General features: G+C 36.7%; 1 protein-coding gene across 2 annotated transcripts; it reads right to left on the reverse strand.

The window, feature by feature from the left end:
* Nucleotides 1-8320: 8320 nt before the first annotated feature.
* Nucleotides 8321-129470, reverse strand: pnr (pannier). Of its 2 annotated transcripts, none has more exons than XM_067771879.1 (4): nt 129289-129470; nt 15216-15842; nt 14865-15096; nt 8321-9797 (listed from the first exon to the last, which is right to left on the reverse strand). In XM_067771879.1, the coding sequence occupies exons 2-4, from the start codon at nt 15678-15680 to the stop codon at nt 8770-8772; spliced, it is 1725 nt and encodes a 574-aa protein (XP_067627980.1). In that variant the 5' UTR covers nt 15681-15842; nt 129289-129470; the 3' UTR covers nt 8321-8769. The 2 variants fall into 2 exon arrangements, with proteins under 2 accessions (XP_067627980.1, XP_067627904.1); XM_067771803.1 differs by having other exon boundaries at nt 14865-15111.
* Between the last annotated feature and the right edge of the window lie 107915 nt (nt 129471-237385).

A 237385-nucleotide genomic window follows, 5' to 3' on the forward strand; every position in this document is an offset into this window, starting at 1 on the left:
CTTAATTATACTGTTTTCACACAGAAACTTAATGATCTCATTTCACCTGCTAATGAAATCGTAAATTTTTTGCTTTCACACAGAAGTAACTGCTCGATTAGTATGAAGGATGAGACAGACAATCATGGCGGAACGATATAAGGTGGGAGCATGGTGACATCCCTACAAACAAAAAAAATTCCATGTACTTGTAAAATCGATGGACAAATGTCAAAATCGTACTGCGCCGGTAGTTGATGTATCAAATCAAATAAAAAAGGTTATAATCAGCTGTTCGATGCGGCCACCTTTTATCGTTCCGCCATGCAGAAAATGACATTTGCTTTGAAAACTAAGAAACGGAAACGGAAGCGGAACGCTGCCAACAGAGTTGCATTGTGCTTTTGACTTCATTAGGCATTCGATTAGCTACTAATGAAATAATAATAGATTCGAATTTTGTAGGGAAGATTGAGCTCAATAAGCGTCTTAATGTAGAAAATTGCCTTTATTATTCAATAAGCCGTCTGTGTGAAATTAGTATTATAAGATATCACATTTGTCTTATCCACAAAGACAAGTTGTTTGTGAATTTCTATAAAATACCATTTTGGTAATGAAAAAATACCAGACGCCCCTACCTCCGAATTTCCGTGGCGCTCTTTTTTATTCTCCCTACAAATTGACCAGCAATGTAGATGAGCTTTCACTGAAGAGCTTTTTATAGCAGAACACACAGTAAGGAGTGCAGTTTAAGTGGCATGCATACTAGAGATATACGCCGCCGATAAACGCCGCCGCTGCCGATTTTTGTCGTTTTCGCACGCCGCCGCCGAATGTCAAAAATATCGAAATTTAACTCTTTCTAACTGTTCAAAAGTTATTTAAAAAAACAGGCGCTCTCGATGTCAGCTTAACACGGACTTTGCATCACCCAATTCACCAAGTTATTAAAACAAAACACTAAAAGAAAAGTTATATAATAAATTTATATGCCCACTTTGCATATGTTTTTTTTTTCAGAAAATTAATAATTAACAATGAATTTAAATAAAATGACCCAAGGCGAAAATGTTTACAAATTTTCCTTAAGTTGTTAAAAAAAAAACAAATTACCCAAACATTTTATATTACGATTGGCTGAAAGAATAAGCGAAATCAGTGATGCAAAATCCTTTAGTAGGTTCTAGGGGCATAAAGAGTCCTTTGAAATGATCCTTACCTCATTCTTCATTTGAGGATATATGTACGTATGAGACGGTTTTGAAAAATCCCTGGGGTTTACATTCAAACATCTGTTGTTTATTTTCGAAGCTACACAAGAGCGTCTGAAATGTTAATTTTGATTTTCATACTACATCCTTCAACACCCAAGTCTCCCGGTTTAACATTTCTTAAAGTTGGCAGCCGTATGCAAAACTAGTCCCCTGGATTGAATCACATCAACCTATCAACCTAGTCTAAATATCACCTACACGTCCTTTTACAAATGTGAATACGTAGGCACATATATTTACCAGGTCAGGCTTTGTCCTTCGCAGGAACATTCATAGTGGTGAAGCAAAAGCTTTCCCAAGACAGTCGGCTTATGACTGTGTGGGCTGCTACCCTAACGTAGTGAACAGTCGAACTAGTCTGAAAACTGAAGCTACGCTGTCATCCATAATGAGCTCTTATATCATAAGGCCGGAAAATAGCAGTTAACATATTTCAACTTAAAATCGGTCGAATTTCATTCTAAAATATTGTTTTGTTTAATGAAGACTATTGAAATCTATGTTGTGAACACAAACGTCTGCAAACTTTGGTCTACATTTTAAAAATTGTATCCAGGGTCCTTGTAAAATTTTAATTATGTAGATGCGTCGAGGATTATATGATTTTCACCCATGAGTTACGCAATGACATCCACTTAGACTGATTTCGAGGGCGGCATCCTTGGTCGAATAGTCACTCCCTAACGTTTGAAGGTGTTTCTCAGGTCGGTAGCATAGCGCGTAAAAACAACCGTTCGAAAGTCTTCAGAGCTACACCTAGAGCTTCTAGGAAAATGGCATCCACGAAAGCATGAGTTCGAAGTCGCAGTCCTATAGCTTCTGTGCTGGCATATGGTGTGAGGGTCAGGAGACGTAGTAGCGACTGGTGGTCAGGATTGCTACTGTTCGAATATCGGGAATTGTAGCTCTTAAAAACAGCCGAAAAAACTGGAGGCGCCTTGCGCCACGAGAGTCATGAGTATTAATAGACCATTAATAGCAACCGTAAGTCGCCTTTGTGCGTGACCGCCAAGGAGCCACAAATGATTTAAAGAAATTGTGTTCGCGACGATTATTAAGAGTTAACCCCAGGTGAAACTACGCTTTGCACAAGATATACAGACAAAAGTGTGACCATTTTATGTATCTCTATTTCTTTTTAGCAGACGCAGCAGTACCTATTCCAAAAACCGGGGTTAGGTTCGAAGCCTCTCTGGAGTAAGTGAACGGGAGACAATCCCTCCGCAAGGAGCTACTCCTGAAAATTTTTGAACGATCTGCAAGATTTTCAGGCAAAACTCCGGACCTTTCCGAAATGGCCAAAACGTTGATTTCCTTAAATACATACAAACAAAACTGTTTAAGCCGCCTCCAATAAGATCCAGACGGCGGCGAAATTCTTATGCACAGCCGTGCGCGGCGAGTGGAAAGGCGCAAATTCACAAGAACTGCCATCGTCAGCAACGATCCTTTTTCCAACGAATTAGTCAAGCATTATTACTCGGCAACCGCGGACGCGCTTCTGTTTTGCATACGTACATTCATTTTAACTATCTACCTTTATATATATTTTATATACGTAGCTTATTGAAGTCAAGAGCTAAGGGTTTGACAAAGTTTAAATACATTTGTGTTGAAGTTTGCATGAATTTAAGCAACCATTAATAAATTGAAAAAAGGTGAATTTTATAACGTTTTCGAAAAAACTCAAAAATCTATTCATTTATTATACGAGTGTGGCGAAGAAAGACCAAAAACCTTTCCTAAATATTATTTTTTTAAATAGAAAAATCAAGCTTTTTGAAGTAAGAACACCGGCGTACACCGGCGCGCCACCCACGCCGCCGCCGCCGGTATATAATAAAGCATACGCCGCCGCCGCCGATGAAGTGGCCGGCGTAAACCTCTAATACATACATTGGCCGGATATGATTTGGTTATTACTGTGCTAAGGTCGTGACTTCCTCAAGTCCATTGTTAACTGGAGTGAAAATTTTCAAAAGAGAATTTCTCTTACCGTTACTAAAGTACGAGATTTGGCAGTAACAAGTTTAGCGTCATTTGTTATACTAATGAAATAAAGCTACATATCTAAATCACGCTCATATCTGCTTTGTCGTTGACCCGATTTTTTCAAAAGAACTCTATTTATGAGGATTTTAACCTAATAAATTATTCTACAGAAATATTCTCCAAATAAATGCACCTAGCGTTACTAAATGACAAAAACATTAGGTTTGGAGTCTTAATTATGTAGTACGTAGTACTGAAAAACCAGATTTGTTTGACTTACGCTTAATTACTCAATTGCAAAGCTTGCACAGCGCCACCTATCCGCGATATTGATGTCAGTTTCTTGTGGTTTATGCCTTAGCTAGTTATTCCGCCATCTACAGCTATTAACTAAAAGCGCTGGGAAGCAAAGTACACTGAGCAAAATTCTTAGGTTGTTTTCAGAGAATCATAAATGTGGCATGTGTGTATGTGGTTAGGCTATATTAAACTGGACGGTAGACGTCCAATAAAGACCTTACGTATATAGTTTACAAGATGGGCTTGATGGTGAATGAGGACAAAACGAAGTACCTGCTGTCATCGAGCAAAGAGTCAGCGCATATGCGCCTTGGCAACCACGCTACTGTTGGCAGCCATAATTTCGAAATAGTAAAAGACTTCGTTTATTTGGGAACCAGCATCAACACTAGCAACAACATCAGCACTGAAATCCAGCGAAGAATCAATCTAGCCAATAAATGCTACTTTGGACTAGGTAGGCAATTGAATAGTAAAGTCCTCTCTCGGCGAACGAAAATCATACTCTACAAGTCACTAATCGTACCCGTCCTGCTATATGGGGCAGAAGCATGGACCATGACAACAGCAGATGAAGCGGCTTTGGGAGTGTTCGAGAGAAAAGTTCTTCGAAAGATTTATGGACCTCTACGCGTTGGCGATGGCGAGTACCGAAGCAGATTTAATGATGAGCTGTACGAGCTATACGCAGACATCAACATAGTCCAGCGAATTAAAACGCAGCGGCTGCGCTGGCTAGGCCATGTTATGCGAATGAAAGATGATGCTCCGGCCAAGAAAGTGTTTCTATCGGAACCCGCCTATGGAAGCAGAGGTAGAGGGCGGCCCCCACTCCGTTGGAAGGACCAGGTGGAAAACGATTTAAGCTCCCTTGGTGTGACCAATTGGCGCCGGTTGGCGGAGCGAAGGAGCGACTGGTGCGCCTTGTTGGACGGCCATAACCGTTTAGACGGTTAAGCGCCAATTAAGTAAGTAAGTAAGTATATAGTTAACAACAGGGGTTTACTCCTAATACGTGTCTAGATGTCAAACGACGCGTCTGTATATCGGCAACAAAAATTCGAACGCATAAAAGATACATTTTATTTCTGTTCGGAGATATTTGATCCCACCAGCTGGTTATGTTATAAAATAATTTCATCCCTTTCATAAATTTATGAAGTTTTCTAGGTACCAGCTTAATTGCTCCACCAAAATCTGCTAGCTTTCCCACCGGCAGCAGCCGGAGAATTGACCGTGTGACCGCAGAGTTCGGACACAGAACGTGCTCAACTGTGTCTTCATGTATACCGCAGTTCCTACAACTGCTGTCACTAACGAAACCTTACTTATAAGCATGTGGCGCCAAAAGACAGTGCTTTGGTAATAGTACGCCTATCATGAGCCTAAGACTTCTTTCTTTAGAGATATGAGCAAGCTTGCAGATGATCTTAAGCGATTTTGCACTGCAATTCACAACTTTTCTCTGTCCATTAGGATGCAGCAATTGTATATTTTCCTTTTTTATATTTTTGTATTCCTATAGCTCCTCTTAGTGGCAAATTTTTGAGTTGTACAATGTTTTTTTGTACATATTTCGGGAACTTCATCCAGGTGGTCAAGGGGTTTCTAAATGTTATTTTCTTCTCTATGGCAAAGCTGATATATGCGTGTGCTAGAGAAGGATGGCCTCTCAAATTATTATTTCTACATTTTGGGCAAACTTAAGGAGGAACACTTCTTTAGTTACATTGTTTTATTTTATTTTACTTTATTTAATTTATTTTATTTTAATTTAGTTTCATTTCGTTTTGTTTTCTTTTATTTTATGTTATTTGTTTACTCAATTTAATTTTTTTCATTTTATTTAAATTAAATTAAATAAACATTTAATTTAATTTAATTTATTTTTTGTTTTATTTTCATTTCACTTTAATACATTTTTTTAAATTTAATTTATTTTTATTTTTTACTTAATTTAATTTCATTCATTTTATCTAAATTAAATTAAATTTTAATTTTATTTTATTTTAATTTATTTTATTTATATAGGTTTATTTATTATTTCGTTTTATTTTAATTTATTTTATTTATTTAGGTTTATTTATTATTTTGTTTTTTTTACTTCTTTTCACTTTATTTATTTACTTTATTTATTTTGTTTAACTTAATTTATGGTAATATAATTTTTTTGTTTTATTTAATTTTTCTTTTATTTTCTTTTATTTTGTTTCATTTTGCATTATTTTGCCTCATTTAATTTAATTTAACTTAATCTAATTTAATTTAATTTATTTTATTTTATTTTATTTCATTTTATTTTAATTTAATTTAATTAAATTTTATTTTATTCCATTTATTTGGTTTCATTTTTTTATTTTGTTTAAGTTTTTCTAGTTTGTTTTATTTCGTTTCACTTTATTTTATTTACTTGACTTTTTTAATTTATTTTAATTTAGTTTAATTAAATTTTAATTTAATATATTTTATTTTAGCTTCATTTTATTTGCTTTTATTTTTTATCTAGTTTTATTTTTTATTTTATTTAATTTTTTTATTTTATTTTGTTTCATTTCATTTTATTTTATTTTTTTAAATTAAATTTTATTTAATTTGATATAATTTATTTTGATTTCAATTTATAAAATTTTTATTTTATTTTTTAATTATTATTTTATTATAATTTATTTTGTGTAACTTTATTTTACATTTTTTCATTTCATTTAATTTAATTTTATTTTGTTTTTATTACTTTCTACTGTGAATTATAAAATAACTCATTTGCGCCATAGACGAGTCATCCTTTTTCCATTTCTTTACCCCCGGCTCCTCTTGAAATGTTCCTGTAGAGCAAAACGATACAAAGTAAACATGTTAGACTTTCATACATATTTGGAAAAGAAATACATTTTTTAAATCAAATTTATTGCACTTATTCTATATGTAATACAATTTCGTTTCCTTAAACATATAAAATAAAATTTACATTCATTTAAAGTTCTACCTAAATATAAAATTACAATTATTGGATCCTTATTAGCTATCTGAATTACGTCTTATATGAAATTTATACTATACGCATTATAAGCCAGAGATATCATAGTAAAATTTTTGTTTCTAAAATACAAGTAATTATCAATTTAAAAAAAATAATTTTTATAGTCCGACCGAAGGTTCGCCTTCGGTTTGTTGATTGATATTTCGGCAAATAATCATCTTCTTTAGCAATTGAATTAAATATAAATTAAATTAGTAAATTTGACATTGAAACATGATTTTTTTATTATAATTTATTATTAAATGTGCTTATTTTTATTTTATAACACTTTGATGTCAAATAAAGTTTTTTTTTTGAAGAAGTCTAAACTTTTTTTAAAAAAAAATTCTTTTGACTTAAAAAAAGTTTCATATCACTTGGAAAAAGTTTCATTTCACTTGAAAAAGTTTGATAGCACTTGGAAACGTTTTGCTGGCTTGAAAAAAGTTTAATTTGATTTTAAAACCAGATTCTTTTGTTTTGAAAACAGTTTAGTTTCATTTGAAAAAAAGTTTTATTGAAAAAATTTTACTTGACTTGCAAAAAATGTCATATGGTTTGACAAATTTACACTGGTTTCAAAAAGAATTAATTTGATTTGAAAAATTTTCATTCTATTTAAAAAAAAATTATTTGTTTTGAAAAAAGTTTAATTTCATTTGAAAAAAGTTTTATATAAAAAAATTTTATTTGACTTGAAATAGTTTCATATCGTTTGAAAAAGTTTCACTGGTTTCAAAAAAGATTATTTTGATTTGAAGAAACTTTCATTGGATATAAATAAAAAATTCATTTCTGTTAAAAAAAATTGTATATGGCCTGAAAAAGTTTCGGTGGCTTCAAAAAAGTTTAATTTGATTTAAAAAAATTTCATTTTATTTAAAAAAAAACAATTTATTTCATTCGAAACAAGTTTCATTTGATTTTAAAATAATTTTGATTGATTTAAAAAAAGTTTTAAATTGTTTGAAAAAATTTCATTTCACTTGAAAAAATTTCACATCATTTGAGAAAATTTCACTGGCTTGAAAAATTTTATTTTGATTTGAAAAAAGTTTCAATTTATTTGAACAAAGCCTCATTTCACTTGAAGAAAGTTTCACTGGTTTCAAAAAAATTAATTTGATTTGAAAAAAGTTTCATTTCATTCGAAGAAAGTTTCATATGATTTGAAAAGTTCCACTGGCTTCAAAAAAGCTTAATTTTTTTTGAAATACTTTCTTTAGATTAAAAAAAGTTTCAATTTATTTGAACAAAGCTTCATTTCACTTGAAAAAATGTTTCACTGGTTTCAAAAAATTAATTTTATTTGAAAAAAGTTCCACTGGCTTCAAAAAAGCTTCATTTGATATGAAAAACTTTCATTGGATTAAAAAAAATTGATTTCTGTTGAAAAAAGTTTCACTGGATTGAAAAAAGTTAAATTTAATTTGAAAAAAGTTTCAATTTATTTGAACAAATTTTCATTTCATTTGAAACAACGTTTCACTGGTTTGAAAAAATTAATTTGATTTGAAAAAAGATTCATTTCATTCGAAACAATTTTCATATGATTTGAAAAAGTTCCACTGGCTTCTAAAAAGCTTAATTTGATTTGCAAAACTTTCATTGGATTAAAAAGAAACTGATTTCTGTTGAAAAAGTTTCACTGGCTTGAAAAAAGTTAAATTTGATTTGAAAAAAGTTTCAATTTATTTGAACAAAGCTTCATTCCACTTGAAGAAAGTTTTACTGGTTCCAAAAAATTTAATTTCATTTAAAAAAGTTTAATTTCTTTCGAAGAAAGTTTCATTTGATTTGAAGAGTTCCACTGGCTTCAAATAAGCTTCATTTGGTTTGAAAAAGTTTCATTGGATTTAAAAAAAATTTATTTCTGTTGAAAGAAGTTTCACTGGCTTGAAAAAAGTTCAATTTGATTTAGAATATATATCAGCCCAGAGTTTCCGGTTTGGCATCGGCTTCAGCTCAAACCCCAATTTCGGTCGGACTTTACTCGTTACAAAAATATCTTCAATAAAGAACAAGCACAGACATTTCAAGACTATTTAAATTTACAGCTTAGTTTATTCTAAAAAATAATAGAATACTTTTGTTTTGTACAATTATGTTAAACCCTTTATTATTTACTTTTATTTTATAACTTTTCTATATCATGTTTAATGTTTCTTTCAATGGAAAACAATCAGTCAAACTTTTAGTACATAATTACGAAGTGGCCATGAGCTTGGCCGCCTGAATGACGTTATGTTGATGATGATAACCGGCCAATTCACTCGCTGAGCCATGCATGCCATGCATACCTACACCCATGCCCACACCAACGCCCATACCCATGCCCATGCCACTGCTCGCAGCGGCCGCCGCAGACGATGCGCTGAGTGGTGGAAATGAGCCGCTAAAGTAACAGTTACTCATATAATCATAATTACTGACATTCGTTTCCGACTTCACACTATAACCAGCCACACCCCCGCTATTGCCATCTCCCGCGCCACCACTACCCATATGTGAGCTACCGCCATGTTGGCCACTCAATGCGGTGGATGATGAATGGTGAGATGCCGCATGATGCGCCGCCGCTGCTGCTGCGGCATGATGATGGTGATGATGATGCAGTTGCGCTGCCGAAGCGGCTGAATGATGATAATTAGGACTAGGCGTACTAGCAGAAATACCATTGGAGAGTGAGACAGCGCTTGTAGATGAATTATTATGATTTCCAATATTGCCGCCACTGCCACTACTTGCACCTAGTAGATGTTCATATTTGGATACGTTGTGTGCTCCACCGCTGCCGTAGCCCGAAGAGGAATGTTGCGCACTACTGGCAATACTTTGTGGCGAATATAAATTGGAGGAGCTAAGTGATGAGGGAGTAGAGGCTGAGTGTATCGAAGGTGTACTTGCAGCAGATGAGTGCGCATGCGTGTGTGGATGTGTATGTGAAATGGTGGAGTGGCGTGATTGCTGTGCAGCTGCGGCGGAAGACAAATGCATGTGATGTATGGAGTTATGTAATGAGCCGCCGGAGGATGGTGAGGAGTTCATGGCGCCCAAGCTGAGGTTATGCAAAGGATTATTGTTGTTGATGCTAGCACCACCGCTTATGCTGGAAAGGGGGCTGTTAAGACTGCCGCCACTACTCTTCAATGCCATATCAGACTGCAGTTTGGCAGATAATGCCACAGACGAAGACAGGCTGTGACGTTCCAGAGCGAGTGAGGGTTTCAGTTCTGAAAAAATCAAAATTTTTATTAAATAAGTAACAATAATAAAATGATTTTAATGCAGATTGAAGGAACTAGATACTTAGGTATAGAATACATAACTCTAAAAGTGTTTTTTCATGATACGCCAAAATGTCTATTTGGGCTTTCGGAAACTAAATACCACAATGGAACTATATCGAGAATTACTTCAATCGAGCTTGTTCGATTAATTAAAAAAGCTAGAATTAGCAAGTCATTCGATTGGACTCACATAACCAATTGGGATATACATATATAATCGAGGAATATCCTTTAGAACAGTTGAAGAAACTCATCCCGGGCAAAAAGAGAGCTGAGAAGATCTTAACGGCAAGGACCCTAAGTTATACCTGAATAACGGCCCTAGGTAAACCTTCCTTATGCCACGTGAGCTCAGAAGCTTCAGCAAAGAAGGTCTCAGTTAGCCTTCACATAATAGGGAAAGTTTAAAAATGTGCATGTCTGGCGACCATAGGGGCGATTAGATTATGCTCTGTAGAGACTTTTAACGGTATATGTACTCTTTATCAAGAAAACTGCATTTCGAAGTTTCTGTTTCTGTAGTTGGTCCTCTTGAAGGATCGTAGGATGGGCATATCCTGCTCAATGCAAATTACCCCTATATCGCAAAACATAGCTACATATGTCATATGATATTATCAATACAAACTGCGCGATTATCTTCCCTACAAAAAGGGATTGGAAAGATGAGATTTCACTCAGAGATTCAATATACCTATTTTCAGGGACCAAAATCGCTTGCAATAATTATGCTCCTTCCGGATTCACCGAGCGTATTTAAATTCGAGATTTTCTCTATCAATATCATGATAGCCATCAACTCGGCGGCTCCTCGAGCTCCCGAGTCAGCGAAGATAACATCAAGTTTGCTTGTGAGCCACGAATCTAGTGAGTCGACACAGCGTTCTCCAGATGTAGGTTTGGACCTTCTCTGGGATAACAAAAAGCTTTATAGCTTCAAAGCATTCGCAACCCAAATGTCAACCTCACCTACGCGAGAGGAATCTTATACAAATATGAACGAATCATACACATAACTAGCAGGCGAGGCTCTGGCGACTCCAAGTTCCTCATGTGTGGGGAGGGCGGTATGACCTAGAAGGTTTAATGAGGTCATATTAAACGTTTCCGAGATGGTCGGGCTAGTACCTTAATGGTGCTTTGTTACCGGAATGAACCGGATCTATATACAGCAAAGGACCATCAACATCGAAGCACTCCCCAAAGCTTTCGGGAGAGTCTCTATCGTTAATACAATAACAACAACAGCACATCAAGACACCCAGCCCAACAATAGGTTTGCAATCCCTTAGAATGTCTAAGTGGCCATCAAACAACGTTCTTAAAGTGAAAAGATGAGAAAAGCGGACAATGGACAGTTAGGGCTTCTTTGGTACGGCTGGGATATCTCGTCTTCCAGAGTGTTTTGCCTGGGTGGAAGGGGGCGACTGGAACTTGTACAGTAGCGATGTCACGTAACAAGAACTTAGCAGATCCTAAAGGGCTACATTGAGAACACACTTTGTGAATATTAAGAATCTACCACAACGGCAGTGCGAATCTTAAAATCGTAGCCGACAGATCGTAGAAATTTTTACACTTAAAAACACCAGATGGAAGCTACACAAAGAAGCCGGACCAAATACATATATATATATATATACTTATGCTTGCGACTCTATTGACGTACTATATAGCTGACAGTCAGCACTCATATCCAGGGGTGACTTTTAGTGCAGTAATAGAAGAGAAAAAGCCTCTAAATGTGATTTTGTCGCAGCGTCTTAAGGGTGACAGTGAATTGCAGCGATAGTTTGGAAGAAATCGCAGAAACTTACTTACAAATAATGGCAATAATAGCTCTCGTATGACCTAGATTTGTGCTGCTACCTGCGCACAGTATTTCGTGTAGAACAAGCTAGCTGGACAAAAACAAAGTTCTTATACCAAGAAAAGTGTAATGAGAAATGAAAGAAAACAAACAAAATAACGGGATTTTTGCTTTTTTTTTGATATTTTTGCTCATATATACTGAGTAATTGAAGTAAGAAGGCAGGAGTGGCCCTAAAATGCATTGATTAATTTGTAAATTCTTGCTGAGTATTAAGCTTCATATTTCTTTTAAGTGAACACTTTTATATAAATTTTTTGATGGATTCTAAGCTCTAAGGTAAGTAAATTTTTTTAATAGTAATTATTTCGCAATTAGAGTATTTTAAATATATTTAACATTCCGTTATTAAGAAGAAAAGGTATTTTTTCTCTGTATTTTTAACTTTAGGGACAAAAAAGTTACATACATCCGCGGACATCCGGGCTAAAATTTACATATGTTATAGTGGGAACCATTCTCTAATAGTCGAAAGAAAAAACCATTGCGAATTCTTTGCACATCTATTTTTAATTTTTTTTTATTGTAGATTTAGTTATCTCTACATATAAAATAGGATGTATGTACGTACCAGCTCCGACGAGATATTTGAACCTTTAAAGCTGATCTACAAACGGCAAAACCAATTCCCAGGTACAGGGAACAAACACGTAGCCATAAAACACACAAAAATAAACGCGCAAAGTCAACAACGGCACACCAAAAGCAAATAAGCGAAGATCACTGACTTCAACCTGCCACAACCTACCGCACCAGTCACCAAGGCATAAAAACAGGTACATACAAAGCAATCCTAATGCAGGTATAACCACACAGGAACGCTACACAAAACAACCCCATTTGGTAGCATCTACGCCAATACCTGAATGTAATATAAATACTGCAAAACTGGTGCTGAGATTAAGGGACTGGATGTTACGCTCATCAAAAGATTCGACACTCTCCTTCGCGCATTAGCATCTGGGTATAATATAAATATCCAAAGATTTGAAAAATTTGCGGTCGAGACTAAAAAACTATACATAGATCTCTATCCATGGTTTAATATACCTGTTACAGTTCATAAAATCTTAGTGCATAGTACTGATATTATAAAATCAGCAATATTACCTATTGGTAAACTTTCTGAGGAAGCACAGGAAGCCCGTAACAAAGATTTGAGACGATTCAGGGATGATAACATACAAAAGCAGTTGCGTGAAGCCACGAATAGAGATCTTATGAATATGTTGCTTATAACATCGGATCCTTTAGTTAACAGTTTGAGGGAGATACATAAGAAAAAATTTAAAAGTCTGACTTCAGAAGTCTTAAACTTACTGTCCCCCGATAATGTTGAGGAGCCAATAAATACCCCAGTTGTTTCAAGCTTTCACAGTAGTGTTGCTGATGCTCATGACTATTCCACAAGTGACTCATCTCATGAAAGTGATGATAGCGAATAATAACATAATTATAAAAGATAACCTACTCTATAACTTTTTGTTGGATCAGGTTTTATTTAATTTAAATCTATTGTTTTTGTACTTTGTATGATACTTTACTTTTAAGTTTTTGTAATAAGTAATTTTCACATAATTAATTTAATTATTTACATTGTTATTATTATAATTGTAATTCACTTTTACATTCCTGACTGGTACTATAAAATAATTTTGTAAAAATTGTAGTGCCAGGATAAATACTCAAATAAATACAAAATATGTATGTACATATGTACAGTCACTCACATAAATAAGTAGACACCCTTTTTGCACAATTCTTACAATTTTCGCTTTCGCAAATTTATTTTAACTAATTTCCCATAAGAAAATTTGTCACGATCTATAACAAAAACAAAATTATATTTAAAAAATTCGACGAATTTTCATAAAATGTTTTAATTTTTTTTCCGAATTTTTAGAATTTTTTACAGTATTGAGATTTGTAGTCCATTCAATTTAAGTACAATAAAGTAATATTCTTAAGTCCTTTAAATTTTTTTGGATCTATGCCACTTATTCACATGAGTTACTGTATATGAAATGAGCAAATTTATGCATATGAAGTAAAATTTTGGAAAAAAATAAAAAAAAAGAACATATGGCTGAAAAAAATGACGTAGTTGTAATAAATGACTGCATGTGAAACGGAAAATCTCATAAAATAATTTTGTCCAGCTAGCTTGTTCTACACGAAACACTGTGCTGCGACTAGATATCACAGTAAGTTGCTAGCGGAGGCATACCGGTTTAGCAGTACATAGCAGCACAAATTAAGGATTCATTGCTTCATATTGCCTGGTGACGATAACAGTTGTTCCTTCGGGATAGGCATGCCTGTCATAAGGGGCGACTAGAACCCACAGTCCCGAATGTTCGAAAGATAAAAACGCAGTTAGTACCAGAAGGAGCTAGTAACTGGGCGTACAGATTTCATATTCCGTAAGCAAATTCACATTTTAGTCACACTTCCTAACCTTCAGGGAGTGTGTTTACGTTCAAAGCAACAATCACAACAGCGAAACAGTGGATGCGATTATTGGTAAGCGTGATTGTGATTCAGATCACATTGCCCCTCTATATATACTGCTGGAAGTCAAGTTCGTTTTCATGATAAAGCCGGCGCAGCTGGTGCATCTGCTACAATCGTATTAAGAAATTAGCTTCGGTAACTTTCTCTTGAAAAGTAGGGAGACATTTTTATATCAATATATTAGGGAAGCTAATCTCGGGGAAACTACAGGAATCAGTTTGCCTACTAGAGGGATATACCAACAGATAGTATTATATATTGCCTAAACAACATATTTGATATGGCTTTAGGGCCTCGAACATAGCCCTCTATGTCTCAATCGGCATATAAGAAGCTTTCAGTAACGCGCCATTTCAGTCTATTGAACAAGTCTTGCTTAGTGGTATGCTAGCTGATGTCCATACTAAAGACAATCAAAATCGGTCTGAAGCTAGGAGGAGGAACAGGCGTAGGAGATGGCCTCACTGAAGATAACACGCTCCCCCAAGGAAACCCTGATTATAGAGGACCTCCTTCCATTACCGAAAAATCATGATCCTGCTAAGGAGAGTTACTACAGAAGGAAAGTTATAATAAGCTTGTCACTGGAGAAACATGTCCAATATTTAACGCAACAAAAAACTCACCATCTTCCTTACAATCCTTCGAAGTATCCGATGAGCTGTTCGATTTTTTCGGTTTCCGCTTACGCGTCTGTATGCCATCTTTACGCATCGCTAACGGCCGATTCACACCATGCAACTTGAAATACAGTCCACAAGCATTACACACCGGTTCACCTTCATTGTTACGACGCCAAAGCGTTGTTGTACGCGTACCGCAATTGGTACAACACAACCCAAGCCGTCTTGTGGCTGTCTGCAAGGATAAAATCTAATTTAAATAAAAATACGCATGCAAAAGCAAACAAGAAAAAAAAACGAAATCGAGAGTAAGTTTTTGTGCAAATTAAACAACTGAACACTCACTACACTCACCAATCGTTTGCTCGGTTTGATAAGCGGTCGATTCATGCCATTCATTTTGTGATAAAGTCCGCATGCATTGCACAAATAATGACCGGTGCCATCACGACGCCATAATGGTGTGCTGATCGCACCACAATTAACACATTCACGCCCCTCACCAAACTGGAAATCGATTGCGCTTTCATATGGTGAGGAACGTTGAAAACCGGTGGGATCGTAAGCTGCACGCCACGAGCCCATCGTATAGAATTGCGCTGGTAATTGTGCATGCGCTGTACCAAAACTATCTGTTGTCCAAGCATTTTGTGCAGCTGCAGTGCCAAAGTGCGTAGCCACATGATTATATTGACTTTGGGTGAGTGCACGATTTGAGGGCACATAGACGGGCGCATTCATGGCTTGTTGATGATGATAGCCGCCATTACCAGCCGCACCGCCTGTTAGATCGTGATAGCCAGCGCTAGAGTGATACATTTTGGTGGGTAATTGTTGTTGTTGTGATGCTGTTGGTGGCGGCGCTGCGTGACCAAATGGCAAATGGCTGCTGTAGGCTTGGCGTGCTAATTGATGACTATGAAATTTTGCTGGCAAAGAATAAGGATCACTGGGTGAAGTTTGTGGTGTTATGGGAGAGGCCTGAAATGAGAAGAAAATTAAATAATTAAATAAATGGTTTGTTTGTTTAAATTTATATGTACATATATATATACGATGTAGCTTTTATAAATTGTTTGAAAAAACAAATATAGAGGAGCTTCGTAGAACACCATTGAGATCTTCCCTTAGCAATAATAACTGAAATAAAACCTGTATAAGCTCCAGGCAGCAATTTTTTATATTCTCTACAAAAAATTAAGCTTTTCGGAAGCATATAGACTTTGAACCCATGTGCATGTTGAACCCGATAATAATCACATTTCATATTTATCATGTGATCGTATAACATGATACGGACCCAAGTCTGACCAAATGATCATATTTCATGCTTGAGACCGACTATCATCGGGTTCAACATCATTATGGGTTCAACGTCTATATGCTCCCGAAAAGCTTCCCTTTTTGTGGAGGATATTAAAGTTCGCTGCCTGGAGCTTATATCGGGCTTTTTCCAGTTATTTGCTAAGGGTGGAGTCTCAACGGTGTTCTATCTAGTTCCTCTAGTATTTTTTACTTTTACAACGAGCCTAGATTAAGTAAAAAATAAATAAAAAGATGATAAAAAAATTTAAGGACTACCTTTATATAAATGGACTAAAAAATAGAAGACAATTCTTCATTTAATACAAACATAGTCTTGTTGAATTTTGACTAAAAAACTTTAACAATAGCTCTTGTAAAAGAATTTTGGGATTTACAATTATAAAGGTGGAACGCAATCTTTCAATTTAAGGCAAACCATGTACTTGGGATTGACTAATTGATTATTTAAAATTTAAACACGTGCTCTACCTTTATAATTTTAAGTCCCAAAATTCTTTTACAAGAGCTATTGTTAAAGTGTTTTAGTCAAAATTCAACAAGACTATGTCTGTATTAAAGAAAAAATTGCCTTCTATTTTTTGGTCCATTTATATAAAGGTAGTCCTTAAATTTTTTTATCATCTTTTTATTTTAAATTGTTTAGTACTTCCTACAAAAAGGCAATTGCCACTTTGATTAGTAATTTAAGTAATTCCTAAGTGAAAAATCGTATCTTTATTTATGTGTTCAAAATAGCAAGATTTAAGAGAATTAGTGGAATTTTCGCTGACAACACTGGCGAAAACAACAGAATTCCACCTCGCAACATAACAAGAGAATTCCACCTCGTTTGTCAGGTACTTAATTTGCACAGCTGAAAATCGTGGTGAAATTCGCAAACGCCTAAAAGTATGCAAGGACGTGTATTGAGTTGGGCCTTCAACGAGGTGGAATTTCACAACGCCTGCAACACTCAGGAGGCTAGCCATGAAGGTTTGGCCAAAGACTCTCTAAATATAAGATGGTACATTGTAGAGTTCTAAAGCTTTGTGGAAATTGTGGGACGGCTGCACCAGGAATTCACCATACTTTTTGCTATGCTGTCCGCCTCAACATAGCTGATTTTATAAGGCTGTTTAACTCTGTAATCTTTGCTGTCATTTATTTTGCTTTTGGAAAAATGACCTATTTGAAATAAGCTGGCCGAAAAATATTGGCATAACAGCTTAAGTTAGATCAACAATGGAAAATTTGAGCAGATGTGACAATTTCGCACGTTCGTTGAACGAAATATTGACAATCTATTGATCATCACTAGGAAATTAGCTACATTCCATCAACTCAGCAGCACTTTAGCAATACTCTGTTATTATTTGGCTGCTCAAACACACCCATATTAATTGTGCATTAAATCTAAAATATAAAATTCAAAAATGACTGCTTGTTATGGCCGCAACATTTATTTAGTTCAAAGTTACAGCCAATAATAGCCAAAGCCATAATAATTTACACGGGTCATCAGTACTTTCTCTGATTCAAAAGCTGAACCACCAGCGCTACCGTCATCAGCTCAGTGTCATCATTGCCAAAAGTGCAAGTGAAATGTACTACGCACTCACTACTAAGTAGCGCCAAAAATTCGCTTGGAGTCATTGCGTGAATGAGCTACTATTGAGCTGGCACCGCATTGGCGCTGGCGCCATGCAATTTACATCACTAAAATTGCGCGAATACCCAGGCTCATGACTTTTTTAATCCCGATGGTGAAAACGAAAAAGGGGCAAAACGTATGGTGTATTCCTGGTGTAGCCGTTCCACTTTGTGGAGAATGAACGACTCTACAATGCTCCCTCTTATTAATCTACTCACTTTGGTTTGGCCTAATCTTCTAAATAGTTCGAATTGTGCGTTACGTAGTTCAAATTGTTTGATCAAACATTGCACTGTCACCAAGTTTTGAACTATATTTCAGGTTTCAAGTCTCTAGATATCCAGGAAGTTAGCTAAAACTCGATTGCAAGATTCCCAATTTAAAACTAGCGGAATTATTTTGATAAAATATTGCATTGTCACCGGGTTCTGACTTACGGCTCAAGTTTCATATCTCCAGCTCACCGGGAAGTTACTCAAAAATCGATTGCAAGATTCCCCTCGTTTTTCAAGGATTTGTACTTATCACACTTAGCGCGCCACCTAGCGGAATTTTGTTTTCTGTAAATTGTATTGTCACCAAGCCTCGAACTGCATGCCAAGCTTCAAGCTTCTAGGTCTCCGCGAAGTTAGTTAAAAATGGATTGAAATATTCCCAAATCAAAGCTAATTTTCTTAATATCTCTATCCATGCGCCACCTAGCGAATTTTTTTTCATCAAATATTGCATTGTCACCGGGTTCTGACTCACGGCTCAAGTTTCAAGTCTCTAGATCACCGAGAAGTTAGTTAAGAGTGGATCGCAAAATTTCCATTTTAACATACATTTTCTGTATATCTCGATCCGTGCGCCACCTGACGGATTTTTTTCACTTGCATTGTAATGTCCCTGATCTGAACTATGTTCTAAGTATCAAGTGTCTAGCTCAACGTGAAGTTACCGAAAAAGGCTTTTCCGTGGGTCAAAAATTCGTATGGAAATGAGGGGACAAACATGAAAGCGACTTAATATAAAGGTAGAAAAAAGTAAATAAAAGGATCTACATACTTTTAAAAAATATAAAAAAAAATGGCGTTATTTTTCAGAACTCTCTTTAGCAAATTTGTTAAACTATCGAAATTTCTCATAAGAATTAGAAAAAAAATTTCCTTGAAATTTTTAAATTTGTTAGCAAAAACATAAAAATGTGGGGCAATTTTTCAGAACCTTTTTTGTCGCTTTCAGAAACTCAAATATTATTTAAAAGCCGCTCAAAATAATTTTTAAATTTTATTCTTCTTTGTAAATTTTCTGACTTTTCGAAAAATTTGGCAGAACTTTTATCCCCATATTTAGAAACACCAGACAAATTTAAAGACCATACAAAACCACTTTTTTAAATTTTGAATTTTGGTCTTCTAGAAACCATGTTTATAAAAAAATTGGCGTCAATTTGTTAAACTATTATATTAAAGTTAATCAGAAGAACGAAAAATTACACTGGCGCAACGCCGAAACCAGTGTCTTTTTTTCTCTTTTAAGGAACTGTAACATTCTTCAATAACACTGTGCAACAGCCGGCTGGGTATTGGACCAAACCCACTTCTTTGTAGAGATTGAGGCTTAAGTAGACAAAGCAAAGACTCTCTAAATATAAGATGGTACATTGTAGAGTTCTAAAGCTTTGTGGAAATTGTGGGACGGCTGCACCAGGAATTCACCATACTTTTTGCTATGCTGTCCGCCTCAACATAGCTGATTTTATAAGGCTGTTTAACTCTGTAATCTTTGCTGTCATTTATTTTGCTTTTGGAAAAATGACCTATTTGAAATAAGCTGGCCGAAAAATATTGGCATAACAGCTTAAGTTAGATCAACAATGGAAAATTTGAGCAGATGTGACAATTTCGCACGTTCGTTGAACGAAATATTGACAATCTATTGATCATCACTAGGAAATTAGCTACATTCCATCAACTCAGCAGCACTTTAGCAATACTCTGTTATTATTTGGCTGCTCAAACACACCCATATTAATTGTGCATTAAATCTAAAATATAAAATTCAAAAATGCCTGCTTGTTATGGCCGCAACATTTATTTAGTTCAAAGTTACAGCCAATAATAGCCAAAGCCATAATAATTTACACGGGTCATCAGTACTTTCTCTGATTCAAAAGCTGAACCACCAGCGCTACCGTCATCAGCTCAGTGTCATCATTGCCAGTAGCGCCAATAACACCAAACTCGTGCCTGACACACAAAAATCGTTTCACTCAAAAGCGCAAGTGAAATGTACTACGCACTCACTACTAAGTAGCGCCAAAAATTCGCTTGGAGTCATTGCGTGAATGAGCTACCATTGAGCTGGCACCGCATTGGCGCTGGCGCCATGCAATTTACATCACTAAAATTGCGCGAATACCCAGGCTCATGACTTTTTTAATCCCGATGGTGAAAACGAAAAAGGGGCAAAACGTATGGTGTATTCCTGGTGTAGCCGTTCCACTTTGTGGAGAATGAACGACTCTACAATGCTCCCTCTTATTAATCTACTCTCTTTGGACAAAGTGCTATCTCCGTTTTTCGAAGTTAGCCTCCAAAAAATAGATACTGGCTTTCGAATTTCGAAATTTAATTTTTTTTGTTAACGCGTTCAGCAAATTAAAAAAGTAAAAATGTGGTCGTAGTCCACCTTTTTCTTTTATTTGAATGGCTGAATTATTTTTTTTTTTAATTTCAGTACGAGCAATTCCAGTATGTGCAGAGTATGTGCAGACATGAAAGTAGTAGCCACTACCATGGGACTATCTGACATTTCACCTCGTATTACAGCTGTTATACTAAATTTCTCAAATAAAGAATTCAGCCCTTCAACTAAGAGCGGACGACGACCACATTTTTATTGTTTTAATTTGCTGAACGCGTTAACTAAAAAAATTTTAATTCGAAATGTAGAATTTCGAACGTCGAAAGCCGATATTATTTTTCGGAGGCTAACTTCGAAAAACGGAGATAGTACTTTGTCTACTTAAGCCTCAATCTCTACAAAAAAGTTGGTTTGGTCCAATACTCAGAAAAAAAGTTGATTTTGTCGCATAGTGTAATAACTCACGACATTTTTTAAATTTTATTCTTCAAATTATGAAATTTTGAGGATTTTTTTTTTGTTTGAGAATGTTGTTGGTTTTGTAGAGAGATGTATTGTAAAGCTAGCCCGAACAAATTTATTTTATTTTCTTTCGAATTTCTGAACAATTCGGATTTTGAAAATTTTAAAAACACAGCGAATATTTCCAAACTTTTTTTAAGGGATTGTTGGACCACTAAAATAAAAAGCCCGATTAAAACTTTTTTTCGAATTGTAATTTTTTTTTTGTTTTTTTGAAAAAGTATAAAAAAGGCGTGATTTTATAGCACTTTTTTTCTTTCTCAGGAGCTCTAGAGCTACAGACAGCTGTCTAAAGCAATTTTTTTTGATTCCTTTGAAGAAATATAAAAGTGGCACGCGTTTTGAATTTGTTTGAATGTGGCGTGATGAGCTCAAATTAAAGGCTACAAGAACCAGTAGCGTAGATAGGGGGGGCAAGTTTAGGGGATAGATCCCCCCATCGGAGTAGGTAATGTATATATGTATGTATATGTATATTCAGGTTTAGTCTAAAAAAATGATCAAGGTTCTGCTCAATGTTCCGTTTTCAACTGACATCGGCATCACAGCTGATGAGGCCATTGGTGAGTTATCTAAAAAACCCATTGCACATTCTCTATCCCTCCCCATGTCCCAAGGCTATCTACGCTACTGACAAGAACAAGGTTCAATTTCTGTTAAATATTTTTTTTAATTTGCGAACTTTTTGAAAAATATGTATAAAAAATGTCATTTATCAGATTTTTTTTTTTCTTTTTCAGGAATTGTAGAATTGAAAAATTCGGATTTCGAAAATTTTAGAAATTCGGCGAAATTTTCCTACACTTTTTTCTTCTTTGAGGAACTTTAAACCTATTAAAAGGCCCAAACGGCGTAAATTTATTGAATTTTTTCTCTTTTTCAGGAGGTCTAGAACTGTTGAAAGCTACTTAAAGCAGATTTTTGCGTTCTTTTTCTCGTTTTCAGGAAGTCTATAACTATGTAAAAGTACTCAAAGCATTTTTTTTTCACTTTTCCAAGTTTTGAAATTTAATTTTATAGCAATTTTTTCTCTTTCGCAGGAGCCAAGGCGAATCTATACCAGGCCGTGGCAAAGCGAATTCAACCAATTCGCCGTGTGGAAGAATGTCAAGTCAAAAGAAAAATTTCAAATATTTCGATTAACTGACATATTAAAGTACAAGGCGTTGTATGCAAAATTATCAAGAAGAAGCAATCAGCTGTTGGGATAACAATACCTGGTACTGAATTCTCCTTTCTCAGGAACTCTAGAACAACTGACAGCTGCTTAAATCAATTTTTTTTCATTCCTCATCTTTGGAGAAATATAAAAGTGCCACACGGTGTTGTTGAATCGTTTTTTCTAGCTTTCTATAACTATTCAAAAGTATATCTGATTTTTTAATTTGATATGTCATTATTTACATATGTCTTGAGAATATAACTAATTTTTATCTCAAATAGGTAACCAAGTTACAACCAAAAACAATTTTAGCTGAATTTGCAATGAACAATTTTTATTTTTTATTTTTCGAGATCCTCTCATTGGAGGGGCGGACTTTAGCAAATTTTTTTATTACGTATGGGGACCAACCCAGACTACTGGCCACTTAAGAAAACTAAACAGAACAATTAAAAAATTATGGTTTTAAAGCTTTATACGCCATTTTAGGAGAATAAAAATATTGGCAGAAGTTTCTTCTTCTTTTGAGGAATTTTTGCACTGAAAGAAAAAACTGGTAAAATCAACCGAAATACGGATCAATTCAACCGAAATTTCTGTAAATTTTTATCCATCGCAACAAGATGTTGAATCAACTTCGCACAAATCGTTGATTCGTAATTGACCGTTTTAGTAGCCAAATGAACAAAAAAAGTTGTTGCGATAGCTTTGTACGAAAGTACCTGTGTTGCGGCATTTGCAAGGCAGATGAGTTTTTACTGAGATCTTTTCATGGCAGAAATACACTCGGATTGCTTGCCGAACAGTGCCGAGGGGCGACCCCGCTTAGGAAAAATTTCTTCGAATTGAAAAACCTTATTTCTAAAATTTGTATGTTGCTTTGCCCGGGGTGTGAACCCAGGGTCTTCGGTGTGGTAGTCGGACCACGCTACCATCACACCACGGCGGCCGCCATATAAAAAAAAAACATACGTTAATATGTGCATACATATAGTACACAGCATTCATAAGTACAAAGTAGAGAGCGCAGTGAGCGTAAAATTCTCTTTGAAATTTGCTCATGTATTGACTGTTGATCGCTGTTGAAATGACCAGTGAGATCAATTGTGTTAACAAAAAATCAATTAGATTGATTAGGAATCTGTCAATTTTACAAAATTTTGTTAACTTAAGAGCGACAATTTCTCTTCTGTTGAAATGACTAAACAAATTTTTTCGCTTGACAAAGAACTCGGTCGAATTAACCGTAATTCGATCAAATTCACCGAATCTCTGTTAAATCAAGAACAACAGAACCGATTTGTTGATTTTACTAGCACCATTTCTTTCAGTGTAGTACAATCGATAAGACAAGCGACAAAATCGTTAACTAAAATCTCGACAAATCGCATCGTTATAAGTTAGTGAATTCCACTACTGTGGTATGGATTCGTCTTATTTGTCAATATAACAAATGACAATTAAAAATATGCTATTTTCAATAATTTACAAAAAATAAAAAAACATCAAAAAAATTTAAAATTTTATTTTCGCTGCACTTGGCTTTTTCAAAAATGGGCACATATTTGATTAAGTGCAACATCTATGCGTAGTTGTATATGCATTTTATTTTGATTGCTTTAATAGTTAAGGAGGAAAGGGCTGCTATCCATTTTAACAAGAGCGTCTCAAAAACTATCGAAACTAGTTAAAAAATAAAATCGGAACTTTAAATACTTTCAAACACGAAAAGATGCTTTTTAAATCAAATGGCATTTGAGTACTTGGCGTAAGTTTTATCACAAGATGACGAATTACTAAGTCCATCGCCAGTGGACAGACACCTTCTTAGAGAAGTAGATAACCCATTCCACTTGAATACAACGGAGTTTCGAAAGTTGTACCGACTAACCCGAGACTTGTCTCATGATATTATTTCTCAACTTGATCGTCAATTAAGGGGTACAAGAATAACGGCGCTATCAACAGAGAAAAAAGAAATTGATACAGCATTTACTTACCTTTTGTTAAAATATGTAAAAACTTGCACAATAGTGACTTTTAAAAGCAGTTAGTACCTATACGGAATTTATTTATTTTTGGCATTCCTTTTGTGCATTTTTTAACATGATACAAAAAATGGAGGTAGTTCCATTTAGTGTGACGTTAGCCACTTGACTTTTGCGGGGACAATGACAATTACACCAAAAACAAGCTACCAGATTGAAAAATGTTACGAATTTTTCTAATTTTGATGGATTTCATAATAACGAATACGACTAAATTTCTTTCATAGTTATTTTAAATAAAAAAGAAAAAAAAAAAAATGAGCCCCATGCCTTGGAAATATTTTAATACGAAATATCAGCCTAGAAAAGAAGGTTTTTAATAAGTTTTTCGAGCTCCTGAAAATTGTTTTGGCGGAAGAAACATGGATCGAAGTATGCAAAGCAAGTGAATATAGCCTTCTTAAGTGTCCGTACGTTTGCTCAGAACAAAGGACGTCCTTATAAACCCACACCGCAATTGCTTAATAAATCGGCTACAAGTCCACATTTTTTATTTTTTTATTTATTGTATAATTCAAGCGTTGCGCTCTAGGAGGGAATTGTTAAACCATTTTTTAGGGAGAACATTACCCTGTAGCTCTGCAGGTTAGCCACTAGTTAGGAGAGTGTTTCTGCCCGTTGTACCCGGGATCACCTTTGGGGCAGCCCCGCCTATACACATTCTGTGCCCTTTTAGCATAGAATTAACATAGACGTGCAGACTTTGGAAGTACACTTTTTCTCAAAATGCCTTGAGAAATATCCACTGTAGGGGCATGGTAATAGGGCCATGCTAGAACAACAGGATTTTTCGTGTATTTTTTTCTGTATAGGGGTCAAGCTGCCATAAAGATATGAGTCATTATCCACTATTTTTCAACAAAATTGCATATTTTACTGTATTCTCAATCAATATATATATGCACATAAATCGTGCTAAGGCATATTATTATTGGTCATCGCGTTTTCATCCAAAAAGAAATTTCCATATCGAAAAACCACGATTTCGCTTTAACCAGTAACGGTATGGCAACGTTTCTGGCAAAACAACAAACATTATGAAACCTCAAAAATCCCCAAATACGTCCAAAAATTTTGAGTGAAACTACCTTCTTTTTTGTACCATGTTTTTTAAGTTTCGTTAAGCTGTGCTGCCACCTTTCTACTATTAAAACGAAATTTAAATGTCATTTATTTCGAGTCGTTAAAACCAAGTTAGTGAATACACTGAAAGAAAAAGACTGGTAAAATAAGCTGAAATACGGGTCAATTCAATCAACATTTCTGTCAATTATTATCCATCGCAACGAGATGTTGACTCAACTGCGCACAAATCGTTGATTCGTAATTGACCGTTTTAGTAGTCAAATGAACAAAAAAGTAGTTCCAACAGATTTGTACGAAAGTACCTGTGTTGCGGCATTTGCAAGGCAGATGAGTTTTCACTGAGATCTTTTCATGGCAGAAATACACTCGGACTGCTTGCCGAACAGTGCCGAGGGGCGACCCCGCTCAGAAAATTTTCTTCTAATTGAAAAACCTTATTTCTAAAATATGTATGTTGCTTTGCCCGGGGTGTGAACCCAGGATCTTTGGTGCGGTAGACGGACCACGCTACCATCACACCACGAAGGCCGCCATATACATACGTAAACATGTGCATACATATAGTACACAGCATTCATAAGTACAAAGTAGAGAGCACAGTGAGCGTAAAATTCTCTTTGAAATTTGCTCATGTATTGACTGTTAATCGATGTTGAAATGACCAGTGATGTCAATTGTGTTAACAAAAAATCAATTAGATTGATTAGGAATCTGTCAATTTTACAAAATTTTGTTAACTTGAGAGCGACAATTTCTCTTCTGTTGAAATTACTAAACTAATTTGTTCGCTTGACAAAGAACTCGGTCGAATTAACCATAATTCGATCAAATTCACCGAATCTCTGTTAAATCAAGAACAACAGAACCGATTTGTTGATTTTACTAGCACCATTTCTTTCAGTGTAGTACAATCGATAAGGCAAGCGACAAAATCGTTAACTAAAATCTCGACAAATCGCATCGTTATAAGTTAGTGAATTCCACTACTGTGGTATGGATTCGTCTTATTTGTCAATATAACAAATGACAATTAAAAATATGCTATTTTCAATAATTTACAAAAAATAAAAAAACATCAAAAAAATTTAAAATTTTATTTTCGCTGCACTTGGCTTTTTCAAAAATGGGCACATATTTGATTAAGTGCAACATCTATGCGTAGTTGTATATGCATTTTATTTTGATTGCTTTAATAGTTAAGGAGGAAAGGGCTGCTATCCATTTTAACAATTTTTTTCCAAAATCGTGATATTTTTTTGGGCTGACAGATGTTCGCTTAATGAAGCAAGTGACCCTGTGTGAAAAGGAAAACTTAATTATTTTATTAAATAAAATTGTATTCGAAAAAGATGTTGTGTGAAATCGCTATAACTATGATTTAATTTTATCAATATATGTGACCCGGTCTATGAAAAGGTGGCTTATGACTCAAAAAAGAAATTGCGAGAAACAGCTGTTAAAGATAAACAATGTATTTCTTCAGTTTCTTAGTAGTGTTTCTTTTGCATTATGAACAGTCATGTCCAAAAGGCAAAGCAAAAACCAGTTTCTGACCGATATTTTGGCTACATTGCCATCGAAAAGAATGCTATCAAAAAATCTGAGGATGCTTCACCAGCCACCAAAGTGGAATCAAAGGAACCAAAGCCTTCATCGTCTTTCATTTGTGCTCTTTTTTCTCTACATTTTTAGTACACCTCTAAGCAAGTTAGGACTTTCTATTTTCAACACGTGAAAGAGCGTCTCAAAAACTATCGAAACTAGGAAAAAAGTGGAAACATTTTTTTGAGTCATAAGCCACCTTTTCATAGACCGGGTCACATATATGTATCTACATTAAAATTTGTTCAGTGTATTCTTTAGCTCCACAACTCTCTTTCCAAACATTCTAAATTAAATGGAACGTAATGCCGTAATATGATTGGCTAACACAACAATAACAATTGGAACCACCCCAAGAGTGAAATCTCAAGTAGACGATATTAACACCATTTTTGTATTTCATTACATTCTTCTTTCGCATGTTCGTTCCTTTTTGAAAGGGTATGCCAGTGTAGGAAAAAAGGCTTGGCTTGGATATCATGCGGCGTACACAGGTACATACATAAGTCTTATATGTACATACATATGTATATGCAGATACATATGAATGTATTGGGATGCATTAATTTGTCGAAATGTCTGTAATAGCTATTGACTTATGGCCCTCTTTGCCTTCCTACTGTGCTTGTCTTAAAGTATTAATGCCGGAACGAATGCAAAAGTTGATTGTTGACTTTCAGCCAAGACCAGTTATTGCTTGGAGTTCTACTACCTATATCCACTTTTAATGCATTCTTCTTCTTATGTGAAATATTGGTGAATTTACGGCCTTACGTACAAAGTTGATTGATTCAAGTTATTTTCGTGCGCACAATAACTTGCCTTTTATAATTCGCCATAATACGCACTTCTGAGACATACCTACATACATATGTTCTTTATATACCTTTCTAGTACATAAGTACCTACTTAAACAGTTTTTTTTTTCAAGAAACTCCATATAATGATAGAAAAGTGAAAGCTTTAAAGGTTTTGCCTAAAAACAATTTAATGTGATTTCTTTCACAAGATAGGTTTGAGCAAACTTGAGTCATCGCCAGAGTTCAAACACTACACATTTTCAAGTTTATAATGATTATATTATTTTTGTTGTTTACGGCCTTTGAATTATAACTTTTTAAATATAAACGAGCTCTAGGCCAAATATTTGTATATTCTTAATAAAACACAATACGTGAATTTTTGATATACAATTATATTATTTAATTTGTCGATATTTCGACTTCAGTCTGAAGTCATCATCAGGACTAGGTACGAAAAGAACAAACATACATATTAAAATCATAAAAATACACATTTGCACAAGTACAGAACTTACATTTTTGAATGCAATATGTCGACTAGTGTAACAAAAATATAAGTTTACGTTGCACTGTTCGTAAACTTATATTTTTGTTACACTAGTCGACATATTGCATTCAAAAATGTATATCAAAAATTCACGTATTGTGTTTTATTAAGAATATACAAATATTTGGCCTAGAGCTCGTTTATATTTAAAAAGTTATAATGATTATATTTATTTCATTTATATTGAGAAATGTAACTTTATATTGAGAAAATACTAATTGATAATGAGAAACAGAACTTCATATTGGGATTATATTAGTTGATAATGCGAAATAAAAGTTCATATTTAGAAAATTCAAATTGATATGGAGAAACAAAATTTCATATTGAGAATATATAAGTTGATAATGAGAAATATAAATTAATATTTAGAAAATACGAATTGATAATGAGGAGTGTAACTACATATTGAGAATATGTAAATTAATAATGAGAAAACATAAATTGGTAGTGAGAACATACATATGTATCTACAAAATTTTAATTGTGGTCTGCGAGCTAGGACTACAGTGAGTCCGGAAAATATGTTCTGGAATGCAAAGAAGTATTGGAAAAACTTCTCTTGGGCCGGACCATATATCTTTACTGGGTTCCCGGTCATAAAGGGATAGAAGGTAACGAAAAGGCCGATGCGTTGGCAAAGGAGAATGCAATACTCGCTGAGTCGACGATAGACTTCCCAATCCGTTTGGGAGAAATCAAAAGGAGACAGGAGCTGCATATGATCCATCAAGCAGGAACGGCGTGTACAAAAGCGAGGGGTTGCAATATTTTTAAGATCATGTGGGTCATATCTCTAAAGAGAGGACTTAAGGCTCACGATGGGCATACTGACTGGACATTGCCTTCTGCCATAACATGCTTATATGTTAGACCTCGTCAGTAACTCCAAGTGTAGGAAGTGCAGGAAAAAACGGTTGAGCACGTTCTGTGTTCATGTCCTATGCTCGCCAAGTCAAGGCTCCAGCTATTAGGGGCGGCAGATTTGCCAGATCTCGAGGCAGCAATTAAGCTGGGTCCTAGAAAGCTGCTATGTAGTATTTGCCAAGAGGACGGAGTTATTCACATATGTCCTGTCACCTGACTGGGGTTCTTTCGTTTGACCTTCGAACAAATTCTGGTAGCACTATGGACACATTCAGTTTATATGAGGTCCTTATTGATCGGCCAGTTCAACCTGACCTAACCCAACCTAATTATTAATTCATATATTCTCATTATCAATTTGTATTTTCTCAATATCAATTTATATTTCTCATTATCAATTTATATGTTCACAATATGTAGTTACATTTCTCATTATCAATTTGTATTTTCACAATATCAACTTATATTTCTCATTATCAATTTATAAATTCTCATTATGAAATTACATTTCTCATTATAAATTTGTATTTTCTCAATACTAAATTATGAGAAATGGCTTTATATATTCTCAATATAATCTTACAGTTTCTCATTATAAAGTTGAAAAAGGTGTAGATCAAAACACCGAATAACTAAAGAAATCGCAATGTTCATAAAATGCGGAAAACTAAGGGCTTCTCCCATATGCGTTGATTCAATTTTTAATCCTTAAAATTTTTTCTCGCTGATTAGTGGAGGTATTAGTAAGTTAGGTTAGGTTAAGAGGGCGTGCGTGGGTATTACCCACACTTCCACTTGGATACATTTTTGTCCATTGTGAATGCCCTCAGCAAGTACAGGGTGGCGACACATTCGTTTAACCCCATTTTGGTCCTCAACGAACCACTTGCTTTCCCTGATGAACCCAGAAGAGGCGAGACGTCATCCTTCCCAACCTGTTCCAAGCTGTCGAAGAGCCGTGACCCCAGAAATCGGAACATCCTTCTTTGAGCCGCTGGACATCGGCAGAGAAAGTGGTAGATCGACTCCTCTTACTCGTCATCCTGACATCTTCTGAAGAGGGAGCTTGTTGGTATTCGCCATCGTCGGAGTATTGGTGCGATAGCACAATGACCTGTGATGACATCCGTAAGTACCCTCACCGCGGATGTATGTTCAGTTTGAGAAGGAAGCTGTTGCCTTTCCTATCGGGGGTGTCTCCCGGCAGTGTTTGGCAAGCGTTCCGAATATATTTCTGCCATGGAAACTTCTTAACGAAAACTTAACTACCTTGCACATGCCGTGCGGAGTCGACGTTAAACCTGTCGATCCTGTCCCGCCAAAATGTAGGAAATATTAAAAAGGTGCACGACGCAAATTAGACGAGAAGCACGGACTTAAATCTCTTCAGAGGTTATAGTGCCTTACATTTATTTTATTTTTTATTATTAAAACATCATATCAACAACACTCAAGAATGGTTAAAAACGGCTTTTTGTTGTATTCCAGTCTTAAGAAGACTCTAATGTTGTTTGAAAAAGTGAGCAGAGGGGACCGAATTCAGTCAAGAAATGTTTTGAGAAACATGCAGCAAGAAAACTGGCCGTTAAATTACAAGGATAGCAACAATGTGTCTATGAGTGTTTTTATACTCAGCGCGCTTTGCACACAGAGTATATTAACTTTGATTTGAACACGGTTGGTTGTACAGGTATAAAGGAATTGAGATAGATATAGACTTCCATATATCAAAATCATCAGTATCGAAAAAAAATTTGATTGAGCCATGTCCGTCCGTCCGTCCGACTGACCGCTAACACGATAACTTGAGTACATTTTGAGGTATATTGATGAAATTTGGTATGTAGGTTCCTGAGCACTCATCTCAGATCGCTATTTAAAATGAACGATATCGGATTATAACCACGCCCACCTTTTCGATATCGAAAATTTCGAAAAACCGAAAAAGTGCGATAATTCATTACCAAAGACGGATAAAGCGATAAAACTTGGTAGGTGGGTTGACCTTATGACACAGAATAGAAAATTAGTAAAATTTTGGACAATGGGCGTGGCATCGTCCACTTTTAAAAGAAGGTAATTTAAAAGTTTTAAAAGCTGTAATTTGGCAGTCGTTGAAGATATCATGATGAAATTTGGCAGGAACGTTACTCCTATTACTATATGTACGCTTAATAAAAATTAGCAAAATCGGATGACGAACATGCCCACTCTTTAAACAAAATTTTTTTATAGTCAAATCTTAACAAAAATTGAATATCTTTACAGTATATAAGTAAATTATGTCAACAGTCAACGCCAGTAATGATATGGTATAACAAATTACAAAAATAAAAGAAAATTTCAAAATGGGCGTGGCTCCGCCCTTTTTCATTTAATTTGTCTAGAATACTTTTAATGCCATAAGTCAAACAAAAATTTACAAATCCTTGTAAAATTCGGTAAGGGCATACATAGCCTCTGTGACGATAACTGTTTTCTGTGAAAGTGGGCGAAATCGGATGAAGCCACGCCCAGTTTTTATACACAGTCCACCGTCTGCCCATCCGCTCGGCCGTTAACACGATAACTTGAGCAAAAATCGATATATCTTTACTAAACTTAGTTCACGTACTTATCTGAACTCACTTTATCTTGATGTAAAGAATGAGCGAAATCCGACTATGACCACGCCCACTTTTTCGATATCGAAAATTACGAAAAATTTAAAAAATGCCATAATTCTATACCAAATACGAAAAAAGGGGTGAAAGGGATGAAACATGGTAATTGGATTGGTTTATTGACGCAAAATATAACTTTGGAAAAAACTTTGTAAAATGGGTGTGACACCTACCATATTAAGTGAAAGAAAATGAAAAAGTTCTGCAGGGCGAAATCAAAAGCCTTGGAATCATAGCAGGAATACTGTTCGTAGTGTTATATAAATAAATTAGCGGTACACGACATATGATGTTTTGGGTCACCCTGGTCCACATTTTGTTCGGTATCTCGAGAACGCCTTCACATATACAACTAAGGCCTACTCCCTTTTAAAATATTCATTAACACCTTTTATTTGATACCCATGTCATACAAACACATTCCAGGGTTACCCTAGGTTCAATTTCCACATTCTGAATTTCCCTTATTTTGTCTCTCTCTCGGCTGAGTATGTAATGTTCGGTTACACCCGAACTTAGCCTTCCTTACTTGTGGAATTTGTTTTATTCCAGTACGTTTGATAAGTTTGTGGAGGAGTCCTATGAAGAAGTATTAGAAACTGTAATTTTTTTGTTTGTTCAAAAACGATCTCGAACATCGATCCTAGGGTTGGGATATATGTATGTGAACGCGTAGACTAACTATTGTAGATTTTTGTAGATTAGTGCATGTGTAAACGTGGTCTAACCTAAAAATACGACAAATTATTTCGTTCTTACGAATAATCATATTTCACTAAAGGAAAAATTATGTATCACCTGAAATTTTAACGCCACCCTAATCTACATTCGTTTGAATGACAATTATTCCACAAATGGTTTAATGAAAATCAACAAAAATATAAAAAGGCTTTTATCTTATCCAAAATAAATAACGATGATGTATAAAAGTTCATCGATACTCCTCGAATCGATTGTGAGCAGTTGAAATGTATTTCAAGCAAAAAAAAAGCAGATGCCCCACTGACCAGCCGGAGTGTGCTAATGGGTTTTGAGATGTTCTTGATTACAAACAGAACATTTTATATACACTGACAGTTTTCTAATGAAATTTATGGGCCATATTTCAAGAAAATAAGCACTTGATTTTTCTTAATCATAAAAAATAAAATGTATATACAGAAATTTACATAAAAAATCCAAAGTGTGAAGTTTTTACTTAGAAAGTAATTATTCGTGTGGAAATGTTTTTATAGTCCAGAACAAGGCGCATTTCAGTACCAGGTGTTGTTATCCCAACAGCTGATTGCTTCTTCTATATCCCATAAAACGCCTTTTACAAAAATATGTCAGTAATCGAAATCAATAAAAATTTTCTTTTGACTTGACATTCTTCTGCACCACCTGGTATGGAGTTCTATTGTCGGTTGTCGGTCGCCATATTAACCACTTGACAATAAAAGGGCTAATTAAACTTCCTTAACTCTAACGCCATAGTCGTAACCATACCCATATCCATCTCCAATGTGATCTATTAATGGTGCCTTAACCTAAAAATCGTGAAAATTTCATAAAAATGAAGCAAACGCAAAAAATTACAAACATATTCCACAAAAATAAGTCTCTTAGTCATAACGTATCCAAAACAATTAAAAAAATCTACAAAAAGTTATTAAATTCACCAACTCAAATAGTTTTAGGATATGGATATGGCGAGAAATCAAAAACCAAAAGGTTGGATATGGCATGGTTATGGCGTTAGCGTTATGGTATGGCACCATTAACCGATTACATAGATTTCCATAAGGTAGGTTCGATCAGCCGTTTTATCTGGTTATGGTTTTATGGTTATAAGTCACCATTATTTGGCCTTAAAGGCAGAGCCACAATGAAGTTTTTCATAATGATGCGTTAAACGCATGCCAGTAGCATCGCCACAATCACGCGAGATGTTGCGTTTATAAATATAAAGGAACTTCAGACTTGGCAATTAAAGTTTATTTCGCCATGTTCATGCACATACAAAATTTCGCGGGGCACTGTTACAAACATTCTCACTATACAATAAAAAAACTTGCTAATATATATTGTGTTCTATTCATTTATTAAATTGCAGTTTTTAACTGTGGAAAATGTTAGAAAAGTACCAACGAGTGGGAAAAATAATTTCACTTGCAAAGAGTGAAAGCACCGTTAGCCAAGGCAAGTGTCGAATTCCTCTTCTTATGCTTTGCTTGCAACAAAAGTTGGAAGTTGGCAACTTTTTGATGTCAGATGAAGCCAGTGTCACTCGATCTGCCGTTCTCCATAAAAATGCGTGCAATTTACTCATAGTGCATAAGATTGCGTTAAACGCATTTATATGAAAAACTTATTATGTAACGGGGCCTTAAAACAGATTATGACATTTCATGATACCCTGTCAACTAAGAAAAATCTTTCATATTTTTTGGTTTCATAATTTTATTGCAATTTTCGTACGCTTTTAAGAATTCTCGAGTCTTGCCGGGAAAAACTAGCAATTTAAAAGAAATTATGTTTATTTCGCCGTGATATATATACTGCGAGTAGAGTGCACTAGTCATTGAAAACCTTTGAACATTAGATCTCGCTTAGCCAGGCTGCCTTTTGTTCAAGGATCTGGGCCTGAAGGCAGCGAATTATTTTACCAAAATTTCATATGTATCACGGGAAATCGCCGACGTTTTTCCTACGGTTATTAAAGAACAACTACCATAACATTTAACGCTCATATAGGGGTATATAATCTCAACCAAAGCAGTTGTTCCAGCTGGTTTTTTAGTTACCCGCCGTAGTCTTCAGCTTCGACATCTCTAAACCACTTATCATCAAACGGCTGATCAATATCAGATGCGGTAAAACGTAGACCTAGCAGAAATCTCTCACAAATCCATAACTTTGGCACAATCTTTGTTCAGAAAAAGTATCATCCCAAATCATCCGTGATTTCTATAAAACCAGTAAAACTGCTAGTTATAGGTCTAGGACTGTACTCATAAATCTCGCATTAAATTTCTACTAAAGTCTTGAGAAAGTTTTATAAATATATTTCAATTAGTAAAATAAGGAAACTGTCAAGATGTTTATTTCCCCCTATTCCTTTTTTGTATATTTTACGCTCTCATTTTACAACAAAACCAAATTTAAACATGCCCTAATCCATAATAAATCGTCAATAGATAATCTACGCGTTTACATATGTTCCATCCCTATGAACTAGATCATTTTCTGTCAAATTTTCACGTGTCTCTCTTATTTTGTGGTTCCAATTAGAGATGATACTCTAGAGGTGGAACTTTTTCTATGAAAAAAAATTTTCATCTCTAAAATTAAATCATAATTACCGATGATGGCGTGGTTAAACTATATGGTTGGCTCATCTGTAAAGCAACAAATTATGTCTGTTCAAATTGTCATAATCTGTGTACTGGTGTTGGTGCGAATGGTATGGAATGGAAACATAAAACTTGGCAGTCTCTGTATGTGTAAGAAAATGTTGCCAATGTGTTGGTTTCATTTTGAGTTTGCCATCTCTTTTGACAACCCCATCGACCATGCAATGAAATAAATAAAATCAGCTGATGAGATGAGCCAACCATATAACTGAACCATGGATGATGGAAGTGAAAATTTACATTGGAAATACTAGCAGACCCGGCAGACGTTGTTCTGCCCTAAATTTGGCCTACCTGCATACATTTTAAAAAGCTTTTTCCGTCTAAATCTGCCGTCCCCCTCTTCACTTTTTCCTAATCCTTTTATTCACCCCTCCCTCCTTCCTTTTCGCTTCATCTATCTCCATCTTCATCTCATTCTATCTCTCTCTTAGTTTATCTCTTTTGTTCCAGTCCCAGTCTTAGTCCCACTCCGAGTCTCAGTCGCAGTCCTAGTCCTAATCCCAGTCGCAGTCCGTCTCTGGTATACTTCCCGGAAAAAAGCATCGTAAATATTAATATAGGCAAATTTATATACGAAATTTCAGGCAAATCGAATAGGACGTATTTAATAGGTATGTGGGTATTATTAATTCATGTCTCTATTTCGGCTTCGCATGCATATTAATCAGTTTTGCCAGGTCGATGCGACTAAATCGAATATCACAATGAAATTTACTTTGGAGCTCGTAACAACAGCTTTCATTTGATATCCATATTACCCACACATTCTAGGGGTATCGGGGTCCACGTTTTGGCCTATATCTCGAGACCCTAGTCACCCAGCGGTATAATATATTACTCTGTACCAAAGCACTCATCAACAGCTTTTATTTGACGCCCATAATGTAAAAACAGTGTCTAGGCATTCACGGGCCCACGTTTTGGCCTATATCTCGATACCCTAGTCACCCAGGTGTATGAAAACTACCCTCTACTAAAGCACTCATCAACAGCTTTCATTTGCTATCATATTCTATAAACACATTCTAGGGGTAACCTGGTCCACGTTTGAACAAAATCGACTGACGCATCTCTTCAAACACCGGCGACCAATTAACACACATTTTAGCCTTTCCTTTTATATATATAGATTTTTATTTTTCACAGTTCACTATAATATTAAAACGAAATGCAGATATTCATTGCTTTTGAAATTCGGCTTAAAAATTGCATATGGAACAATTAAAGACTCCTGAATCCCCTATCTCGACGGGCCTGATGCTATACTTGATATCATTCGCTATAATATTTTATATTGATAAGCAAGTTGTTTAATTAAACACCAAGCAATTACACGGAAGTATATCCGCACCACCTGAAAATATGAGTGCCGCTGTGTATACGTAACATTTTATTATTACGTATAAACATTTAAAAAAAATTGCAATAAAACAATATTGCGAATATAAACTGAGATATAACCTATCCTACATTTCAAGTTAGATCAAACTACACACGGAGTGCAAAACAAATTCAAAATCGATTCAGTAGTTTAGGAGTCCATCGCGGACAAACATAGTGACACGTGATTTATTTACACGTTATATAATTAACCATTAGCAGTTTAGTACGAAAAATAAGAAGATTTCGTTATATGTAAACTAGTCCTTATAAACTTTGAAGCGAAGTGTTAAAAAAAAGTGAAAAAAATACTCAATTACCCTCTCCTACAATTATTGGTTTGGCAATGCTGTGCCAAATGTTTTGCATCATGAGAAACTTCAGTAAACTGTTTTAAATCAAAAATGACAAACTCGTAAAGACAATGGAATTACCTTCTGTTTTATACCATACTATCGATCATGGTGGAATTACACCTATCGATTATTCATATGAAGGCATGTAAAAAAATGTTCATTCCAAAAACTTCAAAAATCGGCTGGATTTATTTTTCATAAAAAAGTCAACATTTTATTTAATTAATTTACAAACATTTTTATGCCTTAAACAAAAAACATTTAATTTGTAATTAAAAACATTAATTAATATTAAATTAATCTAAACGTGAAAAACTATAGGATTCCTAAAAATAGAAAGAAATTTTCCAGTCTCAATTATTCGAAAAATAAAACAAGATTTAGTTACAATGCGCTCAATTACGCTCATACTCGTATTCCTGTTATCGATCACAGTAGCCTTCTCGAAAAAATTGAATCCTCAGCGTAAACTCATCGAAGGACCGCACCCTTTCAAATGTGATGATTATGCAGACTTATTATCGCCTCTTCGTTTGGTGTTATTGGCTTTAACTATGGTATTAATGGGCCTAAATCGTACGCCATTGAGTCGACTCAAGAACAAAAATTCGGGTGAGTGGGGTGTTTGGGTCAGCATAATATGAAAGCTATGCATTTTTAATACTCATTCGTTTTTACATATTTTAGAAATCAAAGTAAGGTGGCCCATCAGTCAGCAAAATGAAGAAATTAAAACAATTGGAAACTGAAGAGGAATTTTTATCATTTCTATCAAATATTTTTTTTTATAGAGAGCTTATAGACAAATTTGGCTTTTACATATAAAAATTTGTAGTTCATCGAACAAACGTTTATGTTAATTTTAAATATTTACGAGGAGTTTTATAATTTATCAAATATCCCGTGCGCGTTGCAACGTTGAATGTATGGATTTTAATGAACAAGGAAGATGCCTCCTACAGTCGAAAAGTTCAGCTTCAACGAATTAACAACTAATGGGTTGAGGTCAAAATCTGGCAATCCATGGGACCAATTTCATAAAGGATACACTCAACCACTTGGATGTCTCCTGGCCGAAGCACACGAAATTAATCACGCAGTGAGAGACGGCCGGCAAAGCATATATGTCCTAAAGGTATGTGCCCAGCGAGACTAAAATATTGACTCGGATTATCTTCTTGAGTCAGGCAAGATACGCATATGCCTCTACACCTCTATGAAGCGAAGCAACTTCCTGTCAAAATAGTTTGGCAGCGAGAAGCTGTTAACTAAACAAATACTCCACTCGATTATCACTGCCGCTTACTGAGAGCAATCTTCAACTTGTATAGGTGGTCGAGGAGTTGCAGCACATATTCCGCTAACTACAAACAGCTGTTTCGCACACCCAAGGTTCCATAGAGCTCTGAAAAACAAATGAGACGATGTGCCATGTAGAGCTGCCTCAGAAAAAGAAATCACTCCATACAAGGCCACAAAGCGTAAGACGCAGCAACGCTTGGTGCATAGGACTGTGATCGTGACGCAAAAAGATGAAAGGCAGGGTATCCATATGCTGGAAAATAGTTTAAATATGTTGAAGTGGCCGGTCCGTAAAGATTTCACATAGACTGAAAAATGTTATCGAAAGTTTGTTCGATCAAACTGAAAACCGTATCAAAAAGTAGGAACTATGTTATATATATAAATCCATCTTAATAGCAAATAGTAAGCGGTTTAAGACCTTCCTACTAGAACATAAACTGTTAGAAGCAGATATGCAGAGTATGAGTTGGAGTGGGAGTAATAGGGATAGTTGGATTGGGAGTGGTAGTGGGAGAGGCAGTGCAAATCGAGATTGAGGGAGAAAGACGAAGAGACTGAAGACGTGGAAATCAGGCTGCCAATCAAGTCAAGGCAGGGAAAGTAAGGTAAAGGCAACGAAAAGAAAAGAAAATAAAAGAAGAGAAAAGAAAAGAAAAGAAAAGAAAGGAAAAGAAAAGAAAAGAAAGGAAAAGAAAAGAAAACAAGTAAGGAAGGCTAAGTTCGGGTGTAACCGAACATTACATACTCAGCTGAGCGCTTTAGAGACAAAACAAGGGAAAATCACCATGTAGGAAAATGAACCTAGGGTAACCCTGGAATATGTTTGTATGACATGGGTATCAAATGGAAGGTATTAAAGAATATTTTAAAAGAGAGTGTGCCTTAGTTCTACAGGTGGACGTCTTTTCGAGATATCTCCATAAAGGCGTAGGTACAAGGGGTGACTCTAGAATGTGTTTGTACGATATGGGTGTCAAATTAAAGGTATTAATGAAGGTTTTTAAAGGGAGTTGCCCTTAGTTGTATATGTGAAGGCGTTTTCGAGATATCGACCAAAATGTGGACCAGGGTGACCCAGATCATCATCAGTCGGGTACCGCTAATTTATATATATGTACTAGAAGACCCGGCAGACGTCCTGCCCTAAATTTGGCCAACCTTCATACATTTTAATAAGCTTTTTCCGTCTGAATCTACCTCCCCCCTCTTCACTTTTTCCTAAGCCTTTTATTCACTCGTCCCTCCGTCTTTTTCGCTTCATCTAACTCCATCTTCGTCTCATTCTATCTCTTCTCAATCTCCTTCTCCTTCTCACTTTTCTCTTCTCTCAATTTCTTCTCATTCTTCTGCATCCTTTATTGCCTGTCCCAGAAGGTGGTATGTATTTTATTCCAGTCCCAGTCCCACTCCGAGTCTCAGTCCCAATCCTAGTCCTAATCCCAGTCCCAGTCCGTCTGGATAATATATTACTCTGTACTAAAGCACTCATCAACAGCTTTCATTTGATATCCATATTGTATAAACACTGTCTAGGCATTCACTGACCCACATTTTGGCCTATATCTCGAGACCCTAGTCACCCAGGGGTATGAAAATAACCCTCTGCTAAAGCACTCATCCACAGCTTTCGTTTGATATCCACATTCTATAAACACATTCTAGGGGTACCCGGGTCCACGTTTTGGCCTATATATCGAGACTTTAGTCACCCAGGGGTATGAAAATAACCCTCTGCTAAAGCACTCATCCACAGCTTTCGTTTGATATCCACATTCTATAAACACATTCTAGGGGTACCCGGGTCCACTTTTTGGCCTATATTTCGAGACCCGAGTCACCCAGGGGTATGGAAATTACCCTCTACTAAAGCACTCATCAACAGCTTTCATTTGATATCAGTATTCTATAAACACACTCTAGGGGTACCCGGGTCCCCGTTTTGGAATATATCTTGAGACCCTAGCTAGCCATGGGTATGAAAATTACCCTCTACTAAAGCACTCATCAACAGCTTTCATTTGATATCCATATTCTATAAACACACTCTAGGGGTACCCGGGTCCACGTTTTGGTCTATATTTCGAGACCCTAGTCACCCAGTCACCTATCCTGTATTTCAAGATTGATCCAACTACACACGGGAAGCAAAACAAATTCAAAATCGGTTCAGTAGTTTAGGGGTCCATTGGCCTCAATTGTGTGACACATGTTTTTTATATATTAAGATATGTAATATCACGAAGAGTTCCTACCAGGCATGCTTAACGAACGAAACGATATCATTTCGTTACGATAATCAACGTTAATAAACGAAACGAAGTCATTTCGTTTCGTTTATTAACGTTAAGAACGACAAATTAACGTTAATTTGACGATCTTAACGTTAATAAACGAAACGAAGTGACTTCGTTTCGTTTATTAGCGTTGATTATCGTAACGAAATGATATCGTTTCGTTCGTTAAGCATGCCTGGTTCCTACCATGATTCCAAGGGCTTTTGATTTCGCCCTGCAGAACTTTTTCATTTTCTTCTAATTAATATGATATGTGTCACACCCATTTTACACTTTTTTTTTTTTTTCAAGTTATATTTTGGGTCAAAAAACCAATCCAATTACCATTTTTCATTCCTTTTTCGTATTTGGTATAGAATCATGGCATTTTTTTTCATTTTTCGAAATTTTCGATATCGAAAAAGTGGGCGTGGTCATAGTAGGATTTCGCAAATTTAAAAAACCAATATAAAGTGAGTTCAGGTAAGTAGGTGAACTAAGTCTAGTAAAGATATATCGATTTTTGCTCAAGTTATCGTGTTAACGGCCGAGCGGAAGGACAGACGGTCGACTGTGTATAAAAACTAGGCGTGGCTTCAACCGATTTCGCCCATTTTCACAGAAAACAGTTATCGTCATAGAAGCTATGTTCTTAGCAAATTTCACAATTGGTAAATTTTTGTTCGACTTAAGGCATCAAAAGTATTCTAGAAAAATTAAATGAAAAAGGGCGGAGCCACGCCCATTTAGAAATTTTCTTTTATTTTTGTATTTTGTTGCATCATATCATTACTGGAGTTGAATGTTGACATAAGTAATTTACTTATATACTGTAAAGATCTTAAATTTTTTGTTTAAATTTGACTTTAAAGTTTTTTTTTTTTTAAGTGGGCGTGTTCGTCATCCGATTTTGCTAATTTTTATTTAGCACACATATAGTAATAGAAGTAACGTGCCTGCCAAATTTCATCATGACATCTTCAACGACTGCCAAATTACAGCTTGCAAAACTTTTAAATTACCTTCTTTTTAAAGTGGGCGGTGCCACAGACATTGTCCAAAATTTTACTAATTTTCTGTTTTGCGTCATAAGGTCAACTCACCTGCCAAGTTTCATCGCTTTATCCGTCTGTGGTAATGAATTATCGCACTTTTTCCGTTTTTCGAAATTTTCGATATCGAAAAAGGGGGCGTGGTTATAGTCCGAGTTCGTTCATTTTAAATAGCGATCTCATTAAGATACTTCAAAATTTACTCAAGTTATCGTGTTTACGGACAGACATGGCTAAATGAATTTATTTTTTCGCCCAGATCATTTTGATATATGGAAGTCTATATCTATCCCGATTAGTTTATGCCGTTACGGATTACCGTTAAGCGCACAAAATTAATATACTCTGTGAGTTCTGGTCAGCTGAGTATAAAAAGAACTTGGGAGGAAAAAAGAAAAGAAAAGGATAGAAGAGGAGAGGAAAGGAAAGGAAACGAAAGGAAAGGAAAGGAAAGGAAAAGAAATGGAAAGGAAAGGAAAGAAAAGATTAGAAGTCAAAACCGAAGCCCAAATCTAGACCGGACGGTGTGCTAACAATTTATTATCAAAGTATTAACGGTTTGTTATCGATAAGTTATCGGTTTTTTGTAGCCGCGTTATGGGCGTGCTATCCATTTCTTATCGATAAAATATCGATTTTTTACAGGTGTGTTATCAACGGAGTAAAGAAGAGTTAACGATTTGAGATCGAAGAGTTATATATTGGCTATTGAAAACGAAGGACATTGATGAGTAATCGATTTTTTAGCGCCGAGTTATCGCTAAGCAATCAATAATTTATCGAAAAGTTATTGGTTATACATCGAAGATTTATCAATGTGTTGTCAAAAAGTTATTGATTTGTTATCATAAAGATATCGATAAGCATCGTTTTACTATTCAAAAATTGTTGATATGATATTAATAAGTTATCGTTTATTTTTAGGAGGTAGCGCATTTGTTATTGGCGAGTTATGGAGCTATTAGCTCAAGTATTGATTTTTTATAAATTTGTCTACAAAAAATTATCGATCTCATATCGAAAAGCTATCGATTTCATATCGGAGTATTACCATATATTTGTTATCGGGTTGTTATCGCCTTGTTATAGACGAGGCGTCAGTTTGCTACGAAACAGATATCAATAATCTTCAATATAAAATAGATAAGAAGCCGATGATTTGAGAATAACAAATCTATAACTCGACGATAGGATTCAAGGGGTTGGTGAGCGCAATTCATACAAACCGCAGCCCAATTGTCAATCTCACCTACGCGAGGCGAATGCTGTTATAAATATCAATGTATCATACCCATAACTATTTACTAGGCGAGGCTCTGGCGCCCCACGTTCCTCACGGAATTAGGGGTTAAGGGGGCGTTATGGCCTAGCAGTTATAACGTGGTCATATTAAATCGTTTCCGAGATGGTCGAGCTAGTAATGGGGTTTATTACTGGAACGTACCGGATCTATATCCGACCAAGGACCATAATCATCGATAATACTGGCCAAAAGATTCAGGGAGTGTCTTTATCGCTACAACAACAACAACAACTCGATCATAATAATTCGCTATCGACAATGAGCCGCTAATAAAACAATAACTTGTCGTATCGGTTGTTGCGGAAAATAAGCTAAAGAAACTCTTCCCAAAAAGCTCGAAATTATTTGTTTTTGGTTAAGTTACCTCTTTGAGGTTTAACTTCAACCTCTGGGTGAGCTCTACTTAAGATAAAAGTATTAGTTTTTAAAACGTACACTTGTTCGTTTATGGTGGGTTCAAACTTCCGTCGGCAAAACATAAAAGTAAAAGTGTATTGGCTGAAGTTTTTATAGAATTGAAGTTATTAAAACAAAGTAACCACATATACATTGATCTAAAATATCTTAGTGGTAGTGATATGGTAGCATCAACTCTTTCAACACCTTTTCCAAATGATATTTACTAAAGTGTTATTAATTAGAATAGCGGCAAAAGCTTTGATCTAAGCTAAAGTGATGTAAAGACGGTGCATACGATGACAAAAATGAATGAAATTGATAGAATATGAAGAATCAAAACAAAATAAATTCAAATCAGAAGTGGAATATATCATGGAATTCATCAAAATATGCGCGGCATAATTTCGCTTAAAAATATTGAGCTATATTTTATTTTATGCATACTTTAATTATTTCCAACACTTTTAATACGAAAAAATTGCTCTATCAGTAACTCAATTCACATACCAACAACACCTCATACAACGAACAGAAAAAACACATATTGACCACGCGTGCATCATAACGTCAGTCGCCGGTAAGATCACTTGATCAAAGCAAGCGCCCAACTTGCCTACAAGTCGCAAGATCAGCGGCGGCCAACTTCAAAACCCCAAACAATGTAACAGTGTCGAACGAAGCCATGTGTACAACAAGTAAGTATGTGGAATGTGGAGGGACGAAAATTGTGAGAATCAAATTTATAAAAATTGTCAACATACAAAGGTGGAAAAGCAAGACGTTATTGAAAACAAGTAAGGAAGGCTAAGTTCGGGTGTAACCGAACATCACATACTCAGCTGAGAGCTTTGGAGACAAAATAATGGAAATTAACCATTTAGCAAAATTAACTTAGGGTGACCCTGGAATGTGTTTGTATGACATGGGTTTCAAATGGAAGGTATTAAAGAGTATTTTAAGAGGGAGTGCGCCATAGTTCTATACGTGGACGCAATTTCAGGATATCGCCATAAAGGTGGACCAGGGGTGACTGTAGAATGTGTGTTGTACGATATGGGTACCAAATGAAAGGTGTTAATGATTATTTAAAACGTAGTGGGCCTTAGTTCTATAGATGGACGCCTTTTCGAGATATCGCCATAAAGGTGGACCAGGGGTGATTCTAGAATGTGTTTGTACGATATGGGTATCAAATGAAAGGTGATAATGGGTATTTTAAAAGGGAGTGGGCTTTAGTTCTATAGGTGGACGCCTTTTCGAGATATCGCCATAAGGGTGGACCAGGGGTGACTCTAGAATGTGTTTGTACGATATGGGTATCAAATTAAAGGTATTAATGACGGGTTTAAAAGGGAGTGGCCCTTAGTTGTATATGTGCAGGCGTTTTCGAGATATGGACCAAAATGTGGACCAGGGTGACCTAGAACATCATCTGACGGGTGCTAATTTATTTATATATGTCATACCGCGAACAGTATTCCTGCCAAGATTCCTAGGGCTTTTGATTTCGCCCTGCAGAACTTTTTCATTTTCTTCTACTTAATATGGTAGGTGTCACACCCATTTTACCAAGTTTTTTCTAAAGTTATATTTTGCGTCATTAAACCAATCCAATTACCATGTTTCATCTCCTTTTTCATATTTGGTACAGAATTGTGGCATTTTTTTAATTTTTCGTAATTTTCGATATCGGAAAAGTGGGCGTGGTTATAGTCGGATTTCGGCCATATTTTATACCAAGATAAGTACTTGAACTGAGTTTAGCAAAGATATATCGATTTTTGCACAAGTTATCGAGTTAACGGCCGAGCGGAAGGACAGACGGTCGACTGTGTATAAAAACTGGGCGTGGCTTCAACCGATTTCGCCCATTTTCACAGAAAACAGTTATCGTCATAGAATCTATGCACTACCAAATTTCACAAGGAGTGGTAAATTTTGTTCGGCTTATGGCCTTAAATGTATTCTAGACGAATTAAATGAAAAAGGGCGGAGCCACGCCTATTTTGAAATTTGCTTTTATTTTTGTATTTTGTTGCACCACATCATTACTGGAGTTGAATGTTGATATAATTTACTTGTTAAAATTTGACTTAAAAAAAATATTTTTTCGTGTTCGTCATCCGATTTTGCTAATTTTTATTTAGCACACATATGGTAATAGGAGTAACGTGCCTGCCAAATTTCATCTTGATATCTTCAACCACTGCGAAATTACAACTTGCAAAACTTTTAAATTACCTTCTTTTAAAAGAGGGCGGTGCCACGCCCATTGTCCAAAATTTTACTAATTTTCTATTTTGCGTCATATGGTCAACCCACCTACCAAGTTTCATCGCTTTATCCGTCTTTGGTAATGAATTATCGCAATTTTTCGGTTTTTCGAAATTTTCGATATCAAAGAAGTGGCCGTAGTTGTGGTCCGATTTCGTTCATTTTAAATAGCGATCTGAGATGAGCGCCCAGAAACCTACGTACCAAATTTCATCAAGATACCTCAAAATTTACTCAAGTTATCGTGTTTACGGACGGACATGGCTAAATGAATTTCTTTTTTCGCCCAGATCATTTCGATATATAAAAGTCTATATCTATCTCGATTAGTTTATGCCGTTACGGATTACCGTTATGCGAACAAAGTTGATATATTCTGTGAGCTCTGCTCACCTGAGTATAAAAAGAGAGAAAAAGAGCCACCAAACTTGAGACGGAACCCGGCGAAAAAGTGTCAAGAACCAAGACAAACGTTGGTTGCGTTGCAAAGGCAAACGCAAAAACACAGCAAAGAAATTAAAATAAGCCGAGAAAAAAAGAAAAGAAGTGAATGAAAAAACTAAAAACAAAACCGAGATTGAAAACCCAACAAAGGTATTAAGCAAACAGCAATAAAATTTCAATAAAAAAGGGCACTGAAGTGATGCCAGTGCCGGTGCTGGTGCTGATCGTTAATAATTTGTCACACAGCTAAGTGAAATAAAAACAAACAAAGAATCAGACACACTAAAGTCGTATTAAAGTGAAGAGGTTTTAATGCAGGATCAAGTAAGTGATCCTTTGTGTGTGTGTGAGTGTGGAGTCATAGCGCTGAGAAGAAGAGTGCGTTGGGCAATTGAGCCGCTGATGAGGGTGCTGCTGCAAAATTGGCATTTTGAAAAACCACAGCGCCAGAGCACTTAAGTATAAAATCAAATGTTAAGTGGAGCATGTTTCAAGCAGAAAGTGAATGGAGAGATGCAGGGAAGAAGGGAAGTGGCGTGTGACTAATGCGAACGCCACAAAATCTTTGTAGAATAAGAGCATGTCTTATATGATGATCAACGTGATAATTATCAACTAGTTGAATCTGTTATTATAACAACGCAAGTAGCTCTAGCAACGCCTGGGAAAATATTGGCACAAATAAGTAGTACTTATTGGTTAGAATTTCAATAACAAACATTTGCTGGCACAATTTGGAACATGGCTGAAAATAATTATACGTTTATAATATAATTATTACATAGAATATGTGACCCGGTCTATGAAAAGGTGGCTTATGACTCAAAAAAGATATTGTGAGAATCAGCTGTTAAAGATAAACAATGTATTTCTTCAGTTCCTTAGTAGTTTTTCTTTTGCATTATAAACAGTCATGCCCAAAAGGCAAAGCACAAACCAGTTTCTGACCGATATTTTGGCTCCACTGCCATCGAAAAAAAAATGCTATCAAAAAAATCTGAGGATGCTTCACCAGCCACCAAAGTGGCATCGAAAAACCAAATGCTTCATCGTCTTCCATTTGTGATCTTCTTTCTCTACATTTTTAGTACACTTCTAAGCAAGTTAGGACTTTCTAGTTTTCCCCACGTGAAGGAGCGTCTCAAAAACTATCGAAATCAGAATAAAAGTGGAACATTTTTTTTTGAGTCATAAGCCACCTTTTCATAGACCGGGTCACATATAATAAAGAATTTTACGCAATGAACAAACCATGACGTTATTTGCATTATCCCTGTAGGAAATAAAGCACGAACCGGAACACCTTTAATTCTGCCCTAAGAACAAAGGAACCGCCGTACAGTGGGTTAAGTTGTACTGGGAAATAGGATCTAGCCAAAATTACACACATTACTTTTTATTTTGTGCTGCGAGTTGAGTTGACTTAGCTTGGTTTGCCTTAGCTTGACTTGACTTATATTGACTTTGTCTGACTTCACTTGACTTGGCTTGACTTGTCTTGATTTGACGTGACTTGACTTGAAATTATTTGAACTGGTTAGAGGCAAAAGTAACCATTTGGCCGGGGTATGATGACCATGATTAATGACGGTTCCAAGTTGGATGAGAGGATTGAGGGAGGGGGGAAAATATGCTGTCGAAATTTCGCAAGCTTATTTAGAATCAAAATCACCTAGGTGCTCGAGCACCTCCCGCGGGTTAAGATGTTGGGTGTAAACCAGCGAGGGTATCCCTGGCGTAGGAGGTGACTAAAATTCACAAACTCGCATGCTTGTTGGGTAAAAAAAATTCTCTATTTCAGTCGGGCTTATTCCATTCACCACCACAACAACAACAATAAATTATTGTTTTGCATACTTTGGACGTAGGAAGAGGACGAGGTGGAATCAACACATTACTTTATGCTGACTAGAAAAACAAAAATTCACCTCTTAAACTTGCCGAGACTGAACGGGACAACGAAAAATCTGTCTGCTCAAGCATATTGTCATAACACGCGACTCCAAGTTAAGCTGGAAAAGGAATGTTGAGAGTAAATCAAAATAAGTTTTGACAGTATTTTACCTGCAAAACGACTTTCGTGATGCTGCGATGCTAGATTACAAGGCAGGAGAACGATTAAACAGTCCCAAACCGATCTTACGTTTGCGACGACTATGTATATAAGAACAATATAGCCTACACAGACGGCTAAGAAATAAAAAAGGGAATTGGAGCTGGGCTGTACTTCTCATATTATCTACGGGTAAGTCGGGCTTACCGACTTTTTTATTTGCAGTGTCCTTCATGCCATAAAGATACCAGTTAGGATCCATAGAGAGCAGCCAGGATGCTACATAGAAAACAGCTCTCAGAAACCAATGTAACGCGGCAATCAAGCCGCCCATAAAGCGTTTGGTGGTGTCAATCCTCTTAGGTGTTTATAGGGCACCTGAATATCATAGCTATGTTAAAAGCCATGAACTTGCTAATGGGCAGAAAATATGCAGAGACTTACAAGTACGTACGACCACCACTAAGCTATCTCAGGGGAAAATCGAGAATATACTACGAGGGCAACGAAGTTGCTGTGTACCAACTGGGATGATTGTGAGGTCTCAGGAACCTTATGGCCATGTTTGCGAGAGTTCTTACGGATCACGGCGCTATTGCACCGTTTCATAACTTTCTTTGCAGATGACTAGAGGTACAAAGCCACGTCGCAGGAGAAGGGAAGGTGGATCTTTCATGCCTTCTTAGGGTCGTAAGGTTTCATTCAGATGAATTCAAAATTCCCCACTGTACCTCGCTACCGTTGCTATCACCATTTTTTCAGCACTCAAACAAAGCCCGATGCCGCCGTAATACTACAATTGCTTTCAGAGCCCACTATAAACATAAAATACATCTGGGCACGTACAAATATACGCACATGTAGCTATTTATACCAAAACTTTGCATCCTTTTCTTGAATCAGCCAGCAGCAGAGGTAGCGCGGAATTTCGTTTGAAAGCACATTTTAATGCATTTTCGAGTGGATCAATTTGTCTGGCGGCTGGTTGTTTGCGTTCGAATTTGCATTTCCATTGCGTTGAGATTTTATTTATTGCCGCCGCTAAAAATGAGGTGGTATGGCTGTTAACAATAATAATGTGCTGCTGCTGCTGAGGATCGCGCTATATCTTTAAGCTTGCATTGGTGTTTGTGTGAGTGTATGTGCGTGTATGTGTGTCAAAGTAACGCGCAAAGCTTGAAAAGGAAGTGCGGCTATTTGGGTGATCTTGTTGAAGGATGTGTTTTTGTGTGGTGTCGCTGTCGTTTCGTATGTTGGTTGCGTTGGTTGGGTTCACGCGACCGATGGCTGGATTGTGCGTGCAACCGGATGACTAATAACCATTTGCTTGGTTGCATCTTAAGTAGATTTAGCTTACACGCTTGTTTAGGTGTGCTCATAAAATGTTTATTGGCATATAATAAGGTATATGAAAATTTAATAATCTTGCACAGTATATGTATTTACAGAAAATAGACATGCATTAAGAATATGAATTGGTAAAAATGATATTCACATATTCCAAAAATGGAGGGGTGACATAAGGTCAACGGCCATAACGTCAATTCACCTTAAAACCACTTCAAATGGCTACAAAGTTAATTGAAGTATGACCATATGAAATGGTCACAGCGTCAAATCTCAAAGGGTCACAATGTCAACGATATTGACATTATGACCATTCTGCTTTATCCAAATAGTCGTTATGCCAACTTTTTTCTCAAGTGGCCATAAGGTCAATTATTTTGTTCAACACCTACGCGAAAAAAAATGTTACTAACTATTGAAGGACAGTTACGTTTTATTAATTTTTTTTTTTACTTTTCGTATACATATTTTAAGCTCATTATCATGTAAATTAGATTTAATACTTTTCTAAGTCAAAGTTAGTAAAAATTTAAAATAAAAAATCGGTCAGTTTGGATTATTTTCACCTTCTGGTAACATTTAAGTGCAAAATCGGTTTAAAAGCTGTGCCGGTGGGAATCCCTTTGAAATAAGATCAATAAAAACCAATCCTGTAAAAGTTTCCTAAATGAACATAAAGTCAAATGTAAAAGGGTCGTAAAGTCAACTGACCTTATGAGCATTTGAAGTGGTTATAAGGCTAATTGATATTTTGGCCATTTTAAGTGGTGATGAAGTCAACTAGCCTTTTCGCCGTTGACCTTATGTCACCCCATCTCCAAAAACGTGGAAGAAGCATTTTATTAAAGATACGTGATCAGTAGTACGAATTTTCGCTTCTGAAATGTTCCTATACGTGTGTAAAAATTCAAAAGAAACGACTTTTTATGGGAAAAATGTTATCAATTTGCTATCAAAAAAGTATCGATTTGTTTTCAGAAAAGTATCAATTTGTTATTGAAAAATATCGATTTATTATCAAAAAATATCTATTTGCTATGGAAAAAATATTTATTTTTTATCGACAAGTTACCATGGAAACATCGATATGTTTTCCTGTAAGAAACAGATATTTATACGATAATAAATCCATAGATTTTCGGTAGCTAATCGAGATTTTTTGATAAAAATTCTATAAAATGTCGATAATAAACCGATAACATGTCGATAATTTATCAACGATTTGCCGATAGCTCTGCGATAAAAGTTGTTATCCTTAAGAAATCGATATCATGTTGTTAATATGCAATTGACAATCCGATGATAGTAAAAGCCCCATTACTTTTTCTATTCATAAAAGCATTTTTCCGAACCCTTCTATAAGAATCTAAAATGTCCTGAAATTATACCGAAATGGTTGCTAACTTTATGTCAAAATTATATCGAAATCGCTTTGGAATGATCCCAAGATGATCGCATAGCGAACACAAAATAATATTTACATAGTCCCCAACAAATTTCGAAATGTTCCCAAATGTGTTTCCAAAATCATCACGAAATTGTATGTAACAAAAAATCCGTCATTAGAAAAAAGTCTCGAAATTAACCCGAAATTATCGCCACAAAGTTCAGAAATGATCTAAAATAGGTTCTAAAAATAGTCTCTGCACGACCCCAAAAATATACTGTCGCGACGTAAAGAAGAAAAACAAATGTAAGGTGCGGTAACCTCCGAATAATTTTATGCCGAGCTTCTCTTCCAATTTGCCTCGTACTCCTTTTAATTTTTCCCACAAATTGGTGGGACGGAACCTACTTGTTTTATGCCGACTCCGAGAGGCATCTTCAAGGCAGATGAGTTTTCACTGAGATTTTCATGACAGAAATACACTCGGAGTGCTTGCCAAACACTGCCGAGGAAAAATTTTTACAGTTCTAAGAAAATCTACCATTTCTCCTTTTTATTTTAAAGACCAATCACGGGTTTCTTGTATTTAAAAGACTACATCAATATGCTACCGTCCATAGAAAAAAAGCAGTAAGAGAGAGACCGTAGAGCTAACAAAATACAGCAAATTGGTATATTTTGCCATAAAAGATTTATACCCATCAATACCACTATCGGAGACTTTGGACATAGTTAGCTCAACAATAGTTCATAATACAAAAAACAAAGTGAAAAGTATGCAAATCACAAATGCGCTAAGAACCACTTTACATCAAAACTATTTTCAATACAATAATAAAATATATAGACAAACAAACGGTCTTGGAATGGGAAGCTCCACATCAGCCATTCTTATGGAACTGTTCATGCAAAATCTGGACGAAAAGTACAACAAGAGCAGAAGTCCAAATTAGGAGTGTCATTTTATGTTAGATACGTGGATGACATAATATGCGTTTTAACTATTAATAACGAAGAGCTTCTACTGGAGTACCTCAACAAGCAGCACGGAAATATAAAATTTACAATGGAAACCGAAAAAGACGGAGGAATCAACTATCTAGACCTCATGATAAATATTGATAAAGAAGCCAAAGGTTTAACTATGATATATATATAGAAGGCCAACGGCCACCGACGCAATAATACATAATACCTCAAATCACCCCCAACAGCATAAAAATGCTGCATTAAGGCATTTGGTACATATAGAACATCTCTTACACAAGAGGCATATAAGAGAGAACTTGAGGTCATATATAACATCGCTGCAAACAACGGATATAAAAAAGCGCTAGTAGATAAGCTCAGAAGAACAAATGGAGAACCAAAAAGAAATAATGAAAAAGAAAATAACAGCTGGACGACTATGACATATGCTGGAAAAGCAACATATAAATTGGCAAACTTCCCTAAAAAATCCAACATTAGCACAGCATTCATTCACTAGCACTAACTCAGAGGATCCGTTTAGCAGCCACGGCGTATACAAGCTTACCTGCGGATGCCAACATAGTTACATAGGACAAACAGGACGGCAAAAAAGAACGAGGTTCAGAGAACATATTAGAGATTACAACAAAAAAATACGGAATCCAAACATTATACCAGAGTCTAACTTCGCGAATAACATGGTCGAGAATAAATGTTCCCCAGCAAACATCAGTAAAACAGTTAATGTTCTTTAAATACAAAAAAAAGGCCTACATCTCAACGTACTCGAAAACATGGAAATCTACAAACAGAAAACATTCGACGGTAGAATAATAAACGAACAGATAAACACAATTTCTGACACAACATGCGAGCCTTTAAAACTTGCTTACAAAAAACAAAGTAATCAAATAGGTACAACAGACAAACACACAACAACAAATAAACCCAAAATAATTAACGCACCAAAACAACAAACTCACAAAGAAGGTCAAACGACTAAAATTACGGATTTTTGCCTGTCTCAGTCAGCCACACAAATCGATCAGTAGAAACCACCCTCGGTTCTGAAAGAACACACAGCACATACACATAACTAAATATACGCAAGCATTAATTCTGGCAATACCTGCTCATGTACCTACGAACTATAAATACAGGACAAACGACAACAACAGATCAGAACGAAAATCGACACTGATGATGGCGCAACGCCGAAACCGGTTTGTATCAAAACCAAATTTGACAAGGGATGACGGAAAATCGTTCCAATATACATCATTTATCCACCCTGTCGGAATATCAACAAAACAAAATAACTCAGTTAGATTCATTTACCGTCTTTTAGGAATTTTGCTGCCAATAAATTTCTACGATTGTAATTTACTCATTAACTACAAAAAAAGCCTTGATTAAAGTTCAAATTCAAGTGTAACATAAGGCTTTAAATTCTTTGTTTACTTGAAAAATATTAAATGTCCCAAACAAAAATTCATAATACTCTTATTTCACTTTTTACACTTTACTCCCTTTTTTTTTACTAGAAAAAAAACTAAAAGATCTTCCCAAAACGCAATAGCATTTGCAAAATTACACTCGTTGCACTGTTAGATAGTTGAGCTTAAATTTTAAACCATTCATCGGTATGAGCATTTTTATACTCAGTTGAGCAGAGCTCACAGAGTATATTAACTTTGACGGTTGGTTGTACAGGTATAAAGGAATCGATATAGATATAGACTTCCATATATCAAAATGATCAGTATCGAAAAAATTTGATTGAGCCATGTCCGTCCGTTAACACGATAACTTGAGTAAATTTTGAGGTATCTTGATGAAATTTGGTATGTAGGTTCCTAAGCACTCATCTCAAATCGCTATTTAAAATGGACAATATCGGACTATAACCACGCCCACTTTTTCGATATCGAAAATTTCGAAAAACCGAAAAAGTGCGATAATTCATTACCAAAGACGAATAAAGCGATGAAACTTGGTACGTGAGTTGAACTTATGACGCAGAATAGAAAATTAGTAAAATTTTGGACAATGGGCGTGGCACCGCACACTTTTAAAAGAAGGTAATTTAAAATTTTGCAAACTGTAATTTGGCAGTCGTTGAAGATATCATGATGAAATTTGGCAGGAACGTTACTCCTATTACTATATGTACGCTTAATAAAAATTAGCAAAATCGGAGAACGACCACGCCCACTTTAAAAAAAAATTTTTTTTAAGTCAAATTTTAACAAAAAATTTAATATCTTTACAGTATATAAGTAAATTATGTCAACATTCAACTCCAGCAATGATATGGTACAACAAAATGTAAAAATGAAAGACAATTTCAAAATGGGCGTGGCTCCGCCCTTTTTCATTTAATTCGTCTAGAATACTTTAAATGCCATAAGTCGAACAAAAATTCACCAATCCTTGTGAAATTTGGTAGGGGCTTAGATTCTGCGATGATAACTTATTTCTGTGAAAAAGGGAGAAATCGGTTGAAGCCACGGCCAGTTTTTATATACAGTCGACCGTCTGTCCTTCCGCTCGGTCGTTAACACGATAACTTGAGCAAAAATCGATATATCTTTACTAAACTCCATTCACGTACTTATCTGAACTTACTTTGTATTGGTATAAAAAATGGCCGAAATCGGACTATGACCACGCCCACTTTTTCGATATCGAAAATTACGAAAAACGAAAAAAATGCCATAATTCTATACCAAATACGAAAAAAGGGATGAAACATTGTAACTGGATTGGTTTATTGACGCAAAATATAACTTTAGAAAAAACTTTGTAAAATGGACACCTACCATATTAAGTAGAAGAAAATAAAAAAGTTCTGCAGGGCGAAATCAAAAGCTCTTGGAATCCTGGCAGGAATACTGTTCGCGGTATGACATATATAAATAAATTAGAGGTACCCGACAGATGATGTTCTAGGTCACCCTGGTCCACATTTTGGTCGATATCTGGAAAACGCCTTCACATATACAACTACCATAACTCCCTTTTAAAAGCCTCATTAATACCTTTAATTTGATACCCATATCGTACAAACACATTCTAGAGTCACCCCTGCTCCACATTTATGACGATATCTCGAAACGGCGTCCACCTATAGAACTATGGGCCACTCCCTCTTAAAATACTCTTTAATACCTTTCATTTGATACACATGTCATACAAACACATTCCAGGGTTTCCCTCGGTTCATTTTCCTACATTGTTATTTTCCCTTATGTTGTCACCATAGCTCTCAACTGAGTATGTAATGTTCGGTTACAACCGAACTTAACCTTCCTAACTTGATTCAAACTATTTTTCGATGAAATTTTAAATTTCTCAACACAGTACTCCGTTTTTCGTGTTCGATTTAGGCTCAAATTTCCCTACAAAAAATCGTGCGATTAATCCCTAAAGCGATTGGTATCCGATTGATCTCTTTTGCCTACATTCGAGCACAATTGATCCCCTTTAGGCCCTTTCGAGTACGGCTGGAATTAGTCAGTTGGAAATCTATGTAGCACATTTTAAGAAATATCAAAAAAACGGCAACGAAATTGGTAAAATAAAAAGATTACAGGTGATTGAATCGAATTATTTAAGAAAAATTCGAGCCCTATACCGAACCTAAGTTACTAGGACTTAACAACTACGCCGGAGTTAGGGTTAAATTTTCAGAGAATATTTGTTATTCTTTTTTGAAAATCGGCGAACAACTTACATCAAACAGATTTGGTGGCTTGCCATACTTCATATGGGTAGAAAAGGGATTGGTCGTATTGATCCATTTCGGGTATAAATGGGTACAATTAGTCTCTTCATAGGGCATGCTAAAAAATAAGGGAACAGTTGAACTCATGCAAAGAGATCAAAATTGGCATTGTTCGTTTGTGACCCATCCAGGATGCATCCTAGACTAATCGCATTTTTTGCAGGGTTGAGTACCTTTTCTACTACAATCTTCGCTGAGGCAGATAGAAATTGTCACCTTTTTTCTTTCTTTAAAAAGGTAACCTGTGCTGATTTTTTAATTCGAGACTATCAAAGTTCTGCTGTCAGAACTAATCTCTAGTGATTGAATTCTACATAGTTGCCGACGGTGCAATTTGTTTTGTTCACATCGACGAAAAATGTAAGGTTTTAGTAAAATTAAGCTGTGTAACAAGAGGGAAAACTTCTAAAAACTTCACATTCAAATATGAAGTCGATGAAAAAACATTAAATTTTAAAAAGTTTATGTATAATTTTATATTTCACACTTACATTGTCGTCGTTCGCAATCATTAGTATACCCATTTTCGCATTTGGTTTGTTTTTAATCCAATGTTATTGAGATAACTAGTTTTTTTAAACTTTTTTTCCAACTAAAAGTAACTTTCAGTTTTATTTATACTAGTGTAAGTATATTAATTTTTGGAATCTTTGTTCTTATTTTTACTGCTCATACAGTTAAACTTTGTTCATTATTTTTGCGTATTTATTTAAGGTCGTCGAGTTAAAAAAAAAATCCATAACCATTTTATTCGCAAAGAGGCAATTCAATATCCCAACACATTAATCGATTTTAAATAAACTCATTTAATAGCAAAAATCACTTGTGATCACACTGAACAATAACTAATTGATGCAATTAAAATGGAATCGTCTTATGAAACAATGGCACAGCATTTAATAGCGAGCATATAAATTGAAACGACGGCACCGAACTTAACAACGTTGAACTGATTGCCTTGGGCTGTGCAAACAAACTAAAAAATCGCTTAAAGTAAACAAAAACTTAATCCAATAATCCAGTCCGGAAGAGGCCAACACACAAGCAAACGCCAAAAATCCAATACGACGACAGCTACACCTTAATGGACTCGCAGCTGGACGAATTGACAGGCAAGCGAGCAGGCGCAACAGCCAGCCGACAGATCACCAGATCGCTGCGACAGCGTACACTATCGCCACCAGAGTTCCCACTGTAAAAGTCAACATAAAAAGTCAATTTCATCAATGGCCCCAACAGTGCATAGCAGAGCGCAATGCGCCGAAGCAAAACTATATAGACAGACGTGGCAATTGACGCCAGTCTCAGCGCCACACAAACAAAGAAGGAGGCAGCTTGCTCTATCTTACACAACAACAATAACTCCTTGCATAAGCAGGAGCAAGTGAGATGCCAATATACGAATAATATATACATACCTATACATATATATATGTAGCAGGATTGACTCAACCGACAGGTAAGTATGCTTATATGTATATATATGCGCGTGTGTGTGTGTGTTTATGTGGCTGAAGGTGTTCGCCAATGTGAAGGAAAAAGGCTAAAAAGGATCGAATCGAGTTTGCATCGCCTGTGGTGCGTTGTATGTATGTACAGCAGTTGACAATAACACCAAACGGCGCTTACACAAAATTGGGCAATCTGATTTAGGGCTCAGAGGATACAACAACTAAGGAGTGACAGAAATTAAAGACGACAGGCAAACACATAACAAAAGTTAAGAAGTAAATTTGTATAAACCATGCCAAAATATTTGCCGATAATCTGTTAAAGGAGTAGTCGCAGATGCATCTTTGTTGAATATAGTAAGGTAGTAATTAAAGCCAATCTAAAGGCTGACCGACAAATTCCCATATAGTAGAAACATCAAAGCAACCAAAATATTTTAAAGTTGAAATTATTTTTATTAAAGTTGTTGTGTGTTATCAAAAAGTTATCAATTTGCTACCGAAAATTTATCGATTTTTTATCGAGAAATTATCTAGTCTTCATCGATTTCTTATCAAAAAGTTATATATATTATCGATTCTTTTTCGAAAAGTGATAAATTTGTTATCGATAAGTTATCGACAAGTTATCGATATGTTTTCAAAAACTTATAGATTTCTTATCAGTGTTATAAGTTAGCTTTCTGTAAAGGCAGATCACAGAAACGGATCCTCTTTTATATTTAGTTATGGAAATGTTATCAAAACGTTATCAATTTGCTACCGAAAAGTTATCAATTTGTTATCGAGAAGATATCTAGTCTTTATGGATTTCTTATAAAAAAGTTTTAGATTTTCTTATAACAAATGTATCGATGTTATCAATTATTAATAGAAAAAATATCGCTTATTTTTCGAAGAGTTATCTAAAAGTGATAAATTTGCTATAAATAAATTATCGATTTGTTATCGGAAATTCATTGATTTTTTAATCAAAAGTAATCTAGTCTTTATCGATTTCTTATAAAAATTTGTAGATATTTTATCAAAAATTTATCGATGTAATCGATTATTAATCGAAAAAATATCGATTATCTTACGAAAAGTGATAAATTTTCTATTGATAAGTTATCGAAAACTTATAGGTTTCTTATAATTGCCTTTCTGTAAGGGCAGATCCACAGGAACGGACCTTCATTTGGTTGTTAAACTGATAGAGTGTTCACTCGAGATTTTGTGCTGACCATCTTTCTTGATATCGAAGGAGTCTCTTCAAGAATGTTGCATTAGCGGCGATTGAAAAGCCGCTACTATCACTGAGAGTCCAATCGAGTCTGGTGCAATTGTAGTGGGATCGAAGGCTCAAAGAAAGGTGTGAAGGAGTTCGTTACAGGGATGTGTTCTTTCTGCCCTGCTTTGGATCGTGGTTGGGAACGACCTGCTTTACGAACTAGAAGGCGTATGCTTAGCATCTAAATCGCAATTTCTGAATAAACTAACAGCATTTTCGCAGGTGGTCTGAATCAGGAAAAACAGTGCTGGTTATTTACGAGTAGATAAAATAATCCGGAAAAACCCCTTGATTGGGGAAGTATCGCTTATGAATCAGGGACTATTCTCGACAGGAATTTACGCTTGTGAAAGGGCAACTGGCATATGCCGAGGGTATCGCGGCACATTGGCTGTATATTATGGTAGCCAAGACGATTATATTCTATGTGGCCGTCCACTCCCTTCTTCCGCGAGGAAGTTGGAGTCGTCAGAGCCTCGCCCGCTAAATAAACAGGACTCGCCCCGAGTAGGTGGGGTTGACAGTTAGGTTGACAGTTGGGTTGAAGAACCTCGGCAGCCCCCTGAATTCTCGGTAAGTGGGATGCTATCCCCCGGTTTGACTTTGAAAAAATTTAATATTTACTCAGTCAGGCGGATATCAAAGAGCTAAACTCTGACACTGTGAGTTCACAGGCAACCAGTAAGTGCTTGCCTCAGTGGCATCGAACAAATTTTTGATAAGAAATATCTTGGTGTCAGGGCATAAAAATCCGTGGTAACCGCCCCGCTAACACCTCGACCTGAGCAGGTACTTGCGATAGAATTTGGCTGTTAGTAGAGACTTTAGGATTCCGCAGATCTCTTGTTCTCTGATTGTAGCCAAATGGGCCTCTAGCCAGCTAAGCAAGCGCAGGCCTCAAAATATTAATTGCCAGGCAGCGATCGTAGTTGTTGACTGTATGTGATCGCTGGAGTTTTTGGGGTTGACCAAATTTCATCTATCCTTGTTAATTGCAGTGCCTATTGTGAGTTCATGCGGTGCGCCTAAATATCGTCAACAGCGTCTTTGTTTTTTTTTTTTACGTGGAGGTTGCATCGAAAGCCTCAAAGTAAGTGTGGGGCTTTAACCGCACTAAACCTCCCACCGTCTGGGTACCATTTACCCTCCGGTACTACGGTCAAGTATTTCGTCGGGAGGGAGGTTGAGCACTAAGCTTTACGATCGTGGGCAGCGTCAGCCGAGTTATTTGTGTGGATGACGACGACATTGAACCATCCAGTCACTTTTAGCTCAGCTGTCCCACCTCTCCTAAAGAAATATTCATGGTATAAGTGTGCCTTGTCAAAAACTTAATTGTTGATCGCAATCGCAAGATCATGATTTAAGGTTAGGATTGCCAATTCACCTCCAAGAAACTCAGAGCAACTTTTATTGATGGCTCGGGGAAGCCTGGCAGCTATATCTCATTATATCTATCCGAAAGTATTCTTTTAGGGACGTGTGTACATTATATTATACATTCGTAAAACATGTGTACCATATACCAATGTAAGATGCAGAAAATCTTTTGGCGTCTACCAGCTGGGAAGGTTAGGTTAGGTTAGAGTGGCCACCGGTGCGAGTACCAGTGCACTTAGGCCCAAAAAGGTACCATTGTGATACCACGTGGATCTCTCCCCTACTCAAACCAACAGCTCGATACAGCAAACGTCAGGATTTTCTTAGGTTCCAACTTAGCCAGATCCTGAAAGAAGAGAAATCCCAGAAATGTCTTCCTCTTATGCCAAAGCGCGGGACAATCGCAAAGAAAATGGTTGACTGTTTCTATCTCCTCTTCGTCTTTGCAGCTCCTGCAGTAATCATTATAGGGAGCACCCAGCCGTTGTGCGTGCCTCCCGATTGCTATTTGGCCGGTTATAAGTCCAACCGCCAGAGATATGTCCCCCCTACCAAGAAGAAGGAGACTTTTTATGCGTCTCGCGTCCCATTCAGGCCACACGAACTTGGAGTGGTAGCAGGATTCAAGATTGCTCCATATCGCACCCGCTTCCCTAAGGAAATCCCTTTCAAACTGAGCTTACAGGTAGCGAGCGGCATGCTCAATCCCTTCCAGGACAACGAAAGCGGAACGGATGTGCCCCCTCCTGCAAGTTCGTCAGCCATCTCATTGCCCGGTATATTCCAGTGCCCAGGCAGCCATACCAGACTGAGGGAAGTTTGCTAAGCGATCTCGTTAAGAGATCCCTACTATCCTGGACTTACATGTGACCGATCCAAGTGCTTTTAGTGCAGCCTGGCTGTCAGAGTAAATACAAATTTGGTTATAGCCGTGAGCAGCTGGGAAAGATGTGCATCGTTTGCTTATAGACCCACTGAAGTTTATAGATTCACCATGGCTCATGTCTCCGACTTACAGCGAAGAACATTCTCTCAGGACCTCAATGGTAATGGAGGCTTCCGTCTAACTAAAAATAACTCCTTACCATGCGCTACGGATTGGTAAGTGTAAAAACTTCCACGGTGAAGATTGAAAATAAAGTTATCAACATCATGACCTTTCCCCAGCACGAGCGCCAGGAAGATCTCCCACTACCTGCCTTTCCAAATCAGTGTTGGTCTATCTCCTTCTCTGCTGCCAAAATATGGTTTACCATTACTGATTCCATATGCATCCCGTACCAATTGCATTCACTGTAGGGTTTTTACAGAGCATTGCACTAATTCATATCCATTTGCTGGAACTAATGCTGGTTTGGTATGCATTGAACAGGTTTATTTGTTTAGTCAAATTTATGAGCGAGAGCCGAAATTAAAGTGAATCCACAAGCCGGGCACCAGAAAATAAAAGTGGCGTCAAGCAGTTGTCAAGGCTTCTAACCGCTGCAGGCAATGAAAATTTGTCTGTTTGTATTCAGGATATTGAGCTATTGTGCTTACAAACACTTAGGGATACTTAAATCTGGAGTACCTTCTAAAATATTATCCACGGTAGCTAAGCTGTTTGTATATTTCTTTGTTAAAGCGGATAATGCATTGCTTAAAATGTATGAAAGTAGGCTGATGCTAACAAATAATTAGGAATTCGCCTTTTTTCGTACTTATTGTGTAATGCGAGGGATATTAATCTTTGTCATAATCATAAGGAAGTACTTTCGAATCAATCAATAATACAAAAGCGAAGATAAGATAATTCAAATTTTTTTAATTATTATTAAAGATCACATTAATTGCGTTATCTGTATAGTTCCGTGCCGTGTGCCCTGGCTTGAAACTCGCATTCTTTCTGTGAAATTCCTTCCTTCGTTTTTGTGCGTCCATTTGGTTTTGTCAATGCCAGTGTTTCTCTCGCAGGTAATTTTCATTTCGCTTTATTTGGCCCATTCGATCCATCAACCTTTGCCCGATCTACAGCCTTTGACCTTGGTGGTCTTTGTCCAATCGCCTCCACTAGCACTCGCTTACTGCTGAACACTTCCTCAAAACTGAAGTTGACTGGTACATCTTGGTTCTTATAACGCATAATCCTTCTCTGCATATCGATCCTGATGTCATGGTCAACTAAGAAGTTCACTCCCAATATGACTTCATCAAAAATCTCCGCCGCAACGAATTTGTGTAGAATCATGACCTTCCCAATGAAGACTTTACAGATCACTTCTCCCTGGACTTGGTTATACTCGCCAGTGACTGTGCGGAACCTTGCTCGAGGTAATGGCTTTACAGTCAGTGCACGCTCCTTGCCATCCACATTTCCTTTGACGGTAAGACTACTCGATTATCTTCCAATTTGCGAGATAGATATCACAGAACATTCAATAGCTGGAGCTACCTCTCGATCTCTACATTTTACTCGCTCTTACTCATCCCCTCCAGCTTTGTTATTAAGACCACCCATGCTGTTGAAACCACTAGGATCAAGATCGCAATGACGTGCAATGTGACCGAACTTCCCATATTTGAAGCATTTGATAACTCTTTCACTCCGCTTTTGCGATCCTTTCAGCGCCTCCAATATTGTGTTCATCCAGTCTGGCCTTTCTAGCTCCACACGGCGTGCTTTGAACGCTGGATAACACAGAAGCGATGCTGTTTCCTGAATCAGAGCATGTGATACCGTTTCTGCAAATGTTGGCTTTGGGTTTGCGTATGTAGCTCGCTTTGTTTCGATGTCCCGTATGCCATTTATAAAGCTATTAATCTTTACCCTTTCAGTGTATTCCACGGGTGCGTCCGCATTTACCAAATGGGCCAACCTTTCAACATCCGAAACAAACTCCTGCAATGTCTCATTCGCTTTTTAGTAACGGTTTGCAACTCAATTTGGTATATCTGTTTTCTATGCCCGCTTCCATAACGTCTCCCGACAGCGGCCATAAATGCTTCATACCTGTTCCGTTCGTACTCTGGAATCGTCTGTAAGATTTCCGCTGCAGGTCCTTCCAATGCCACGAACAGTGCAGCAACTTTATCTTCTGCATTCCAGTTTTTGCCGACGTCTTCTCAAACTGTAGCTTAAAGACCTGGAAAGGAACAGAACCGTCAAAAGAGGGTGTCTTTACCTTTGGATTACTCGCTGAAACTGCTGGGCGATTTATTTGCACCTCCTGTATACGACCTCTCAAAGCTTCTACCTCGGCCTCGATTTTTTCCTGTCGGCCACTGCAACCTTCATGAAACTGGGTTAGTTTCTCTTCCAAGCGGATATACGGACTTCCTGCTCTTCAAGTTGTGTAGAGATCTGAGATGATATCTGGCGCTGAAATTTGTGCCGACATTTCGGATATACGTACCTCTTGCGCTTCCAGTTGAGATGCCAAATATGTCTTCTGTTCTTCCAATTGTGATGTTATATTTGTCTTTTGTTCTTCCAGTTGAGACGACACTATCGATGTTTGAGCAGATATTGCAGCCAAAATCATGTTCAAGTCTGTGCTCGTAACTGTCTGCGTCACTGCCTCTTCCATTTTTGTTGTTGTCTCATCGCTATCAATATGAAAGACGTACTGCTCAACATTAATTCCTTCCGACTCCATAGAAGCTCGTAGCCGTACTTGAAGTTCGATCTTATTGCCGGTTGTACTCAACCCACGGTTCTCCGTCTCCTTTTGCAATTGATGGATCCTTAATTTACTTAACTTTGCCATTTCCTAGTTGTCCTCTGGAATTTATTCAACAATTCCTCTTCTGACACCAATTGTAAAGAATTTAGTGAAATTTTTCTTATTTGCAACCTTCTGCTAACGTTCGTATCGCTAAACTTTTTAATTAAAATAACTCCAATATTCAATAATGCAAAATGGTCTTTATTAGATTACTTTGAAAATACTTCACAATAACACTTATACTTCGCAACCAATAGCGTGCTTAAATCAAATTGATTGCTGCTTACTCAGCCCTCGCTCCTTTTATACCCTCTGCTGTGTCGTTCGCATACTTCTACGCGTTTCTTCTTCTAGAATTTACTACTTAGTTACCAGCTATAAACCTACCAACTATAAACTGCAGATGCACGTTTATAGCTTCTCGCATGGTCATATGCGCGTGTATATGTGAGTGATACTTCCACCGATGATTGCATACTTTTGTGAGTATTTCAGATATATGCATGTGTTTGCGCGTTCCTCTCCGCTGCTTGTACGTACATATGTGTAGACATAATGATTGATTTGTTTATGTACATACCGGTGACTGCTTAGTATCGGCTTAGAGATGATAGTATCCCTTAGTGTTGCTAATATTCGTCACAATATAAAATAACTCCGTCCTGTGGGCAAATACTAGCAGTTTTGTAGGACCCACCTTAATTGCTGCCTCGAGATCTGGCAACTCTGCCGCGCCTTATAGCTGGCGCCTTAATGGCTTGTCATTAGTATTATAGCCAAAGGCAGGTAAAATTCAGCGGAGAAATCCAATTACAGTCCGGTATGCCTCTTTACGCTGGAAAGCTGATATCGCATGATATTCATTAAGATTTTTTCCATACGTCAGATATATAGTTGCTTTTTGGTTGGATCGTATAGGTTGTTAAGTGCGATGCATAGCTTCATTCAGCCGTACGAAAAAGTAATGTGGGTATCTTTCTTACTAAATAACATAATAAAATTGTATCCGTAATACCAATATTCTAGACCTTATCGCTGATTTGAGGGCTATATTTGGCACTCCACCCGGTCCTGGCGGCTTACTGTTAGCAAATCTTTGTGTTGCATCCAGTACCTGCTGCTAGAATATATCTGGGATTTCCATACCTTCGAGGTCCTCACTTTGATAGGTCCAGTAATCTTTTGTCGGAAAAGATCGGCACTATCCATCAGATCCTTGAAGCACGCTCCCTTGGTCTTTTTTATAGCATTTTTAGTCGCCATATCGTGGCGACGATCGTGCCCTCTGTGCCCTTCGGCGTGCTTTATGGCATTTTCTATGCTCCTCCGCTATTTCCTCGTTCCACCAGTATACCGAAGTCCGACCATTACATAGTATCATACGCCATACTTAATGACTTAGATACCGACAGATCTTCCGCATGTGTCCTTCGTATTATGGCATCTTTCCATAAAACATCAAATGCTTCTTGTTCAAAAAGGTGTAGTTTCCATATTCTTCTTTGCAGTTGTGCTGTTCTGTGCTTGGTGAAATTTCCACTAGCTCTAGGCTAATAGCTTTGTGGTCGCTGTGTGTAGACGTCACTGATGCACCATTTTGTACTTCTCGCTATTTCGTTGCTAGCAAACGTGAGATCTATAACGGAGCGTCTATTGCTAGTGTCGAATGCATATTTCCATAGCTCATTTTGAAATTCTAGCCTCAGGTGTGTAAGGCTTTCGAGAAGAACTCTACCTTTATCTATAGTTTTACATCTACCCCATACAGTGAGAAGTGAGAATCATGTTCTCAAACTTTGTGCTTGTCATGCTTAGAGGTGCATAGCGACTAAAAATGTATATTCTTTTCATTTTTGCCCACGTGAATCCAGCCACTGGGGGTGCCATTTTTCCTTTTCTAATAGTCTATTCTTATTATATTTTCACGGATATTAGCATCCCTAAGCTATACCATCACTAAGGCGATGCTAAGCGATGTTCACGTCAATAATCAAATCATGTATACACATATATAAGGCAGCCGAGAGATGTCACACACAGATGTATTTACTTATACGCCTATGTGTGTGCGAGAGATTGTAAACTACAAACTCACATACATCTGAGAGACGCTGAAAAGTAGAAAATTGTAAACAAATAGAAACTATATGAGAACTATAAACACTCGAAATAGTTGGTAAGTTCTGGAAATAGAAGAGCCTAGATGTATGCAGCGTAAACTATAAAAGCGGCACAAGCGAGTAAAATGGAATTCAGTTTGATTTGAGTTGTCAAGCAGTTGCGATTAAGACGATATCTAGCGAGCAATAGCAGTATTATTTTGAATAGTAGAGTTTCATTGAGCTATCAATCAGCGTGGTTATTAAGCAAGCTATTCGTTGCACAGTTTGTTATTGTGAAGTACTTTAATAAAGGCCATTTTGCATTATTACAAATTGGAGTTATTTATTCAACAGTTTAGTGATTCGAACTTAGCAGAGGATTGCAAATAAGAGGATTTGCAAGCAAATTCGTTACAATATCATTATTCATTTTTAGAAATATGCTTTCCTGCAATTTGCTTGGGGAAAAGGGCCCGTGCTAAGTGTACTAAGTCTGCATGCCCTTGAGCACAAATATCTAGTGATAAAACTTTTGGAAAAAGTATCGATAACTGTACTCATTTAAAATACTCGAATCAAAGTATCGATGCTGGTACTCATACTCAGTCAACCCAATTGTATGATCTTACATGTATTTTAAGGAATGTCACGAACATTAAATGATTTAAAAGATTTTTGCTCGACTTAAGGTATTTAAAAAAGAAGTTTTTACAGCTAGAAAAGCAAGCACTTCGAAGGTATTTCTCCCATGAAAAGATTTCTAGTGCAAATTTATCTGCCTTGAAAGTTTAGAGTAGCACGACGCAAATTGGAAGAGAAGCTCGGTATAACATCTCCTCGGAGGAAAATTACGTTAAGTATTTTTTATGGCATTCAAAATTTCGTGGAGAGATTAACTAAATAGAAGGGGATAAGAACGATTTTCCAATTTTTGGAAATTTTGTACTTTGCACTACCATATCTCTACTGGAAATTTGGCCAAGATTAAAGCTATAAGCCCCCTTTTTTTAAAGCAGGCATGGTTCTTATCCGCTTTTGATCGGATCTATATATAATACCAAGCCGCCGGATAACAAAGTGATAACAAGGGCTTTTGAAGTACACTGAAAGAAAAAGACTGGTAAAATCAACCGAAATACGGGTCAATTCAACCGAAATTTCTATTAATTTTAATCCATTGCACCAAGATGTTGAATCAACTGCGCACAAATCGTTGATTCGCAATTGAACGTTTTTGTAGTCAAATGAACAAAAAAAAGTTGTTCCGACAGCTTTGTACTGAAGTACCTATGTTGCCATATAAATAAATAAATGTAAGGCGCGATAACCTCCGATGATATCTAAAACGGAGCTTCTCTTCCAATTTGCGTCGTGCTCCTCTTGATTTTCCCTACAAATTGGCCGGACGGGACCAACGTGTTTTATGCCGACTCCGAGCAGCATCTGCGAGTCAGATGCGTTTTCACTGAGAGCTTTTCATGGCAGAAATACACTCGGAGCGCTTGCGAACACTGCCGAGGGGCGACCTCGCTTAGAAAAATTTTCTTCTAATTGAAAAACCTTATTTCTAAAATTTTGATGTTGGTTTGCCCGGGGTGCGAACCCAGGGCATACGGTGTGGCAGGCGGAGCACGCTACCATCACACCACGGTGGCACTTACTAACCGAACGTCAATTGGGCTTACATCAAATATGCTGGCACACATTAAACATTATACACTTTATTATTTTGTTTTATTAAACGCACTTTCGCCAAATTTTATCTTTTATTTATTTAATTTATAGTTTTGAACTTCGCTTTGCAAATAGAAATGAAAATATTAGTCACAAAACTGTTTCTCAATCTTTCAGTTGCAGCTCAGCTCATTCTCAATTTCTTCGCATGTAGTTGCCACACTTGATTGTTTCGAACAAAACTTTTAGTATAAATGTTTGAAATAACATTTTAAATAGAGAACTTGTAAGTTATAGAAAAGTAAAGAATCAAATCGCAGGAAGGTAATTCACCACTGGAGTAACTTTACATGTAATTCGGCAAGTTTAATTTTCGTAACACTTTAAGTTGAAACGATTCCAAAACAACTCAAACTTTTATGTTGTCGGAAACATCAACATTAAAAAAGAATGTTTTTTATTATCTTATTAAATTCGTTCGCGTGAGTGAAAATTCGTAAAAACTTGAATAAAATGTTACTAACTTTGTGAAAAATCCTGTTCGTTCAAATAAAACTTTGGCAACAAAAGGGCGCAATTTTGCATTTCGCTTAGAGGAGAAGTTGCAAAATTGTACCCGATAAATAGGTGTCCCTGTATCTCATAATTTTTTGCACAGTGAATTCAAAAAAGGGTTTTTCGTTTTGTATTGATAACTGAAAAACTAGCTTTTTGTTGTTTTCCCATTTTGTGTGTTTTTTCGATTTGGTGGTTTCCTTATTTTGGTATTTTTTTTTTTAACAAGTGGCACCATCGTCATAAGTACAAAGTAGAGAGCGCAGTGAGCGCAAAATTCTCTTTGAAATTTGCTCGTGTATTGCGATCAACAGATGTTGAAATGACCAATGAGATCAGTTGTGTTAACAGAAAAATCAGTTAGATTGATCAGGAATCTGTCAATTTTACAGAATTTTGTTAACATAAGAGCGACAGTTTTTCTCCTGTTGAAATGACTAAACTAATTTGATCGTTTGACAAAGAACTCGATCGAATTAACCGTAATTCGATCAATTTCACCGAATCTCCGTTAAGTCAAGAACAGCAGAACCGATTTGTTGATTTTACTAGCACCTTTCCTTTCAGTGTACGGCTTGCAAAACTGGCGGCACCACGCCCATTTAAAAAAATTGTAATTAATTTATATTGTACATCGTAGCTTTTTTAACCACTCATCGAATTTCAACACTTCATTAGTAATTGATAAACCATTTTTGAAAGTGGGCGCGGATATAATCCGATTTCGACCACTTTCAATCCCAATAGAACGAAAAACTCTATTGCATGACAAGTTAAAATGTATTGAAATTTTATGGGGTAACCAATTTTTCATAATTTGCTTCAGTTAGTGGTTCTGAACAATAAACACAGACATAGACATACAAATCGTCTCTCATCCTAGCATTATCAAAAAGTTGGTATAAGTCAAATGCGGAGCTTTTACCGCATCGTTGACGTTCTCAGTTTATGCTCAAGATATGGTGTCAAAGGATTGAACTTTGTTGATTTAAAAAATTGTAAGGTGGGTTTCGTCGAAGGCTGGGGTAGCACTCAGCTAATCCAGAGTCGATAAAGTACACCTATTTCCTTTTGAAATGAACACACGTCGATTTGTTGTTGGTATTATGGTAAAACACACACACCGTTGCAGAGAGGTAGACCTGGCCGAGAAATGGAAGGTGGACTGTAACCGAAGGTTGGTGAGTCGGTGGATCGATTTCCGGAGGTTGGTGTAATCGATGCACGTCACAAGTGGGCAGCTGGTGGATTGCAGCGGTCCAGTGGATATAGCTGGTGGATCGTTGGATCGGTTTCCAAGTAACCGAAGGTTGGTGAAACCGATACACTTCGTTGGTTGACGATTTGGTGGATTCCGACGGATTGGTGAATACGGAGGGGGGTTGTTGGATCTATTTCCAAGCGACCGAAGGTTGGTGCAACCGATACAAGCCCCTGGTCGGTGAATACGGAGGGTGATCGTTGGATCGATTTCCAAACAACCGAAGGTTGGTGAAACCGATACAAGCCCCTGGTTGACGAGTCGGTGGATTACGGCGGGTCGGTGAATACGGCTAGTGTATTCCGGTGAGTCGGTGGACACGGCAGGTGAATCGTTGGATCGATTTTCAAGCAACCGACGGTTGATGAAATCGATACAAGTCACTGTTTCACAAGCTGGTGACTATGGTGAGCCGGATGGTGGATCGATTTCCGAGCAACCAAAGGTTGGTGAAACCGATACACGTCACCAATTAATAAGGTGGCGACTACCGGTGAACCGGGAGTTAGTTACTGAACCCAATTTATTCGGTAGTATCTTCCCGTAGATAGGGAGATGACTCACCAGTGTCGGAGGGAAACTGTGAGGTGGAAATTAAATCTCCTCACTCACTACTCCCTGGACACACCAAAAAGGAAGCGACCAAGGTCGCCTATTTCGCACAGGAGCGAAAGTACCAGACAAGGTAATGATATCCGCTCATACGCATGGGGTGCGGATCTTACCTTGCTGAGGGTTGAGCTCTCGCTAATCATAAAACGCAAATTATTTGTACTTAAGTCGAAGTGGATATGAAAGTGTTGAGAATTAGACGCAGTCTTAGCTAGACGATCGGTGCGCGAATGAAATGCTTGCCCTTTATTACTTGCACTTGTCCGTGCCAGTTATTCGCTTGCCGCCAGCTGTTACAGTGGTGGTGTATGAAATGGGGACAGTGCATTGGTTACAGTGGGGTGCATGTAGAAAATTCTTGTAATGCAGGTAAAAGCGGCATTACAAAATGTAGACCATCAGCACTTGGTAAAGTAACGGGGAAAAGTATCGAGGTAAAGTATCTATACTTTACTCAGTGCTTGAAAACAGCATCGAGTACGAAATACTCGCACGGTATTCGTATTGTTCAATCGCTATAGATACCCGAGTATTTAAGGGATATAAGAAATCGCTTATTGAGATTTTTGATTTCGAAATTGGAGTTTATTGTTAAATGACACCCTCACAAATTAAAATAACAATAAATAAAAAAAAACTATTAAACTAAAAGCTACTAACTCATAAAATACATATCTAGCCGTGAGTAAGTCACAATAAAGTTAATAAAATCTTAATAAAATAGCAATAAAAAAGTCACTAAAGCTCATACGCACCTTAAAACATTACAAATATTGTACATACATACGCATACATGTACCTACATACTTAAATACATATTCTTGTATGCGCATGCGCTTAAAGACAATAGGGGGACTCATGATAGCATATAAACTTATAAGGTGTAAAAGTATATCCATTTACACACGCGGTTACATGAACGCACCTAGTAATACTCTTGATAAACTTGATTGTTTATCAGCTGTATTATTGCCAAACAATTTTTTTTGATTGTTATAAAAATTAAAAAATACCAAGATTAAGTGAAAAATCAAAACTAAAACGCCTTTACTTGCTGATGTTGGAGATTTCTGGTGAAAATGCCGGCTGTAATGTTTGCAAGGTTGCATTCCTTTGAGTTTACCGCGTTTACACAATGAAATGTGCGCGTAAATTTATACAAATTGTGTAAATTATTTTTCATACAAAATTTGACAGCTCGTTTACGCACTAGATAAATTTATACGTTTACACACTTTATAAGGCATTTATACGGTTACATGAGTCCCCCTAATTTAAATTGACCATGATCGGGTCACAGAATCCACTTAAAATCATCACAAAAATCAAATCAATTTTATATTTGTAGTTGCCGACATACGAAGAGCACAAAAGTTAAGTTACATTTCAGCTGCTGAACCACGAAGATAAACTAATTCATGGATACAAATCAAGATCGGGAAATGAAGACAGAGCATACGAGTAGAATGTAGAATGCAGAAAGCGCATAAGAGCGCAACAACGATTAAGAGGTGCCAATGCGATTGCCGACTGGCGCTGCATTGATGTTAAAACTCTATTCGTTGTTGTTGTTGTTTTGCTCATATAAATTTTTTGATCTTATGATCGAGGTAATGAGCCGATCGCATTATCCACCTACTTAGCCGATGCTGGAACGGTAATGCACCGCATTATAAAATACATGCGTACATACAGTAGCGAACACTTAAATAGCAGTGATAATTTTTAACAAATTTCGGCAATTAAACTCTTTTTATATTTAAAAAAAAACGTCCATGAATTTTGTAACTCAAACTACGCAAACCAAATAAAACAAGTAAGGAAGGCTAAGTTTGGGTGTAACCGAACATAACATACTCAGCTGAGAACTTTGGAGACAAAATAAGGGAAAATTACCATTTAGCAAAATGAACCTAGGGTAACCCTGGAATGTGTTTGTATGACATGGGTTTCAAATGGAAGGTATTAAAGAGTATTTTAAAAGGGAATGCGCCATAATTCTATAGGTGGACGCAATTTCAGGATATCGCCATAAAGGTGGATCAGGGTTGACTCTAGAATGCGTTTGTACGATATGGGTACCAAATTAAAGGTATTAATGAGGATTTTAAAAGGGAGTGGCCCTTAGTTGTATGTGTGAAGGCGTCTTCGAGATATCGACCGAAATGTGGACCACGGTGACCCAGAACATCATCTGTCAGGGATCGCTAATTTACTTACATATGTAATACCACAAACAGCTTCGAGCATTCAATTCGGCTTCGATTTCGCCCCGCAGAACTTTTTCATTTTCTTCTACTTAATATGGTACCCATTATACAAAGTTTTTTCTAAAGTTATATTTTGCGCCAAAAACACAATCCAATCGTTTTTTTTTAATTTTCGGTATCGAAAAGGTATGCGCGATCATAGTCGGATTTCGCCCATTTTTAATACCAAGATAAAGTGAGTTCAGATAAGTACGTGGACTAAATATAGTAAATATATATCGATTTTTGCTCAAGTTATCGTGTTAACGACCGAGCGGAAGGACAGACGGTCGACTGTGTAGAAAAACTGGGCGTGGCTTCAACCGATTTCGCTTATTTTCACAGAAAACAGTTGCCATCATAGAGTCTATGCCCATACCAAATTTCACAAGTATTGGTAAATTTTTGTTCGACTTATGGCATTAAAAGTATTCTAGACAAATTAAATGAAAAAGGGCGGAGCCGCGCCAGTTTTGAAATTTTCTTTTATTTTTTTATTTTGTTGCACCACATCATTACTGGAGTTGAATGTTGACATAATTTACTTATATACTGTAAAGATATTCAATTTTTTGCTAAAATTTGACTTAAAACAAATTTTTTTTTTAAGTGGGTGTGTTCTTCTTCCGATTTTGCTAATTTTTATTTAGCACATATATAGTAATAGTAATAACGCTGCTGCCAAATTTCGTTATGATATCTTCAACGACTGCCAAATTACAGCTTGGAAAACTTTTAAATTACCTTTTAAAAGTGGGCGATGGGTCTACCACGTTATCCTCAAAATCAAAATCCCCAAAACAAAATCCCCAAATCAAAATCCCCAAACTCATAATCCCCAGCACAAAATCCCCATTTTATGTGTGAAATAAATTCAAATTAGGTTTAAAATCGCCGCGACCAAAAAAGGCTAATAATCCATACCAATTTTCTGCATAGGCGACCTTCGGCCGCGTTTATAAAAAATAACCCTGGGCTAGGCCATGCCAAGTCCGGGTGTATAGTATAATGTCCTTCTGCGTAGTACACGCTTCTGTTAGCTTGTTCGAATTAGAGCGACTAGCAGTCCTATATATGGATAAGTAAAAATATGTATTGCCAAAACGTGAATATATATAGTTATACATACATAAATATGAATGAAAGAGGAAAGAGATAATGCTGTTTTTTACACGGTAACTGGGATTTTGTGTTAGGGGAATTTGATTTTGGGGATCTTGAATTTGGGGATTATGTGTTTGGGTATTTTTTTTTCTTTGGGGATTTTGTGTTTGGGTATTTTTTTGGGAGTTTCATGGCACTCCCGTGGGCGGTGCCACGCCCATTGTCCAAAATTTTACTAATTTTCTATTCTACGTCATAAGGCCAACCCACCTACCAAGAGGCATATAAACCAACGCATCAGATTGCTTGTGGATGAACACAAGCGGTCGAAATGGGAGGAGCATCTAAGTCGTTGTAACCTATCTGACTGTGTGAGTAAGCTTTAGTCCACCGTAAAGTCCCTATCGAATCCGTCCAAGCACAACGACAAAATTTCCATCGCCTTTGGCGATAAATTGCTGTCGGATGCGAAAAATAGGGCAAAGCACAGCTACAACAACAACAAAAAGCACAGAATATGCTCGATCGTTTCTTCTTCCAGCCCGCAATTCCTACATCCGCTATCACCGACCAAGCCTACAGTCCTCTCTTTTTAATGATAGAAGCAACCTTGTTAGTCTAAGGTTGTAAGACTTACTCATAATCTTCGACACTTTACAGCGCCGCGCTTGTACCCACCCCTTTCCCGCTTGGCCGATGTGCACTTCTCGCCTTCGCTTAATTTCGCCCAGTCTAATTGGGACGTCTACGGATCAACCTTCAAGGGATGCGCCCCTTTTAGATAATTCATCTGTTTTTTCATTCCCATATGCCCTGGGACCAAATATAGATGTATGCTTCTCCCTGTCCCGATTCTCTCCAAGGACTGCTTACACTCTAACACGCATTTAGATGCTGTGCTATGCGAGATTATTGCCTTAATTGCTGCTTGACTGTCAATATAAAAGTTAACACGGTTGCAGCTTAAGCTACTATTTCCACTTGGAAAACGCTACAGTAATCCGGCAGCCTGTATGCCACTACTTTGGAACCATCTGTGTACACATGTATCGCCTCGTCCGTCATTCGAGCACTCTTATGTCAACCGGCCACGTCTATTGTGGCCTTAAGAACGCCCTCGAAGCGCTGATAGGGAATCAGGTAATCTGTTCGTCTTGTGATTTATGACGCTATACTACTATGGCCGTATGGTCGGCGCTCAAGCTGCCCCGAGGCACCGAGCCTGGATGCAGTTGTTAACGCTATTTTCTTTGCTACCAGGTCTATAGGTGAAATGTGCAGAATGGCTAATAGTGCAGCCGTCGGGGTTGTTTTCAGGGCTCCCGTAATGCTAAGCATTGATAGTCTGCATACCCCTCTAATTTTTTGAGGCAGGTTGTTTTTGTGTGGCTTTCCACCACCCAAGAACTCCATAGTATAGAATAGGGCTTACAATCGCTGTAAAGCCCCAATGAGAACGAGAGGGCGATAAGTCCCACGTACACCCCAGCATTCTTTTACATGCATAAAGTGACGTTGAAGCCTTCTTCGCCCTCTCCTCCACGTTGAGTTTCCATGACAGCTTACTGTCTAGGATGATTCCTAGATATTTTGTGCGAGGCTTCTCCTGTAGGGTCACCCCTCCTAACTTAGGCATGAGCCAATACCAGGAAAAAAATGATTAACTTTTAAGAAAGGGAAGGAATTCTTTGACAAAATATAATATTCGCTTTTTCCTTATTTCAGTAGTTAATTTCGTCGTCCTTAACGTCGTCCGCAACTCAAAAAAATTAAAAAGGTTCTAAATAAAAAGTTCGAATGGTTTAGAGACTTGTTTGCTCAGTTACAAAATTCATAGACTTTTTCTTGAAATATCGAAAACAGAAAAATGAAAAATTTTATTCGCGAAATTTTGACATAAGTTGTCACTGCTATTTTCGTGCGCGCTGCTGTAGTTACATCCATACAAAAAATATTGATTTTCTGAAAGCCTAAAGGCGCCGCAAAAGTGGTACTGCACGTGAAAGAAAAGTTTAGGGTAGTGGGGCTGTTTGAAGTAAGTGTAAACGGGGGAAAGAAGAAAGTGATCGCACGGCGCTTCAAGATTATAATGTCACTTGCAGTTGAAGGCACAGCACACACACACACACATGTAGTCATACCTCCTCAGCATCACAATCCACTTGTCAACAAAACTATCTGTATATGGTAAGCGCCGTTACCATAAAAAACCACACACTCACACACAAAACAAAGTAAAGACAGAAACCGACGGAAAACCGCATATTTACAACAAAAACCCACAATCCAAAAACCGCATAACACTTCAAATAGAATAAAAAGTGTTCGTGAACATTGGGGCACTTAGGCATATAAATCGTATTCAATTCGCTTTGTGGCGGCGGCGGCTGTGGCGGCGAACCCTTCCAAGCGCAACGCGAAACACTTGGTTCGGGATTAATTGAAATTAGTTGTGGCATGACATTGGTTTGTTTTTTGACTAATTGTTACTGCCGCCGCCCTTCATTACTTATGTGGCATTTCTTTATTTTTCTTCTTCTTCTTTATATTCCATTTTGAATTAAGCCAAGTGAGGAAAATCTAATAAAGTAGAAAAAATAAATAAATTGGAGCCAAAACAATTATCGATTGTCTGTGGATGAGTCTGTGAGCAAACGTTTGTGCACTTGGCGCACGCTCACTCAGTTCTAAGCTATCTATATCTATGTAAGAGGGCTGTCTACACTGAAAGAAAAATACTGGTAAAATCAACCGAAATACGGTTCAATTCAACCGAAATTTCTGTTAATTTTTATCCATTGGAACAAGATGTTGGATCAACTACGCACAAATCGTTGATTCGTAATTGACCGTTTTTGTAGTCAAATGAACAAAAAAAGTTGTTGCGACAGCTTTGTTGTTTGTTTGTTGCCATATATATAAATAAATAAATAAATGTAAGGCGCGATAAACTCCGACGAGATTTTAGGCCGAGCTTCTGTTCCAATTTGCGTCGTGCTACTCTTGTTTTTCCCTACAAATTGGCCGGACGGTATCTACATGTTTTTGCCGACTCCGAAAGGCATCTGCAAGGCAGATGAGTTTTCACTGAGAGCTTTTCATGGCAGAAGTACACTCGGAGCATTTACCAAACACTGCGGAGGGGCGACGCCGCTTAGAAAAATTGTCTTCTAATTAAAAACCTTATTTCTAAAATTTTGATGTTGCTTTGCTCGGGGTGCGAGTGCGAACACAGGGCATACGGTGTGGTAGGCGGAACACGCTAACATCACACCACTGTGGCACTTACTAACCGAACGTCAATTGGGCTTACATCAAATATGCTGGCACACATTAAACATTATACACTTTCACCAAATTTTATATTTTATAATTTATTTAATTTATAGTTTTGAACTTCGCTTTGCAAATAGAAATGAAAATAGTAGTCACAAAACTAATTCTCAATTCTTTCAGTTGCAGCTCAGCTCATTCTCAATTTCTTCTCTCGCATGTAGTTGCCACACTTTATTGTTTCGAACAAAAATTTTAGTATAAATGTTTGACGTAACATTTTAAATAGAGAACTTGTAAGTTATAGAAAAGTAAAGAATCAAATCGCAGGAAGGTAATTCACCACTGGAGTAACTTTACATGTAATTCGGCAAGTTTAATTTTCGTAACACTTTAAGTTGAAACGATTCCAAAACAACTCAAACTTGTATGTCGTCGGAAACATCAACATTAAAAAAGAATGTTTTTTATTATCTTATTAAATTCGTTCGCGTGAGTGAAAATTCGTAAAAACTTGAACAAAATGTTACTAACTTTGGAAAAATCCCGTTCGTTCAAACAAAACTTTTGCAAGAAGAGAGCGCAATTTTGCATTTCGTTTGGATGAGAAGTTGCAAAATTGTACCCGATAAATAGGTGTATCTCATAATGTTTTGCACAGTAAATTCAAAAAAGGGGTCTTCGTTTTGTATTAATAACTGAAAAACTAGTTTTTTGTTGTTTTCCCATTTTGTGTGTTTTTTCGATTTGGTGGTTTTCTTATTTTGGTATTTTTTTTTTTAAACAAGTGGCACCAACGTCATAAGTACAAAGTAGAGAGCACATTGAGCGTAAAATTCTCTTTGAAATTTGCTCATGTATTGACTGTTAATCGCTGTTGAAATGACCAGTGAGATCAGTTGTGTTAACAGAAAAATCAGTCAGATTAACCAGGAATCTGTCAATTTTACAGAATTTTGTTAACTTAAGAGCGACAATTTCTCTTCTATTGAAATGACTAAACTAATTTGTTCGTTTGACAAAGAACTCGGTCGAATTAACCATAATTCGACCAATTTCACCGAATCTCCGTTAAGTCAAGAACAACAGAGCCGATTTGTTGATTTTACTAGCACCATTTTTTTCAGTGTACGTATTTAGTGTGAACAGATGATCGATAATTCATTGATAGCCATTTGACAATTTATTAATTTTATCATTATAACTTAAAGGAAAGCACTTATGAGCATCAGCAGAAAGCAATAAGTGAATCCATTTTGAATATATTCTTAATGAAAAAGTAAATGCATATTAGAAAAAAATAATTAAGTGAAATGAGTTAAAACCTAGTAGTTGTTCCTCTTACAATCATAGTTTCCCGATTACAACAACATAAGTGCTGATACACGGTTGAAAGTCACAGCCAAAATCCGAGACATATTTATACCCAGCTGTACTTGTACACAGTGTATTGATTGGATAACTGTTGGTTGTACAGGTATAAAGGAATCGAGATAGATACAGACTTCCATATATCAAAATCATTTGTATGAAAAAAAAATTTCATTAAGCCATGTCCGTGCGTCCGTCTGTCTGTCCGTTAACTCGATAAATTGAGCAAATATTTGAGCTATATTCACCAAATTCGGTATGCAGACATATCTGGACGCAGAATAGATTGGTATTGAAAATGAGCGAAATCGGACTATCACTACGCCCACTTTTTCGATATTGTAAATTTAGAAAAATGGAAAAAACGCGATAATTCAAAAACGAATACCGCTAAGGTAATGAAATTTGGTAGGTGGATTGGTTTTATGACGCAAAGCATAAATTCTAAAAAATTTTGTAATATATATATATATATATTTTCTTTTCAAAGCTACAACTGTTTGCTCTGAAAAGGAGCGAAATCGCCTGAAAGCCACTCCTATATCCATATCTGAGGGAAAACTGCATTTGTACCCGTTCAAGTTCATTAGTGGTAGCATCTGTATTCTTTCGGCTTCTTTTGAACGAAAATGTTATAACACTATGAACCACACAAAGCAAACAACAACAAATTATCTATTGTTTATCTCCGTTATTGAAATATTTGTGAATTTTCGCTTTTGTTCTCTGTCACTGTTCTGACTAGCGCTATAAAATAATTTTGCCAAATTGTTGTGCTAGGAAAAATGTAATAAAATTCAAATACAAAATACAAATACAAACACAACAGCATTTCAAGTGCACAGCGGGGTATGTAATGTTCGGTTTCACCCGAACTTAGACTTTCTAACTTATACTACATATCGACTGCTGAGTGAAATAACTCCTAATCTCGGCTGTCGTTTCGAAAGCGCTCTATCTCAGAAAATGTTTTAATAACGACCTATGTATTTCAAAATAAGTTTCAAAAGCGCTCTATCTCAGAACTCGATTGAAAAACGCCCTGTCTCAGATATTTTTCATAAACGCCACAGCTAATATCAAAACAATATTGAATTTGAGCTAAGATGGGGCGTGTTTAATCCAGATTCTATGATAGGGCGTTTTCGAAACGGCAGCCGAGATAGGGAGTTATTTCACTCAGCAGCCGATATATGCATGAATAAAGTTAAGATCAGAGCGGTTGTAATGAAAATTACAAGCCAATAAAGTATGGCAAAATGTGCGACTCGTCGAAAGGTCAAGGACTCTGGATTAGAGTTATGCGCGCTACTCTCAAGAAAATTTAACCTAAATTAAAATTTTAAACTTTGTCTTACGAAATTTGAAGCAGTTCAAAGTACTACAAGACTTTTGAATAATTTTCGATTTACCTTTTAAACTGAGCTATAAAAATTATCACAAAATTTGATTTCGGTCTAAAAAAGGTTTAAAGTTTAAACCATAATGGCTTGAATTATATCTGAAAGTTTTCATTTCCGTTTCCGCTGAAAGTTTTAATTTTCCCTTCACCTTCGCCTCTCCCAGTCTCTGTCCCTTTTCTCCTCGCCTCCCTTTCCGTTTACCTTTCCTTCTCAAGAACCTCGTCCCGCCCCTTTTAATCGTCAAGTCCATCTGTGTACTGGATCTCTTCGTAGTGCTTGCGAAAATTTCCTCCTTTATCCCTGTGAAGCGAGGCCTCATCAATCAACTGTCTGTTAGGATGCCGAGGTTTCTGAACATTGACCATTTTATCTACTCTGTGGGAAGTATTTCCGCCACACTGTGTAAATGCTTTTCTGGCGATATTTTATTTCTTTAAGTTCGACGACCAAATTATTTATAAGTACCTTTAAGCGTTTATTTGTCTTTTCTGCAAGTGTTGCTAGCGAGAGACTTGAAGATTTTGTGATGGCTTACAACTTTAAGTGCAATTGAGGCTGCGTGCTCGCCAAAATCCAGGTCATTATCGAAAGTAACACCCAGTCTTTCTGAATGCCAGCCAGTCGTTAGCGCAATGTCATCGACGTGGACGTTGATAAAAAGAACGAACCGTAAATAAGGTCTCCGACGGTACCAGCACAGTAGGTCAGGGAAACAAAATTCCAGTACCTGTCATATTGTACATTCTTTGCCAATACAGAATATATATGTCTGCGAGATCTGACCAATTCAGTTCTTATGTCGGACGGTGTCACTTTCATGTGCTCAACAACGTCAATGCCCCACGTTTTTGTCGTGCAGGGGTATCCTGCCTCACCCGTATCTTACCCCCTTACATTTTGTATGTCGGGGTTCATTCTGCATAGGTAAGCGTTTAATCTGTTACAATACCCAGATCGAGGTTGAGTTGGAGTGACGCGCGTTTCCCTAGGAAGAGTGCGTTCCTCTTCTGCGAGTTCTGGGTATTTTTCTTTAAAAATTTCCGATGCGAAGAAATGTGTGAGTGCTTTCTTCTGGGCTGGACTGGATTCCTCGTTTGACAAATCAAGAGGACGCTTTCCCTGCGGATGATTTCCGAATCAAATAATTTAATTTGTTCTCATGGATTGTGTACTTTAAAACGGTTAAACGGTTACATAGTGAGGTCATGTTTGGCGCAAATGGGCTCCTAAACTACTGAACCGATTTTGAATTTGTTTTGCACCCCGTATGTAGTTTGATCCAACTTAAAAGATAGGATAGGTTATATATCATTTTATAGTCACAATATTATTTTCTGAGGGGGCCCGCGATTTAGAGGTACAATGACATTTTTTTTTAATTCAGGAGATTCTTTAGTTGTTCCATGTGCAATTTTTAAGCCGAATTTCAAAAGCAACGAAAATATGCATTTCCTTTTAATATTATAGTGAAGTGTGAAAAATAAAAATCTATATATATAAAAAGAAAGGCTAAAATGTGTGTTAGTTGGTCGCCGGTGTTTGAAGAGATGCGTCCTTCGATTTTGTTCAAACTTTCACACAAGTTACGTAAACCTCACGCGGTGGTTACTACATAGGGTTGGTTGCGATCAGCGTACAGGGTCTCGAGATATAGGCCGAAACGTGGACCGAATACCCCTAGAATGTGTTTATAGAATATGGATAACAAAAGAAAGCTGTTGATAAGTGCTTTAGTAGAGGGTAATTTTCCTACCCCTGGGTGACTAGGGTCTCGAGATATAGGCCAAAACGTGGGCCAGTGAATGCCTATCAAATGAAAGCTGTTGATGAGTGCTTTAGTACAGAGTAATATATTATCCAGAGACGGACTGGGACTGGGATTAGGACTAGGACTGGGACTGAGAGTCGGTGTGGGACTGGGACTGGGACTGGAATAAAATACATACCACCCTCTGGGACAGGCAATTAGGAATGTAGAAGAATGAGAAGGAATTGAGAGAAGAGAAGAGAGAGAAGGAGATTGAGAAAGAGATAGAATGAGACGAAGATGGAGATAGATGAGGCGAAAAAGACGGAGGGAGGAGTGAATAAAAGGATTAGGAAAAAGTGAAGAGGGGGGAGAACAGAGTCAGACGGAAAAAGCTTATTAAAATGTATGTAGATACGCCAAATTTAGGGCAGAACAACTTCTGCCGGGTCTTCTAGTGTGTTATAAGTTTTCTTGTACGAGTGGGAGTAGATAATTTGATTCAGTAAAACACTGTTGGAAGAGAATGAACTACACCCAGCGGGTTAGAAGGCTTAGTATATACCCGCGGCAGGTATGCCTGTTATAAAAGAAGACTAAAATACCAAATTTATTAAGGGGTTGTGTAGCGCAACTCTTTCAAGGGGTTACCAGCGCAATATATAGCTTCTCCAAGCAAATTGTCAACCTCCTCTACCCGTGGCGAATCTTGTTTCTTCAACAGTAGTGGCTCTGGTGACCCCAAGTTCCTCATGGATCTAGGTTTAATGTGGTCATTTTAAATCGTTCCCGAGATGGTCGGGCCTGTACCTTGATGGTGCTTTTTACCAACGTACCGGATCTTCATCCGGCAAAGGTAGTTATTCATTTTACATCAGTTACAAACATGCACACATACATACGAATAAATAGGTATTTATGAAATCAGGGACCACTTTACACATACTTATCGTTATTAATAATTTGATATCGAATTATGCATCCTGCTGTGCGCTAATAGGTGCTAATTTCACTTTTAACGCTAATAGAAATTTATGAACAAACAAATGAAATGAGATCCGCCACATAAACGAAGCTATAAACATGCACCGCAGGTGCGCAATCAAAATCGAGTAATCAAATACTAAATACAACAATACATTCACACATTCATTCATATTAGGTTGTGTGTGTATCAGATCGATGTGGCGTGAACCACAATATCACGTATGTAGCGATTGGGCTTTGGTTGAGGCACGCGCCTTCCAGGAAGGCGTGGACGACGAGATTTTTATCAAAAGCAATGCGCGGAAGCTGAAAGGAGTGTGGAACAAATTGATTGGTTTATTAATTTTTATTTTTTGTCTCAATAAGGAGGTACAAAGTTGTTTAAGTGATGTTGTAAGAAAGTGTTAAGTTTTATAAGCCATAATTTTTAGACTTTTGTTATTTGGTTAAAATGTTAAAATATTATTTAAGTTTATAAAAAATTAGAATTCACCGCAAGAGGTGCATACTACCACAAAAAACCTTGAGGTTTCGATCCTTTTTCAGTTTTTGGTTATAGCTCCGCTTTTGAGAATTTATTTCGTTTCATACTGCTTTTGGTTTTGTAAAAGTAAAAATTAAAAAAAAAAAAAAACAACAAAAAAACTTAAAATAAAAAGATGATAAAAAATATTAAGGACTACCTTAATATAAATGGACCAAAAAATAGAAGGCAACTTTTCCTTTATTACAGACATAGTCTTGTTGAATTTTGACTAAAACACTTTAACAATAGCTGTTGTAAAAGAATTTTGGGATTTAAAACTAAAAAGATGGAACGCAATCTTTCAATTTAAGGCAAACCATGTACATACTTGGGATTAACTAATTGATTATTTAAAATTTAAACACGCGCTCTACCTTTATAATTTTAAATCCCAAAATTCTTTTACAACAGCTATTGTTAAAGTGTTTTAGTCAAAATTCAACAAGACTATGTCTGTAATAAAGGAAAAGTTGCCTTCTATTTTTTGGTCCATTTATATTAAGATCGTCCTTAAAATTTTTGTATCATCTTTTTATTATACATTTTTTAGTACTGCCTACAAAAAGGCAATTGCAACTTTGAATAGTAATTTAAGTAATTCCTAAGTGAAAATTCCTATCTTTATTTATTTGTTCAAAGTAGCAAGATTTAAGAGAATTAGTGGAATTTTCGCTGACTACACTGGCAAAAACAACGGAATTCCACCTCACATCATAACAAGAAAATTCCACCTCGTTTTTCAGCTACTTAATTTGCACAGCTGAAAATCGTGGTGAAATTTGCATACGCCTGAAAGTCTAAAAGAATCGTGGTGAAAGTCGCGTGCGCCTAAAAGTATGCAAGGACGTTGCATTGTGTTGGGCCTTCAACGAAGTGGAATTCTACAACGCCTGCAACACTCAGGAGGCTAGCCATGAAGGTTTGGCCTAATCTTCTAAATAGTTCGACTTGTGCGTTACGTAGTTCAAATTGTTTGATCAAACATTGCACTGTCGCCGAGTTTTAAATTATATTTCACGTTTCAAGTCTCTAGATATCCAGGAAGTTAGCTAAAAATCGATTGAAAGATTCACAATTTAAAACTAGTTTTCTCAATATCTCGACCCATGCCCCACCTAGCGAATTTTTTTGATCAAATGTTGCATTGTCACCGGGCTTGACCCACGACCCAAGTTTCAAGTCTCTAGCTCACCGGAAAGTAGCGGATTTTTTTTTTGATAAAATATTGCATTGTCACCGGGTTCTGACCTACGGCTCAAGTTTCATATCTCCGGCTCCCCGGCAAGTTACACAAAAATCGATCGCAAGATTCCCTGCGTTTTTTCAGCGATTTTCAGGGATTTTCGTTTATCTCGATTCGTTTTCCACCTGGCGGCATTGTGTTTTTCCACGAATTGTAGTGCCATCGACTCGCAAACTATGTGCTAAGTTTCAAGTCTCTGGATCACCGAGAAGTTAGTTAAAAGTCGATCGCAAAATTTCTATTTTAAAACTAATTTTCTGTATATCTCGATCCGTGCGCTACCTAGCGGATTTTTTTTACTAGCATTGTAATGTCTCTCAGATCTGAACTATGTTCTAAGTATCAAGTGTCTAGCTCAACGGGAAGTTACCGAAAAGACTTTTCCGTGGGTCAAAAATTCGTATCTCAATAAGGGGACAAACATCAAAGCGACTTAATATAAAGATAAAAAAAAAAACTTTAAAAAATAAAAATTAACTTTACTTGAAATCAGGGCCACTATTTTACATGAAACTCCAGACGTTGTCCCGCCGTTTCTCTCTTCTTTTTTTCCTCCTCCTTTTCTTGTCCCTCACCCGTTCCTCTTTTTCATGATATCTGTCAAGAGCTCTATGTAAGCTGCAAGCGTTAGTTTCCCGAACAGTGTATCGTCTTCCAAGTGGAAGTTGCCGCTATTAGGGATGCTGTGGATGAAATGATTTCCAGTGCTAATATGGCTAGAATGACAGATTTCATAAGGTTGAATTCCCCTCCAAATATGATAAAAGGGGCGACGGGTGCTAAAGGACGCAATTTCACTCTACATCAGCAGTGCGAGAGTGAACTGCGGCGTGGGAGCGGCTGCCTCCTGTGAACATCCTAAGGTGTCGCTGACATTCCATCTTCTCAGTTTTGCTCATATCTTCCAAATGGAATTCTGGGTATAGAGAAGGCGTGTATGCTCCTGTCGGAGCATTTTGTGCGCATATACTCATATAGCGAAGAAGTGCTCATGGCTCTTTATTCCTCTCTCAGTTTGTCTAAGGCCGTCAGAGGCTGCAAGAGGTCGCTACAAGCCGCAGCTTACTTCATATATATAACCCTAATATGTATATGTAGCTGGACAGAAGAACATTGTTGGTAGCTAGACAGCAGATGAACTTGCAATGGCGGTAGGGAATACGGTGTGCAATGAGAGTCCATGCGCTACGTGTCAACATGTTGGACATCCACTCTTGTTGTGCTTGTGTGGAAGCTGACTTCATGCCTGATTGTTCAGTTTTGATAGAAAGGACTTATCTAGGGTTGTTGCGCAACGAATTTCTAAGTAGCTATAGCTTACGTTACCGGTTTCCCAAGTGGTATCACAATGGACCTTCATGTTGACTGAGTGAGCTTTCAATGCCAAGGTTAGGTTAGGTTAGGTTAGGTATCATTCAACCCAGCCTAACCTGTTCTTCAGCAATCTATCCTTACCCCTGTTTCTTTTCTTATTTATGTTCCTCTCTGTTTTTGTTGTTGTAGCGATAAGGACACTCCCCGAAGGCCTTGGGTAGTGTTATCGATAGGCCGACCATCTCGGAAACGATTTAGTATGACCACATGAAACTTTCTAGGCCATCCCGCCCTCTCAACCGCTACATCCGTAAGGAACTTGGAGTCGCCAGAGCCTCGGCTATTAAAGAAACAGAATTCCGTGGCGAATGGTAGGTGAGGTTGACAATTGGGTTGGAGAAGCTATATATTGCGCTGGCAACCGCTTTAAAGGGTTGAGCTACACAACACCTTGAATAAATTTGGTATTTTTGTCGCCTTTAGGCATAGGCATACCTGGCGCGGGTATGTTCTAAGCGCCCTAACCCGCTGGGGTTATGCTCCCCCCTCTCCGCCTATTGTATATCCTATTGATATTAATATACCCATTAACATCTCTATTCCTACTCCTATTCCTATTCCTAATTCTATTCCAATTCTATTGGTAAAACCCCTACTCCTTCCTACTTCTGTTCCTATACCTAATTCTTTTCCTCCTCCTTTTGCTCCCACAGTTCGATTATACGAATTTTGCTATCAGCCATACAGAAAATCCGCATTTTATCGTTCTAAGGAAAAAAAGAACCCCCATTCGCCAATAAGAGTTGACAATTAGCGATACGCTCTGATGGATATACATAAATATATTTACTTACACATATTTCATTGAATGTATGTATATTTTTGCTTATTTTACAGCTAAGTTTGTGGGAAAACGCATACCTACGCTAAACTACATTCGCAAGAGCTAAAAACAAAATACCCAGCAAGCGCAAAAAGTATATTGAAGATGTTATAAGAGTTTCTTTAAGCCCAATTGTCGACCTTAACTACGTAAGGAGAAACCTTTTACCAGCGATTCGCAGTACCATAAGGAAGCTACCTGTCCCAAGATCGTCAAGCTAGTACTTAAGGTGCAGTGCGAACCGGATTAGTATCCCACAAAAAATTACCGCCATCGGCGGATCCAAATTCCCAGGCGTGTCACTCATCGTTAGGGATTCAAGTAGATACAACTACTTTCTTCGAACGTGTTGCAATACGATGTTTGGTATCATTGGCGAGCTCAGACTACAGCTCAATGCAAGTGCTTTCTTGGTTTTCTGGAAGTTTGAGATATTGTCTCATTGAAAACTGACTAAATTATAGTCAAAATTTGACTTGCTCGATCTTGCCTCGAACAAGACTCGAGGAATAAAAATTTGCTTGTTTTTTTACATGTATATGCATCTACATTTGCGCTTACAAAAACGCTTATCATCAATTAGGGCCATCCCTCAGCCTATGTGAGGTCCTCATGGACCAGTTCAGTTCAGTTCAATCTAACCTAACACTTAGATAATATTTAGGAGACCCATCTGGCGGCAGTGATTAAATAACTAGGTACAGAATGGTTTTTACCGAATAGCGGAGACAGGCACCTCTGTTAGCCATAGTGTATAACCTATAGCTGAATCGATTGCGGTAAATAGTGGACACACACCATTTGTAGAGGTAAAACATAGACACACATTTCAGTTGCATCTGAGTATAATGCGTATTGAAATTTAGGAGTACTAACTTTCTGCGCAACAATTTCATGAGGGGAGATCAAGTTATGAACTTGGCAGTCAATGTAAAGTTTAAGTGCATATGTATATAAATGAAAAAAAAAACACAGCTATTATATTCGAAAAAGCCCAATTTCTGGAAGTAATCTCGAAATTCGACACGATATCATTCCCTCTTTCATGTTTATTGGGTAAAGCAGAAATAAGAGTTATAAACATAGATACTAACATACAATTAACAAGTAAGGAAGGCTAAGTTCGGGTGAAACCGAACATTACATACTCAGCTGAGAGCTATGGAGACAAAATAAGGGAAAATCACCATGTTGGAAAATGAACCTAGGGTAACCCTGGAATGTTTTTGTATGACATGTATATCAAATGGAAGGTATTAAAGAGTATTTTAAGAGGGAGTACGCCATAGTTCTATGGGTGGACGCCATTTAGAGATATCGCCATAAAGGTGGACCAGGGCTGACTCTAGAATTTGTTTGTACCATATGGGTATCAAATTAAAGGTATTAAGGATAGTTTTAAAAGGGAGTGGTGGTAGTTATGTATGTGAAGGCGTTTTCGAGATATCGACCAAAATGTGGACCAGGGTGACCCAGAACATCATCTGTCGGGTACCGCTAATTTATTTATATATGTAATACCACGAACATTCCTACCCCGATTCCAAGAGCTTTTGTTTTCGCCCTGCAGAAATTTTTCATTTTCTTCTACTTAATATGGTAGGTATCACACCCATTTTACAAAGTTTTTTCTAAAGTTATATTTTACGTCAACCAACCAATCCAATTACCAGTTTCATCCCTTTTTTCGTATTTGGTATAGAATTATGACTTTTTTTTTTATTTTTCGTAATTTTCGATATCGAAAAAGTGGGCCAAATGGGGTCATAGTCGGATTTCCGCCGTTTTTTATACCAATACAAAGTGAGTTCAAATAAGTACGTGAACTGAGTTTAGTAAAGATATATCGGTTTTTGTTCAAGTTATCGTGTTAACGGCCGAGCGGAAGGACAGACGGTAGACTGTGCATAAAAACTGGGCGTGGCTTCGACCAATTTCGCCCATTTTCATAGAAAACGATTACCGTCATAGAATCTATGCCCCTACCAAATTTCACAAGGATTGGTAAATTTTTGTTCGAGTTATGGCATTAAAAGTATCCAAGACAAATGAAATGAAAAAGGGCGGAGCCACGCCCATTTTGAAATTTCCTTTTATTTTTGTATTTGGTTGCACCATATCATTACTGGAGTTGAATGTTGATATAATTTACTTATATAAGATATTAAATTTTTTGTTAAAATTTGACTTTAAATAAATTTTTTTTTAAAAGTGGGCGTTGTCGTTTTCCGATTTTGCAAATTTTTTTTTAAGCATACATATAGTAATAGTAGTAACATTCCTGCCAAATTTCATTATGATATCTTCAACGACTGCCAAATTACAGCTTGCAAAACTTTTAAATTACCTTATTTTAAAAGTGGGCGGTGCCACGCCCATTGTCCAAAATTTTACTAATTTTCTTTTCTGCGTCATAAGTTCAACTCACCTACCGAGTTCATCGCTTTATTCGTCTTTGGTAATGAATTATCGCACTTTTTCGGTTTTCCGAAATTTTCGATATCGAAAAAGTGGGCGTGGTTATAGTCCGATATTGTTCATTTTAAACAACGATCTGAGATGAGTGCCCAGAAACCTACATACCAAATTTCAGCAAGATACTTCAAAATTTACTCAAGTTATCGTTTTAACGGACGGACGGGCGGACGGACATGACTCAATCAAATTTTTTTCGATACTGATGATTTTCATATATGGAAGTCTATATCTATCTCTATTCCTTTATACCAGTACAACCAGCCGTTATCCAATCAAAGTTAATATACTCTGTGAGCTCTGCTCAACTGAGTATAAAAATAAAGAAGATATAGCGGCTGAAGTCGCAACATTGACTGATTGTTGACATGCTAAATGTTGACTCACTACTTCGTTATCAACAAAAATAGTCCATCGACCACGGACAATGACGCTGATGATAAAACTGTGACAAGTAAAGAAACAATAGAAGTTGAAACATAAACGATGGGTGGTTGCTTTAATGGTAGTTTTCTGCTGCGCATGCGTAGTGCGTTAAATTTGAATACCAAACAATTAAGTTGATAAGTTAAGGTAAAAGAATGAAATAAGTGATAAGGCTTCAAAACAATGCCGCACAATACAGTACAGTTAGTTAAGGTTGTAAACCCAAACTTTTTTTAAGTCCCTCTAATGCGCATACTTCACTTGACTAGAAATGTTTAGGGAATATGCTAACGGTACGCAGGCGCATAAATGTATATTAACCAGTACATTAACAAATTTTACATACATATATATTTATATCCAAGTGTCTGCGTGCACGTGCAGCGATAGGGAAAATAAATTTTTTAATTTCCACACACTGCAACAGTCAAGTGTTTGAATTTAAATACGCTACATTTTAATATTGCTTTCCCATATTCAGCCTTTCTTGCTTCTTTAATTTTTTTTTACTTTTTTCTAAAGTAATGATGGCGGAAATTGTACATTAGCGTGCGCCTGCTCGCATTCTGTCATTATTGCCTGTTACGAATATCGTGCGACATTAAAAATTGTTTATCCATATGTACATATGTTTGTATGTAAGTAGTCTTGGTTCGTTCGCCTTGGCAGTTAATTAATTTTGGGCACTACCTCGATATTGACTTCAACGTTGTCTATTCTTGTTTTTATATTCATTACGAAAGAGAATTGTTGTCAATTATCGTTCAAAAATAATGCGGGCTAGCCACATTGATAATCCGACGCTTTTGTTAACGTTGGGAAACAAAAGACTGAGGCAACGAACTCGGTTTTTTATCAGTTTATGAACAAATAGGTGCTTTCATCAGGGATCGTAACAGTTATAAACTTTTTTATAAAAATAATTTTTAGTGAATATTTTACAACTTATTTATGTCGCTTGAAATATTACAGTTATTTTTTTTATTTTATCTTTTGGTCATAAACTTTTACCGAGGTTAAGTTAGGTTAAAAGGGCGTGCGTGGCTATTACCCACACCTCCACTCGGAGTAATTTTTGTCCACTGTGAGTGCCCTCAGTAAGTGCAAGGTGGCGCACATGCGTTTAACCCCATTACCTCCTAGTGGTCCTCAACAAACCACTTGTTTCCCTGATGAACCCTAGCAGGAGCGAGATGTCCGCCTTCCCAACCTCTGACAGGCTGTCGCAGAACGGTGCGCCCAGAAAATGGAGCCTTCTTCTTTGAAGACCCGGACATCGGCAGAGAAAGTGGTATATCGACTGCTCTTCCTCCTCATCCTGACAGATTCGGCAGAGGGAGCTTATTGGTATTCGTCACCGTCGAAGCATTGGTTCGATAGCACAATGACTTGTGATGACACCCGTAAGTACCCTCACCGCGGATTTGAGAAGGAAGCTGGTGCCTTTCCTATACAAGTATGGCCATAAGGACCTTGAGACTTTGCAGTCAACCCTGTTGGTCCATAGCAAGTCCGAACTTTTACCGATAAGTTATCGGCTTGTTATTGACGGGTTATTGCCTGTTATCCATTTTTATTCTACGCGTTATCGGTTTTATATCGATTTACTACCGATTATTCATCTCAAAGTTATCGATATGCTATTAATAAGTTATGGATTTTTTAAGGAAAAGTTATCGATTTATTATGTAAAATTTATCGTGTATGTGTCAAAAAAATAGCAATATTTAACAAATTTTTTGGCGTGTTATAGATTTTAATAAGTTTTCGATTTTATATGCAAAAAAATGTTATCAATTTTTTAAGGAAAAGTTATCGATTTATTAAGGAAAATTTATCGATTATTTCTCAAAAAAAATACCCATATTTAACCAGTTTTTTTGGCGTGTTATCGATTTTAATAAGTAATCGATTTGATATAAAAAAATTATCGATTTAATATCGCAGTGTTATCGATTTATCATCGAAAACTCATTAGTTTCTTAAGACATAGATACAGATAAAAATTCATATAAAATCGAGATACATCTGTAACGCGCCGATAACATGCCGATAAGAAAACTATTAATAGCCGATAGCTCGACAATTACAAACCGATAGCTAGGCGATAACAATTAGCTATCGATAATAAGTCGATAATAAAACAACAGCGTGTCGTTTGTTACCATCTGCTTTTGATGGATCTCTTAACCTGAAATTTTCCTGAAACAGCTCCAAAATTTATGCGGAAAATAATTACGAAATGATAATCAAGTAGCCAGAAATAACTTAAAAAATAACTCCGAAACACTCTCGAAAATATGCGTATATAGTCCCGGTGCCCGCTTTATTTATAACAAATCGCTTTTTAATGAATATTTTTCTGCTTTTGCATCCAAGTATATTTTCAGAGCGATAAATTTCCGAACCGAATGTTTAAGTGTCTTATTATTGAACCAATTTACTTTTTAAAATCTGTGCCAATTGCCAGAACCGGCTACTTTTTTGGATGCGCGAAATTTTTCGAGTCCAGGCACTTTTTTGAGCCAAGTAATTTTTCGGATCCGGGTACATTTTTTGAAAGTTAACATGTCTATTTATTGATTCACTTTATTTTTGGATAGGCAGGAGCTTTTTGGAGTCGGGTACTTATTCAAAAACAGTTTTAAAACCGCGTAATTTTTTAGAACCGGGTTTTTCGAGTTTGGGTACTTTTTAGGATCAGGCTACTTTTTTTCGCACAGGCATGCGTAAATTGTCCGCACAATGAATTGTATTTTTATACTCAGCTGAGCGGAGCTTTTCGATATCGAAAATTTCGAAAAACCAAAAAAGTGTGATAATTCATTACCAAGACGGATAAAGCTATGAAACTTGGTAGGTGGGTTGACCTTATGACGCAGAATAGAAAATTAGCCAAATTTTGGACAATGGGCGTGACACCGCCCACTTTTAAAATAAGGTAATTCAAAAGTTTTGCAAGCTGTATTTGACATTCGTTGAAGATATCATGATGAAATTTGACAAGAAAGTTACTCCTATTACTATATGTGTGCTAAATAAAAATTTGCAAAACCGGATGTCGAAAACGGCCACTTAAAAAAAAAATATTAAAAGTCCAATTTCAACAAGAAATTTAATATCTTTACAGTATATAAGTAAATTATGTCAACATTCAACTCCAGTAATGATATGGTGCAACAAAATACAAAAATAAAAGAAAATTTCAAAATGGGCGTGGCTACGCCCTTTTTCATTTAATTTGTCTAGAATAATTTTAATGCCATAAGTCGAACAAAAATTTCCCAATCCTTGTGAAATTTGCTAAGGGCATATCTTCTATACCGGTAGCTGTTTTCTGTGAAAATGGTCAAATTGGTTGAAGCCAATCCCATTTTTGATTCACAGTTGGCCGGCTGTCCTTCCTCTTTGCCGTTAACACGATAACTTGAGCAAAAATCGATATATCTTTACTAAACTTAATTCACGTCCTTATCTGAACTCATTTTGTATTGGTATAAAAAAAGGCCGAAATCAGACTTGCCCACGCCCACTTTTTCGATATCGAAAATTACGAAAAATGAAAAAAATGCCATAATTCTATACCAAATTCGAAAAAAGGGATGAAACTGGTAATTGGATTGGTTGGTTGACGTAAAATATAACTTTATAAAAAAACTTTGTAAAATGGGTGTGACCATATTAAGTAGAAGAAAATGAAAAATTTCTGCAGGGCGAAATTAAAAGCCCTTGGAATTTTGGCAGGAATACTGTTCGTGGTATTACATATATAAATAAATTAGCGGCGACATATGTTGTTCTGTGTCACCCTGGTCCACATTTTGTTTGATATCTCGAACACGCCTTCACATATACAACGAAGGACCACTCCCTTTTAAACCCCTCATTAATACCTTTCATTTGATACCCATCGTACAAACACATTCTAGAGTGGTCCACCTTTATGGCGATATCCCGAAAGGCGTCCGCCTACAGAACTAAGGCCCACTCCCTTTTTAATATCATCCTTAACACCTTTCATTTGATACCCATGTCATACAAACACATTCCAAGGTTACCCTAGGTTCATTTTCTTACTTGGCGATTTTCCCATATTTTGTTTCCAAAGCTCTCAGCAGAGTATGTAATGTTCGGTTACACCCGAACTTAGCCTTCCTTGCTTGTTTGTTTTAACTTTTGACCTGTGGCAGTTACGCCATCCAAGACTTCAGTTAAAGATGCCGATGATTGTAGACCGTGTACTTTGGAGGGATTATTTTAAAATCAATTAAAGATTCCTCCAGGACTATATAAAAAAATACTCGGCGCGATTAGCTGCTGAGGAGGTTTAGGCCGAGCTTCTCTTCGAATTTGCGTCGTGCTCCTTTTTTATTTTTCCTACAAATTGTCGGGACGTACATATTTTATGCGGTTCCACAAAAACAGTTGGCTCCAAAAGAAGAGTCGGTTCTGAGAAAGTAACCGGTTACATAAAAAGGAACCGGTTCCAAGAGAGGAGCTGGTCCTAAGAAAGTAACTGGCTCGAAGAAATTGACCGGTTCTAAAAAGTAAAAACAAGAAAATGCCTAGACCTAAGAAGATGGGCTTTTTCAAAAATGGAGAAGGTTCCAGTAAAATACCTGGTCTTAAAAGGTAACTAGTTCAAAGAGGAAACCTAAAAAATTCCGATTCCGAAAACGAAGTAGGTTCCATTAAAATAATTGGTTCAGAAAAAGCTATCGGTTCCAGGAAATTAAAATAAAGGAGCCGCTTCCACAAAAAGTTAGTAGTTCCACACGACCAGATTCCATAAATAGTGTTGGTTTCAGAAAGCATGACTCCAGTGCATAAGAGCGGCTAAGATATGCTATCTGAGCCGGAGCGTCTTCATTTATTCTCATAACATGGAATGGAAAGTGTAGCTGATTAATTTAAAGTTTCGAAGCCATTTCTATGTGTGTGTAAACCTCATAGAGCTTGTCATTAAATTTTCTTGGCTTCTTACCATCGCCTGCGTGTATAAGTCCATACATTTTCGAAGACATGACATGCTCAGAGAGCTAAATTTTCCGCGCAGAAATCACGGATCGTAAGTGCCAGAGAGCTTAATTCTCCCCAGCGTAGCTCCTAGTCGTAACTGCAAATCTATCTGCTTTATATTAAAGACATTTAGGTAAGTAATTTCTACATATCGATATGTAAAGAATTTCGGAAAAGTCGTCAGTGCCACGCCTCCTATTAGGTAAAGCTAAATTCGCTATACTCTTGCAAATATTAAAAGCAGCTGGTCATTACTTGTTATAGAGATCCAATATATGATTTAGTATTTTTTTTTTTTCTTATTGTAAGGCGCGATAACCTCTGAAGATATTTTAGGCACAGCTTCTCTTCCAATTTGCATCGTGCTCCTTAAAATTTTTCCTACAAATTGGCGGGACGGGTCTTACTTGTTTTATGCCGACTCCGAACTGCATCTACAAGGCAGATGAGTTTTCACTGAGAGCTTTTCATGGCGGAAATACACCCGGAGCGCTTGCCAAACACTGCCGAGGGGCGACCCCGCTTAGAAAAATTTTCTTCTAATTGAAAAACCTTATTTCTAAAATTTTGATGTTGCTTTGCCCGGGGCGTGAACCCAGGATCTTTGGTGTGGTAGGCGGAGCAGGCTACCATCACACCACGGCGGCCGCCATGATTTAATAAGGGGATGATAACAAGCTACGGATTGGGTGGAGGGGGAGGAGAAGGGTAGAGTAGGAGTGATAAAATATGGATAAAAAGGGGTAGGTAAGAGAAAATTAGAGAGAGAAAAGGTAAGGCAAGGAAGAGGACAGATAAGGGGGGAATGAGGACGTAAGGGACAACCATTTTTCGATTTTAGGCAATACAATTTTCGAGAAGGACAATATCTGTCAATATCTTCAATTTCTCTACCAATACCCCTACACATATGTATATATTTATGAATATATGTTTATATGTGCATATATGTATATGTATTATTGTATATTTTTTCAATTAAGTTCTTGCGACAATTCTTGCTACAAAAATCGACTGGCGTCTCTTTGATCTTGACCGTTCATAGTCTTTAATTTTAATGTTGGCTTTATACATAAGTATACATACATATTTGGTTTGTTTTTGTATTTATGATATTAAAAGCGCACCGAAAGGTAAAACTAAAAACACTATAGCAACAACAACAATAACACAAGGCATTAATAAAAATGTGATCACACTGTTGTGACAACATTTCGGCACGCGGTTATACAAATTTCTGTGCCTTAAGCCCACACACACACACACATACACGCACACGCATCAAGCTGGTGGTCAGCATGGTCAGCATAAAAATTGTTGTGGCATTTAGTGGCGTTGTCACCCTTGTTGTTGTAGAGGTTAGCATACATACATTTGGGAGTAGCACTCTAATTTCCTACAAGCATGGAATTGACGAGCTCAGAAAGAACTAAGGAAATAATGAAAAGGGCTTGGTAAAGCTTTTAGAAATTTGTTTTTTTTTTTACATATTTTTCATTATCCTCAACAAAAGTATCGCGCGCCTGGCGTACGCTTGTGTGGTATTTAAAAAAGTAATGGCATTTAATGGAAGTAAAAATTATGTAAAATTTGCTTTTGTTGAAATCGTTTTAACATATGAAAATTTTAGGTTCAAGAAAGAAGAAAATGCTGTTAATTGAATAAATTGTATATAAATAGTGCGTAAATTAAAAAACAGGATTTTGGTGACTGAGCTGAGTTGGGTGTGTCTTAACTTTGCTTCAGAACATCTACAGCTTAACGTATACAATTTTAAAATTAAAATAATTAAAGTCAGGTGGCAACCCCAAACTTCCAAACAAACAAAAAATCAAAACACCTTACGCTTGATAGCAATCTTGTTATGCTAGATTTAATTTTCTTTTAAATCCTACCATGTGGCGACCTTTCAAAAACATCCAAAGTAGCTGAAGCTTAGTAAGAAACTTAGAATGAGACTCATCACCTACATATATAGGTTAGGTTAGGTTGAACTGGCCGGTCAATAAAGACCACACATAGACTGAATGTGTCCATAGTGTTACCAGCATTTGCTAGACCACCAAACGGAAGAACCCAACTTATGTTATAGCATAACTCCGCCCTCTTGGCAAATACTAGAAATTTTCAAGGCCCTAGGACCGTTTCTTCATGCAGCTCGCAATTCCTCCACCTGCTGCTACTGATGAGCCCTAAGTTATAAGCATTTGACGCCAGAAGGCAGTGTCCACTTAGTGTTCCCATCGTAAGCCTTAAGCCTCATCTCTTCAAAGATATCAGCCTTTTGTGAGTCTCATATTGAAGGCTTTGCACACGATCTTAGAAATTTTGCAGCCCCGCGATTTTCTGCCTTTCCTGCTTGATGGATCATTTGAAACTTCTGTCTCCTTTTGATTTGATTGGATTGAATGGATTGAGACGTCTATCTAGCGAGTGTTGCACCCTCCTTCACCAATTCATCCACCTTTTCGTTACTTTCTACCCCTTTATGACCGGGAACCAAGTATAGATGTATGGTCCGGCTTTAGTGACCTTTTTTCAATGCTTCTTTGCATTTAAGGACATTCTTTTATTAAGTACTGTGTGAGATTATTGCCCTAATCGCAGCCTGACTATCAATATATAAATTATCGCGACCGCTGCTTAAGCACGCTTCCTCAGGAATATTTTGCATTCTTCACGGCTTTAATTTCCGCCTGAAAGGGGCTATAGTAATCTGACAGCCTGTAGGATCTACTTATACCTGGATCGACATAGTAAACAGCAGACTCGATCACTTCTATTAATTTGGAACCATCCGTATACACATGTTTGGTACTTTCTGCGATTTCTGCACCCTGTCACCAACCTTCCGGCTCAATTGTGGCCGCAAGATCACTTTCGAACCTAAGGCACAGGACCATATATACCGTTTGTCCGATATTAGATGGCGCTATACTGCTATGGTCACATGGCTTACACACAAGCTGCCCCGAGGCCTTGCTGCAGTTGCTAATGCGATCTTTTTGGCCATTAAGTCTGCATGCGGGGTGTATAGAAAGTTTTTAGGGCTCCCGTTATGCTAATCATTGATACTCCGTATACCCAATCAAGTTTTTTGGTATACGTAATTTTTTGTGTGGCTGTCCACCAAACAAGAACTACATAGTAAAGTTTGGGTTTCACAATTGCCGTGAATACACAATGAGAGAGTTTGGTTTATAGACGCCACGTGCATTCCAGCATCCTCTTGCACGCGTACAGTGCCGCGGAAGCTTTCTTCGCTCTCTCTTTCACATGGAGTTTCCACAACATCTTATTGTCTAGTATAACACCTAGATATTTTGTGATATATTTTTCTTTGAACGTTATCCCCTCGAGTTTAGGCTTAGTCCAATTAGGGACACCATATTTCCTAGTAAATAATGCTAGATCATTTTTTTCGTGTTAACGGTTAACCCCACTCCAAATGACCAGGCATGTACATCTCGAAGTGCCTGATCCAATACAGAGCTGATTGTTGTTAGGCATCTGCCGCTTATGACGACTGAAACGTCATCTGCATATGCCGTAAGCTTGACAGATCTTCCGTCGAACAGCCTAAGTAATTGGTTTATAGTCAGCGTCCACAGCATTGGTGGTAGAAACCCCACCATGCGGCGTTCCTATGTTTACAGATTTTCTTGCCTAGCATAGACCCTATTGCGATCCTGTTGTTAAAGCTGAATGAACCTCAGTCGAGTTAAATGGAAATAACTTCAAAATTATTATCTTCCTTTCCTGCCCTAAAATATGTCTTTAATTTTACACAACAAAGTCTAATTTATTTACAGAACAATAAATATTGAACTGAATTTCTGAATACCTCACATACCGAATTATGAGTACTTGTGCTGCGTGTTACGATCATCTCAGCAGTAATTGTATACCCTGCCTTAAGTCATTGTATACCTCTCTGTATACACACGTATCGCCACTTGACCGCATTGACCTCATGGCGTGCGCTAAACGACGATCGCATGTTCAAGTGACACAGAGGTAACCTAAATTTTATGTGTGTTTTAGACTTACTTTCCACGAATCTAATATTTCATGCCCAGTTGACCTACCTGCATATTTGCACACGTCTACATGAATATTCATGGTTTAGTGAGCGAAACAAAGGTTTTAATGCAGCTCCCCACCCATCATGCATAAGTCAAATAAATATTTTTATCTGTGCCGCTAAGCGCATAATTGGCGTCACTTTTCCGGTCACTTGCTGCGTTCTTCTGGCACCGTTAATAAAAAATATGAAAAATTACATATTTTTATACCCAGCTGTACAAAATTAAATACTTTATATATAATTATACTCAGCTGAGCAGAGCTTACAGAGTATATTAATTTTAAGGCACCCCGTAACGGCATAAACTAATCGAGATAGATATAGACTTTTATATATCAGAATGATCTGGGCGAAAAAAGAAATTCATTTAGGCAAATCCGTCCGTCCGTCCGTCCGCCCGTCTGTCCGTAAACACGATAACTTGAGTAAATTTTGAGGTATCTTAATGAAATTTGGTATGTAAGTTCCTGGGCACTGGTCTCAATTCGCTATTTAAAATCAACCAAATCGGACTATAACCACGCCCACTTTTTCGATATCAAAAATTTCGAAAACCCGAAAAAGTGCGATAATTCATTACCAAAGACGGATAAAGCGATGAAACTTGGTAGGTTGGTTGATCTTATGACGCAGAATAGAAAATTATTAAAATTTTGGACAATGGGCGTCGCACCGCTCACTTTTAAAAGAAGTTAATTTAAAAGTTTTGCAAGCTGTAGTTTGGCAGCTGGGTATTTAATGTTCAGTTACACCCGAACTTAGCCTTCCTTACTTTTTTGTTTTCCTTATGTTAGAAAGTAGTGCAATTCTTGAAAAGAGGTACCCTTAAGGCTACAAATCAAAAAACATTTAAACATTCTTAAGTGTCTTATACATACAAAACTGGTTTGTACACATTTAAAAATTGAACCTCGCTTCCCTTCTTCTTTATCTATCACACTCATTTCTACGGTATCTTCCATTTTTCTTATAATTCTTGCCCATCCCTTATTCCATTTGTCTGTCTCCCACTCCTACGCTCAATCCCCAATCCCATCTAAACTCCCAATTCCATTCCTAATTTCGCTAAATTTCATATTCCCATTCCCACTTCCAGTCCTAGTCCCTCTCTAGTCTCATTCCCTCTCTTACCCCAATTTCCTCATGTATGAAATCTCTATTCCAAATATCGGGTACTGCTTCACCTCGATGACCGATTTCAATATCTTTGCTTGTAGAAACCTTTACGAAACTATAGCTGTGTTTTTTTTTACATCTATATAGGTACATATGTACTTAAACTGTATATGGACTGCCAAATGCATAACTTTATCTACACTCATGAGATTATTGCGCAGAAAATTAGTACAGATAAATTTCAGTATTCATTATACTCAGCTGCAACTGAAATGTGTCTTTCCATTTTATCTCTACACTATTCTCCACTTCCTTTACAGAAAAGTTAGTGTGTCCACAATTCATCGCAAACGATTCAGCCGTACATAGGTTATACCAATGACCAATAGAGGTTCGTGTCTCCGCTATTAAGCACAGCTCGTTTTGTAGTGATTTATTTAACCCAGAGTCTTCAATAATTGCCGCTAGATGGGTCTCCTAAACATTATTTAAGTGATGATAAGCGTTTTTTTACCCGAATACTTAGATGTACATACGTGAGAAAAACACGGCCGATATGAATAACTACTAAACTCGCTTTCATTTTTATAAATGCATATATAGATAGTTAATTGACTCGTTCTCCTGCCCTATAATATTCCTCCCTGCGATATTATTACTCTACCAGTAAACAGAGCCATTTGTCATATTGTTGTACACGCTTCCTCTCCTTCCAATCTTCTCCTCGCGCTTTCTTCATTTTTATTTCACTTTTTATATTCTTACTTTCTTTCTTCTCCCTAACCTTCTCTTCTCTCTTTACTCCTCTTCAATTTCCACTTCAATTTCTTATTTTGCTTTCATGAAAGGCTGCCTAAACAATGTATTTCAAACAAATTGCACAAAAAATAAGCTAAAGCATGCTCCACATGCCCAAAAGAACGTTTTCCAATTATATAGCTTGTCAAAGGGGAACTTCAGTCCTAAATTGCAAGCGAATTGCACCATAATGAAGATTTTTTCAAATACATAGGTCGGTCACTGGTCCACCTTTCGCAAAGAAAGGTTTCTCAAATATTAAGCTAGACAAAAACATACCCCTGTACTGAATTTTAAGCATATCACATCATGAATACGTCGATACGTACAATAGGTGCAGCCCTCGTTGACTTTCCGAAAGGAAAAGTTTATACAAAATTTCTGACAAATCGCACAATAAATAGGATTTATATAAATAGGCCCTGGTCCACTTTTCGGGAAGGCAGGGAAGTATAGAAAAATAGGTCGGCCCCTGGTCCACTTCCCGGACCAATTGCAAATCAGAGGCATCCTCAAATCCCCTTGAAAACACACACAAAATTTCATCGAAACCAGTCTAGTTGTTTAGAAAGGGGTCAGTCACAAATCCACGTATAGAAGAAATATATATATTAAGACTAGCAGACCTGGCAGACATTGCTCTTCCCTAGCTTTCGTCTATCTGCATAGCTTTTAAGCAGTTTTTACCTCTTACTCTCCCTTCCACTCCCTCCCCTTTTCCTTATCATTTTATTCATTCTTCCCTCTTCCTTTCTTATCTCCTGCGTCTCTTTCGCCCTCTTCGCCTTTTCCCTTACTTCTTTTCTGCTCCATCTATATATAACTCTCTACCTTCGTCTAACTCTACCTCTTTCTTCTTCCCTCTTTTCTCTTCTATCAAGTTCTTCTCCATCCCTTTTTTCCCAGTCCCAGTCCCAGTCCTAGTCCCAGTCCCAGTTGCAGTCCCAATCCCAGTCCCAGTCATAGTCCTAGTCCCGGTCCCAGTCTAGGTCCAAGTATCAGTGCCGCTTCCAACCCCATTCCTAGTCCAAGTCCAAGTTTAAGTCGAAGTCCAAGTCCCAGTCTCAGTCTCTTTCCCAGTCCAAGTCGATGCCTGCTTCATTTCCCGAAAAAAGTGTCTAAAATACTAATCTAGGCAAAGGGCTACCTATTTGCCAAATTTCAGATAAATCAAACAGAGAACAGAATTTGTTCGAAAAGATCGGTTCCTGGTCTTCTTCCCGAAAAAAGGTTTGGTATATAGCAAACTTCAGGCAAATGGAACTGAAAATAGAATTTTTTCCAATAGATCGGCCCCTGGTTCACTTCACGGAATGAAACTTCACAGAACCGCTATCCAATCATTCAAGTTGGATCAAACTGCACACGGTGTGCAAATTTAATTGAAATCGGTTAAGTAGCTTAGAAGCTCATCGCGCACAAAAAAAGTGATACCAAATTTGTATATATTAAGACTAAGATATGAACTCCTGTTTAATTCAACAACTGGGTATATAGTGTTCGGTTTCACCCGATAAGTGTTTTAAGAACCCAACAATTTTGATTATCGAAAGATTGCACCGGATGCTAATATTTTTGTTGTTTCTTTACTAAATAATAAAAATAAAATAAAAAATGTTAAGCACTTCCTTTATATAAATGGACAAAAATCAGCGAAAAATGTCTCCTTATATAAATACATATTCTTGCTAAACTTTGATTTTTAAATTTTGACAAAGAAATGCAAAAATATTTATGAGAAGTTCAAATATAAAAGTGGAGCGCACATTACTTGGATTGGAAAGTTGGTAGGAGAGGAGATATTAATAGTCAATCAATTGCGCTCCACCTTTATATTTTTACTTCTCAAAAATATTTTGGAATTTCTATGTCAAAATTTAAAAATCAAAGTTTAGCAAGAATATGTATAAATTTAAAGTCTCTAGCTCGCCGAGAAGTTACTTAAAAACCGATCTCTTTTTTCCAATTTCGAAATTCGTATACAAATATTTATTTTCTAATTATTTTGATCCGTGCGCCACCTTACGGAATTTTTTCTCCTTTTTTTCCTTTGTCACGACGCCTTAACCTATTTATGAAGTTTCATGTTTGTATCTTAATGAGAAGTTACTTAAAAATCGATCTCAAAACTAGAAATTTCCAAATTCTTATCTAAATATTTCGATCCGTGAGCAATCTAACGTCATTTTTTTTCTCTTTCTTACATTTTCTTCGTGTCTTAACCTATCTGTTAAGTTTTACGCCTGTAGTTCAATGAGAACTTACTTAAAAATCAAGCACAAAATTCCCTCCGTTCCGTTTGATTTTTCTAAATATCTCAGTCCGTGCGCCCCCTAGCGAAACTTATTATACTGTGTCATCGACCTCTGAATTAAGCTCTAAATTTTTAGCCTCTTGCTCATCGAGAAGTTACTTAAAACCCGGTTTCAAATTTCCAAATTATTATTTAATTTTTTCGATCCGTGCGCCATCTAACGGATTTTTTTCTCCTTTTCTTAAATTTTCTCGGCGTCTTACCCTATCTGTGAAGTTTTATAGTTGTAGTTCAATGAGAACTTACATAAAAATCAATTCCAAAATTCCCTCCGTTTCGTACGATTTTTCTAAATATCCCATCCCGTGCGCCCCCTAGCGAAACTTTTTGTATCGTATCATCGACCTCTGAATTAAGTTAGAAATTTCAAGTCTCTAGCTCATCGAAAAATTACTTAAAAGCTGGTTTGAAAATTTTCAAATTATTATCTAATTATTTCGATCCGTGCGCCACCTAACGGATTTTTTTCTTTTTGTTGCTTTGTCACGGTGTTCTAACCTATGTGTAAAGTTTCACGTTTGTAGCTCAATGAGAAGTTACTTAAAAATCGATTGCAAGATTTGTATGAAAAGCGGACAAACATTCAACCGACCTAATATAAAGGAAGTAAAAATAAAGTTTAGTTAAATTTTATCGAAATTCGTTTCAGATTTTCCCTTTACTTTTAGCAAAATTCTTATTAAAGTGACACATACCTAAGATTCATAATCGCTTAAATTTTATATTTACATTTAATTAAGTTTTTTTTTTTTATCGCTTTGAGCGGAAGTTTAAGCTGATGTGAATGTTATTTTATTTCAAGAAAAATCTGGTAGGCGATATAAATTTGCTTTGTGTACTGAGACATGAATCACAATGAGTGTTCTGGCTGATATGAAGAAACAATTTTATCGCTCTTTTGTTATGTTTACAAGTTATCGGGACTTATGAAATAAAATAAAGTCAGTGATTAGTGATTACGCATTGAATTCAGTGAAACAATATAGCGATTGCAAGCATCCTATTTTAGCAGCTGATTCTAGTAAGGGTTTATTCCCTAAGGCGTTATTCAATCTGCGTGAACGATCCAGCAAAATTAATTTATCATCACTAATGGCCGGTTTTTCACTACTTGGTTAAGTTAAGCTTAAACTCTAGTCACACTTAAACTCCAGTTAAACTACTGAGCAGTTTTTCAGTCGCAGTTTAAGGTCGCTTTTGGGGTAGGCTTTTTTGTACGGCAACATTGGTTTTTTATTATCTATATATTTTGTAGATACGACAACAGCTGGATTTTGTTTACCCAGCAAACATTTAAAAGATATTTCTCAAGCGAAATATATATCTAGTTCCGGAGTGATATCCAGCATCATTTTCTGGTTATTCTTAAACCAGATAGTTTTCAAGTTGGTATTCAACTTCATTCTCCAATCACTATCCAACCCTTGACAAATTTTGTAAAATTTATAGTTCTCGAGTTGATCTCCAACGTTATTATCGTTATCAAATTATTATCCAACCTTTGAGAGATTTTGAGAAATGTACATTTCTCAAATGAATATTCAACACGTTTCACCAGTTGATATCCTATATTGGATATCGAGATGAGGTGCAGTTGAAAAAAAAATCTCCAAGGTCGTACCACCAAAAGCAGCAGCTGTTTATTGTGAGAAATAAACACCTGGTTGATAGCAGTAATGAAACATAATTTATCAAAAATAAATTATATATATTTTATTTTATTTTCGTGAAAATACTGTATTATGGAATCTTACATTTGAGTCCAATTAGAGCACCACAAGTTGGGATTTAAATTTTTTCAACTTAATTAATGGCATTTTTTACTTTATAAAAGATTACCTCTTTTGCTGAGTACGCTATAATTCTCGAGTTGAGCTAATGTTTCGAAACAGCTCTTGAGATTTTTGAAGTATGCCTAGTTATCAACATGAGCTCTAATGGTACTCAAGCCCAAATGTTTGTTGGGTATATTCGACGCCATTTCGAATGAACGCAAATAACTGATAGCTTAACTAGAGTTTAATCCTGCCAGATCGGCCGCTTAAGCTCAGCTTAAACTCCAGTTAAAGTAGACTGAAAAAGGGCAGAATAAGTTTAGGCGTAGTTTAAAAACCGGACCTAAGAGCTTTTCCGTCTAGCCGATTTTGGCCGCTGCGTAGCAAGTCCCGCCAGTTATTCCCGCTTCGAGATAGCTCACGCTAATAGGGAGTGCCAAGTCAAATCTAGCCTTCAATCGCCCACATATCTAAGCCAAGTGAAGTTCGAAAGTAATTCTCTTTGGGTGGGAACCTCTTATCTGCTCAGAGCTTTTTCCTGTACAAAGAACTTTTCACAGAATTTTTGTCTCGTATAATTTAGAGGCTATCCCGTTTTCTCTCGTGAAGGTATGACGGGTAAATTTACTTGGTCTCAATCCATATTCGGAAGGCGTAATCAGTATGTACACGATGTGTTGCAGTCTTTCGTACAATACTTTGGATCTAATCTTATACGCAAAATCATGTAAGCTGATTCTGCAGTAAAGCATTTATCAAGTCTTCGTTACCGTATTTAAAGAGCTTGCCATCTCCCTCCCTATCTAGATTGGCACAAGTTGAATTATAGTGGCTGCCCAGCAATGTCAAGGAGCACACTTAGGCCGGCTAGCTCATTGTGATGCCATTCCTACTTTATATGCATTACAAATTGTTGCAATTTTCTTCCTACTTAATTCAACTTAAGACATCTATGCATCTGAAGAGAAAATGTTCAACACTTTAATTCTTCTCCTCGTCCCTTAAGCTAAGGAAAGACGCATTCGTATCGTTTTCATGCATGATTTTTCTTCATAGGTCTCTTTCTATTCTTGTATGTATTATATGTTCCGAATATGGTCCACATCGGACGACAAATACTATTTTTTGAAATATTTCGATCCATGCGCCACCTATCGGAGTATTTTTCTTATAATTGCATTGTCATCGGGTTCTGAACTATATTCCAAGTTCCAAGCTAGTAGCTTACCAGGAAGTTACTTAAATTTCAATTACAAAATTCGTGCCAGCCAACCAAGTCAAGCTAAATAAAGCCATATAAAAAGCGGCGGTACGTAATAAGTGAACATTGTACTGTCTCTTGCCTATGCCAGTTTCCGCGCCTGAGCTTTGAAACAGATCTTCGAGCCACTATGTAGTCGGAGGGTTAGCGCAAGGGTGCAGAAATGATGAAACCTACTAAACACATGTATACGGATGGTTGCAATTTAAAGGAAGGGGTGGGGTGTCATGTTTACTGTGTCGTTCCAGAAATGAAGAGATCTTACAAGGTGCCAGATCACTGTAGAATCTTTTAGGCAGAAATTGTAGTCAAGAAGAAAGCGGTAGAAGTTCTAGACGAAGGGTACTTAAGCTATATTCCCAGCAATGAGTCTTCCTCAGGAAGTGTCCTGGAATGCAAACATGCACTGGAAAAATTTCGCTCATGTTGGACCACACATCTGTGCTGGGTTCCTGTTCATAAAGGGATAGAAGGGAACAGAAAGGCCGATAATTGGCAATGCAGGGTGCAACACTCGATTATCCTACCGTCGACTATAGACGTCGCCTTTCGCTTGTGAGAAATCGAAAGGAAAGAGGAGTTGCTTATGATTCATCAAACAGGGAAGGCGTGAACATAAGCTCGTGGCTGCAAAATTTCTAAGATCTTTACAAACGCTACGTTATTAGCCTTACATATTTACTCATATATTTAAAGAGAGAAGTCCTCATCAGTAAGATCAGATGTAGGAAGTGTGAGCTTCAAGAATAAACGGCTAAGCCCGTTTTCTGTGGTCGTATCCTACACTAGCGAGGTCAGAGCTCCAGTCACTAGGTGTGGCAGTGTTGTCAGATATCGAGGCAGCATCAAACTTTGTCCTAGAAAACTTCTAGTGGTTTTTGTTGTAGTGATAAACAACATCCCCGCTGGAGTGTTACTGATATTCATATGTTGGATAATGAACCGGTATGCTCCAATAACAAGCACTATTAAGGTACTAGTCCAACCATATCGGGAACTATTTTACATAACCAGATTGAACACGTTCAGAGTCGGTATAAAATTTGAGGATTCCGTCCAGCGAATTTGTAGGAGGAATCCAAAAAGTGACAAAATTTAAATTCGAAGCGAAGCTCGGCTTAAATCTATTCGGAGTTACCGCGACAAGTTATTATTACATTTACTATTGGCACATCCAGTACACTGGGGCTATGTCTGCCATAAACGACGATATGCTCTGGTGGCTTGGTGTGGTTTTTATGCTGCATGCTGTTTCCATGGCGGCCGCCGTGGTGTGGTGGTAGCCACCCCGAGGGTCTTGCTTTCAATTTCCGTTGAAATTAACATCAAAAATTTAGGAAAAATTAAAAGGAGCACGACGCAAATAGAAAGAGGAGCTCGGCCCAAAATGTGTTGCACTTCCGTTTTCGGGTAAGTGGACCGAGCGCGATATATTTGAAAAATTCTTATGGTTCCAGAGAATGAGGCATACGAAATATCGTTAGAAAAGGGAAGATAGAGGTGCAAAGACAAGTAGAAATAAATGACAATAGTGCAAGGGAAAAATAGAAATAAAGTGAGTGTGAGATGAAGAAGAGGTATATGAAGAGGAAGTGAAAGAAAAGATGGGAGAAAGCAGATGGGTTAGAGGATAGGGTAGAGAGGAGAGCCGCAGTGCACTATAGAAATATTTAAAAAACCTTTTAAAATACTGCTGCCAAACCAAAATTTGGACAATAAAACGCCTGGTAGGTCTGCTAGAAACCCTGACACACAATAATAATCTTCATTTGTGAGACATTTTAAAACAACAAATCATTCCTTTCAACTTTTTTCTTAACAACTGAAAACACTTACAAGTGCAAAGCATCAGCAACTACTGCTGAGTGTTAAAAATGAGTTCACGCCTCAAATATGAAGTAAATTGTGAATCATCATAAATTTTACTAAATCCATTGCTCGCAAACAAAAGCGATTTACACTATTTACAAATTCAAAAAATATGTCACCAATATATTTTTTATGTTCTTTTGCCAAAGCTACTTCACTTAACGGTTAACTTCTTTTTCTTGACCACAATACCAATATGACTATAAATTTCCATATTTCATAACGCTAATGGCTACTGTAAATGCCAATATAAGCTATGCAAGTGCTGCACAACATATTCTACATACATGCCACATGCAAAGCGCTACAACTTGCAACTTGCCACAAATAACACATATACATACACACATATGCCATGAACAAGCAACTGCCCAGCAAAAATTGCCATAAGCGGTTGTAAGTAATAAGGAATACTTGTTTCATTCCTGACAGATAAACCTTAGAATACCGTAAAATTTGTACACTATACGCCTTATTTTAACGCCTTATTTAAGGCTTATAAACGTTACAAATAAGCCTTATCCCTAAGGTGAACCAAAATATATAATATAAATGTTGCCTAAACTTAAAGGATACATGAAAAATAGAACCAAGCTATAGTCGACAAATTCTCGTTATATTTTTAAGGAAACTGGATATTCCTTTCATTTTTCTTATGGCATACTATTCCTTATGCTACCTGGTTCATAACCTTATAATCAGCTTATTTTTAATTACAATTTTTTTCAGTGCTACACTAGGTTAGGTTAGGTTAGGTTCAAGTGGCTGCCGTCCACATCGGAGCGGCATACTTAGGTCTTTATAGGTCCATTGTGAAACCACATGGATGTGTTCCTACTCTCCTAACCAAACCACATCGTTGAGTTTATGAAGCTAACTAAGCGTCGTGTATTGACCTCAGCTATATCAGTCAGATCTACAAGAAACAACTTGCCCATGAAATGTTGCCTTTTTCTACCGAGCGCTGGACATTGGCAAAGTAGATGCCTAACAGTTTCAAGATCTTCTTCTTTGCTGCAGCTTCTAGAATAATCATTAAATAGAGCGCCATTAATTTCCGCATGCGGTCCAATACAGACGTGACCAGTGAGAAGACCCACAACTAAGGAAAGATCCCTCTTACGGAGGGTGAGAAGCTCGCGCAATCTCTTCTCATTCCTTTCCGGCCATGTAAGTTTTGTCGTGTGCCATCCATCATGATGCTTCCAGCTAGCTCGCGCTTCCATCAGTAGAGCCTCTTTTATCTTGAGTTTGCAGGTGGAGAGTGACATGCCCAACCTGGCGAAAGTGGAAGGGAGATACTCGTTTTTGCAAGCTCATCCGCCATCTCATTACCTGGTATTCCACCCATACCAGATGTAGAGTAAACTGTTCAGCCATCACGTTAAGTGATTTGCGACAGCCTACTACAGTTTCAGAATTAGTTGTGACAGAGTCAAGGGCTTTCAGCGCTGCTTGACTGTCTGAGAAAATATAAATGCGCCTCTGCGAGACTGCCTTTTGCATTAGGCAGTCCACAGCGTCTTGTAATGTCACAAGCGCGGCCTGAAATACGTCACAGTGATCCGGAAGACGAAACGATCTTTGTATGTCCAATCGTTCCAAATAGACACCCCCTCCGACCCTGCTATCCAGTTTGGATTCATCTGTGTAGATCTGAATGCTGTCAGTGGGCCAATTTGTGTAATTCACCCACTTTTTTCTGTCAGGGATTAATATCTCGTATCCCTTGTTAAATTTGGTATGTGTTTTGCAGAAATCTGCCCATTCTGGTAAGCAGAATCTGTCTAGAATCTCAGTATGGTTGCAGTGAGACCATGTGGTCAGTTTCCTCAGCCTAATAGCTGCACATGCTGCATATTCAGTATCACATTCATAGCCTCCGTTGTGTGGATAGCTCCGCTTATGCACAATAGTGCAGATTGTTGCACCTTTTGAAGAGCAAGAGCCGTCGAGGATTTATTCAGGGCGTGTCACCATACTGCCACCCCGTATAGTAATATTCTGTGCTACACTAGTTTTGAAATTTGTAAGTGTAAATTTGAATATCATGCCTTGGCTTCATATGGAAGTGCTTTTTCTTTGCACTTTCATATGAAATTCCGGCATTTTCATACGAATCGAATTTATACATATATGAGCGCTATGAACATTTTTTTTTTTATATTCAAAGTGATCCGGAAATAAGCAGATCCTACAGGCTGCCGGATTACTGTAGCGTTTTCCAAGCGGAAATAGTAGCCGTAACCAAAGCAGTAGAAACCCTGGAAGAGAATAGCTTAAGCTGCAACCTTGTTAACTTTTATATTGATAGTCAAGCAGCAATTAAGACAATAATCTCGCATAGCACAGCATCTAAATGCATGTTAGAGTGTAAACAGTCTCTGGAGAGAATCGGGACAAGGAGAAGCATACATCTATATTGGGTCCCAGGGCATATAGGAATAGATGGGAATGAAAAAGCGGACGAACTAGCTCAAAAGGGCGCATCCCTTGAAGCTTGCTCCGTAGACGTCCCAATTAGACTGCGCGAGATTAAGCTAAGGCGAGAGGTGTACATGATGGACTAAGCGGGAAAGGCGTGGGTTCAAGCGCGGGGCTGTAAAGTGTCGAAGATTATGTGTAGGTCATACAACCTTAGACTAACAAAGTTGCTTCTATCATTAAAAAGGGAGGACTCTAGACTAATGACGGGTATTCTGATTGGACACTGCCTTCTGGCGTCACATGTCTTTAAATTAGACTTGGTCAGTGATAGCAGATGTAGGAAGTGCGGGTTGGAGGAGGAAACGATAGAGCACATTCTGTGCTCGTGCCCTGCATTTGCCAGGCTAACACTCCAGCTATTAGTAGTGATACAGCTGTCAGATCTAGAAGAAGGAAGTGGCTTAAGACCTAGGAAACGTCTAGTATTTGCCAAGAAGACGGAGTTATTTTGTAACATAGGTCCTCGTTTTTGATAGGGTTTTTCTGTTTGGTCGTTAAAACAAACTTCTGGTATGTGAGGTCCTCATGGACCGGCCAGTTCAACCTAACCTAACCTAAAGTGAGAATTTGTATCTAGCATATTCTTCAAGGCAAAACAAAAACAAAAATGCCGCAAGTGTATATGGGTTGAACAGCTTCTTTCAGATAATCCTTATGCCTGATGAGTAAAGTACAGAAAAATAAGGAGTATAATAAGAAATATGTCATACAACTAACCATATACATATATTATTTCTAATTGCTGTTTTTATGTGCAGGTCCCTTTTTCGCTCTTATTTGTAATCCAAATCTATAAATAAAGTTTTGGTTTTAACGCCGGAGATTCGGGCTATTAGCGAGCTTTGGGCAATTTTGGTCGTAGTGTTTTTGTTTAGCTATATTTTATTAAATAAATTTTTAAAAATCGATTTTGAGCACACAAATAAATCTATTTGTACTATGGCATTATTGTGAATATTTTCACTACATTGCCGGCAGTTGCTAACATTCGCCAGATGGCAGCGCAAGCTGTAAGTTTTAATTGATTGAGAACAGCTGATTCCGGTTGATATTTAATAAGATACTTTTATATTTGTTGCGCAAGGTGCACCCGGGTCCGGCTCGTATCTATATATATAAAAATCAAATTCTGTGTGTGTGTATGTTCGCTATGGAAACGTATTTCCCACACTTCAATTATCACCAAATTTTGGCTATAGGTTCCTCCGATCAACAGGAAGGTTTTGGGCTGAAAATAATTCCTTATAGAACTAAGTCCTGATATCATAAGCCTTTTGGCTACATTGAATAAGCCTTTTATAAGGTTCGCATTTTTTGTTGGGCATAAATACATCGGTTGTCATAAAACCATTAACACTTCATTTTCTCAACCATAATAGACTGTTGAAAGCAGTGGCAAATAATAGAAGAAAATAAAAAGAGCTAAAATTTTAGCTCTAGACACATTGTCGCTTCGGTATTTATTTATCTAGCACTGTGGACGCGCGCTGATATTAATGAAAATTATAAATTCCCCTATGCAACTGAGTTCAACTTTATAAAATCGATACAACTGAAACACCGCAGAAGATATTAAGCGTTAATCTTATGTAAATATCAAGGTGCGTGTATATATAAATATTAAAAAGAAAATTTAGATAGATAATATGCATAAATGTAGTTGTTGGTATGTGTGTTGTTATGAATTTAATAAAATATGATGACTCGTCGCTAGCGGTAGCAATCATAAATTTTCCAATTGCATGCGTTCTTTTATGCGCTCTCATTGCCGCGGCTGTCATTTGAAGCTGGTTTGAAAGCTCCATTTTTCTTCTATTATCGCATGGGCTCTTCAATTTTCTCTAAAGTTGTTTTTTGTATATTTTTCGCTATACTGCGTATTTTCCTAATATCACGCAAATTATTCGCACATTATTATATCTTATAGAAACAAGTTCGTTGCTTAAGTCTTTTGTTTTTTTAACCCTTTCGAACCTTTTGGTACACCGTATGTAACACTAAATGTGTATATTGGACTAAATCCTCAAAATCGCACTCAAACTGAATAAAAAACGTACCAAAGCAGGCTTTTTAGTTTGTCTAAAGGTACATATGGGGTATTCCATCCAATTTCGACCAATTTTGAACCCGACCCCTTTAGAATTGGCTGAAAGTTTTTACTTCTTTTCTAGCTTACGAAAGACGTTTTTCAGAAGTTTTTCAAATTTTTTCATCCATCTCAAAAAAAGTTATGAATTTTTAAAAAAACACCGTTTTTGTTTTCAAAATGCTATAACTTTTTCAATAATTTACCGTTTGGGATCATTTTTTTTTAAATATGTTTTTAAATGTACTTTTCGGAAAAAATTAAAAAAAATTTTTTAAAGTTTTTTTTTGTAATTTTTCAGTTTTTCGGGATTTTTCGAATTTCGCCCTTTTTTTCCTCATAAAAAACTTCAATCAATTCTGCAATCATCCCCACTAAACCCGGAGTGGGCCGAGAATTTTCTTTTTTTTTTATTTAATTGAAAAAAAAAACTAAATTTTTTTTTGTTTTTTTTTCCAAAAGTACATTTAAAAGCATATTAAAAAAAAATGATCCCAAACGGTCAATTTTTGAAAAAGTTATAGCATTTTGAAAAAAACACCGTTTTCCAACTCAAAATAAGTTTTAAATATTTTGAAAAAAAAACGGTGTTTTTTTCAAAATGCTATAACTTTTTCAAAAATTGACCGTTCGGGATCATTTTTTTTTTTTTTTAATATGTTTTTAAATGTATTTTCGGAAAAAATACAAAAAAATTTTAAAGTTTTTTTTTTTCAATTAAATAAAAAAAAAAAAAAATTCTCGGCCCACTCCGTGATTGCAGAATTGTTTGAAGATTTTTATGAGAAAAAAAAAGTTGAAATTTGAAAAATCTCGAAAAACTGAAAAATTACAAAAAAAAAAACTTTAAAATTTTTTTGAATTTTTTCCGAAAAGTACTTACTTTTAAAAACATATTAAAAAAAAAAGTCCCAAACGGTCAATTTTTGAAAAAGTTATAGCATTTTGAAAACAAAAACGGTGATTTTTTAAAAATTCATAACTTTTTTTGAGTTGGATGAAAAAATTTTAAAAACTTCTGAAAAACGTCTTTCGTAAGCTAGAAAAGAAAGAAAAACTTTCAGCCAATTCTAAAGGGGTCGGGTTCAAAATTGGTCGAAGTGGGATGGAATACCCCATATAAAAATGAAATCGTTTTCTCCTGTGCAGTACGCTCAGTTTTGAGTTAAATAGTGAAAGGTTCGGACACGTGTTTGGTTTTTGAATAATAACTTTTAAACAAAAAGTTGTAACTGCCAAAAAAATTATTTTTATGGAAGATATTTATTTTATTTAAAAGCTTTAACATATTTTGTGCAACACTTATATGGATTTGCTTGAGTTTGTGGAGTTTCAGTGAGCTGGTACTTATATGTACCAGTAGTATTTTATACTGGTACATTTAAGTACCAACAGTGCCTCTTTTCAAAAAAGAAGTATTATCCCGTCTTTCTTTTATAAAGAAATACCATGTCGAAAAAACTGAGCTCAGATAAAATTACCGAACTGCTGATTGATGAAATGCTTGATTCAGATGTCGATGATACAGGCACTTATTTTTTAAACGGAAATGATGATAATTATTTGCCAAAATTGGGTTCGCACGGCGAAGATTCTGGTTCCGCTTCATCGTCCAATAGTGAGCTATCAGATGTTGAAAGCATTATAGCACCGGATGAATTTGTGGGATCCAATTTAGCACAAGACGATAATGAGAATTACATCTCATGAGACTTTAGGTTGTGGTCTTCTCTTTGAGAAAATTCCATACCTATACATTCATTTCATTTATTAGAAATTACATTAGTACAGTAAGATAATATATATTTTGTAGTACAACAAACAGTGTCATGGATATGTATTTAACAAGATTGAATAAAATTTTGGAATAAAAAGGGATACAAGTATTACTAAAGTTAACCTAAGTTAATGATGTTATACAAAGTACAGTAGTAGTGATATAAAATATATGTAGATATAGGAGACATCTTAAAGACATTTAATTAAAACTATACTCAAAGTAAACGACTTAGGAAAAAATTGAGTAAAAAAGAAAAAAAAAAAAACAAAGAAAAAACAAAATGGTCAGATTAAAATTAATGTGTAGAGAAATAATTGAAAAGAATGCGCTTATAATTGCTTTGGTTTACATTGTTCTTTATTGCAGCTGGGATTGAGTTCCATATACGAATGGTGTTGACGAAAAACAGCCTTGCAGAGACAACAAAATTGAAGCTGGGTACAACTATACTACACGACCTGAGAGATCTAGCAAATGTGAGTTTTTCATATAAGTACCGTGGTGATTTAGTAGAAACCAACCTGAACAAGAAGATTACACTTCTAGCCTTCTGATAGGCGAATATGTCACATCCTAAGAGTTGAGACCGCCACGCAGAAATATGATCGAACCTGCGTAGCGAGTTACCTGATTAAAGGCAATCTCAATTTTATGTGCAGAGCACGAATCTAATTTGTTGTAAACTAGCTCAGAGTAGGTTATTATTGGCAACATAAGCTGTACGGCAAGCTTTCTTCTAATATGAGGAGGCGTAAACGGTGCAGATTGCCTCAGATTGCGCAATGTATTATACACTTTACCAACAACAGAGTTGATATGGTCAACACAAGTTAGGTTTGAGTTAATTACGAAACCCAGATTCGTGATTTTAGTAACAGTTTGTAGAGCAGTATTACCAATGCATATAGTAGGAGTTAGTACATCGACGACCTTTTTCTTAGAAATAGGTAATACAAACGATTTATTAGCATTAAGGCAAAGACCATTACTATTGGCCCATTACTGCACGCATGATAGGTCATTATTTACTTTGACACAAAGTGTGCTTAGATTCGCGAAACTACCAGATAAATACATTTGTATATCATCTGCATACGCATGCATGCTCATGTGCTTACACGCTGAAAAAATGTCGTTTATAAGAATACTAAATAATAAGGGCCCAAGGATGGAGCCCTGCGGAACACCTTGGGATAAGTTTTTCACACCCGACACTTCACTTTCTGTGTTGACGAATTGAACTCTTCCGGTTAAATAACTTTCCATTAACATCAAGGCGCTTTTAGTAAATCCGAAGTATAGCTGCAGTTTATAACAGAGCAACTCGTGGTCGACAAAGTCGAAAGCTTTTGAAAAGTCTAGTAAGCAGAGCAGGGTGAGCTGGTTATTATCGAAGGGTATTCGGATATTATCGATTACTTTTAGTAATGCAGTTGCACAGCTGTGATTAGCTCTAAAACCCGACTGGTACGGCGAAAGTAGATTATGCCTCAAAATATGTGAGTTGATTTGATTTGCTACCTGCCTTTCAAAAACTTTAGATAATACTGGCAGAATGCTTATGGGTCGATAATCAGTGACAGAGCTCGCAGACCGTTTTTTAGGAACAGGTTTAACTATGGCACATTTCCACGACTCAGGAAAGCAAGATGTCGTAATGCAGTGGTTATGAATGTGCGTAAGGGTACTCAACACAAATGGTAAAATAATTTTTATAAATTTAATTGGTACACTATCCGTTCCAGTTGCGTTGGAATTTATTTTAAGAATACTTCTTACTACCTCACATTCAGTAACCGCAGTGAATTCGAATGGACTTCCGGAAAAACCCACAGAACCATTTGTAACAAAATTACCAAAGTCAACACCAACCACGGAACTATGCACAAATGCGTCATTAAGGGTATCTGCATTCAAAGTACAATCTTGCCTTTTATTTCCATATATTCGAAGACTCTTTAAATTACGCCAAAGATATTTAGGAGGTAATGAGGGATTTAGCCTTGAGGTGAAGAACTTACATTTTTGGTTTCTTATAATCCTAGTAGTAGTGTTTCTAGCGATTCTGTAGGCCTGCCATGCTACATCAGTTTTAATCCTCCTCCACGATTTGTATGCCTTATTGCGCGCTTTAATAAGTGATTACCGTGGACGTAATATAAGTCCGGAAATTCCTCTCAATTCTTTACCCTTTCAAAATTTTTCAAAAGATATTTCCTCGAAGTCTGTGCATGTATATCGCACAATGTACAAATGACCCCATTTCTGAGTTTCAAACCGCAAAAAAAGATCAAATATAGTAAACACTGATACAAATTCGTTATTGCTTATAACAAGCTTCCGACTTTAAAACATTATTGGTCAAAACATCCTTCAATAAGTAATGCTATTATCTAGACTGCAATATCTCGTGACCGCTATAAATTTTTGGCATCAAAATTGTATTTTGCATTTTCTCAGAAACCAACTGATTGCAGTAAAACTTATTACATCAACGATGTTGTGGAGTATTTGGAAAGTACATTTCAAAAATACCGGCAGGATAAGGTTAGGCAGAGAAGAGATGAATCAATGGCAAAGTATAAAGGAAGATCATCGTTAAAACAATATATGCCACTCAAATCAGTAAAACGTGGAATAAAAATGTGGCTGCGATGTCACTCTTGACATTTGTCCATCGAATTTACAAGTACATGGAATTTTTTTATGTTTGTAGGTATGTCACCATGCTGCCACCTTGTATCGTTCCGCCAGATTTTCTGTCATATAGCATTGTCATTTTATTTGCTTTCACATTTCATCCTACATACTAATCGAGCAGTTACTTCTGTGTGAAAGCACCAAATTTACAATTTCATTAGAAGGTGAAATGAGATCATTAAGTTTCTGTGTGAAAACAGTATTAGTTAGTACAATTAAAGAAAAATAGAAAAAATTTACCACCACAAACGAAAAATGGGTCAGCACATTTGGTCATTAATATCAGGTATTAAAACTGCAGCTGTACGCAGATCGCAATCACAAAGCCGTTTATCTCAACGAAAAAAGGGAGCTGGGGAACGTATCCTTACATTTAGCAATTCTTATTGAGACTCGTGAAGACGTTGCGCAAAGTGTGCGCAGGGCAAAACACAAATCAGAACAAAACAAATTTGACAGCAATGTGATATATCACTTTGAAAGATATGCTTCGCAAAATATCATACTCAAAAATAAATTAGATTCATACATAATTTTCGAAATATAACAATTGCGTATTTACTTTTTAAACATTTTTCTTGGAAGTAATATACTTTTTTGTAAAACTTTTATTTTTTCCAATAAATCATTATGCATCAATATAAATATTTTTTATTATTATTTGTACGTTCAGAACTGCTGGTACAAATGTTGTACCAGTCCCCCCAGCCCCCCATCATAAAAATTTGAAATTTTTGAATGCAAATAATCTAATTATCTGTATCTTAATTACTTGAAACTAATTAAATTATATTTACTTAACAGGCTGAATGCCGGTTCGAAAGGGTTAAGTTTTTTTCCACCTAGTAAAAAAATCTAAACACCAATCTTCCAGCCGGGTGCACTTTCAAAACAAACAAACAAATCAAAATTTTGTGCGTGAAATGAAGAAACGTATGTATGTACATATATGGGGTATTCCATCACATTTCGACCAATTTTTAACCCGACCCCTTTAGAATTGGCTGAAAGTTTTTCTTCTTTTTCTAGCTTACGAAAGACGTTTTTCAGAAGTTTTTCAAATTTTTTCATCCAACTCAAAAAAAGTTATGAATTTAAAAAAACACCGTTTTTGTTTTCAAAATGCTATAACTTTTTCAAAAATTGACCGTTTGGGATATTTTTATTTTTTTAATTTGTTTTTAAATGTACTTTTCGGAAAAAATTCAAAAAAATTTTTTAATTTTTTTTTTTGTAATTTTTAAGTTTTTCGAGGTTTTTCGAATTTCGCCCTTTTTTTCATAAAAAACTTCTCAACAACTCAAAATAAGTTTTAAATATTTAAAAAAAAAACGGTGTTTTTTTCAAAATGCTATAACTTTTTCAAAAATTGAGATAATTTTTTTTTTTTTTTTAATATGTTTTTAAATGTAATTTTCGGAGAAAATACAAAAAAAAATTTTAAAGTTGTTTTTTCAATTAAATAAAAAAAAAAAATTCTCGGCTCACTCCGGGATTAGTGGGGATGATTGCAGGATTGATTGAAGATTTTTATGAAGAAAAGGGCGAAATTCGAAAAATCTCGAAAAACTGAAAAATTACAAAAAAAAAAAACTTTAAAAATTTTTTGGAATTTTTTCCGAAAAGTACATTTAAAAACAAATTTTAAAAAAGATCCCAAACGGTCAATTTTTGAAAAAGTTATAGCATTTTGAAAACAAAAACGGTGTTTTTTTTTTAATTCATAACTTTTTTTGAGTTGGATGAAAAAATTTGAAAAACTTCTAAAGGCGTCGGGTTCAAAATTGGTCGAAATGGGATGGAATACCCCATATACAAACCTATCTAGATATATGGTTTTGTAGGCTTACAGCAATGGGAAAAATAATAGAGCCCTGAAAAAGGTAATTTATAGTTTTTTGTTGTATATAATAATTCATTAATTTCCATGAATAAATAAGTACCTCACATAGACTGAATGTGTTCATAGTGTTACCAGAATTTGTTTGACGACTTAACGGAAGAACCCCAAACTGGTGAAAGGTTTTATGTTATAGAATAACTTCGTCCTCTTGGCAAATACTAAAAATTTTCTAGAATCTAGCTGAATTGCTGCCCCGAGACCTGGCAACTCTGCCGCCCCTAGTAGCTGGAGGCTTGGCCTGGCGTCATTTTGCACAATCGTATAAATTTTGCGAGGAATCCAAATTCATACAAAGCGGCTCAATTCACTTTCGCGCTGTCGAATGTGGCTTTGATATCAACAAAGGGTTCAAGTGCTTCAATTCTGTTTTCGCAGGTTATTTTCTTTTGGTAGACAAGCTCTAATCAGCCGATTTACGGTGGGCTGCTATATTTTGCATAATGCCCTTGACAGGACCTTAAATGCGATATTGGGAAAGTAAATTCCGCGATAGTTGGCGCAGTTTGTAGAATTTCCCGTCTTGTGGACTGGGTAAAGATTATAATCGTCGGGCATGCTTTCGTCGGAACATATCTTGCAAAGAAGCTGATGCATCGTCTTACCAGCTGCTCACCGCAGTATTTGTATAGCTCCTCTGGTAATCCATCAGCGCCCTTGGCCTTGTTATTTTTTAATCTGGTTATTGATATTCTGACTTCGTTAAAATCGGATTGGAGGACATTAATTCCATCAGCATCAATATGCTGTATCGAGTTCATCATCCCTGTGCGTTACATCGCTCTCTCCATTTAGGAGAGCAGAGAAGTGTTGCATCCATAATAAAAGTACACTCTGGACATCGGTAACAAGGTCGGCGTTTTCGTATATAATATTAACTCTGCTTATTAAATTCTGGAAAAAATCATCTCATGTTAGGTTCAACATCCCTGAATTTGGGAGACAACCGCTAATGCTCTCCGACGTGGTAAAGTAACATGGAATTACTTTTGACAGCAAGCTTTTATGGGAGTTGAATGTGAAGGAGAGGGCTTTGAGGGCTTACGTTGCCTTGAGCTGCGTTCGCGAGACAATTGGCAAACGCTGGGATTTCTCTCAAATGTTGGCGTTCCGATCTGGTGGTGAACGCTAGACGCCTGTTTCGCGGTCAAAGGTTGGAAACGGTGCAGCTTTTGGCCCTGGTACTAAAACTACTGCTGAATCTGTCCACGATCGATACAGCACGCGAATTTCATGCACTTCAGCATTCTGACCGACTTCATCCCTGGTAAGACTTAAAAGCTCTAGGACTGTGCGCCGATTTCCACTGCTGTTCCCACATTCATCACTCTTATTCCTTCAAGGGAGTAATGAAGTGATTTAGAAGGAGATAGGAACCTGGTGAACCTGTTCACGGATGGATCCAGTCCGCCGCTGTAGCTGTTAAAGAATTTAAACAATTACTCAGATATTCATGCGATCGAGGTCGATGGCTATAAGGGATTGCTTAACCTCAAAATATCAAGATCTATGCGGGCCTTAGTAATGGCTTTATCGCTGCCATGCAGCCAATTTCACAGTTAGAGTGTGTGGTAACACAATGGACAAAATAAAATGTCCAAGTGAGAGCTGCCACCCAACCTAAGCCACCCCAATCCCAGGTTAATTTCTTGTTATCCTTTTTTATACCTTTCGTTATTATGTTCGTAATTATTGGATTTTCCACATATCCTTTATTTGGGGATTTATGATCAGCTACCTATTTAGGGCTTAGTATTATTTCGGTATTGTCGGTAAGTCGTACGAAAACTTCCGGAACTAATTACGAAATTGGAGAAGTTTGTCCCTAAAACATTCCCTTTCTGACACAAAAATTGTCTTCAAGGGCTTTAATTATGATGTATGTATATTCGGGAACTGTTCTCTGTCATCTCGTGTCAAACTTGGTTCGAAAATTATCGATTTCCGCTTTGTGGCACCCTCAAAGAAATACCACGTCAAAATTTTCTTAGAGTCAAAATGTTTTCGGTAGTTGTGTCATCTATAGAAACCCAGAAGTTTTTTGACATTAATTCTCTTTCGAAAGCGCATTAATACCAATTGACGTTGTTTCCTTTGACACTATTGCACGTCACCTTAATTATCTCTATATATTTAGTGATCATGTAATTTTCTCTCCGCTACCATTAAAATGTTAGTGATATACGAATTTTCACTGCCATTAAGTTTACCCCAAAGTTTGCAACTGTGGTAATATGAAAGAACTGGGGAGGGGATCAGTTAACTTGTTCACGGGTACTTTAGTCCAGAGATGCCGCACGTTAAAGTTGGCTGATCACTGCTGCTTCTTCCAAGCGGAAGTTGCCGCATTAAGGATGCGGTGGATGAAATGCTATCCATTGCTACTACGGTTAGGGAATTTATCATCTACTCTGATAGCCAAGCGGCTATCAAGGCCTTGAGTTCAACTACAGTGCAATCGAGGGTGGTCTGGGAGTGCCTACCCTCGCTTGCGATTGCATCGGACTATTTATCTGGGCTCCGGGCCATAGATTATCTGGGTCCCGGGCCATTGTGATATCCCGGGCAACTGTCAAGCTGATATCTTAGCCGGCATCGGTACAACTGAAGCGGATGACTGCATCGATTTCGGGATTACGCGGGCTCCTCTGGTTTGCTCCCCTCGGGCGGACACCACCTATGTATGGAGGATGATGAGGTGGAATCGTCGAATCACTTCATGCTTGATTGCCCAGCTTTTGCCAGAACTAGGCGAAAGTACTTCCGCCGGGACTCACTTGTACACTTAAAGAAATGGTGCTAGTAAAATCAACAAATCGGTTCTGTTGTTCTTGACTTAACGGAGATTCGGTGAAATTGATCGAATTGTGGTTAATTCAACCGAGTTCTTTGTCAAGCGAACAAATTAGTTTAGTCATTTCAACAGAAGAGAAATTGTCGCTCTTTATTTAACAACATTCTGTAAAATTGACAGATTCCTAATCAATCTAACTGATTTTTTTGTTAACACAACTGAGCTCACTGGTCATTTCAACAGCGATCAACAGTCAATATATGAGCAAATTTCTAAGAGACTTTTACGCTCACTGCGCTCTCTACTTTGTACTTATGTATGCTGTGCACTCTATGTATGCACATATTTACGTATGTATATGGAGGCCGTCGTGGTGTGATGGTAGCGTGCTCCGCCTACCATACCGAAGACCCTGGGTTCACACCTCGGGCAAAGCAACATACAAATTTAAAAATAAGGTTTTTCAATTAGAAGAAAATTTTCCTAAGCGAGATCGCCCCTCGGCACTGTTCGGCAAGCACTCCGAATGTATTTCTGCCATGAAAAGATCTTAGTTAAGATTGATTTGCCTTGCAAATGCCGCAACATAGGTACTTTCGTACAAAGCTGTTGCAACAACTTTTTTTGTTCATTTGACTACTAAAACGGTCAATTACGAATCAACGCTTTGTACGCAGTTGATTCAACATCTTGTTGCGATGGATAAAAATTTACAGAAATTTCGGTTGAATTGACCCGTATTTCGATTGATTTTGCCAGTCTTTTTATTTCAGTGTATCTCCGGAGGATTTATACAAGATTGAGATCGGTATCATTCGGAACTTTATCGTTGCTAAGCAACGATTCTCTAAGTAGCTATAGCTACGTTACCGTTATTTTATTGTATATGGTATCACACGATCATGTTGTCCAAGGGAGATTCCCCTCCAGGAAGCTACCGCCTAAACTAACCTAACCTAAATATGACAGAATTTCCAACTCCACTCACCACTACTTGCCTCTATAATTTTCACGCAGGTGTATTGAGGAATATATGTGTGTGTGACATTGCATGCGTATACAATTGCATGACTATAACATGAAAAATGTACTTGTAAAACGAAAAATTTATGAGCGAAAAGTGAAAATTAATATTTTATTGCCCAACATTGTTCTACATCTCTTTGTGTGCTTCCGAAATGCGCGCGCCTCTGCACACACTATCACTTTGGTTACACTTTCGCACTTACATATGAATCGTGTGTGTTAAGCTCTTTTGTGTTTTTAGATACAGTGACGTTGATTAGATTGCAAAACGAATATAGAAATGTATAAGTAAATGTGTTGCATAATTAAAAATTCATGAATTTCTTGCAGTAATTTTATTGCTTTAAAACGATGATGTAATAATAAAAAGATAAAGAGAGAAATAAAAAGAATTAAAAATATGAAGAAAAATTAAAATAAAATAAACATCACACAAATGTAATGCCAAAATAATTTGCATTAACACACAGCTGGCTGCCGTTAAATTTAATTTTTTTTGTTGTTTTTTTTTCTAAGTTCTTCTCAGTTCAGGTTTTCATTGCAAGAAAATTATGCACATCATCATAGATTTCTTGTATTTTTAGTATTTTTATTATACTCAGTTGAGCAGAGCTCACAGAGTATATTAACTTTGATTGGATAACGGTTGGTTGTACAGGTATAAAGGAATCGAGATAGATATAGACTTCCATATATCAAAATCATCAGGATCGAAAAAAAATTTGATTTAGCCATATCCGTCCGTCCGTCCGTCCGTTAACACGATAACTTGAGTAAATTTTGAGGTATCTTGATGAAATTTGGTATGTAGGTTCCTGAGCGCTCATCTCAGATCGCTATTTGAAAAGAACAATATCGGACTATAACCACGCCCACTTTTTCGATATCGAAAATTTCGAAAAACCGAAAAAGTGCGATAATTCATTACCAAAGACGAATAAAGCGATGAAACTTCGTAGGTGAGTTGAGCTTATAACGCAGAACAGAAAATTATTAAAATTTTGGACAATGGGCGTGGCACCGCCCACTTTTAAAAGAAGGTAATTTAAAAATTTGCAAGCTGTAATTTGGCAGTCGTTGAAGATATCGTGCTGGAATTTGGCAGGAATGTTACTCCTATCACTATATGTATGCTCAATAAAAATTAGCAAAATCGGAGAACGACCACGCCCACTTTAAAAAAAAAATTTTTTTTAAAGTCAAATTTTAACAAAAAATGTAATATCTTTACAGTATATAAGTAAATTATATTAACATTCAACTCCAGTAATGATATGGTGCAACAAAATGCAAAAATAAAAGAAAATTTCAAAATGGGCGTGGCTCCGCCCTTCCATTTAATTTGTCTAGGATACTTTTAACGCCATAAGTCGAACAAAAATTTACCAATCCTTGTGAAATTTGATAGGGGCTTAGATTCTGGGACGTTAACTTATTTCTGTGAAATCGGTTGAAGAAACGCCCAGTTTGTATACACAGTCGACCGCCTGTCCTTCCGCTCGGCCGTTAACACGATAACTTGAGCAAAAATCGATATATCTTTACTAAACTCAGTTCACGTACTTATCCGAACTCACTTTATATTGGTATAAAAAATGGTTGAAATCGGACTATGACCACGCCCACTTTTTCGATTTCGAAAAACGAAAAAAATGCCATAATTCTATACCAAATACGAAAAAAGGGATGAAAAATGGTATTTGGATTAGTTTATTGACGCAAAATATAACTTTAGAAAAAAACTTTGTAAAATAAACATAATAATAACATATAAATAAAACATATACAACTACCACCACTCCCTTTTAAAAGCCTCATTAATACCTTTAATTTGATACCGATATTGTACAAACGCATTCTAGAGTCACACCTGGTTCACCTTTATGGCTATATCCCTAAATGGCGTCCACCTATAGAACTATGGCCCACTCCCTCATAAAATACTCTTTAATGCCTTTTATTTGATGCGCATGTCATACAAACACATTCCAGGGTTTCCCTCGGTTCATTTTGCTAAATTGTTATTTTCCCTTATGTTGTCATCATAGCTCTCAACTGAGTATGTAATGTTCGGTTACACCCGAAATTAACCTTCCTTACTTGTTTTTAATTATTTTTTCTATTCTTAGGAGTTAGCGTTTCTTGTAATTTGCAATTTTTATTATATCGCGCTAATAAAACCGATTACACAGTGATTTGTCGTGTTTACGCATATTCCATTATCGGTTGTTGATTAGCGCAAAATCTGAGCTTTAAATGAGCTTTAATATGATTGGAAGTTTATTTAAATTACTTAATATATGCACTAAGTGATATATTTTGTTTTTAAATGTGTCGGCATAGATAAATGCTAGTTTAGTATGAAGACCAGCAGCCATTTCAAATAAGTACTTAAAAGCAAAAGAAGTGACCACCAAGTACCCGTGAAGTACGGTATGTAAACATACACATGTCTAGAAAGCAGTGGCGTAGTAAAGTTTTCTTGCGCCCGGGGAAAACTATTTTTTTTAGGTTAGATTTTTTTCTACTGCGAAGTAATATTTTGCAGTCACATATTTCGACAAAAAGTTCTGTGCCATTGAAATCTGTATTATAAAATTCACCCAAGTTCTTACAATTTCTTTATTAGTCGTTATTATCCTAGTTTAATAAATTTTCAACGTCTAAGAGAAACCAAATTTAAAATTAAGAATATTTAGTCATGTAAATCTTGAACGTATTTCTTATTGGAGACGATCGAGTACACTTTTCATAACGCGAGAAATTTCACATTCTGCGGAAAGGCTAACATCTCTAGCCGAATTTCCAGGCATTTTGCGGTGCCTTCTTATACGTTTTACTATATCAATATTCCATTTTTCACAAAGAGACTTCGTTTTTTCTATTGCTTCTTCACAGAGAGTGTCTCGAATTTCAGATAGTTCAGTCGCTAATGATTTAAGATCATGATACGCTTCTCTAAAATTCATCCCCGGATCTTGTAATATGAGATGCACGAGATCAATCCTCCTTAAGACTTCATACCAGAAATTAACTAATTTTATGACACTAAAATTTAGTATATTGTAACGATTTTTCTACAAATCCTCTTATTTGCAATCCTCTTCTGAGTTCGTATCACTAAACTGTTGAATAAATAACTCCAATATTGAATAATAGAAAAATGGCCTTTATTAAAGTACTTCACAATAACACTTATACTTTGCTACTCGCTGGCTTAAAAACCAAACTGATTGATAACTCAACTCAAACTGAATTACTTCTTACTCGCCTGCCCCGCTTTTATAGTTTACGCTGCATACTTCTAGGCTCTTCCATTTCCAGAACTTACCAACTATATTCGTGTGTGTATAGTTCTCATATAGTTTCTACTTGTTTACAATTGTCTACTTTTTAGCGCTTCTCAGATGTACATATGTGAGTTTGTAGTTTACAGTCTCTCGCACACACATAAGCGTATAAATAAATTCATCTGTGTGTGACATCTCATCTCTCGCTGCCTTGTATGTAAATGTTGCTCGTCGGAATGTGTACATATGTGTAGACGCAATTATTGATTCGTTTATGCAGATACATAATGATTGAATTATTGATGTGAATTCACGTCACTGCTTAGCATCGGCCTGGAGATGGCAGCACTCCTTAGTTTTGCTAATATTCGTAACAATATTTTGCAACAGAACTGTAGCTTCGCTTCTGGTGTCACTTGCGATGTTAGTGTCCTCTGCTATTTTCTAAGTGTTCTACTACATTCTTTAGCCCATCGACGATAACGCTAACCGCTTTTATTCTGGAGCTCCATCGTGTTTCACATTCACGTTTGACAGTTTTTGTTAAAGCATTTTTTAATAATTCACATCGTAACGTTGAACGTGAGAAAAAAAGATATATCCTTTCAATTATTCCACAACCTGTCGCAAGTGTTCCGGACATTTGCATGCATTTTTTAGTATAGAAATTTTTTCCATAAATCAATATTTTCCAGAAATCAGTTATAATAAAGATACAAATTATCCAGGATATTCTGCTTTGCGGACCATTTGGCGTCCCACTGTGAGTAGCGCCCGGGGCAAGCTGCCCCCCCCCCCCCCCCCCTTGAGAGGAGCCTGGTCTGTTTCTTATCTGTAACAACCTATACCGGTAGGCTATTCATTTAGTATGCGCTGGTTTTAGAAAGCGGAATTATCGTCAAGTTCTTCGGTTTCGATAGCAACTCGATAACATAACGATAACTTTTCGATACATTTTCGTCAGGTTTTCGGTAATAAATCTACAACTTTTCAAAAACAAATTGATATTTTTTTATAACATATCGATATTTTTTCGATAAATAATTGAAAGCTTTTCTATATTAAATTGATAACTTTTCGTTAACAAATCAATAACCTTGAGATAGAAAATTGATAACTTTTTGATAAATAAGCGACCAATTCGCAATAATAAATCGTTAACTTTTCAATAACAAACCGATAATTGCTCGATAAAAAACTATTAACACTTCGATACAAAACTGATACCACGCCGTCCGTTTTCGGTTTGGACTTCTATTACTTTCATTTCTCTCCCTCTCCCCTCGGAACGATGCCCATTGCGAATTTAGTAATGAAAACACCCGCTCACAGCTAGCATTATGAGCTGGAATGGCAAAAAAGAACTTAACGATTTTCAAAATCTGAGAAAAACAAGCCACATTCGGATGCGCAGTTTTTTTCTCGTCTTACTTCAAATTTAGTAAAATGCGGGACATTTCATCAAAATTCAGGATATGTCCCGGATTTCCGGGACGCATGGTCACCCTATTTATTTATGTACCCACATTCGCACTTAGTTTATATACGAACGTGAATATTTAAAAATTTATTCCGCATTCACATTCACGAACGGGAATACAGAAAAAAATGTCAAACCCTTAGTGTTCGCGAAGGATTGATTCGTTGTTTAATGTTTTCAAATAAAACCGTATTCCGTAATCAACATAGACATGGCACCTCTTAAAATAACATAATTTTTCAAGCCGAAAATCACAAATTCAGAACAAACAGTGGAATTAGTTGAACCAGGAGGACCATACTAATCTGGAAGTAAGTGAAACAAGTAAGGAAGGCTAAGTTCGAGTGTAACCGAACATTACATACTCAGCTGAGGGCTTAGGAGACAACCCTGGAATGTGTTTGTATGACATGGGTATCAAATGGAAGGTATTAATGATTATTTAAACGGGAGTGGGCCTTAGTTCCATAGGTGGACGCCTTTTCGAGATATCGCCATAGAGGTGGACCAGGGGTGACTCTAGAATGTGTTTGTACGATATGGGTATGAAAAGAATGGTGTTAATGAGTATTTTAAAAGGGAGTAGGCCTTAGTTCTATAGGTGGGCGCCTTTTTGAGATACCGCCATAGAGGTGGACCAAGGGTGACTCTAGAATATGTTGTACGATATTGGCGGCCACCGTGGTGTGATGGTGGCGTGCTCCGCCTACCACACCGTATACCCTGGGTTCACACCCCGGGCAAAGCAACATCAAAATTTTAGAAATAAGGTTTTTGAATTAGAAGAAAATTTTCAATTTCCAATTTGTAGGGAAAATCAAGAGGAGCACGACGCAAATTGGAAGAGAAGCTCGGCCTTAGATCTCTTCGGAGGTTATCGCGCCTTACATTTATTTATTTAATATGGCTTTTAAAAAGGAGTGGCCCTCAGTTGTATATGTGAAAGCGTTTTCGAGATATTTACCAAAATGTGGACCCAGAACATCATCAGTCGAACAGTATTCCTGCCAAGATTCCTAGGGCTTTTGATTTCGCCTTGCAGAAGTTTTTCATTTTCTTCTACTTAATATGGTAGGTGTCACACCCATTTTACAAAGTTTTCTCTAAAGTTATATTTTGCGTCAATAAACCAATCCAATTACCATGTGTCATTCCCTTTTTCGTATTTGGTATAAAATTATGCCATTTTTTTTTTCATTATTCATAATTTTCGATATCGAAGATAAAGGAACTTCAGATAAGTACGTGAACTAAGTTTAGTAAATATATATCGATTTTTGCTCAAGTTATCGTGTTAACGGCCGAGCGGAAGGACAGACGGTCGACTGTGTATAAAAACTGGGCGTGGCTTCAACCGATTTCGCCCATTTTCACAGAAAACGATTACCGTCATAGAGTCTATGCCCTTACCAAATTTCGCAAGGATTGGTAAATTTTTGTTCGACTTACGGCATTAATAGTATCCTAGACAAATTAAATGAAAAAGGGCGGAGCCACGTCCATTTTGAAATTTTCTTTTATTTTTGCATTTTGTTGCACCAAGTTGAATGTTGACATAATTTACTTATATACTGTAAAGATATTAAATTTTTTGTTATAATTTGACTTAAAATTTTTTTTTTAAAGTAGGCGTGTTCTTCCTCCGATTATTTAGCACAAATACGGTAATAGCAGTAACGTTCCTGCCAAATTTCATCATGATATCTTCAACGACTGCCAAATTATAGCTTGCAAAACTTATAAATTACCTTCTTTTAAAAGTTGGCGGTGCCAAGCCCATTGTCCAAAATTTTACTAAGTTTCTATTCTGCGTCATAGGGTTAACCCCCCTATCAAGTTTCATCGCTTTATCCATCTTTGGTAATGAATTATCGCACTTTTTCGATTTTTCGAAATTTTCGTTATCGAAAAGTGGGCGTGGTTATAGTCCGATATCGTTCATTTTAAATAGCGATCTGAGCTGAGTGCCCAGGAACCTGCATACCAAATTTAATCAAGATACCTCAAAATTTACTCAAGGTATCGTGTTAACAGACAGACGTACGGACGGACATGGCTCAATCAAATTTTTTTTCAATATTGATGATTTTGATATATGTAAATCTATATCTATCTCGATTCCTTTATACCTGTACAATCAAAATTAATATACTGTGTGTGCAAAGCACGCTGTGTATAAAAACAGTAGCAATTCCATAGCGCAGTTCACGATAAGGTACAGTTGGTCTTGCATCGTTGCACAGCATATTTCCATTGCAAAACATTATAATACCTAAACAAAGTACACGCATATGCACCTGTCCAGCATTACAACATTTACATTGGAAACGCAATGAGTAAAGCAAAATTTCGAACAGCTCATATTCGCCGAAAGAACACTTTCGTCAGACCACCAGTTATCTCAATGAAAGTTTCATGAGTTTTTTAAGCGTTAATTGATAATTATATGCATGTGTGAACAGATGCTCGTGATCATATTTTTAAGTTATTTATTATATTAAATATTTGATGTTAGTGCAACCAATTGGAGTTCGATACGCCCAATCCACCATGAAAAAAAACATCCTTTGCGAATACTTTTTATGGTTTGTCCCTGTTGTTAACGTAACCGGTGCGGGTCTCGCAAATACTTTGCTGACAAAATTAAGGATTATTATTATTATATTTACATTTTTGTTGTGAATGTTCTATTGGAGATTTCAAATCTGGACCTCCTCCCCTCTTCACCACCCCACGGGCATTTTTCCGGGATCCGCCCCTGTTTCTAAGTCTCGTATTTATTAGATATTTTGCACTCATTTTGCTTTCTGAGTGTTATGGGCGCTCATAGAATGTTTGGGGTATATGGTAAAAATTTAAAAGATTTCATCAATTTGTAGAAGAAAAGTTTATAAAAAAAACTATTACATCACATATAGGTTTGGCCTAATACTAATCAGAACAGAATTCGCGCGAGGTTATTATTATATTGTTATAGATTACTAAGTTATATGTTAATACAAGAATCAATAATTAACTCACCACAATTACAGCAACCAAAATAAAAATAGATTTCGTTGTTTTGTTGTTGTTGAATTTGCTTTCAAACGTATTTTTTTTTTTCAACTTTGTTTTTTTTTTTTTTAATTTTCCGCCTTGTTTTCTCACTTTGCATGTGTTAATTGCTTCATTACTTCGAAGTGTAGACAATATAAAAATTTTAATTGTTTAATTAGCATTTTATGCATATGTCTATTGTAAATTATTTGCGTAAATAAATATTAATGAACACCACGTTTAAACACTAAAAACTTATGAATTTTATTTTGTTTTCACTGCATTTTCTCGAAGCTTCTTGCTTTAAACAAATGTGTAGTTTATATTGCAATTTTCATTTTAAATGTTTGTAAATTTGTTGTTTTTTTTCTATTGTTTGGAAACTAATTTATTATATTATTGTTGTATAATTATACAGTTATGGTAAACTTATCAAAATTAATTAAATATGATGTTAGACCTATTCTTACTACTTAATTCTCACGGTGTAACTTATTCATCAAATCCTCGATACACTGCAAGTACTTATCGATCGTGGCAATGGCATAATTAATAATCAATATATGGGCAAATCCCAAAAATTTTTACTTTTTTGGGTAATGGGGTTTTACACACGGGCAAAAAAATTAAGGCCAGAAAAAATTACAAGGACATTAAGTTTGACCTTTTTACTATCCGATCTGATGATTTTAAAAATCAAGAAAGTTGATAGTAAGTTTTGCAGAACTTCGAAACGTAAAAAACGTCGATTTTTACACTTTTTCAAGCGATACCCTTGATTTTTTTTTTTAATTTTTCTATAAAATTTTGAGGCATCGCTGAAACGCTATGGAATTTAAACTGAATGTTGTCTTTGAGACGAAGATTCTAAAAGTATGAGCAAAGTTAATGTAACCCTCCAATACTCAAAACTATCATCAATCAAAGTAGCGATACTTTTTTTTTTGTCATTTTCAATATTGACAATTTTTTGCTTATAGCTTTTTGAGGCAATTGAGTATTGAAATTTGGATTATGCACGATAATAGCCTATTAGGGACTAAAAATACCTGGGGCTTCAAATCCGATGTGCCCCTTTCAGTTTTGAAAGTAGAGGCAGAAAAGTGGAAGCGCTTGGTTGCGTAAATTCAGGAGCATGTTTTTTTGTGGGCACAGCTACAATTTTACTTTTATCACTTCATACCCGTTTGTTAATTTTTTCCCTACACCACAGTGGTATACCTTCAATTGCCTCATCTTGGAATATTCACGCAAGGAAAGTTATTGATGTTTGTACATGGGGCAAATATACGAAATTTCCGACAAAAATTGGAAATCGTCAAAAAGTGTAGAAACAAAATTTTTTTTAAACCAAGTTTTATTTAAAAGTAAATGAAAAGAAACACACATTTGGTACAAAAATTAAAAAAAAATGTCTAAACTTTTTGACGATTACCAATTTTTGGGGAAAATTTCGTATATTTGCCCCATATACAAACATCAATAACTTTCCTTGCGTGAATATTCCAAGATGAGGCAATTGATGGTATACTACTGTGGGGTAGAGAAAAAATTAGCAAACGGGTATGAAATATTTGACGGTTACCCAGTTTCGTATTTTTGCCGATATCTCTAAAACCGGGTTTTGGGAATCAACAAAATTTTACCATAGATACATATGTACATCCTGACAAAATTTTAACACAATCGGTTAAGAAGTGTTTAAATAAGTAAAAAAAAATTTTAGGTTTTCCGGGTATATATTGTTACGAATATTAGCAAAACTAAGGGGTGCTGCTATCTCTAAGCCGATGCTAAGCAGTGACGTGAATTCACATCAATAATTCAATCATTATGTATCTACATAAACGAAACAATAATGCGTCTACACATATGTACCATGTACGTATACGAGCAGCGGAGAGTCAATGCACAAACACATGCATATATCTGAGATACTCCTGAAAGTATGCAATGAGAAAAGCTATAAAATTGTGCAATTGTAGTTACAGCTGAGAAGTTTGAGAGCTAATGGCAACTAGTAGATTCTGGAAGCGCCTAGAAGATGCAACGATGAAATCAGAGAGTATATAAGGCGGCAATTCTAGAGGCGCTAGAATTCAGTTTGATTTGAGCTATCAAGAAGTTTCGATTAAGACGCTATCTAGCGAGCAAGAGCAGTATTATTTTGAATAGTAGAGTTTCATTTGAGCTATCAATCAGTTTGGTTATTAAGCAAGCTATTCGTTGCACAGTTTGAGTGTTATTGTGAAGTACTTTAATAAAGGCCATTTTCCATTATTCAATATTGGAGTTATTTATTCAACAATTTAGTGATTCGAACTTAGCAAAAAGGCAAATAAGAGGATTTGCAAGTAAATTCGTTACAATATTTTTATCAATATCTCCAAAACCAGATCTCGGGTATTAAAACTTTTTTACCTAAACATACTGCGTTCACATATCTATATGTTTTTAAAGTTTCAAAAGAATCGGTGGAAAGGTGTTAAAATAAATGTGTTGCAAACTTTGCAGTAAAAAATATTTGGCGGTTATTCGGTTTTATATTTTTACCGATATCTACAAAACCGGGTCTCGTGTATTAAAAAAATTTTACATAGCTAACAGCTGCATATATCTCCATATTTGTTAAAATTTCGATATAATCGGTACAGAAGTTCTGAAGTAAATGTATATTTAACATTGCGACCTAAATTTATATATATTTTGCTCGATCTTTTGACTATATCTTTTTGAGGCATTATGTAAGACGAGTAACGGCGATGCACTATAGCTCCAATTTATCCCTTAATGTTCCTGACAAAAAGATATTTGCGTGATACCATGTTTCGAAAAAAAAAATTTTCTCCAAAAAAAACCAAAGTTTGGCGGATTTCCCCATATACATTACGGTGGTCCTTATTTTTTAGACTTAAAAAAAATTAACGGAGCATTACTTAATATCATTCTTTATTAAAAAATCTGATGGCGCATATACTTTTTTTTTTGCAATTTGTGTTGTTATATCGGCCTACTGATTTGTAAGATCGCGGGATCGAATCGAGCTCAAGGCCTAACAATAATTTTTTATCATTATTATTGTTATGATAAATTTTTTCTTAATTGAAAAAAATTTTTTTTTAATTAGAATAGAAGAAAGAAAAAATTTCGATTCGAACCCGCGATCTTACAAATCAGTAGGCCGATATAACAACAAAAATTGTTAATACATCCCAGAGCACGTGGAAAAAAAGTGTCAATAAATTATGACACTATGGCAGCATTGCCATCAAACAAGTCCAATTTCCACATTCATTCTGCAACAGGTGTCGCAGTGTTGTGAATATCAATTGGCACGAACCAGAATAGAACTAGGATTAGTGAAGACAAACAAAAAACCGCTGTGGTGGCTGAATGGTTATAGCAACGGCGCCTAAACGTTGTCGATGAAGGAATTTAGCAGTTCCCGAAATGGATCTATACAACGAGCTTTGGCAGTTGTCTAAAAAAATGTTTTCTTTCTTCTATTCTAATTTAAAAAAAAATTTTTTCAATTAAGAAAAAATTTATCATAACAATAATAATGATAAAAAATTATTGTTAGGCCTTGAGCTCGATTCGAAGCCGCGATCTTTTGTTTTGCTTTAAGGTTGTAAAAGGTCGCTACCGTAGTTCAAACTTTTAGAAAAATCATTGTAATAACCCTCTCTCGACGTATTGATTCTGGTACGTTTGTTATTGATTATTTTAGAATACAACATAGAATCCAAAGAAAAAGGTAATGCATTACAGACACCATTTCCTTACCTCTTTTAATTTTTTATTCTGTTGTCGACGCATCGAAATTAAGGCTCCCCTCGTATATTACATAGTGGGCGTTTGTTTAGTGCTTTTATCGAAACCAAAGGCTGACTAGCTTATGCAGACTTCGCAAAAAATATATTGTGAATGCGAAAATGAGCGCTTATAATATTGTCATTCATTTTTGTTTTTTAAATGGAAGTGTTGAGTGTTATAAATTCACAGTTTCATATTCGCTTTAAAACATTTAAAAACACGTAAGTTTGTATTTCATTTGAAATTATCAAACATAAATATCAACGTTTTATTGTCAGCGTGTGTTTTGATTAATTAAACATGATTTTTATAACAAGAGTTATTCTTGTCCATACATTGCTATGTTGTATAACGCAACGAATCATATTTTATCGTGTGAACCAGAACCCGTATCATATAAGAGCACTCATTCACCTCAGTGAGTGACAGTAAGGGCCATATTATGTATAACGCAAGGAATCATATTTTCGTGTGAACAAGAGCCCGTATCCCATAAGAGCACTCATTCACCTCAGTGAGTGACAGTACACCTGATTGCGAAATTTGTGAAGTTTTTGGTATTATATAGTGGTAAATGTGAATACCAGCGACTGCGGAACAAAGTGTCACGAAGTCATACCTAAACCGAAACATTTTTCCCCAACATATATGACAAACCCAACAAAACAAATTTGACGCGTCCAACGCTTTTATTTAATTGTCTGATCAAAACCCTAGATTGAAGAGGAGTGTGATGACTTGTACCTAGGACGTACCTAATTATTTTCTAGCTTTTAGTATTATTACCTCGGCGACCGAGCTTTGCTCGGTAAATTTCGAGTATGCCGCATAACATATTTTGTCCTACATGTATATATATTATATATTTTTACTTACCAATATTTGATTTCCTTAAAAATAGATTTCAAAAACATATCAAACACTAACCGAAAAATGAACTGGAATAAAACATTTGAAATGGGTAATTCCAGCATATAGTATAAGGGATTGTTATGACAATTAGTGAAATCAAGAACTAAGTTATTAAGGTCGAGCATCTTCATGCGCCGAATTATTAATTTCAAACATTTTTTTAGTTATACACTATGAAATTCTCAAAATTTTATTACATTCCAAAAACTTGTAAACTTCACGAATGACAACTATCAGTTTTCAATTTGAACATATGCCTCTAGTGTTCAACGGTAGCAAATTACCATGGTGAGATATCTTTCTAATAGTAATCTGTGAGAAATTGCAATTATTCATTTCATATTTGCCAAAAATATGCATTTAAATATATTTTGCTAAAATTTGCCACGGTGCCTTGATATTGCATTTCAATTTTATTAAAATAAAAATAAATGTAAGGCGCGATAACCTCCGAAGAGATCTACCCGAGATCGTTCGGTTATACAAATATACAAGAATTGCTCGTTTAAAGTTGTAAGATTATTGCTTCATGTATTGTTTTCAATAAAACCGTTGAACATAAAAATTGTTTTTAATTATTTTAATTTAAAGTTTTTAGTATTTATTTAATTGCCTATTATTTCTCATTCTGTTTAATTCATTTAGAGACTCATTATTACAAGGACTCTTTCCTGACAATTTGTTACAATCTAAGTCCTCAATACATAATCCTTCCAAAGACTACTCGACTCTGCGCCACGTATGCTTGTCCCTCCTCCAACTCCAAAATATTTTGATGTCACTTCTACCGGACTGTATGTAATATTTGTTCCAAATATGGACCAAAGCGGACCACAAATACGATTTTTTTGAATAGCTCGCTATTTGCGCCACCTAGCGGCGTTTTTTTCATAGGTCGCTTTCTATTCTTGTATGTATTATGTGTTTCAAATATGAACCAAATGGGACCACAAATACGATTTTTGGAAATATTTCGATCTATGCGCCACCTATCGGAGTTTTTTCTTATTATTGCATTGTCATCGGGTTCTGAACGATATTTCAAGTTTTAAGCTTGTAGCTTATCGGTAAGTTACTTAAATTTTAATTACAAATTTCTGTTCGCCCGGCCTTTCAAGTCAAGCTAAATAAAACCATTTGAAAAGAGAAGTTTACGCTAACATCTAAAAATGAAGCAACACTTAGTGTACCGTGGCAAGGTTTCGAAACGACGTGCTCCGAATAACAGTAGTGCGCTCTAGCTACTGCGCCATGACATCTGCATAATAAACCATTTTTATACTCAGTTGAGCAGAGCTCACAGAGTATATTAAGTTTGATTGGATAACGGTTGGTTGTACATATATAAAGGATCGAGATAGATATAGACTTCCATATATCAAAATAATCAGGATCGAAAAAAAATTTGATTGAGCCATGTCCGTCCGTCCGTCCGTCCGTCCGTCCGTTAACACGATAACTTGAGTAAATTTTGAGGTATCTTGATGAAATTTGGTATGTAGGTTCCTGAGCACTCATCTCAGATCGCTATTTAAAATGAACGATATCGGACTATAACCACGCCCACTTTTTCGATATCGAAAATTTCGAAAAACCGAAAAAGTGCGATAATTCATTACAAAAGACAGATAAAGCGACGAAACTTGGTAGATGGGTTGACGTTATGACGCAGAATAGAAAATTAGTAAGATTTTGGACAATGGGCGTGGCACCGCCCGCTTTTACAAGAAGGTAATTTAAAAGTTTTGCAAGCTGTAATTTAGCAGTCGTTGAAGATATCATGATGAAATTTGGCAGGAACATTACTACTATTACTGTATATGTGCTAAATAAAAATTAGCAAAATTGGATGAAGAACACGCCCACTTTTAAAAAAAAAAAATTTTTTAATTCAAATTTTAACAAAAAATTTAATATCTTTACTGTATATAAGTAAATTAAGTCAAAATTCAACTCCAGTAATGATATGATGCAACAAAATACAAAAATAAAAGAAAATTGCAAAATGGGCGTGGCTCCGCCCATTTTCATTTAGTTTGTCTAGAATACTTTTATTGCCATAAGTCGAACAAAAATTTACCAATCCTTCTCAAATTTGGTAGGAGTATAGATTCTATCACGGTAACTGTTCTCTGTGAAAATGGGCGAAATCGGTAGAAGCCACGCCCAGTTTTTATACACAGTCCACCGTCTGTCCTTCCGCTCGGCCGTTAACACAATAACTTGAGCAAAAGCCAATATATCTTTACTAAACTTAGCCCACGTACTTATCTGAACTCACTTTATCTTGGTATAAAAAATGGCCGAAATCCGACCATAACCACGCCCACTTTATCGATATCGAAAATTACGAAAAATGAAAAAAATGCCATAATTCTATACCAAAATAAAATTCTATACGAAAAAAGGGATGAAACATGGTAACTGGATTGGTTTATTGACGCAAAATATAACTTTGGAAAAAACTTTGTAAAATGGGTGTGACACCTACCATATTAAGTAGAAGAAAATGAAAAAGTTCTACAAGGCGAAATCAACAGCCCTTGGAATCTTGGCAGGAATACTGTTAGTGGTATTGCATATATAAATAAATTAGCAGTACCCGACAGATGATTTTCTGGATCACCTGGTCCACATTTTGGTCGATATCGCGAGAACGCTTTCACATATACATCTAAGGGCCACTCGTTTTTAAAACCCTCATTAATACCTTTAATTTGATATCCATATCGTACAAACACATACCAGAGTCACCCCTGTCCCACCCTAATGGCGATATCTCGAAAAGGCGTCCACCTATAGAACTAATGCCCACTCCCTCTTAAAATGCTCACTAACACCTTTCGTTTGATACCCATATCGTACAAACATTCTAGAGTCACCCCTGGCCCACCCTAATGACGATATCTCGAAAAGGCGTCCACCTATAGACCTAGTGTCCACTCCCTCTTAAAATGCTCAGTAACACCTTTCGTTTGATACCCATATCGTACAAACATTCTAGAGTCACCCCTGGCCCACCCTAATGGCGATATCTCGAAAAGGCGTCCACCTATAGACCTAATGCCCACTCCCTCTTAAAATGCTCAGTAACACCTTTCGTTTGATACCCATATCGTACAAACATTCTAGAGTCACACCTGGCCCACCCTAATGGCGATATTTCGAAAAGGCGTCCACCTATAGAACTAAGGATTACTCCCTTTTAAAATACTCATTACAACCTTTCATTTGATACCCATATCGTACAAACACATTCTAGAGTCACCCTGGCCCACCCTAATGGCGATATCTCGAAAAGGCGTCCACCTATAGACCTAATGTCCACTCCCTCTTAAAAAGGTTAGTAACACCTTTCGTTTGATACCCATATCGTACAAACATTCTAGAGTCACCCCTGGCCCACCCTAATGGCGATATCTCGAAAAGGCGTCCACCTATAGACCTAATGTCCACTCCCTCTTAAAATGCTCAGTAACAACTTTCGTTTGATACCCATATCGTACAAACATTCTAGAGTCACCCCTGTCCCACCCTAATGGCGATATCTCGAAAAGGCGTCCACCTATAGACCTAATGCCCACTCCCTCTTAAAATGCTCAGTAACACCTTTCGTTTGATACCCATATCGTACAAACATTCTAGAGTCACACCTGGCCCACCCTAATGGCGATATCTCGAAAAGGCGTCCACCTATAGAACTAAGGATTACTCCCTTTTAAAATACTCATTAACACCTTTCATTTGATATCCATATCGTACAAACACATTCTAGAGTCACCCTGGCCCACCCTAATGGCGATATCTCGAAAAGGCGTCCACCTATAGACCTAATGCCCACTCCCTCTTAAAATGCTCAGTAACACCTTTCGTTTGATACCCGTACCGTACAAACATTCTAGAGTCACCCTTGGTCCACCTTTATGGCGATATCTCGAAAAGGCGTCCACCTATAGAACTAAGGATTACTCCCTTTTAAAATACTCATTACCACCTTTCATTTGATACCCATATCGTACAAACACATTCTAGAGTCACCCTGGCCCACCCTAATGGCGATATCTCGAAAAGGCGTCCACCTATAGACCTAATGCCCACTCCCTCTTAAAATGCTCAATAACACCTTTCGTTTGATACCCATATCGTACAAACATTCTAGAGTCACCCTTGGTCCACCTTTATGGCGATATCCCTAAATGGCGTTCATCCATAGAACTATGGCCTACTCTCTCTTAAAATACTCTTTAATACCTTTCATTTGATACACATGTTATACAACCACATTCCAGGGTTACCCTAGATTGATTTTCCTTATTTTGTCTCCATAGCTCTCAACTGAGTATGTTATGTTCGGTTACACCCGAACTTAGCCTTCCTTACTTGTTTTTCTTAAATTTTCAGCAACAAGCTATTAATTTTGTTTTAAGCCCAGAAGAATTTACAATTTTTTGAGTATTTTTTGGTTTTGTTTTAAAACAAGTTTGAAATTGAAATCGAATTAAATTAGAAAACACAGCAGTTAAGTGAGTGGTTTCGAATTTAATGAGAAAAAGTTCTTAAGCCGATGAACGGTTTAAAATTTAGCCTCAAATTTCTAGCCGTTTAGTCTTAATAATTGTTTGCTTGTTAATATGTATTTCATGTCCTGTTTTATACACAAAAATTATGAATAAATCAAAGCAACTCTTAAATACTACAGCACATATTTTGAAAAATCAGGTACAATTTGTTCATATTGGCGCACGGACCTTTATCGTGGAAATTATGGAAAGAAATGTCCTCTTGTCAGTTACCCAAAATTCGTAAAAAAATCAGAAATTCTTTAATAAAAGCTCCTAAATATTCTAACACAACTTTATCAAACGAATAAAACAGGAAAAAACGTAAAATGAAGAAAATGAACTTTTAATATAGGTTTTCTCAAAGTTCTGCTTATAACCTTAAAGATTATCTAAGTTATTTTGGGATAAAAAGTCGTAGAATGACATGAAAAGGTAAAATTGTAAATTGTACCATAAAAGGACCATGCGCCACACATGGCAATGTCCATTTTAAATTCAAAATTCGTAGCGACGTCTAAATATCCTTCAACATTTTTTTTTTTTAATATTGAAATAACTTCTTGGGATAGATAACCAATTGAGATGGTGCCCTGCCAAAAATGCAAAAAAAAATTTTATTAAATTTGGTACCGTATAAGTTAGGGTGGTCCATAAATACATTTGCGAGTATCTAAATAAATAGTAAATGATGATAAACCCTAGCTTCTAGTTAGATATTCATGTAAAATACTTCAAATATGAGGCATAGCTGATAAGTTTGTGCTTCAAAGGTACTCAGCCATGACACATCATCGCGCTGCTGATAACGCTAAGTGCGTGAATAATAGACGGCATTAATCACACCATTTCATAAACGTGGGATTTCGTACTGGAGTTTTTAGAGTTCTAACTAAATCCTGTGACTCACAGTCTCAGAAAGTAAACAGAACAGATAACTGTAAGATTCTCCACACAGCTTGCGCACCTGCAGTCTGAGAACAATTATATTTCTGGCTTACTATGTAAAGCCACTGAGGAAAATAAGAATGCTGTCTTCAGAAGTAACTGCTTTCGAGAACAGCAACGCCAGTTATTTGTAAAGGTTACAGAAAAATATATGTACATGAGTCTGAAAAGCCAAGGAACAAAGAACTCGAGTTCTTGGATGATCAGGCATTATTGCTTGAATGTTTCACCAGAACTTTTATCAATGAAGGTACCGCAACCATAATGGCGACCTGATAACCCACGCACAGAGCGGACTTAAGTTATAGATGGAACATTTCTCCTCACTTTCCAGAAATCGACGCAGATAACGATCCTATTGCCCTAATTCCGGACGATGGAAACATTAACTGCTATCTGAAAATGACGAAATGAGAATAGCGGTATCATTCACCGGCTGATTTGAATCCATGCGCAAATTCAGACAATATAACTTCCTATGGTGCTAGTTCTTTAACCTGATGTAGAAAAAGATAGCTCTAGCAGCAGAACTAACCAGACAGTGCTAACCTTAACACAACAGCTGTAAGTTCTACCTTCTTTGAACTAGATAAAGAGACAAAGGAAAAGTTACCTAAGCAGACCGTTGCCAAGACGAACAACTATGACATTCCTGCTTGGCAACCGCGTTATTGTGTTTAGGATATAATTAATTCAAACTTCCTTTTTAAGAACTTTCGTTAACAGAAAAAAATCGTACATCGTACTTGTTGCTGTTGTTCTTGTATCTGTAAACCTCGAATGCTTAGAAGAGTGTCTCATTTAAAACAGTTCTCTGCCGAATACAAATTCATACTCTGTAAGTAGCCCCCTTTTTAAGCTCCACTTTCCTTGGAGTACTCGAATGCGACATATCGAGACAAATAATGTCTTTTTTATTAAGTGTAATTAAGGTTGACGAACAATTCTTGAAGGACGAGTTGATGCTTGATTTTGCACACAGCTCGGAATCCGATTCCAAAGAGTCATTTATAAGTTTGATACGGAACCAAGTTCCGTAACAACAAAGAGAGTGATATATTGTAACGAATTTTAAGACTCCTTGATTATTCTGCACCTTCTGCTAACGTTCTAATCGCTGAACTATCGAATAAATATCTCAAATATTTAGTATTATTATTATTATTATTAATAGGTCTGGTAGCACTGCGACCTTTGTGCAGATCTATTGTGCAAGACTTTCAGCCTAATTTTGTATCTGGAGGCTCTTGATGTATCTAAGTACCTCTTCAGGCTTTTTACTCCATATCACATTAAGAGTCCCACCACCTAAATATTCAGTATAGCAAAATGTTTTTTATTTACAACTCTACTATGTTAGTACTTCACAATTATATTACTCGCGTACTTCACTGAGAGCGTGTTAAAACCAAAACAGATTTACTATTCCTTAGGTTGGGCTGCTTTTATACACTCTGTTTCCTCGGTAAAATATGTAGGATACATTCCAACCATTTAAAAAAGAAAAATTAAAAGGAGCACGACGCAAATCAGAAAAGAAGCTCGGTCTAAAATGTCTTCGGAGGTATATCGCGCCTGGAATTTAATTCTATTTTTTTATTAACATATACGTAAAATTGTTGGGGAAAAGGGGCAGTAAAAACGGGACTCATCGCTTTTTTTTCGTTTTAGGAGTGTTAAACGATCGTACATACTTACTTAAGTAGTTGCCGCTCAAGCGTTTAAACGGTTATGGCCATCTAACAAGCCGCAGCAGTCGCTTCTTTGATATTATTATATGCGGTAAATTCGTTTAGCCCCATTTCCTCCTAGTTGTCCTCAACGAACCACCTGCTTTCCTTGATGAACCCAAGAAGGAGCGAGACCTCTGCCAGGCTGTGGAAGAAGCGTGAGCCCATAAATGTGAGCCTTCTCCTTTGAAGCACCTGGCATCGGCAGAGAAAGTGGTAGATCGACTCCTCTTCTTCCTCAACTTGACGCCTTCTGTAGAGGGGCCTTGTTGGTACTCGCCACCGTCGGAGCATTTGTGCGAAAGCACAATGACCTGTGATGACACATTTAAGTACCCTCACCGCAGATTTGTTCAGTTTGAGAAGGAAGCTGGTGCCTTTCTTATCCAAGCATGGCCATAAGGACATTGAGACTTCGCAGTCAACCCTCTTGGTCCATAGCAAGTTCGTTGCCCTGTTCTCATTTTCGTCGAATCTCCCTGGGAGATAACTCAGCCCCGGTCGGACGGAGCTGTCCACCTCACTTATGTCCAAGTCGGAACCTTTCATAGCCATCTCATCCGCGAGTTCAAGCCCTTCAATGCCGCTGTGCCCAAGGACCCAGCAAAGGGAGACATTGAGATGACTTATAGAAACCAGAGAGGCTCTACACCTCCGATTTTATCATGTTGGACTCTAATGCCTTTAAGGCGGCTTGGCTGTCAACAAAGATTGTTACGTCGGTGTTGAAGATCGCACTATCTTGGACCAGCTTTGCCGCTGTGTCTATGGTATAGACCTCGACTTGGAATACACTGCATGCGTCAGGAAGTCGGAATGATTGGCTTAACTGTAGATGTGTTGAGTACATCCCAGCTCCAATTCCCTTTTCCATTTTCGAATCGTCGGTGTATATTGTGATGCCCCTGCCGTTGTCTAGGCCTACTTCCTATTCCTCCCTTAAAGGATATCGTATGTTCTGAACTTGGAAGTCCAAAACTTCTGTGATGTGGTCCGTTTTGGATGTTAGGTCGGTTGTTATTGCGTTTAATTGCCGCTTCATCATATCGTCCAGAATCGTCGCGTGTCCGTGCTTAGATGTTTTCCACATGTTGGATTCTATTAGTCGTAGAGCTCCTCCAGCGGCTAATACCTGCACGAAGACTTGTAGAAGAGTCAAGTGCTTAGCTTAGTTTAGCCGCTGTGTTTTCGCTGGACTATATTGATAGCTCGTTCAGCTCATCATTAAATCTTGACGTCGGTACTCACCGCCGCCAACGTGTGGAGGTCCGTCAATCTTTCGAAGGATTTTTCTCTCGAATAATACCAGAGTCACTTCATACGATGTTTTCCATGCTTTTGCACCATATAGCAAGACGGGTACAATAAGTGACTTGTAGAGTATGATTTTCTTTTGCCCAGAGAGGACTTTACTTTTCAATTTTACTGTTATAGAAGCCCTTTGGGACTATTGAAGGTATGTTGTTGTTGTTGTAGCGATAAGGTTGCTCCCCGAAGGCTTTGGGGAGTGTTATCGATGTGATGGTCCTTTGCCGGATACAAATCCGGTACGCTCCGGTACCATAGCACCATTAAGGTGCTAGCCCGACCATCTCGGGAACGATTTATGTGGCCACATTAAACCTTCAGGCTATTCCCCCCCTCCCTACCCCCAAGTTCCATGAGGAGCTTGGGGTCGCCAGAGCCTCGTCTGTTCGTGAACCAGGATTCGCCGCGGATAGGTGAGGTTGACAATTGGGTTTGGAAAAGCTATATATTGCGCTGGCAACCTGAAAGGTTGCGCTACACAGCCCCTTGAATCTGGTATTTTAGTCGCCTCTTACGACAGGCATACCTACCGCGGGTATATTCTGATCCTCTAACCCGCTAGGGTTTTACTATTGAAGGTATCTTATATATTAGGTATCTTATATATTCTTACGTCAAATGTCAATCACTCAGGGGCGGAATATGGGTATTATTTATTCATAAACAATTCCGCAAATCTACTATTTTCTCATAATTTTAATACCCAACCCGCACCCCACTGCGAAACTCCTACAATAATCACAAAATGATATGCACCTTTTATTATTATTGGTAATTACCCTGCAAAAAATTGCGCGATTAATCCTTAGAGAGATTGGTCTCCCATTGATATCTTTTGTCTACATTTGGGCATAATTGATCGCCTTTAGTCCCTTTAGGGTATAGTCGGGATTAGTTAGTTTGAAATCTACGCAACCCATTTTAAGAAATGTTAAAAAAAAAACGACATCGAAGTGAGTACCATAAAAAGATTACAGGTGATTGATTCGAATTATTTCAGAAAAATTCGGAGTCCCATACCGAACCTAAATTACTAGGACTGAACGACTACGCCGTAGTTAGGGGTTAAATTTTCGGAGAATATTTTTTATTCTTTTTTGAAAAGCGGGCGAACAACTTACATCAAATAAATTTCGGGGCTTGAAAACTTTTCGATTATGTTTCTACCATGAAAAATGCGGCTGGATCCTATTTCTGTCCTTATTCAACCGAAAAGGGACTAGTCTTCATATGACCCCATATGTGTACAAAGGGGATTGGTCCTATCGATTCCTTTCGGGTATAAATGGGTACAATTAGTCTCTTCATACATTCTCAAACAAAAGGGAACAGTTCAACTCATACAAAGAGATCAAAACTGGCACTGCTCGCATACTCCTTTGCGACTCATCCCGCATTCATCCTAGACTAACCGCATTTTTTGCAGGGTACATTTATCGACAAAGAGACAGAGACAATTACCTTGTCACAACACATCTACTACTTAACTGTGCTAAACATGACCCCTAAGCCACACGCTGTTAAGTGACGCCAACGTCAAAATACTTAACTGCTCAAACAATACTTCATATTTAATAACAATATAATTATCATAGTAACTGTAGCTTTATCTTAAACAGTTTCTCCGCCCGCACTACTACCTAGATAAGTAGATAAAAACATACATACATACAAGCTTTACACATAAATCTGTAGGCATTCAAGCAATTGTTTTTAACAGTATTTGATTCTCCAATAATTAATCATCATCAACGTCAAGCTTAACAATTGCAACAATAATAGAAATCAAGTCACAAAGCAGCAAACCGTCATCACAAACTTCATCACCAACACTGCGCTGAGTTTATAATCGGGCGTTAAACGAGCCAGCCATCCTACATTGTTGTCTAAGCATTCGCCCTAAACATGCGTACATGCAAATGAGTAGCCCTTTATACGAGGGGCGGTCAATAGCTAAACTCATTATTTACGCTCTATCAGTGTTTAAGCTCTTTGAAAAGATGTAGTAGTATACAAGATGATGTCTTTGCTTAAAGATACATTTCTGGTTTCTGCTGATTGGTGCAAAGTTTCAGGTCTTTCAGGGATATCGGGAAGTTCATTAATATCGAAAGCAAAATTTTCAAGCTCGGAAGATTTTTTGAATTTTCACGTTCCCTGGACCACCTAGTGAAAAGTATTTTTCCTCATATTACATTGTTATGCGGCTCTGAAGTATGTTCTTAGTTTCAAATATCTTGATCCACGATAAATTACTTAAAAGCGGTCGCACGAGTCCACTTGTTTTAAATGGACTTTTTAATATCTCTAAATATTTCGATCCCTGTTCCATCTAGTAAACCCTTTTATCCTAAGTATTAAATATAGAGCCATAAGCTTTGTTCAAAGTTTCGGGTCACTAGATTATCGGGGAAGTTCCTTAAAACTGGCAAGCAAAATTTCCAAGCTCGAAAGACTTTTTGAGTTGTCAAGATTCCTGGACCATCTAGCAAAAGTATTTTTACTCATTTTGCATTGTTTTGTGGCTCTTAAGTAGTTTCTTAGTTTCAAGAACTTTGCTGTACGGGAAATTACTTAAATAGCGGTCGCGCGATTCCACTTGTCGTCAATGGACTTTTTAATATCTCTAAATATTTCAGTCCCAGTTACATTGAAACAAATTTTTTATTCTAAATATTACAACGGAGTAAAGCCCAAATCGTTGTACAAAGTTTCAAGCCACTGGTTTATCGGCAAGTTCCTTAAAACTCGAAAGCAAATTTCCAAGCTCGGAAGCTTTTTTGAATTTTCACAATCCCTGGACCACCTAGCAAAAAGTTTTTTTGCACTTATGTTGCACTATCATCGGGTTCCGATGTGTATTACAAGTATTCAAGACTCTAGCTTTGCGGGAAGCTACTTGAAAATGGATTGAAAGATTCTAATATAAAAAAGTAAAAACAGCGCCCAATGTTGGTCTAATAGTGTGGCCAATCAATAGATAAATAAAAATGACTTCGCCTGAAAACGGCCTGAGTTACGGGAGATGGTTCGAGTACATGATGCAATAAAGCCAAGTAGGTGATCTCAGTAGCACAACAACAAAAATTTACAACCTTCATTATCCGGCCTGAATTTTGAAGTAGTAGGAAGGTACAATTTCTGGTACTATTTTGCTGCCTTTTTAGTACTTTAGCAAAGTAATGTGTGGAAAATAGTCAAACTCGATATATCTTACACATTGGAAACGGGAACATGACAGAAAAGTGATGAGAAAACAGAGGCAATATGAAGTAAAAGAAGAGGAAGTTGGAGGGAAGTGGGGAAAATAAAGAGATCAAGAGGAAGAGGGAGAGTCAGAGCAAAATTAATAATAAGAGTAATGGTTTAACGCAGCGGCTGCGCTGGCTAGGCCATGTTATGTTATGCGAATGAAAGATGATGCTCCGGCCAAGAAAGTGTTTCTATCGGAACCCGCCTATGGAAGCAGAGGTAGAGGGCGGCCCCCACTCCGTTGGAAGGACCAGGTGGAAAACGATTTAAACTCCCTTGGTGTGACCAATTGGCGCCGGTTGGCGGAGCGAAGGAGAGACTGGCGCGCCTTGTTGGACGGCCATAACCGTTTAGACGGTTAAGCGCCAATTAAGTAAGTAAGTAAGTAATGGTTTAAGAGAATTTAGTAAAAAGATGTTTACAGGAAGAGTAAGAATACCATAAGGATACGATTAAGAGTAATAGTGATAGTTAGACATGGATAAGAGCAAGAGTTGGAAGAGTAAGAGGAAAACGGGGAGATTTACGCAAGAATTATAGGGATAGGGAAATTGAATAATCCGATTAAGATAAACTAGGAAACGCAGAGGGGAGAGGAAGAGGCTTAGACAGAGAAGAGTTAGGTGGATAAGTAGATAAAGTCAGAACAAAGTCTGTCCGATTTGATCAGACATTTCCAGCGTTAGCCAGAACTGTTAAAAATTGAAATATTGTGTGCAATTGTCTTACCCGTGATGATGGAACTTCCCTTCAGATGAGTTAGATGTTTGTATGAAGTATGTGTTGAACAGAAGTTAAACGAATAACGAATATTTAAGATTGTGTATTATAAAACAGATAAAAACTAACAATAAATAATTTTTTGATGGCCATTCCATTAAATTTTTTTAAGTAAGTCTTTCCCACTTAATTAGTAGTTTTCTTATCGACTTGACACCTAATTCGGTGTTGAATTTCTGTGAAGTCAAAAGTTTAGATAATTATTTTATTTAAAATATTTTAATGAATTAATTTATATTTAGTAGATATGTTTGTATGATTTTTGTTTTTATACTCAGTTGAGCAGAGCTCACAGAGTATATTAACTTTGATTCGATAACGGTTGGTTGTACAGGTATAAAGGAATCGAGATAGATATAGACTTCCATATATATAAATCATCAGTATCGAAAAAACGATTGAGCCATGTCCGTCCGTCCTTCCGTCCGTCCGTTAACACGATAACTTGAGTCAATTTTGAGGTATCTTGATGAAATTTGGTATGTATGTTCCTGGGCACTCATCTCAGATCGCTATTTAAAATGAACGATATTGGACTATAGCCACGCCTACTTTTTCGATATCGAAAATTTCGAAAAATCGAAAAAGTGCGATAATTCATTACCAAAGACGGATAAAGCGAATAAACTTGTTAGGTGAGTTGAACTTTTGACGCTGAATAGAAAATTAGTAAAATTTTGGACAGGTGGCGTGGCACCGCCCACTTTTAAAATAAGGTAATTTAAAATTTTGCAAGCTGTAAGTTGGCAGTCGTTGAAGATATCATGATGAAATTTGGCAGGAACGTTATCCCTATTACTGTATGTATGTTAAAAAAAATTGGCAAAATCGGAGAACGACCACGCCCACCTTTAAAAACATTTTTTTTAAGTCAAATTTTAACAAAAAATGTTATATCTTTACAGTGTATAAGTAAATTATGTAAACATTCAACTCCAGTAATGATACGGTGCAGCATAATACAAAAATAAAAGAAAATTTTAAAATGGGCGTGGCTCTGCCATTTGTCATTTAATTTGTCTAGGATACTTTTAATGCCATAAGTCGAACAAAAATTTACCAATACTTGCGAAATTTAGTAGGGGCTTAGACTCTAGGACAATAACTGGTTTCTGTAAAAATGAGCGACATCTGTTGAAGTCACACCTAGTTTTTATACACAGTCGTCCGTCTGCCCTTCCTCTTGGCCGTTAACACGATAACTTGAGCAAAAATCGATATATCTTTACTAAACTCAGTTCACGTACTTATCTGAACTCACTTTGTATTGGTGTAAAAAATGGCCGAAATCCAACTATGACCACGCCCACTTTTTCGATATCGAAAATTACGAAAAATGGAAAAAATGCCATAATTCTATGCCAAATACGAAAAAAGGGATGAAACATGGTAATTTGATTAGTTCATTAACGCAAAATATAACTTTATTAAAAAACTTTGTAAAATGGGTGTGACACCTACCATATTAAGTATAATAAAATGAAAAAGTCCTGCTGGGCGAAATCAAAAGCCATTGGAATCTTGGCAGGAATACTTTTCGTTGTATTACATATATAAATAAATTAGCGGTACCCGACAGATGATGTTCTGGGTCACCCTGCTTCACATTTTGGTCGATATTTCGAAAACTCCTTCACATATACAACTACCACCACTCCCTTTTAAGCCCCTCATTAATACCTTTAATTTGATACCCATATCGTACAAACAAATTCTAGAGTCAGCCCTGGTCCACCTTTATAACGATATCTCGAAAAGGCGCCCACCTATAGAACTATGACCCACTCCCTTTTAAAGTACTCCTTAATACCTTCCATTTAATACACATGTCATACAAACACATTCCAGGGTTACCCTAGGTTCATTTTCCTACATGGTGATTTTCCCTTATTTTGCCTCCATAGCTCTCAGCTGAGTATGTAATGTTCGGTTACACCCGAAATTAGCCTTCCTTACTTGTTTATTTGCCATTTGTTTTTGGCGCGTCATATTTGAGTTAATATTATTGGCTTTGAACACATTTTATTTTTTTATAGTAATTATACCTTTCATGAAAATGAAATGGTATATTAATTTCGTCACGAAACCGAAAATTGTAAGTCCTTAAAGGAAAATAGATAGACCCACCATTAAGTATACCGAAATAATCAGGTTGAAGAGCTGAGTTGATTTAGCCATGTCCGTCTGTCCGTCTGTCTGTTTGTATGCAAACTAGTCCCTCAATTTTTGAGATATCTTGATAAAATTTGGTGAGCGGGTGTATTTGGGCGTCCGATTAGACATTTGTCGGAACCGACCGGATCGGACCACTATAGCATATATCCTCCATACAACCGATTTTTAAGAAAAAGAGGATTTTTGTAATATCTTACCCAATTTAACAGATTGAAGCTTCAAACTTCACCATATACTTTCGTATATTGCACATATTGTTGCCTGAAAAAATTTATGAGACCGGTCGTATATATAGTATATATCCCCCACAACCGATTGTTCAGATAAGGAACTTTTCGTAATTACTGCCCTATTTTAAGAGCTAGAGGCTTCAAATTTCAACGAATGCTTACGTATATAGCATATATTGTTGTCTGAAAAAATCATGAAGATCGGTGGCATATATAGTATATATATGGTGGTATATATAGTATATATATATAGTATATATATATATATATTTTTTTTTTTTACAAATTTTAGCCCCATTTAACAGCTAGAAGCTTCAAATTTCACCGAATATTTACGTATATAGCATATATTATTGTCTGAAAAAATCATAGAGACGGTTGTATATATAGTATATATCTCATACAACCGTTTGTTCAGATAAGAAACTTTTCGCAATTTCTACCCCATTTTAACAGCTAGAAGCTTCAAATTTCACCGATTGCTTACGTATATAGCATATATTGTTGTCTGAAAAAATCATAGAGGTCGGTGGTATATATATTATATACCCCATATAAACTCTAATTTTTGCCCCCTTTTTACGGCTAGAAGCTTCAAAATTCATCAAATTTCATCAAATAGTTACGTTTACGTCATATATTGTTGAAATACGTGATTCGTAGTCATAGTTTTTTCACGCAGACCACAAAAAACCTGAAACTTTGCATCCTCACACAAAGTACCTACCTGTTTTTATACTCAGTTGAGCAGAGCTCACAGAGTATATTAACTTTGATTGGATAACGGTTGGTTGTACAGGTATAAAGGAATCGAGATAGATATAGACTTCCATATATCAAAATCATCAGAATCGAAAAAAAATTTGATTGAGCCATGTCCGTCCGTCCGTCTGTCCGTTAACACGATAACTTGAGTAAATTTTGAGGTATCTTGATGAAATTTGGTGTGTAGATTCCAGGGCGCTCATCTCAGATCGCTATTTAAAATGAACGATATCGGACTATAACCACGCCCACTATTTCGAAAAACCGAAAAAATGCGATAATTCATTGCCAAAGGCGGCTAAAGCGATGAAACATGGTAGATGGATTGACGTTATGACGCAGAATAGAAAATTAGTAAGATTTTGGACAATGGGCGTGGCACCGCCCACTTTTACAAGAAGGTAATTTAAAAGTTTTGCAAGCTGTAATTTGGCAGTCGTTGAAGATATCATGATGAAATTTGGCAGGAACGTTACTACTATTACTATATATGTGCTAAATAAAAATTAGCAAAATTTGATGAAGACCACGCCCACTTTTTAAAAAAAAAATTTTTTAAATTCAAATTTTAACAAAAAATTTAATATCTTTACTGTATATAAGTAAATTAAGTCAAAATTCAACTCCAGTAATGATATGATGCAACAAAATACAAAAATAAAAGAAAATTTCAAAATGGGTGTGGCTCCGCCCATTTTCATTTAGTTTGTCTAGAATACTTTTAATGCCATAAGTCGAACAAAAATTTACCAATCCTTCTCAAATTTGGTAGGGGCATAGATTCTATGACGGTAACTGTTCTGTGTGAAAATGGGCGAAATCGGTGGAAGGCACGCCCAGTTTTTATACACAGTCCACCGTCTGTCCTTCCGCTCGGCCGTTAACACAATAACTTGAGCAAAAGCCAATATATCTTTACTAAACTTAGCCCACGTACTTATCTGAACTCACTTTATCTTGGTATAAAAAATGGCCGAAATCCGACCATAACCACGCCCACTTTATCGATATCGAAAATTACGAAAAATGAAAAAAATGCCATAATTCTATACCAAATACGAAAAAAGGGATGAAACATGGTAACTGGATTGGTTTATTGACGCAAAATATAACTTTGGAAAAAACTTTGTAAAATGGGTGTGACACCTACCATATTAAGTAGAAGAAAATGAAAAAGTTCTACAAGGCGAAATCAACAGCCCTTGGAATATTGGCAGGAATACTGTTAGTGGTATTGCATATATAAATAAATTAGCAGTACCCGACAGATGATTTTCTGGATCACCTGGTCCACATTTTGGTCGATATCGCGAGAACGCCTTCACATATACATCTAAGGGCCACTCGCTTTTAAAAACCTCATTAATACCTTCAATTTGATATCCATATCGTACAAACACATTCTAGGGTCACCCCTGGCACCCCCCCCCCCCCCCCCTTATGGCGATATCTCGAAAAGGCGTCCACCTATAGACCTAATGCCCACTCTCTCTTAAAATGCTCAGTAACACCTTTCGTTTGATACCCATATAGTACAAACATTCTAGAGTCACCCTTGGTCCACCTTTATGGCGATATATCGAAAAGGCGTCCACCTATGGAACTAGGGATCACTCCTTTTCAAAATACTCATTAACAGCTTTCATTTAATACCCATATCATACAAACACATTCTAGAGTCACCCCTGGCCCACCTTTATGGCGATTTCTCGAAAAGGCGTTCACCTATAGGACTAAGGATTACTCCCTTTTAAAATACTCATTACCACCTTTCATTTGATACCCATATCGTACAAACATATTCTAGAGTCACCACTGGTCCACCTTTATGGCGATTTCTCGAAAAGGCGTTCACCTATAAAACTAAGGATTACTCCCTTTTAAAATACTCATTACCATCTTTCATTTGATACCCATATCGTACAAACATTCTAGAGTCACCCCTGGCCCACCCTAATGGCGATTTCTCGAAAAGGCGTTCACCTATAGGACTAAGGATTACTCCCTTTTAAAATACTCATTACCACCTTTCATTTGATACCCATATCGTACAAACATATTCTAGAGTCACCACTGGTCCACCTTTATGGCGATTTCTCGAAAAGGCGTTCACCTATAAAACTAAGGATTACTCCCTTTTAAAATACTCATTACCATCTTTCATTTGATACCCATATCATACAAACACATTCTAGAGTCACCCCTGGCCCACCCTAATGGCGACATTTTGAAAAGGCGTCCACCTATAGACCTAATGCCCACTCCCTCTTAAAATGCTCAGTAACACCTTTCATTTGATGCCCATATCGTACAAACACATTCTAGAGACACCCCTGGCCCACATTTATGGCGATATCTCGAAACGGCGTCTACCTATGGAACTAGGGATCACTCCTTTCCAAAATACTTATTAACAGCTTTCATTTGATACCCATATCGTACAAACATATTCTAGAGTCACCCCTGGTCCACCTTTATGGCGATTTCTCGAAATGGCGTTCACCTATAAGACTAAGGATTACTCCCTTTTAAAATACTCATTACCACCTTTCGTTTGATACCCATATCGTACAAACATTCTAGAGTCACCCCTGGCCCACCCTAATGGCGATATCTCAAAAAGGCGTCCACCTATAGACCTAATGCCCATTCCCTCTTAAAATGCTCAGTAACACCTTTCATTTGATTCCCATATCGTACAAACACATTCTAGAGACACCCCTGGTCCACCTTTATGGCGATATCTCGAAACGGCGTCCACCTATGGAACTAGGGATCACTGCTTTCCAAAATACTCATTAACAGCTTTCATTTGATACCCATATCGTACAAACATATTCTAGAGTCACCCCTGGTCCACCTTTATGGCGATTTCTCGAAATGGCGTTCACCTATAAGACTAAGGATTACTCCCTTTTAAAATACTCATTACCACCTTTCGTTTGATACCCATATCGTACAAACATTCTAGAGTCACCCCTGGCCCACCCTAATGGCGATATCTCAAAAAGGCGTCCACCTATAGACCTAATGCCCATTCCCTCTTAAAATGCTCAGTAACACCTTTCATTTGATTCCCATATCGTACAAGCACATTCTAGAGACACCCCTGGTCCACCTTTATGGCGATATCTCGAAACGGCGTCCACCTATGGAACTAGGGATCACTCCTTTTCAAATTACTCATTAACAGCTTTCATTTGATACCCATATCGTACAAACATATTCTAGAGTCACCCCTGGTCCACCTTTATGGCGATTTCTCGAAATGGCGTTCACCTATAAGACTAAGGATTACTCCCTTTTAAAATACTCATTACCATCTTTCATTTGATACCCATATCGTACAAACATTCTAGAGTCGCCCCTGGCCCACCCTAATGGCGATATCTCAAAAAGGCGTCCACCTATAGACCTAATGCCCATTCCCTCTTAAAATGCTCAGTAACACCTTTCATTTGATGCCCATATCGTACAAACACATTCTAGAGACACCCCTGGCCCACATTTATGGCGATATCTCGAAACGGCGTCCACCTATGGAACTAGGGATCACTCCTTTTCAAAATACTCATTAACAGCTTTCATTTGATACCCATATCGTACAAACATATTCTAGAGTCACCCCTGGTCCACCTTTATGGCGCTTTCTCGAAAAGACGTCCACCTATAGAACTAAGGATTACTCCCTTTTAAAATACTCATTACCACCTTTCATTTGATACCCATATCGTACAAACATATTCTAGAGTCACCACTGGTCCACCTTTATGGCGATTTCTCGAAAAGGCGTTCACCTATAAAACTAAGGATTACTCCCTTTTAAAATACTCATTACCATCTTTCATTTGATACCCATATCATACAAACACATTCTAGAGTCACCCCTGGCCCACCCTAATGGCGACATTTTGAAAAGGCGTCCACCTATAGACCTAATGCCCACTCCCTCTTAAAATGCTCAGTAACACCTTTCATTTGATGCCCATATCGTACAAACACATTCTAGAGACACCCCTGGCCCACATTTATGGCGATATCTCGAAACGGCGTCTACCTATGGAACTAGGGATCACTCCTTTCCAAAATACTCATTAACAGCTTTCATTTGATACCCATATCGTACAAACATATTCTAGAGTCACCCCTGGTCCACCTTTATGGCGATTTCTCGAAATGGCGTTCACCTATAAGACTAAGGATTACTCCCTTTTAAAATACTCATTACCACCTTTCGTTTGATACCCATATCGTACAAACATTCTAGAGTCACCCCTGGCCCACCCTAATGGCGATATCTCAAAAAGGCGTCCACCTATAGACCTAATGCCCATTCCCTCTTAAAATGCTCAGTAACACCTTTCATTTGATTCCCATATCGTACAAACACATTCTAGAGACACCCCTGGTCCACCTTTATGGCGATATCTCGAAACGGCGTCCACCTATGGAACTAGGGATCACTCCTTTTCAAATTACTCATTAACAGCTTTCATTTGATACCCATATCGTACAAACACATTCTACAGTCACCCCTGGTCCACTTTAATGGCGATATCTCGAAAAGGCGTCCACTGATAGACCTAAGGCCCACTCCCTCTTAAAATGCTCAGTAACACCTTTCATTTGATACCCATATCGTACAAACAAATTCTAGAGTCAGCCCTGGTCCACCTTTATGGCGATATCCCTAAATGGCGTTCATCCATAGAACTATGGCCTACTCTTTCTTAAAATACTCTTTAATACCTTCCATTTGATACACATGTCATACAGCCACATTCCAGGGTTACCCTAGGTTCATTTTCTTACATAGTGATTTTCCTTATTTTGTCTCCATAGCTCTCAACTGAGTATGTAATGTTCGGTTACATCCGAACTTAGCCTTCCTTACTTGTTTATTTTATATTTATCTTAAAAATCGTTAAGGTATGTAGATCTGTTCACTATATATTTCTTATCTTATACATCCGATTATTCGGAGATTACGAACGGGATAAGATTATTGTTCAGCCCCATTCATGAAAGGTATGAAGTCTTCGGCACAGCCGAAGACAGTCCCGTTCTTACTTGTTTTTCAATTATCGATGGACACAATCTGAAATATATAATCTAGAAACCAGAAAATCGCTACCATTCATAGTACCGACAAGGCTTATAACGTCGAAGATCAAAATCCAGACAAATTCAAATTCAGACAACTAAATTCTAGACAAATCAAAATAGAAAAGTAACGATTTTTTAAGGATTTCCTAAAAGACTATCGATTTTCAATAAGCTAGAAACTTGAATCCATAAAAGTTGTTTAGGATACCGGGACATTGAAAATAAAGGGAAAAAACTCTGCAAGGACCCAGAAAAATGTCTAACGAGAAATACCTATCACAAAATGTTCCGCTAGGAGGCGCATGGATCAATACTTGGAAAATCGTACGGAAGGGAGGAGCGTTACGATCAGTTTTCAAGAGGCTTGTCATTGAGCTACAAACTTGAAATTTCACACCTACTTCAAAGCCACGAGACAACAACACCAAAGGGGAAAATAAAAAGAAGACAAAAAATTTTTTAGCACTTCCTTTTTATAAACGGATCAAAACGCAGCGAAAAAGGTGACGCCAGCAGGCAGTGGCCAGTTAGTATGCCCATCATGAAACTTTAGTCTTCTCTCCTTAGAGATATAAATAAATTGGTAAGTCTAATTTGTTTGGATTTGCACATAATTTTAGACATTTTGCAGCCGCGAGCATCTATAAACGCCTTTTGTGCTTGATCGCTCATATGCAACTCCTGTCTCCTTTTGACTTCTCCCAAGCGTCGTCTACCGTCGATTTATAGAGTGCTGCAACCCTTTTGCCAGCTCATCGGTCTTGTCGTTACTTTTTAACCATTCCACGCTACTGTGGCCCCAAGATCTCTTTTAAAGCTTAGTACGGGGCAATGCAGTATGTTCGCCCTATATTAGATGCCGCTATACGCTTATGGCGGCCCCAGCGGGTTAGGGGGTCAGAATATACCCGCGTTGGGTATGCCTGTCGTAAGAGGCGACTAAAATACCAGATTCAAGGGGCTGTGTAGCGCACCCTTCAGGTTGCCAGCGCAATATACAGCTTCTCCAAACCCAATTGTCAACCTCACCTATCCGCGGCGAATCCTGTTTCACTAACTAAGACGAGGCTCTGGCGACCCCAAGCTCCTCATGGAACTTGGGGGTGGGGAGGCAGGGATGGCCTGAAGGTTTAATGTGGCCATATAAATCGTTCCCGAGATGGTCGGGCTAGCACCTTAATGGTGCTGTGTTACCGGAGCGTACCGGATCTGTATCCGGCAAAGGACCATCACATTGATAACACTCCCCAAAAGCTTCGGGGAGCAACCTTATCGCTACAACAACAACAACAACATACGCTTATGGCTTTAGGCGTTAAGCTTTGTTGCAGTTACTAACGCTTCATCCTTGGCCTTTAGATCTGCAGGCAAGAGGTGTAGAATAGGATGGAATCCTGTTGTCTTGATAGATTTTAGGGCTCACCTTATGCTACTCATTAATAATATACGTGCCTTAAACGCAAACGAAAAACGGATTTTATCGCTTAAATTTGACTGGGAATATGTTCTAATGTTTAATATTTCGAAATACTTTGGATCTTTATTGGCTGCACTACACTGAAAGAAATGGTGCTGGTAAAATCAACATATCTGTTCTGTTGTTCTTGACTTAACGGAGATTCGGTGAAATTGATCGAATTATGGTTAATTCGACCGAGTTCTTTATCAAGCGAACAAATTAGTTTAGTAATTTCAACCGAAGAGAAATTGTCGTTCTTAAGTTAACAAAATTTTGTAAAATTGACATTCCTTATCAATTTAACTGATTTTTCGGTTAACACAACTGATCTTACAGGTCATTTCAACGGCGATCAACTGACAGTACATTAGCAACTTTCAAAGATAATTTTATGCTCACTGCGCTCTCTACGTTGCACTTATGACAATGGTGCCACTTGTTAAAAAAAAACACCAAAATAAAAAAACCATCAAATCGGAAACACACAAAAAATGGGAAAACAATAAAAAACTAGTTTTTCAGTTATCAATACAAAACGAAAAAACCCTTTTTTGAATTTACTGTGCCAAAAATTATTAGATACCGGGACACCTATTTATTGCGTACAGTTTTGGTAACTTCTCGTCCAAACGAAATGCAAAGTTCCGCCCTCTTGTTGCAAAAGTTTTGTTTGAACGAACAGGATTTTTCCAAAGTTAGAAACATTTTGTTCAAGTTTTTACGAATTTTCACTCACGCGAACGAATCTAATAAGATAATAAAAAAAACATCCTTTTTTAATTTTGATGTTTCCGACAACATAAAAGTTTGAGTTGTTTTGGAATCGTTTCAACTTAAAGTGTTACGAAAACTAAACTTGCCGAATTACATGTAAAGTTACTCCAGTGGTGAATTACCTTCCTGCGATTTGATTTTTTACTTTTCTATAACTTACAAGTTCTCTATTGAAAATGTGATGTCAAACATTTGTACAAGTTTTGTTCGAAACAATCAAGTGTGGCAACTACATGCGAGAGAAGAAATTGAGAATGAGCTGAGCTGCAACTGAAAGAATTGAGAATCAGTTTTGTGACTGCTATTTTCATTTCTATTTGAAAAGCGAAGTTCAAACCTATGAATTAAATAAATTATAAAATATAAAATTTGGTGAAAGTGCGTTTAATAAAACAAAATAATAAAGTGTATAATGTTTATTGTGTGCCAGCGTATTTGATGTACGCACAATTGAAGTTCGGTTAGTAAGTGCGTACATATGTATTTATATGTAGCAAGCATACGTATTTATATATACACATGTTTACGTATTTATATGGCGGCCGCCGTGGTGTGATGGTAGCGTGCTCCGCCTACCACACCGAAGACCCTGGGTTCACACCCCGGGAAAAGCAACATCAAAATTTTAGAAACAAGCTTTTTCAATAAGAAGAAAAATTTTCTAAGCGGAGTCGCCCCTCGGCCGTGTTCGGCAAGCACTCCGAGTGTATTTCTGCCATGAAATGCTCTCAGTGGAAACTTATATGCCTTGCAGATGCCTTTCGGAGTCGGCATAAAACAAGTTGTTCGCGTCCAGTCAATTTGTAAGAAAAATTAAAAAGGAGCACGACACAAATAAATTGGAAGAGAAGTTCGGCCTAAAATCTCTTCGGAGGTTATCGCGTCTTACATTTATTTATTTATACTTTCATACAAAGCTGTCGCAACAGCTTTTTTTTGTTCATTTGACTACTAAAACGGTCAATTACGAATCAACGATTTGTGCGCAGAAATTTCGGTTGAATTGACCCGTATTGTGGTTGATTTTATCAGTCTTTTTCTTTCAGTGTATATTTTTAGACCTCTGTCGAAAGAAGCCGTCCGGCAAACGGAAATAACCGTTCATCTTCCGAACAATTATCCTTACGTATACTCCAGGAACGAAGCCCTTAACAGTCGCTGTCAAGCTAAGAAACTACAATCGTTTATTTTAAGACTACTTGTTTGTCAAAATACAGACTTATTTAGTCTCTTTAGCCAGCCCAGAGAAGGCTAATGTAAGCGCGCCTTTTCAAGGCCAATGGCATCAAAAAGGCATACACCAGCAATTGAATCCCCTTTTACTTAATATATTTTCCCGGAGTGGTTTAGTTATTCTGCTCGGTATATTGCTTCAAGCACCAAATAAAGAAATGGCAGGATAAGGGGACACCATGTCCAAAGTTCCGTTTTGTTTCAAAAGGTTCGCAGACGTCCTTCCTAATCCTATACGTTGGTATTACGCAGCGTGTCGTAAATATGTAGTCAATAGCAGACTTAGCAGATCTGAAGTCATACTCTTAAAACCGAATCAATTTGTTGCCTGTAGGGATCAGTCTTTTGCACAATATGTTAGAGTAATATATGATAAATACTTCATCAGACTAGTTTCATGTTGGCTGTCGCGAATCAATGGAGCGACTGTCTTATGAGTTAGTTATACCAAATTTCAATTATAATTTGTGGAGACATGCGCCTTTCCGACCAAAAATTACATATTCATGCAAGGCCCTTTTTATCTCATCGCGTCAGTAATTCAACAGTTCGATGGGTAGTCCATCATTTTCCAGCACTTTGTTATGTATAACCGGGGTATTTACCTTTTCACTACGTCAAAGTCGAGTGGTGGACAAATTTTACCTTGTCGGTTATTGCATTATCGAGTTTGTCATATCCGTCGCTATTTCGCAAGTAAGGCAATTGATCCGCCATATGTTAAGTACGCTCTATAAGTTGTTTACCATGTGGTCCCATCAGGAATTTGTCCCGATCGTTATTATGTTTGCGTTCTATATCTCCTGAGGCGGCGTAATATTCATATCTATCGTACAATGGGGTTCTCGGTTGGGGGTTCTCCTCGAAGGTATATCATACGCTGTTTTATTAATTTTTTATTATTTTGGAAAAACATGAGTGTAGAAATCATCTGCTAGATGCTCATTTGAGAAACTTTTCGACAAAGAATTTTCGTTTTGTCACTGTGCGAATTGGCAAGGTTAAGTGTATTTCGTCCTACCTACTCGGTAGGCCGAACTACACTCAGAGAAAAAATCGTTCTAAAACGAACGAACCAAGTTCAAAATTAAGAACATTCGTTGACAAAAGTCTGTTAAGTACGTTTTTTCTTAACTTGTGACCGATGGGATTGTTTTAAGAACAGTTTTTCCAAGCACACCGTTCGTATTTTATGACCACTTTGGTATTGATGTGTGAAACTTCTGTGCTCATTTCAAGCACTACTTGGGCTTGATTTAGGACTTTTCGTTCTCACGCTTCGAGAACGATTTGGGTTCGATTTAACATTTTTCGGTCTCAATTTAAGAACGGTTCGTGCTTGATCTTTGGTGGGAGGGGAAAGTATTTTTTTAAATATATTTATTTATTTTTTATTAATAATAATTTTTTTGTCATAAATAAAAAATATTTATAACAAAAAAATTGTTATTTAAATTCAAAAGTTTAAGAAAAAATGCATAATAAGCATTTTCTCATACATTTCTCTTATTGAGAAATTATTCTTATTTAAAGACGTAATCTGCATATATACTTAAAACATTTCATAACAAGTTTGAGAATTACCTGTGCATATGTGAATGGAACTGAACGAAATTAAGAGTTAAAAAAAATAGAACATAAAAAAATTGTTTTAAAAAAATTCAGAGTTTGACGGGGAGCGAACTCGCGCCACACGATCGCAAGATAAACTTCATAGCCGTTGGGCCATTACAACTGCTTGATAGCTGGTGCCAAATGTTGTATTTAACATTGTAGTGTACACGAATTGTACCGTTTTTTTTTTCTTGGGCTTAATTTAAGAACATCGTTCTCATTAATAGAACATTTGTTCATATTTTAAGACCAGCCGTTCTGTTTTAAAGAAAATGGTGTCAGTTTAAGAACAAGGTTGTTGTTTTAAGAACAGGTCGTTCGTTTTTCAAGAACAAAAAAGTAAGAACATCAAAAGCTTGAATTGAGTCCGGTGGTGCTGGATTTTAGAACGGCGTTTTTCTCTGAGTGTACTACTCTTCATTTCTACTTCCTGCAAGGTAAACACATGCGTCTTGCCCTTTCTTTGTACTTGCTGTAAAGATGCAGCTGCCACAGGATGATGGTTTAGAACACTAGTTCCTTCCAACGATAACGGTGCAATCCATTTTGTTTAGTATTATTTAATCAAGATTACGCCATAGCACTTTCTCCAGGTGCTGTGTCGTTAATCTACCGCAGCACGTTATGAGATATTATTCGGCCTACCGAGTTTTCCGACGGTAGGACGTAATACTGCTTAATATTATTTATCTATTACTATTCTCTAGCTATAAGACATGATTTTTTTGTCACAGCAGGAGAGTAATGCTGGTAAATTGTATATTAAAGAACTTCGTTTTCTAGTTGTTGTTGTTGTTACAGTGCCCATTTAATTTTATTGTGCGTCGAGGTAAAACATGTTCAATCATTAAATGAATTGGTTCCGAGATTGCAGACGCATATCGTGTTAGACAGCCGCTTCAAATCTTATTCAGCTCTTAAGTCGTATATGCCTGTGTAGCCCTTGCGAGGCTAGTACATTGAAAGAATTGGTGCTAGTAAAATCAACAAATCGGTTCTGTTGTTTTTGACTTAACGGAGATTCCGTGAAATTGATCGAATTATGGTTAATTCGACCGAGTTCTTTGTCAACCGAACAAATTAGTTTAGTCATTTCAACAGAAGAGAAATTGTAGCTCTTAAGTTAACAAAATTCTGTAAAATTGACAGTTTCCTAATCAATCTAACTGATTTTTTTGTTAACACAACTGGTCTCACTGGTCATTTCAACAGCGACCAACAGTCAATACATGAGCAAATTTCAAGGAGAATTTTACGCTCACTGCGCTCTCTACTTTGTACTTATGTATGCTGTGTACTATATGTATGCACATATTTACGTATGTATATGGCGGCCGCCGTGGTGTGATGGTAGTTGCTCCGCCTACCACACCGAAGACCCTGGGTTCACACCCCGGGCAAAGCAACATAAAAATTTTAGAAATAAGGTTTTTCAATTAGAAGAAAATTTTCCTAAGCAGGGTCGCCCCTCGGCACTGTTCGGCAAGCACCCCGAGTGTATTTCTACCATAAAAAGATCTGAGTGAAAACTCATCTGCCTTGCAAATGCCGCAACATAAGTACTTTCGCACAAGACTGTCGCAACAACTATTTTTGTTCATTTGACTACTAAAACGGTCAATTACGAATTAACGATTTGTGCGCAGTTGATTCAACATCTTGTTGCGATGGATTTGACAGAAATTTCGATTGAATTGACACGTACTTCGGTTGATTTTACCAGTCTTTTTCTTTCAGTGTAGAACCCATTATTTAGCCGTCCTTGCCATCAGACGTGTATCTTTTAGCTACATGCGTCGCACAAAGAGCACGAACGTGGTCGCAGGAGTTTGAACTAAGTTCGAGCGCCAAACCGACGGAACAACAAAGTAACAATACTTGTGGGGAAACATCGAGACTTTCTTTAAAAGGTTGTGGCATTATTCATGATTCACCTAAATGGTTGGCTCATCTCTACAGCAACGGCATACCTTTGTGCAGATTGTCAAAATCTGCGTGTTGGTATTAGGCGAGTGGAATGGAATGAAAACATAAAACTTTGCAATTCTTGTGTGTTGTGGGAAAATAATACGCTAAATGCATTTCCTAAAAAAAATAACTTAAAGTGATGTGCAACTATTTTTTTATAAAAAATTTACCACCACGGCAGTAAATAATTGTCAATGTGTTGGTTAAATTTTGCGTTTGACATCTCCTTTTGACAATCCCTATACCAGTGAAATGAAAAAAATAAAATGAGCTGATGAGATGAGCCAACCATATAATTGAGCCATGCCGTTATCAAGGCGAATTCAGTACCAGCTGTTGTTATCCCAACAGCTGATTGCTTCTTCTTGATTATTTTCCAAACAGTGCCTACGCTGCAAAAAGTCGTACGATGTATCCGTAAAGAGAGCGGTCTGCGTTTGATCTCTTTTGTCCACATTGGGGTATAATTGATCCCTTCTAGTTCCTTTTGGGTATATTTGGCATCAATCAGTTTGAAATTTATGTAGCCAATTGAAAAAAAAAACAATAAAAAACAAAGTACAACGAAATGAATAAAATAAAAAGATGAAATCTCTTCTTCTTTTTCCTTCCTTAACTCCTATTGGAGCATAGGGCCTCGACAACCGATTTGAATCTTATTCTATTTGCTGCTATCCTCGTAACATCATTCCACGTGTAAACTGCATCTTCCAATTCTTTATCGACAGTTCTACGCCAGGTTTTCGCTGGCGCCCCGGGTCTTCTGCTTCCATGCGGGTTTCACCGCAATGCTTGCCTTGCTATATTGTCTGGAGGCCTCCTAATCGAGTGTCCAATCCACGACCACTTGCGTTTTGCAATTTCTGTGGCTGCTTTTATTTGGCTTGTCCTTCGCCATAATTCGTAGTTTGTTATTGTTACGGGCCATCGAATTTTCAGGATAGGACCATATGTATCGTAATTGTTTTTTTTTTTTTATTATTGTACAACACCAATACGAAAAAAATTTAGAATATTGTACTAAATTTAAAAAAGTGGTTCAAAGAGGACGCGTCGAACAGTAACTGTAAGGGTATAACGGAGAGTAGAAAAAGCATCTGTCCGACAATAACCGTAGGGGTGCAAAGAGGGCGTGTCGAACAGTACCCGAAGCGGTATAAAGAGGAAGTGCCGAACAGTATAAGAAGCATCTGTCCGACAGTACCCCTAGTGGTACAAAGACGACACGTCCGACACTATCCGTTCAGGCATAAACATGTACAATTGATCTCTCCATACGACATGCTCAAACAAAAGGGATCAATCCAACCCATATAAAGAGATCAGAACTGGCTATAGTCGCATACTCTTTTACGACTCATGCCGGATTCATTCTAGACTAATCGCATTTTTTCAGGGTTGTACCTTAATATGTCACTTAATCAAAATAAATTAAAATTTTCCTTTGACTTGACATTTTTCTGCACGGCGAATTTGTTGCATTCGCTTTGCCACCACCTGGTATGGATTCGCCTTGGCCATTATTAATGACTTTTTTTGGACTAGATTTTGTTAAATTTTTCACATAAAAAACCTTCGCCATAAACCGAAAAGAAAAAAACAAAGAAAAAAATTCCGAAACTGGAGTACACAGATTTTCGAAAGAATTTAGCTGACTTTGTATACAATTTTGGTTTCTCTTTTATTGATGTTTTTTTCCTGATTTTGTACTTTAGTACTTATCAAATTTTTTTATTTTTATCTACATTCTTTTTTTTTTTTTTGTTTTTTTAACTTATTTCAGATTTTTCACTTTTAAGGTACATAACTGATTAGTTGTTTTTCTTGTATCTATTTTTTTTTTTTATTAATTTTTCCCCGAACCGGTACACCTGGATGGTCATATATTTGCCAAAAAATAACTATCTATAAAATTTTTGACAGCTAAAGATTTATTTATTATTAAATTATATTAATTTTTATATTTAAAAGCGACGCGACTCACAAATCAATTAAAATACAATAATATTAATTTTGCTCATACACGCACACACACACATATACGTTTGTAAATACACACTTTTTTCTAATAAAGCGTCGGCTAATTGTTTATTTATTTAGGCGCGCGGCTCCTCCGCATTTGGGTATCGACAAACTCGAACTCGAACTGCTTTCGCTGCCACTGGCCGCCGCTCGCTGTTCTTTGGCGCAAGTTGCGTTGAGTTAAACAATTGAATGGGTACAACAAACATAGCTATGCTTATAAAATATATACACACACTTATACACTATGTGCTTACGAATATGTGAGCGAAGAAATGAAAACAGAAATAATACACGTATAATAGGGAAGCTAAGGCCACAATAATCACAAACTCCATACGAACACGCACGCTTATCATGCAAAAACAAAAACAAAAAAAGCACTGCGTAAATTTATTGTATATGTATAAGAAACAACAACACAACAACATACAATGTTGCGAACAAGTTTTCAGCCTGCCTCCCAAAACAAAATACAGAAATAGCCGACGATACGGTAGTTGGTATAGCTGGTGCTCTTTATACTCAGCGTGCTTTGCACACAGAGTATATTAACTTTGATTGGATAACGATTGGTTGTACAGATATAAAGGAATCGAGATAGATATAGACTTCCATATATCAAAATCATCAGTATCGAAAAACAATTTGATTGAGCCATGTCCGTCCGTCCTCCCGTCTGTCCTTTAACACAATAAGTTGAATAAATATTGAGATATATTCACCAAATTTGGTACACTTGCTTATCTGGAGCCAGGATAAATTGGTATTGAAAATGAGTGAAATCGGATGATAACCACGCCCACTTTTTATATATAAAACATTTTGGAAAATACAAAAAACCTGATTATTTAGTAAATAATACACCTAGAATGTTGAAATTTGACGTGTGGACTGATATTGAGACTCTTGTTAAAAATTTGAAAAAAAAAATTGTAAAATGGGCGTGGCACCGCCCACTTGCGATAAAATCAATTTTACAAATATTATTAATCATAAATCAAAAATCGTTTAACCTATCGTAACAAAATTCGGCAGAGAGGTTGCTTTTACTGTAAGGAATGCTTTGAAGAAAAATTAAGGAAATCGGTTAAGGACCATGCCCACTTTTATATAAAAGATTTTTTAAAGGGTTGTGGACGAATAAAATAAGCTATATCTTAGCGAAAAAGAGCTCTGTATCAACAGAATTTTGCCTTTTAAATTGAATTATAACATTAAATTAGAAAACACTAACATTTTTGAAAATGGGTGTGAAACCGCCCCTTTTATGACTAAGCAATTTTCTATGTTTCGGGAGCCATAACTCGAAGAAAAATTAACGGATCGTAATAAAATTGGGTACACAAATTTTCCCTATAGAATCAATGATATTTCACTTATAAGTTTTTATTGTAAGAGGAAATGGGGTGACATATTTTTTAAACGGGCTGTGCCACGTGTTATGTAGAAAAGTAATTTATCTGAAATGAAATGTACAATTGAAGCTCACGCTGAGTATATAATGTTCGGTTACACCCGGTTAATAGTTTTTGCTGATGTTATTGCTGTTTTTGCCAACTTTGGCATACAAGATGAAGCCGAAGATAGGTAGCAAAAACTGAAGAGATTTGAAATAAAAACAAACAAAATTATTGGTTTCTAAGCAAAGAAGTAGCAGAAAAGCTTACATTTTAAAAAACCATACATACAAATTGGCATACAGGGACGAATACAAAAAATATTTTCGGAGGGGTTGGCGCAATTTTTTATTATTATTTTTTGTTTTGAAGATGTACAGCGATAAACATCAAGAACTTATCAGGTTGATACGTACGCCTACTGCCAATGGAAAATCAATTTATAAAGGGCTTTTAATTTTTTAAATACCAAAAAAAACAGCTGATCAAACCAATCTTTCGGCATCAATGTTATCGATTATAATCATCGTCATCATTAATTGGCGCTTACGGCTTAAGCCATTTTGGCCGTCTCGTAATAGGTGACGCCATCACTAAGGGAGGTCAAATTTTCCTAAACCTTTCTCTCCCCACTTAGTAGATATCTCCCTTCAACTGCTTCCAAAATGTGATGTTGACTGAAATACTTTCGTGGACGGAGCGTCCTCATCCATTCGCAAAACATGACCTAGCCAGCGAAACTTTGTTGTTGTTGTTGTAGCAGTGGGCAAACGCAGCAAAACGACCTGTTCTCAAAACAACAACCTTGTTCTTGAACTGACAAACTTGTTCTTGAAAAGAGAACGGCTGGTCATAAAATATGAACGAATGTTCTGTTAATGAGAACGATGTTCTTAAATTAAGAACAATGTTCTTAAATTAAGCTCAAGAAAAATGAAACGGTATAATACTATTTTCACATAGACGGCTTATTGAATAATAAAGGCATTTTTCTACATTAAGACGCTTATTGAGCTCAATCTTCCCTACAAAATTCGAATCTATAATTATTTCATTAGTAGCTAATCGAATGCCTAATGAAGTCAAAAGCACAATGCAACTCTGTTGGCCGCGTTCCGCTTCTTAGTTTTTGGTGTCTTCAGTGCCTAAAAATGTCATTTGTCAAAGTAAATGTCTTTTTCTGCATGGCGGAACGATACAAGGTGGCCGCATCGAACAGCTGATTATAACCTTTTTTATTTGATTTGATACATCAACTACCAGCGCAGTACGATTTTGACATTTGTCCATCGAATTTACAAGTACATGGAATTTTTTTTTGTTTGTAGGTATGTCAGCATGCTGCCACCTTGTATTGTTCCGCCATGATTGTCTGTCATATAGCATTGTCATTTTATTCGCTTGACATTTCATCCTTCATACTAATCGAGCAGTTACTTCTGTGTGAAAGCAAAAAATTTACGATTTCATTAGAAGGTGAAATGAGATCATTAAGTTTCTGTGTGAAAACAGTATAACTGTGTGCACTACAATGTTAAATACGACATTTGGCACAACCTACCAAGCAGTGGTAGTGGCACAGCAGCTATGATGTTGTGGTTGTGATCGTCCGGCGCGAGTCGATCACCGTCAAACTTTGAAGATTTTTGAAACAATGTATTTATATTCTATTTTTTTAACTCTTGTTTTTCGTTCAGTTCCATTCGGGTAATTCTCAAACTTGTTATGAAATGTTCTAAATATATATTCAGATTGCATCATCAAATGAGAAAAATTTCTCGATAAAACAAATATATGAAAAAAATGCATATTATGCGTTTTTTTCAAACCTTTTGGCTTTTAATAATAGTTTTTTTGTTATTAATATTTTTTTAATAACAAACAAATTTTTTATTAATAAAAAATAAATAAATAAATGGGTAATAATTAAACAATAACCTTCCTCCCACCAATGATAAGCACATACCGTTCTTGAATTGACACCGAAAACGTTTAAATCGACCACAAAACTTTCTCGAAGCGTGAGAACGAAAAATCTTAAATCAAGCCCCAGTAGTGCTTGAAATGAGCACAGAAGGTTCACACATCAATACCAAAGTGGTCATAAAATACGTACGGTGTGCTTGGAAAAACTGTTCTTAAAACAAGCCCATCGGTCACGACTTAAGAAAAAACGTAGTTAACAGACTTTTGTCATCGAATGTTCTTAATTGTAAACTTGTTTCGTTCGTTTTAGAACGATTTTTTCTCTGAGTGTACTGCGTCTGTATGTATGTGGCTTAACTTCAGTTTTTCACGTTTGATGAGATCTTTTGCGGGATCGAAATAGCTATAAGATCAGACAATTAATTTAATAAAGGAATTTATTGTGAATACGTCTTAAACTTATACAATTTTCCAATCTTATAATTGAATAGACAATTGAATCAAAGATCATATTCATATTTTCTTGAAAAATATGCCTTTTATTAGGAAAATTTAAAACCAGGATCACACCACGGGACCGCATCTATCTGAAATATGTAGGTAAATTATGGGACAAATATAGTTTCGTTGTTGTAACGGATACCTAAAAAATATCATTTATTTAGAATCTCATAACGTCACTTTTAAAGCCCAGAGGGGAACACTATACACTTTTTATTTTATTTTTAATATATTCAATTAAAAGTTATATATCATTAAGTAATTTTCTTGGGTAACACCAAGCAGATGCAATTTTGTACACTATTTCTAACAGTACCTGGGCGACCGAGCTTTGCTCGGCAATCTTCAAGTATGCCGCATAACTTACTTTGTTATACATGCCATCATTAATCAAACTCTACTTTTTGGTAACCCTACTCAAAAATGTCCCTATTGTAATGCGGAGTGAAATACCTTTCGTTTGATACCCACATCCGCTTATCTCATGCAATTTTTTTTTTTTAATTTCGAATAGGTGGCAACCCTAAATGACAACCGTACTCAAAAATGACCCTATTGTAATGCGGAGTGAAATACCTTCCGTTTGATACCCATGTCGGCATATCTCATGCAATTTTTTTTTAATTTCGAATAGGTGGCAACCCTAATTGGTTACCCTACCTAAAACTGTCCCTATTGTAATGCGGAGTGATATACCCTTCGTTTGATACCCATATCGGCATATCTCATGAAATTATTTTTTTAATTTCGAATAGGTGTCAACCTTGTGAAACATTCTGAGTGGCAAGACCTAGGTAGAAAGTCTTAGAAGGTGATATATTATCTCTGTGCCAAATTTCATTTAAATCGGTTGAGCCGTTCCCGAGATCGTTCGGCTATACAAACAAACAAGAATTGCTCGTTTAAAGTTATAAGATTTCGTTGCAGACCCCCTGTAGCACCCATCAGCGTACTTCATTGCTTAAATACAAATTATTTTCTTCTTTATTCTTGTTTTTGCCAAAAATTCGAATACAGAGAATAATTCGCCTCAAGAGTGAACAACTTTCGCGGCCCTTTCAGTTGGCCCAACCAGCTGCCGGTATTTGTATTGCAGTCAAACTCGTTAGCGCTCTCGCAACACCCATCAATACAAAACAAAATGTACAAACATACACACATTCATACATATATCCTAGCATAACAATTGTGTGTATTAAGTAAACCGAAGTGGGTGTAACCGCATTCGTTTTTAACTTTTTCTATCCTATGCCTCTTTGTTTGTGGTTGGTTTACTTGAGAGATTTTTTTATCACTCGTTAGCCATATTTAAAGAGATTTTTTGTTTAGATATGCTGCTTTGAGAATCGGTTAGGTGTGTTCGTGCGGATTGGCACACTACAGTGGGGTTTTTATTTATTTTTAGTTTGAGAATGTTTGCAAGTGTAGTGTGTGTGTTTGTGACGCACGCTCCTATCACATTGGGGACTGCCCACTTTAGTTAAGCTGATAGCGTTTCGCTATGGAGGCATTTGTAATAGTGCAAATGCGACAAATATGGTAAATGAAGGAAATTGTTGATATTACCTGCATATTTTTGAGCTTTGGCGTGGAGACAGCTGGTACTTAAATTCAGGAAAATTCTTTGTATTCAAGCTGAATTCGTGAATTCCAGCAGCCTGTATCAACGCAATTACTACTGCTTAGAAAAATCTACGTCTAGGACTTTCAGTGATATCTCATCAACAAATATGGATGCATTATCTACGTTCGAATGATAAATCCAATATAGAAGAGGCATCTGTATAAAATATTGGCAAGGAGTACATATTCTGGCCAAAATAATTAACTTCTATGCTGGAGAATCCACATAATATGGGCCAGCCATCAATGCTAAAGGGTTTTGTTTTCAAATTTAGATTTTACTGCATTTAAGGAAAATAAGTGCTCAGAGGTCAGTTTGAATTTTAAGCTACATGGCCCGTAATCATAGTCGAAATAAAATAGAGCTTTATTGGCTTAAACATGGTTCTAAATTAAATATAATTTTAGGTCTGTTATAGTCCTTTAAACACTATTTTAACCTTAAAAAAGTATTTTAAATTTAAAGTGACATGAGCCCGATTAAAATTTTTTAAAATAGGTTTTAAATTGGTGGTCTGCTGTCAAAAGTTGCGAGAAATTAAACAACTTGCTATTTAAATGCGATGAACTTAAATTGAAGTGAAAAAGGCTTCCCAATATACGTCAGGAGCTAATTTATTATACCTAGAATGAGTATTAAATATGTTTGTGACGAAAATTACACAATATTAAAATGTGGGATGGTTACGTAGCTCCACATATGCGAAATCTTTAATTAAGACTATTCCGCATTCAAAGATATTTGTGAGTTTTGATATTTTAGTATCTTTTAAGGAAAAAGTAGCATCCTTTACTGATTTTGCATGAAATTTAGAAATAAATATTTAATGGAAGGGATTATTTACCACAGGCGTCGATTTGTAATACATGTCAAAAAATTTCGGGAGAGGTGTCAAATGACGCGTTTTAATTTCGGCAAAGTAATACTTGTACTCTGTCAAGATATTTTTGCAAAAAAAAGAAAAAAAAGTTCCAAGACTTTGATGTGGTTGATGTAATTTTGGTGATATTGTTGTACACAGAAAAGAATTAACTAAAAAGGCGTTATGCGCTGATAAAATTTTCTCCAGTTTCGCAGCCGTTTGAGGGTAATTATTCGGTTTTTTGTGAATATCTATTAATAAAAGAACAATTTCTTATTTCCGACTTCTAATTGTTGAATTACATTACAGAGCTCTTGAATTCAATTCCGCTGGCATTTCCTTTTGTGTATTCTATTCCCGTTTACATTTGCGAATTCCTCTTAAAAGAAAGCGTGAAATAAAACACGGAATACAACAAGAATTAGCAACAAAAATTTTAAGAACTGCTTGGTACGGGCTGAACTACTTCCCCCATTTATCACCGTCTTAGTCTATGTCATGATCGACTTGAGTTCAATGATTTTCTAATGTAAAAGGGACTTACACTTTGCAGGTCCATGTACAATGGCTCAACATTCTAGGTCACTTCTTTTCTATGGAAAACTATACTAAACTCCTTTTATTTATGCTGACTTTGCGAAGACAAACCTACAATTTATTGAACCTGATTATCATTGAATGTCCTGCATACTTATTAGTATCGAGGTTAGAGATATCCCTTTTCGGTTTTGGGTCTACTAAATTAAACGGCTTTAACGGTTAGGGTCACCTAACATTTAAGGTTTGCATCATTTTGGCCGTCACATCTGTCTTAAGGCAAACAACTTTTCTTTACAACATTTTTACAAACTATATAAACTATTCAACATGAATGCGACTGTATGAGTGGATAGCCTTGTTGCTTCCTTTGCTTTAAGGAGCCCAAATCCGCTTTAACTACTTATTCGTTTATGCTGCGAGATTTAAATAATTTTTTAAGAACGAAATTAACTAAATTTTCTTCAAATAAGTATGTTAATGTTCAATTAATAGATTGTGAACTCAATTTTGAATTTACGACTGATAAAAAACATCGAATTTTTACAAAACGTTTGCTAATAACTTTTAAATAGAATTGAATGATAATTATCCGCCACCGGATTATGATCAGAACGCGTTTTCAGGTACTCCTTTGATAATTTTTGTGGTATTGTAAGAGTTTTTGTCAAGTAAAAATTTACCATTTTTTATACGTGGAGTCAAGTAGCCACGGTTGTAAGGAACAGGGTAAACTTTTAAAAATCCTAAAAAAATTCTTCATAGCGCCAATCAATACCTTTTTTTCATGCGGAGACCCTGTCCATGCTTATTTTAGCCGAAAACTGTATTTAATATGTCTATGACAGACCAAAATATTAAATCCCATTTTTAATATAGGCAAGATTTTAACTAAACGTATTTTAGTCAGCGACTATGATTACGGACCCATATTTTTGTAAGCTATTTACTTTCTTTTTAAATAAAAACGGAAATTGTGCGGTGGTGGTATGTTCGTAGTCAAAGTGCTCTGGAACAAGGGCGCACAAAGAATTTGGATAACGGAACCATGCGACCACAACATCAATAAAATAACAATTGCTTTTTCGGAATTGCAAAAATTTTATTTTTACAAAAACTTCAATAAAATGTACAACAATATCCTTCTTGGAATGACAACGAAAAATTCGAACAAAAATACAACGAAATGCAACTACACTCAGAGAAAAAATCGTTCTAAAACGAACGAAACAAGTTCAAAATTAAGAACATTCGTTGACAAAAGTCTGTTAAGAACGTTTTTTCTTACGTCGTGACCGATGGGATTGTTTTAAGAACAGTTTTTCCAAGCACACCGTTCGTATTTTTTAACCACTTTAGTATTTATGAGTGAACCTTCTGTGCTCATTTCAAGCACTACTTGGGCTTGATTTAAGATTTTTCATTCTCACCCTTCGAGAACGATTTATGGTCGATTTAACAGTTTTCGTTCTCAATTCAAGAACAATTTGTGCTTGATCATTGGTGGGAGTGGGAAGGTACCATTTATTATTTATTTTTTTTTATTAATAATAATTTTTTTGTCATTAAAAAAAATATTAATAACAAAAAAACTATTATTAAAACCCAAAAGATTAGAAAAAACGCATAATATGAATTTTCTTATATATTTCCCTTATTGAGAAATTCTTCTTATTTGATGATGCAATCTGAATATATATTTAAAACATTTTATAACAAGTTATAGAAGTGCCTGTGCATATGTGAATGGAACTGAACAAAAAATAGCAGTTAAAAAAAAGGTGAGAAAAAAAATTTTAAGGACTACGTTTATATAAATGGACCAAAAAATAGAAGGCAATTTTTCCTTTAATACAGACATAGTCTTGTTGAATTTTGACTAAAAAACTTAAACAATAGCTCTTGTAAAAGAATTTTGGGATTTAGAACTATAAAGGTGGAGCGCAATCTTTCAATTTAAGGCAAACCTTGTACTTGCGATTAACTAATTGATTATTTAAAATTTAAACACGCACTCTACCTTTATAATTTTAGATCCCGAAATCCTTTTACAAGAGCTATTGTTAAAGTTTTTTATTCAAAATTCAACAAGACTATGTCTGTATTAAAGGAAAAATTGCCTTCTATTTTTTGGTCCATTTATATAAAGGTAGTCCTTAAAATTTTTTTTTTATCATCTTTTTATTTTCAATTTTTTAGCACTGCCTACAAAAAGGCAACTTTGATTAGTAATTTAAGTAATTCCTAAATGAAAATTCTTATCTTTATTTATTTGTTCAAAATAGCAAGATTTAAGAGAATTAGCGGTATTTTCGTTGACAACACTGGCGAAAACAAAAGAATTCCACCTCTCAGCATAACAAGAGAATTCCACATCGTTTGTCAGGTACTTAATTTGCACAGCTGAAAATCATGGTGAAATTCGCAAACGCCTGAAAGTCTAAAACAATCGTGGTGAAAGTCGCGTACGCCTAAAAGTATGCAAAGACGTGCATTGAGTTGGGCCTTCAACGAGGTGGAATTCTACAACGCCTGAAACACTCAGGAGGCTAGCCATGCAGGTATGGCCTAACTTGAGCGTTACGTAGCCCAAATTTTTTGATCAAACATTGCACTTTCAACGAGCGTTAAACAATATTTCAGGTTTCAAGTCTCTAGAAATCTAGGAAGTTAGTTAAAAATCGATTGCAAGATTCCCAATTTAAAACTAGTTTTCTTAATATCTCTACCCATGCCCCACCTATTGGAATTTTTTTGATAAAATATTGCATTGTCAACGGGTTCTGACTTACGGCCCAAGTTTCATGTCTCTAGCTTATCGGGAAGTTACTCGAAAATCGATCGCAAAATTCCCCCCCTTTTTAAGGGATTCGCAGTTAGCTTGACTAGCTCGCCACCTAGCGGAACTTTGCTTTCTATAAGTTGTATTGTCAGCAGGCCTCTAACTAAGTGCCAGGCTTCAAGTCTATAGGTAATCGGAAAGTTAGTTGAAAATGGATTGCAAGATTCCCAAATTAAAATTTGTTTTCTTACTATCTCGATCCGCGTGCCACCTAGCGAATTTTTTTGACCAAATGTTGCATTGTCACCTGGTTTGACCCACGGCCCAAGTTTCAAGTCTCTAGCTCACCGGGTAGTTACTTAAAAATCGATCGCAAGATTCCCTGCGGGATTTTCAGGGATTTTCGTTTATCTCGATTCGTCTGCCATTTGGCGGCATTTTGTTTTCCACGAATTGTAGTGCCATCGACTCGCAAACTATGTGCTAAGTTTTAAGTCTCTGGATCACCAAGAAGTTAGTTTAAAGTGGATCGCAAAATTTTCATTTTAAAATAAATTTTCTGTATATCTCGATTCGTGCGCCACCTAGCGGATTATTTTCACTTGCGTTGTAATGTCTCCCTGATCTGAACTATGTTCTAAGTATCAAGTGTCTAGCTCAACGGAAGTTACCGAAAAAGACTTTTCCGTGGGTCAAAAATTTATATGGAAGTGAGGGGACAAACATGAAAGCGACTTAATAAAAAAAAAAAGATAGAAAAAATTGAATATAAAAAAAATTGTTTTAAAAAACTTCAGTTTGACGGTGATCGAACTAGCGCCACACGATCGCAAACGCAACATCATAGCCGCTGAGCCACTATAACTGCTTCATAGCTTGTGCCAAATGTTGTATTTAACATTGTAGTGCACACGAATTATACCGTTTCGTTTTTCTTGAACTCAATTTAAGAACATTGTTCTCATTAATAGAAAATTTGTTCATATTTTAAGACCAGCCGTTCTCTTTTCAAGAAAAAATTTTGTCAGTTCAAAAACAAGGTTGTTGTTTTAAGAACAGGTCGTTCGTTTTTCAAGGACAAAAAATTAAGAACATGAAAATTTTGAATTGAGTCCGGTGATGTTGGATATTAGAACGGCGTTTTTCTCTGAGTGTAAACAGCATCATGTTGCACGTTTTTCTGCCGAAATAAATTTGCTTTACTGGCCAAATTAGTGAATGTCTTGCTTATGTGACAAACATATTAAATTCCTTTGAATTTCAAGGCATGCAGAATTTTCCGTGTAATTTTATCAAAATCGATTTGGTTGTTGTTGGGAACCAGCCGTAAGTTTGTTGGGAGCCAAAAGAGCCATTGGACGAGCATCGTTTCTCTGGATCACACTTGTATGCTCCACCGTTCATAGACGGTTATCAACGTATAATAACACAACATATGTATTGTGACGAATATTAGCAACACTAAGGGATACTATCATCTCTAAGCCGATACTAAGCAGTCACTTGTATTTACATAAACAAATCAATCATTATGTATACACATATATACATGCACGCTGCGGAGAGATACTAACAAAAGTATGCAATCAGCAGCAAATTAGTTGTCACATATGTATATATACACAGGCATATATCTGATATACTCAAAAAAGTATGCAATCATCGGTGGAAGTATTATTCACATATACATCCGCATATGGCATATATAGTTTATAGCTAGTAATTTTATAGCTTGTAACGAAGTAGTAAATTCTAGAAGAAGAAACGCCTAGACATATGCGATCGAGGAAACCGAAGAGTATAAAACAGCACAAGCAGAGGCATGAGCAAATCAGTTTGATTTAAGCACGCTATCAATTGCGAAGTATAAGTGTTATTGTGAAGTATTTTCAAAGTAGTCTAATAAAGACCATTTTGCATTATTGAATATTGGAGTTATTTATTCAACAATTTAGCGATACGAGCGTTAGTAGAAGGTGTATATAAGCGGAGTTGCCCTGAAATTCGTTACAGTATGTATGTGTAACAAAATGTTCTAAACAAGAGTATTTGACTGGGAGTACTTTTTAATAATGAGATTTCTTATTTTAAAGCTCGCAGTTTAAGTTTTTTGGGTTTGCTTTAAAACCAGAAGTGTATACAAGCTAGTATAGCAGTTCCCGACTTGGCTGCAAACTCAAAAATCGCACAACCGAGAGTGATTTTTTTCGATTTTTATACTCTTTTCACACAGAATATATTAACGGTTGATCCTAACGGCATAAACGAATAGAGCTAAGTATAGACTTCCATATATCAAAATGCTCAGGATGAAAAAGGAATTGATTTAGCCATGTCCCTTCGTTAACGTGAGTAAATATTGAGATATGTTATTGATTGGTATATGGGTTCCTTGCCACTTATCTCGCATCGTTATTCAAAATGAGCGAAATCTGATGATAACCACGCCCACTTTTAACATATATAACATTTTAGAAAGCACAAAAAACCTGATTATTTAGTAAACAATACACTTCTTTTAAGACTCTTGGGCAACGCCCACTTGTGAAAAAACCAAATTTACAAATATCTTATAACTTGAAATTTGGCACAGAGATAATGTATCATTCTAAGACTTTCTGCCTAGGTGTTGCCACTCAGAATGGTTGCCACCTATTCAAAATTAAAAAAAAATTGCATCAGATATGCCAATAGGGACATTTTGAGTAGGGTTACCAATTAGGGTTGCCACTTATTCGAAATGAAAAAAAATTGCATGAGATATGCCGATATGGGCATCAAACGAAAGGTATTTCACTCCGCATTACAATAGGGACATTTTTGAGTAGGGTTACCATTTAGGGTTGGGGTAGTTTGACGAAATAGTACTCTACTTACTCATATTCTATTAAAGCTTTAAAGGAGAAGATTAAATTTAAAAATCTTCGTAAAAAAATCGTACACATGATTCGACTTAATTTGATAAATTTCATACACGCTAATAAAATTGAAATGCAATATCAAGGCACCGTGGGTAGTAGAGTTTGATTAATGATGACATGTAGAACAAAGTAAGTTATGCGGCATACTCGAAGATTGCCGAGCAAAGCTCGGTCGCCCAGGTACTTATGAATAATAAGAATATTTCGAAGAAAAATTTACGAAATCGGTTAAGGACCACGCCCAGTTTTACATAAAAGCCTTTCAAAAGGGACGTGGACGAATAAAATAAGCTTTACCTTTGCAAAAAGAGCTTTTTAACAAGGGTGTTTCATTTCCCAAGAGCAATTATAACAAGAAAAAGGAAAAAAAATTACAATTTTTGAAAATGGTCGTGGCACCGCCCTTTCATGACCAAGCAATTTTCTATGTTTCGGGAGCGATAACACGAAGAAATATTAGCGGATCGTAGTGAGATTGGGTAGACATATTTTCCTTATCGCAGAAAATGTCGGCTAAGTACCACGCCCACATTTATAAAAATGACTTTAAAAAGAGTTGTAAAGGAATATAACAAGCTATACCTACGCCGGGTAAATTTAGTTTCTTATAAAATCGATTTTTTGTAATTTCTAGCTAAATGGACATTGAGCGGATTTTTAAAATTTTGCTTAAATTATCACAACCCAGCCAGTGGTTTAGCAAAGGGGGGGGGGGGGGGGGTGGGGGGGGGGGGGGGGGAAGCGGCGGCGGTCCGCACCGGGTGTCACCTTTTTTGGGGTGACACCCACACGGCATCTCAATTTTAAGAACAATGTACAAACAAAAATATCGCTAGCACAAAACTTTCCTTTTCTAGGATTCCCCAACTAGCACTATCTCAGCTCTATGTATAATTCGGGGATTCCCGCAAAAGATTCTGATGCTGAATATTTTACAGGCAAGATATGTAATTTTATAATTGAATTTCATATTGCTTAACTAGTTTATGAGAAAAATCAGTCGCTGTTTTCTCTTTGACGAAGGCAAATGTGTGTTTTTCTTTTCCTGAGCCTGAGCGAAACTAACAACAGTGAAACGAAAAAATGTCAACCAAATTGAAGACGAAATGTCTTCAAGTAAATTGAGCAAGCTTTTGGACACTAATAAACCAAGTGTGAGTGATAAAAATGATAACAGAAGAAACTATTGGACGCCCTTACAGGCTCTTGAAAATCAAGAAGATAATATGGAGTACAATGAAAGTGCTATAACCGACAAACCATCAAAAGTAGTGCTTCCGCCTATAAAGGTTTTAGTACAAGATAGTGACTTTCTAAAGAATCTTTTGTTACAAAATGATATATCCGACTTTTTCATAAAAAAAATTTCCATTGGTGTTAAAATTCTAAGCGAATCAAGTGAAACATACAACAAAATAAAAGCGCTGTTAAAAGAGAAGTCGTGCCAGTTTTTTACTCATGATCTTAAAAACGAAAGGTCGTTTAGTGCTGTCCTCTTTGGCCTTGAAAATAAAACCACAGATGAAGTGAAAAATGAACTAAACTCTCTTGGATTCAAGTGCAAAGAAGTTAAGCTTGTTATTAAAACGTATGAGCATTACAAAGACACTATTTACATTGTTCATTTTGAGCGCGGTTCCGTTAAACTGCACGCTCTTAAAAGCAAAGTAAAATCCCTATTTCGTGTTATTGTAAGGTGGGACTACCAACGCAAATTGAAAAACAGAATAGTACAATGTCGAAACTGTCAAATGTATGGGCATGGTGAACGTGGATGTTTTTTGAGACCAAATTGCGCAAATTGTGCTGGAAAACACAAAACTTCTGAATGTTTCAACGCGAATATAGTGCGATGCGCAAATTGCAACAACAACCATAAAGCAAGCGACGTTACGTGTCCGAATCGAAAAATGTACACACAAATTAAAGAGAAATATAATCGCCCTCGTGCACTAACACACACTTCGCTGTATAAGAGAAACAATCAAACAAATTTTGAATTTTCTGATTCACAATTCCCACCTATCTCTGCAAAAGAGCCGATACCAGCAATGAATACAGCAACTAATGCGGCAGTTACCAACCGACGTGTGCCGTACGTACGGACGTTTGTCGTACGAAGCACGTTTGACCGAACTCTCAAGCCCGTAGGAATCAATGTGGGCGTCTGTGTACATGCACATAACATATTTGTGTGTGTATTGTTTACAACAAAGCACTGTTGCCATTGGCCAGTTTGCATGCATGCATGCTTATGGAAACATTAACTTTTTCCAATTTAATTTTTGATATTGGAAAAGCCCCGAATACATATTAAATAAGTATAAATAGATTACATATTTATAATCAGCACTTTTACATAATTATTTCGAATTATTTTCACAATTTTTCAAACTTTAATTAGGTGTTTTTGCATAAAATTGCAAACGGTCAAAAACTAGCGCACAAAAGTTTACTAGGCAATTCTGTCTAGTGTGAGAGCGATCAGCTGACACGTTCTTACGGAAAAAATCCAAATTGTTTTGATTTCTACGTTCCGGGCTACGTACGTACGGGCGTTGCACGTCGGTGAGTTTTCGTTTACATTGTACACTCATAAGATAGGTCGTGTCAGCTGACACGTTTTTGGTACGTACGTTCGTGAGTAACTGCCGCATAAGCCACAGGCATGGTGCTCTCCTGATGGTGTTGCAGCAGAAACAGCTTGTAACAGCAACTTGTTTACAGAAAATGAAATTATAGAACTTACTTTTGAGCTTATATTAAAACTAAAAGAATGTAAAACAAAACGAGCAATTTAATGTAATAACAAAATTAGCTATTAAGTTTGTGTACTCTAATTCTAAATGATAGGTACAACAAAACTAAAGGTAATATTTTTGAATTGTCGTAGTATACGAAATAAATTTATGGAACTTTTTGATTATCTCGTTAAAAATGATATTGATATTTGCTTACTCTCTGAGACGTGGCTTAAATACACAGACAAATTGTATAACCCAAACTATGTTTGTGTACGTAAAGACAGAGAAGCAAATGCAGGTGGCGGTGTTGCCATATTAATTAAGACGTGTATTAGTTTTATTATGATACCGCACATAAACACGGAGGTGGTGGAAAATATCGGAATTCAAATTATGTCTTCAGACAATAAAATAATTAAACTGTTCAGTACTTATTTTCCGGGTGGCGCTAATAGCTTGGAACTTAAGAACAAATATAAAAAAGATTTAAGAAGACTTTTCAATATCAGTGGAAATTTCCTATTTTGTGGCGATTTTAATAGTAAATATCGTAATTGGGGATGTATAAGAGCGAATAGCTGGGGTAACATACTAAATGAGTTTACCACTTTCTTTCCAATAACAATATCGCATACAAACCAGCCAACGTATATACCAACATCTAATACCTTTGCCCCCTCAAATTTAGATTTAGTACTCTCAAATATTCCCATGCATCTAACTCAACCAGTAGTTTTGAATGAATTTAATTCAGACCATTTGCCTGTCAAATTTTTACTGAATTTAAATTTTTCCTACTGTCAAAACCTTGAAATGGATTACAGTAAAACAAATTGGAGTATTTATCGTCGATCAATCAAAAATGCACTGTACAGTTTACCAACAAATGTCAATGATATTGTCTTAACTGAAGAGGTTGACAAAAATATAAAAGTCTTCTATGATAGTATAAATGTTGCTGTGAGAAGTGCTGTTCCACTTAAAGTGCCAAATACAAATTTTTTAAAACTCCCATATTTTATTATCAATATAATAAGGGTCAGAAATTACCATCGCCGACAGTGGAGTCGATATAGGCAAAAGTCAGAATATGACCTTGTAAAATACTATTCTGCAAAAATTCAAAGTGAGATTTTCAAATTTAGAAATGAATGGTGGAAAAAGAAGCTTAGCTCGCTCGAAAAAAGGAGCGAACCTTGTTGGAATATTTGCAAATTGCTACGAAAAAAGCATACACAAATACCACCGTTGCATGACCATGATAAAATCGTTTTCCCCGATGATGAAAAGGCAAACCTTCTTGCTTACAAATTTCTCAATAATCATAAAGCGTCTGCTCACTTAGGTACGTCACAGATAGAAGATTTAGTAGCCCAATCAGTAAGCCAAATTGATTCACAGTTTTTGGACACTCCCGAGTCTGAATACGTAACAGAAGAGCAGGTTCAAGACCTTATATACCAGGCGCCATTACGAAAATCAGCAGGTCATGATGCTGTCAAAAATATTATGTTAAGGTATCTGCCTAGGGAAGCAGTGCTGTATTTCACGTATATTATAAATTCTTGCCTTAAATTGCAATATTTTCCCAAGGCCTGGAAAACAGCCAAAATTATACCTATTTGGAAGCCAGGTAAACCAAACAATATTGCTGAAAGTTATAGACCTATAAGCCTCCTAAGTTCCCTATCTAAAATTTTTGAAAAAGTCATAAAACACAAATTATGTCTATTTATAGACTTATACCAAATTTTGCCATATGAACAATTCGGATTTAGGCAGTATCACAGTACAACGCATCAGGTAAAATGCATATCCAATTATGTAAAAACTAGTTTTGGTGACAGGAAGTCTACTGGTTTAAGATTACTTGACATTGAAAAGGCCTTTGACTCAATCTGGCATGATGGATTGATTCATAAGTTAATCAGCTTTAACTTTCCTCTGCATATCGTAAAGCTGATAAAAAGTTTTTTGGCCAATCGTTATTACAGTGTATGTTTGAATAATGAATACTCTGACTTAATTGAATTACCCGCTGGAGTGTCTCAGGGATCAGTACTTGGCCCCCTGTTATATATTATTTACTGTTCAGATTTTCCACAAGTTGAAAATTGCCAATATGCTATGTACGCTGACGATATTGGTATATCCTATTCGCATGAAATCGGCGATGAAATTGTAGCAAAACTGGAGCGTGCGGTACGTAGTATTTCTGACTATATGCAAAATTGGAAAATTAAGCTGAATGCTGGAAAAATACAAGCCATCTTTTTCTCCAGAAAAAGAAGTCCTTATTATCTACCTAGCACCAGGGTAAGGCTAGGCACTCATCAAATACCATGGGAGAAATCTGTTAAGTACCTCGGAGTAATTTTTGATAAGAAGCTCACTTGCAGCGATCATGTTAAATATATAACAGAAAAAGTTAATATAGCTATCAAAATGCTATACCCTCTTGTTAATAGGAACTCCAATTTGAGCAAGGAAAATAAATTAGTAATCTACAATTCCATTTTCCTATCTATAATATTATATGCTTGCCTAGCATGGGGCATAACTGCAAACTCGCATATTAAACAATTGCAAATATGCCAAAACAAAGTTCTCAAAATGATGCTAGGGCTACCTTGGGATTTTTCCACTAGAAGACTTCATAGAGAGTCGAATGTAAATATGATAAATGGACAAATTCAAAAAATGACTGAACGGTTTAAAATACGCTGTAGTATGTCTGACAATACTTTAATCTCAAATCTTTATAATTAAGGTAGAGTATTTTATGTAAAGATAATCAAACTAGCTTCTAATATTTATAGCGGAGGTTTTTTCATAGTAGTTTTTTTCCTCCGAAATAGCTATCTATAAAAGTACCGAAAAAATCTGTGATAACAAAAAACATGTTGTAGAATTAAGGTTTAGTTACCATATTCTGTAAGTTTTGCGAAAAAAATTATAGATGTAAGATTTTTGGCTACTTAATAAAACAATTGATTGATTGATTGATTTATGAGAAAATACTCTCACATTATAGACATTAACAACTGGCGTTTTGTTTTAGTGTAAGAAACAAACATCAAGTCAAAAATGGGCAGTGCATATATCCAAAAGAAAAAGTGGATTGCAGCAAAGGAAAGCCAAACGTGCTAGATTGGATGTAGCTCAAAGTATGTCTGGATCGATTTTTATTTGATGGTAGCCCAAGTTCATCAAAAGAAATTGATTTTCACCTTGATACATATGCAAGAGATGATTTAGATAATATCAGCTCATCTTCAGGAAGCAACATTGACAGTATAGAATTAGTTAACACAAGCGAAGAAGATGTTGAAAATAATAGTAGCAGTACCATTATTGCTACCAATGAACAATTTCCTCAATTAAATGATGTGTCAGAATGGAATATTCCTGTTCCTTACAATGTTCGCATTGAAATAATAAAAAATGGAAGTGAATATTTCCAAAACAAAGAAGGACCATTTGCTACTGTTTCTAGACACGGAACCAAAATAAAAGGTGACGGTCGTGATCTCTCAAAAGATTGGTTTTATAAAATTACGGTCATGGATGGTTCATGGATGGTTTATTCCATCAGATCTAATAACCTTTACTGTTTCTGTGTCGTTTATTTGCTGTGGCCAATAATACCAATGCGGGAACATTTACGACTGGATTTCAAAAGGGGTGGAAATTAAATCCGAAGGTAGCTGACCACGAATGTTCAAATGAACATCTAGAAAATCTTGAGAAATAGAAAACTTTAGGAATGAGACTAAAATTGAATAAAACTATAGATGATGCAGCTTTGCAATTGATGAATATAGAAAAGCAGAAGTGGAAGCATCTTTTGCCAAGATTACTGGATATAACTTAATTTCTGGCTAAACAAAACTTAGCGTTTCGTGGACATGATGAAGGACAAGACTCTAAAAATAAAGGCAATTTTTTGGAATTAGTAGAACTATTGCCAAAGTATGATGTAGTGTTGAAAGAACAAATGATGAAATTGGGGGAAGAATTCATTAACGTTCTATCAAGAATAAGAATGGGATTTTGCAGAATCCCTTCCTCATCTTATGAATTGTTCATGACGGTGTGCGTGTCCATAGCTTCATGTGAGAGAAGTTTCAGTAAATTAATATTAATAAAAAAACTATCTGCGGGCAACAATAACCCAATCGTGGCTTAGCAATTTTGGTATATTAGCCATCGAACACGAGGCAATATAAAATATAAATGTCGATGAAGTAATTGCTGAGTTTGCAGCTGTCGAAGCAATTGTAAACAATTCCTTTTCTGTCTTAATTATTATTGTGTTTTGTCATTTCTTCAATATTATAAATAATAAATGATCCATGAACTTTATCATATACAATTTATTAATTTTTACTTTCGATGGGGTGACACCACCAACAGTGGCGGATCTAGAGGGGCTATGGGGGGCTAAAGCCCAACCCCCTCCGTTCGAACTAAGTCATTACGTGCAAAGTTGAGGTAACATACGTGCGAGTTACGGTCATTTTGCACCTAACGGCATACTGAAGACACACGGTATGGTTTTAAATTTTTTATGCCAAAAATTGTCTACTGTGAATATTTTTACCGAATGCATCTCGCATTTTTTACAGAAATTGAATAAAACTCACTTTCTTATGGTTAGGAAGCTCTGAAAGTTGAAATAAATGGCATAGAGGGCTCTACTCGTTAAAAACTTAACAGCATATTGTCAGCCCCGAACTTACTTGTTATAATTCTATTTATATTTTTTAATAATAAAAATATGTTAAGTAAGCAGTAATTACCTTGTTCCGCCAAATATAAGAAAAAACTTAACGCCGGCACATATGGCTCGTCTTGTCATCGAAACGACTTTCACCACTTTCATCGCTTTCTTCATTTTCGAAGTTTTCTGCTGTTGCTAGCACTTGCTTTTTTATTAAATATCTGATAAAAAAATTCTTTAGTGGCGTTTTATGCAAAATATTTCCTTACCTTTTCATTTCTACGTTGTGTAAGTGATGACATTTGATAATCGATTAATGTTTTATTATCAGCTGATCACCAAGCTGCCACATCATCATAACGAACAAAATAAAATAAAATTTGGATGTCATTTGATATACACATTAAAAATTTCACAATCCGAGTTGCCCAAATAGATTTGGAGCCAAAAAAGGGTAAACATTTTAAAGAGGGCCAAAAAAAGAGCTAGGGGCTAAACCTGAATTACAGAGCTACAATTTACTACCCTTTCCTGGACTACATGATTTCTTCATTGACGTCAAGGTTCAAAGGTAAATTTTTGAAAATACTGCCTCTGGAGGGACTGATTCCAGCATACTATGCTGGAGTAACGATTGAAGAAATTGTACTTGCTGCTAAAGTTTATAAAGAAGATCTCACCAGTCACAATGAGACAGTGCTGAAAAATGAGATTTTATTGTGGCATAACCATTGCAAAAGTGATCCATTCAAGAGTGCTCAAACAGCTACTGATGCTCTTTAAATCATTAAATCAGCACACTTTTCTTAATTATTTCCAAACGTGACGACGCTGTTGCAAATATTTGCGACTATCCCCGTGACATCAGCGACCGCAGAGCGTTCTTTTTCTGTTCTAAAGCGCTTGAAGACATATTTGCGAGTGAACATGTCTGAAAATCGACTGACTGGTCTGGCACTAGGGAACCATGAGATCCCGCATTAAAAAATGAGAGAGCAAAAAAATCATAGTTGGCTGGGAAATAAATTTCTTGGCGTGACGTCACGCTTTTGACAACATGTTTTATTGCCGACGCAGTGTTCAGACTTTATTCCAATCGGAGTATTTTGCTCCGCTCTTACTTCTTACTAAATTTTTTAACTTAAAGGTTTATTTGAGTCGAGTTGAAAACTAAATAGTATTACTACCTAATATCTTTTAATTAAAGTTTTCAATGCATATGTACGTATGAAAAGCTGATTGTTTACAAATAACGATTGGACGAAATGATTGTTCGTGTCTTTCCTATGTTTACAAACTGCCGGAGCGTATTCGTTTATCTGCATAACATGACCTAGCTATCGAAGCTTTCTGTTTTTATTGGCTGCACTATCGTCATATCTGCGAAAAGCTCATATAGCTCATCATTACACCTCCACCGATACTCGCCGTCGACATCAACGGATAGGACTATAAATCCTCCGGAGAACTTTTCTTTCGAATACTTCACTGCAATACACCACTTACTTTTAAATTACTTAAAGAAGCACTTATTGGCAAGAGTTATTCTCCGTTTGGTTTCTAGGCCGACATTGTTTTTGCTTCTAATGCTGCTTCCCAAATGGACGAAATCCTTCGCTGTCTTCAATTTTGCATCCGTCAACAGTGACGTGGCTACAAAGGCCACGATGACAGCAAGTACTTCGTCTTGTCCATATTTACTGCAAGATCCACTTTTTTTGCTTCTTTATCTTATACCAGCTCTTCGCCTCCATGTTTGAACAGCCCGAAGGGTATCCCGCCATTACTTGGCAACTTGTGATTTTTTAGCCGTAATATTGCCATTCTCACTTCGCCAAAGTTGGATGCCGGTGCGTGTTTTTCATCATCGGCAATCGGGGCAGGTTCGTCTTCCCCCACACTCTGTACGTCAATTATCGGGTCGCCATTATCATTCCTACAGAAATCTGCCCGGTCTTAAAACCTTCTGAGATAGAGCACACTTTTCTTCCAGATGGTGGGGTGCTTATGGGAGCATTAATTAGTCATCCTACACGTTTTAGGCCAACTCCATGTGCATCTGATAAGACAGATAATTTTTTTGCTGAGAAACTTTTCATGGCAAAATCACAATTGAAGGGATTGCTAGGCCACCAAATCAATTTGATGTTAGTTCGCCCGCTTTCAAAAAGGAAAAAAAATATACTCCCCAAATTTTATTTTTACTCCGCCGTAGTCGTTTACTCAGGTAACAGTTTTAAATATTCCGAACACTGGTAGCGAAATATGAGAGAAATGTAATAAATCGAAAAACTTCAAAAGCGCTACGTCATTAATCTTTTTTTTCAAATTCGATTACAAATACAACAATTCCGGAATGCGGGATATTTGCTGATTTGTTTATGCTAGGGAACGTCTACAAAGAAATATAAACGGACATTGAAGATATAACCGATCTTTTCTGTAAATCGAAGCCCCGACGACTCGAATCATCGGATTGGTCGATAGAAGATTGAACCAGCAATAAGTGGGTTTGAAAGAAAGGTTTTTATGACTATTTTTATATGGTTGTTATATCATTATCTCGAGTGTGCTGAATAAAAGAAGAACTTTATTTCAGAAAATATTGCTTGTACTTTATTAGTGAGTTATTTAATTTTTTTAATTTTGAAAATCCTCGTTTTGTCATGTCATTTTATATTCTATATACATTTATTTAACACATCATGGAAAACAAAAACAAAATTTGAAAATGAAAAAATTTCAAGTCCCCCCCAGTACCAAATCCTAGATCCGCCACTGACCACCAACTTTCGCACCGGGTGCCACGCAAGGTAGCTACGCCACTGCATCCAGCTCGTGCCTAGCTCTTTACGAATCTTATTCTCTTCTATGGCTTGGATTTTTTGGACCCTTGTGCGACCCGTCTTGTTTTATAACAATTTCAATATCAAATTTGACAATAAGGCTTGCGTTATCTTTAGGAACATTTTTCGATATGCCTATGCGTTTAGCGTTTAATTAAGTGCATAATACAACAAAAACACACATAAATGATAGATATTCAATTAAAGACATTTTTTGTTGTCCACGAAATAAGTAATAAAATTTTACGCAATGAAAATAAAGTAATGGAATTAAATGCGTAATACGCGTGCAACGCACTTCGCCATAAATATAATTCTACCACTTACCACTTACCATAGCCAATACCGTCTTAAATGCACGACATGCAATAAAATTTATGCCCACATGTGGCAGCCATCGGCCAACTTCATTAAAAAGCCCTTAAAAGGCTGCACACAAAAAAAAAAAAAAAAAAACAACAAAAAAATATCTAAGTAGCCGTCTAATGAATTCCAATAAAAGATAAAAAAGCACTGAAAACACAAAAAAAAACTCTTTAAATATCACATTCACCAATCAGCAATCGAGTTTGTGTGCTGGTAAATTGGTAACTCCACCTTTTGATTGCCCCGAGCAGCAACGAAAATTGCCATGCAACATGAAACCAGTTTTGTGGCAACATATCTCGCAACTTGCACCACATGACAATAATAGTACCCATCAAAAAATTTTGCTGTTTGGTGTTATTTGAAGAAAAAAACCTTCGCGGATCATCAAGTCATAAACCTTAACCTTCTAGGACTGCTTTTATCGTCATTTGAATAACAACCACATGTACAAAGAGGCTTTCTGGTTAAGATATTTTAACGATTTTGGGGGATTCCGATTATTTTGCACCTTCTGCTATCGTACGAATCGCTCTACAGAAGTAGTAGTACCTCACAATTACAATACTCGCGTACTTCGCTAAAAGCGTGTTAACTTCAAAACTAATTCGTTAGTCCTCAGCTTGCGCTGCTTTTATACACTCTGTTGCCTCGTTCGCATATTTCTCCTAAGGTCTAGACTTTTCACGAACATGCCTTCTGTAACAGTTGTATCTCATACTTGGTTATTTAGCTATATGCGTGTGTATGTGTGCGTAACAACTTCTGCTCTTAGCTGAAGGTAACGTAATGTGTGATGGTTTCTCTTTCTTTTTCACTCTTATCTGCTGACTATATATGTGTATGTGAAATAGTCTGTCTACTTCAAGCTGCTGGTTATGTGTATGTGTGGCTGCTTGCTTTATTGTTATTGTTAGTAGCGTCATAGTGATGTATAGAAATGCTAATATTCGCCACAATATGCTTTGAAGCTCCTTTCGGATAGACTTGGGTCCTTAATTACTCAAAGCACTTCACACCGGTTTAGATACGTCGGAAAATCAAAAATCTTCTTCGACTACAAATGTGTATCTGCTCATGTAGAGTTTGATTGATTGATTGATTGATTGCAAGCCAATCAGTTTCCCTCCTTTCCGAGCGCTAGCATCGCATTCGAGATGAATGTTCTCAGCCGTCCTCTTCACCACCACAGAAACTAGAGATGCTTCCAGGTAGGTTGCGCAATCTACGTTCGCTGCCCCTATGCAAGTCTTCAGAGTTCCCTTCTTATCGCTTTATATTGTATCTACCAAATAATCCATTTGGATATAATCCAAGATGGATATTGTCTATGTACGCTGGAGGTGTTCCAAGATGTCTTGACTCTCTTTTACAATTTTACTACTTTGCATATAGCAGAGTGCCAGCTTGTTACTTGTTTCTTTAAAACTCTACGATGATATTATTTAAACTTTAAACAAAGGCCACGTTTACTATGATCCGCAGAGTATTCTTAGCAGCCCGCTCTGTGAAAATGTGCCGCTGAGTTGGCTCTAGCAGTAACTCCACCAAATGCGTCAAGTGAGTGTCAGCGTCACCGTCAATAGAGCTGATCTTTGCAAATCGATAATGTATCGATAAGTTTTCGATAATAACCCGATAACTCGTTTATAAAAATTCGGCAACTAATTGATAGCTTTTGTTATCGATAAAAAATTTATAAAACTTCGTTGTTAAATCGCTCACTTGTCTATACCTCGTCGGAAACACACCCATAACAAAGCAAAAACTTGTCGATATGATAAATAGTTAGATTTTCGCTAGCATATCGAACATTTTTCGATAACAAATCGATAAATTTGTAATGCCAAATCGATAAATTTTCGATAATAAACCGAAAAAATCCGTAACTCATTGATATACTTTTTTATCGATAGCAAATATATAACACTTCAATAACAAATCGATAAGCCGCTTGAACGTCGTCGATAACACAGCTATAGCAAACCGATAACATCGATTACAAATAGAGTAAGTAAGCAAATTGAGGAAAGTTACTTCTCATTGGTGTACTTCATGTTCGTTATAACTGCTTGCACAATTTTTTAGTGGCATCTGCCAATGAAGAAAACGGACAGACAGAGTTTCATGAGAGATACATGCGTATAGACAGATGTTATACGATGGCATGGCCGATAAGTTTATATGTATGTTAGTTGCTTCATTTTATATGTATTTGATATACTCGTATGTGTAGTATTATTGCTAATTTCTGTACTGCCCTGGATACGAGTCTTGCAACACAAACGGCCACAACCAGGATGCAGGTAAATTAACTTTGGCGAATAAAAAACGCATATTCCTTTTTATCGCTGTTTCTTTCTTAAGGAGAGGTATTGTGGCTCGGATTTTAAATTCGTAATGAAGGCGAGGATAAAGTTTGTTTTAGAAAATAAATTTGTGGTAACATGTAGTTAAATGTATAGCTCCTTGTTCATACATATATACGTACATATACTGGAAGAAAAAGACTGGTAAAATCAACCGAAATACGAGTCAATTCAACCGAAATTTTTGTTAATTTTTATCCATCGCAAAAAGATGTTGAATCAACTGCGGACAAATCGTTGATTCGTAATTGACCGTTTTAGTAGTCAAATGAACCTAAAAAGTTGTTGCGGCAGCTTTGTACGAAAGTACCAATGTTGCCATATAAATAAATAAATTTAAGGCGCGATGACCTCCGAAGAGATCTAAGGCCGAGCTTCTCTTCCAATTTGCGTCGTGCTCCTCTTGATTTGTCCCTACAAATTGGCCGGACGGGACCTACATGTTTTATGCCGTCTCCGAACGGCATATGCGAGGCAGATGAGTTTTCACTGAGAGCTTTTCAAGGCAGAAATACACTCGGAGCGCTTGCCAAACACTGCCGCTTACAAAAATTTGCTTCTAATTGAAAACCCTTATTTCTAAAATTTTGATGTTGCTTTGCCCGGGGTGCGAACCCAGGGCATATGGTGTGGCAGGCGGAGCACGCTACCATCACACCACGGTGGCACTTACTAACCGAACGTCAATTGGGCTTGCATCAAATATGCTGGCACACATTAAACATTATACACTTTATTATTTTGTTTTTTTAAACGCATTTTCACCAAATTTTATATTTTATAATTTATTTAATTTATAGTTTTGAACTTCGCTTTGCAAATAGAAATGAAAATAGCAGTCAAAAAACTAATTCTCAATTCTTTCAGTTGTAGCTCAGCTCATTCTCAATTTCTTCTCTCGCATGTAGTTACCACACTTTATTGTTTCGAAGAAAACTTGTATAAATGTTTGACATAACATTTTAAATAAAGAACTTGTAAGTTATAGAAAAGTAAAGAATCAAATCGCAGGAAGGTAATTCACCACTGGAGTAACTTTACATGTAATTCGGCAAGTTTAATTTTCGTAACACTTTAAGTTGAAATGATTCCAAAACAACTCAAACTTTTATGTTGTCGGAAACATCAAAATTAAAAAAGGTATCTCATAATTTTTTGCACAGTAAATTCAAAAAGGTTTTTTCGTTTTGTATTGATAACTGAAAAACTAGTTTTTTGTTGTTTTCCCATTTTGTGTATTTTTTCGATTTGGTGGTTTTCTTATTTTGGTATTTTTTTTTTAAAGAAGTGGCACCATCGTCATAAGTACAAAGTAGAGAGCACATTGAGCGTAAAATTCTCTTTGAAATTTACTCATGTATTGATTGTTGATCGCTGTTGAAATGACCAGTGAGATCTGTTGTGTTAACAGAAAACTCAGTTAGATTGACTAGAAATCTGTACATTTTACAGAATTTTGTTAACTTAAGAGCGACAATTTCGCTTCTGTTGAAATGACTAAACTAATTTGTTCGTTTGACAAAGAACTCGGTCGAATTAACCATAATCCGATCAATTTCACCGAATCTCCGTTAAGTCAAGAACAACAGAACCGATTTGTTGATTTCACTAGCACCATTTCTTTCAGTGTACTTTAGGGCGAAAAAATACTTTTAGGACAACTGCGACTGTGAAACCATGGACATTTTTATTCGTGAGTATTCAGTTGAACTCAGATATTTTTTTACAACACTGCAGCTAGGTAGCACATCTAGTAACAGCGTCAGTCACCTTAATGCTACAAAAACATCGTTAGCGTTTTCATAAGTTTCAATTTCAAAACCGAGTACCTTGAAATCTCTGTAAAAACTAAAAATAAGTACCGAACTGGTAACAGTTGAAAAACCAATAAAGTCGGCGGAAGATGGAAGCAGAACATCACAACGTCTCAAAAATTATAAGAGGAAACCCATATGCCATACTTGCTTTCGCACATATGATATCTCAGAATTGGTGTAAACTACGCATTATGCATCTAAAGCATTTCCTTAAACGTCGTGCTCGGCGCAAATTGTATGAAATTTATGCTGGTGGTTTTCAAATAAATTTAAGATAGGGTTTTCTTCAATTGCATTCTGAGAAAGGACGATGTTCAAACTGTTTCCGATAAATTCGATTTTAGAGCAAAGTTTATTCTAATGTACGATTTTTCTTGCTATTGATTTTAGAAAAAAGTCTGTACAACCAAGTATCCCTCTTGGTAAAGTCGATATCATATTTTGCCGAAAATATGCTCTTAGTAAATAATATCAACAACAAAAACAACAAGCAGACACACTTATGTACAATGCAACTAAGAATATTTCATACACATAACCAGCAGCTTGAAGCAGAGAGATTATTTCACATACATATACTAGAAGACCTGGCAGACGTTGTCCTGCCCTAAATGTGGCCTATCTGCATACTTTTTAATAAACTTTTTCCGTCTGACTCTGCCCTCCCCCTCTTCACCTTTTCCTAATCCTTTTATTCACTCCTCCCTCCGTCTTTTTCGCTTCATCTATCTCCATCTTCGTCTCATTCTATCTCTTTCTCAATCTCCTTCTCTCTTTTCTCTTCTCTCATTCTTCTGCGTCCCTTATTGCCTGTCCCAGAGGGTGGTATGTATTTTATTCCAGTCTCAGTCCCAGTTCCACTCCGAGTCTCATTCCCAGTCCCACTCCGATTCTCAGTCCCAGTCCTAGTCCTAATTCCAGTCCCAGCCCGTCTCTGGATAATATATTACTCTGTACTAAAGCACTCATCAACAGCTTTCATTTGATATCCATATTGTATAAACACTGTCTAGGCATTCCCTGGCCCACGTTTTGGCATATATCTCGAGACCCTATTCACCCAGGGGTATGAAAATTACCCTCTACACAACTAAATACTCTCCTGAATTAAAAAAATGTCATAGTACTCTAAATTGGGGGCCTCCTCAGAAACCCCCACCCTCTCGGCGGACCTGGTGATGTGCTATACTTGATATCATTCGCTATAATATTTTTTTCTGATAAGCAGGTTGTTTAATTAAACACCAAGCAACTACACGGAAGTATATCCGCACCACCTGAAAATATGAAGGCCACTGTGTATACGTAACATTTTATTATTACGTATAAACAAATAAAAAAATTTGCAATAAAATAATAATGCGACTATAAACTGAGATATAACCTATCCTATCTGTCAAGTTAGATCAAACTACACACGGGGTGCAAAACAAATTCAAAATCGGTTCAGTAGTTTAGGAGTCCATCGTGGCCAAAAATGTTGTGACACGTGTTTTTTATATATTAAGATGTAGCCGGCAGCTAAGAGCAGAAGTTGTTACTCGCACATACACATACACATATGGCTAGAAGGAAAACATAAACTACAGATATATGTATATGTATTGGGCCGGGTCGATTTGTATGGATGAGGGTTAACCGATATCGCGCCATCGATTTTTCGATGGGATTTGGGCTTAGGAAAAAAGTTCCACTACGCATACCCAAAAAAATAATTTTCGAGCCTGCGAAGAAAAAAACGGCGAAAGGGTATATTTTTCGACCAAAACCCAAAAATATTGTTTTTTTTTTCCTGTTATCGCCAACTTTTTTGGCGGACATTTTTGGGTCGGACAGGGTATACATGAAAATTTTGCAATAAAATGAAAATATTTTGGTAGGTCATGAAAAAAACCTTAAAAATCACTCTCTGTTGCCTTGTTCGCATATTTCTCCCTAGGTCTGGAGTCTAGAATTTTCACGAAGATGGAACAGTTGCATCGCATACTTGGTTATTTAGCTATGTGCGTGTGTATGTGTGAAATATCTCTTTACTTCGATCTGCTGGTTATGTTTGTAGAAGATTCTTCGTTGCCTTGTACATAAGTGTGGCTGCTTGCCGTTTTTGTTGTTGTGATTCTTTTTTTTATACTCAGTTGAGCAGAGCTCACAGAGTATATTAAGGTTGATTGGATAACGGTTGGTTGTACATATATAAAGGAATCGAGATAGATATAGACTTCCATATATCAAAATAATCAGGATCGAAAAAAAATTTGATTGAGCCATGTCCGTCCGTCCGTCCGTCCGTTAACACGATAACTTGAGTAAATTTTGAGGTATCTTGATGAAATTTGGTATGTAGATTCCTGGGCACTCATCTCAGATCGCTATTTAAAATGAACGATATCGGACTATAACCACGCCCACTTTTTCGATATCGAAAATTTCGAAAAACCGAAAAAATGCGATAATTCATTGCCAAAGGCGGTTAAAGCGATGAAACTTGGCAGATGGGTTAACGTTATGACACAGAATGGAAAATTAGTAAGATTTTGGACAATGGGCGTGGCACCGCCCACTTTTACAAGAAGGTAATTTAAAAGTTTTGCAAGCTGTAATTTGGCAGTCGTTGAAGATATCATGATGAAATTTGGCAGGAACGCTACTACTATTACTATATATGTGCTAAATAAAAATTAGCAAAATTGGATGAAGAACACGCCCACTTTTTAAAAAAAATTTTTTTTAAATTCAAATTTTAACAAAAAATTTAATATCTTTACTGTATATAAGTAAATTAAGTCAACATTCAACTCCTGTAATGATATGATGCAACCAAATACAAAAATAAAAGAAAATTTCAAAATGGGCGTGGCTCCGCCCAGTTTCATTTAGTTTGTCTAGAATACTTTTAATGCCATAAGTCGAACAAAAATTTACCAACCCTTCTCAAATTTGGTAGGGACATAGATTCTGTGACGGTAACTGTTCTCTGTGAAAATGGGCAAAATCGGTGGAAGCCACGCCCAGTTTTTATACACAGTCCACCGTCTGTCCTTCCGCTCGGCCGTTAACACAATAACTTGAGCAAACAACGATATATCTTTACTAAACTTTGCCCACCTACTTATCTGAACTCACTTTATCTTGGTATAAAAAATGGCCGAAATCCGACCATAACCACGCCCACTTTATCGATATCGAAAATTACGAAAAATGAAAAAAATGCCATAATTCTATACCAAATACGAAAAAAGGGATGAAACATGGTAACTGGATTGGTTTATTGACGCAAAATATAACTTTGGAAAAAACTTTGTAAAATGGGTGTGACACCTACCATATTAAGTAGAAGAAAATGAAAAAGTTCTACAAGGCGAAATCAACAGCCCTTGGAATCTTGGCAGGAATACTGTTAGTGGTATTGCATATATAAATAATTTAGCAGTACCCGACAGATGATTTTCTGGATCACCTGGTCCACATTTTGGTCGATATCGCGAGAACACCTTCACATATACATCTAAGGGCCACTTGCTTTTAAAACCCTCATTAATACCTTTAATTTGATATCCATATCGTACAAACACATTCTAGAGTCACCCCTGGCCCACCCTAATGGCGATATCTCGAAAAGGCGTCCACCTGTAGACCTAATGCCCACTCCCTCTTAAAATGCTCAGTAACACCTTTCGTTTGATACCCATATCGTACAAACATTCTAGAGTCACCTCTGGCCCACCCTAATGGCGATATCTCGAAAAGGCGTCCACCTATAGACCTAATGTCCACTCCCTCTTAAAATGCTCAGTAACACCTTTCGTTTGATACCCATATCGTACAAACATTCTAGAGTCACCCCTGGCCCACATTAATGGCGATATCTCGAAAAGGCATCACCTATAGACCTAATGCCCACTCCCTCTTAAAATGCTCAGTAACACCTTTCGTTTGATACCCATATCGTACAAACATTCTAGAGTCACCCTTGGTCCACCTTTATGGCGATATCTCGAAAAGGCGTCCACCTATAGAACTAGAGATTACTCCCTTTTAAAATACTCATTACCACCTTTCATTTAATACCCATATCATACATACACATTCTAGAGTCACCCTGGCCCACCCTAATGGCGATATCTCTAAAAGGCGTCCACTTATAGACCTAATGCCCACTCCCTCTTAAAATGCTCAGTAACACCTTTCGTTTGATACCCATATCGTACAACATTCTAGAGTCACCCTTGGTCCACCTTTATGGCGATATCTCGAAAAGGCGTCCACATATAGAACTAAGGATTACTCCCTTTTAAAATACTCATTACCACCTTTCATTTGATACCCATATCGTACAAACACATTCTAGAGTCACCCCTGGCCCACCCTAATGGCGATATCTCGAAAAGGCGTCCACCTATAGACCTAATGCCCACTCACTCTTAAAATGCTCAGTAACACCTTTCGTTTGATACCCATATCGTACAAACATTATCGAGTCACCCCTGGCCCACACTAATGGCGATATCTCGAAAAGGCGTCCACCTATAGACCTAATGCCCACTCCCTCTTAAAATGCTCAGTAACACCTTTCGTTTGATACCCATATCGTACAAACACATTCTAGAGTCACCCCTGGCCCACCCTAATGACGATATCTCGAAAAGGCGTCCACTTATAGACCTAATGCCCACTCCCTCTTAAAATGCTCAGTAACACCTTTCGTTTGATACCCATATCGTACAAACATTCTAGCGTCACCCTTGGTCCACCTTTATGGCGATATTTCGAAAAGGCGTCCACCTATAGAACTAAGGATTACTCCCTTTTAAAATACTCGTTACCATCTTTCATTTGATACCCATATCATACAAACACATTCTAGAGTCACCCCTGGCCCACCTAATTGCGACATTTCGAAAAGGCGTCCACCTATAGACCTATTGCCCACTCCCTCTTAAAATGCTCAGTAACACTTTTCGTTTGATACCCATATCGTACAAACAAATTCTAGAGTCAGCCCTAGTCCACCTTTATGGCGATATCCCTAAATGACGTCCATCCATAGAACTATGGCCTACTCTCTCTTAAAATACTCTTTAATACCTTCCATTTGATACACATGTCATACAACCACATTCCAGGGTTCCCTAGGTTCATTTTCCTATATGGTGATTTTCGTTATTTTGTCTCCATAGCTCTCAACTGAGTATGTAATGTTCGGTTGCACCCGAACTTAGCCTTCCCTACTTGTTTTCAGTTTACTTTAGACGCATTATTGAATTTTACTGTGCTAAGCTTCGCTGATTCGACGGGCGAATAGTTTTTTTTTTGTTATTTAAGTGGACTGTGTGTCATTTTAGAGGGAGAGGTCGCTATGTACCTGTTACACCTTGTATATATTCATTGGGGGCGACCACTGGGGGCTCTAAGGCATTGACTGCGGGTTGAGACACCTTATTTTGTTTTGAAAAACCCCTTTTTGGGATATAGATTTTAAACTAAGTCTTTAGAATATTTCAATAACAAGTTGAGAATTACAAACGCACTCAATGGCTTATGAAACAAATGAAAGAGAAATGCTCATAGTTTAAGTCACTTAAACAACTGCTCATCACCGTTAAAGTCTTTTATTTTTTTTATGCCAAAACTAATATATGCTCGCACTTGTCCTGTATATCTCTTTTTTCACTGGCATTAGTTCGCACTGATATGCTGAAAAAAAGACAGTTTCTGTAATGGATTTCGTAGCAAGGTATTTATTTTTCTACTCCTATTTTTTCAAAGCGGGTAAAAATTTTAACCTCTTCTGAGCGTTGGAAATACACCCCTACCGTTTCAGATAGTGTACATCTTCTGTATTTTATTACCTTTATATTAAGTCCCTTTCATGTTTGTTCCCTCATTTCCATACGAATTTTTGACCCACGGAAAAGTTTTTTTCAGTAACTTCCCATTGAACTAGACACTTGATACTTAGAACATAGTTCAGATCTGGAGACATTACAATGCAAGTGAAAAAAAATCCGCTAGGTGGCGCATGGATCGAGATATGCAGAAAATTAATTTTAAAATGGAAATTTTGCCATCGACTTTTAACTAACTTCTCGGTGATCCAGAGACTTGAAACTTAGGACATAGTTTGAGAGTGGATGGCACTACAATTCGCGGAAAACAAAATGCCGCCAGGTGGCAGACGAATCGAAATAAACGAAAATCACTGAAAATCGCTGAAAAAACGCAGGGAATCTTGCGATCGATTTTTAAGTAACTTCCCGGTGAGCTAGGGACTTGAAACTTGGCCCGTGAGTTAGAACCCGGTGACAGTGCAATATTTAATCAAAAAAAGTTTCGCTAGGTGGCGCATGGATCGAGATATTAAGAAAATTAATTTTGATTTGGGAATATTTCAATCCATTTTTAACTAACTTACCGGTGACCTAGAGACTTGAAACTTGGCACACAGTTCGAGGCTTGGTAACAATACAATATACAGAAAACTAAATTCCACTAGGTGGCGCGCTAAGTGAGCTAACTACAAATCGTTGAAAAACGTGGGGAATACTTCAATCCATTTTTAACTATCTTCCCGGTGACCCAGAGGCTTGAAACTTGGCACACAGTTCGAAGCTTAATGACAATACAATTTACAGAAAACAAAATTCCGCGAAGTGGTTCGCTAAGTGAGATAACTATAAATATTTGAAAAACGAGGGGAATCTTGCAATCGATTTTGAGTAACTTCCCGGTGAGCTGGAGATATGAAAGTTGAGCCGTAAGTCAGAACCCGGTGACAATGCAATATTTGATCAAACAAATTTCGCTAGGTGGCACGCGGATCGAGATAGTAAGAAACCAAATTTTAATTTGGGAATCTTTCAATCCATTTTTAACTAACTTCCCGGTTACCTAGAGACTTGAAACTTGGCACTTAGTTAGAGGCCTGGTGACAATACAACTTATAGAAAAAAAAGTTCCGCTAGGTTGCGCGCTAGTCACCATAACTGCAAATCCTTTGAAAACGGGGGGAACTTGCGATCGATTTTCGAGTAACGGTCCAATGAGCTAGAAACATGAAACTTGGGCCATAAGTCAGAACCCGGTGATAATGCAATATTTTATCAAAAAAAAATTCCGCTAGGTGGCGCATGGATGGAGATATTGAGAAAACCAGTTTTAAATTGGGATTTTTAACTAAGTTCCTGGATATTTAGAGACTTGAAACCTGAAATGTAGTTTAAAACTCGGTGAAAGTGCAATATTTGATCAAAAAATTTAAGCTACGTAACGCACAAGTCGAACTATTTAGAAGATTAGGCCATACCTGCATGGCTAACCTCCTGAGTGTTGCAGGCGTTGTAGAATTCCACCTCGACGAAGGCCCAACTCAAAGCACGTCCTTGCATACTTTTAGGCGTACGCGACTTTCAACACGATTCTTTTAGACTTTCAGGCGTATGCGAATTTCACCACGATTGTCAGCTGTGCAAATTATGTAGCTGACAAACGAGGTGGAATTCTCTTGTTATGATGCGAGGTGGAATTCTGTTGTTTTCGCCAGTGTTGTCAGCGAAAATTCCACTAATTTTCTTAAATCTTGCTACTTTGAACAAATAAATAAAGATAGGAATTTTCACTTAGGAATTACTTAAATTACTAATCAAAGTTGCAATTGCCTTTTTGTAGGCAGTACTAAAAAATTGAAAATAAAAAGATGATAAAAAAATTTTAAGGACTACCTTTATATAAATGGACCAAAAAATAGAAGGCAAGTTTTCCTTTAATGCAGACATAGTCTTGTTGAATTTTGACTAAAACACTTTAACAATAGCTCTTGTAAAATAATTTTGGGATTTAAAATTATAAAGGTAGAGTGCGTGTTTCAATTTTAAATAATCAATTAGTTAATCCCAAGTACATGGTTAAATTGAAAGATTGCGCTCCACCTTTATAGTTTTAAATACCAAAATTTACAATTACAAATTTTACAAGAGCTATTGTTAAAGTTTTTTAGTCAAAATTCAACAAGACTATGTCTGCATTAAAGGAAAATTGCCTTCTATATTTTGGTCCATTTATATAAAGGTAGTCCTTAAAATTTTTTTTATCATTTTTTTATTTTTATTTACTTCACCTGATGATTCCACCATGTACCCAGATACCTACCATGGCTCAATTACATGGTTGGCTCATCTTAACAGCTGATTTTATTTTTTTTTTCATTTCATTAGTATTGGATTGTCAAAAGGGCAACACATTGACATAAATTTAGTGCCGTAGTGGCCAATTTTTTATAAAAAAAATAGTTTCACATCACTTTAAGTTATTTTGTTTTACTAAATGCATCTAATTTAGCGCCTTATTTTCCCACAACACAAGAATTGCAAAGTTTTATGTTTCTCTCCATTCCATTCGCCTAACACCAACACGCAGATCTTGATAATCTAAACAAAGGTATGCTGTTGCTGTAGAGATGAGCTAACCATATAGTTGAACCATGAGCGTGATTTTGAATTTTGACATATAATTTTTTGCGTGACTTAAATATTCTGATAAACAAATGTTAATAAATCTTTAAAAGAGCAAACTGACATTTCACATAAAACTTTCTGCCAAAATCAAAGTAAGTAGGCAAATTCGCGATATGACGATCTACAGCAACAATGTTTAGGCCGCATACAAGCTGCATGCTAATAGAAAGAAATATAAAAGAAAATGCATATAATAACAATAACAATATCGTGTAACCAAAAATGGCATAATCAAAATTTGCTGCTGCAGTTCATTAGCCATATCACTTGTATAAATTTCATTTTAACAACGGGCAACAAATTCTTGCAACAATACCACAAAGTTAATGCCAAATACCAATAGCCCAAGCTCGTTTAAAATTTAATGCACCAGCTGAAACGTACATACATATGTGTATGCTGAATGTACTAATGCACCTTATTGGCTTTGCGAACCCATCAAACTCGATTAACCTATTCACTTGTTCTGATTGCCATATAAATAGAAGCATTGCGTTTAGATCTATTTGTACTTTCTAAATCTTGCGAAATAAGGAAGACACCTTATAGGTAAGATTAGGTAGTAGCTGACCTGGTAGGAGAAGCTCACTTGGACAACAAGAAGGACGGTGGTGATACCACATAAAATAAAATAACTTAGAGAATCATTGCATAGCAACGATATAGTTTGAATTGAGACTGATCTCATACTTAAATAAATCCTCCGGAGATCCAAGTGAGTCGCAACCGAAGTACTTTCGCCTAATTCTGGCAAAAGCTGCACAATCAAGCATAATGTGATTCGATGATTTTACCTCATCATCCTCCATACAGATGCAGCAGGATGGTGTTTCCAGCGTATTCATCAGTGCCTGTCAAAGCCCGAATGACCATGGATAGCTGAGCCTTAGAGAACACAAACATTTCGGCAGACCTTCTGTCATACACTTTCCGCTAGAAGGATCTTGCTACCCTGCAAGAGATGCTGTCCACCGAACGTTTGCTCAGTTGACTCGCATCCCATTTATGTAAAAGAAAGCCAAAAGTGACCAGCGGAAACCCGAAATCCCTACAGCTATCTTTATCCGGTTCAGGTGCAACGATGTGGGCTAAGAGATCCGATTGACAGTTGCCCAGGATATCGCTATAACTCGGCACGCAGATAATCCTAATCATAAAATAGTTCAGTGCAATCGATAAGCGAGGTCAGGAACCCCAGACCACCCTATTTCGCACTATAGTTGCACTCAAGGTCTTGATAGCCACGTGGCTATCAAAGTAGATTTTCAATTCCTTAACCGTAGTAGCACTAGATAGCATTCTTAATCGCGGCAACTGAAGACTCTGCAGTGATCAGCCAATTTAAACTTGCGGCTTACACTTAGCTCTTGACAAAAGAGCACCCCCCCCCCCCCCCCCCCTAAACTTTCCGTCCAACTTCGACCCATCCGTGAACAAGTTAACCGGTCCCCTGCCCCCATGAGTCCTGGGGAATAACTTGGGTGAAGGTTGCACAGGGAGCAGTTATCGGCACACATTAGTCCGTCCTGTCAGGCATAAAGTTGAACCCGGTAAGAAGGCTAGAGTGTCCAAAGTTAGAAAGCCCATATCCCATATCACCAACGACCGCCTTTCCCGTAATATCTACTGGATGTATGTTCAGCATGACATTCAGAGCCAAGGTAGCTGTTGTTCTAATAGCGCCGCTGATACCAACCAGCGCCGTTCGTTGTAATGGTACTAATATTATGATGGAACTCGACATGTCCACAATGCATTTCACCGGACCAGCACCCCATAAAGCAGAATCGGTTTGACTACCATAAGACACCTTATAAGAAACAAGCATTTCACTATATTATTCCCAGAAGAACATAAGTCAAGAAGCGCCTTAATCAAACCTTCAATAACCGAATTCAAATCTTTTGCTTCAATACCTTCCATAGTTATATGGCCGTTGACTGTATTTGTGTGCTATGCGCTACAGTATGCAAATAATTTATGCTGTGGCGGCCATCTCCTAGTCGTGGCTTTAATTAATTGTTTTCACATTCTTCATAGATACTTGCGCGGCGGTAGCCAGCAGCATCTATGGTAATATAAAACATACATATGTACATACATATATATAGGTAGTATATGATTGTACGTACTAAAGCGCATAGCGCATTGTAAAGTTTCTTTTTAGCAGGTACTTAAATTTCATTTTCGCTATTTTGTATGGCAGATTTAGTTTCTAGCAAGTAAAGGTGGCTAAGTGCGGGTATAACCGAACATTATATACTCAGCGTGAGCTTCAATTGTACATTTCATTTCAGATAAATTACTTTTCTACATAACACGTGGACCCACCCGTTTAAAAAAAATGTCTCCCCATTTCCTCTTACAATAAAACTTGATAAGTGAAATATCATTGATTCAAAACTATTTTTTGCTAAGTTACGACCCTTTTAAATTTGTTTTATATCTAAGTTGCCACGGTCTTTAACCGATCCCGTCCATTTTTACTAGAAATATTTTCTGCTATAAGGAAAATTTGTGTACCCAATTTTATTGCGATCCGATAATTTTTCTTCGTGTTATGGCTCCCGAAACATAGGAAATTGCTTAGTCATAAAAGGGGCGGTGCCACGCCAATTTTTTAAAATTTGAAGTTTTGTCCTATTTATTGTTATAAATCCACTTGGGAAATGAAATACCATTGATATAAAGCTCTTTTTTGCAAAGATATAGCTTATTTTATTCGTCGACGACCCTTTTAAAAATCTGATATATAAAAGTGGGCGAGGTCCTTAACCGATTTCTTTAATTTTTATTCAAAGCTTTCCTTATAGTAAAGGCAACCTCTCTGCCGAATTTTGTTACGATAGGTTTAACGATTGTTGATTTATGATTAATAATATTTTTAAACTTGATTTTATCACAAGTGGGCGGTGCCACGCCCATTTAAAATGTTTTTTTTTTTTAATTTTTATCAAGAGTTATTTTTTTTTGTTTTCCAAAATGTTATATATATAGAAAGTGGGCGTGGTTATCATCCGATTTCGCTCAATACCAATCTATTCTGAGTCTAGAGAAGCTCGTGTACCAAATTTGGTGAAGATATCTCAATATTTACTCAAGTTATCGTGTTAACGGACGGAGGGACAGAGCGACAGACGGACGGACGGACATGGCTCAATCAAATTTTTTTTCGATACTGATGATTTTGATATATGGAAGTCTATATCTATCTCGATTCCTTTATACCTGTACAACCAACCGTTATCCAATCAAAGTTAATATACTCTGTGTGCAAAGCACGCTGAGTATAAAAAAATACAGTCGAATGCATTTCAGAGCTTGCATAACGAAATCCAACCGATCCTCCTCGGAAAAGAACGAGCAAATTTCAGCGTGAAGTCATCATTAATTATCGTATAGCTGTCTAGACGAATTTGGCAACAAAGTTACTGATGAAAATTGGGTAGGTATCAAGTCCTCTTCTACCTCTTTTTCTGTACTCAGTGGTGAACTCCCCCTCCTCTGCTGCCAAATACGGATGTCGATTAGACTATTTCCTTGGCCGGAGCATCAGCCTTGCTTTATTGTTCGTTGTACTATGTTCATATCTGCGCAAAGCTCAAATAGCTTTCTTCGAAACAAGCCGTTGTATCTCTCGGCAAATGCCTACTCAATCCTCAAAGAACCACCTGTTGGCAAGAGTGAGAGAGAACCTTCCCAGTCCTTACGAAGTTGGCGGTATAGCTAAACTTAATTTTTGAGAAGCTCTACCTCAGACATAACATCATACAGGCAACTATTTTCGGGCAATCAAAAGCTGCTTTGAAGTCGACAGAGAGTTTGGTACGTATCAATTCTCTTATCTGGGCGAGCTAAGATTTAGCAAGTCTTAAACCACACTTAATCAGCCTCTCGAACATTATGCTAAACAAATCTTTCTATCGATATGAGGTACGTTGATTCCTCAGTAACTGGTGCGATTTGGTGATTGTCTTTCTTATGGATTGGACAGAACACATTTAAATCCTAATTTTCCTTTTACCCACTCACCTCCATCTTTGAATAGCTTCTTCGCTTCCTGACGCTTTTTATTTTTTGTCAAAGACACAATTGGATCGTCCACCGTGCATTTCATCGTCCAGCAAACTCTGTATGTCGATTCCAAGAGAGTAATTATCATTTCTGCGAGTATCTGCCCGGCATTGAAAGCTTCTGTTATCTGCTCTATTTTTGGGTAGAATTTCAGGTATAATTCTTACTATTCAGGATCTTTCTTCTAAGTAGGCGGCTGTAGTTGTTGTTGTTGTTGTTGTTGTTGTTGAAGCAGTGCTTCTTTGGCTCTCTTCCTTCTTCGCATTACGCTCGTTTACACAGCGGGTTGTGTGAACTCATACGCAATCTGGTCCTACATTCCCCATCACAGGAGTTGGAAGCTATCTGGAGCATCAACTCGTAGCCAGGTCAAAAAGGGAAGTCAGTGAATCTAAGCCCATAGAGAGTTGGTATATCGTGGAGATGGAACTATCCAACATTGGAACCAAATACCACTTCGTTGTTTCAAGGATAATATTGATGTCATGACGTTAGCAGTCGTCGTGTGCATTTTGTTGTGTCTCATAAATGGAGTCCTCATTCATGCCGTCCGCATCATCCATTTCAGTTCACAGTCGTGAATTACGTTGCATCGTAATTGTAGAAGTATTCTTTTTGGTAAAAGTTTTTACGTCGTGGGCTCTAAGCCCAGGCCGCAGGCCGAGTGTGCGATTTGCATTTTATTCGCTCCAACGACAGGTATGCCTTATCGCGGCTGTATTCTGAGCCCACCAATCCACTGATATCTTAATATATATTGTGACGAATATTAGCAACACTAAGGGGTACTACCATCTCTAAGCCGATACTAATCAGTGACTTGTATGCACATCAACAAACCAATCATTATGTCTACCCATATATCCATACAAGCAACGGAGAGTAATCTGAGATCCTCCCAAAAGTATGCAATCATTAGTGCAAGTATCACTCACATATCCACGAGCATGGGCTGTGAAAGAAGCTATAAAATCGTGCATCTGTAGTTATAGCTGAGAAATTTATAGCTTGTAAACGAGAAGTAAATTCTAGAAATAGGAACGCCTAGAAATATGCGAACGAGAAATCACAGAGTATAAAAGAGCGCAATCTGAGCAATCAGCAATGAGTTTGATTCAAGCACGCTATCTTTCGAGAAGTAGTAGTATTTGAATAATGGCCATTTTGCATTATTGAATAGTGGAGTTATTTATTCAACAGTTTAGTGATTCGAACGTTAGTAGAAGGTTGAAAATAAGAGGAATTTCAGTAAATAAAAATATGTATATTTTTTCTGTACGTGTGTTAGGGACTGAGCCTCTTATAAAAGACTGTACCTATTTTAATGATATATTGACAATTTGGTCCGGAAAGTGTACTAGGAACCAGCCTATTATAAAGAATCTAGTTTATGATGCGATTCGCTTGAAATTCGGTACAGGGGTACCTCTTTGGCTAAGATAATATTTGAGAAACTTTTAAATACGGGAAGTGGACTATCGGCCGACTTATTCTAATAAAATATAATTTTTGGTAAATCATTCTTAAATTATAGGCGCGTTCGTTCTGTATAGTGCCGTAGATGTTTCGTATGTGGGTTTTAGTTCGTTGTGTGAACCCATTTCTGAGATATAGATCAATATGTGGACCAGGGTTGTCCCAGAATGTGGTTTCACTATATGAGTATCAAACAGGATGTGCTAATGAGGGTGGTTAAGAAGAAGAGCAAGAGGGAAAGGGGGAGTTATACGAAAAGCCGCAGTCAGAAGAAGAGAAAATGGAAAATTAGATATAGGTGTGGGAAAGGGCGAGGAAGAGAAAGAAAAGGTGAAGAGACAGGAAAATTGAAAAATGGTGAATGAAGAAAGTAATAGTTGTAAATGGATATGAAAGTGGAGAAAAAGCGATTGGAAGATAGAAGAAGAGGAAGCAGGAAAAGGTAGGAGATGAAAAAATTAGAAGGAGATTGAGGGAGAGGAAGAAAAGTGGGGAGTAACTGAGAAAGTGAAACGTGTAAGATATGAAGAGAAATAGGAATCAAGCATGAATATAAGAATATAGGAGCGAGAACATACAAACATTTTTTTTTTTTGCAGAAGCTGCAATATGCCAATGATTCTGTACCTGAGAAAAAAATACATTGTATGGAGAAAAATTATTGGACAGGGGCACGTCTCCATTATATATCTATATCTTGGATATAAAATTAATGTAATTTCAAAAAATTTTACCTAGGAACGGAAGTAGAACTGGGTTTACGAACGATAAATGGAATAAGGGATCGACAAGAATAAGAAGAAAATTGGAATTAACGTTAATGGATCTAAGAACACCCGCACTGTTGTTTACTTTTGGCCAGAGGAGCTTGAAAGATTGGCTTCGAATCTCCAGTATCAATTTGATGTTTCACAACCTTTGTGCGGCCTGGTTTGGAACCATTCTGGTCAAATATGTTTGCGTACATTAGGAGAAGTAGTTTAACCAAATGCAGATTTTCGATCGGCAGATATCTTCACAGGTTGACGTGAGTTTTTATGTTTAAGACTGGCTATGCATAAAAAGTTGGTTTAGGCATCGGCGAAGTCGATCAAGCTTCCAACAGGGTACCCTGAAGCAAAGTTTTTTGCCCACCATCTTTGATTGACGATCACTAATGCGAATTGAGAAAATCACAAGAAATGTTGGCTTCTTCTCCCAGCTAAGTGGAGTTCCCTTTCTTCCTCTGCTAGAAAATGCGGCTGGCGAAGGATGTAATTTCTGAGCAGAAACGTTTTCGTCCATATACGATGTAGCCACCGAAGACTTTGGGCCTTTGTTTGTTGTACAATTTTCACTCCCCCACGGATTAGGGACAGGCATGCTGGGCGAAAAGACGGAAGGGCGGAGTAAGGTGACCTTACTTAAAGGTAACAATTTACGACGTTGTCTAGCTCTTGTGGGACCCACCATGGCCTATAAAAACGAGTGCCTCGGGAAGCTCGAAGCCAAGCTTTATACTGTATACAGGTTTTAGCCCCGCGCTGGGGTGCCTGCTTTTGCCGCTTGGTCGCAATTCTTGCCTTCTCTAATCTCGCCCAATCTAATTGGGACGTCTACTTAGCAAGCTTCGAGGGATGCGCTAGATCATTCGCTTTTGAATTTGGCGTACGCGTGTATCGCCTCTTCCGCCATTTGGGCACCGTAGCGCCAACCATTCACCTCTAATGTGGCTTCAAGAGCCCTTTCGACGCGTAGATACGGAATCAGGTAGTCTGTTCATTTAGTAATTGATGACGATATACTATTATGACCATATGGTCTGCGCTCAAGCTGCTCTGAGGCACTGATCCTCGTTGCAGTTGTTGACGCTATGTTCTTTTGCTTACATGGCAAGTTATATTTTGAACTCAGAGTAAGCGTCTCATACGGGGTTTAACTTATACATTTTCGATGAATCGTAAAACTGACTTTGAGTTAACGAGATTACTAGCCGTTTGGAAAATGGGCCCAAATAAAAGAGTAAATAATTTCTATCTGCTCTCAAGAAGATGCAAAATGTAAAAAAGTAAATTAAACATGCAAAGCCTGGAATTAAGATTGAGATTTATTTCAAAAATTTCGCTTCCTTGGATAATAAATCGAAAATGTTTTTAATCGTTTGATTGATGAGGCTTCTAATGATAAATAAGCTTGGACCAGTGCTTTTTTGGGTAATAAATAATTTGGTGAAATACTTTTAAGCGCGCGATTGTCGCGCATGAAACTTTTACTAAAAGTATGTGCAGCAGCATTGTAAGGAAGTTTTGCAAGCCATTTTTTTTTTTTTTTTAATTTCCATACATACGCCATTACGCAGCGTCGCTCAGCGCACACTCCACTGAGTGCAATTTCTTGCCAATGCAGCACAGCTTTTTTCCCACCGCCACATTAGTGTTGACACGCTGCTAGGCGCCGTCTAAATTACCATCATCATCACCATCGCCATCACTGATAGTTGGCCTGAGATGTGGTAACATTTCAGTGACAATCTCCAGCCAGCACTACTGCACAGCTCTTCTTCTTTGTATGTTGTCCTCATACAGATATATGCATATATGTATATACCTCCTTTCATTATCCTCTGCATCAATATCTTTCATTCGCGCAGTTGACATTCTGTATCTCTACCGCGCTGTCACCTTGCTAAGGGGCGCCACAAATCTTCTTACCTTGCAGACGCGCTTTCTCACCTATATAAATACATACATCTAGCCATACTCTTATGTAGCTTAGAGCGCGTCAGAAGGTGATTCCTTTTCGTGACTGCATCTGTAGAGCTATCCATTTTGTACTTCGACTCAATTTAAAATGCGCAATGCATTGCCCCTTTGAACAAGTCAGAGGGCAAATAAACAAAATCAAAAAATTAAAATTTCTACGATAAGCGCTTTTGAAAAGGTAAAAAACACGCATAGCAACCTCATCTGTGTGAGCGCTTGAACTCTTCCACACAACGATCTCTGCTGCCTTTTTATTCATTTCATTTTCGTTTTATTTGAGCTGCAGATAAGCGCCGCATCTTCAATCTTTGCTGATGTCTCTGCCATCGGATGCTGGCTGACGGTTTGCTTTAGCTATTTGGTTGCTTTAGAATGTGTCCATTACTCACACACACACACACACACACACGTGCCTGCAATGACTGCCCCTCAAACATTCTCGGAGTGCTCATAGTTTTGGAATCGGAAATGAGTCCGAAATATATAAAAAATATGAGCCTAATGGAGCTTTAAATGACTCCGATATGATGAAAAATTTGAGCCTTTTGCCAAAAGTGTTCAGCAAACAAAGCAACTTCAGAACAAATATTCATATTGTAACGAATTTTTGGGGATTACGATTATTTTGCACCTTCTGCTAACGTTCGAATAGCTGAATTGTCGAATAAATAACTCCAATATTCAGTATAGCAAAATGGTCTTTATTTAGATTACTTTCGGACTAGTACTTCACAATTATACTTCACAACTAATAGCGTGTTTAAATCAAACTGATTAGTTATTCCTGAGCTTGCGCTGCTTTAATATTCTCTGTTGCCTGGTTCGCATATTTCTCCTAAGGTCTAGTCTTTTCACAAACATGGAACAGTTGTATCGCATACTTGGTTATTTCGCTATGTCTATGCATGTGTGTGTGTGAGTGACAACTTCTGCTGATTGTTACATGTGTGTATGTGAGATATCTCTTCACTTCGAGCAGCTCGTTATGTGTGTGGATGGATTACTTTGATGTGTTCATATACACAAGTGTGGCTGCTTGCTTTATTGTTGTTATGCATTTATTTACAAACAGCATAGTGATGCTAACATTCGCCACAATTTTTTATTTTGGAAAATTTGCATTCAAACTAAATTTGAATATAATCATAACGTTCTTCTCTGTTCCCTTTCTAAATTTGTGTAAACGCTTTGTTTCCACAAACGCTACGCCTAATCAAATCGTAATTATCCGCGTGTTAACACTGTATGTATGTAAGTTAGGGCGGGTCGATTTGTGGGGAGGAAAAAAAATCGCCCACTGCTCTGTGAAAATCATATTCTAGGGATCAAAATAAGAAACTTTGCCGAAGGAAACATACCTCTAAAACGAATTCTGATGTCAAAATTTGGGTCGAACTTTTGGGTAGGGGCAAATTTTGAAAAATCCCGCTTTGACAAACATTTATGGTGAACCCCCAGGGGTGTTCCAGGGGTGTGCCGCTGGCATCGGTGGGTCGGGCCTCCAAAGATAGTGGGGGTCGGTCATACATTTGGACTCGATTGGGTCACTCTAAATTGGTCAAAGTGGGATTTTTCAAAATTTGTCCCTACCCAAAAGTTCGACCCAAATTGGGGGGGGGGGGGGGGGGGGGGACATCAGAATTCATTTTAGAGGTATGGTTCCTTCGGCAAAGTTTCTTATTTTGATCCCTAGAATACGATTTTCACAGAGCAATGAGCGATTTTTAAATCGATCCGCCCTAATGTAAGTAGTATGGAGTTTTTTTTGATTGCAACAATAAATTGCCTCCATTGCATATCCCGGTTGGTATGTCGAGTCTTCGTATGTCTCCAAATATCATATTGTCCAGCAAGGCTTACCAATATTCTGCCCCATTTTTAATGACTAACATCAAAAATCTGAACGTGGCAATACTAATCCCTTATTTAATGTTTACAAATGACTCCGAAAAGCGTCATATAAAAGTAAATTTTAATTTTTTTAGGAGCGTAATAGGAGTCTGATCGGACACCATTTTAGGGGTCTGATCGGACTCCCATTAAGAAGTCTGACAGACTGATTTCCATTTAGGAGTCTAATCCGACTCCTATTTAGGCTCACATAATGTGTGCAATAAGGTTCACTTCGGACGGCAATCACAAGAAGGGAAATGCGTTCATTTCGGACTCCAAAATGAGCTCAGAAAGAGCGTATCGCTCCAATTTAGGACACCTTTCTGACTATTTTAAGACTCCAAATGTTTGCTGGGTGCAACAAAAGAATACAAAACAATATTGTTTGAAGCGTCTATCGTTTCGTTACGTACGAATGCCAGAAACAGCGAGCAAAGCAACAGATTGATAATGGAAATTGCTGGAGACACAACAAAAATAACATCATGCCCAGCCTCATTGATAACATACGGTTGCTTTGCTGAGCTAGGGAATACCCATTACACACACATGCACACACTCAAATTACACACACAAACACATTTTTGGTTTACCTGGCGTTTAGTTCTTGGAATTTTAGTGATTTTTCCTAGAATTTCTGTGTGATTTCTCAGAATTAAAAGGGCTGATAATTTAGTTGCCTGACCGTAAGCGAAGGTTGCATTTGTTGCTGACGTTGACGCCGATGTTGACGTTTTGGGTTGAGTGTCGTCGTTAATGGTAATGAAGTTTATGATAATGATTATTTGATTTAAAATTTTGTTTGTTGTTGGTATGTATCTATGAATCTGCATGTTGTTGGTGCATATTTTGTCAATTTATCAGTCAATGTTGTTGTTGTTGTTGGTGCCTACTTACATTGTGTATTAGTAAGATTATAGAGCACGTGAGCGCACATCTAGGCTCCATGTTTTGTGATTTCAAATATGCAAATGAGAGTTACTCAAATATTGTCAATTGGGGGGAAAGGGGTCTACAACATAATCTCTGCTTATGTTTAGTTCAACATCTTCACATCTACCACGGCTTTCTCCTGCTATGTAAAGACATTGATCGAATTCTAGATATTGTAGATCAACAGCAACTTTGTAGGCTGACTGCATATAGATTGGTAGGAAATATTGTAGCGTTTTAAGCACACTCTCAACCAACCCTGCAGGCAAAATTTCTGGTTCGATAATACGAACATAGATATGTTTGGGGTCAAGGGCTATTTAGTTAGGGTTATTTAGTCGCCACTGCTTTTCATGCGCCTTTCTCTGCGCTCCCTTTCAGCATGCATCCATCATGTCATAACTTTAAACGCCTCAGTTTGTTGACAGCAGTCCAACAATCGAAGAAGGTTCCTTCCCAAAAACTATATGTATAGTGAGTCTTTCGCCATTATTATTATTACTAAGCCTGGAAGCACTTCGACATTTGTGCAAATCTATTGTGCATGACCTTTCAACCTAATTTTGTATGCGGAGGCTTTTGATGTATCTAAGTACCTCTTCAGGCTTTGTACTCCATATCACGTAGCGATTAAAAGTCACACCACCTAGATGGGAGAGTCTCTGCCTAGCCGGAGAGATGCATTCGCAGAGAATGTGAACCGGCGTTTCATCCTCTAGCTCACAGAAACGACAAATTTGAGTATGGGATAGATTTAACTTACTTTGGTGATATCGTAGACCACAGTGTCCCGTATAGTACCAAGTGAGAGCTCGTGGGTCCTCCCTGCTTAGATTAATGAGTTTGGCTGAGAGTTTTGTTGCCGGAAGTATGAGCAGTTTGGCCTGTCTTAGCCCTGGAAAATCACTCCAGTAACGTCTAAATAGTTTAGTTTCCCAGTTATTTATAGTTTTCCTTGTGTGTGCTTTGGTAAGTCCACAAAAGGGCCCTGGACCATAGAATGCTGCTATAGCACCCTGCTTTGCTACGTAATCTGCATGTTCATTACCTTCATGTCCTTGATGTCCGGGAACCCATCCTAACAAAACCTTATTTTTGGCTCGCACGTCATTAAGACTTTCAGTGAAGTCTTCCACCAACTTAGATGTAACTGTGTAGGATTGCAAGGCACGCAGGGCCGCCTGACTGTCCGACATAATGTAGATGCTCTTCGAGGTTGAGCCTATACGTAGACATTCTCTGCCGCAAACTTCTATTGCATGGATTTTTGCCTGAAGTATGGTGGGATAGCATCCCATTGGTAACGATTTCTTGAAGTTCGGCCCATAGGTGCCAGCTCCCGTTCTTTCGTCATCGAATTTCGATCCATCCGTGAACCAGACCTCTGAGTCAGGGTTATTATAGAGATTCCCTGTTTCCCATTGGGTCCTGTCCACAATGAATATTTCAAAGTTCCGTGAGATTCTGAGGTTAGGGACATTACGTCTCGCAGTTGTAATGTGGGATTTCCTATGAATTTTCTTATTACTTTCGCCATTAAAGCGAGGGTAATGAAAAATTATGTATTCTGTAGTTTCCAGTTCGGTGGGACAATGAAGTCAGAAAAGATCTGCTATTCACACAGCTTTAGATCGGTAGGATGTCACTACATATATCATTTGCTGGCTAAATTGGAAAATAGCTGGAAGGGTAGCTTCCCCTGGGACCCGATGTTGGGCATTATTGGCGTTAGGTCTCCACTAACTTTAGAAACTTTCTCTCACACCAACCTGGGGTGTTCCTTAAAACTTAGGTTTGAGTCAATGTTTGCATTGAGATATTCCAAATATCGCTTTTAATTTGCTTCATAATCTCCGATGCTTAGAACTAACACATTCATAGACCGCGTTGAGCTAACCAACACAACGTCTGGTGTTGTTTTACTAGCCATCTCCTGCCCCATAGACCTCAGCCATTACTTAGTTTTTCCTACGGCGTCATTACAAAATGCTTGGAGCAGATCCAGCACCTTTGCCACTGCTACGGCCACAATACTATCTGCAAGGTTGATCCGAAGCTACAAATCGGCGGGACGAGATCTACTTGTTTTATGCAGATTCAGAGCGACAACTGTAAGGCAGTTAAATTTCCACTGAAAACATTTTAATTATAAAAACACACACGGAGTGTTTGCCAATTGTCAAATTTTTGATGTTGCTTTGCCGGGAACTTGAGCTCAGAACCTTCGGCGCGCCTGCGCACACCACCGCCATCCACGGCGGCAGCCAACTGTTGAGCTCCAGCTACGTTTTCTTCTTCTCCTACTTTTGTTCATTCTGGCTTCATAACTGCGCAAAATCAGGGCCCGTATCATCTGTTACGATCCGTGACTGAAAAATATTTTTGAAATCACTACAGCTCTAAGTTGGTGAATCAGAGTAACAACATATGTGATATGGGGGCAATGCGTACTTATAATTATGGCGGCCGCCGTGGTGTGATGGTAGCGTGATCCACCTACCACACCGAAGATCCTGGGTTCACGCTCCGGTCAAAGCAACATCAAAGTTACTGGGTCAAAAGGAAATTTCTTAAATTACCCATAAAGTCAAATAAGGAAAGGTCATAATAGTTAATTCACCCTTTGTTAATTTTTTAGTGATCATAAAGCCATTTGATCTTGCGGTCATGGTCATAACGTCAATTAACCTTTTGGGCGTCGACTTTATGTCACCCCATCACCGGGAAGCTCTAACTATATGCAAAAGCAAAAGCTAAAAAGGGTAGTAAATCCCATAATAAGAATATTCAAAACCAACAAAGCCTGCATTAACGTCTTTACATTTTTGCTTGCATTCCACACAATCAAAATCCAAATGGCATTCCAACAGCAGCCGGAGCGCCTGCGCACTTGCATACTGCTCTGCATATCCGATCGATTCGACTCGCTGCTTCTCTTGAAGTTTTTATCTATCTGAGCCGTGGATATAAAGCGCATTTTCTTGTTGTTTGTCTGCTGGTAATTTCTTGATGAAATCATGAAGATCAAAACTTGAGCAAATAAGGCAATACACATACACACATATATAAGTATTATGCATATGTATTGCTGTGTTGATTGGAATATCGGCGCTATTGTCGTTTAATCTCTTAAGTTGCTTAAGTGGCGCCTAAGTGTAGTTAAGATCGCTGAGTCAGAAAGGAGCAGGTAAGCTTGAGATCATGTTTTTATACTCAGCTGAGCAGAGCTCACAGAGTATATTAACTTTGTTCGCATAACGGAAATCCGTAACGTAAACTAATTGAGATAGATATAGACTTCTATATATCAAACTGATCTGGGTGAAAAAAGAAATTCATTTAGCCATGTCCGTCCGTCTGTAAACACGATAACTTGCGTAAATTTTGAGGTATCTTAATCAAATTTGGTATGTAAGTTCCTGGGTGCTCATCTCAGATCGCTATTTAAAATGAACGAAATCGTACTACAACCACGCCCACTTTTTCGACATCGAAAATTTCGAAAACCCGAAAAAGTGCTATAATTCATTACCAAAGCCGGATAAAGCGATGACATTTAGTAGGTGCGTTGACCTTATGACGCAAAATAGAAAATTAGAAAAATTTTGGACAACGGGCGTGGCACCGCCCACTTTTAAAAGAAGGTAATTTAAAAGTTTTGCAAGCTGTAATTTGGCAGTCGTTGAAGATATCATGATGAAATTTGGTAGGCACGTTACACCTATTGCTATATGTGTGCTAAATAAAAATTAGCGAAATCGGATGACGAACACGCCCACTTTAAAAAAAAAATGTTTAAGTCCAATTTTAACAAACAATTTAATATCTTTACAGTATAAAAGTAAATTATGTCAACATTCGACTCCAGTAACGATATGGTGCAACAAAATTCAAAGATAAAAGAAAATTTCAAAATGGGCTTAACTCCGCCCTTTTTCATTTAATTCGTCTAGAATACTTTTAATGCCATAAGTCGAACAAAAATTTACCAATCCTTGTGAAATTTGACAGGAACATAGATTCTATGACGATAACTGTTTTCTGTGAAAATGGGCGAAATCGGTTGAAGCCACGCCCAGTTTTTATACACAGCGACCGTCTGTCCTTCCGCTCGGCCGTTAACACGATAACTTGAGCAAAAATCGATATATCTTTACTAAACTCAGTTCACGTACTTATCTGAAGTCACTTTATTTTGGTATAAAATATCGCCGAAATCCGACTATGACCACGCCCACTTTTCCGATAACGAAAATTACGAAAAATGAAAAAAATGCCATAATTCTGTATTAAATATGAAAAAAGAGATGAAACATGGTAATTGTATTGGTTTATTGACGCAAAATATAACTTTAGAAAAAACTTTGTAAAATGGGTGTAACACCTACCATTATTAAGTAGAAGAAAATGAAAAAGTTCTGCAGGGCGACATCGAACGCCCTTGGAATCTTGGCAGGAATACTGTTCGTGGTATGACATATATAAATAAAGTAGCGGTACCCGACAGAAGATGTTCTGGGGCACCCTGGTCCACATTTTGGTCGATATATCGAAAACGCCTTCACATATACAACTAAGGGCTACTCCCTTTTAAAACCCTCATTAATACCTTTAATTTGATATCCATATTGTACAAACACATTCTAGAGTCACCCCTGGTCGAAAAGGCGTCCACCTATAGAACGAAGGATCAATACGTTTTAAATAATCATTAACACCTTTCATTTGATACACATGTCATACAAACACATTGCAGGGTTACCCTAAGTTCATTTTGCTAAATGGTGATTTTCCCTTATTTTGTCTCCAAAGCTCTCAGCTTAGTATGTACTGTTCGGTTACACCCGAACTTAGCCTTCCTTACTTGTTTTTTTAGTTTTATTAAAGTGAAGTCACACTTGAAATTATACGCAAAAGAATGATAGCTATAGAGAGTGATAGTGCAAGTGTGTGAAAGAAAGCGACCCAAAGGTCAAGAAATATTTATGGTTTCATGGTGGTCACTTGAAAGTTTAATAAAATGCAACGACATTGACAGTTCATTCCTTTTATTATACTGTTTTTATTAAACACAAATACACACACAAACTTGCTAGTCAATTGAAAATGTAAAAGAGTTACGTTGAGTGCACTGGCATTGAGTGAGTGTAATCATTGACGCTCCTCCATGGCAATTAATTGCTTCTGCCGCAAAGTGACCAAGTGAATAGCGAGCGCATCAATCGCGTATGTGACAAGCAATTGTTGTTGGTGCTAGGGGCGAACCCAGAAAAATTTTTCAGGGGGAGGCGGGGCGGTCCAGATTTGAAATCTCCAATAGATTATTCACAACAAAAAAGGAAAGATAATAATAATAATCCTTAATGTTGTCAGCAAAGTATTTGCGCGACCCGCTCCGGTTACGTCAACAACAAAACATAACATAACAAGTCGAGATATCGCCATAAACGTGGACCAGGGGTGACTCTAAAATTTGTTTGTACTATATGGGTATCAAATGAAAGGTGTTAATGAGTATTTTAAAAGGGAGTGGGCCTAAGTTCTATAGGTGGACGCATTTCGGAATATCGTTATAAAAGTGGACCTGGGTTGACTCTAGAATGCGTTTGTACAATATGGGTGTCAAACGAAAAGTGTAATAAGTGTTTTAAAAGGGAGTGGGCCTTTGTTCTATGGGTGGACGCCTTTTCGGGATATTGCCATAAACGTGGACCAGGGGTGACTCTAGAATGCGTTTGTACAATATGGGTATCAAATGAAAGGTGCTAATGAGTATTTTAAAAGGGTGTGGGCCTTAGTTCTATATGTTGACGCCTTTTCGAGATATCGCCATAAAGGTGGGCCAGGGGTTACTCTAGAATGTTTTTGTACGATATGGGTATCAAATTAAAGGTTTTAATGAGGGTTTTAAAAGGGAGTGGCCCTTAGTTGTATATGTGAAGGCGTTTTCGAGATATCGACCAAAATGTGGACCAGGGTGATCCAGAACATTATCTGTCGGGTACCGCTAATTTATTTATATATGTAATACCACGAACAGTATTCCTTCCAAGATTCCAAGGGCTTTTGATTTCGCCCTGGAAAACTTTTTCATTTTCTTCTACTTAATATGGTAGGTGTCACACCCATTTTACCAATTTTTTTTCTAAAGTTATATTTTGCGTCAATAGATCAATAAAATTACCATGTTTCAATCCTTTTTTTGTATTTGGTATATAATTATGGCATTTTTTTCATTTTTCGTAATTTTCGATATCGAAAAAGTGGGCGTGGTCGTAGTCAGATTTCGGCCATTTTTTACACCAATACAAGGTGAGTTCAGATAAGTACGTGAACTGAGCTTAGTAAAGATATATCCATTTTTGCTCAAGTTATCGCGTTAACGGCCGAGCGGAAGGACAGACGGTCGACTGTGTATAAAAACTGGGCGTGGCTTCAACCGATTTCGCCCTTTTTCACAGAAAACAGTTATCGTCTTAGGAGCTAAGCCTCTACCAAATTTCACAAGGATTGGTTAATTTTTGTTCGACTTATGGCATTAAAAGCATCCTAGACAAATTAAATGAAAAAGGGCGGAGCCACGCCCATTTTGAGATTTTCTTTTATTTTTGTATTTTGCTGCACCATATCATTACTGGAGTTGAATGTTGGCATAAGTTACTTATATGCTGTAAAGATATTAACTTTTCTTTTAAAATTTGAATTAAAAAAAAAATTTTTTTAAAAAGTGGGCGTGGTCGTTCTTCGATTTTGCTAATTTTTATTAAGCAGACATAAAGTAATAAGAGTAACGTTCCTGCCAAATTTCATCATGATATCTTCAACGACTGCCAAATTACAGCTTGCAAAACTTCTAAATTACCTTCATTTAAAAGTGGGCGGTGCCACGCCCATTGTCCAAAATTTTACTAGTTTTCTATTCTGCGTTATAAGCTCAACTCACCTACCAAGTTTCATCGCTTAATGCGTATTTGGTAATGAATTATCGCACTTTTTCGATTTTTCGAAATTTTCGATATCGAAAAAGTGGGCGTGGTTATTTTCCGATATCGTTCATTTTAAATAGCGATCTGAGATGAGTGCCCAGGAACCTACATACCAAATTTCATCAAGATACCTCAAAATTTACTCAAGTTATCGTGTTAACGGACGGACGGACGGACGGACGGACATGGCTCAATCGAATTTTTTTTCGATACTGATGATTTTGATAAATGGAAGTCTATATCTATCTCGATTCCTTTATACCTGTACAACCAACCGTTATGCAATCAAAGTAATATACTCTGTGAGCTCCGCTCAACTGAGTATAAAAAGGCTTCGCGAAGGATGTAACGAACTCAAATTGTGAATTGCTCGGTTCCACTAACACGAAATATATAATATAAGAGATAAGATTAAAATATGATCATGCGCATCTGCTCATACATGCATATAATTGTAAATTCACGCTTAAAAACTCATGAAACTTTCATTGAGAGAACTGGTGATCTGACGAATGTGTTCTTGCAGGGAATATCAGCTGTTCGAAATGTTGCTTTGCTCATTGCATTTCCAAAGCAAATTTTGTAATACTTGACAGGTGCACTTTGTTTTTGTATTATAAAGGGCCCATTACTTATACTTAAGTTGGAGACATTGGTGCTTTATCGGTAACCGTATCGGTAACCGTATCGGTAACCTTTTAACAGCTGATTCGACCAACCTTATGAGAATCAATGCAATCGATTATTGGTGCCGCTAACGTCGTAACAGTATCGTAGCCAACCAATTGGTTTTTGGTTTACCGTCGTAACGATAAACAGCTGATTACGTTAGGGATACGACTACAGCGATACGACAAATGGCACCAATGACTCCAGCTTTAGCATAGACTTGACTTGACTTGGCGTAAACTTGGCAACTTAGCCACGATTATACTCCACTTAGCGCATATAATCTGGCATCATAATCAATAAATTTCAATTTGTATGACAAAATGTCAAAATGAAATGGAAACAAACAAATGGCATCTCAAAATGTAAACGTCACTTAGAACTTACATAGAAAATCAAAATTCAAAGACTTATAAGTCAAGTTAAGTGTTGCTAAGTTTTGAGAAATCAGTAACATGCAATGTTCATTTAACAGAACTGTAAATGACAGTTCTCAAGTCAAGTCAAGTCCATGCTAAATATCAGTAATGGGCCCTTAAGGGTTTGCAAAGGAAATATGCTATGCCAGGATGCAAGACCAATTGCACCTGATCGTGAACTGCCTCCGCTGTTCACTACTACTTACTTACTTAATAGGCGCTTAACCGTTTAAACGTTTAAAAGCTATAAAACAACGAAATATTTTTTATGTACTCATTATGCATGAAGTTGCTCAAGATAAGCTTGAAGTGTGCTTCAATTTGATGGTATAGGAATGGCAGACGAATATTTTCTGATTGTTACTGTCTTTTAAATTACTTCAAGATTAGTGTGGTCCTCCTCTGCATGCTTTGGCCGCTTCGCTGGTCTTAATTTTTCTGGTTCAACTGATTCCACTGTTTGTTCTGAATTTTTGATTTTCGGCATGGATAGTTATGTTATTTTAACAGGTTCCATGTCTATGTTGAGTACAGAATACGGGTTTAAGTTGTAAACATTAAACAACGAATCAATCATTTACGATCACTAAGGGTCTGAAAATTTTTTCTATATTCCTGTTCGAGAGTGTGAATGCGGAATAAATGTTTAAATATTCACGTTCCCTACAAGAACACTGAATGAAAATATTCACAAATTATGTGCGTCTATTGCAAATTTCGGGGAATTTGTAAACGGGACCAGCTGTGATAATCATTTTATAGTTCATATGACGGTCATTGCTGATACAGTCGAAATTTCGTAGTTACTTAAGGTACAACCCAGACCTCCACCTGGGTTACCAATGCTTAACTGTGTACGAGTTCCGTTAATATCTGCTACAGATGTATTTTTAAAGCTAGAAAACCTGCAGACTTTTTATTCTAGTGGTCCTGATAAGATTCCCATTGTTATTCTGAAAAGTTGCGCTAAATTTCTTTATCAGCTCTTAACTAATATATTTAACGCCTCTCCAAAACAAGGAATATTTCCTAGTTTCTGGAAAGAATATTTTATAATACCACTGTAAAAAAGTGGCAGTAAATTTTTCGTAGCAAACTATAGAGGAGTTGCAAAACTTAGTGACATACCGAAGCTTTTCGAATGCCTTGTTGCAAAACAGTTAGCTCACTCACTATATCCAATAATCCACCCGTCTCAGCATGGGTTCTGCAGAGGTAAATCAAACGAATCAAATTTGCTTGAGTTCACAACGCAAGTCTCTAGGAACTTTAGAAATAACCTTCAAACAGATGCAATTTACACAGAGTTTAGCAAGGCTTTTGATAAAGTTTCTCATACAATTCTTATTAACAAACTTGACTGTATGGGGTTCTCATCAACGTTTCTAGGATGAATCTCAACTTACTTAACAGGTAGGAAGCAAAAAGCGGTCTCTAAAGACGCCTCATCGCAATTCATCAAAGTTACATCTGGCGTACCTCAAGGAAGCCACCTTGGGCCGCTTTTGTTTTTATTATTTATCAATGATCTTCCAAATATGTTAACTAGCTGCGAGATTTTAATGTACGCCGATGATGTAAAGTTCTTTAGACCCATTCAAAGCCCTGGAGACAGACTACTTCTTCAGAACGATTTGGATAGCTTAGTTCAATGGTGCAAGGCCAATGAAATGGCCATCAACCTAAACAAATGTAAATTCATGAGTTTTACTAGAAAATCATAACAGGTACATAATTATTCGATAGGCTTGAGCAAGTTACCAGCTTCGTCGATCTCGTTGTCACAATGGATCCCAAACTAAACTTCAAATATTACATTGAAACTTGTGTGACTCGAGAGGTGTGTTAGCTTTTATTAAGCGATGGTCAAAATAATTTATGGACCCTTACGTTACAAAAGCATTCTTTACTGCCTTAGTTCGACCAATACTAAAATGCGCGTCAATTGTTTGGAACCCACGGTATCAGATTTACCGTGACAAGCTGGAATCGGTTCAAAAATAGTTCCTGCTTTTTGCGTTAAGTCACTTATCGTGGGATCCAACAAGGAATCTTCCATCCTATAATAGCCGGCTGAAGCTTATTAACCTTGCTTCCCTTGAGAGCCACAGGGAAATGTTAAGTGTATTGTTCATGGTGAAATGATTGGGAGGGATTGTGAATACCCCATTTTTACTTAGTGAGATAAAGATTAATGTCCCTATGAGGCCATCAAGACATTTTCAATCACTCTTCCTGAGTACATGCAGATCTAATTTTGAAATGCACGAAGCTTTTCGTTGTTTGCGTCTGGATTTCAACAAGCACTACATCAATTTCGATATTTAAGACTCGCCTTTCTGAATAAATAAAAGTATACAATTTAACCTAAATTAGAAAATGCTTATCTAAACACATAAAAGTGTGATAAGATCATACGCCCAATAAATACATTACAAAATCGTACTGGTCACTGCGTCATCTACAACATGCATTACATCTCACGAGAGCCCCCTACTGGGCAAACAGCTCCCTCATGAGCATTTCGCGTTGGCTCCTTTATGAGCGCTTCACGTCGGCTCCCTAATGGACACACAGTTCCTTCAGAGCAATTCTCGTCCTCGAGATCCTCACGACGGCTGCCTGCTTGGGCAGACGTATAAGAATTGATGCACAACAATCAATCCTTCTTATAAATTTGTAGAATAAATATGTTATTTATATCGCATATACAACATATTGTAACGAATTTTCTGAAAATCGTCTTATTTGCCCTTTCGCTAGGTTCATATCGCTAAACTGTTGAATAAATAACTCCAATATTGAATAATGGAAAAATGGCCTTTATTAAAATACTTCACAATAACACTCAAACTGTGCAACGAATAGCTTAATAACCAAACTGATAGCTTAAAGGAAACTGACTTTCAAAATAATACTGCTATTGCTCGCTAGATATCGTCTTAGTCGTAACTGCTTGACAACTCAAATCAAACTGAATTCTAGCGCCTCTACATCTGCGGCCTTTTATACTTTCTGGTTTCCTCGTTCGCATCTTCTAGAATCTACTAGCATTGTCCACCTTCTCAGCTATAACTAAAATTGCACGATTTTATAGCTTCTCTCATACCCCATGTTTGTATGTGTGAGCGACACTTCCACAATTATAATTGCCGACATTTAGGAGCATCTCAAATAAGATGTCTGCATATGGTTGTGCCTTGCTTCTCAGCTGCGTGTACCTACATATGTGTGGACATAATGATTGAATTATTGATGTGAATGTTTGTAGTTTACAGTCTCTCGCGCACACATAGGCGTATAAGTAAATGCATCTGTGTGTGACATCTCTCGGTTGCCTTATATATGTGTATACATTATTTGATTATTGACGTAAATATCGCTTAGCATGGCCTTAGCATCGCTTTAGTGATGGTATAGCTTAGTGATGCTAATATCCGTGACAATATTTTAAGTAAATTGAACATTTTTGTCTGCATAAATTTTTAAATTGTAGACTAATAAATAAATAAATAAATAAATAAATAAATAGTTGCAGCTTACTATAATCCATAGGGAATTATGTCTAAAAGCTGTAACTAACTTTAAGTACCCCTCGGTCTGCCGGAATCCGCCTCTGGTTGGTGCTGTGTCAGATGGCTCTAGCTGGCCAGGTAATGAATTAAGTAAAAAGTTGTTGTAGCGACATATTAATTCATCGCTATAGCACTTTAGCGCCACGAGCTATGCATTTCACAGTAAGCAGGCAGCACACGCCCATATAAAATATTGCAATCGATTTGATTAGAAGAAATTGCCAGCTGGTGAATGAAGAAATTAAAGAAACAAAAAACAAGCGCGGCGTCAAACTCGCGATTCTCAATGCGCTCCAGTGCTGCTCATATTTTTATGAGCTTTTTGTCAGCATTTGAACGGCATGACGTGTTGGCCCAATACAAGTTGCCATAATTTATGATAACGTGGAAATTTTTATGACAGTTGAACAGTTGAAATTTCAATTGAAAGCTAGTGTCATGCACTATCTCAATTCCCAGTGATGCACATATCACTAGCACACATTTGTAATAATTTCATTCTGAGGCAAAGTCGAAAATTAGTCAATAGAGACCAAATTTAATTATTATCTAAAATTTTCAAATTTAAAACGTTGCCCAATATCAAAAATTTATCAAAAATAGGGCTGTTATAAATGTTTATATGGAAGTGCATATCAAAATACACTTACAAAATTGTATATACACTGAAAATTTTTTAAATTGAAAAAAAAAAATATATATATATATATATTAGGCCGGGTCGATTTGTGGGGAGGCAAAAAAATCGCCTATTGCTCTGTGAAAATCGTATTCTAGGGATCAAAATAAGAAACTTTGCCGAAGGAACCATACCCCTAAAACGAATTCTGATGTCCCCCCCCCCCCCCCCCCTTTGGGTCGTAGTGGCAAATTTTGAAAAATCCCACTTTGAAATGCCTATGTTTTTTTCTTTTTGGAGTTTATTTTTCTCTTTATAAATTTATTTAGTCAGAACATATGTAAATGAAAAAAAGAATTTAAATTAGCAATAGAAAAGAAATTGAAAAAAATGATTAGAAATTAGCGTTTTTACAACCCCCTTTAAAAACCAAGGCATCTCTGTGACACAATTGCAGATCGTAAAATTGCTTGTGTTGTTTTTTTTAAGCCACCACAAGACACAGCAGGTAGAATTGAAATTGCCCCTACCCAAAAGTTCAACCCAAAGGGGGGGGGGGGGGGACATCAGAATTCGTTGTAGAGGTATGGTTCCTTCGGCAAAGTTTCTTATTTTGATGCTTAGAATACGATTTTCACAGAGCAATGAGCGATTTTTAAATCGACCCGCCCTAATATATACATATGTATATATAGGGCCGCATTCTCTATTGTGAACGATAGCTCAGACGAACGAATCGTCTCTTAACATCTTCCATCACCATTCTGGGTGAAGTTGTTAAGAGGCGATTCGTTCGTCTGAGCTATCGTTCGTAATACAGAATGATGCCCATAAATTTATTCTAAATTTCGATGGTCCCCTTAATGAATAAATTTTGAATTAAAATTTGTCTCAGTGCTGCATTATTTGTGAAAAATTTTTTGGTGTCAGTTTGTTAGTGTAAATTTGAATATCATACCGAAGTGCTTTGACTTCATATGGAAGTGCTTTCTCTTTGCACTTTCATATGAAATTCAGGCACTTTCATACAAAGCTGTTAAATATTAATTAGAATTAGTAATCAATTAATTAGAGGCCTGTTTAATGACCAATGATTATTTCAGTTCTTTTTCGAAAATCGATTGTTATCGATGTTATCGATTTTTTTATTATAGAAAATTTATCGTTTTTTTTAACAAAAGTGTATCGAAATGTAATCGATTTGCTATTAAAAATTATAGAAAAGTGTCGATTTGTTATCGAGTGTTAAATTTCGTTTTATCTCATTTGCAATACGTCTATAACAAGCCAATAAAACCGAATAACATGCCGATGACTTGGCGATAAAAAGCCAACAGCAAATCGAGAACTCCAGCTCAGAAAGCTCATATAAGAGCCACGTCGGCAATCCTCTAAATTTCTATTGAGTGACCTGCTCCACAGTAGCAATCTTTTTTTTAGATTCAGTACATAGACATCCCACAAGATGTTGCCTATATCAATAAATTAAGTCTATAACCGAGCTTCGTAGCAAATATTTTAGGGATTATGGAGCGCGTAGCATGGCCTATCCTATAGAAGGCTTCGACTATGTTAGTCAGACAGGCGTGAATACAAAGATCTCTCGCTCGACTTTTCCAATTTGGCGAAACAGGACGAAGGCGGATAAAAGGACGAAAGCGGATAATTTTAATTCGCGAAGTGAGCTCCTATAGAAAACTGCGACCTGCTAACCCATGTCTAGAGACATTATGGAGAGAACGCTCTCTGGCCTCTTGAAGGATGGCAGCAATGAAGCAACCAGGAAAGAAGCTATCTCGATCCCATAACCTTATGATTTATTGTCTGCGAAGATATTCAAATATATATAAGATCTGGTGAATATTTTGTGTTAAATATTGAAAGACCAACTTATTAGACTATTTCAGTGCAACTTCCACCGGCCGGTTTTTTTTAACCGCTTTCGTCAGCACGTCATGCCAAACTTATAGAGCTGTACAAAAGACATTGTTGAGTAGCACCAGGAGATTAGTAGGAATTCGGAATGACCTTTTTGTTGTTGTGTTGACCGTTCACAAATTGCCACCAAAGTCTTCTAGCGGAATTCCTAGGAAAATGGCAGTTTCACCAGGGGCGTATTAGAGTTAGAGGCGTGTTACAGTCGGAGGTCCAACATTAAGACAAGTAAGAGTTTAACCTGTTACAGTATCCACAACGAAGTTGGGCTAGGATGACTATTGTCTTACTTCTTCTGTAAGAGTATGCTATTGCTTATTGATAACAGGATACACTGCGCGCCTCCTGGCAAAGGCGTTTACCAATTCCGTGTAGATTTTGCATATGGTCTCCTTATGCTTGTCTGTATATACCACGACTGTGTTGGCAGGTGCCGTATTTCATCATAGTGTGTATCGAGATGTTTTCTTAACCCCGGTGGAGGCAGGGGTAGATCAAGCAGTTGTCGGCTAGGGTGCCTCGGTTTGTGACACTTTAGAAAAAAATACCTGTTCAGCATTTCGTTATGCTCTTTAGTGTTGAGCTCTTTGGCTCTTCAGCTGCTGCTGAGGGGTCATACGGAGACATCCCGTGGCAGTTCTGATTGCAGCATTTTCTAGTAAGTGTTTTTAAGACCAGGCGACAAAGCTAGTGACGCGTAGCACATGAGCGGCCAGCCAATTGCTTCTTGACCTCTTCGAGCAGTTGGAAACGAGGTTTCAAACAAGGTGACGCGAAAAAAAGATTATCAGATGGGAAATTAAATGTTACTTTTGCCTAAATAGGCAGTCAGGAAATGAAGTCTCGTCATCGCAAACAACTCACTTTTCGTTCCCATCCTGCTACATAGTTCAGGCAGCTCTGGCAGTATTAGAGAAAGAAGATAGATTGAGTGTTATGTTTACATCTTCTTTGAACCGAATGAACACCTTTTTCAAAATAACTCTGAACCCATTATTCAACCTTGCACTGATTTATACTAATAGCATTTACTTGCCAGTTATTTCGTTGTAATCAATCTACTCTAATAGAGTATTCAAAATTGTAAAATACTAGCATTAATTGTAGTATAATTAGTGTCGTCCATAGCCAGCATTCCAATCTGTAACGTCAGCTAAATAAAAAATAAACGCGAATTGGCTAATTGGAGCGCCGGCAATCCACACGTTGGGCCGTTAAAACGATCGTAAAACATCTTTGCCTAATTGATCGCGCGTACGCCAGCGCACCATGGCGTTAAGAAGATATTTAACTTTTTTCGCATATCTTTGGCCTCGTCCAACGATTCAACACCCTTCACACATACTTAACTACTTTAAACAAAAAACGGAATTCTCTGCTTAGCCACTATAAAGCGACACTATTTTGTTGTTGGCGGCCCCTGTGTAGTAATGGTAGGGTGCCTCGTCTACCACACCGATGGTCCTGGGTTCAAGTCTCGGGCAAAGCAACATCGACGAGTCCGTCCGGGACTTTTTCGGGAGTATTCTGGGATCATTTGCGGATCCCTCCGCGATCATTTCTGGATGGTTTTCGGGATCCCGTGGGGGTCATTTCGGGACTATTTCGGGATCATTTGGGGACCCTTCAGGGATAATTTCTGGACGGTTTACGGAATCCCGTCGGGGTCCTATCATGACTTTTTCTGGACTATTTTGCAATCATTTGGGGACCCTTAAGAGATCCCTTCTGGACGGTTTACGGAATCCCATCGGGGTCATTTCGTGACTTATTCTGCATTATTTTGGGTTCATTTGGGGAGCCTTCCGGCATCAGCTCTGCATGGTTTTCTGAATCCGTCTGGGATGCCGTCAGGGTCATTTGGGGACTAGATGGGGACTAGTTGGGGACCATATCTGTATGGTTTATGAGATCCGTCTGCGATTATTTCGGGATAATTAGGGGATCCTTTCGGGATAATTTCTGGATGGTTTTCGGCATTTATTCGAGATCCCTTCAGGGTTATTTCAGAACCTTTTCGGGACTATTTCGGGATCATTTGGGGACCCTTCAGGGATTATTTTCGAAATCCGTGCGGAATTCCGTCGGGGTTATTTCGTGACTTTTTCTGTACTATTTCAAAATCATTTGGGGATCCTTCTGAGATCATTTCGGAATCTGTCCGGGATCCCGTCAGGGTCATTTCGGAGTATTTTTGGGATTAGTTTTTCTATGCGGGGTCGCCTCTTGACAGCTATATAAAACTTCTCAGTTGAAAATTCATCTGCCTTCGTAGATGCCGTTCGGAGTCGACATAACACATGTTGGTCGCATCCCGCCAATTCGTAGAGTAGAGAAGCTCGGCCTAAATTTTTTCGCAGATAAACCGCATCAAACATTTTTATTTTTTATTTTGTTGTGTTTATTATGTGCTTTTGCACCAATATTCAAGGCATCAAAGTCGGCACAAATTTAGTTGGCAGTGTTGTTGGTGTTTTACTTAACTTTGATCGTTGCGTTGGTGGCGTTATGACGCACACTTTTGATGGCTACGAAATGCCATGGACACCAGCGACGATGCAGCAGCAACACTTGTACAGGTAGGTAGGGCAAGCAAAAGGGTTGAGGATGGCATGAATAGTTTGTCTTGCCTCATCATACGTCCACTCAACGTTGTCCCTACTTACCAAAATGTATGTGCCAGGCTTTTAAGTGATGACACCAAATCGCTATTTAGGATTTCAGTCCCAATGTCTGTTTGTCTGTCCAAAAATGTTTTCGCTCTGATTTTGGTCCTTGTTGTTGTAAATGCTCTGTTACTTATTTGTTCTTTTGTTTTTTTTTTTTTGTGTGCTCTTTTTATTACTATTATATTTGTTGCTTTCTTGACCCTTTCAGGCTTTGGTCATTAAAATTAATTTGGCTCAATTTGGTTGCTGCCAAATTGTTGACAATGAAATACGAGTATCAGTCGAGCGTAGACGAAAGACTTTAGGTTGGCATTTTTGTCTTCAGTTGAGCGTTGTCGCCACCGCATTTGCTTGGGAATTAATAAATTATGTCATTAGCGATAATTTGGCTTATAACTCATTTATTTTTATATGCCAACTAAGGTGTCTACAAAATATTTCTGCAACCAAATGGATTTGTACAATGCAAAATGGCAAGCGAAATATTTTGAATGGAATTTTTTATATATTAAGTAGAAGTAATCACTTTTGGTGTGTGTGAAAAGCCACAGAGGAGAGGGAACATTTATATTGGACATTTAAATGGCTGACAACACCTCATCCATGCCGACTTCCCCAATAAAGTCTAATAACTCCCTTGGCCCAAAAACCTTAGCCCTACGTCCTGAGATTGCGCCGGACTCAAGATTCGGCAAGCATCATTCAATTGTATTCCCAATTTACGCGTGTGGCTGTTAACTCTACAATGTCACCTACAAACACCTTTTAGAATCCTTAAGTTATTTTTTGAAGGATCTGTGGTCGCCATGTAGCGATTTATATATACTACAATCCCCAACTGTATTATTTCTAGTTGGTTCACCTTTTCCACGCACTCCTGGATTTATGCTGATTCGTACGATGAGATTGCCTTGAGTGTGACTTGAATGTCGCTAAATATGGCGATGACTTCGTCAGCAAACTGACTTCTAGCGTATACTTCCGCTTGGAAAATGTGCGGGTATTTTGCCAGGGGCGTTGTTATTCCGGCTTTGGGTCCATATCCAATCCATTCTGGCACTGGCGAGCTATTCGTTTACCATACGATCTTGTGCAGGCGGTGAATGCACTCTACTCAGGCTGTATTTCATGTTATCTTCAGTCTCATTTCTACCTTGTATAATCTCTGAAATACTATCTACTTAAGGATGCCATCCCTCAGAAGTTGAGAGGTTAAGATCTTCACTCTCAATTCCTCCATTTTGCGCAGACAGGAAACCTCTCTTTTGCTCGAGGTCGCCTTTGCGCTATTAAGGAGGCTTCGTTTGGCATACTGCTCTATACTTTTAGTGGGGTTAGGTCGAGGATAGCCTTTAGCTCTATTGTGATACATACACACATCACACATTGAAGTTTTGTCAGAAATTCTCTCGACAATCGAGTTATACTTAATGCTCAGGCTACCGAGTCCTTGGTTATAAAGGATTTTAATACGCCTTAGCACCTGTGAGCTTTAGCTCCGTGATTTGATTGCTAGACGTTTTCAATAAGTAGGAGGATAGAAATCGAAATCGGAACCGATGCTGAAGAAGTGTTTATAGCTATGGGCGTATTATACTTTTCTTACCAACGATATATCGGTTTGTTATCGGTGTGCTATCGACGTGGTATTGAACTGTTGTCGAAGTATTTTAAATTTGTTATCGGCAAGTAAGATTATCGATGACGTGTCGTCGACCTGTTTTCATTTTTTATCGATATATTATCGACCTATTTTCATTCCTTTATCAATACATTATCGACGAGTTATCGAAAAGCTATTGATTTTGCATCAGTTTTTTATTGAAAACATCGATTTGTTATCAAAAGTTAACGATTTTGATATCAAAAAGTTAACGAAAAGTTGTCGACTTGTAATCAAAGTGTTATCAACTTGGTATCGGTGTGTTATCGATTTACAATCGACGAGTTATCGGGTTTGTGTAGAAAAATATCGATTTTTTTACTGAAAAGTTACCGCAGTGAAACCAAATTTTTATTGGTGTGCTATCGATGACCATTTGGTTCGCTATGAAACTTCAATTTAAAATCGATGACATGTATCTGTAGTCCGTCGATGGCAAGCCGATAAGCTACCAATAAAAGACTCATGACTCGGAGCTAACAAGCCAATAAACAACCGATAACTCAAAGGTATCGGTTGTTACCAAGTCAGACAGTACCCGATCGAACTTTCCACCTTTTTCAGTTTTAGTTCAGAAAGTTCCAATTGAAGTTCAGAATTTTCAACAGAAAACTGAAAAAGGTGTAGCTAACTTAAAAATTTTAGTTTTCTGGAGGTACAGCTGTATGTTTGCACATCGAACTTCACGAGTACGTGGAACGGGCATTCCATGCTTTTTCTCTCAAATCATCGGCATTTAAACGTTTGCAAGGGTCATCAGCAGGGGTCACTTCGTCAAAATCAACGACAGCTCATTTAGTTTAATTTTTATGCTCGTACTGTAAGGACGTGTCGCACGCGACTTTCATTAGTTGATTTGAATCCACTTGGAACTTTTATTAAAACTCCGATTTGAACTTACTCTTTTGAGGTTTCATCCAAGAAGAAGGTTTTTTATTGAAAGTAATGTTTATATACATATATAAAGCCTTACTTACTAACATTAAAGCTAGGATTAAGAGGGTATGTAAAAGAGAGTATTTTAAAGAGAAATGGCTTAAGTGGGTGGTGAATATTCGTATGTAACTCCTCCACTCCTTGTTTTTAAAATACTCTTGGATTTTAAATCTTAGTAAAAATGTGTCAAAATATATGTTTTTATATTTTAGCTTTAATTAAAGCTTATAACAAAATTAACCAATTTAATGTGTAATTTAAACTAATGATTGCAAAATATTTGTATATATATACAGTTCATTATCTGTAATTTTATATTTATTTATTTTTTTTTTAATTACATAAATATTATTATACATAAAATATATATATATATATATATTTTTAATAACTACAAAATATGCACATTATAAAAATCAAAATATATTTATCCAGTTTTCTTTAAAGCTGATTTAAAGTAATTTTATACTATTATTTAGTATCTGTAAATTTTAAAGGACGTTTAATACTGCATTCATGAACATTTTTCAATTTCGCTTTTCTGAACTTTGGCTTTTCTTTGTGCCTAACATTAAAATAGTTTTTGATAAACCCTTCAGGTCTACTTTCTGTATATTCCTCTCTGTTTGCATTAGCTCTTGAAATTTTATTATACTTCTTTGTTTGAGCTCTATTCTTTATTATTGCCTTATCTGCTCTATTGTTGTGGGCATTATTTGGACTAGTTCTTATAGTTGAATGGTATGTTTTGTTATATATTTCTATTGCTTTTCTAACCTGATCTTTAATTGGAAGCTTATTTTCTACGTTTAGAGCTCTTATTCTCTCTGTCAATGTACTATTAAATCTCTCTGCATCAGAATTACCCTTATGGCTATTTGGTTTTGTAACATGGATGTCTATATATTCTTCCCTACAAAATTGTTTCACATTTACAGAGTTGAATTCATTGTCGCAAACAATCTTTTGCATTTTGCCGAATAGTGAAATATACAACCTAATTTTTTCAATTAATGTTTGGTTATTGCGATCTTCTAAGAAGAATGCTGCAGCATGTTTAGAAAATTTGTCAACGAAAATTAGAAATGAATGCTTTGAATTTATATAAGTATCTATATGTACAATTTCTTTAATATCTGATGGCGTTTCTGTGAGTGAAAATTTCTTTTTGATGGGATTTCTATCGTACTTTGCTGCAGTACAAATATCACAATTATTGACTACTTTATTAATTACATATTTAAGGTTAGGGTAATAAATTTTTCTTTTGAGATCTTGGTAGTTTGGTATTATGTCTGAATGTTCAGATTCTTTGGTATGCAATAGTGAGACTTGTTTTATTGTTTCTTCTTCGCTTTTCATATCTTTGGCAAAATAGGAACATTTTACAAATTTAATGTTACTACTGTTTTGGAACAGTTCTATTAAAATATTTTGCACTACATTATAAAGTGATTCGTCTATTTCTGAATAGATTGCAGTCTTACCAGGCTTAATGTGTCTTCTAACAATATCAGATATGTTATCAGGAATATCGTTCTTTTCGATATATACTCTCTGATTACCTAATAAGGACACCTTCTCTACAAGTTTTCGCTCTACAATAAGGATTTGGGACTTGAAACGATTAACGACTGTGTTCAAAATAGGAAAATGATCGTTTAAATCCTCTTGTTGAGAGTGTATTGTTGCCATAGTAGAAATATTACAATCTTGATTTTCCATGACATTTATTTCGTTTGTAAAAGAATTGATTCTACTAAGAAAATCAGCAATTGTATTATCTTTTCCCTGGATATAATCTATCTTGGCTTCGTATTCACCCATCTGTACGAGCCACCGTTGCAAACGAGAATTGATGTTCTTACCATTGTATTTAGCTTGTAACCACTTAAGGGGTTGGTGGTCAGTATGCAAATCAAATTCGGTGCCGTATAAGTATGGCCTAAAGTAATTAACGGCCCAAACAATGGCCAAAAGCTCTTTTTCGACAGTAGCATAATTTTTCTCGTGATCGTTCAATGTTAGGGATGCGAAACATATAGGGTGACCATCTTGAGACAATACAGCCCCTAATGCAAAGTTGCTTGCGTCTGTCGTAAGTTTGAATCTCTTATTAAAATTCGGGTATCGCAAAATAGGATGGTCAGTTATTAAAGATTTGAGTTTTTTAAATGCCGTTATAAAATTCGGGTCATTGGCATTAATTTTTCTATCCTTTTTTAAATAATATATCATAGGATAAGCGACTGTAGCGTAATTCTTTATAAATTTACGGTAGTATCCCGTCATCCCTAGAAAAGATCTTATTTGTTTATCAGTTGTTGGCAACTTCAACTTTTGGATCACATCCACTTTATTCAAATTTGGTTTAACTCCTTTAGGAGTTAGGATATGGCCTAGGTATTCCGTTTGTTTGGACAAAAAGTGACATTTATTAATTTGTATTTTTAGCCCAGCTTTTCGCAAAGCTTCTAAAATTAGTTTTAAATTTGTTAGGTGTTCTACTAACGAGGTACTGAAAACCAAGATGTCATCTAAATAAACAACACATATTTTGTTGATATGTTTTTGAAGAACAGAATTCATAAGCCTCTGAAAGGTGGATGGGGCATTCTTGAGCCCAAACGGCATCCTCACAAATTCAAAGTGCCCATGTTGAGTTGAAAATGCAGTTTTCTTTCGATCTTCTGGTTTCACCACGATCTGATGGAAACCTTTGGCAAGGTCCAGTGTGGTAAAATACATAGCCCTACCCAATTTGTCTAATATCCCGTCGATATTAGGAATTGGGAATTTATCTGAAATGGTATTTTCATTTAACTTCCTATAGTCGATTACTACTCGCCATTGTTTTGATGCCGTTTTATCTGGTTTTTTGCGAACAATCCATAAAGGACTGTTGTATGGCGAAAAAGATGGAGTTATTATTTTTTGCTGAAGCATTTCGTCTATTTGTCGATTGATTTCCTGCTCGTGGGCTTTAGGATATCAATAAATTTTTGAGTAAATAGGGTTATTAGTTTTAGTTATAATTTCATGTTGGATGTTATGAGTAGCTGTAAGGCTTTCGCCCTCTTTGTAAAATAAATCCTCATAAACAAACAAAAATTTTTCAATTTTTTTACGTTCTTCCATACTAAGGTGTTCCAGGTTCAATGACGTTGCTAGGAACTGGATTCAAAGTAGAAGTATGGTCAATATCAAATAGATATTTGTGAAAAAATATTCTGTTTTTATTAATTTCGATGCAATCGTTTTCAAAATCTATCTTTGCTTTAAAAGGTCTTAAGATATTTTGTCCAATAATAGCATTATAATTTTGATTTTTCAAATCAACAACATTCCAAGAAATTGTTCCATAAGATTTAAATTCTTTTGGAAATGGAGTAATTATTTTCCCGGTTACTTGATTAATTCCATTTAGAGTCCTAAAATATAAGGTTTCTTCAAGTTTCTTAATTGAAAAATTATTTAATGTATTTGCATATTTAAACAATTAATTCGCTCATTTTTTATAGTAATAGTTATTACCGGTAATCGTTGGATGCCGAGTCCTCGAGAAAATTTACTGACTGTTCAATATTACTAATATCCAGAGGCTCCACCATATTATCAGGAAAAACTTCACTATTGTTGGTATAAGTATTCCGCGATTGCGCAGAAGTATTACGCCTTATGTTTGACTGAGTAACGCTATTATTTGGATGATAATTTTTAAAATGTCCACTTTGGGGTATATAAGAGGATCTTTTATTATCTACATGATTATTTGGCGTTTCTTTTTTATTATTATTTCTTGGAAAATTTGATGGACTACTAATATTAACATTTTGTGCATTAATTTTGTAATTACTATTGTTAATTTTAAATCTGTTTGGCTCTTTTCTGTGTTTAAAGTCAATACATCTAAAATCATCTAAAAGTTTTAAATTCGAATATCTTAAAATAACTTCACTTAATGTGCTATCTGCTGTTATATGTGCCCTAACTGGACCATCGATTTTTTCCAATAATATATCTACTAAATTCCTATTAGTATTCACTGATGAATATAATGATGATTGCCTGCCATCAAATTCGTACAGCTCATTTAAATCAAATTTTGCCTTTTCAAATATATTAAATAATTCTCTCAGAGAAGCTACTTTAACCATTCTGCAATAATTAAATATTTCGCCATAAGTATGACGAGGCCTAAAATATTGCCTTAAATTTAATTTTACTTGCTCCCAATCAGCATCTTCGCCAAGTTCCCGTACACTTCTGCCAGAATCACCCAAAATTTTTTCATTTTTAGTTATTTGGAGTCCAAACTCCTTCAGCTCTCCATTACCTTGACATAACTCAAACGTTTTTTCTACAGACCTAATAAATGAACCAACATACTGACTCTCATCCAAGGGACGTATATATCGGAATTGTTGTAGAATATCTTTTGGGCTTAATACCAGGTATTGGTTTGCTTGGAGTTGTTGTTGCATTATAGTTTGTTGTTGTTGCGTTGTTACAGCTTGTTGAGTCTGTTGTGCTTCATAAGCTTGTTGCTTTTGTTGCTGCATTTCTATAGTTTGTTGTTGTTGTTGCTGCACTGCTTCGGCTTGTTGGAGGGCTAAAGATTGTTGTTGTAGCACCGCTTCCAACTGAGCAATTTTTAACTGAAGTTGTTCCATTTCCACTAATTGTCTGTTTTTATCAAACGCAATTTGAATACTTTTCATTTAAAAGTTTATTTGTTGCTGTCCTTTTTGTTTTTTTTTTTTTTTTTTGGTTCTGCTTTTTTTTTTTTATTTTGGTTTTTACACAGCAAGTTATGCAGTTATGTTTCTCTTTACTTGCACTATTTAACTATGCTATGGCTCTCATTTCCTCAGGGTAAAGTTTTATGTAAAAGTAACACGATCACTGTTTCTCTCATAATTTTTGCATTACCGCTTTTTTTATTGTTGCTTGTTCGTTTGTTTATTAACGTACAAACGTATTTATATATATATAAATAAATATGTCTATACACATCATACGATACTTATAAATTTTTTTTTTTGTTTTCTTAATGTTCGGCTAATTATTTTTGCTGTCGTTTTTATGTCTCTCGCATTTATTTGTTTTTTTTTTTTTTTTTACATATGCTTATAATGTATATATATCACTTTTTCGGTTTTTTATTTTTGTAAATTTGTTAACTTAAGTATTCATAAATGCCAATGCAATTATTTGAACATATGCATAGGTTTTTATTTGATTTAGTCCGAATTTATTTTTAGGTCCAAGAAAAATACATCATAACAGTTAAAATAACTGTATTCGTTAAAGGTTTCCTGATAAACAGAATAGAACCGCACTTAACACAGTTTATTAATTTTTTTATAGGTTGTCACTAATAATTTAATTATTTAATGAAATATTCTTTAGAAGAAAAACTAAAATTAGGTGTAACTTTATTTAATAAAAAGAAGCCTTTGAAATTTAATTTCTTTTCGGTTCACTTCGACTGCGCCACTTTCATTAGTTGATTTGAATCCACTTGGAACTTTTAATAAAACTCCGATTTGAACTTACTCTTTTGAGGTTTCATCCAAGAAGAAGGTTTTTTATTGAAAGTAATGTTTATATACATATATAAATCCTTACTTACTAACATTAAAGCTAGGATTAAGAGAGTATGTAAAAGAGAGTATTTTAAAGAGAAGTGGCTTAAGTGGGTAGTGAATATTCGTATGTAACTCGCGCGCCTAAAACAGAGTACCAAAGAATGTGTGTGACACGTGCTCAGCCGCTGAAATCAAACTAAATAGATAATTGATTTTGCTTTCGTGCTCACTACGCGTTCGTATACTAACACTCATCATGATGACTCATCAGGCTTGTTAAACTTTACGAGGCTTATTTTTTATTGGAGTTGGGTTTTACCTAGCGGCGTAGAAGATATAACGATACATGTTTGAATAGTGGGAAGCTGGGAGCAGCCACACCTTATAGTGGCCGAGGAAGTAACCCAGCAATCACTTAAACCGATTACGTTGGAGTGTACTTTGTCAGGTAGTCGCCTGCTCACATTTACTCAGTACAGAGGATAATTGGCCTTAAACGACCCGATCAAGTGAGCTGCGTGAACCGTACGACTTTGATCAGTAACAAGTAAAGGTGTCTAACCGAACATTATATAATCAACATGAGCTTCAATTGTACATTTCATTTCAGATAAATTGCGTTTCTACATAACACGTGGCACCGCCCCACACAGAGGTATTTGAGCAATCTTGGCGGCCAAAATTATTTTTTGGCTTTAAATAGTTTAATTATGTTACTCATGGTGATTTCAGTTATATTTATCTATTTATTTTATTTTATTATATATACAGTGGTCCAAAAAAGTCTACGTACATTCTAGTATAATAATTCCTTCTAGTATAATAATGTACAACTTACAAGCAGATCGCACGTTTCGCTGATTTTTGGCATTTATTTTTATATGCCTGGCATCGAGAATTCTAACACAATTTATTAAGTAATTATCAAAAAAATTAAAGGCTGCGGAAAAATAGTGAACTTCTATACATGGCTTACGTGTGCGGTATTACCAGACTAGTAAATAATCAATACTAAAGCTAAAACTCTTATCCCAATCCGATACACTGTTATTTGTAACAGAAGTCCACTCGCATGGTTAGTTATCATTCTTTAGGGCTCATCATCAGATGGTATGTCAGGCAGGTCATCATCTTGGATTTCAAACGACGTATGTCTCTTTCGCGTTTCAATGGTATCTTTTTTTGAATAAGGTCCGAAAATTAGAAGGTATTTGTCTAAATTGTTTAATTTCTCGTTAATAATTTCCGCATCTGGGTCTTTCATGTGATTGAATAATTCGTTACGAGCCACGTACTCGACCAGAGAAACCTTAATTAAAAAAAA

This window comes from Eurosta solidaginis, chromosome 1, assembly GCF_040869045.1.
Source record: "Eurosta solidaginis isolate ZX-2024a chromosome 1, ASM4086904v1, whole genome shotgun sequence".
Classification (NCBI taxonomy): Eukaryota; Metazoa; Arthropoda; class Insecta; order Diptera; family Tephritidae; genus Eurosta; species Eurosta solidaginis.

Excerpts from the sequence above, each read along its gene's own strand:
- pnr (XM_067771803.1), bottom strand. The coding sequence starts at position 15,680 with ATGTATCACTCTAGCGCTGGCTATCACGATCTAACAGGCGGTGCGGCT. Across the intron at positions 15,112-15,215 it reads TCAAACCGAGCAAACGATTG|ATTTTATCCTTGCAGACAGC; the intron begins GTGAGTGTAGTG and ends TATTTAAATTAG. Across the intron at positions 9,798-14,864 it reads GAAGGATTGTAAGGAAGATG|AACTGAAACCCTCACTCGCT; the intron begins GTGAGTTTTTTG and ends TGATTTTTTCAG.